The sequence below is a fragment of the Eleutherodactylus coqui genome, chromosome 5 (assembly GCF_035609145.1).
Source record: "Eleutherodactylus coqui strain aEleCoq1 chromosome 5, aEleCoq1.hap1, whole genome shotgun sequence".
Taxonomy (NCBI): domain Eukaryota; kingdom Metazoa; phylum Chordata; class Amphibia; order Anura; family Eleutherodactylidae; genus Eleutherodactylus; species Eleutherodactylus coqui.
Genome location: NC_089841.1, coordinates 216,285,340 through 216,555,577, shown reverse-complemented (window position 1 = coordinate 216,555,577; position 270,238 = coordinate 216,285,340). Strand labels below are relative to the sequence as shown.

The 270,238-nt window shown below is 44.1% G+C and overlaps 4 protein-coding genes across 8 annotated transcripts; 2 read left to right on the top strand and 2 right to left on the bottom strand.

Moving 5' to 3' along the window:
• Positions 1 to 29,443: 29,443 nt before the first annotated feature.
• On the bottom strand, positions 29,444 to 173,015 carry DOCK8 (dedicator of cytokinesis 8). Of its 4 annotated transcripts, XM_066604205.1 has the most exons (49): positions 172,859 to 173,015; positions 162,171 to 162,270; positions 155,628 to 155,803; positions 152,263 to 152,334; positions 150,141 to 150,261; positions 146,911 to 147,123; positions 145,055 to 145,140; positions 141,133 to 141,199; positions 138,685 to 138,834; positions 136,408 to 136,488; positions 131,873 to 132,032; positions 131,040 to 131,173; positions 128,793 to 128,880; positions 119,369 to 119,531; positions 97,686 to 97,803; positions 96,178 to 96,248; positions 90,793 to 90,931; positions 90,585 to 90,686; positions 88,755 to 88,907; positions 87,287 to 87,382; positions 86,499 to 86,733; positions 82,150 to 82,314; positions 78,364 to 78,524; positions 75,123 to 75,218; positions 74,212 to 74,307; positions 72,748 to 72,897; positions 70,313 to 70,426; positions 68,345 to 68,500; positions 67,431 to 67,570; positions 65,818 to 65,987; positions 65,433 to 65,572; positions 64,168 to 64,350; positions 62,323 to 62,452; positions 60,675 to 60,765; positions 58,456 to 58,552; positions 55,174 to 55,308; positions 53,541 to 53,693; positions 53,173 to 53,331; positions 51,621 to 51,721; positions 49,846 to 50,038; positions 49,150 to 49,293; positions 47,817 to 47,948; positions 44,674 to 44,808; positions 43,164 to 43,253; positions 41,228 to 41,464; positions 40,177 to 40,320; positions 37,627 to 37,733; positions 34,936 to 35,106; positions 29,444 to 31,204 (listed from the first exon to the last, which is right to left on the bottom strand). In XM_066604205.1, exons 1-49 carry the CDS (start codon positions 172,909 to 172,911, stop codon positions 31,144 to 31,146), a joined length of 6,429 nt encoding a protein of 2,142 aa, XP_066460302.1. In that variant the 5' UTR covers positions 172,912 to 173,015; the 3' UTR covers positions 29,444 to 31,143. The 4 variants fall into 4 exon arrangements, with proteins under 4 accessions (XP_066460302.1, XP_066460303.1, XP_066460304.1 ...); XM_066604206.1 differs by lacking the exon at positions 75,123 to 75,218; XM_066604207.1 differs by lacking the exon at positions 88,755 to 88,907 and having other exon boundaries at positions 172,859 to 173,014.
• LOC136628372 (angiopoietin-related protein 3-like) lies at positions 107,491 to 111,151 on the top strand. Its single transcript, XM_066604209.1, has 4 exons — positions 107,491 to 108,092; positions 108,604 to 108,714; positions 110,391 to 110,491; positions 110,721 to 111,151. Exons 1-3 carry the CDS (start codon positions 107,616 to 107,618, stop codon positions 110,457 to 110,459), a joined length of 657 nt encoding a protein of 218 aa, XP_066460306.1. The 5' UTR covers positions 107,491 to 107,615; the 3' UTR covers positions 110,460 to 110,491; positions 110,721 to 111,151.
• Positions 173,016 to 196,821: 23,806 nt separating the features above from the next.
• LOC136628370 (zinc-regulated GTPase metalloprotein activator 1-like) lies at positions 196,822 to 243,205 on the top strand. Of its 2 annotated transcripts, none has more exons than XM_066604203.1 (16): positions 196,822 to 196,943; positions 202,371 to 202,509; positions 204,526 to 204,612; positions 207,450 to 207,546; positions 209,397 to 209,488; positions 217,095 to 217,154; positions 218,511 to 218,548; positions 223,355 to 223,401; positions 225,502 to 225,588; positions 226,649 to 226,693; positions 229,815 to 229,871; positions 233,353 to 233,401; positions 239,731 to 239,799; positions 239,873 to 239,938; positions 240,939 to 241,062; positions 242,988 to 243,205. In XM_066604203.1, exons 2-16 carry the CDS (start codon positions 202,404 to 202,406, stop codon positions 243,044 to 243,046), a joined length of 1,083 nt encoding a protein of 360 aa, XP_066460300.1. In that variant the 5' UTR covers positions 196,822 to 196,943; positions 202,371 to 202,403; the 3' UTR covers positions 243,047 to 243,205. The 2 variants fall into 2 exon arrangements, with proteins under 2 accessions (XP_066460300.1, XP_066460301.1); XM_066604204.1 differs by having other exon boundaries at positions 196,895 to 196,938.
• Positions 243,206 to 246,050: 2,845 nt separating this feature from the next.
• LOC136628369 (cytochrome P450 2J2-like) lies at positions 246,051 to 269,176 on the bottom strand. The gene is made up of 9 exons (XM_066604201.1): positions 268,974 to 269,176; positions 266,611 to 266,773; positions 266,192 to 266,341; positions 263,341 to 263,501; positions 262,072 to 262,248; positions 254,851 to 254,992; positions 252,163 to 252,350; positions 249,557 to 249,698; positions 246,051 to 247,325 (listed from the first exon to the last, which is right to left on the bottom strand). The coding sequence occupies exons 1-9, from the start codon at positions 269,142 to 269,144 to the stop codon at positions 247,147 to 247,149; spliced, it is 1,473 nt and encodes a 490-aa protein (XP_066460298.1). The 5' UTR covers positions 269,145 to 269,176; the 3' UTR covers positions 246,051 to 247,146.
• Positions 269,177 to 270,238: the final 1,062 nt, after the last annotated feature.

Sequence of the window (270,238 nt, the reverse complement as noted above, 5' to 3'; positions counted from 1 at the left end):
ACTGCAGGCACAGGGGGGCTACAGCTACATGTATACAGCAGCCAGCACTGAGGGGACTGCAGGCACAGGGGGGCTACAGCTACATGTATACAGCAGCCAGCACTGAGGGGACTGCAGGCACAGGGGGGCTACAGCTACATGTATACAGCAGCCTGTACTGAGGGGACTGCAGGCACAGGGGGGGCTACAGCTACATGTATACAGCAGCCTGCACTGAGGGGACTACAGGCACAGGGGGGCTACAGCTACATGTATACAGCAGCCTGCACAGGGGACTGCAGGCACAGGGGGGCTACAGCTACATGTATACAGCAGCCTGCACTGAGGGGACTGCAGGCACAGGGGGGGCTACAGCTACATGTATACAGCCGCCTGCACTGAGGGGACTACAGGCACAGGGGGGCTACAACTACATGTATACAGCCGCCTGCACTGAGGGGACTACAGGCACAGGGGGGCTACAACTACATGTATACAGCAGCCTGTACTGAGGGGACTGTAGGCACAGGGGGGCTACAGCTACATGTATACAGCAGCCTGCACTGAGGGGACTACAGGCACAGGGGGGCTACAACTACATGTATACAGCCGCCTGCACTGAGGGGACTACAGGCACAGGGGGGCTACACCTACATGTATACAGCAGCCTGTACTGAGGGGACTGTAGGCACAGGGGGGCTACAGCTACATGTATACAGCAGCCTGCACTGAGGGGACTACAGGCACAGGGGGGCTACAGCTACATGTATACAGCCGCCTGCACTGAGGGGACTGCAGGCACAGGGGGGGCTACAGCTACATGTATACAGCCGCCTGCACTGAGGGGACTACAGGCACAGGGGGGCTACAGCTACATGTATACAGCAGCCTGCACTGAGGGGACTGCAGGCACAGGGGGGCTACAGCTACATGTATACAGCAGCCTGCACTGAGGGGACTGCAGGCACAGGGGGGCTACAGCTACATGTATACAGCAGCCAGCACTGAGGGGACTGCAGGCACAGGGGGGCTACAGCTACATGTATACAGCAGCCTGTACTGAGGGGACTGCAGGCACAGGGGGGCTACAGCTACATGTATACAGCAGCCTGCACTGAGGGGACTACAGGCACAGGGGGGCTACAGCTACATGTATACAGCAGCCTGCACAGGGGACTGCAGGCACAGGGGGGCTACAGCTACATGTATACAGCAGCCTGCACTGAGGGGACTGCAGGCACAGGGGGGGCTACAGCTACATGTATACAGCAGCCAGCACTGAGGGGACTACAGGCACAGGGGGGCTACAGCTACATGTATACGCTACAGCTACATGTATACAGCCGCCTGCACTGAGGGGACTACAGGCACAGGGGGGCTACAGCTACATGTATACAGCCGCCTGCACTGAGGGGACTGCAGGCACAGGGGGGGCTACAGCTACATGTATACAGCAGCCTGCACTGAGGGGACTACAGGCACAGGGGGGCTACAGCTACATGTATACAGCAGCCTGCACTGAGGGGACTGCAGGCACAGGGGGGCTACAGCTACATGTATACAGCAGCCTGCACTGAGGGGACTGCAGGCACAAGGGGGGGCTACAGCTACATGTATACAGCAGCCTGCACTGAGGGGACTGCAGGCACAGGGGGGCTACAGCTACATGTATACAGCCGCCTGCACTGAGGGGACTGCAGGCACAGGGGGGGCTACAGCTACATGTATACAGCCGCCTGCACTGAGGGGACATTTACATTTTGGACCGACTCGACTTCTGCGTTATTAATTTTTATGTTCACTGTACCGATGCCGACCGCAGTCATGACTTTGGTTTTCTTGCTGATGAGATACAGTCCCATGCGTTCGCTTTTCTTTTCCACTCGTTAGATGAGGTATTCCAGCTCCCTTTTACTTTCCTCAAGCAGGGGGGTGTCATCTGCATATTGGAGGTTGTTGACGTTTCTGCCACCGATTTTGACTCCGATTTCTAAGATGACAGCGTCACATGACACTGCCGGCGCGTTATGCGCTGTACTGCGCATGCGCCCCGGCAAGGGATGCGGGACATCAGGCAGCGGATCCAGAGGTGAGTATGGGGTCTTTGGGGGTGCCGTGATGGGCTTTGCTGCGGTATTCTGCTTGCGGAGCCTGTCACAGCCGTGGGCACATACTGATGAAGGGCAACTAGCCTGAAACACCTGTCTGTGCATGGAGACTGGCTTTGCTTTTAATTCCCAGTCATTGTTTCAGACAGCTGTATGCGCAAATACGTTCACTGCTGCGGATTGTATTTGCGCATGAGCGAGGCTGGGAGATGGCAAGAAGCAGGCTGATACAGCGTATAGTACTGTTATTTTTGCGCTTGAAATGCCAGTTCACACGCTCACGTGTTACACCCTGCCCATGGAATAGAATGGCAATTAAACGCCATATTAGGGCCAGTTGTCTTTTTTCCCTCCGTTGTATGCAGGGTAACTCCCTCTCTCTTTTTTAAGCTGCCATAGATTTCTATGACAGCTTTCTACGTAACATGGACAAAGATAGATCGGAGGGGAAAGCTTGGGGTCTGAATCTAATGCAGAGCGCTGCTCTGTAGGATGTTGGGACAGTGTGGCGTCCTAGCTGAGGCTAGCCGTTACGGGGGAAACATCGAGGTTTTCAAGATAGTTTCACGGATGGCGCTACGATCTCTCCCGACAATGACGGAACGTGGTCCAGCTCAGTCAGTGCAAAAACAGGCAAGAGGAAACAGTGGTAATAGTCCTTAACAGTATGTCACGTGATGCCAGTACCTCTTTACAGACAAGAAGAGAGTTTTCAACCGGAGGTACACGGTTGTTCTTTACTCAATTAATCCAACTTTGATTTTCCAAGCATAAAGTATGTTGACAATCCTAGGCCTGATACTTCTGGCAATTTCCTTTCAATTCCACTCTGCTGCACCCACACACATGTTCCACCCACAAAGCTTGTTAGCACAAACACAACACCTACTGACATGAATACACAAAACAACAAAACACACATAGCATACACACCTCATCCAAAGGCATCCCAACTCTGGGCCACAACAACAGCAAATTATAATAGGAGCGGTTACCACAGGATCTCCCTTCATACATACACTGACACTGCAGGAAGTAATTGTATGTCCTATAGGGTTAAGGAGTTAACGGGCCACTCCAACAAAAACACATTTTTTCACACTCTGGACATCTCCTATGTATACTGCACTCACTTTCATGCAGTGCAGCCCCCTGTTTAATATTTATTAGACACCATCTTGATACAAAAATTTCTCCCTGCTCACTTTCTCTTTGCTCTACTATCGGTGTCATGATGCATAAATAGTGTATATTTTTATTACTACATCTGCTACATCATGTCCTGAATCCTGCCTTGCCATACCTCCACCTGTGATATTTCTTGGTGTAGTTGGCAGGGTACAATGAAATCGCAGCAGCAGCTTCCTCAGCTAATGGTAGAACACATGCAAGATTACTACTAGTGGGAGCCTTGTTAAGTCATGCCACTAAATTTGATGGGCACAACATAATGCTAATGAATTGGATAGCTAGGTTGTAGAGTACTTGTCACCCGTATAACATAACCCCTAAGCTGCAGATAGATTTAGCCTAAGGGCTCTTTCACACGAGCGTAGTATTTTTCTGTCGGCTGAAAAATGTGTGAACAGGCGCACAAACCTGGGTGCATGTACGCCGAGCTCGCAAAGTCATCGGACAGGGGGAGACAGTTTAGCTCTGTTAAACTGCCTCCCCCTTTTCGCCCCCTTGCTGGCTCTCGGCAAGAGGATGAAGCAGGACGGGGCGGGAACTTGTTGGCAGCCAGCAATGGGATGGGGCCGGAGCTTAGCAACTAGCTCCTGCCTCCTCCAATTGCAAACAGCCAGCAAGAGGAGAAGGGAAGGGGGTGGGAGTTTAGCAGACACACTGCTAAACTCCCTCCCACTTCCCTTCTCCGGCATTTGTCATAGGCTCCCATAGGAGTCTATGCAGCCGCTGACTTATTACGGCCAGAAAGATAGTTCCAGGACTATCTTCCTGCCCGGCGTAAAAGCGCCTGGCGCTATGTTGGCCGGCCACGCGCTTTTACACTGCGGAAATATGCCCATCTGAACTGATGTATTGGAATCTAATGCATCATATGGTAGCGTGTATACACTCGTGTGAATAAAGCCTTAAGTGCACTAAAAGGGATGCCCAAAGACTGTGCTGTTGCAACCTGAGTTGGAGCACAAAATAGTTGAGAAATGATTAAGCTCCTTGAGATACATACAAGGAGACCACTACTGCAGGTTATCTCAGAATTCGTTTTTGCACTTGGTTCCAACAGGAGGAAGAGGGTATCCTTAAATATGCCAATGCACTCCAAAAGATCCTGGCCAGCCTCTAGATGAGAGAGCTATATGGGTTAGATACTATGGTGAATATGGACTAGATTTTAAGAGACCAATTTATTATTGGGTTGCGTAATAGCCCACTGGGTAACGTGTTACACGAAAACATTTTGGTAGATCCCGCGCTAACTTTTCATCTGCTGATAACCAAAGTCATTGCAAGAAGCAAAGTTGGAAGTTATGACTCATATACTGTGAGTACGCAGACTGTAGAAGACCGCAATATGCCTAGAAGGGAAGAAGCTTGGGAAAAGGTTGTCCCAGAACTTTCACAGCTAGAGGTACTAAGGAAGACTGCAAAGAAACTTCATCATACCCTATACAAGGATGACCGTCTGAAAACCATATTTCCGGACCCTCCCCTCCTATGTTACAGGCAACCTCCTAATTTGAGGAACTTTATAATCAGGAGTGCATTACCTTCGGACACACAAAAATGAACTTATCCCTTTAATGTAAAGAACTGCAATACTTGCTCACATATACTGACCGCGGACAGGATACGGATCCCCAACACACAGCAGGACTATAAGATCCCTGGGACATTCACATGTTCCACGTCCAATATTGTGCACCTGATCCGGTGCACTAAGTGTCCTGTTGGGGGGCTCTATGTTGGGGAAATAGGACAAAAACTGAGAGCCAGGATGAGATCTCATCGTCACACAATTGGAGAGGAAAAGGCAAAATTACCTGTTGCAAAACATTTTTGTGGTCACGGACATAGCATAGAGCAGGTGAGAGTTATCATACTGAAGGGCAACTCTAAGTCACAGCGTCACAGAAGAATTTGGGAGTATAGGTTTATGGCCATGTTTGACACTCTCAAGAATGGAATGAACCTCAGCCCAGGATTTCTGCATAAATGGGGAATATGAATGGTCTGAAGGAAGTCAAGACGGGTGTCTACTTCCCAATCATTTTTTGTTTTCTCATGAAAATTCAGAAATTGGTGGTGCTGCTGAGGTAGTGTTTCCATCTTCTTCTAGAGACATCTAAAACTGTCCTATTCCTCAGCTCAGTGGACTGTTTTAGTGCTTATCTCTCTGCTCAGGCTGTCATGTGTTTTTTTAAGTCTCATATTTCTGTATGTGAACATTTATTTAGATTAGGAGGGGTGTCCCACCTCCCCTCTGCATCTGTATGTTATGTGCCATACAAACTAGTTTCATTGATTAGCCTGACGAAGGGCGATATCCCGAAAGCTCGCTATAACATCATGTATTTTTGTTAGCCCTTAAAATGTATCATATCTACAAGATCACTTGGTTTCTCTTACGGAGAGCAATCACACTTTACTGGCTAACACGGTACCAAACCTTTTTTTAATAGAACTTTGGAAAGCATTGCCCTCTGTAAAGGAGGAATTGTCTGGTGAAGGCTGGGATGAAGAAGTTTTTGGAAGGTTCTGTTATAAAGAATCCTGAAAGGTAGGTGGACGTGATGAGGGAGAGAGCCCTCAATGTTGGTAGTGGGGAGAGAGAGGTCATCTTGCAATTAATTGCTGAAGTAGGACTGGGCTCTTTCAGGTGGAGGCACTGAACTACCCCCCTGAAGTGGTAGAGCATACTGTGAGGAAAGAGTAGAGAGTGTCCATGGTCCAATGCTCTGAACATTTAATAGCTGGTTACCCATTGATCTAGGCAGAATTTGAGGGAAAAGGGGCCAATTACTTGGCAGACACTGCCTCACATGTGACTACCATGCCAAAAGCCTTCTTCATTCACCATTTTTCGGACTTTAGTTAAATTCAACAGTGTTAGGTTGTGCTGCTGAGACCTGTAGTACTGTGGTTTCTAGGAGCACATTTCCACAGGTGTGGCATGATTGTGCTGGCTGGGTGTGTTCTCCTGCTAGCCAATCCCCTGGGTCTTTGCTCACATATATACCCAGCTCCTGTCAGTGTCTGTTTGTAGTCCAGGGTGAGCAGTCATGTTTCCTTCAGTGTTGGAGCTTGCTGTGTGACTTGTGCCCTGTTACTTCTGTGTTGTTGTTTGCTGTGTGACTTGTGTCCTGTTGTCTGTGCTGTTGCTGCTTGCTGTGTGAACTGTGTCTGGTGCTGCTGGATCATGTGTGTTGTTAGAGTAGGGACCGCAAGACACAAGGAGCCTTGATCACGGCCTTGCGGCTTAAGTTCATTGGCCAATGCACGAACTAATCCCTCGTATTTATATTTCAACTATTCCATGTTTGGTGAGTGTGTTGGCCATTTTTCCTGTATTATGGCTGTCTGTCAGTCCAGTCCGCAGTATGCAGTTCTCTGTCCAGTTGGTGTTTCCGTCCGCACTTCCAGTTTGAATTCAACCTATAGATCCCTGCGTTTGTGATATCCAAGCCTTTTTGGGCATGCTTGTGTGGGTCTTATGCATATTTGCCCACACGAATGTAACAAACAGGATATTGAAATCAATTCGACTGCGGCCAGTCAAATTTACATTGTGGATAGGCCGCAGGTATCAGCATCATCGCCTAGCGACGGGTGTGGGAAAAACAAAGATTTCAGAAAAAAACTGTACATGACAGACGACAAGCCATCGTGGTCATCCGCAATACAGGAAAAATCGGGTATGCTGCCGCCTCCCACATGCGGAATCGGACCTAGTCGTGTGCAGATAGCCTGAGAGGATGTTGTTGTAGACTAGGCAAAAGATTAGAGCTTACACTCACATTTTTGTTGACTTGCAGTTGAGGATTGATCAGATTCAGGAGATGTTTGTGAGCGTGAAACAGCAGAAGGTCGCAAAGACTTGAATGTGCGGTTTAAAGGACAGGGTAGATTTACTGGTTATGCTGAAGTAGCCGATTTGTGGGACTAAGTCAAGGATAGAGCCATTGGCTGTAATAGATAGGTCTGCTGGAAGCGTAGAGTGAGATGGAAAGATAATGAATTTGGTTTTCTCCATGCTGGGTTTTAGAAAGTAGTGTTAGACAAAAAAGGATACTGAAGTATTGCAGTATATTGTAGAAACAATCAAACTATTTCAACTTCCAGTCCCCTTTGGGGACTAAAAAATTATGTTAAAATAAGTTGAAGAACATTTTTTGAAAAAACGTTTTTCACGTTTCTTAAAAAATACAGTAAATGAAATTATCATAATTGGTATTGCTGCGTCCAAACTATTAAAATATCTAATAATTTTTTCCTACACATTGAACATCATAAGAAAAAAAAACTTTTTGAACAAAATGTGCCAAAAGGTTGGGAGGTCAAATTGTGTGCGTTTTAAATATCTGTAGATTTCAGGTTAGTTCTGGAAATGAGTTACTCGGAATGACTTATGTTATGTTTCCATTTGCTATGAAATCTCGTAGATCACTTTTTTCATTAGCTAATAAAGGTTTGTATAACGTCTAACATGCAGAAAAGCCGAGGACACACAGTAAACTAGCCTGTCTCTTGTATTGCCCATGTAATTGAAAATAACCAATGGTATAAATAGTGCATCTTTCCTTATTTTAGTGCTTTATTGCTTAGCTCATATGAACTACGTGCATCATCCGGTAATATTGTCATCATTTTTATTGGCTCATCCATCATTGTTCTAGGAAGCTGGCTTTGCTTAGAACAGTACATATAGTTTTAATGCATTGCCATAAAGCAAACTGCAGAAGCTGTGATGAATGAAAGTAGCTGTTACCGTCTGGTATAAATAAACTATGAAACTCCGAAGTGCAACAATCCTTCCACAAGCTTCATAAACACATCAAGAAAATGACACCACAATACAGGTGGCACTGTATTATTCATCTTCCAGGGCACCGCTTGCATTTTTATTAGGAATGAATAATTAACCAAGTCATTTGGTCGGCAGGTCGTTTTCCTGATCTGCTCTCATAGCAATTTATGAATCTACAGTTTTTCTAGCAACAACAGGAAAATTCAATTACCTTTTTTCAGTGCCGTAAAATGGGTTTTATTTTGGAATAATGTTAAAGTATCTCTCTATGCAGCTTATATTAAAGTATCTCTCTATGCAGCTGATATTAAAGTATCTCTCTATACAGCTGATATTAAAGTATCTCTCTATACAGCTGATACTAAAGTATCCCTCTATACAGCTGATACTAAAGTATCTCTTTATACAGCTGATACTAAAGTATCCCTCTATACAGCTGATACTAAAGTCTCTCTCTATGCAGCTGATACTAAAGTATCTCTATACAGCTGATATTAAAGTATCTCTCTATACAGCTGATACTAAAGTATCTCTCTATACAGCTGATACTAAAGTATCTCTCTATACAGCTGATACTAAAGTATCTCTCTATACAGCTGATACTAAAGTATCTCTCTATACAGCTGATACTAAAGTATCTCTCTATACAGCTGATACTAAAGTCTCTCTCTATGCAGCTGATACTAAAGTCTCTCTCTATGCAGCTGATACTAAAGTATCTCTCTATACAGCTGATATTAAAGTATCTCTCTATACAGCTGATATTAAAGTATCTCTCTATACAGCTGACACTAAAGTATCTCTCTATACAGCTGATACTAAAGTATCTCTCTATACAGCTGATATTAAAGTATCTCTCTATACAGCTGATATTAAAGTATCTCTCTATACAGTTGATAATAAAGTATCTATACAGCTGATACTAAAGTATCTCTCTATACAGCTGATATTAAAGTATCTCTCTATGCAGCTGATATTAAAGTATCTCTCTATACAGCTGATATTAAAGTATCTCTCTATACAGCTGATACTAAAGTATCCCTCTATACAGCTGATACTAAAGTATCTCTTTATACAGCTGATACTAAAGTATCCCTCTATACAGCTGATACTAAAGTCTCTCTCTATGCAGCTGATACTAAAGTATCTCTATACAGCTGATATTAAAGTATCTCTCTATACAGCTGATACTAAAGTATCTCTATGCAGCTGATATTAAAGTATCTCTCTATACAGCTGATACTAAAGTATCCCTCTATACAGCTGATACTAAAGTATCTCTTTATACAGCTGATACTAAAGTATCCCTCTATACAGCTGATACTAAAGTCTCTCTCTATGCAGCTGATACTAAAGTATCTCTATACAGCTGATATTAAAGTATCTCTCTATACAGCTGATACTAAAGTATCTCTCTATACAGCTGATACTAAAGTATCTCTCTATACAGCTGATACTAAAGTATCTCTCTATACAGCTGATACTAAAGTATCTCTCTATACAGCTGATACTAAAGTATCTCTCTATACAGCTGATACTAAAGTATCCCTCTATACAGCTGATACTAAAGTATCTCTTTATACAGCTGATACTAAAGTATCCCTCTATACAGCTGATACTAAAGTCTCTCTCTATGCAGCTGATACTAAAGTATCTCTATACAGCTGATATTAAAGTATCTCTCTATACAGCTGATACTAAAGTATCTCTCTATACAGCTGATACTAAAGTATCTCTCTATACAGCTGATACTAAAGTATCTCTCTATACAGCTGATACTAAAGTATCTCTCTATACAGCTGATACTAAAGTATCTCTCTATACAGCTGATACTAAAGTCTCTCTCTATACAGCTGATACTAAAGTCTCTCTCTATGCAGCTGATACTAAAGTCTCTCTCTATGCAGCTGATACTAAAGTATCTCTCTATACAGCTGATATTAAAGTATCTCTCTATACAGCTGATATTAAAGTATCTCTCTATACAGCTGACACTAAAGTATCTCTCTATACAGCTGATACTAAAGTATCTCTCTATACAGCTGATATTAAAGTATCTCTCTATACAGCTGATATTAAAGTATCTCTCTATACAGTTGATAATAAAGTATCTATACAGCTGATACTAAAGTATCTCTCTATACAGCTGATATTAAAGTATCTCTCTATGCAGCTGATATTAAAGTATCTCTCTATACAGCTGATATTAAAGTATCTCTCTATACAGCTGATACTAAAGTATCCCTCTATACAGCTGATACTAAAGTATCTCTTTATACAGCTGATACTAAAGTATCCCTCTATACAGCTGATACTAAAGTCTCTCTCTATGCAGCTGATACTAAAGTATCTCTATACAGCTGATATTAAAGTATCTCTCTATACAGCTGATACTAAAGTATCTCTATGCAGCTGATATTAAAGTATCTCTCTATACAGCTGATACTAAAGTATCCCTCTATACAGCTGATACTAAAGTATCTCTATGCAGCTGATATTAAAGTATCTCTCTATACAGCTGATACTAAAGTATCCCTCTATACAGCTGATACTAAAGTATCTCTTTATACAGCTGATACTAAAGTATCCCTCTATACTAAAGTATCTCTCTATACAGCTGATACTAAAGTATCTCTCTATACAGCTGATACTAAAGTATCTCTCTATACAGCTGATATTAAAGTATCTCTCTATACAGCTGATATTAAAGTATCTCTCTATACAGTTGATAATAAAGTATCTATACAGCTGATACTAAAGTATCTCTCTATACAGCTGATATTAAAGTATCTCTCTATGCAGCTGATATTAAAGTATCTCTCTATACAGCTGATACTAAAGTATCCCTCTATACAGCTGATACTAAAGTATCTCTTTATACAGCTGATACTAAAGTATCTCTCTATACAGCTGATACTAAAGTATCCCTCTATACAGCTGATACTAAAGTATCTCTATACAGCTGATATTAAAGTATCTCTCTATACAGCTGATACTAAAGTATCTCTATGCAGCTGATACTAAAGTATCTCTATACAGCTGATATTAAAGTATCTCTCTATACAGCTGATACTAAAGTATCTCTTTATACAGCTGATACTAAAGTATCCCTCTATACAGCTGATACTAAAGTATCTCTCTATACAGCTGATACTAAAGTATCTCTCTATACAGCTGATACTAAAGTATCTCTCTATACAGCTGATACTAAAGTATCTCTCTATACAGCTGATACTAAAGTCTCTCTCTATGCAGCTGATACTAAAGTCTCTCTCTATGCAGCTGATACTAAAGTCTCTCTCTATGCAGCTGATACTAAAGTATCTCTCTATACAGCTGATATTAAAGTATCTCTCTATACAGCTGACACTAAAGTATCTCTCTATACAGCTGATACTAAAGTATCTCTCTATACAGCTGATATTAAAGTATCTCTCTATACAGCTGATATTAAAGTATCTCTCTATACAGTTGATAATAAAGTATCTATACAGCTGATACTAAAGTATCTCTCTATACAGCTGATACTAAAGTATCTCTCTATACAGCTGATACTAAAGTATCTCTCTATACAGCTGATACTTAAGTATCTCTCTATACAGCTGATAATCCAATCTTTTACAAATTAGTGCAAAGACCAAACACTATTCAGAGCAAAAGTTTAGATCATACTGCGGTTGTCATGCTTGCTGGGAACTGAAGATCTCTATTAACTGCGGAGTCACATAGTGTGAATTCGATTAATATTAGAATAAAAACTCGGTCACAACTTGCATCGGACAGAACAAGGATATCTGTCCACATGTTGTCCGATCTACACCGATATTGCATGTCCTATTCTCGTCTGTGTAAAAGGTGTGAGAATAGGACATGCCAAGATTTGTTCACACGGACCATTGCTCTGTGTGAACAATAGTACATGTGAATAGCCTCTTAACCCTTTCCAATCCACTATCTGACCTCTGAAGACATGATTTAAGACTGTACAACTCTGATGTTGGAAGACATCTGTTGGGGTTCTCTTACTGTATATTGCCAGCCTCTCTGCTGTCGGAGCCTATCTAACATGTCACCTCATGCAGTACTGGCTTTAGCCAGTATATAGCGCCGTTGTATAATGGCAGAAAAAGAGTAAGGAAAACCAGGATACAAATTGGATTTGAAAGGGTTAAGGGCCATTTACTTGCAAAGATAATCTTTCAAACGATTAAAAAGTTTTAGCAAGTTTTTGCATAAAGTGTTAATGGACACTAATGTCCATTAACACTTTATCATCTTCATTTGCATGTAAAAGGGCCTCCAGGAGCTATTTGCTGAGCCCAGCATGTGATTAAACACATGCTGGGATCTGCACACAGCTGCAATATTCTTGTCGGGGTTGCCGGCAGAATACAATGTTATCTCACGACTCCCGTGGAGAACACAGCATGCAGTCTGTTGAGAGTTACTTTATCTCTCTGTGGCTGCACGATGTATTTTGAGTTCACCTTACATTTAACGATTATCACTCATTTGCAGTCGTTTGAACTCATTTTCAGCGATAATCGTTGCCTGTGAATGGGCCTTTAGACTATAATGGGGCTGTGTGATGTCTGTGGAATGATTGGACAGCACACGTCCCACAATACAGCTGTGTGCCTTTGGCCTAACTGGGCTGAGTTGAGTAGGATCTTCCTGGTGTGGAACTGCAGAGCTTTGCTGTGACCAGTCCGTATCTTAATGCTCTTCTCTCTCCTCTCACAACATGTATAATATGGTTACAAATACTTTAAGGATCTAGCGTAAAATGTACCCTAATATTATGCAGGGTTTCTTCTAAACTATGCGCCCTGAAATTATGTGAGGTCCCCAGGCTGCAGGCAGCACAACATAGTGACACACACTGATTTTAGCGGTCTGTTACTTTTACCAATTGGTTTTGCAAATCTTAATTTTGAAACATTGTAGGGCCAAACTGGAGATGAGTCCAATGAAAGTCAGGCATATTCATATATGCACACTTCCGCGCAGTTCTCCTTCATCTAGATGGCTATTGGCAGGTCTCTCCATGTGTACAGTAACACAGAAGGACTTGCCAATCAATGGTAGTCAGCTACCAGCATGGTGAGAGGAGGATGCATCTATATGCACTCCTCAGTCAGTACGTAACGGCCATTTTCTGTGATTGTTTCCAATCAGCATCTGGAGGAGGGCAGGGGAGTGTACATATATGTATATGCCTGAGCTTCTATTAATTATCTTGTCTGCAGTTAAGTTTCAAAAGATTTGCAAAACCACAGAAACGGGACAAAACAAAACCGTTAATTTCACTGGTTTCGTTTCCACTATCGGGAGTTAATACTATATGCGAGAAAGATCACGCAGGACCTATGTTCCCGTTTTAGTTTTTTTTTTTTCAAATTTGCACGGAATAGCGCGGAGTTTGAAAAGTAAAAAAAAAAAGATTCTTACTTTGTTCATGCGCAACTACGCTCCGTAGCGGAGAGCATGGTTGTGCATACGCCCATGTGAAGAAGCCCTAAAAAGTCACAGACCGCTGAAATCAGCATGTCTGTCACCGTAGTCTGCTGCCCGCAAACCCTACAGCTTAGGGGACCTGACAGGCTCCCTTTAAAATAACATATTAATGAGGCCAACAAGTTCAACGGAATTTGGAGTTTTTAGCATTTTAAGTTCGGAGGGCACAGTTTAGCAGGAACAGTAGTGATATGGAACATCCCCATGTAGGATGCATATTAGAGATGAGCGAGCATATTCGCTAAGGACAATTACTCGATCGAGCATTGTCCTTAGCGAGTATCTCCCCGCTCGGGAGCAAAGGTTCGGCTGCCGGCGTGGGTGACAGGTAAGTTGCGGCCATGAGCAGGGGGTAGCGGGGGGGGGGGGGGAGAGGGAGAGAGAGATCTCCCCTCCGTTCCTCCCCGCTCTCCCTCGCCACTCCCCGCCCGCCGCCGGCAGCCGAATCTTTGCTCCCGTACTCGATCGAGCAATTGCCCTTAGCGAGTATGCTCGCTCATCTCTAATGCATATGCTTTAGCTAACCATAAAGGTTATGCACTTGACAGCTTCATTTAGTTTAGGCAACATAGTTATCTCTAAATTCTTCTAACCTTTGCATCTGAATGTGTTGACAAGTACCAACACATCTGATGCTTCCCACCTACAGAAGCTTTCAACATTGACTTAGATAATATTGAATCAAGCCTAATGTAAACCTACATGAGATTAATACGCATTTACTATATACTTTATCCTTCTTAGGTCATGGGAATACCCCCACACCTTAGGGTTTACAAACAACACTCCTATCAATCCTATTATTTTAATACCACAAATCTTCTATCATGAGACTTTAAACTTAAACAGTCTTCACCACTCTTTTACTATATTAACATGAGGGCCATTTCAATGTCATATACATTCTTTATCAAATAAAAAAAATCAAGCCCCTAGAAGAAGTTGTCGTTTTGCTGTAAAACTCGGCATGCAGTTCCATCTCAGGCAGATATACAAATGATTAGAGTTGTGGTGATTAGATGAACAGTCTTGCCACTTGAGACCCTAAAAGTGGTTCCACCCTTGACCTATAAAAAGGCTCTTGGAGGCTCCTTGTGTGTAGTGACCTCTTCTTCCGCTTGTGTAGAGCTTGTTGACCACTAGACGCCTCTACGACACAGAGAAGAGATTTCACCCCGTTACCAGAGTCTGAGAGGGGCGCATTATTGGGATGTGAGAAACTGGATTGTCGTATCGATGAACCCCATCTGGGTGATTCTGACTAGACTGTTCGGAGGTGTTGGGACCAGTGGATGTGTGAGGGCACACAAACAAAGCAACCCGGGCTCAGGACACCCTTGACAGACCACCAGTAAGAGGATCCTGTGATCATCTAACAAGCACGAGCAACTCCAACTGTTTTGTTGTCTTCCATCCAGAGACAAGTCGCACCAGTGTTACAGGCCCCTGTGTCTGTCAAAGCCGTTTCCAGGCTATTGACTGAAGGGCATTTGGCCTCATGGCCCCCATTACGTATACTTCCTTCGGCGCCCACCGTTTCCTCTGTTTGCAGTGGTGTGGGGAACGATGAAACTGTACTTTTATGGCATGGAACTGAGTTGTCTTCAGCGGCAAATCCAGTTTTAGTATGGGGACTGAGGATGACCGTGTTCATGTTCTAGAATCCACGCGGAATCTGGACAAAAATAGAGCATGCTGTGATTTTATTTCAGAATCGCTGTCCACTCCTATGAGTGGACATCCCCATGCTCTATACTTGTTAATCGTTGTGGAAAGAGATGAGCGAGCGCACTTGTCCGAGCTTGATACTCGTTCGAGCATTAGGGTGTTCAAGATGCACGTTACTCGAGACGAGCACCACGCGGCACTCGACTCCATTACATTTCCTTCCCTGAGAAATCTGCGCCCTTTTCTGGCCAATAGAAACACAGGGAAGGCATTACAACTTCCTCCTGTGACGTTCCAGCCCTATCCCACCCCCCCGCAGTGAGTGGCTGGCGAGATCAAGTGACCCCTGAGTATTTAAATCTGCCCCGCCCGCGGCTCGCCACAGACACGCTAAGAGAGATCAGGGACAGTGCTGCTGATGCTTCTACTGCTATAGGGACAGTGTTAGCGTCTTCAAGAACCACAACGGCCCACAACAGCTCACCTAGTGCATTACTGTTGTGGCTGCTGTGAGCAGTTTTGCACACATTTTTTTTTTATGTATATCGGGCGTGCAGGCTGTAGCATTCTCAGGCTGCAGTCTGTACTTGAGTATAGGGGCAGTATTGGTCAGGCAGGGACAGTGGTAGTGTAGAATCCTGTCTACAAGTACCCCAACGGTTCTTCTTAGGGCAACCTGCGACCGTGTACATTCAACTCCGTAGTTGCTGGGAGTTGTATTACCTGTAGTGGCTGCTGTGAGCACTTTTGCACAAATTTTTTTTTATGTATATCGGGCGTGCAGGCTGTAGCGTTCTCAGGCTGCAGTCTGTATTTGAGTATAGGGGCAGTATTGGTCAGGCAGGGACAGTGGTAGTGTAGAATCCAGTCTACAAGAACCCCAACGGTTCTTCTTAGGGCAACCTGCGAACGTGTGCATTTAACTCCGTGGTTGCTGGGAGTTGTGGTACCTCTGTATTGCACAGCCTAGCCTGCGTGCAGCCTTCATTTAAACATATTTCTGTCCGCACTTCGCGTAGCCTCACTGCAGTCTGCCTCTAAGTGTATGCCAAGAAACCACACATTTTCTACAACGCTCTGTTATACGTGTGCTGTCTCAGAAGTTCACGGTCTGCCCGACGCCCATAGATTAAAAGTGCAATACACACTGCCTAGCCTCAGCCTGCATTGCAGAGTAAAATAGGGAGATTTAAAAACAAATTCCTTTTTACGGCTAACGCTTCCCCAGTGCATTTGCCTGCGTGGCCTGTGGGACTTCACGCCCATCCAAACTGCATAGTTCACAGCCTAGCCTGCGTGCAGCCTTCCTTATAATTTATCTCTGGCTTCATTTAGCGTTATATTACCGCTGGCAGCCACCAACTGCGCGGCAATAATTCACAAACATTTTTACACCGCTCTGTCTCTGCTCGATTCTTAATCCAGCATGCTGAGGGGTAGGGGTAGGGGCAGAGGACGTGGATGCGGTTGCAGTCGAGGACGCGGAGTCCCAAGTGAGGGTGTGGGCATAGGACGAATTCCTGGTCCAGGTGAATCGCAGTCGGCTGCTGCGGGAGTAGGAGAGAAGACAGTTTCTGGGGACCCCAGCTTCATATCGCAATTTTTGGGTCCACGTCGTAGACCTTTATTAAAAAATGAGCAGTGTGAGCAGGTCCTGTCGTGGATGGCAGAAAATGCATCCAGCAATCTATCGACCACCCAGTCTTCTACGCCGTCCACTGCTGCAACTCTGAATCCTCTGGCTGCTGCTCCTCCTTCCTCCCAGCCTCCTCACTCCATGAAAATGACACATTCTGAGGAGCAGGCAGACTCCCAGGAACTGTTCTCGGGCCCCTGCCCAGATTGGGCAGCAATGGTTCCTCTCCCACCAGAGGAGTTTGTCGTGACCGATGCCCAACCTTTGGAAAGTTCCCAGGGTCCGGGGGATGAGGCTGGGGACTTTCGGCAACTGTCTCAAGAGCTTTCAGTGGGTGAGGAGGACGATGACGATGAGACACAGTTGTCTATCAGTGAGGTAGTAGTGAGGGCAGTAAGTCCGAGGGAGGAGTGCACAGAGGATTCGGAGGAAGGGCCGCTGGACGATGAGGTGACTGACCCCACCTGGTGTGATAAGCCAACTGAGGACAGGTCTTCACAGGGGGAGGCAATTGCAGCCGCAGGACAGGTTGGAAGAGGCAGTGGGGTGGCCAGCGGTAGAGGCAGGGCAAGAGCGAATAATCTACCAGCTGTTTCCCAAAGCACCCCCTCGCGCCAAGCCAAGGTGCTCTAAGGTGTGGCAGTTTTTCACTGAAACGGCAGACAACTGATGAACAGTGGTGTGCAACCTTTGTCGCTCCAAGATCAGCCGGGGAGCCACCACCACCAGCCTCACCACTACCAGCATGCGCAGGCATATGATGGCCAAGCACCCCACAAGGTGGGACGAAGGCCGTTCACCGCCTCCAGCTTGCGCCACTGCCTCTACCCCTGTGCCCCAACCTGCCACTGAGATCCAACCCCCCTCTCAGGACACAGGCACGTACATCTCCTGGCCTGGACCCACACCCCCACCTCCGCTGTCCTCGGCCCCATCCAGCAATGTCTCTCAATGCAGCGTCCAGCTTTCGCTAAGAGAATCGTAGTAGCGAAAGTGCAAATACGCCGCCACGCACCCGCACACTCAAGCTTTAAATGTCCACATAGCCAAATTGATCAGCCTGGAGATGCTCCCCTACAGGCTGGTGGAAACTGAGGCGTTCAAAAACATGATGGCGGCGGCAGCCCCGCGCTACTCTGTTCCCAGTCGCCACTATTTTTCACGGTGTGCCGTCCCAGCCCTGCACGACCACGTCTCACGCAACATCGTACGCGCCCTCACCAACGCGGTTACTGCCAAGGTCCACTTAACAACGGACACGTGGACAAGCACAGGCGGGCAGGGCCACTATATCTCCCTGACGGCACATTGGGTGAATTTAGTGGAGGCTGGTTTCTGAAAGGCTACCCACACTTGTCAGACCTCCTCGGCAAGGTGCGCCGGGTCAGCGCACATTTCCGCAAGTCCAACACGGACGCTGCCACCCTGCGCACCCTGCAACATCGGTTTAATCTGCTAGTGCACCGACTGCTTTGCGACGTGCCCACACGGTGGAACTCTACGCTTCACATGTTGTCCCGGCTGTATGAGCAGCGTAGAGCTATAGTGGAATACCAACTCCAACATGGGCGGCGAAGTGGGAGTCAGCCTCCTCAATTCTTTACAGAGGAATGGGCCTGGATGGCGCCAGGTCCTTGGAAACTTTGAGGAGTCTACCCAGATGGTGAGCGGGGATGCTGCAATCATTAGCGTCACCATTCCCCTGCTATGCCTGTTGTGAAGTTCCCTGCAAAGCATAAAGGCTGATGCTTTGCGGGCGGAAACGGAGGCGGGGGAAGACAGTATGTCGCTGGATAGTCAGAGCACCCTCATGTCTATATCTCAGCGCGTTGAGGAGGAGGGGGAGGAGCCTGAGGAGGAAGAGACAGCTGGGCCCACTGCAGAGGGTGCCCATGCAGCTTGCCTCTCATCCATTCAGCGTGTATGGCCTGAGGAGGAGGACACTCAAAGTGATCTTCCTAGTGAGGACAGCCATGTGTTGCGTACAGGTACCCTGGCACACATGGCTGACTTTATGTTAGTATGCCTTTCTCGTGACCCTCGTGTTAGACGCATTCTGGCCACTACAGATTACTGGGTGTACACACTGCTTGACCCATGGTATAAGGAGAACCTTTCCACTCTCATTCCCGAAGAGGAAAGGGGTTTGAGAGTGATGCAATACCACAGGGCCCTGGTGGACAAACTGATGGTAAACTTCCCATCTGACAGCGCTACTGGCAGAAGGCGCAGTTCCGAGGGCCACGTAGAAGGGGAGGCGAGGAGATCAGGCAGCATGTTCAGCGCAGGCAGGGGAACACTCTCCAAGGCCTTTGCCAGCTTTATGGCTCCCCAGCAAGACTGTCTCACACCTTCCCAGTCCAGGCTGAGTCGGAGGGAGCACTGTAAGAAGATGGTGAGGGAGTACGCAGCCGATCGTACCACTGTCCTCCGTGACGCCTCTGCTCCATACAACTACTGGGTGTCCAAGCTGGACACGTGGCCCGAACTCACGCTGTATGCCCTGGAGATGTTGGCATGCCCTGCGGCTAGCGTCTTGTCAGAGAGGGTGTTTAGTGCAGCTGGGGGAATCATCACGGACAAGCGTACCCGCCTGTCAACTGACAGCGCTGACAGGCTTACACTCATAAAGATGAACAAAGCCTGGATTTCCCCAGACTTCTCTTCTCCACTAGCGGACAGCAGCGCTACCTAAAGAACTTTGTCAATCTGTGTATGATATTCGTCCTCCTCCTCCAGCTCCTCCTGAAACCTCTCGTAATCACCGCGAATGGGCAATTTTTCTGTGGGCCAAAAGGCTCATATAACTTTTCTAAATAGTATTTATATGTTTCAATTCTCATTAAAGCATTGAAACTTCCACCTGATCCAATTGTTTTTTAGACTGGGCTGCCTCCAGGCCTAGTTACAAATTAAGCCACAGTACGCTAAGCGATTAATGTGTTTCACCTGCCCTCTGGGTTGGGCATGGGCAATTTTTCTGGAGTACATTTGTACTGTCGGTACACCAATTTTTCGGGCCCTCGCCTACAATTTAATCCAAGTAATTTTTATGGGCTTCGCCTGCACTCATGGTACACCACTGTGTCTGGGGTTGGCCTACACTTGTGCTACAGAAATGTAACTCTGTTCTGCCTACCTATACTTCTGCCACTGTAACGCTTGAGGGGTCTGATTAGACTTCTGCAACAGAAATGTTACTTCGGTCTGCCGATACTTCTGCTCCTGAAATTTTACCTTGGTTGGTGTATACTGTTACTACTGTAATTCAACTAATACTGGGCTCTGCCCTTAATGCTTCAACGGAAATGTTACTGGGGCATGTCTATACTGCTATAACAGAAATGTAACAAATAGTAGGCTCTGCCCATACTGCTTCTACGTAAATGTTACTGGGGCCTGTCTATACTGCTACTACTGAAATGTTACAAATACTATGCTCTCCCTACACTGCTGCCAGGGAAATGTTTATCTGCTGCTTTGCCCATACTGCTTTGACGAAAATGTTGCTGGGGCCTGTCTATACTGCTACTACTGAAATGTTACAAATGCTGTGCTCTCCCTACACTGCTGCCAGGGAAATGTGAATCTGCTTTGCCCATACTGCTTCTACGTTAATGTTACTAGGGGTTTGTCTGCACTGCTGCCAATGAAATGTTACTGGGGTCTGTCTGCACTGCTGCCAATGAAATGTCACTGGGGTCTGTCTGCACTTCTGGAACTGAAATGTTACTGGGTCTGTCTGCACTGCTGCCAAAGAAATGTTACAGGGGTCTGTCTGCACTGCTGCCAATGAAATGTTACTGGGGTCTGTCTGCACTGCTGCCAATGAAATGTTACTGGGGTCTGTCTTCACTGCTGCCAATCAAATGTTACTGGGGTCTGTCTGCACTGCTGGAACTGAAATGTTACAGGGGTCTGTCTATACTGTTGCTACTGAAATATTACTGGGGCCTATCCCTAATGCTGCCAATGAAATGTTACTGGGGTCTGTCTGCACTGCTGCCAATCAAATGTGACTGGGGTCTGTCTGCACTTCTGGAACTGAAATGATACTGGGTCTGTCTGCACTGCTGCCAATGAAATGTCACTGGGGTCTGTCTGCACTGCTGCCAATGAAATGTTACTGGGGTCTGTCTGCACTGCTGCCAATGAAATGTTACTGGGGTCTGCCTGCACTGCTGCCAAAGAAATGTTACTGGGGTCTGTCTGCACTGCTGCCAATGAAATGTTACTGGGGTCTGTCTGCACTGCTGCCAATGAAATGTGACTGGGGACTGTCTGCACTTCTAGAACTGAAATGTTACTGGGGTCTGACTATACTGTTGCTACTGAAATGTTACTGGGGCCTGTCCCTAATGCTACCGCTGAAATGTTACTAATTCTGGGCTCTGCCTATACCACTGCTAATGCTATGTCACTGGGGTGTGGAAACGGAAGCTTCCCAAAGACATGTTGGCAGCGAGGCCATTTCCCACCAACGCGGTTACTGTTAAGGTGCATATAACCACGGACACGTGGAGAGGACACGTACTGCCTCAAAAACATCCCCCTCCTCCTCCTCCAACAATGAAAACATTCTTGGCAAATGCCTTTGCATTGGTCCGTCTGGTGGCAGTCCAAGAATTTCACCTTTAACGACCCAATAAGAGAGCCCCCCCACCATCCCCCCGCCACGGCCCACTTAATCCTGGCCACATTCCGAAAACCAACTAAATAAAACCGCGCTACTAGGTCCGCAGTCGCGACCACTTTCCCACCAACGCGGTTACTGTTAAGGTACATATTACCAGTCTGACTGGGGCATGCACTGTGGGCCGAAGCACACCTGTATTGTATCTGACGTTAGCTCTGCTGAGGAGGGCACTGCAATGGGATTTGTTTATGTACCGCCGGTGGGTTCCAGGGAGCCACCCATGCTTTGGGTCCACACGGACTTCACATTAGGGATTTGTACCTGCCTGTGTCAATGTATTAAAAACCCCGGTCAGACTGGGGCATGCAGTGTGGGCCGAAGCCCACCTGCATTTAATCTGACATTACCTCAGCTGTGCTGGGCAATGCAATGGGATTTATTTATGTAACGCCGGTGGCTTCCTGGGACCCACCCATGCTGTCGGTCCACACGGAGTTGTACCTGCCTGTGTCTACTTGTAAAGAACCCCAGTCTGACTGGGGCATGCAGTGTGGGCCGAAGCCCACCTGTATTTAATATGACGTTAGCTCTACTATCTGGGGCACTGCATTGGGACAAACTACAGGAGCAATATAGCGCTAATGAGACGTGCACAGCTACGCTAGCATTGGAGTCCTCTGTAGGCCCGCGATTGCTGAGGGTTTGTGCAGAGGCCTATGTCCTTGGTGCAGTGAAAGTCCGCTTCCAGCCTAGGATTGCTGAATCTGTGGGCCGAGGCCTATGTCATGGGCGTGGTGCAAGTCTTCCATGTTTGGCCGCTCAGATCAATTTTTGTTCATGTCTTGGGTTTCCTAGGACCCACCTATGCTGTTGGTGCAAACTTAGTTCCCATTGCGGTGTTTGACCTGTCTGGCACAAAGGCACTGACTGACTTGCGTATAGGGGCAGAGCGCAGATGGCTTTCCCCTTGCAGTGTGGATTGAGCTATGCGACACCTTGACAGAATGAATACTGTATGGCACATGGATTCCCCATTACTATACCCACGTTTGCAGCTCCTGACGGAGGTGGCACAGGATTGAATTTCTCATTGCTTCTGTACAGCATTGTGAGTTATCGCTCCGCCCCTTTTAAAGAGGGTCGCTGCCTGGCCCTGCCAACCTTCTGCAGTGTGTGCCTCCGGTTCCTCCTCATGGCAGACGCACTTATAAATAGACATGAGGGTGGTGTGACTATGAGGCCAGCGTGTGGCATGAGGGCAGCTGAAGGCTGCGCAGGGACACTTTGGTGTGCGCTGTGGACACTGGGTCGTGCGGGGGGGTTGGGCAGCATGTAAACCAGGAGAAGAGGCAGGGGTGTGTCCCGCAGGCAGTGCTTGTGCTTAGTTGGAAGTAGTGTGGTGCTTAGCTAAGGTGTGGCTTACTAATGAGGGTTTGTCCGAAGTAAAAATTGTTAGGGGGGGGGGCCCACTCTTGCCGCTATTGTGGCTTAATAGTGGGACCTGGGAACCTGAAATGCAGCCCAGCATGTTGCCCCTCGCCTGCCCTATCCGTTTCTGTGTCGTTTCCATCACTTTCTTGGGTTTTGCAGATTTTCACCAATGAAAACCTTAGAGAGCATCGGCGATATACAAAAATGCTCGGGTCGCCCATTGGCTTCAATGGGGTTCGTTACTCGAAACGAACCCTCGAGCATCGCGGAAAGTTCGACTCGAGCAACGAGCACCCGAGCATTTTGGTGCTCGCTCATCTCTAGTTGTGGACTATCGCGGATTCCGCAAACTAAATCTGGTCATGGGAGACCGACCTAATAATGTGTAGGTTTCTCCCATCTCCAAAATATATGTAGTCCATTGTGGCATGGACTTTCACAAGACTTCTGAAGGGGTCTTGTAGTATCTGGCACCAGGATGTTGGCAGCTGATCCTTTAAAGGGGTTTTGTCATTAGAAGAAAACCCCATCTCCCCACCTGGGCACTGACTAAAACAAAAAACAATGGTATACTCACCTCTGCATAAACTTGTTGCAATTTCATTTGTTGGGTTGCTTTGACCGATTTTTGAGCGATCATCTTTCAGTGTAAATGGGGCTTTACACGTGCCTATTTTTCCTGCTTTTTAACAAATCAACTTCAAGAACTGTTCAGCTGTTGGCTATTATACCCCAACCTTGACAAGTCCCATTGTCACAAGATAATCTGTGTTATTCACTTCACCCATGAGTAGATTTAATGTTAAAGGGGTTGTCCCGCGGCAGCAAGTGGGTCTATACACTTCTGTATGGCCATATTAATGCACTTTGTAATGTACATTGTGCATTAATTATGAGCCATACAGAAGTTATCAAAAGTTTTATACTTACCTGCTCCGTTGCTGGCGTCCTCGTCTCCATGGTGCCGACTAATTTTCGGCCTCCGATGGCCAAATTAGCCGCGCTTGCGCAGTCCGGGTCTTCTGCTGTCTTCAATGGGGCCGCTCATGCAGAATGCCGGCTCTGTGTAGCTCCGCCCCGTCACGTGCCGATTCCAGCCAATCAGGAGGCTGGAATCGGCAATGGACCGCACAGAAGAGCTGCGGTCCACGGAGGGAGCAGACCCCGGCGGCCATCTTCAGCAGGTGAGTATGAAGACGCCGGACCGCCGGGATTCAGGTAAGCACTCTCCGGTTTGTTTTTTTAACCCCTGCATCGGGGTTGTCTCGCGCCGAACGAGGGGGGGGTTAAAAAAAAACAAAAAACGTTTCGGCGCGGGACAACCCCTTTAAGGCTAATTCGTATTTGGTGCTATTGTACATGCACTACTGTGACTGCCATAACTGAATTGACACTACAGGGGGCACATTTGTATGAATGGGTACATTTGGTGCATCCTCCTTCAGCGGGGAAGGTATATCATCCACTCTAGCATGTTTATGTGCAAATAAGAATACAGAAAATCACATTGATATCATGCGAAAATATGCAGGCTTCCGGTGTATTTACACATGCCTATTGAGTTCATTGGTCTTTTTTGGTAGGTAATGCGCACCAAGATAGGACATGCCACATATTTCTCATGCGATCGCACATTGTGTGAAAAAATACAATCATGTGATTGAACCCATTGGAACCAATGAGTTCTATTCAATGTGTATTCCACGTGTAACGTGCGTGAAGAAGCCCTTAACCTATATTATGTGTTGGTAGAAGCAAGAGCAACTACATCTTCCACACTTCATTTTGCGTGTCTGCACATGAACGGGTCGGAATCCGCATGCGGTATCCCGCACCGGAATCTGACCCGGTGCCCAGCCGATGACCACTGCGTACCTGTCATTTTCTTCTTTCTTCTGTACTGTGGATGGTCCGTCGATTGCGCTGTTGGTCAGGCACAGTACAGATTTTCCCACGCCATTGCTTGGCGATTATGCAGATCCTGCTACCTTTCCACAATGTTAACCCTTTCCAATCCACTGTCTGACGTCTGAAGGCATTCTGATTTGAAGCCTGTACAGCTCCGATGTCTGAAGACCTCCGGCAGGGTATTCATACTGTATATTACTGGCCGCTCTGTTGTCTGGGGCCTCTCCAGCATGTCCCATACCATAGTACTGGCTCTAGCCAGCAGATGGCGTCATTGTATAATGGCAGAAAGAGAAAGCCCCCTAGGAAACCCTGAATCCAAAATTGGATTGCAAAAGGTTAATTGCGGAAAAGCCACAGCTTGGACGGCTCCAGGCGGAATCCATGCAAAAATAGAGCATGCTGCAATTTTTCCTCCGCAAGTGGAAAAATTGCAATTGATTTCCGTTCGTGTGCAGGAAAAAACACTTTTCCATTGCATGATATGGGCGGTATTTGGTGAGGAATCCAGGGAGCGGATGCCCACTCCGGATTCTGCAATTCATATATGCTCATGTGCAGCTGGCCTTTTAGAGGCAAAAATAGAAGAAACCGACTTAGGCCGGCTTTACACGGGCAAGAAAATCACGAGAGATTTGTGCGTTGCGAGACGGACAAATCTTGCACAAATATGAACGCCATTCTTTTGTATGGGGTCATACACATGAGCGATTTTTGTTTTTCTCGCATTGCAATGTGGGAAACAAATGGGCACATCCTATTTTTGTGGGTGCCTTTGCAGTGCATCTCCCATTGCTTGCAATGGGGCGGCCGGCAGCATTGCACCATTGCAAACAATGGGAGAAACTCTGCGATCCTCCTCTGCCGCGTTCTCAGTTGCGGCGGAGGATCGCTGCTTCTCAGAAGTGATGGAAGCAGTTTTGAGATAAAAATGCCTCGCATGTTGGCGAGCGTGATATCAGGCCGTGTTTCATGGGCCGGTATCGTGCTTGCCTGTGTGAAGTTAGCCTTATGGTGCACACACAGAATCATGCAGAATTAGGTTTTAAAGGGGTTGTCCCGCGCCGAAACGGGTTTTTTTTTTTTTTCAACCCCCCCCCCCCCGTTCGGCGCGAGACAACCCCGATGCAGGGACGTACAGAAAGCTCACCGGAGCGCTTACCTTAATCCCCGCGCTCCGGTGACTTCTATACTTACCTGTGAAGATGGCCGCCGGGATCCTCTGCCTCCGTGGACCGCAGCTCTTCTGTGCGGTCCACTGCCGATTCCAGCCTCCTGATTGGCTGGAATCGGCACGTGACGGGGCGGAGCTACACGGAGCTACACGGAGCCCCATAGAGAACAGGAGAAGACCTGGACTGCGCAAGCGCGGCTAATTTGGCCATCGGAGGGCGAAAATTAGTCGGCACCATGGAGACGAGGACGCTAGCAACGGAGCAGGTAAGTATAAAACTTTTTATAACTTCTGTATGGCTCATAATTAATGCACGATGTACATTACAAAGTGCATTAATATGGCCATACAGAAGTGTATAGACCCACTTGCTGCCGCGGGACAACCCCTTTAAGCTTTAGTATTTCTTGAAGAAATCAGTGACTTGGTTATTCTTGAGAAAGGTTTCCTCACATCACCTACGGGTTCTCTGACCTTTATCCAGTGAACTATTTGCTTAGGTCTTTGTAATGAGATCCATTTTAATAATGGGTGACTACAGATCTCAAGGATACATCTGACCTTTTCTGAAGTTGGATTAAAACGTCTTAACTTCAAGAGACCGTTCTAGCATTCAGTCAATGTGAACCCTGACAGGGGGAGGGAGAGGAACAATCTGCCATTGTGCAGCGGAGACAGAGGTTACCACTCATAGGCACTGTGTACACTGTCAGTATTTACACTGTGGAGGCCAACAACACACAACAATACATGTAAGCTAGCTGAAGTCCAGAAAGGAAGTACCTATTAGGCCGGCTTCACCAGATTTTTACTGTGGAATCCGTGGTCGGCGTCCGCACGGAGGATCCGCAGCAAATAGCATGCATTGAAAGTTATGTAAAATGGCTTTTTCTTTCACACACGTGGAAACTAAATGCGTATTCCGCGAGCGGAGGAAAAATCGCAGCATGCTCTATTTTGCTGCGGACGGCCACCATCGAAGTCAGTGGAAACTATCCGACCCGCAGCCCATCTGCAATTGCCATTGCAGAAAGGCTGCGGGTTCCACTCTGTCATTGCCTAGCAAGAGTGCTGGAGAAAAAACACTTAAAAAAAAAATATATATCTGTATTGCGCATGACCGACGGCGTCCACCGTCATCCGCAGTACAGAAAAGGCAGGTATGCGAGGTCACAGCCGAATTCCACTGCGGTAACCTGCATGCGGAATCCAGCTCTGCTGTGTGCAGCTGGCCTTAAGTAAGCACGAGGACTAATGGGCCATTTAGACATAACTATTAATCGCTCAAATGTGGTTCAAACGAATGAATTTGATCAATAATCATGCAGTGTAAATGCAAAAATAAAAAAAAGATCACTATTCGTTCACTTGTCGTTATCGCTGCATAGCGGGGTTCTCGTTACGTGTAAACGCTCCCCACTCAGGACTTCACATACAAAAGTGAAGCGCTGAGTGAGAAGCCCGCGACCTAGCGATGAGTCTTTCTGTCTAAACTCTGTGCACGAGGGCTAACACCCTTAGCAGTGACATCAGCGCTTGTGGAGTCGTGTCCCGTGTAAAAGGAGCATAATAGATAAAACGGGGTCAAATATAAGGTAGAAATATGGCACAACTATCACCACATTTTGCTGATTGGCTTGTTGAATTTACCAGTTAAAGGTGTTCTGACACGAATAAGGTTTTTATGCTTTAACAGCCATTGTTCCCTGGTCTGCCTAATGGACACAAGGAACCCAGGTTTTTTGGCGTGCTAAAGCATAAAAACCTAATGCTTACCTTTTCTTCTGTTGATGTTGTGCAGCGGGGTCATCTCACAGCAGGCTTTCAGCTTCCTCCGACGAGCCAGGACGGGCCGCCCCCCTCCGGGATTGCGCGCAGGTGCAGAAGACAAGTGCCCTCTAACAGGAGTCAGGACGGGCCGCCTCTCCACTGCGCACGCGCAGAACTTGGAGTTCAGCCAGTACGGGCGGGCTGCCCACAGCAAGCACTGCTTGTGATGTGGCGCCCGTCCGTTCACCTCGGAAGTGGCTCACGGACGGAGCAGAGCAGGAAGCGGTCATTTTGACCGCTCTAGCTCTGCTTCCAGAAGCTCCAAAGGAAGATGCCAGATGGAGGGGACATGCCTGAAGATCAGTCCTGGCCAGGCAAGGTAAGTAATTATTATTTTTTTTCTCATGTCAGAACCCCTTTAAAGTATCGGCATATTAGAAAAGAAAGACATCATTTACCAGAAAACATGCACGTTTTTCCATACATACAAATGCTAAGTTCATACTATACTGATAAGTATTAGAGATGAGCGAGTATACTTGCTAAGGCACATTACTCGAGCGAGTAGTGCCTTATTCGAGTACCTGCCCGCTCGTCTCTAAAGAGTCGGCTGCCGGCGCGGATGACAGGTGAGTTGCGGCGGTGAACAGGGGGGAGCGGGTGGGAGAGAGGGAGAGAGAGATCTCCCCCGCCGCTCCCCGCCGGCACCCGAATCTTTAGAGACGAGCGGGCAGGTACTCGAATAACGCAATACTCGCTCGAGTAGTTTGCCTTCTTGAGTATGCTCGCTCATCTCTAATAAGTATACATCTGTTTTATAATAAAACAAGGGATGCAAGTTCATGCGCCTATAAATTTACATAAGTCTGCCATTAGGAAAAAAAAAAAAGAATACCTTAGATGGGTTTTGTGAGATGTGGTTGGATTAAGCAAAATCACCTAACTGTGGCTATGGCAGTTAACTATTACTAAATCCCGAGGATACAGTGTTGTAAGGTTGTGCCATGACTGGCTGCGATGGCTGTGTGAGGTCTCAGTAGACTTGACAGCACTACTTGGAGGATCTACAGCAGAAGCAGCAGTGTGAGATGGTTATCATTCAGAATTGTGGCGCGAATTTGTACGATAACCATCCTGTTTAAATGCATGCAGAAAACTGAACGATTGGCAGTTCTGTGTAAACAGCAGTTGTTCACTTCTGTACGACTGTCTGCTTACTGTGAATAGAGGCAGGCAGGGGAAGAATGCTCTCCGGCCTACTTCGCCTCCATGCCGGCAGCGCTGTAAGCGGTGCCGGTGATACTTGCTGCTGTGTCACAGCACTGGAGCGGGCATCACTGGGATGAGTGTCGGGCATGATAACATGGGAGGGCACAAACATGGTGAACTTAATTTGCACTTCAATAAATACCAGAGACAGAGGGTAAGAGGGCGCATATGTTGTGATTAATAGGACTTCGATAAATTCTAGGGAGGGATGAACATAACAGTAAAATTAGTCCAGTGTCAAAGAATGTGAAAGTTTATAGTCTCTAAATTGATGTTAGGGGTTCAACATGTTACTTCTGCTCTGGGTTTCTCATATAGAAGACACCATAATATAGAAGACACTGTCCAATGCATTTAGAAGAAAAGGCTTTGCTTTAATCTCTCATATACACTTTATGGTCTCACAGGTTCACAATCATACAATTTATTAAAAATAAAGAAAGACATTATCCAAACACATAACTGAGTCTTTGACACGACATCTTGTGTGCGATAACCCTGTTCGCATTCCATTCTAGGTTTATATAGCAATAAAATATATTGTATCTATATTTATTTATTAGCATTGGACAACTACAACAAATACAGTTCTACTGTAACAAATATATACAGATAAAAGGGTGATCCTGTACGGTCACGGACTTAACGTACACCTACAGTAGCAGTACAACACCTAGTACCATACGTGAGCCTATACAGCCATGTACATGAACAGTAATAAAAAGACTTCAAAAAAACTACATTGTAGCTCTTACTACTGTATAGAAAAAGGTTAGCATTCCAAATCAGCACTTTTAGGGAAAAGCTGCCTGCAGACGGGCGGAAATTCCGCCCTTGGAAGCTGCCATAGGATTGCGTTAGCAAATGCAATCCTAGGCAGGCGGCTGCAGTTTGTCCGCGAAAAATCTCGCGCGGCAAACAAACCGCAGCATGTTCTATTTCTCTGCGGGGCTCGCAGAGACCCACACAGAAACGTCAGTGCCCGGCCGCCGCGGGTGAGTACGCGCTGCTCTCTGCAGGCGCTCGAGTCGGGTCCCGCGGCGAGAATCCTCACAGCCGGATCCAACCTGCCCGTCTGCAGGCGGCCAAAGGCACAATCTAAAAAAAGCATGTTATTCATATACTTATATTTACAACTCTACGGTCTACCTTGCAGACATAAAGAGGAACCCTTTCTTTCTTCACTGGCGATTTAGATTAATGAGATACTTTAGCGGTTTTTAGACACCTTCAAACTAGCCAGTTTATTGGCAAGAGTAATTCAAGCGTCATAGTACCACAGAATAAAGTCAGTGCTCTGCTTGTACCTATTGTGTTTGCCCAAAAATAAGACAGGGTCTTACATTAATTTTTGCTCCAAATATTTCTCTTTTACATGTATAGCTGCCTGGACACTATCTAAAAATCATGCTAGGGCTTACTTTTGGGTAGGTCTTATTTTCAGGGAAACTGGGTATTATAAGCATGTTCAAGCAATCTACAAGACATAAGGAAGCTGAAGTGTACCTCCGCTTATTTATTATTTTTAGCTCAGATTTCAGAATCTTGAGGCTATGGTGATGGCCAGTAGAGTATACATTATCCACATATCCAGAGGTCGATGGGGGGCTCGACTGCGCTGTTCCCTCTTCTGCCATATCAGTGGATAATATATATCTCCTGGGTACCTAATTTGTTATATTCCATTCATGGATGTTGAGTTTTTTTTGTTTGACGTGGAAAGGAAAAAATACTGAAATCGCTAGAGCCAGATTAACAATTTACTAAAAACTTGCAACCCAATCTTGATGATGTTTGTGATGACCGTTTTCCTGTGGGTATACGGTGTGAACAAGTCTATGATAACACTGACTGTACTCCAGCATTGGCAGGCCAGTGATTTCTAGGTTAATAACTGAAGAAATACTTCTTATCACACATGGCAATCTATGCAAAGCTTGTCTGGAGACACTAATTTATACTGTATAGTCAAACAACAAGTGCAGATTGGATCTGTTTACTGTGATCGGCGTGTCCAAAACATATTTGATGATTGTCTTCTGTCACTACCTAGATGTATCAGCTGCTCTGAGAGACCTGCGAGTCATATTTTCTGAAGCTGGATCTATGGAGGATCCCCCTGCAAGAGAAAAATAAAATGTTATATACATCACACAGTGGTAACTTATATTTTAGGCATCTTACCAAAATCAATGATTCATCAATAACCATATACAAACCAGCCATCCTCTAGAAGGAAAATCGGGTTGAGAAAACGTAAGAGTTGCAAATTTTTGTACAAATATAGAATGCACCAAAATTCACAACTTTCATATGTTCTGGGATAAGTGGTTTAGCACATTTTATTTTCTACCTTCAGTGCCACTTGTCTGTGGCTACTGTGTAAATCAAAGTTTGGGTCCTCTTTCACATGAGCGACAGCAATATCACCGCGAGAAAATCACAGAGATATCGCATCGGTGTTCCGTGCGATATCATTGCATTTTCTCACAGCAATATCGCAATCTTGTAGCGCTCTTTTCTCAGGATTTTCAGGGGTAGCAGGAGAGGGGGGTTTGAACTATATGCGCAACCCCTAAAATAAGCCCTATCTGCACTAAAAATAAATAAATAATAATACATCACCTAACAGGCGCTGTCCTCTCTGCCGTGCGTCTCCTCTGCAGCTCTGGCACTTGCCTTTATAGTCTTCTGCCAGAACACTTCAGGGATTGGAGGTTCAAAAACCCCTCCTCCAGGAAGCATTGGCTCCGATTGGCTCTCGAGTGCCGCGGTTCAGCCAATCACTGCAGCGCTCGATGAACCAATCACAGGCAGCAATTCCTGGGGGCGGAGTTTTTGAATCTCCAATCCAGGAAGCATTCTGGCAGAAGACTCAAGACAAATGTCGGAGCTGGAGAGGAGCTGGGTGGCAGAGAGGACAGCGCCTTTTAGGTGATGTATTATTATTTTTTTTAATGCGGATAGGGCTTATTTTAGGGCTTTTACAGTAGGACTTCCTACTGTAAAAGTTGCATCAAACCGCACAAACACCGCATTTTCATGCAATGCGATGCAACAGGAAGGAAGGCTCCATAGGAAAATATGAGTCAAAAAACAGTGTAAATCGCGGCAATAGCAACCCGCGTTTTTTTTTCTCGCAATGAAGCAGCCTACAAAACATTGCAAATGTGAAGGAACCCATTGAAAACCATGGGCTTCACATACATGTGATTTGTAGGCAATTTTGATGCCTTTCAAGAGTCAATATTCATGCAGACTTAAAGCAAATTTTTCACTAGGTGTGTGCTTCCCCATTTGCAAGCAGTATGAAGCAGTGACAGAGACCCTGATTTCAGCGCTGTGTCTCCACTTTTTTTCTTCAACTAGTTTTTGAATAAGTACCATTGAGCAGCGGCACTGAAGTCCAATCAATGATGTGCGCACACACTTTAGAGTCCTCGCTAATCATCAGCTGCCAGCGCCAGTATCTACTATCTACTGATGGACAGCTTTCTCCCTATGCATAGTATAGGGAGAAAGCTATCAATCAACCATGGTTGGGAAAGGGGGGCACTCATGAACACTCAGTACTTGGCTTGTGCTGCAGCTGATAAACAGTGAAATTATGAAAACTGCTGCAAGAAAAGTGCTGGAAAATGGGTCTCCTTCATTGCTTTATGCTGCTTTGGGAAGGACAGCATTTACCTGGTGACAGATTCTCTTTACATAGTGATATAGAATTACGTCTTAACAGGATAAGTCCTCAGCAGATCCGGTTATTTCTATGGATGATTTAGTTTGACTTTGTGGTCAACAAATGGATTTTCTGTTAGACATCCCTTTCTACGGCAGGAACAAAACACAGAACAAGCTCACTTGCAATTCCCTGCATGCCTGGAATACTTTCACCTAGCTCCAGCCATCTGTGAAGTGAAGGATGGACCCAGCCCACAACTCTGAGAATCCTCAGTCTGTGTACAATCTATGGAAATAATGGCTCTATTGTCACCAAACCATTTGTGAGCCACAAACAAATTCAAAGCATCAACAACTTTCCCACTGAACAGACTGTGACAGACTGGCAATGACATTGGTAATGGACGGAAGGAAGAACCTGCAGTCACACAAGGGTAACAGGACACACACGAAGTATCAGCAAGAAATACTTCTTTGACATTTGCCTGTGATTTATATAGGCTTTTTTAAAAAAAATCAAGAATAAAGACAGCAACAGCAAGATATTCCAAGTATTTGTAGTGGGGAGATAAGAATGTGAAGCTTTTTATACAATCGAGGTGTTAAGTGCATCCCTCCGGCCAAAAGTGAGAGGTTAAATGCCAGTAGGAGTTTGGAACGCTATACCTGAAATTAGTGGATCTGCCTAAAGTTTGCACGCAACATCATATCTGATAATAGTTTATTAGATTAAATATTTCACTCCTTTAAGCAATCACCTTAACCCTTTAAAGAAACATAAGGATTTATGCAATCTTAAAATACAATCATATAGAACGGTCTTTGCCTGAGTGTTTATACCAGATTACTGCCATACAATTCCAAATAATATTAACCTATATTACCCACACAATACTGCCATTCAGTGTACAAAATTAGGTCTCCAAATAATCCTTAAATAGTAATGGGGTTAAAGATAAAGTCCCTAGTGGTCTTAAGTGGTGAAGGGGGTTAATGGTGAAGTCCCTGGTGGTTCGGGCAGTGAAGGTCTAACAAGCTTACTAGGGTAAATATTTTCAACAGAATTCAAGCATTTTTCACAAATCTAAGGCCCCTTTTACAGGAGACGACTGTTGGGCACTTCCAGGTGAGTAGTGTTGTCGGGAGGAAAGCCAGGAGTTGTTATCAGGAAGTCTTGGGTCGCAGTGCAGACGGAGGAGGTGGGTAGGGTTGTCGGTAGGAAAGCCAGGAGTCGTAATCAGGAAGTCTTGGGTCGCAGTACAGATGGAGGAGGCGGGTAGCGTTGTCAGGAGGAAAGCCAGGAGTCGTTATCAGGAAGTCTTCAAGTAACTTGTAGTAGAGAAGAGGAGCTAGTTCACGGCTGCAGAGCACAATAATCATGCGCTGGTGCAGTGGCAGGGTCAGGTTTATATAATGAGCCTGACTAGCACAAGGTGGGGCCAGGACAGGGGAACAGACCACGATTATGAGCGAGGTTTAACACCCCACAAAGGGAGCTATCCAGAGGCCCGATAGCTCAGCAAGGAGTGCTGATGTCTGGAGTGCGGGAGGTCCCAGGTTTGAGCCCAGGCACTTTGCTTAGTGAATGGGGGCACAGCGGGCTGGGGATCGTCCCGGGCCAATCACCTCCATTTACAGTAAACAGGCTGTCGTTCATAGATGACCAATAGCCTGTTTACATGGAATGATGCAGCTGCGGACCAACATGAAAGATCTGATCAGCAATTTATGACTGATCGTTCTTGCATGCGCTCAAGCCGCACAATTATCATGCAAACTGCTCAGTCTAATGAGCACTTGGAACAATAACCTCGTAAAGGGGGCTTAAGAGTAGATCAGAAGCAGAAGTAGCTTCACAGTATGTGGATTTGACATTTATAACAGACCTCTAGTTTTATCTAATTTCAGTAAAACATTTCTCATTGACGGCAACACTAGCTCAGGGCTGTGGAAATGGAATTGGCCTTTACTTTGTCTAATGTAATTAAATCTATGTATTGATAGGCAGCTATTTAATGGACTTGTCTTAAGAGTAAACATGGTTATTTCCAGAGTATACAGGAAGTGTTGGCAAATTGACTATTGAGTATATGGTAGAATAAACCTCAATCCAGCTGCATCTTGTCACATTACTATTTGTTGTATGGATGTCGACCATTCTGTAACATTCACCTTGCATCACTTGGAGGCTTGACCACTGGTTTGTAAAGGTCAGGAATCTTGCGTTCGATCATGGGTCGGAGATTCTCCTTTAACCTATTGTAATTCTTCTTCAGCTCTTGCTGGTATTCCTTCTGCTCAAAAGTAATCAGTCTCTTGTTTTTCTCTACTGCTTCTCCACACCTGTAGGAGCAAACATGGGATTTATACATATGAATGAGGTAGGAGTTATTGATGGAGAGCAGTGTCGGACACTTAAGGTATCTTCACATGTAGCAACTATTTTTTTGAAAGTCATTCAGGAAAGTAGTTGAAGCACATGAATGAAGTTGCCCATAACAACCAATCACAGCGCAGCTTTCATTTTGTATTCTGCTCTGGTAAAATGAAAGCTGTACTGCGATTGGATGTTACAGGCAACTAAGGGTAGTTTTACATCTGCGTTGAGGATTCCGCTTTTCTGCTCCGTTCGGGGACTAGGAAAATATAATCCCCGTGCCCAAACAGCTCTATCTATGGTTGGAATCGAAAAGCATCAAGTGGACCCCATCGACTATAATGGAGCCTATCTGCTTTCCGCCCAGCTGCCCGGCTTTTGGACGAAAGAAAAAGTGCTGCATGCATTGCATTACACGGGCACTAACAAGTAGCAGCGACGTCAGTGCCCCTACAGTTGTTCAGAAGGCAGATCGTTCCATGTGAACCTACCATAAGGGCTCCTTCCCACGGCCATATGCACAACTATGCTTGACACTACAGAGCACAGTCACATCTGACCAGGGTTTAATTTTTTTTCCTTCTTGAGCCATTCAAACTTCTCGTCATGGCGCAGGAGTTTGATAAAAAGAGCGGGAAGATAGGTCCTGCCCCATCTTTGCGGCATATAGTATTAACTACGTTCGGGAAAGAAAGGGCAAGTTCTATCTTTTCTTGTCCGTACTATTAATAAGCGGGAATCCAGATCGTGAAAACGAAACCGATAAAATCTATGGTTTTGTTTTGTCTCGTTACGCGGCTGTGATAATCACGTCTACATAACCGGACAAAAACACACCCATCTGTTTAAGCCTTAAGTGGTCTGTGTGCAAACTGCAGAATATTAGGATTTTAATATAATCTATTTTTATATTTTTAAAATTTTTCTAACATTCAAAATGTAAGGCACAATAAAAATCAGCAAAAATTCTTTCAAAAATTGATTTATACAATAGGTTGTTTTCTGATGACACGTTTTCTTTAAGAACATTTTCAAGTGGATGTACCTGCACCGGAGTGTAGTCAGGGCTTACACCTTGAGAGCAAACAGTAGCGTCACGCCCAGATCCACAGAAGGAAATTCAGATAGTACATAATTCACATTGCGTAATGCATAGAACAAATGGCATGCTGCTGTTGTACCTTCAGACATGATGCCACCCACTATAAAAGTGTACACTAGGTAGCATTGTGTAAAAAGTTTAATCATTAGAGTGCTTTAAAACCTCCTGAGACACAATTCGGAGTGTTATGTTAGCTGATAAACTGGACAGCTAGGTGCATGAGAGCCCTGCCAGTTATCAGGATTAGAGATGAGCGAGCAAACTCGCTAAGGGCAATTACTCGAGCGAGCATTGCCCGCTCGGGAGAAAAGATTTGGGTGCCGGCAGGGGGCGGGGAGTGGTTGGGGAGAGCGGGGGGGGGGGGGGGGGGGGGACGACGGAGGGGAGATCTCTCCCTCCCTCTCTCCCGCCCCGCTCCCACCTGCTCACTCCCGCAACTCACCGCTCACCCGAACTGGCACCCAAATCTTTTCTTCCGAGCGGGCAGGTACTCGCTAAGGACAATGCTTGCTCGAGTAATTGCCCTTAGCGAGTATGCTCGCTCATCTCTAATCTGGATTGCTGAAATGCCCTATGCAGGGATAGCCAGCTCACACAGCGGTAAAACGATGAGTAATACTTGCAGCGTTTTACGCATACGGTTGTGAATGAGCCCTTAGCCTTGTTTGTATGAGTTATTTTTTGTGGTGGTTACTGTGGATTGCCGCAATCCACAGCAACCGCCACAAAAAATGGCTAAGAGCCGCTCCTAGCCAACAGAGCTACCCTTTTTATTCTCTGTCCAAAAGCCACATGTTCTTTAAAGGAGTATTCCCATTTCAGCTTTTCATATCTGAGATAGGATACTGCTGTCATGGCTAACAGCCACTTGGCCGAAGTCTATGGGAAGAGCTGGACGCTTATCCCGATGCGGTTTCCGTAGCTTTCATTGAAGTGAATGGGAGCTACTGTCTCTCACTGATGCGAGAAAATGGCATAGACCGTTCCGAGATGGAAACACCCTTTTAACAGCACAAACTTCGGAGACTCTTGAGACATTTTCAGCCTAGTCACTGTCAGTGTTGTCAGCAAGTTAGCAGCGTGTAAAAGGCTTACATTCTGGTGAATGAGACAAGCGTTCTATTAAGCATAGCGATTTAAAGAGCATTTCACCTCTTTTTTACCCTAGAAAATAAAAGTAGGGTAATACAGGTCCTCCTCTTTGCTAGGAACTCCTGAATGTTTAATTAGTTTCCCTTCAAAGAAATATAATCCAAACAATGCCGCCAGGTAAGTCATGGTAAGCTCACTTCTTTTGCGTCACAACTTTCAATAAAGTATGGCATGCATAAATAACAGGCTATATAAGACAGCAGGAAGAGCTGGCACACTAGGAGACACATACCGCATAATAAACTCCTTGAAGCACAGTCTCAGCTTGTTGTGATGGCGATATAATTTAGGGTCAGCCGGGATCTCAGCTAGAAAAACTTGAGCTACCTCTAGTGGTCCCTGTTAAACATACAAGACCAGAAAGAAATGTTAACACACAAGGAAATGAATTTGGGCCACAACTTGCAACATTGTTTCACTTTCAAGAATAGAAGATGATTGTCTACCGCCACAATCACTTCTCTATCTCACATATCTACAGTTTTGAGAACCTCCAAAAGGCATTAAACTACATATATTGCAGACATGTGTCATGGTGCTTTATCAATGCCTCTCGGTATAAGGTACGCTTTTATAAGTTCTGGACTACAATGATTGCATGCACCAAAGTAACTTGATTTTACATTTTCCTACATCTAATCAGGTGTTGGTAGTTTTTTTTTTTTTAATCAGCTGCTTTTTTTCACTAATAAGGCTCATTTACACGCAAAGACAATCTTTCAAACGATTGAAAGATTGACAGTTCCAGCGATCATTTTGCATAAAGTGCTAATGGACACTAATGCCCATTAGCAATTTATTAGCTTCACTTGCATGTAAATGAGCCTCCAGGAGCTGCTTGCAGAACACAACAGGTGGTCTGAGCTCGGCAATCAGCTCCTTTGTTCTCGAATGGGCTATCAGCTGAATACAATGTAATCAGCTGCAGAACACAATGTGTGGTCTGTGTTGTCTACTCTCCAGCTGAACGGTGGATTTTAAGCTCACCTTAAAATCATTGTTTAGCTAAAGAGTGAACGATGGTAGCGTTTCAACACAACGATTATCGCTCATATGCCATTGTTTGACCAAATTTTGTGTGATAATCATTGAGTGTAAATGGGGCTTTAGGCCTTTAGAACACGACCCTGTTACAATTCTGCACAATCCTGGAGTTGTATAGACAGCAATTATAGAAGTTTGCCATATCACAGATGTATTGTCCACTGGAAGCGTTGCGCAATGTAGTACTGTACTGAGGCAACACAGGGTGGCTTGTAAAAAGCAGCTCCATGGACTCTTGTTTCTTTGTACTGGATTGTGTCATGTGCATGATACCATAGGCTAATTTGTAGAATCACATGCATAGCATATGTATAAATATAAAGTATCAGGGGTCAACTTCAAATGTGTTACATGCAAACAATTGATTTGTACATGTTAGTGGTTATCTTGAGTCACATAAGGGTAATTTTAGATGAGACGACTATCTCTTCTGTACTTTCACACAGGAACAATAGTTGTTCAGTGGATGGAGGTGAACAACCAGCCGCTGCAGTTCTCTTCCAGCCACCCACCTCCATGCACCGTAAGCAGGCTCTCGTTCAAAGATGAGTTTCATGTCACAAACTCTAATTATTTTCAGAACAAAGGATATGCAGTTTGGAACTTGCTCCTAATTTCTGACATTTGTTATGTTATTGTGTCCTTCCCAGTAAATACATGCTGGATTTGAGTTCTCTAAATCTAGCACAAAGTACAGCTTTGTTCTTGTATTGATTTCTCTTCCCACAGCCCATGAGAGATCTCTACTTCTATGTGCTGCCAAATACGGATGCTGAAGGGTGTGTGATTGCCTCTCCCTCAGCCTCCTCCCCTTGCAGACTGCCTTGTGTGCACTTTCCTCCCTATTTATACTCTGATACAGTACAGCTTTGTGATCTGCTCTGTCTGATGACTTGGATACTTTCTCGTTCTCCGCACTCTGATTTGCAGTGTATAACCCCTCACCCTTCCTGCTGCTATCTCTTACAGAGGAAGAAGAGGGGGGAGCAGACAGAGCAGACACAGCAATGAGCAGTGCGCACGTCAGAGGGAGCAGGACAGCTTGCTAAGTGAAGGAGTTGCACAGACTCTACAGCAGCAAAATGACAGGATCTTTTTTTAAGGCAGACTATTTAAACTGTTGCTTCATTTTGAATTTAGGAAGCAAATGAACAAGAAAGGAAAAAAAATCAGTATAAAAGGTGTCAATAGCCTATGGCCCAATGCACACGGGCGTATTTGCATTACGGGAATTCAGAGCGAGCGTCTGTCTCCGGATACCGCAGCAAATACTGCCCACAGACATGCTATGGAAAATCTACTTTCTATGTCTACAAGTGGAAATCAATCGCGTTTTTCCGCTTGCAGTGGGAAAATCACAGCATGTCCTATTCCAGCATGGATTCTGCACTGACGGCTCCCATTGAAGTCAATTGAAGCAATCCGATCTGCGGCCCTTCCGCAATGACACTGTGGAAGGGTCGTGGATTTCACGTCATTGCCTAGTGATGGCGTGCCATTCTTTGTACTGCACATGTGCGCCCGCCAGCACATCCACAATACAGAAGAGACAACTGCGGACAGGTGCGCAGGGGTCACCGGCTGGGCACAGGGTCAGATTCCGCTACTGGATCCCGCATGCGGAATCCAACCCGGCCCTGTGCATTCGGCCTATAACTATTATTGTTATTCAATGTTTAATTGGCTAGAAATAATCTGCATATCGCTGTTAAACAGAATGCAAGTAATTCCCACAAACCTGATTTACTGTGGCTCCGACAGAACCTTGCAGCACCATCTGGAGCATTTTTGCATCGGGAGGTTCCTGGCTGGTAGCAACAGCAAGTTCAAGTGTTTTCTTCTGCATGTCTTCTATTGCAACTTCAATAGGAGTCAGAATGAACTACAAGACACACATTTTCTACTTAAAACACAAATGTATACATATATACATACATAGACACACACATAGACGCACACATACAGCAGTTACAGTTAAGATGGCCATACAGAGTACTACTACAGACAGCACAATTTCATCTCCCCATATGGATTCTGGATCAGGTGTATTGTCGGAACCCCAACATACTGAGCCCCAAAGCAGAGAACTGAACTTTGTTAGGTATGCCGCTGTTTATACATATACACACCTCCATTGCTTGCAAATACTAATTGGTATTTTATGTGCATGTACAGATGTAGCAGAGCAGAGCGTGTTATTGGACTTTATCAGTTTGTCCTTTGTGGTCTATACAAGTACTGAAGGACCCATATGATGTCATGATAAGTAGTACTAAGCTATGAGTTCAGCCCCGATTCACTGACAAACTGTATGCAGATCAATACTGGCACTAAAGCTTTCCACACTGACCTAATAAGACATAAATGAAGACAGCATGCCCAGTAGATATATGACATACATATTGAGTATGTGCTAATTATAATTTTTTCCTCATTCGGTACAGCTGCCAGAACTAAGTATTACATCTGCTTCCATTACAATAGTTCACCATTGTTTACCAAGTGTTTGTCATCACACCGCTGCCATCATACCGTGTCTTTAAGTCAACATAAGCCTATTGTCCGCAGGCAGCCTATGGCTGCCAATGTATACAACATGGAGCACACGGTGACATTGTCAGGATCAGGACTGTTCTGTCTCATTAGTTCAGAAAAGAAGTTCTGGAATATCCAAAACAGTAAATCTCTTTTCAAGGTTTGTGAACTTAGAAGTACTGAAGTGAACATTTTATAAAGCGGTTCTCCTATGTCTGACTTCACAGATGTCACTATTTCATACAACGCTCTACCTCTTCTTTCTGCATGACGTTAATGCGGGTCTTGATGTAAGGGAAAGCATGCACTGTGGTCAGAATGGTCTTCCTCTTGTACTGCTCACTGAGGTCTCCTCGCGGACGGCCATCCAGAGTGAAGGGAGTGGTATACATAAATCTGCGGAGATTGTAGTTCTTCTCAAAATACGTCATCCGGTATTTCATTTCGTAATCCTCAAAGTACGGCTCCACAAATGTAATCTGGATATAGGCCTATAGGGTGGGGTGGGGTGTAAAGGAGCATAAGGGTTTATTAGCATAAGTGCTTTATTCTAGTAATGATGTGGTTGTATCTGTGAAAAATATTATGTACTTAGGGTGGTTTCACACAGGCGAGAAAATCACGTGAGTCAGTAAAAAAGCAGATTCTGAGACCAATGATTTACAACAGTTTCGTTCCCCTTCTGCGATGTTTTCACTGTTGCGATGTTGAGAGAACAATGCATCATCTTTCTGTGATGTGCAATTTTTTTTATCTCCCATGTTTCCCTGTTGAGACTCCTTTTAATTGCATCGCAACAGAAATTTTTAATATTAGAAACTCCTATTGACTTTCGTGCTAAAAAAACCCAAAAATCGTCCAAATTATATCGCGGGGCGGCAGTAGTGCGATGCAAGATTATTCTAAAGAAAAGCATTGCTGAAGCCCAAAAATCACAGGAACAAAGACTCGATTTTGCCGCGATTTTCTTGTGGCCAAATTCTGGATCACCCTCATGGAAACTCCAATCCCTCCGTACAGCCATAGAGGTAAAGTAAATGCTTCGGACTGCTTGTCGTCAGATCCCTTGTGGAGCTTATTGCATATGGACTTACACAGCTCCTTATGAAGTGAACATTAATTGAGCATGTAATAAGTGCACAGGCTTCCAATGACGGTGGCTGCATGCAGGCAAAATATCATCATTTATAGTAATGGCCCTTTTAGGCGGACTGATAATTGTTCAGGTTCTCGATGGATCGCGGGACTCTGAACAATTATTCCGTGTAAATGCTGCCAGCGACTGAAAGACGAACAATATTTGTTCGCTTAGCATTCGCCGTTCAGTTTAGGCATCAAGCAATAATTTGCCCATGTAAATGGCAGTCTTTCATCTATGAACGACTGCCTGTTTACTGTGAATGGAGGTGGACGGCCAGACGTGATCGCCAGCGCGCTCCGCCTGTATTCACTGATCAATGATCGCTCCTGTATGAAAGCACAAGATAGATTGATGGGACGACTGTCAGGTGCTTTAGCACCCAAGAATCGCTCCAATCTATGTCCGCGTGGCAGGAAGTAGGGGAATATTAGCTCTCTAAAGTCGGTGGCACACGAACAGATTTGCTTTGCAGAATCCACAGTCAGCATCCGCACCGCATATCCGCAGCAATTACAGTTCGGAACATGCTATGCAAAAAAAAATTGCTTTTTCCTGCACACTTGAGGAAATGAATTGTGATTTCTGCAAGTGGAGGAAAAATATCGCAGCATGTTCTATTTTTGTGCAGTTTACACATGGACGGCTTTCATTAACGTCAATGGAAGTCATCTGACCCACGGCCCATCCGCAATGGACACTGCACATGCGGCATAGGAAAAATACATTTTTTGAAAAACCTGTGCTGCAGATTGGCCGTGGTGAGCCGCCGTCGGACATGCTCGCTGCAGCCATCCACAATGCAGATATTCAAAGGTGCGCGTGGACACCAGCCGGGCACAGGGCCATATTCTGCTGCGAGCTCCCGCACCCGGAATCCGACCTGTTCGTGTGCAGCCGGCCTAACAGAAGGCTTTGGCCCTTATTTGCATTATGAAATTATTCATCACAGAATTTTTGACCTAAAATTAAAATGCTAATAAAAGATGGACTTTGTATTTTCTGGTAATTACAAACAAAGCTAAAATCAATTAAAGAGTTCTTTGTTGTACCTTGTTGGGATCGAGTTTTGACTTATCCACAGGAGTGGAGTCTTTAATCACTTCCATCATATGTTCTCCAAAACAGTTACCATAAAATCCCTAGAAGAAGGATACAAGGTAACACATAATATCACACAATGAGCAAAATTACTCAAATACACTAATTAGGGCTCGTTCACACCAGCAATTTGTTTTCTGTTATAAGCTAAACATTTTTGTTTTTTTTTGCTCTACTAGCCATTTGGGCTAATAATAAAGCGGGCCTATCCATGTAATATGCAGCCCTTAACTAGGGCATCATATTCTGGAGATATATCTACTTTAAATATTCATGTACTATCATGCTGAAGACAACCCTGCTTTCAATTTATACTCTTTAAGTGACTGAAGGAGTTGTTAATTATTCTGTGTGATTATGTCAGGGGTGTGACAGAACCCCAGAATGGAACCAAACAGAGCCATTCACTCGCATTAGTGAAACAGACACCACTTTGATGTCCATTTTCTAAGGGTTCTGATGTTTTCCCTTTATATTCGGAGTACAGAATAACATAGTTGACTACGCCAGTCTTTACTCCAACTATAGCGCAAATGAACAGAACCCTTGTAAAACTGACACTAAAGTGATGTTCGCTTTACCAATAACAGTAAATGCTTCCATTTTGTTCCGTTCTGGGGTTCCAGCACAGTGCTACCAAATTTTCGGCAGCTGACCCCCTGACATAATCACATAGCATAATAAAGAACGCTGTGTGAACGCTGGCTTACTGTACATTACATGAGCGGAAATGTATGGGTATAATGTCTGTTCACGTTATACGAAGGCCTGGATGTCAGCAATTATTGATCAGCCAATTAAAAGAGGAATCAAAGCAAAATTACATGGCAACCAGGACAATTCACTAAACTCAAAGTAGTCTGCAAAAGTCATAAAGGTAAATAATTGACTTTATGCTAAATAAACTATATCCTTAGTAGATTCCTTTGTGTCAACCATAAACTATAAAACTACACTAAAGTAAGAGCAACTACCCTTTACAAGGCGACTTCTGTTATATGAAGAAAAGTTAGAGCTTTGTACTTTCCGTCTTTCTACATTTGAGAAATAGCCTCTATTGGTGAGTGGAAATGTAAATAATATATTTGCTAATATGAATACACAATATACTGTAAAATAGTGGATATAGAAGTTATCAGATCCACTAACTTCATAATGGACCTAAATTCTGTGGTCAACCTCCGCAACATCCTGTTCTCGGAATCAATTAGGCATAGAGCCGCATAATGTTAAATTAAGCTCACATTTACTGTATTTGATGTGGAGAACCTTAAACTGAAACTCATTATTATAACCCTTTCCCTTCATAATGTAGTGCATGGACCGATTAAAGGAGTATTGCAGTGCATTTCAAATTTTAGAATTGTGCACTCATGTAGAGTATGAATCTGTCTTGAAAATATTGACAGATCTGTATTTTTTATAAGCAATAGATTCTAAAAAGAGAAAGAAAAAGTTTACCTCCAGTCTGTGGGCGATCTCAGGGAGTTTAGTGATGGTTGGTTCTTTGTAAATAAACTCCTTTTCATCCAAGTCACCAAACTTTGCTCCATAAAATCCTACCCGAAAGTAGGTGCCAAACATTCTCTTTTGCCCCTGTGGCATTCAAACATATTAGTTACACTGGGTCAATCGACTTTTTCTGTAGATACAAATCTTAAAGGGGTTGTCCCGCGAAACAAAGTGGGGTTATACACTTCTGTATGGCCATATTAATGCACTTTGTAATGTACATTGTGCATTAATTATGAGCCATACAGAAGTTATTCACTTACCTGTTCCGTTGCTAGCGTCCTCGTCTCCATGGTGCCGTCTAATTTTCAGTGTCTAATTGCCGATTAGACGCGCTTGTGCAGTCCGGTCTTCTCCCTTCTGAATGGGGCCGCTCGTGCTGGAGAGCTGCTCCTCATAGCTCCGCCCCGTCACGTGTGCCGATTCCAGCCAATCAGGAGGCTGGAATCGGCAATGGACCGCACAGAAGACCTGCGATCCACCGAGGGTGAAGATCCCGGCGGCCATCTTCGCAAGGTAAGTAAGAAGTCACCAGAGCGCGGGGATTCGGGTAAGTACTATCCGTTTTTTTTTTAAACCCCTGCATCGGGTTTGTCTCGTGCCGAACGGGGGGGCTATTGAAAAAAAAAAAACCCGTTTCGGCGCGGGACAACCCCTTTAAGTTAAACATAGTAAATTACATTTGAGTTTGTGCCATGTTTAAAAGTTATCCCAGAGCCACAGGTTAAATTGGGGGGATCTGACTGATGGGACACCAAACTAATCCGTAAACTAGGCTCTGGCACATCATGAAGTGAAGGGAGTGGTGGTCACACAAGTGTACTACCGCTCCTTAATTTCCGTGGGACTGCTGGACATAACAGAGTTCTGGATGTCCCACTGAAATGAATGCAGCAGCGGTGCGCATGTGCAACCATTGCTGCCCAGGATGTGCCAGAGTGTCCTCATCATTATCAGACGAAGGTAAAACTCTTCAAAAACTAAGAAAATCAGATGATGTCAAATGAGGACTGTGGTAGTCAGAATGCTTTTCAGTCCCAACCTTCCAAGAGATTCACACTGTTATAATCAATGTGTGGCTTGAGGTTGTCATGCCAAGCCAGCCTCTCGCGATAAAGATCTGTCTTCAGTTTCTTATCAATTCTTAATATGCATCTGCATTGGCAGTTACAATACATTCTGCCAAAAGCACCCAGTGAGATTTACTAATGTACCAGAAATCTATTTTCATCTATTGAGATAAAATGGAGTAGGTAGCACATGTAACATGTATTATATGTTTTTATAGTATTATTCATGCCTAGAAAGTTCTAAAAGAGTGTTTAATAAGGTGTTGCTTAAGGGGGGAACCCAAATTCATCAAATCTATTCTTCATTTCGCAGCAAAATATTTATGTTCATGTCCAGTACGCCAACCATGAGGTGGCATGAGGAAATGAAGTGTCTAACATGCCTAGTAGAGATGAGCGAGTACGCTCGGATAAAGCAGTTACTCGAGCGAGCATCGCTCGTCTCGAGTAACTGCTTACTGGTCCGAGCAGGCTCAGGGGGCGGCGGGGGTGAGTAGGGCGCGGCAGGGGGAAGCGGGGGAAAGAGAGAGATCTCACTCTCCCCCAGCTACTCCCCGCCGTCCCCCCCCGCTCACCCCCCCCCCCCGAGCCTGCTCGGACCGGTAAGCAGTTACTCGAGAAGAGCGATGCTCACTCATCTCTAATACCTAGTGAGTGGTTTAAATAATATTACATCACGTGCACCAGTTTAATAAATATGGCCAACTTGTGCCATTAATATAGTAACATAGTATGTTAGGCTGAAAAGAAGCCACATGTACATCCAGTTCAGCCTATCCCCCTCCCAAATATTGATCCAGAGGAAGGTTAAAAAAACAATGAGATAAAACCCAATTGTTCACAGACTTCATAAAGAGACATTGATCTGCTTGTAAATTTGCTTTGTGAATATGATCACCTGACACAGATACTCATGACATTAGACCCACATACTTCAAATGGTGTGGTGCCCTTCACAGAGGCAAATGAATTACAAATGAGAATTGTTTTTCACCCACTAAACTGACTGCATCAACAACAACTGGGTACTGTTGTATCTTATCTCCACCAGAGGAATGAAGGGAGACAAGCTGCATGCCCACAACCAACGCCAACAATTTGATTGGCTGGGGCAGAGAATGGGTCAAGGCTGTCTCTGCTGGTAGCCTGTTGATGTCCCATGTGTGATCCGAGCTCTGCTGTCATACTTCCCCCGGTGACCTTCTTCCCTTGCAGCTTTGGCGCTGTGAGTCCCCCCCTCCTCCACTGCATTCCCCTACTGTGAATGTCCTTGACCGGTAACCCCTGAAGGTGGCACCACTCTGGCCTCCTAGCTCCGCTCTCTTACTCCCCCCACCCCACCCCGGAGACCTTCTTCCCTGCCGGCTTTGGCACTCTCCGCCCAGCAAACACCTCAAGCCGGCACTGTTTTAGCCTCCTTGCTTCGCTGTCATACTTCCCCCAGTGACCTTCTCCTCTGTCAGCGTCAGTACTGTCATTCCCCCGCTGTCACTGCCCCCGACGCTCTGCCTTCTCCCATTCCTGCTCCGCCGTAGTCGGTCACCCGCTGTCAGTCTCCTCGCCGGCCTTGCATAATGGTTGCAATATGTGACAGCAGCAAGAAGACTCACAGAGCTGAAGCCGGGAAGGAGACAGCAGCGGAAGGGTGAGTGACACCAGGCGGGAGGGGAGATGATAGTCACCCATTCTCTGGCCCAGCCAATCAAATTGTGGGTGTTGGTCATTTGCGGGCAGCTTGTATTCACTCATTCTTCTGGTGGAGACAAGATACAACAGTACCCAACAACTGTTTTCTAAGCGTCTCCTACTGAGTGACATTCTGTTGTGGGTCATTTAGTGGGGGATCCCACTCTATTTATATGTCCAATATAAACACAGGTTGTGCTATTGGCACAACCCCTTTAATAAAATCCTAATGTGACATTGCAATCATACCCAACTACGATAAATACACTCCACACGGCCAGACGTTCCAATTAACTTTTGTTCATACGGATAATAAAAATAAATTAGTAATAGCACCTTGGTTATAATTCGATCATAGGCCTTCTTGAGTTTCTCATGTGTGGAAGAGAGTTTTCGAAAGTCTCTATGAGCCTCAAGAACGGGGAGGACAATTTTGTAGACTTCATTCACAGTCTCATAGAATCCTGCCTGTAGAAAATAATACATTTAAAGTAATGTTACTAAGCAAGTACAAAGTGTGATTGTTCTCAGTAAGAGAAACCAAGTAATCTTGTAGATATAATACGTTTACAACCCCCTGTGATCCTGAAATAATGGATCATTTATCTCTATTAGTCTCAGCAAGAGTGTAAATAAAAATATGTTTATGCTCAAGATATATACTTCCAGTTACATCCATATATGGAAGGTTGTAGCTAAAGGCTGATTGGCCCTAGTACAAAAATTCATCATGCCCCCCAGCAGCATCTTCTCTTCATTCTCTTCATAGTCACCGTTTGAGATCCCCATATAACTTTCAGCAGCATGACTGCCAATGTTCCCTCTAAACCTTTGTAGTTAATGAGTGGGGCAATCAGAGAAGCAATTAGGGTTCCTCCTATTTTGGGCCTGAGCACTGAGATATTTTTTCCCTTTCCGTATATGTTATTGCTGCATTCCAAGTGGCACAACCTTATTTCTCTATTGACATAGCTGTTATTTGAAGTGTGACTATAGATGATTAGTCACATTTCGGGACCACCATCTACTCCAATCAAAATGGTAGGCAACACGCTCAAGAACATACCTTACAACCGGAACTTTTTTAAAATCTATCGCCTGCTAGTTTTATTTCAGCATCACAACAATAATTCACAGTACTTTATACTGTACATTAACCAGTACACAAAATATAAGCCCTGGCCGTCTGGCTACTAACTATACATTATCTTTATCCCTTACTAACAGAAAAGCCTAATAGTTAAACGTATCACAGTTAATCTCATCAGAACCAGCATACTCTGAGACTATCACCATTACTCTTATGGCAGCATAGAAAGTCTCTTCCATACACAGTTTGGGTCTCACATCTGTCCTACCCAGGGGCTGAATGCGAGTGGCACACCCACTCCTTTTACCAGAACTTCCAAAGTGCCTTCAGCTTAACAATTAAAGGTGCCCTTTCCCTGCCAAATAAGCTACCAGAGTGACCCCTAGAGGTGATATCTGGTATTCTTTTACGACAGAAAGGAAAGTTGCAGTTTTTATTGAAAATCACATCATTGTGGGGTTTTTTTTGTTTTTACACTTTTTACTTTTAACGTTTAATTTTATTCTACAGGTTGTTTAAAAAAAACAAAAACCTAAAATAAATTTTCTTAAGGGCGTTAATATGCTGAAGAAGCCTTACTTGACTGAAGAGCTCTGCAGCTTGCTCCAAAAGCCCAACTAGCCCATTCTCTGAGAAGTATCTTCCAGAACATACTCCATCTTCATCTGGGGTCAAGATGTCATCAGATACTGCTGATTCTTCTATTACATTAGAGGAAATGTTCTGGAAAGTTTAATGAGAATATTTTTATTGCTTTCCCTCAGCAGTACATACACATAGATAAGGACAGCAAGTAACTTTGTTTATCTGTTTGTATATGGAGGAGGATATACAAATTACTTTTCACATTATGTCACATTGAGGCTGTTACATTAAAGAGGTGGTACCACAATTGACTTTGATCACATGATCACAGGATAGGTGATAAAAGTCTGATTGGTGAAGGTCTCACCACTGAGACCCCCACCGATCCTGAGAAAAGGGTCCCGTGACCCCCTGTTCCCCTTACTCCAGGCTCAATTCATTTCAGTGGGACTGACAGAAGTAGCCGATTACCAGCGCTTGGCTCTCTGGCAGTACCAATTAGTACCTCCTCTTCCCTGTGAGGGGTGCAGTGAGCTCGAGATGAGAAGGAGAGGGGGACATGAGACCCCCATTCTTGGAATTGGTGGTGGTATCAGCAGTGAGAACTCCACCAATCAAACTTTTATCACTTAACTGTAATCCTAATCAATTTAAGAAAAATCTAGAAGTCTACAGAATTATTTAACTTACCTGAAAGCTGACACTACCAACAGGCAGGTAGCTGCAATCTTCCAGCAAGCTCAAATATTCCGCAACCAGAGCGGCGGCATGTACCAGACACATGGCTGCCTCTGTGTAACACTTCACCTTTACATGTTTCTCTGCCATGTTCTGTAGCCAGGTCAGTCTGAGATCTGGAGACGTCTGATAGCCCTTAGCGATTCTGAACAAAATTACAACAAAACAAGAACAATGAAACACATTCTCCATGTATGTAATACCTTCATGCAGGTTTATACAAAAGTATTTAAATTTTAGAGTTTATTAAACTTCCCTTTGCCCATTAATTAGGATGTTTGGGAAACTACACCCTGATAGGATGGGCAACTAGGCCATGTGTTGAGGAGGATGGCGGTTTCATTAAATGCAGAAGAGAGTTGAACAAGATTCCCACTTGTTTTTTGGCATCTTAATATCCTGAATAGAGATGAGCGAGCATACTCGCTAAGGACAAATGCTCGAGCGAGCATTGCCCTTAGCGAGTACCTGCCCATTCGGAAGAAAAGGTTCGGGTGCCGGCGCGGGTGAGCGGTGAGTTGCGGGAGTGAGCAGGGGGTAGAGGGGGGGGGGGGGGGGGGAGAGAGATCTCCTCCCTGTTCCCCCCCTGCTCTCCCCCGCCGCTTCCTGCCCCCCACCGGCAGCCGAACCTTTTCTTCCGAGCGGGCAGGTACTCGCTAAGGGCAATGCTCGCTCAAGCAATTGTCCTTAGTGAGTATGCTCGCTCATCTCTAATCCTGAATAAAGTAGCCGTCAACTGAAGGTTGGTTTCACCAGTTAATGGAAATCCCATGCCGGTTCCCTGTATATTATTTCAGTACAATTACCGTATTCATTTTGAGACATATTACATAGGTAAAATAATATGTGCAAAAATTCTCTTCTGTGAGTTCTCTGTATTTAAGATAATAAAATATTTATCACTATTTAATATCCAGTGGAGCTGCACTCAATAACTGCACAACACCACTTAACATGGAAGTCCTCTTTCATACAGTTTCCATTAATATACTCTGCGGAATCACAACCACATTCAAACTATTCTTTTTAGAGTTGGCCATAAAAGCCTCATTCTAGCAGATACTCTATTCAGATAACTATATGGCTGTGTTGTAAGACCACTGACCACTGTCACAGTGGGGTGACTTAGAACAGAATTAGGACTAGACTTTAAGTTATAAGAAGAGCCTACTTGCAGTGTCAGACCACTATACCAATAAATTTACCGGTCAGCCGAAAAGAGCTAGGATTTGGTTTTATTTCATAAAAGTGTTCTACTCAGCCTTTCGCAAGAGACAAAACTAGTTGTAGACACATCAGCGGCAGTGACAAAACATTATAAAACTGAGTTATAATCTACTGATTAAAAGCTTGTGTATGGCCGGTTTCACATTGCGTTGGATCCTCCGGTCAGAGATTCCGACGCAGATCTGGCACAAAATACCGTAAGAAAAAGCGCAGAATGCAGCACTATTTCTTTCGTCTAAAAGTCGGGCAGTTGAGTGGAAACCAAATGGACCCCATTATAGTAAATGGGGTCTTTTCGGCGCTGTTCGGTTCCGCCTCAGACAGAGCTGTTCGGTTGCAAGGATGCCCCTTTCCTGTTCCCCGAACGGAGCAGGAAAGCGGAACCCCCGACACAGGTGTGAAACCACCCTAAAACAGTTAAAAGCTGAAACTATTAAGAGAGTTGTTTGGAGACTTCGGATAGAGACATTCTTGGGCATAAGAAGTGGCCCAACACATACCTGTACATCAGATCCATTAACATCTCTGGGTCTTTCTGGAAAGCTCTCATCTTGACTGTATCTGATAGAATGCTGTTCAGATTGTTTAAAAGTTCGTTCACCTTAAAAATAGATACAGATTAATCAGTAGTATTCAGAAATTTGCAAAAGAGCAATGATTCTGATATTGCCATGCTGGTTTTATTGTAAGCCTTATGACCTATTTGATTAGGATCCACATGGAGATAGGGTTATTGTTTATCTGAGAATGTAGGCAAATATATTCTTAAAAAGTCCTGGGGACAAAACAGGTAGCTTTTGTTTGTAGCCAGGGCACTAGGAAATATTATTCCCACCCTTTCTCTCTTTCACCCCTCGAGCCCGCTCGGACGAGAATGCAGTTACTCGAGAAGAGCGATGCTCACTCGAGTAACTACCTTAGGCCGCCTGCAGACAAGCGGGTCGGATGCGGCAGCGAGAATTCTCGCCGCGGGACCCGACCCGAGAGCCTGCAGAGACGAGCGCGTACTCACCCGCACCTGGCGGCCCCGGCTCTTTCATGTGCCGGCTGCCGCGCAGCCGGCGCATGCGCAGACCGGGGCCGGCGGCCGGGTGAGTGCGAGCCCCGCACAAAAATAGGACATGCCGCGGTTTGTCTGCCGCGCGAGATTTCGCGTGGCCAAACCGCGGCCGTCTGCATAGGAGTGCGTATTGTAATGCACTCCTATGCAAACTTTCAGTGGCGGAAATCCCGCGGCGGGATTTCCGCCCGTGTGCAGGCGGCCTTATCCGAGCATGCTCGCTCATCTCTAGAGACAACCTTTTTTATAGTACTCTAAACTTTAAGATTCCAAGCTGTCTGTTACAGCATGCTGCCGCTGCTCACCCCACTCACCTGCTCCTGGGTTTGTGGTCGGGTGCCACCGCCTGTCACACACTGCTCAGCAGACCTCCACTTCAGCTCACTCCCAGTCTTCCACCAATACCACTATACCTCCAGCTATATTAGGCATCTTCACATCATGGAGGATCTCAAATGCCTAAGCAATTGGTCTTTATCAGCTATTTTGACAAAACCTACGTTAGTGTTTTCTCCGGTTCTGACTCCTGACGATTGGGACTTCCGTGCTCCCTGACCTCAGTTTTGTTTACTGGACTTCACTTTTGCTTACTGCCTGTTTCGACCTTCTGCCTAGACCTTGTTATCGCTGCTCTGCTGGCAGTTCTGACCTTTGCTATCTCTGGATAAGCTTCTGCTCACACCATCAGGTACCACACTTCAGTCCAGTGCAGCATAAGCAACTACACTTCCAGGACTATCTGGACAAGTAATAACTCTGGACGAAATCCCGCTGCAAAGACCATATGGAGGGATCAAGAGTGAAAATTGGAGAACCCCCAGTGTTGCCTCTCCAGATAGCCCAAAGTCAAACCAGTGTGTGGCGACGTGGATCCATATCGACCTGCCGGATACCATGTAAACTGAATGCCATATCTAAATGCCATAGAATAATATTGGTCCCCTAAAAGCCTAGAAGGACAAATAAGTGTATAGGTTTTGGGTGTAAATTACCTGCATTGGAAACATGGTAGACTGCATATCTTCATCTTCTTCTGCATAAGCCAGTATACTTCTAAGTGACTTTCGCAGGTACTCTTCATTAAAATCTTGGGATTTCCCCACCAGTGAGGCCAATGACATGGTTACTTGCATTTTCACTCTTGCAAAATTCTGCATTTATCAGACACAGTTTTTAGAGGGTAAGACATGAAAATGCCAAAGTTATTTTATAGATAAAATCAACTGGGAAAATCTCCAAGACTCAGAGTGTAAATAATAAATATGCCCTAGAGAAAACCTAATGATATCAATCTCTTAAAAGCAAAATTAGGAAATTAGTTGTGACTACCTACTGTAGTCAAAAGAAGAAAGAGACTTACACTTGTCGAGCTGAAGCTGTATCTCATTATCAGGTAAAGGGTTGCACAGCCTTGACTCCTTGTGCTTTCCAGGGCACTACTACAATGATGTAACACCTTCTGGCACAGATCAGAGCATTGCTCCACTTCCTCTTCAAACAGGAAGTCTCCAAACTATAAGGAAATCACAGAGTTTCAGGTGCGTGTAGACGATGATCGTTTCAAAAAAAAAAAAAAAAAAAATCGCTAGATCATTCGAATTTGAATAATATCATTCAGTGTGAACACAGCCAACAACCGAACGATGAGCGAAAATTCATTTGCTTACCATTCATTTCATGCAAGCATGAAAATCATTGTTGGCTCATTCATTAATCGTTCGGCTTAAACACTGATTGTTCAGTCGTTCTCATTCACTTAGACAGTGAATGTGAAGGACTGAATGATTTAGCGAACAAACAATTTATCTGCCTGTTTAAACAGGCTGCACGAGCGAACTAGCGAAATCTGCCATCGCTCGATAAATCGTTCCATCTAAATGCACCCTAAGGCTGGATTCAGAAGAACGTATATCGGCTGGGTTTTCACGCCCAGACGATATACGTCGTCTCTCTCTGCAGGGGGGAGGCTGGAAGAGCCGGTAGCAGTGCACTGAGCTCCCGCACCCTCTCTGTCTCCTCTCCGCCCCTCTGCACTATTTGCAATAAGGAGAGGCGGGATGGGGCGGGGCTAATTCTCTGAACTTAACCCCGCCTCCGCCCTGCCTCCTTTCATTGCAAATAGTGCAGAGGGGCGGACAGGGGGTGGAGAGGAGGCAGAGAGGGGGCGGGAGCTCAGTTCCTGCTCCTGGCTCTTCCAGCCTCCCCCCCCCTGCAGATGAGGGCATCGTATATCGGCTTGGCGTGAAAACCCAGCCATTATACGTTCGTCTGAATCCAGCCTAATAGCATATGTCAAGAGAAGATAATGTTATTACTATTATTTTTACGGGCCATCTAGTTCATTTCAACTACATGAAAAGTTTTTTTTAGAAGAACATCGAACCTTTTTAAGTCTTCTTGAGTGACCATTACATGAGTTAAAGGGGGTTCTATTCACACACAGGATCGCACATACTAGAGGAGACTTTTAGGACATAATCAACAGCTGACAACACCCCTCTTTCACAAGCTCACATGGAGATAACATCTGGACAATGTATAAATAAGGTAGCAGCCATTTCTGACTACTGCCTATGGGGAGTGACATCAGCTCTTCCCTAATATACAGTACAGAGTTAAGCTGCGCTCACACGGGGCTGATTTGCAGCAGAATGTCCGCAGTGGGCATTCCGTTGCAGTTCAGCCACGGAATGCTTGCCTCCAAACCATTTGGTGCAGGTTTTGAAGCGGTTTTCATGGCGAGTTCCTGTGCAGAATTCACCCCCTCATCGAGAGGGGTTTCCACTAACCCTAATGTTATACTGTCTTACTTGCAAAGCAAAAAAAATGTTTTCAGAGTTTTGGAACCATTTTTAATTTACATACGTGTGTGTGTAGTGTAGAAACTCCATTTAACATGCGTGTACTATTGTGAATTTAGAGGTCATTGCAGCAAATCATACAAACCATAATACTTCATTTGTTTAAAGATTAAATATGGAGAAACGTGATACCTTGATAATGAGCAGACGGATAAAGCCAAAGCAGTGACACAGACAGGTGTTGCTCTGATTAGTGCTAAGAGAGTGCACAAGTACTTTCAGGATGCCTCCTAACAGGTTGTCTTTGCAATCTCCAGATAGATTGACCTAAAATACACAGAAAGTCCAAATAATATTGAAGCTTAAATGTGTTTTAGCACAAGATATATTACAGTTCATGATTTAAACATGCAAGATAGTTGACCGGACTCTGAGGTTGATTTGATGCTAGCGTGGTCTGGCACATGCAAAAAAGAATTAATCACTTTAATATGTGATGAATGATGTGAAAGTTTTGTAAAGGCCCATTTAGACGCGAAGATAATCTTTCAAACGATTGAAAGATTGAAAGTTTTAGAAATCTTTTTGCACAAAGTGTTAATGGACACTAGTGTCCATTAACACTTTATCATCTTTACTTGCATGTAAATGGGCCTCCAGGAGCTGCTTACAGAGCCCAGCATATAACTAATCACACAGCCTGCTGAGCAAACAGTTACATTGTTCTGTTGTGGCTGCCGGCAGAATACAATGTAATCTCTCGGATCCTGGGCAGAATACATTATGCGGTCTGTTGAGAGATACTTTATCTTTCTGCGGCTGAATGATGGATTTAGGTTCACCTTAAAATCATCGTTTAGACGAAAGGTGCACGAAAGGTGTAGCGTTTACATGTAATGAATTTCGGTTGTTTGAACGAATTTTGAGAGATAATTGTTAAGTGTAAATGGGCCTTTACAAACAGGCAATCCAAGTCATGTGACTTTTTGGTCCACACACATAAAGACCTTTATCAAGCACAATTACCGCTGGAAGAGGACATCAAAGAGAAATAGCTGAATCGCACGCAAGGAAGAAGAGCTAAGGAATGTGCTAGAAGTGTGTGGCATTGGCTCCACTGGGAGTTCACATGTGGGTAGCATAATTGCTTCATCACTATCATCCAAAAAGGTCACCCAATTTTTTGGGGATTTCAGCGCTGGAATAGGAGTTCTACCTGCCCATTATGTGCAGTAAGTCCCCCTGGCCCTTTTTCCTCTTTCTCTTTTCTATTTATTCCTTTATTTCATCTTTAGTGTCTGGTCTTTGTTGGTGGGTCGATTTCAAGTCGATATTGGAGGTGGAGATTACAGTATATATACCTTTTGAGTAAACAGCATACATTTCTTGGGCTCATTTTTACAATGGGTCTGTTAGGTCCTTATATATTTGATTTTATGCGTATGTACTGACTTTTTGCACTTTGTTATGTGCGTTTGCCTTTTTCAATGTTATTTTTAAAAGCTCACTAAACAGGTTAAACATAATTGCATATTGGAGTGCAGAGGTTTTTTTGCATTATATGTGGGATTTAATTTTTTTTAACCTTTTTTATGCTAATATCACAAAAAGCACAAAACATTTTTTTTTACATTTTTCTTTTTTTGTACATTTTTATTTTTTTTTTTTACACTGTATGTGTCCCTCTGGGGGACTTAAGGCACAGCACTGATGATCGCTGTGATAAGGCATGGCAGGACTTCTGTCCTGCCATGTCTTATCAGTTATACAGCGATCACAGGCTATGCCAATACAGGATGCCGGTATGTGGCGTCCTGTTGCCATAGCAACCAGCCGGGCTCTCTGCGAACCCTTCCCATGCCATGAACTACATAAATCGCGACAGGGAAGGGGTTAACAGCGGGTGGGCACATCTCTGATGCACCCCCGTTGTTGCAGCTATCACTGACAGCCAGCTCCCGCAGCGGGATAGCGCGAGATCTGCTATGATCTCGCGCTATCCCTATGACGTATGGGTACGTAATTTTGCGGGAAGTACCCCGCTCCCATGACGTACCCTTACGTCATGGGGAGGGAAGGGGTTGTCCAGTTGTAAACTACTAATGGCCTATCAGCAGGATAGGCCATCAATATTAGATCGATTGAGGTCTGCCACTCGCGACTCCCACCTATCTGCTGCTTACTGGGTTGGTGTGTTCATACAATGAGCTGATCTCTGCAGGAAGCAGACAGCTCCATTCCCACTGCAGTGGCCAGGCTCGGTATTAAAGGCTAGTTTACCACTCACTTCAATGCGAACTGGGCCTGCAATACCTAGATTGTCAACTGCAGTGCGAACAGAGCTATTTGCTTCCTGCAGAAACCAGCTTAGTGCACAAGCACACAGGTCCAGAAAACAGGTGATTGGCAGTGGTCCGTGTCCACTGACTCCTGTCAATCTACTATTGATGACCTATCCTGCTGATAAGCCATCAATAGTTTACAACTGGACAAACCTTTTAATCCCTTCACTCCAGAGCAGTTTTTATCTCTCCACTTTTTAAAAAACTCCTTCTGCCATAATCTTTTGACTTTCATAACTTTACACTTTCTGTTAATTCAACTGTGTGGGGGCTTGTTTTTTTTGCAGGACAACCTGTAGTTTCTACTGATAACATCTTAGGATACATATGAATTTTTGATTGCTTTTTATAAAAAAATTTATGTGGAGACAGGGTGACCCAAAAAGTGCAGTTCTGGTATTGTGTATATATATAGTTTTGTGACAGGATTCACCGTGCAGGATAAACAATAAGTTATTTTAATAGACTGGACTTTTATAGACGCCACAATCCTAAATGAGTTTTTTTTTTTTTTACTTTTTTACGTTAAAAATGGTAAAAGATTTTTTTCCAACCTTTAATTTTTATATTAATTAAAAAAACAACAACTTTATTTAACTTATTTTTATCTTATTTATGCTCAGAGGACTTGAACTAGCCATCATCCGAATGCTTATACAACATACTGCAATACTTCAATATAGCAGTATATTGTATTTCTGCAGACATTCTAACATTTGACCAACATACATTTACACAAACAAGAATGCCTGCAACTATTTTATGCAAAAACACAATACCCGGAGGAAACCTGATCATTGTTCAGTGCTTGACATATGGTAGAAGACTTAGCACTTTGTATATTAAATATGCTGCAATAATTAATTATTAAAGCAGCATTAGTCCTTTCGTTTAGTAGTATATTTGTATCATATTTACAGTACATTATATTGCAGTTACCATGAGCTTAATTACACCCTCCAAATTCTCTGTAAGGTATTTGATGGCCTAGTGTGGCAGGCTTCGTTATTCTTACTGTCAAAACTACTGCCCCCCCCCCCCCCGACCGAAAGAGTACAACGCGGATGTGAGTCATACGCTACCTTTTAATTCTCTTGTATTACAATATCATTATGATTAATTAACATCCTACCTGCATTATCGTTTCTAGCACATCCAGAATGGTTAGGTTAGCTTCCGTTGCCAGGTTTCCACACATAATGGCTTCTTGATCCATTTCTGCCTTGGTCCTGTTATAAAAATCCATTGAATTTGTCAATTTAAGCTAATAACCAATGAGGTTGCTTTACAGCAGAGCACTTTATAGAACTTTTCTTTTTGACTGCAACCATCATGCAGGTAGATTACTTTTGTAGTGAAACATAGAAGCACAGCTAGAGCTATAGTTTTATACAGGTATATCATTAAAACATATAAAGTCTGTTGTGCCAGAATTCTGATGTCAAAGTGGCGCAATTTTGGCACAAGTAGCAACATTGCGACCTTTTGAAGTTTCACGCTGGGCCCCACCAATTTTTAAAAATGTGGGCAGAGCCTAGTTCTAGGAGGCGTGGCCAATGGTCTATCAGACTTGTTGTAATTTATCGCAAATACTGGCATCAATTATAGTTGAAACCTACTAGCACATGGAGGTGCCGCCAGATGCGACAAATGTATTAAGAGGTGTGTGCCTCTTAATATATTTGTCACACTTATTTTGGGGCAGAGTTTACTTAAGGCCCTTTTACATACAACGATTATCACTCAAAATTTGTCCAAACGGCCAAAAATGAGCGATAATCGTTACATGTAAACGCGGGCATCATGCACTTTTCGTTTAAATTTGTCACCGTGACAGAAAGGAAAACCCTGTGTGTCAACAAGCCTAAATGGTGATAGTGAATGCAGCAGTTACTGACAAAGAGGGTTCATTATATATCTTATTGAACCCTCTTCAGTTCAGCTGCTCGTAGCTGCTGGTGATTATAAAATCTCACAAACAGCAGCATTCATCTCTAGTGAAGCAGTGATCAGCTGTTTTTATTAGCTGCACTCAGCAGTGTTTAGTCCATGTGACAGGGTCTTATGAGTTAATGACCCTGGTCTAAGACTCTCCGCTGTGTCTGTCCCTAATGGGAATGTGGTAAAATAAAAGGAACGTTTGGTGCTGTAATATGTCCTTGCACCATTAACTCCTAGTTACAGACCACTCAGCGCTGCAGTCTATTTGCCAGCTTTTATATAAACTAGATAAACACGCTAAATGACGTCAGTCAAGCGAGTCACTATATAGATAAAATTAGTGACCGTGTTTACTATAGCTGGTTATCGCATCAGGGTATTATCCACCATAATAGGGGATATACCACATAGTATATACCTGATTGATGCTATATTTCCTGGGCATTAATATATGCCTTAATACTCTGCCAGACGGGGGTTACATTTATTATTCTGGCCTTTACCCATTTATCGGCTCCAACGTATAAATACAAAAAATATAACCTACATTGTGCTTTGTTAGCCCTTGTGGCCATTTATACACGTGGAGCTGTACACAACCATAATATATATCTCGACCCATGCACCAACAATATAGATGGGGTCATTGTGGTTGTGGAGTTAGAACTTAGCGCATCATCTGGTATATACTTATATGGACTTACTACTGTTAGAATATCTACTTGTCCAGTAGGAGTGTAACTGGAATAAGAGTCCACGCCTTTTATACATTTTTATTTTTATCTTTACCTAATAAAAGTTATATTTTAGTGATTCCCTCGGTGATAGACTTTTCGTTTAAACAATGGATTTTAGTTCACTTAAAATCCATCATTCAGCCAGTGGAAGACCGAGCTAATACATTCCATTTTAAATGTATTTTGTCCATCGTTCAATAGATTGCAGGATGTTCTACCTGCGGCATCTTTACACTAGCTGCAAGGAGAACAATGCAATCTGCTGGCAGCTGTTTGCACAGCTGGGCGTGTGTTTAAACAGCACACTGGGCTCTGCAAACAACTCATGGAGGTCCTTTTACATGCACATGCAGATGATGAAGTGTTAATGGCCATTAACACTTTATGCAAAAAGATCACTAAATATTTCATCTTTGAAAGATTATCTTTGCGTGTAAAAGGACCTTATGAAATGCCGGTCTACGTAAATATGCCTCATTATTGTTTCCCTTTCTGTCTACAAATTTAAAAATACAGGAGACCTATTATAGACCAGGAAAACATGACATTGGCTCTATTCATTCTTGCATTGCGGTTCTATACAGTTTTGTCATGACATGATGTTACAGCGATAACATATTACAGTGCATCCCGACATAGGTTACATTATCATGTGAAGAGTAAAGGTGCTCACATATTTAATCGCTCGTTAGCTTGGCGCCACTGTGTCTGCTCCTTCCTCCACCTCAGGTTTTCATTAAGTCCAGCAAATCTGTCATTCCCTGCTGCAGAAGAAGACAATGTCACCTGTAATTTCTATGTACTAATAACAGGCCATGCTCAGAATATATGACTCTAGGACACGATTTGCTGAAAGACACTGCAATTATGGTGTCAGAAAAGAATGAAACCTTTTGGAGGTTACAAACAACATAATGAGAGGTAAGCCAGTACAACGCAAAAAGCATGATGTCACTTGGTTGAGTGAAAGGTACAGTATTTGTGTTCCAGAAAGTCTCACTGGCCTTGATAGATATAGACTCACATGCGTGTATAAACTGTAACAGACACCTTATCATGACATTGGTTTGATATTGCAGGATGTGTTAAATGATGAAAACGAATGTAATCCCTGATAATGATCTTCTCAAAGTGGAAAAGATCATTACTAAGCATTAGGGAATTGACAGATGTCAGTATATGCATAAGGTCACTTCTGTCCACAATAGGAGATTTGGAGTCATGAATGATAAATATAATATATGCACATAAATATACTACCCTTTTTCCCCAAAAAATAAGACCTATCCTGAAAATAAGCCCTAGCATGATTTTTCAGGATTGTCTGGAAGGCTTGAAATAGAAGCCGTACCACGAAAATAAGCCTAAGTTACAGTTCCTGAAAAAAATCAAGAGGAATGCTTTACGTGTGTGAAAAGGGCCGTAAAAATGCAATTGCTGCATTTTTGCAGCGGTTTTCATGCAGGTCAACCGAGTCACTTACCCAGCAGACTCTGTCCAGGTCCTTCCCGCTGCCCTCCAGAGCCCTGGCACAGTTCCCACAGTCCACAGCTCAGCCAATCAATGCAGCTCCCAAAGAACCAATCACAACCATCACTTTGTGGGAGCGGAATTTATGAGTCCTGTAACCAGGAAGTGGGCAGCCGAGGGCTTTGTCTGCGTTTTTACTGCTCAGAATACAACAAAGGGGTGAGCAACCATAAGGGTTAGAAGTGCCGGGCTGGAACGCACACATCGGGTAGTCCCGCTGTCATCAAAATAAGTCATCCCCTGAAAATAAGCCCTAGCACATCTTTTGGAGCAAAAATTAATATAAGACCCTGCCTTTTTTAAGGGAAACAGCTATATACAGGCAGCAAACTGTTTATGAAGTGGGGCCCTATAGCAATAACTGGGCAACCATCATGGTATCCGGTTCTACCACCCAGGAAAGGAGAGCCTAGTGTTCATTTCCAGTTGCATGCCCTTTAAAATGACTCGTGGCCCAATTCTCCACCTGATTGTTTGCTAACAATGTAGTTCGACTTTGGAGGAAGATCTTGCATATGTTCTCGCTACTCAGAAGAAAGAAGGATGGTACAATCAAAGCTGGGGCCACTTCTCTCCAAGGGCCCTATAGTAATCGCATGATCTGCCTCTATGGTACATACACCCTTGGTTCCCAGGATTTACCAACACCAAGAACCTACTAGATGTAATAAGAAGACATGGTCCTCTACTAAGTCACATACTCTGGTGGCCATATTTACTTTTGTTTCTGGTCATTGCCAGAGGAACAGATGAGAAAAAGCAGCAGTAATGTTGTATGTGCTATCATGTACCAGTTTTCCAACGCCTCATCATTTCTCCTCTGGCTCCTTCTCCACGTAACAAAGCTTCTTCCAAACGAGCCTTGACATCTCTGGACTTCTGAAGTACCAAAGTGCTGACCTTGTCTGGTGACTGTTTGCCCTGAGGAGATAAGAGACTAATGACCATCACAGGAGTTCCTGTTCGACATGCAGTCACACGTATTCCAGTCTTTAGTTAAAAGTTAAAGGCAAAGCCATAAGCATATTTCATTACAAAGGCAGTTGGGCCTTGTGGGTATCCTTTATCTTATTGAGCTGGTATCAGTTGAAGTAATGTTGGAATGTCTGGTATTACTCCATTGCAGACTCATGTCACACTATAATATCCACACTCAAGAACACTTTAAAGTGTGTTTCTCAAGAGCATCATGTCCACTTCATTATTTATACAAACACAGTGGCTGAATGACGATCGAGACAAGTTGCTGTAGGAAGTGACATTGCACTGGAACCCCTGAAGACATCGGTTCTCTAAGAAACATGTTGGGGAGACATTGGCCCTTGTTGTAATAGGGTAGTGAGACTCAAACTATTATGAGTCTAACTGCAGTTGCACCACCTTAGGCACGTATCAAATATCACCTTGTGCAGGCAGTGGGAGGTGGGGGGGTAAGGGGTCGTGGTGGTCAGTCTACAACAAATCAAGTATTCATAAACTATTCTAAGGTTAGGTCACTGATTTGGGGTCCTGGAGAATACCTTTAAACATCTTCGGACATGTTATTAAGAAATATCTGATTTTGTTATGGGTTGGGGTCCTCAGTCGGAGGTTTTAAAGGGATCTTCTGGGATTTGGCAAAATTTGCCCAAGGTAAGAGGAAGGGGCAGAACAATATAATTAACCCTTTCCAATACAATTTGTATCCTGGTTTTCCTAGGGGGTTTACTCTTTTTCTGCCATTATACAATGGTGCTATATGCTGGCTAAAGCCAGTACTGCATGAGGTGACACGTTGGATAGGCTCTGACAACAGAGTGGCTGGCAATATACAGTAAGAGAACCTCAACGGATGTCTTCCAACATCTGAGCTGTACAGCTTTAAATCATAATGTCTTCAGGAGGTCAGACAGTGGATTGGAAAGGGTTAAAAACTAAGTGCTATCCTCTTAAACCCCCTTGCTGTACTAGCACCATGCAGTGATCCCCCCTACTCGCCTTTGTATACCTGGATGCAGCAATGACATCACATCTACAAAGCCTGACCGCTGCATCCAATCACTGGCCTTAGTGGTGTGTCAGGGGCAGGTTGAAGTACTGGAACAGCAGCGGGACTTTACAGCAGAATACTTGCTCTTTTATTGTTTATTCCCATTTCCCTGTTTTGGACACATTTTGCCCAATCTTGGAAAACCCCTTTTAGTGCTTGCTAGAATAAAGGGATGCATTGTCCAGGCAAGCTCCACACTTTATAAATATTATATGATGATAGCAAGAAAGACAAAATTGCAAATTTATTATGTTTTACATACTTTTTGCACCTTTAGCGATAGTTTTGAAAAAAGGGGTGGGGTTAGGAGGGTTCACAAAATAACCCAGATTTTTTAACATAGTGTGACATCATTTTGGCGCAAAACACTGGTGTAAATGAAACCAGCCCAAAGGTGGTGTAAAAAAGAGAAAAGTGTCTAACATTTCTAGCAAAACATGTAAAATCTGACCATCAGCGTGCCCCCCTGTGATAAATTTGGTGCAGATTCTACCTATCTGGTATAGTTTTATTACTAAATATTCCCTAATGTCCTAAAATTAAAGTAAAAATAAAATCACATTTATCTGCCTACCTACGGGAAACACAATAGAATCCATAAATGTACCTTGTATTCAAAGCAGGATACACACATATACAGCAAATCGAGAATTCTGTTCAGCTGCAGAATGGGTAGGTATGCCAGCCACTTTTGGATCACAGTCTGTTCTGCATTTTTCATGATCCACAGGAAGCAGGTAAGTAGATTCCGGGTAGATTCTGGACTCAAAGTGCTGTACATTTTTAGAGGCTGGGGATAAGAATAAATGTGTTACATTCTTTAATGAGCAATTGAAACTATACGTTTACCTTTCATGCTGGTCTGCAGGATGACTAGACAGCAACTATCTTAAAGAAAGATCATGGGTAGAGACGAGCGAACATGCTTGGTAAGGTCAGTTACTCGAGCGAACCTCACTCATCTCAAGTGACTGCCTTCTTCTCTGAGCATGCTCGGGAAGGGGGGGGGGCAGCGGGGGACGGCAGGGGAGAGCAGCGGGGAGAGTGAGAGAAATCTCTCTCCCCCCCGCTACCGCCCGTCGCCCCCCTCCCTCCCCCCCCCGAGCATGCTCAGAGAAGAAGGCAGTCACTTGAGATGAGTGAGGTTCGCTCGAGTAACTGACCCTACCGAGCATGCTCGCTCATCTCTAATCATGGGTCAATTGCAGGTTTCTTCTTACGTGAAATGGCCTGATTTTGTAAACCTACTACACACTGATGAGGGGCAAACACCCCGAAACAGCTATCTGTGTATGGATTCTGGCTTGGCTTTCAATTCCCAGTCATTGTTACAAAGGCTCGTATAAAGAGTCTAACATTGACTTGCAGGAATGCTGCTTTCCAATAGGTGGCACTGCTGAGGTATTGTTCCATCTCCCTTATTACATATTACCTAGAGGAGCATGAATGGCCTTATAAGTCTCCTCACCCACTCACCTTCTAGGTGCTCTCCCTAAGGAGAAAAGATAGTGTTCCTACCCACACCCAGAAATCACACAGATTAGTCTCTGGGCAAAGCAGTGTGACCACATCAACCCAGCAAACAACTGATTTGCAGGGATCTTGGGAGGTAGACCCCTGACAATCAACTATTGCTGGCTTATCATGAGTACAAGCTATTAGTAGTTTACAGCTGTATAACCAACCCCTTTAAGTGGTTAAATATGGACAGTCAACTAAGCCAAGTGTGCATGGAGGAGTTTGAGAGGCAACTGTGGCCTACAGCTTTTTAATGTGCAGGGCCACCTTCTCTCATCAGTAAACTGTACAACTAGTAGACAAATGAAGAATGGAAAACCATGAAGACTTGAGTTGTAGATGAACTGTACTTACAACAGAAGATAGAGTCAATGAAGAAGACTTCAGACCAAACTGATTTCCTGCAACTGCCATGGCTACATTTGGGTTTATCATGGTTGCGGTGTCTGGTTCTTCATCTAAACTGCGTGTTTTTCCAGTCTTGGAATCTAAAACTTTTCAAAAATCGATAAATTATTTCCAATTAACCTAGATGCACTGCAATCAAATATAACATTGGTATAATATAGGAAGTCATGTGTTTAGGGGAAATCAGAATGAGGAAACATATATCTGAGCTTAGAGGCTGATGTCAAGTGTATACAGAAACAAATCTGTAATACATTTGTGAAACGTTAATAATTTTGGTGCAACATGTGTCTACTTTTACACCCTTGAAGTTTTAACTGTGCTAACTTACCTGAAAAATCATGTAATTGAGGGATGGCATCTAAAATAGTGCTGACCAAAGGCAAATACAGAGCAGCAATTTTGTTCTTTATCTCTATCTTCTGACAGCGGAGGTCCAGATCGTGTGAACGCAAAAGATTATGTATAGCATTGATGGCTTTTCTTTGCACCTTACTGATTCTGGAGAAACAAAGTAGAAATCCATTGTGAATGCTGATGTGCTAACACAGTTCTGACATTCCATATTTAGCATTACATAGTGTGTGAAGGCCCGTTTACACACAATAATTATCGCTGAACTTAAAATCCATCCTTCAGCTGCAGAGAGATAAAGTATCCGCATGCTGTGTTCTCACCAAGAGTCTGGAGATTACATTGTATTCTGCCGGCAGCCCCGAAGAGAACAATGCAGCAATGTGCAGAGCCCAGCCTACATGCTGGGCTCTGCAAACAGCTCCCGAAGGCCCTTTTACAAGCAAATAAGGATGATAAAGTGTTAATGGACATCAGTGTTAATGGACATGCCAAATGATCGCTAAAACTTTCAATCTTTCAATTGTTTGAAAGATTATCTTTGCATGTAAATGGGCCTTTATAAAATATTTAGCACTGCTATCTTATGAAACTGGATTCCTGGGATTGAAATTAACTAGTTAGTGTGTTATTGTTATACTTTGTGGGTTTCATACTTTTTCACCATACTCCAAAAATGCACTGTTCAACTGGCTAACCATGGATTTGGCCTAGGCTTATTCTGTGCATGAGACAGAAAAAGGAGATTACTGAATCAGTTCGACAAAGAGCATTTAAAACTATGTACATTCTTTTGTCTCAAAACACAATGGGAGATATTTATTATCCCACTTGCACCAAAAGTAGCAATTTTGGCACGAATGGCTTTTTGTGTCAAAAATGTTGACTTTTTTAAAACTTCTAAGCCGCTTCTGTAAATCTTTTTATGGGAATGGGTGGGGTTTAGAACATTTACTATAATTTATGAAAGAAGCTGGCATACATTGTAAACGTTGCTGTCCTTCACTTTTCAGCTGAACGATGATTTTAAGGTGAGCTTAAAATCCATTGTTCAGCCAGAGAGAGATAACAGGGATTGCATGCTGTGTTCTCCACGGGAGTCGGAGATAACATTGTATTCTGCTGTCAGTCCTTGCGAGAATAAATGAGCTGTGTGCAGAGCTCAGACCACATGCTGGGTTCTGCAAACAGCTACCATAGGCCCTTTTACACGCAAATGAAGATTATAAAGTGTTAATGGAAATTAGTGTCTATTTACACTTTATGCAAAATGATCGCTAAAACTTTCAATCGTTTGAAAGATTGTCTTTGCATGTAAATGAGCATTATCACATGGGGCGGCCAGAGATCCACCTATCTAATTAGGCGCATTGCACTTCAGCGCAGACTCTATTAAGTCAGGTGTAGGAAATGACTATATTCATATTACTGCCTCAACGAAAATAAATGTAAAGTCTCATCAAGAAAAAAGCCGTCATTTGTGTATAATCATCTGTAAAAGATTGTATGGCAGCGTATTACTATACTGTATGTTGAACTACTGCAATAAATAGTGATCGAGTTCTCAATGTGTATACATAATGGACAAACCCTTCAGCTTCGGAGTCCAGTGCAGCATCCAGTTCAGTGAAGAGGAGTCCGGTTAAAAAATGTTTTTGCCGAAACTCTGGAGAGAGGTCAAACATGCTTACTATTCTGTTATCCTGGAAGCTAGAGCAGGAGCTGGAATTCTGTAAAGGGAAATAAATCAATTTAAAGAGACCCTGTCACCTACTTTTAGCATTATAATATAGGCTTATGGACTAAAAGTAAATGGAATCTAGTGGCCTATTACAAAGTTTTCCATTAAGGGAGTATATATAAAGAGCAAAGTAATAGATGAAACTTATCCCTCTTATTTAAAGGGAATCTGTCACCTATTTTAACCCTATAAGCTAAGCTTATGGGCTGAAAGTAGGTGACCCGCTGGGTCCAGGGATGTAAGTGTCATACTTACCTTCCCCGTTGTTCCCCAATGTGAGTGCTGGAAGCTGCTACTCAATGCATTGAGCGGTGCGCTAAGTAGTCCCCCCCATTATAAAACGGGCGGATCAGTTAGCGCATTACTTAAAGCACTGAGCAGCGGCTTCCAGCCCTCACCTCCCCCGTTGTCACTCTGGTGTAAGTATAACATTTATATATTTATTAAAAATAATATTTTTTTCAAAAGATTCAAGGAGGAATGTAAGAGTCTCAAACAGTCCACTCAAGAAATCCAAAACTTTGTGGCTGCCGTCACTCAATGACTTTCTATATATATGTATTTCTATGTGAAAAAATTGGAAATCTAACTAACAGAAGTATGGGATTGTGAGCGGATTCTATAAGATAGTACTGTACACACTGGATACGATACCCAATTTTCAACTCCCTCTTTTTTACAATGCAATTTATCAACCTGTGGATTAAAAACAAGGATTGGTAACTTTTTATATTTTAAAAATTACTTATTTTTTTATCATTACCTCAGAAGAAATTGAGGGACACGGAGAAGCTGGTGCAGATGATGATGCCACAAAGAACAGGTTCAGGTTAAGATAATGTTCATGACTGCACAGAATCCTGAGAAATTCTAGTCTCATAGAGATAAGGGTTGGTAGAGAATTCAATTTGCCTGACAACTTGGAAACAAAAGAGAATAGTTTAGATAGAACTGTTGTGACTCCTTCATAGCATATTAAAGCCATATTCACTAAAGGCCCATTTACTCGTAATGATTATCGTTTAAAATTTGTTCAAACAGGTGAAAGTGAGTGATAATCATTAGATGTAAACGCAAACACCTTGTGCACTATTCCTTCACTTGTCCTCTATCGCTGAGTTTCAGCCTGCTTAAAAATAGTCCTTAGTTTGTTCGCTTGTCGTTACGTTTAAATGGCATTCGTTCAGTCTGTAAAACGACTTGCGGTGATTGTTTGCCCATCTAAACACAATGACTCATGCCACAGTAGACAATGGCTTTTTCTTCGCATTCATTAAAAACCTGCCAGCCAGAGATTCCTCACATAAACACACGCCCGCCCGAGCAAACACATACAGCTTTTACTTAGCTAATGAAAGAAATAGTGAGGACTTAAAATGATGTATGTGAACTGACAGTACTACTGTATAGCGGAGATTGCACAATATACCTAATTTCCAGCAAAACTGCATTGAAAAGAACAAGCTCAGATATTTCATTAAGGTCTGCACTGGATTTACTGAGACAAATGCTATTTATCAGTATATGAGAAATAATACATTCTCTGATATTATAGAAAAAGCCCCTATAAACTTAGTGGACATTATGAAATAATTAAAAGAATTGGTTTACATTTTTTTCCCTGTAAATAGTAGTAAAACAGTAATGTTCTCTAAGAATGACCTACCAGATGTTAATCTACTGTATGCAGTAGTATTGTTTTACTATATCCACTATATTACTACAGTTGTTGTCACATATGGATGTATTATACATGTCAGAAATATTATATAATCTTTCCTATAAGGGTGTTTTCACACATACCGAAATCGTCCGACTCCACAGACTATTACAGAACAGTTTGCTGTCGAAATCCACAACCAAATCCCAATGTTTAAATGAATATTTTGATCCAAAATTACAAGCAGAATTAAGCCATTTTGCAATTTACGTCAAAATCCACATGTTTGACATACAGATTTTGATACAGATTTTTCTGCACAACGGAATATTCCAGTGTCTTGCTCAATATTCCGTTACATGTGAAAGCACCCCTAGGGGGCTTTCACTAGAGCAGAATATTTTTGCAATACGTACCGCAAGAGGCAGAAAATTCTGCACTAAAATCCGCATGCCGAAGTGCCGATTTTTATGCAAAACTGAAAATGTCTTAAAGGCCCTTTTATATGCAATCATTAGCGCTCAAAGTTTTGTTCAAATGGCCAAAAACGAGCGATAATTGTTACATGTAACGCGGGTATCGTGCACAACTCATGCAGGCCCTTTTACATGCAAACGAAGAGGATAGTGTTAATGGCCATTAACACTTTATGCAAATAGATTGCTGAATCTTTCAATCTTTCAGTTGTTTGAAAGATTATATTTGCGTGTAAAGGGGCCGGAGCGGAAAACAGCGACTTAACTGCATTTTGTATTGCATATTGCAGAAATATTCCGTTCATGTGAAAGCACCCTCAAGAGACCATGAAAATAGTTTACGCTGGACTTGATAGTTAACTTTAACCTAAAACAACAACTGGGTGTACAAACATATGGTCAGTTAGTATAAATTTCTTTGATGCAAAGAAAGAAATAATAGCACTTGTATTGGCCCAATGAATAGCTCAAAAACAAGCGAAATTAGATTTCTGTCTAGAGAGGACATCACTATACACTTCACGTTACAAAATATGTGCTGTTCAACATGTATGTATCTATTGGCCTCTGATAAAAGTTTACAGATTTTTGGTACCTGATTGCAGTAATGCTTGATGAGATTGAAAACAAAGCCACGATCCATCAGGGAAAGTAAATCATACAAGAAGAACGCCAGGCTTATGTTCATTTTCTCCGCATGTTCAGCTTCCTGAAATAATAGGTGAATAATTTGCTCAGGCACATAGTAGCAGCTGTGTACATCCAAGAATATTGGGAACTTTCAATATATATTCTCCATTTTATTATGCAGTTTGAAGACATTTAAGGTTGTACATTACCTCAAAAACATTGAGTATTCTATATAAACCAGCAATGCAAAAATTGTTAGTTCTTATACATAAGGCCCAGTCTATATAGTTGATGGATGTAGAGTTGAAGAGAAATGAGATAGGTCACCTTCATTTGTATCATCTTTATCAAAAACATATCCATACAATGAGCCACATATTGAAAATGCGCCAGTTTCACATGCTTGGTACCACATTTATGATGTATGTTAAACATTCTTTTTACCATGTCCGAAAAAGGCACAACTTTATGCAATTAGGCCATCCCCCTTTCCAGAAAACATTTTTTTCCACAAAACTGGCGTAAAGTAAGGCAACTAATAGGTGGTATAAAGTTGGACAAAAGTGTCTAAAGATATGCTACATATACAGTATCATCCAGAATGAGCCACTGTGATGCATGTTAAGACTGTGATGAAACAGTAACACGACTAAATCTATTTTGTGTCCACGGGGTTAACTTGGTTTTATCCTGTAAGCTCTTTGAACTGGCCAATAACTTTTAATGCAGGGTTTGAGGGCTAACATCCCTTGCAGAGGAGTGTCACAGTTGTCACCTCAAGTCTGGCTGGACAAGTTTCAAAAAGGAAAGGCAGGTGAAGATCTGTCTATCGAAACTGAACACTCCCCATCACCTGATAGTAGGGGGAATACAAGAGGATGGACTGTTGACTATTCACTGTGTTTGCCTCTTATCACCTCACTGTTCAGTCTTAAACAAGGAATTTGCTTAATGAACTGATGAACAGTTTTGAAACCTGAATCAAAGACTGGAAATGTAAAACATGTTTTGGACAATAGAAAGATGTTCACAATCGGAGATGGCAGCAAACAATGAAATGTGCTAGTTTTTTCCCTTCCGTCTGAGAAACTAAAACTTTAACAACTTGCCGTAAACTTTAGGTTTTCTGTTTTCTCCTTTTATTTTATAACCATTTTGTCTTCAGTAAACACTGTATCTTTGTGCATTAAAGCTTAAAACGTTAATAAGCTAGTTCTTGTTCTGAACATATAACCTTGATAATGTTAATCTTTTGACTATTTGTTTGACTGTATTTGGGACTTCCGGTCCTTACCAGAAAAGGTGGTAGTGTATATCTGGGGGTGCATGGACTGCGTTTAAGTGAGGTTTATGCTCAATTTGCAACCTGAGTAGAAGGTGAAATTAATCACAGTGTGTCAGAAGGGGAGAATCTTCATAAGGACAATTCACTGGGTTTTCCTAGTCAATTGTCTGATTAGAAGGTGAATACAAGAGTGAGTAAGTACAAATAGATTAACCCCTTGCAGCTGCACTCACCTCGAATGCTGGGAAAGTGAATACCTGACAGAGTCTAAGCTTGCAACTATTAGATAGTATTAGTAAATCTGCCTCATGGCTTCTATAATTAGTAACAGAAATAGGTGGGGCAAATTTACTAATGCTGTCTAATTGTTGGAGTGAATCTAGACCGGACAGTCTTAAAATGAACCAGATTTTTCACCGTTGCTTATGCTAGTGATAAATCTGGCAAATCTTTATACCTTTCTTACTTCATACCACCTGTTAGTTGGCTTACTTTACACCCCTTTTGTCTCAAAATTGTGGCAAAACTTTTGGTACATGATGTCACATTACTTCACGCCCCCCTTCTTAGAAGCCACATTTGTCTAAAAGTATCTAAAACACATCATAAATGTGATGTTAAGCATTTGGCCTCATTTGCGAGAGAACATTGGCGAATTTTTAATTGTAAATCTGCTCCAATATATCTCAAGGAGTACCAATATACTATATAATAATAGTAATCTTTATTTGTATAGCGCCAACCTATTCCGCAGCGGTTCTATATTATACTAGCTAAAATTATCTACATCAACTGTCAGGTGATATTTTCCATGCAACCATTAAACAGGTGGTATTTTGAGTCCAACTTAATGTGACATATGTACTTAGACCACCGGTTGTGCCTCTTAATACATTTTTGGTGTCTGTGCACTAGATTGAAATCTACGCTTGGGCTAAAGTTGTGACTTTTGTATGCCAAAAAACCTGCGTACAATAGTCAATAGGTGATGTTTTTGAATCATGCGCTTTAATTAGGTTGACATTTCTTCCAAGATACTATATAAATAAGTCACCATGATATAGAGACAGAATGCACATTTAAGGACATATTCCCTGTTCTAGGCTTTTACCTACCTTTACTGGCTTGCTAAGAAGTGCTCCTATTTCAGATGTCACCACATTCACAATTGTGCTTATGTCATCCTTAAAACGGTTGGAGAAGCGACTTCTTCTGGGTACCTCCTGCTTGTCCACGATGTGAACATACTGAGCCATGCTTTTTACCTGGAACCAACAAGAGGTACAATGGATTTTGGAGGTCTTCACACAGTTATGCAATAATAAATAAATAATAAAGATCTTCATAGAGCTGGTGTTGTGTGAAACGATAGGACCTGACCTGTGCATGATGCGCAGGAGTTTCCATAGACTCTAATAAGAACAGGAATGTAGCTGTGTCTAATGCTCCAAACAGAAGATTAGAAGTCATTAGGAGGACTGCAGCATCGCCGCTACACCAAGAAGGACATTTTAAGTGTCCCACTGTAAACTTCTGTTAGTCCCCGTGGGGATAAGGGGAAGCTCCGAGTGTTCCGTTCACCTCCCCGAGGGTTCCCTTAATTCCCGAGGGGACTAACAGGAGTTTACAGCGGGATATTTAAAATGTGTTTCTGGGCAGCCAGTTTTAAATGTCTCGCTGTAAGCAGCCTCAAATTCCTCCAGCTCAGCTGCTGAACAATTCCCCAGCAGCGGGGGGCAGTAGGGGTCTCCCTCCACATCTCCACTCCCTCCACTCCAGCACTGGGTTCCTTAAGGTATTTACCCATAGCGGGGAGAGAGAGGGGGTGGGGTAAGAGGGCTTCCTCGACAGCGGGAGTGGGGCTAGAGGGATCCGCCCTCTAGCCCGCCTCCTCTCAGCTTACAATAGGGAAATCCCAGGGAGGAGACCTCTAGCCCTCCCTCTCTCTAGCGCCCCTTCCCCTCAATGTGTGCTATGGGAATATCCCTGGGGGATCCCCTGTAGCTCCACCCACTCTCTCTCTGCACAAAGGCGATATTCCTCGGGGAGAGAGAGAGCGGGGCTATAGATTAATCCCCCATAACCACGCGCTATCTCTTCCTGCTATGGGGAAATCCCAAAGCTCTGAGGGGCTTCTTCTCTCTCTCCTCCTGGAGCAGCTACGCTTTTTTTAAACCAACCCGCTGCTTCAGTGAATGGGCGATTTTCACGTGCATGAAGCTCGGGTCTTCTGCTCGTGAAAAATTGCCAGTTCACAGGATTTTTAGTGCAGTATAGGTGTGATTTTTTTCACGCGCCTATACTGTGCTAAAACCACATTCGTGTGAACGAGGCCTTCGAGTCATCAATGGGTGTCAGAGAACAGCACAAACATAAGACACACGTTGTGGTTCTGAACTGTATTTATAGTCCAATGGGCTACAAATGTATAAAGGTTCTCGATTATGGTGGTAGCAACAAAATCCAAGTGGAACATAGGAAGATATTCAGTGTTTGTGTATTCCTACATACAAGTCCTTTATAAAAACCATATAAAGGATAATGACTAAATAGCAGACAAATAAGTGAATAGGTCTTACCAACAACTCAAAGAAGAACCAGGCGTACTTGAAGACATTTTCCCTCACCATGTTGGTACTGACCACCATCTGCAGCGCTAGTTCCTCATGAAAGTGCTTAAACAGAAAACGCAAATATGTTTAAATACAACATTTGATGCAAATAAACATTAAAGAAGGTAAAGCTAAAAAAAAAAAGAAGGTAAAGCTGTTGAATGAAAAAAAATATGCCAAGCGGAAAGATGAGAGCTGAATCAAGGTCTATGGGTATCCTTGATAACATTCTATGCCCCCCACCCACTATCTATGTATTTACACACAGAACATACTAGTCATCCGTGAATGATTAATTATGTTCAGAATTGTTCATATGTAACAATTACCAGCAATCTAATAATTCTTACAAGGATCCAAAGACTATTTGACTCATTTTAAGTCAAAATTAGTACGTTTATAACCGACTGAGGGATGTGCTAGTATATGGTGCCCTATAAAATAAGTATATATAATATAAAATGCAGTAAGTATCTGGAGGAAACCGTTTATTTCAAGGGTTATTTGTTAGAATTACTGAAATAGAAAAGGGTGCTGTGTAGGGATGAGCGAGCCTGCTCGGTAAGGCAGTTAATCGAGCGAGCATTGCTCTTCTCGAGTAACTGCTTAGTGATCCGAGAAGGCTCGGGTGGGCTATGGGGGCGGGGGGGAGCGGAGCTGGTGGAAGAGTGAGAGATCTCTCCCTCTCTCTTCCCCTCGCTCACCCCCGCAGCCCACCCGAGCCTGCTCGGATCACTAAGCAGTTACTAAGCAGTTGCAAGATATACACATCAGAGTATAAATGTAGAGGCCTGCATACGGATATAGGTCAGTAACAAGGAATGCGTAGATTTTAGTTCAGATACTAGCTGATATACTGTATAATGTGTCTTATATACCTTTTTACCAGTTGGTCTAGTGCTGGCCATGGTGTTATGTAGGTCACTACTGGATTCAATAAAGAAGGACATTCGATTGCTGCCACGGCCAGAAACCTGGGGCAAATGACAATGTTACCAGATGAGTACTCCTTACACATAATGTACGCATCTAATAGTTCTATTGGTCTCATGCTTGTTTAGGCGTATTCTTTTAATACTCCACAGAACGTACTGTCACTACAAGGAACTAGGACTGATATGGCGTACCACCAGCCGCCCTCCGTTATGGTCATTTTGAAGAAAGTGGGGCTGTTAAATAGTGGGTGCTATTAGTGCTATCGATCACTAGTTAGCAACAGTGGCAGAGTCTATTTAAAGGGAATCTGTCACCTACTATTGGCCCTATAAGTTAAGCTTATGGGCTGAAGGTAAGTGACCCACTGAGTCTGGGAATGGAAGTGTGAGTGCTAAAAGCCGCCCCCGAATGCATTGAGCAGCACGCTAAGTAGTAAGTAAATGGTATCATTTTTTGGTACATATAATGTATTGTATAACTTTTATAAAAGTTTTAGGGAAATTGGGGGGAAAAAATGCAGATTTTGGATTTTCTTTTTACGGCATTCAGTGTGCCAAATAAATGATGTGATAACAGTATTCCCTGGGTCAGCACGATTCCAGCAACACCCAGTTTCTAACGTTTTGCTATTTTTGTACACAAACACATCCCCCCCCCCCTCCTTTTTTAATTTGCTTTAGCCATCAATGGAGCTATGTCATTTTTTTTTGTCAGATGAACTCTAGTCTTCATTTATCCAATTTTTGGTAACTCATAACATTTTGATTGCTTTTTACTCAAATATTTTTTCTGCATTCAAAGACCACTAACATTTTTTTTTTTGGCAACGATGTTATGTGAGGTTTTTTTTATTTTTTTTGCGGGATGAGTTATACTTTTTATTGGTAGCCTTTGTTGTTCCATGTGACGTTTTGCTCACATTCTATTCTACTTTTTGTAAGGTGAAAATAGCCATTTTCGCCATGTTCTTTGTATTTTTTTTCATGGCGTGCACTGTGCAGGTGAATGTACTAACTTTTTTCTCTGGGTCATTACAAACGCAATGATACTCATGTGTGATTAAAGGTGGAATTTTGGTGATTGAATTTTTTTTAAATTTTTTTTATACATTTTATTTTTGTCCCACAAAGTGACTTTTTCATTCTTCAAGTAGACTACCACACATCAGTATAGTAGTGTATTGGAAAGCCTACAAGCTCAGCCAGAAACTGAAGTTCACAGGTCATCATATTTGGCAGACCCCGAGGCTACAGTCAAGCCTCTAGTGCCAGAGCAACCCATCGGAACCCCACAATCACATTGTGGGGGTTCGATGGGTGACAGAGGAAGCCTCCTCCCTCTGTCTGCCTTTTACATGCCATGGTCACACTGAGCTCAATGTGTAATGGCTTAAGTAGCGTGAATCGAAGGTCTCTTTGGTTCCCTCTATTATAGCAAGTACCCGGCTTTCATCCGATAGCCGAGCACCCGCTCTCCCCGCCACAAGAGACCCCCATAATGGCAACGGTCAAAAGACATATAGACGGTCATTAAAGGATTAAATAAGAAGCATAATCTCCATCTATGACTTTGCTCTTTGTACATAGTCCCTTAATGGAAAACTTTGTATATAGCCTCTAATTTCCATTTACTATTTTGACAAAGTTCTTTAGCGAAAGACTGCAAACTGCAACTCTCTCGTTATGTATAGGTACTAACAAAGTGATAATTATAAAGAAGGTCTGGAGAGTTTAGGCAAAGGCCCTTGAGATACTTATATAATAGTCATCCCTCTATATGAAAAAAACTGTGTCCAAAGAGTAAATTGCAGCACATGGCTAAAATGTACCGTATATACTCGAGTATTAGCTGACCCAAGTATAAGCTGAGTCAATAAGTTTTACCACAAAAAAAAACAGTAAAACTTATTGACTCGAGTATAAGCCTAGCTATACTCCAGTATATACTGGGTAAAAAAAAACCTCCATACTCACCCCCCAGCCGGTGTCTGTGTCCCTGGTGGTGGTGCGGAAAGCTGCTTCAATATCTGTGTTCCCGGTGGTGGTGCGGAAAGCTGCTTGAATTCTCCCCGCTGTCATCCCCCGCCGTCCTCTCTACTTGGCTCAGTCATCCCCCGGCGTAAGCGCTGCGATTGGATCGAGCGCCGTCTGTGATTGGCCGGCGCTCGATGCAATCACAGCGCTTACTTACACAGTGCTGACAGGGGGGGATTTGAAAGTCGAGCAGGGAGATGACACCGGAGAGAATTCTAAAGCAGCTTGAAATAAAGGATCAAAGAAGTTGAAGCCTAACATGCCTAATCTTTCTATTTCCAAAAAACAAACATCAGGGGAGATTTATTCACCCCACTCCCCATACAATAGATTGTCGAACAAACAGTCTATAGAAGCAATTTATACCACCAACACAAGCGACTATTGCACTTTAGCACTCTTCTTTGATGAGGGGACAATACAAGGATCTCTCCCATGATCTGTTTATACCCAGGACTGCGACGGTAACAAGAGGGCATCCGCTACATCTAGAAGAAAGCAGGTTTCATCACCAACATAGAAGGGGGTTCTTTACTGTAAGAGCAGTGAGACTGTGGAACTCCCTGCCTGAGGATGTGGTGATGGCAAAATCCATTAAGGAGTTTAAGTGGAAACTAGATGTATTTCTAAAGTGCTATGATATTTCATGATATAGACATTAGGTGATCAGCGGGGTTGTTTATCTCAAATTTGCCCTCCTCTGGACAAACACGGGGGATGTTAAAACAGGCTGAACTAGATGGACATTGTCTTCATTCAGCCCAACATACTATGTTACTATGTAACCTCTTTTTTCCCTACATTTATTCTATGTATTTGCACATTCTCCTGGGAAGGTGTGAAGTTTTGTGGACTCGCTGCACCCTCTCAGACTTGTCAGGAATCGATTGCTCTCACTCCCATATGTAGAATAGAGAGAGGGGAAAATAAAATAAAATTTCCAAACCGAAAAATTAGTTTCTTGACTTTCAAACTCTCATCTACATGCTCTGCTCCCACTTTTTTTCCTCTCATCTTTCAAAAAACATTAGATAGCTGCCAGTTAAATGCTTGTTCAGTCAACAGCGATCATGACAGGTTACCTTTAAGGAGGTCATGCGAGAAACTAGCAAGCCTACAAAATGCTGACTCCATGACATGCCAGTCTCACCTTGGAGGACATGATGCTTTTGACCTCTTCATCTGCACTCTGTGTGCCTGCAATATCTGGATTACTTGTGCTCATTGTCCTTGACTTGGCCAGTTTAGAACCAACAGTAGCAGCAGAGATGCGTCCAACTGTGTTGTAACGTACGTCCACCACGTTTCCACCTATAAAATAAAAATGTAGTAAAATGCTTACTAGGGTTCTCATTTATGGCAAAGACAGAAAGACATAAGAACATCCCAGAAACTGACAATATACCAGGGTCTACGGAAAGACTACAAACTGGTCCCATATCTGGAAATACTACCAAACCCCAGAGTACAACAGATCCTGAGCCGGTACAGACTGAGCGCCTATAGCCTGACCACTGAATCAGGGTGCCACAAACAGAACTACAAGCCCAGGGAGAACAGTCTGTGCCAAAAGTGCCACTAGAAGTCCATGGAGGATGAAGTTCACTTCCTGCTGCCATGCCCCAGATGCTCAACTGTGAGACACTCTGATAGACTTCAGCTCCATGAAGGAGGAAGAAAAACTCAACATCCTGCTGGGCCAAGAGGAAAACACAGCGTCCACAGCAGCACAATATGTTAATGCCTGCCATAGACAGACGTGCACTATATGCCATGGACTCCTATACCCCCTACACTGGATGTGTCCCTATCCCCAAAATACTCAGCTCCAATCCCTCACTCCTAACTCTCAATCGCTTTATTTTCACAATGCTAATGTTTATATTTGTCCTGCCTCTAAAACTTATTTGGTTGAATGAATGGATAGATTAGATTAGATTAGATAGATATGAGATAGATAGATAGATAGATATGAGATAGATAGATAGATAGATAGATATATGATAGATATGAGATAGATAGATAGATAGATATGAGAGAGATAGATAGATAGATATGAGATAGATAGATAGATAGATAGATATATGATAGATAGATAGATAGATAGATAGATAGATAGATAGATAGATATGAGATAGATAGATATGAGATAGAGAGATAGATAGATATGAGATAGATAGATAGGAGATAGATAAATAAATTTATCATCTTTCCTTCATTTTAAGGCTGATTTAGACACAATGATAATCGTTATGTCATTTACAGCGAAAGATGATCGCGAAAGATGAATGATCACCTTGCGCTGCCAGCGGAGGCTGCAGAAGACAAGCGGGGTGTCACTGCTTGTCTTCTGCATACAGCTGTTCCCCCGCTCCAGCGCCTGGCTGTTATACAGCTGAGCGCTGTGAGCGGAGGATGCAGATGTTTTCTACACGGAGAGCCCAGCTGTTATACAGCCGAGTGCTCCGTGCCAGGTATGGAGAATGGAGCTGGACCCCTCTGTTCTTCATACCCAGCCCATTATCAGGGAGCGGGATACAGCTGAAACAATAGTATCAGCTGTATCCCGCTGGGAATCCCTGATAAGACTCATAGTCGACTTTCAGCACACTGAAAGACAACGATGAGCGACGGGTCAACGTAATCTGAACGATGGGCGAACATTTACACCAAACAATTATCGCTCAAAAGACAGCTTTTGAGCGAATTTTAAGCGATAATCGTTGTGTCTAAATGGGCCTTTGTTCAACAATCCCACCAGACGTATCAATCCCATTCAATGGCTCTATACTTTCCCCAGTCCCACAAGTCTGCTGTCTTCATGTAACATTTGATTCTGCCCAGTCCTTCGACCCACACATACGAGGGGCTGCTAATAAGTCTTTGGCTTTACCCAGAAAGAAACGAGATAGGAAGGTGAAACTTTACATTTATTCCACATACTCTCCACTGATGCCAACACACTTCTTACATCGGTATTCCAAGTTCTGTAAGCCTTGCAAAAAGAAGGATTTCGGTTGTGCCTCAAACCAGTCATCCATAGCAGCCATGGCATCAGAAATGGTGTGAAATTTGGTACCCTTGAGGTGTTTCTTCAGGTTTGGAAACAGATGATAGTCGGAGGGAGCTAGATCTGGTGAATACGGTGGGTGGTCAACCAGCTGTAAGCCTAGCTCCACCAGTTTTGCCGTGGTCGCTTGTGCAGTGTGAGCGGAGGTGTTGTCTTGCAGGAACAAGATTCCTTTGGACTGCCTGCTGCGCCTATTGGCCTTCAGAGCTGCCTTCAATTGGGCCAAAAGTTCAATGTAATACCTTGCATTGATGGTGGAACCATTTTGAAGGTAGTCCACTAGCAGCACGCCCTCTTTATCCCAGAACACAGACGCCATCACCTTAGTGGCTGATTTTTGCACCCTGACATTCTTTGGGTGAGGAGAACCACTGTGCCTCCACTCTTTTGACTGCTCCTTGGTTTCAGGGTCATACAAATAAATCCAGGTCTCATGCACAGTGATCAGTCGATCCAGGAAGTTCTTATCAGTCCGGAAACGCTGACAAATGGACCGGGAAGTTTTCACTCGCATGCTTTTCTGATCTGCTGTCAAACATTTAGGGACCCACTATGCAGATAGCTTCTTCATGTCCAAATGTTCATGGATAATGACACAAACACGTTCACCAGAAATCCCCATGATGTCTGCTATTCCTTTAGCTGAATTCACTGATTCCCAAGTATGAGGTTGTGCGCAGCATCGACGATCTCTGGAACAACAACCTCTTTTGGTCATCCAAGATGTTCCTCATCATTGGTGCTACACAAAGCCAAAGACTTATCAGCAGCCCCTCGTACAAGCCTTCGCCACCTTCTGCCGCCTCCAGCTCAAAAACATCTCTTGAATACAATCTTACCTCAACCCCAAGTCACCAAAAATGCCAGTGTATTTCCTCATCATCTCCCATTTCGACTACTGCCACATCCTTCTCTGCAGCCTCCCATCTAGCAGTCTTGCACCCCTTCAATCCATCCTCAACTCTGCTGCCAGGCCAATCTCACCTCTCCCCGTTACTCCCCTGCCTATTCCCTCTGCCAATGCCTTCACTGGCTACCCACTCTCAAGAGAAAGCAGTGTAAGATATTATCAAACTCATAAAAGGCTGTCCACAACCTGTTCCCTCCATACATCTCTAACCCAATACCCCGATACCCCTCCATACATAATTTCTAGTCCTCTCATGACCTCCTTCATGGCTTTCCTCTTGTCTGCTCTTCACACAATCGTCTCCAGGATTTCTCATGTGCATCACCTATACTCTGGAACGCACTACCTGAACTCATCAGACTCTCCACCACCTTGGAAAGCTTCAAAAGAACCTGAAAACCCAACTCTTGAGAAAAGCCTACAACCGACGGTAGTCCTGCTGCAACACGTGAGCACCTTCTACCCTGCCCTTGTAGACTGTAAGCCCTCGTGGCAAGGTGCCTTCTCCCTCTATATGAGTTTGTAGGTCATTTAGTCCACATTTATTGTTCCTGTACTTTATATGTAATGTACTAAGACCCCTGGTTTTATATGTACATGGCCCATAGAATTAACAGCACTTTTGACATAAATGATAGGCAGTCTGTTGTGTCATTTGATTGATACCAGCCGTTTATAAATTACGAGAAATAGACTGTAGAGGAGAATGAGAATTTAAATGAACGTGTTATAAGTGGTAGTAATGATGTTACCTCTTGTAGACAAATGCGCGCTATGTATTTGGAGACGCCATGTGCCTGCGGCTAACCTGCTTTGTGCCTAGCACATTAGCACAATATGCAGTACTCTCATCATCCACTTACACAGAGATTCTAGAAATATGGAACTAAAGTAACCTTTAGCAGAAAAAGATGAAAACGGACATTATGATAGAGGGTGTGATGGGGAAACAGTACCTGCTATATACATGTCCTTCTGGACATCAGGAAGGCGGAATACGTAATACACATAGGATGCCAGTAAGCAATTCCTTCCATGCTGATCCTTGCTGAGGTCTTTACTGTTATGAAGGCTACTCACTATGGAAACCACTGATTCAAAGGTGAATTGGGAAAAGGTGGCTGCGAAGAGATGATACATTTATATTACACATATAGATCAGTACTGCCATCTGCTGGCAGCAAGTATGAAGTGCATCTTTATTTTCATAGCGCAAAAACTCAAAAGAACCTAATCTGAAATGTGTCAGGATTTTTGGAGAAATGACGTTTGGTCATTTGAATCACCATAATATATTCAAAAGCGATTATAACCCTAGTAGAAAGATGCTTTTTGTTCGATCATTGAAGATGATGAAGGAGGTAATAAGGATACATTACAAATAGAGATGAGCGAGCATTGTCCTTAGCGAGTACCTGCTCGCTTGGAAGAAATGGTTCGGGTGCTGGTGCAGGGGAGCGGTGAGTTGCGGGAGTGAGCAGGGGGGAGTGGGGGGGGGGGGGGGAGAGGGAGAGAGAGATCTCCCCTCCTTTCCCCCCTGCTCTCCCCCACTGCTCCCCGCCCCCCACCGGCACCCGAACCTTTTCTTCCGAGCGGGCAGGTACTCGCTAAGGACAATGCTCGCTTGAGTAATTGTCCTTAGCGAGTATGCTTGCTCATCTCTAATTACAAACATGCTGAATTGTACGTTTACTCACAATGTAACCAAACAGTAAACCCAGTCTGGACAACCCCAGGGGATGGTTGTAAAAGGGCAGAGGAAATGTGCACTCGCTCCTCTGTCATGGAGACAAACCCCAAAACCTGTGGAGTACAGGGTTCATCCCTGCACTTGTTATTCCGCTAGGCTGGGAGGACTAGCCCACCGGTCAGTAGTTCGGACCGAGTTATGTAAGGCTGGAGCTGGGCAGGCACATGTTATTTTGTATTTTTACCAGAAGGAGCCGAGGTCTGTCAAGCTGCACCTTGAATTAACCCCTTAAGGACCAGGCTGTTTTGTACCTTAAGGACCAGACACTTTGGGGGGATTTTACCCATGTGGGGGTTTAATTACCTTATTTTTTTTCTTCAGCTACCAAAATTATTTTTGCTGCGTTTTTTCCCCCATGACATATAGGGCTACTTTTTAATATCTTTTTCCTGTACTTTTTTTTCCCTGTTTTTCTTAGTTTTTTCATTAAAATGTAATTATCATTAGCTTTAAAATCATTAAAAATTATTTTTCTAATATTTATAGTTGCTTTCTTTTTAATTAGTAGTATATTTACGCTAAAATAAAGTATGGGAATCCTCATTTTGTTTCAGACGCTTTGATTAGAGATGAGCGAGCATACTCGTTAAGGGACAATACTCGAGTGAGTATTATCCTTTTCGAGTACCTGCCTGCTCGTCAGAAAAGATTTGGGTGCCAGCGGGGGAGTAGCAGATGTGGATTTTGTAGTGAATTTGTTTCTGGTGTAAACTTACGGCCTCTATGAATCCAACTTAAATACTACATTTTCCCCCGTGCCAGCCAAATGCATCTTCTCCTTGGCAATACTAGTTGACTACTGGGGTACAAAGAATAGGGACCTGTGCAGAATAGCTTCAATCTTAGAAGGGGCTGTCCAGTAGGGACAACTTATTTAACCCTTTCCGATCCACTGACGTCTTCCTACGTTGTGATTGAAGTTTGTACAGCTCCAATGTAAGAAGACGTCCGACAGGGTATTCTTACCGTCTATTGCCAGCCACTCCACTGTTGGAGCCTCTCTGGCGCACACACACTAGCTTAAAGGGGTTGTCTCGTGAAATCAAGTGGGGTTCAGCACTTCTGTATGGCCATATTAATGCACTTTGTAATATACATCGTGCATAAATTACGAGCCATACAGAAGTTATTCACTTACCTGCTCCGTTGCTAGCGTCCCCGTCACCATGGATCCATCTAAATTCGCTGTCTTCTGGCGTTTTTAGACGCGCTTGCGCAGTCCGGTCTTCTCCCTGGTGAATGGGGCCGCTCGTGCCGGAGAGCTGGTCCTCGTAGCTCCGCCCCGTCACGTGTGCCGATTCCAGCCAATCAGGAGGCTGGAATCGGCAATGGACCGCACAGAGCCCACGGTGCACCATGGGAGAAGACCCGCGGTGCATCGTGGGTGAAGATCCCGGCGGCCATCTTGGTAAAGGAAGAAAGAAGTCGCCGCAGCGCGGGGATTCGGGTAAGTAATAAACTTTTTTTTTTTTTTTTTTTTTAACCCATCCCTTGGGTTTGTCTCGCGCCGAACGGGGGGCCTATTGAATAAAAAAAAAAACCGTTTCGGCGTGAGACAACCCCTTTAAGCCAGCAGATGGCACCGTTGTATAACAGCAAAAAGAGAAAGCCTTTTAGGAAACCCGGAATCTAAAATTGAATTGGAAAGGGTTGAAGGGAACCTATCAGGCCCTTTATGGACCTCTAGCTGCAGGCAGTGCAGTATAATGACAGATGTACTCATTCCATCGATCTGTTACTTATACCAGCTCAGCAATATTGTAAAACATACATTTTAAAACAGTGCAGCGCTAGACCCAAGAGGTCTGAAGTGGCTCATTAATATTCATATATTCACACTAACCCCGCTCTCCTCCTGCTGATTGACAGGTCATTCCGTATTACTGGGCATATGAAGAGACCTGTCAATTTGTGGCAGGAGAGGGGGAGCATGAATATATGAATAGCAATGAGCCACGTTGGTCTCTGCTGAACAGATTGGCATAAGTGACAGATCGCTGAAATCGCTGTGCTGCCTGCAGACAGAGAACCTTAAAGGGGTTGTCCCGCGCCGAAACGGTTTTTTTTTTTTCAACCCCCCCCCCCGTTCGGCGCGAGACAACCCCGATGAGGGGTTAAAAAAGAACACCGGAGAGTGCTTACCTGAATCCCCGCGCTCCGGTGACTTCTTACTTACCTGCTGAAGATGGCCACCGGGATCCTCTCCCTCGGTGGACCGCAGGGCTTCTGTGCAGTCCATTGCCGATTCCAGCCTCCTGATTGGCTGGAATCGGCACGTGACGGGGCGGAGCTACACGGAGCTACACGGAGCCCCATTCAGAAAAGAAGAAGACCCGGACTGCGCAAGCGCGGCTAATTTGGCCATTAGACGGCGAAAATTAGTCGGCTCCATGGAAACGAGGACGCTAGCAACAGAGCAGGTAAGTGAAAACCTTCTTATAACTTCTGTATGGCTCATAATTAATGCACAATGTACATTACAAAGTGCATTAATATGGCCATACAGAACTGTATAGACCCACTTGCTGCCGCGGGACAACCCCTTTAACCCCTTGAGTGGCAGGTTTCCTACCACCCTGTCGTGCCCACCAGGGCAGGTTTTTTAAAATGGTCTAATCATTGAATTTCAATTAATTTTGCAGTTGCGTCTCAAGAGCCATAACTTTTTCATTTTTCCATTGACATGGCCATATGAGGGCTTGTTTTTTGCGGGACAAGTTGTGATTTTTTAAACAGGGGGGAGGAAAAAAAGAAATGGGGAAAAAAGAAAAAAAGGGGCCATGTCATTAAGGGGTTAAATAATGTATTAACTTCCTTCTCTGGGTCATTACGACGCAGACGGATACCACATGTGTGATTGTATTTTTGATTTTTTACAAAGTAAAGGGAAACAAGTGTTTTTTTTAATAATTTTTTTCCTTTTTTTTTTTTTTTAATTTAAAAAATTTTTTTTTTTTGTCCCTTTAGGGGACTTCCACAGGGACCCATCAGGACCCCTGATCACATTCCGGGGGTCCGATGGTGACAGCCCTTTACATGCTGCAGTGACAACCCTTTACATGCTGCAGTCACATAGACTGCAGCATGTAAAGGGTTAACACAGCAGAGATCGGAGGTTTTCTCTGATCTCTGCTGTAAGAGCTGGTACCTAGCTGTCCTCTGACAGACAAGCACCAAGCTCTCCCTGCCACAGAGACCATCGGCTTGCTTCTGACAAGCCGATGGTCTCTATGGCAACCTGTAAACAAAGCAGGACATTGCCGACATGTCGGCAATATCTTCTGCTGGTTTTTCAAAGCCCTTGCACTGCTCTGTGTGGGTCTGTGCAGGCAGAGCACACTGTCACAGCTTGTGGCATTGTGCTCTGCAGCTCCCATAGTGATACATAGCCCGGAAATCTTCCGGGCTATGTTGCTATGAGCAGTGGAGCTCGTCCCGGAAAATTTCCGGGCGTGCCACTCAAGGGGTTAAGGGACCTGACTAGCCCCCTTTAATATTTAGTCCTCCACAACAACTACGTTCCATAATTGTATTTTCTACAAATAGTCCTCTTACCAGTTTGCCCTCCGATCACCATAGGTTGAACAGTAAGATGAAAAAGTTTGTCCAAAACAAGATGAAGGAAAAGCACCAATGGTTCTAGTCTGGAGGAACTTAACTGAATTATGCTCAGTTTAAGTTCGTGTTCTAAGGAGTTTTCTGTGATTTTTTGATCCATGACTCGGATGGGAAAAGTCACAGGACCTTCCAAAGCATGGCAAAGAGTGAGGAATTTCTCCAAGTGGTTGTCCTGGGAATATAAAATAGGATATTTATCAAAGTCCCATCCGAAATCATAAGTACCGCTGTAACATCATGCAACAATGGGCTGGCCAATCTGTGAACAATATGATGGGCAATAAGATAAAAATACCGGAGGATCGGGTTTTGATCTTTTCATGCGGTTCTATGTCAATTCCTGTTGTGACTGTTCTTCATCCTTTATATTTAAACATTACTTTGCAACTATACAGCTATAATGTCTATAAGAAAATTACAGCCAATACTTCACTTTTTCTTTTCTAACTATCACGGCTAAAATAATGTATCAGAGAAGGGACACTACAGATCATACACACGCATGACATCCAAAGAACAGCCCATATGAGTGACATCAATGGAGGTAACCACTGAACCCGTTACCCCAATCTGTAGCTACAGACCCAAGATATCCTCTGCAGGATCTAATTGTAAGCATAACCTATAGTTCTACACAATGGTGATAAATCATTGAAGATTCCAAACCTCCGAGTGGCCTTTTCTATATAGTTTTCTCAAGCATTCCTATTACAAAGACATAGTACCTGAGTATGCACTGAAGATACGGCCTGTACTTCCACGTTAAATACGCCCTTGTGCCCTTCGACCCATTTAATAGGCGTGCATTGTACCGGTAACTTCTGTAAATGATGCAAACAATATAAAGACATTTGAATGATGTACTGGTATTTATGAAGTTTCGATTAGTCATTATACAACACAATTAGTCAGTGGCACTAATGACCAACTTGGGTTTTTAGACAGTTTAGCAACATATTTGACTGAAATGAGTAGAAAAAAAAGAAACTTACCAATATACAACACTCTGAACTGATATCGTCCTTCCCCATATGGCCACATCTTGCACAGGCCCTGATGGTTACTAAGCATCTGTGTATACATGTACAGTACAGGGCCTGTGCAGACTGGTGTACATCTTCAAAGTCTATACACAATACGGTGGCTATGTTGAACCCATAAACAATGGTCAGATTATGTTGGACAGTCACTGGGGACAGATTTTGCTAAAATGGTCTATAGGTTAATATGGCCTATTAGTGCATATGAGGTTATTTGGTCTGGACTCCTATCTATCAACAAGAGAGGAAAGCCATTGGTGAACTCACTGTGACGATGTGTTAAGGCCCATTTACACATAACGATTATTGCTCAAAATACGTTCAAATGACCAAAAATGAGCAATAATCGTTACATGTAAACACGGGCATCGTGCAGTTTTCACTTGAACGATGATTTTAAGGGGGGGATGTAAAATCCATCAATCAGTTAGTAAGAGATAACGTATCTGTAATCTGCCGGCAGCCGCGAATAGAGCAATACAGCCGTTTGCACAACTGGGCGTGTGATTGAACACAAACTGGGCTCTACAAACAGCTCCTGGAAGCGCTTTTACATGCAAATGAAGATGGCCATTAACACTTTATGCAAATAGATCTCAAAATCTTTCAATCTTTCAGTCGTTTGAAAGATTATCTTTGCATGTAAATGGGCCTTTACGTGGTTTTCCATTCATTTGAAGGTCATCTACATTACTGTATTTCCCTCAATCCCATCCCTCCACAGTCATTTTTAGTTTTTCATTATCAGGTTTTGTCCCTGAGTTCCAAGAGCTATAAGCTTTACATTTTTCTGTTTCTAGAGCCACATGAGGGCTTATTTTTATTAGGACAAGTTGTGTTTTTAATGGTACAATTTAATGTACCGTAAAATATACTTAAAAACTTTTAAAATTTCCTAAGCGGGGTACAATGGAAAAAAAAATTAAACGGTGCCAATTTTAGAGGATTTGTTTTTACAGCATTCACAACACGGTAAAAATGACAAGTTTCCTATATTCTAAGGGATAGTAGAATTATGGCGATACCAGTTTTATATAGTTTATGTTTACTATGAAAAAAAATTCTATTTCCATTTCGGCCCGGAGATCTATGTTAAGATTTTCAGCACAAATGTCCATTTCATCAGAATACTTTCGACACATGCTGTGCTCACCTGAACACAGCAAGGAATTACAGAGCCACAAAAAATGGACCATTGTGGAACATTCACAGTTGTTGGTTTGCCGACATTGGACTTCATTGCATAGTGGTGCCTATGTTCCCTTCTCCTCTGTCTATCTTCCCTTTGTATACAGACTGGACGTGGCTGTAAAGACAGAATGGGGGTGTCGTATAGCGCAGGGCTGGATGAATCACAATGAACCTTACATTTAGATTACTTGCAATTAGAGATGAGCGAGCATACTCGCTAAGGCAAACTCGAGCGCGTAGTGCCTTATGTGAGTACCTGCCCGCTCGTCTCAAAAGATTCAGGTGCCAGCGGGGAGCGGCAGGGAGGAATGGGGGGAAGATCTCTCTCTCACTCTCTCCCCCCCCGCTCCCCCCTGCTCACTCCCGCAACTCACCACTCTCCCCCGCCGGCACCCGAATCTTTACAGACGACCGGGCAGGTACTCGCATAAGGCACTACTTGCTCGAGTAGTTTGCCTTAGCGAGTACGCTCGCTCATCTCTACTTGCAATATATTGACGAAAGATGTTTTACACTCAAAACTATTTGATCAGAGTCATATATAAATAAGAGCTAATCGCTTTAGAAACGTGTTACTTCTGCAGTCCACTTGGAACCGTTTATACCCTCAAATGTCTCAACACCTTTTCAGTTGCCCCACTGAGAATAGAAATATTAAAGACCCATTTACACGCAACGATTATTGCTCAAAATTAGTTCAAACGATGGCATATGAGCGACAATCGTTGCGTGTAAACGCTGCCATCGTCCACTCTTAAGCTGAATGTTGATTTTTAGGTGAGCTTAAAATTCATTGCTCAGCCGGAGAGATATAACAGGGACCGCACGCTGTGCTCTGTATGGGAGCTGGAGATTACATTGTATTCCGTAAACAGCCCATGCAAGAACAATGGAGCTGTGTGCAGAGCTCAGTGCACATGCTGTGCTCTGCAAACAGCTCCCCAAAGACCCTTTACATGCAAAGGAGGCTGATAAAGTTTTAATGGACATTAGTGTCCATTAACACTTTATGCAAAACGATCGCTAAAAATGTCAATCTTTCAAACGTTTGAAAGATTGTCTTTGTGTGTAAATGGGTCTTAAGTTTGAGCATTTCCTGTAGTTTGCAGATCACAAAACATACAATTCAGAGCTCTTTGGCAATACAAACAATCCCAAATGACTGAGGTTGAAGAAATAAGCTTCCATATATACAAGATACTCCAGTCAAATAGTTTAGAATGGGGAGCCTAATGCAAGAGCAAAGAAAGCGGAGTATATCAAAACCTTATGTCCTGCATTTACTCAATATACGTATAGGATGTGATATGTAAATAAGACAACCTCAGAAACTGGAGTCTTAGTGCCTTAGATCACAGGGCAATCCTGCTGCAAATAACTCTGTTTTATTAGTGGATATAATAGTGGTTTATTGCTCCATACAAGCAGTTTATATATCCATCACAACCAGCCGCTGCGCTACAGAACAGTCCCATTCTGAACCCCACGCTTAGACAAAACCATTTTGGACTATAGTTTGTATACAGTTGGATTCACACATGCAGTTTTGATACAGTTTTTAGGCCAAAGCCAAGAGTTGATCCAAAACTCTTCTCTAAACTTCTCTCTATAGTATTCCCTCTTTCTGTATCCATTCCTGGCTTTGCCTCTAAAAACTCCATCTAAAACCGTATGTGTGAATCAAACCTAATAAACACTTACTACATGTACACATTGTGGAAATAGTTAAAAACTCCATCTAGTATAAAACCGGTAAACCCGACCCTTGTCCTGGAAAACATTTTTGGGTTACCTCTGGAGAATGCATCGAGTAGTTTGCAGGCAGCTTTTCAGTTGCCACAGGGAGGCAGTAATGTCCAGTCTGAAGCCGATCATTCGTCAAGATTGGCAACCACTAAGGAGGAAACACATATGAATGTATACAACATGTAACAATAAAATGTAACAAACCCAGTATTTCAAGAGTAAATGGAGAAGCTTTTCTGGCCATTCTCACTTACAGAATATCCAAGGACAGTTTCTGCTGAAGTGCCAACTTTCTGCTGGCAGCTAATATGGTAAAATGTAAAGAGGAGGTGATGCTTTTCTGTGAGCTTTGCAGGGAGTTTAATTTTAACTTCGTCATAGAAATCAGGGGCCCTGGAAACAAATATGAAATAAATGAATTGATGAATGGAAGTATAAAACAATAATGTTATACACAGTACATAAATGAAAATCATATATATCTAATATAGGACTGATTGTCTATTGCTTAAATAGAATCAACTTATTCCTCAACAGACAATATAGTCAATCATAGGGTATTAGTGTATCTTGACGCCACCAGGAAGTCCCCCCGTCCCCCATGTCATGTTCAGCTTGCAGCCACCAGCAGAGAGAGCACAGCGGCAGTGCTAAAAACTGTGTTAGCAGATGGCCGCACACGGAAGCTCTGCCCTGCAGGGATCTCAGGGAGCCACGGGAGAGCCTCAGGATCGTCTGCAGCGGCGGCACATGCGCAGGAACGGTGCGTGGGGGACCGGCCATGACAGAGATGAGCAGGGAGCAGGCAGCGCTCGGACAGGAGAAAACACACCGCTGCTGCCCTGCACTGAGGAGTCATTTTCCGGTGTGACGGCATCCATTCGAGATCAGCGTCAGCCCTACTTCTTAGGCTTAGATTATGAACTGTAAACTGTAAAGGGTTTATTTATAGGGTAGGTATAGGTGCATGTATTCTCATGGGGTATAGGTTTTTGGATCACTTCTGTAAAAAGCCTTTTATAAACACAATCTGGTTCATTTTGGGACCCTACTATAGTTTTTGATAAGATATATGCTAATTAGAGATGAGTGAGCGTACTCGCTAAGGCAAACTACTCGAGCGAGTAGTGCCTTATGCGAGTACCTGCCCGCTAGCCTAAAAAGATTCGGGTGCCGGGAGGGGGGGGGGGGGGGGGAGAGATCTCTCTCTCACTCTCTTCCCCCCGCTCCCCCCTGCTCACTCCCGCAACTCCCCGCTCTCCCCCGCCGGCACCCGAATCTTTAGAGACGAGCGGGCAGGTACTCACATAAGGCACTACTCGCTCGAGTAGTTTGCCTTAGCGAGTACGCTCGCTCATCTCTAATGCTAATACAATGGTGGCTACAATGCCTGAGAGAGAGACATGCAGATGGGGGTGAGACGCATCTTTAGGCCTCATGCACACTACTTATTGGGGATCTTTATCATATAGCCCTGAAGCCTTGCTGTGGGCCCATACTCTACCTGAGTTTGCACAGAAGAACACAGATTTGTGGTACCATGGAGGCATTACCAGGTATATAAGACCTTATTGCAATGAAGCTGTAGTTCAAACACTATCTGTCTACACTGGATTTACCTCAAAACCCTTTGTATTCTAAACCTTATCCTAACCCGCAGCCGCACCTCAATTACACAGAATGTTCCAAAACCTTGTTGGCCTTGTTAGATGAATAAATATTTTCAAAGTATCCTGCAAAAATTATCATTTGTTCAGACAAGTCTTGCCTTTAATTGAGATACAAACACTATGAAAATAGAAAACATTTGCTACGTGCGATGTTAATTAAATGATCTTATCTATAAAGCTTAGTCAGAAATACCATTGTTGAAATTTGCTGTGGGTGGACTGGCATGTTCGGTGTATTAGCAGTCTGGGTACACACATACACTTGTATTGTGGGAACAGGCCGAAAAAAAGACTTTCTTCTGTGAGAATAAGCATGTGCAGCACATTTCATGACTGGTGGGGGCCATATAAGTGGATGACCCTATCTTTGCATGCTTAACATGCTAAATGTGTTTAAAGACCTTCCAGGGAGGTCACATGATTTAATTCAGCTCTGCTCTGATTCAGTGTTTAAGGACCTTTGGCTCCACTCCTGGATGACACCACTCACAGGGAGCAGATCTGATAAAGTAAGGAGGCTATGCCCCGCCCCCTCATGTGACTCTGCTGGGGGTGCTATCTTGGAAAAAGGTATATGGACCCAAAGAGTATAAAAATCAGAATGACACAGCAGTTTCAAGAGAGACTGATCCAGCAGGAGCAGAGTCCTATTCCGTTAGCCAGCTTATTGAAGTGGCAGTGGCCGTGTTAAAGGGGCAACCATTGAAGAGGCCATGTCCCTGCAGCAACCAAGAGACGAGGCACATGCTGAGGAGATGGCGGGGTAGAGATGGCACTTGTCACGGTGGCTCTACCAAACTCTACCAACCTCAGCCAAGGCACCGCTAGACCTCTTCCAGGCAACGCTGAGATGGCAGTTACCTGTATAGATGTGTAGTGAACTGAAGAAGTTATCACTCGTGACGCCACTATTCCTTCATACTGTTGGTTGTCTGGCAGAAAATAATAGAGTCCACACATAATGGAAGTTGAATAGCTCAATAACTGGGAGCGGGCCGTGACTGGAACATTACTTCTTTAAACATAGGTTTCACACACCAGTGCAGGAATAACAGTTAAGCAAGGTCAGGGAGGAGAACTCAGGATAACACTGGGCCTATAGTCCTAGTTATCTATATGACACCGCTCCTGGACAGAATACTCATACTCTGGGACACAGGATGATCACACTGGGCCTACAGGCTAGGTTAACTGTAAGGCTCTGCTCCTGGACAGACACACACTGGAGGTGAGAAGAACACTAAGCTGACACTCACATATAGACAGAACACTGCACGGCGGGCTCCTTTCTTCCACTCTCACTCAAGGTAGGGGTCCTGGGATGGGGACATCAGGATACCTCTCCTCAGCCTCCATTCTTCACCACATGAGGGTTGAAGGTACGCCCATGTGGTTGGAACTCTCTCAGGAACCCAGAAGAGCGGCCTGAAGAGCTGGACCTCAAACTCTCTTGCACACACCTTGCAATCACATATATAGTGCAACATCAGGTGACAAGACAGTTTGCTACATTTTCCAGACATATCCCAGACATTCATAGACATTAACCTCTTACATGCTGCAGCTGTGCAATACACATAACTAGAGGCAGGACAATTTGCACAGTGCATCCACACTGAAGACATGACATGTGTAACTATTATGGAGGGGCCAGATATAGACTTCATCCATGACATCCCCATGATAAAGAGCAGCCCTGAGAGACAGAAGGGCCTGTGAAAAGTGTTGCACTGCCACTGCTGCACAGAAAAAGAAAAGCCCTGCAGTAGTGGCTGTTACAACTGGTGAAGAAGCAGCTGAACCACCGGGGCCAAAGACTCAGCAGCACGTGGAAGGAAAGCAAGTCTTTCTTTCAGCCATTTTCCATCAATGAGGCAGTAGTGTTACAAAGGTCTGTGCGGCAAACATCAGGCGGGCAAAGATGAAAGTGAAGAGCTACAGGGGCCGGAGCTGTGACCGACAGCGGACTGCCAAAAGTGGTCCAAAGGAATCATTTATGCACTCTGTCCCCAGTGTTATATAATGTGCAAAATTCCTGGCCAGGATAGGGGTCTTGGACTCACTGGGACTACCTGTTGGGATTAATGTGACCATACGGTGTTTGTAATGGTGCCATACTGAGTGCAAGGCCTTTCATAGAAATAAACTGGGTTCTGATAAATAAATTGCTTATAGAACCCTCTAATAAGATAATCTACTGTTACATGTTTATCATGATGGTTCTAGTCCAGCAAGGCACCTAGTGTAGAACTAGAGTATATACTGAGAGTGAGACGCACTGCATATTCTGAGTTATACTTGATATTGTGATAAAGCCGCAGCAATATTCCAGACGAGGCTCCCTCGCAGTACCGAGTGTTCTGATGGTTAGTTCCAAGAAATGTGGGCTGCATGTCCAAGCTGAAGCAAGTCAGAGAAATGTATATTTGAGGAAAGGCGTCCATGCATGTACTGTATGCCAAAATGTTGGCAGTGATGTTGTGTAACCCAACCACCCACCACGTGTCTGTTGAGTACTAGGTGTGCGCACCTGAGAAGCTTCCACACGACTACGGCAGAAGAAAGCTGGGCATGGAATCCCAGCAGCATCCTGTACCCAAAATTGTAATTAGAGCCCGACATGTATGTAAATCATAACCATTTAGGTCAGAGTTGCCAAATTTGGTATAGATTGGGCACATATGTAAAAGGCCCGAGTGTACACAAGCTCTGCTGCTGCTGCTCAGGAAATACGAAAGTCTATGTGGAAACTGATATAATGCTGAATATTGGAAATTATATTTTGGATTTCACTGCAGATTTAGTTGCGGTCACTTTAAGGAGAAAAGAGAACGATCTGTAATGTTATCACGTAATGTTCAAGTATTCCCCCCCCCCCCTTATGGAGTGCAAATTAAATAACATTTCTGTGTAGTAAAGCTTAATGTTGCTGTAACGAGCCGCCTCTGTCTCCGTCTGTGAGCCCCATGCCATTACAGAGCAGAAACTCGTTTCAGCTACACAGTTTTTGATTACAAAAAGTGACCTCTATGATTTGACAGGCGCTTTGGAGACAGACAAGTTCTCCTATAATTATATTCTTTAGCCAGTCAGGTTTCACACGGGTGACAGCGATATTGCAGCTGTGTTCTGTGCGATAGTGCTGCGTTTTCTCGTGGCGATATTACGATTATGTGGCGCTACAAAGCCATTCAATGCGATGTCTGCGATTGGTTCTCGAACGCCATGGCTCAGCCAATCACTGCAGTGCTCGAAAAACCAATCAGAGCCAGTGCTTCCTGGAGGCGGGGTTGACCTTTTTTTTTTCTTTAATGGAGCTAGGGTTTATTTTAGGGACAAACAGTAAGACTTCCACGCTTTTATGCGATGTGATACAACACAAAGGAGGGCTCCATAGGGAAACATGGGCTACAAAAGATCATAAATCCTGTATAGAGCATGCTGCAATTTTTTTCTCTCACAATGTAGCAGCCTACAAAACATCGCTAATGTGAAGGAACCCATTGGAAACCATGGGCTTCACATACATGTGATTTGTAGCAATGTCACATCACGAGAAAATTGTGTGATTTTGTCATTAGAGATGAGCGAGTATACTCGCTAAGGGCAATTGCTCGAGCGAGCATTACCCTTAGCGAGTACCTGCCCGCTCGGGAGCAAAGATTCAGCTGCCGGCGGCAGGCGGGGAGGAACGGAGGGGAGATCTCTCTCTCCCTCTCTTCCCCCCGCTCCCCCCTGCTGACTTCCGCAATTCACCTGTCATCCGCGCCGGCAGCCGAACCTTCTCTGCCGAGCGGGAAGATACTTGCTAAGGAAAATGCTCGATCGAGCAATTGTCCTTAGCGAGTATACTAGCTCATCTCTATTTGTCATCCGTGTGAAAGCGGCCTCAATCCCTCTTTATATAGCAAATACCATACAAGTACAATAATACAATACAATAACAAGTACAATACAACTTCCACTTACTTGTTGTGGTATGTGACAGCTGCACACACCTCATCCAGGAACTCTGGACCATTGGACTTCCCAAAAATCACCTATATTGTAAACAAATGTCATAATATGACATAATAAAACAGTGGTAATGTAATGCTCATTGATACATTTTGCAGTATTAAAAAGTAGAAATAATCATTGCCTACCATGAAGATATCAGAGATAGAGTACTCAAGAGGTTGTCACATAGATAGACCCAGTATACATGTCCTATTAGAGCATATAGACATCATAGATGGGGTTCTTTTCTATGATGAGAGAGAACTACTAACATACAGGGCCCTTCGCTCTACTGGCCTCTAACCATCCATGTATTTCATGGTTAACTATTCATTTGAATTGTGGTATTGCTGACAATAGGGGACTCTAAAATATGTGATTCTCCTATTATTTGGTTTGCTGTCAAACATCAAAATGACATTTCGTAAGATTTTAATGTGACAAGGATTAAGAGACGGAGAAGGTAGAAATCAGCCATATAGATAAGATCTGCTGGTTATCAGGAGGAAGATATTAGTTCCTGGTGGCAGGTAGCCCTGGCAAGCAGTGCAGTGGGGCCTATTTACAGACTTGGGGCTTATTCACACGTCCGTATATTGGCCGGGTTTTCACGCCCTGAGCTCCCGCCCTCTCTCTGGCCCTCACCACTATTTGCAATGGGAGGTGGCGAGACAGAGTGGAACTTAGCTCCGCCTCCGTCCCACCCTCCCATTGCAAACAGGGGGGGGGGGGGCGGAAGCTCAGTGCACTGCTCCCGGCCCGACTCCTTCCCCTGCAGAAAGGGACACCGTATATCGGCTGGCCGTGAAAACCCGGCTGATATACAGGAGTGTGAATAAGCCCTTAACATGATACATGGATTCTTCTTCTGACATGTTTCCTTGTACTTGCTGGCTGGAAGTCAGTTGATCACTGCAGCCAATCAGAGGCCACAGCGTCGCCTCCCGTTCTCCTGGCATCAGCGTCGCCTCCCGTTCTCCTGGCATCAGCACTCAACATCCTGGGTGCCATGATGTCACTGGTTCGGAACAGGAAGCTGCAGCCTCTGATTGCTTGCAGCGGTCACTTGATGCTCTCCCACCGTGGGATGTCTTCCTGACTAGTTCTTTGGATTCTGCATTCTACATTATCTACTTTCCTGGATAATCTGGACGAAACCGCTACTCCACATCCAGGGTACGGTTGCGTCTGGGGTAAGTCCTTTCATTTATTCTATTCCATAACAAGCGCCATTTTCCTCCACCTTACATTGGAGCGCCATTAATCTCATCTTTTTGCCTTACGCTTGATATTCAGCTCACACTGACAGCAGGAGATTCACCAGTTCCATTCCGCTGCTTCCCGGGGGAAGATGAGAGGCAAATATAGGTTATTTTGTTGCTTTATAGCAACTTTTTTATACTCTAACAACCCCTTTAAGAGAAAAAAAATTTAGCAAGTTTCCTTCCCGTCTCACTTTGTATATAAACAAGTTTTACCGGTAAAGCATTCTTAACATCTTCTCCACACATAAACTGTATTTTGATTGTGATATTTCTTGCAGATAAAAGACGATTAGCAAAATTCAACCTCTGCGGATACACGTAGAGGACATTTCTGGAAGACAAAAAGCAAAAAAATGAGCAAATGGTGAGTTGCAAACACTTGTCTCTTTCAGGAGAACTTAGATTTGGTGCAATGTGACTTCACTCAGTATCTAAAAATATTGATTAATAAGCACATAGTATTACTTGCAATGCATACCACCACATATCCCAAATGTATCCAAAGGCACCCCTGACCTAATTTATGCCAAAAGAGTGCCTTTTTAACAGAGTTTGCTGGAGTTAACTTTGAAGTCAACTTGCCACTCGATTGCAACTCGAGTCTATTTATTTTGGGTTGATAAACAAATAACCTATTTGAATTTATGGTACTTTTGTACCTTGTCACCACCGGAAGCTAGGGGTTTGATAGGGGTTGCTTGGAGGAATGCCCCGGTCATGCCCCTAGCTCCCGATTGGGTTAATTCGTGAAGGTCCCTGAAGGTTCTAGCAGCGTCTGGATTGATTTTTGCCCGGAGAGGTAATAATCTAAGCCTAACTGCAAAACTAACCCCAACCCTAACCCTCCAGCCCAGGCAAAAATCAATGCAGAGTTTGCCCAGGAAACAGATACCTCGCCACCGCTGCCAACAGTGTTCTCACCCATGCTGCTGCTGTCAGCTGTGTGCCCTGCTTCTTTCTGTGGCCAGGCTTACACTGCTACCGGCAAAGTACTCCGCTGATTAGACTTGGCCCCACCGCTGCTCAGCAGTGCTAATATGTGTCAACCGGCGGCTCTCAACTTCCTCCACGGCGGGGCAGGTAATGCGAACAGAGGTGGGAGAAGACAGGCGCCAGGGAGAGTCACAGCGGGGCCGCTAAAAGGCAACGGAGGCAATCAGCTTCCTCCACGCCGGGGACAGTCACAGCGGGGCTGCTAAAGGGAAGCATAGGTGGGAGATTACAGCCGCCGGGGAGAGTGACAGCGGCTCTGGTAAGGGGACATGGTAAGGGGAGATAGGAGCCCACAGGTAAAGCAGTGCTGCTGGGAGGGCCTCGGCACTGCCAGTCAGAGCGGGGGCAGGAGCAGCCGTGGTACACTTACATCAGGGGATCGCAGTGCTGAGTGTCAGGACCTGCAAGCCCGAGGAAGGGGAGCCAGCCATGCAGCCAATCACGAACAGGGGGCGTCATCGGCCTGTCAAGCACCCTCAATCTTGTCTCCACCACTACTTCTGGTGGTGACAAGATACAATAGTACTTGAACTTATTATACACTACTCTGTGTCCAACCTTCATTAAAACCAGATAAAAGTACAGTATTACACAATGAAGTTCAAATGGGTACATAGAATACTGCGTAGTATAACGTAAGCGGGAATGATTTCTTAGAATGATTACAATATAATCCTTGCACACTCGGTGATGTAATATCAGCATGTTTTATTTTTATAGACTTCATTCAAGGTAGAAGCACAGCTTCCTACTGCACAGCATTTTTAGCTATGGAGTGAAGATTTGCTTTCTTGCCAAGCAAGGCAAAGTTCAAGGCATGTTAGAACTCTGGTAATCCCCTCTAATCAGCATCCGAGCATCTGAGCCTGAGACTTCCACTCCTACACAAAGCTGTCAGTGTCAGCAGCACAATGCTATCACTTCATCTTCTATTTGGCCCAGCTTTTATGCAGCATATTTGAAACAGAAAATGACATCTATAAAACTAAAATTGTAATTGTCTTAATTCTAAAGGGAAATTCCTATGTAACTCATCAGTCGTGATACACCGAATGTTGCAATTTCCTTTATGTCTGGGTAATGTTAGAAACTGCATGGTGTTAAACTAATATCAGGATTCAGAATAGTTGGATACAATTGTTATAATGCTTTCCTCTGTATCAGTAATATTACGAAAAACGAACCATCACATCTAATTTAAAGGGGTATCCTCCAGCAGCTGTTTGTTGCACCAGCTCCAATAGGGAAGCTTGATCACAGCTGTCTGTGTTGAAGAATAAGGGAGCTCCAAAAACAGCCAAGCTTGGCTCTTCCCTTAACTTCAAAAATGTAGCTGCACGAACGCCTAACACACAATGTCATCGCTGTCAGACACCCAACGCTCCATTTGATGTGGAGTTGCCCGATGGTATACTCCTTCAGGACGGAGGTTACAGACTTCCTTAGACAACTATTGGGGGTGCCACCCAACCCCACCGCATGTCTGGTAGGTATACTGATGAAGAGCAGTGGCAATTCCACATCCGCAATTTTCTTGGTGAGGTGCTGTTTCTGTCCCGTAAGGCTGTAGCATTGCGCTGGATGGATAGGAGACCCCTGACACTCTCCCAATGGCGTAATCTCGTCAATTTCATTCTCCCAAATGAAAAAGTAGTACACAAAAATAGTAAGTGCCCAGATAAATTCTATAAAATCCAGGGAATTTGTTGCGGCTCATCCACCAAAACACACACGCAAAACTTATTTCAGCAATGGGTGGACTAAATGAGGTTTTCGACCCATCCAGGTGCCATTTAGCCCTTCACAGGTATAATGATATCCTGAACTCTTTCAAATATGCTATGTTATACAGTGTGTATTGTTTTAAGCCATTGTAACTGATTTGTAGACTTGAACCAGGTTACACTCAGGTTGTCACCGAGTAATGGAATTTGATATGTTCGGTTATGAACAGCCACCTATGAATTGATCAGAACGGCCATTTAGGGCCTTATTAAGTCATCAGACCGGTGTGATAGGACCTTTTCCTTCCCTAGAAGCTCCCTCACCTATAACACATTTACAGCGTATCTTCTGTATCGGTTGTGAAAGATGGGAATTCCACTGTAATATCTTTTCCTCCATTTCCTGTGCAGTCAGATACAATCTACTACTCTCTGTGAGCAGCCTGGGGAGAGGCCAACTTTATTGTTACCAAGAGGATTGCTGAAAAGAAGTCCAGAAAAAGTCCTGCCCCGATGATCACTACTTTACCTCCCATGTATATCATCCTAAGGACCGCCAGTAACATTTACATGCATAACTACTATTGGTACCAGCAGCTGTTGTTATAAGACATGCTTTTATACGCTGAGGATTTTAGATTTGGCACTCCATTAAATTCAGTAGAGATTTACAATTAAGTCTCCAAATATAAAGTGTGAAGATGTACAAACTTTAGTAACATAGAACTTTTCGTCTACAGTTTACTTTATTATTTCCAAACCAATATATACTGTATAGTCCAATGCTTGATTCTAATAAATGCCTTATTCTCCGCTTGTCTTTCTTTTAACCCTTTGCAATCCAATTTAGGATTCAGGGTTTCCTAGGAGGCTTTCTCTTTCTGCCATTATACAATGGCGCCGTCTGCTGGCTAGAGCAGTACTGCGGTATGGGACATGCTGGAGAGGCCCCCAACAACAGAGGGGCCAGTGATATACAGTAAGAATACCCTGCCGGATGTCTTCTAACATCGGAGCTTTACAGCCTTCAATCAGAATGTCTTCAGACGTCAAGACAGTGGATTGGAAAGGGTTAATAGCAATTTGCTAGGTTTTGCAGTTTGGTGCCATGGAATCAATATCCGAACAATACACATTGGTATATTTTAAAACTTTATGCTTATTTAAATGGTCACTGATTTTTCAAACAACTGTACTGGTCACCTGAGACCTTACTTCATTCTAATTTGCTGTCCACTACCGGATATCATGTGATGTTATCTCTGTTACTTGAGTCGGTAAGACAGAGCACAGAAAGTATAGGAGGGAAATGAGTCATCTTGCTCATAAAAGTCTATAAGAGCAGAAAGGAAGGGGAGGAGGAGAAAAACAAATACTCACATAGATGTGTTGTTAGAGCTAATAAGGAGATATTCACTGTTATTCATTCACATCTACACTGCTCTGTGCTTCTCTAGTGTCTTCCCTGATGCCATTATGTCTCTCTGTGTTACAGACGGCTAGAGAGCAGTACCTGCAGTTCTATGTGCACAGTGTGTAAAACAGTATAACCCCTAAGACTCCACCTGCCAGTTCAGAGAGAACAGAAAATCAGACATGCAGCCTACAAAGGGGAAAGAGTGTAGGTGGTAAGTGCAGAATACAAGTCATATAATGGCCAGATACAGTGTTACTCCTCATGTACACTTGGCAGCTTATTCTGAAAAGTCGTTTGAAAGGTTAGGTACACAAAACCAAATAAACGCTCAACTTTTCCATTCTTCAGTGGCTCCTCTTCCACCTCATTGCTTCATAATGGAGAGGAAGGGCAAATACTGGTAAGTGAAGTCACCAGCCCAAGGGGACTATGTCTGCCCAGTCACTTACTCCGTGACGTCTATTAGACTACAGCTGCTATGGTGCTTCTAGAGAAAAAATTATTTCACGGCTGAACATAGACAGGGGACAGTAGCTTTAATGATTGCGTATTAATCCCCTGCATCTGGTTTTCTAGCGGTCAGCAGCTGCAAATACTATATTGTACCAATAGCACCAGGTATGTAAAGCGAAGACATTTAGGACATTTTATACTGTCAGCAGCTGACACAAGGTGAGTCAGGATTACACAAAAGACAGTCATCATGGTAGAATGCCAGAGGATACAATACAGAGATATTTCCTGCTATATTCAGTTTTACCCAAAGTGTAGCATTGCTTTTTAGGGCAAATATCTCCATATTACACTTCCAAATAGAAGCACCATATGGCAGTACATGGAGACCCTAGGTGATACGTGAATTAGGTCAAAACTCAGTGTTTGAGTAGTATTGTTCATAACCACCTGTTATAGTTGAATGTGACTTCTGAAGTGGAACAGTTTGGGGACCTTTACTTTAATAAGCCAACTGAGCATAAAACTTTTTTTCTTTAATTCAGAATTGTGCAGAACAGAATACATGAATATAATGCAGGGCATGTTTAACAAAGATGACTCTGTAAGAGAACATATCTTGTTTACGCACAACAGGGGACCCTGAGAAATCTCTTCACTTCCTTTCCATCCTTTTCATCCTATTCATCTTAATAAAAAAATAAATAAAAATTTCTTCTGGATTGAAAAGGAATATTCGACATCAAAAGAAAAACCCTTCCTTAAAAGGAGTCATACCAAGATAATGCCATTTGTGCAAGATAGTGGATGACTTTAAGATCAGTGCGGGTCTGGAAGCTGGGACCGACATCGATGCCAAGAATTGGGGTCCCGATAGTCCCCGCATGAATGCAGCTGAGATTATATGTGCCCCCACTGCTCACCCTCTATATTACAATTCACCGTCACCCATAGAGTGAATGGCTGGGACCGCTCACCTGAAACACTAAGCAAGTCAGGAGTTAGAGCTATGGAGAGCTCGTCTGGGCAAAGGAAAAAGTATAACCAAAAACACTCAGGAATAGAATAAGTAGGAAGGTTGTTGTAGACCTCTGCAGCCGGCTCCACTGACTCCATGTCATGACAAGTCCTATATAAGCCCTACCATGGGCATTGCCTAACAGCTGTTCATACATGACAGCCTTGAAATCGTTAAATAGGCCTGAGCTGCCATGCAAACGATCAGCGGCTATCAGGTGCTGAAAACAGCTGATACCCACTGGGTAAGGATGGACTTGAGTATCGAGCCCACACCATACATCTTCTGCAACCGCATGACATCTATTTATCATTCATCCACATACTACGCATCATGTGCTTGTGCAAATAGTATCAACAAGTGCTGACTAGAGATGAGCGAGCATACTCGATAAGGCAAACTACTCGAGCGAGTAGTGCCTTATTCGAGTACCTGCCCGCTCGTCTCTAAAGATTCGGGTGCTGGCGCCGGTGACAGGTGAGTTGCGGCGGTGAGCAGGGGTGACGGGGGGAAGAGAGAGATCTCCCCTCCGTTCCTCCCCGCCCCCTGCCGGCAGCCGAATCTTTAGAGACGAGCGGGCAGGTACTCGAATTAAGGCACTATTTGCTCGAATAGTTAGCCTTAGCAAGTATGCTCGCTCATCTCTAGTGCTGACCAATATGCTCAGTGATTGTTACCACCGGACAGATGATTTGCTGGTGTAAAAGGACCCTATGTTAAAGTTCCCCTTAAAAATGTAAACTACATTTCCACCTACTCTATATGTACTTTGGACTGCTGAGCAGGAGATCCCTGTGTGAGGTCGGGTACAAAAGAAAAATGAGAATAGGAATGAATAAGGGAAGCTCAAGAAAAGTACCAGCTTTTGCTAAATTACACAGGGTGTGAATATTGTGTTGGGTAAAAAGTGTGGAAAATGGTATGTTTATTCAGGTCACCATATAATGTGTTGTGGTGCGTAAAGGAAATCAGAATTTTTTCATGTTCAGGCCTATTACTATGTTATAATGAATACAGTTTCTACCTGTATTCAGTTGTAGTGTCACACGATGTCCCTCTCCTGTCCATCCCTCACACTTCCACTAGACTTATTTGGGGAGCAATGACTTAGATTCAAGGTGTAAATAATGCATAGTTCCATTGTTTATATTCTTATCCAGACCAAACTTCAACTTCATATAAGTGAATAAAGAAAACGGAACTGTCAACCTGAGCACCGGTCCCTAGGACTCCCTTAGGGCTCCTGCACAATTTCGTTTTTCTTGCGCGTTTTTTTTCACGCAATATCGCTGCGTTTTTTTCACACGATTGTCAATGGGACTTTCTAATGTTAAAAACGCATCGCACGTTTGTGCTTTGCAATTTTTGTGCAATGCTTTTTCAACATCAGAAAGTCCCATTGACAATCTTGTGAAGAAACGCAGCAATATCGCGTGAAAAAAAACGCGCAAGAAAACCATAAGTGTGCCGGAGCCCTTAGGCTGTCCATTCCGTCATCACTGATATGAGGAACATGTTCCACCGAGCACAGATTTGTATTTATAATGTGTTCCCATAGTCTTAATTAATGTATAATTTTAGCTTGTTGCTGTACATGTTATCTTATAGAAGACAAAGCAGATTACATTCCGCACATTCAAGAATTGGCAGACGGAGCTACTTTATAAAATCCTTCACTCGGTTCCATCAAAGGCTTATTTTCATGGGAACTATCTATATTTTGTAACACTGTAGTGTTTTTCCAAAGAACCAGGAGAATGATTTTTGGATATGTACTCGTAAATGTGGTATCTCTGTGTTTTAGTAATCCACACCTTGTCAAATGTCTGACATTCACCCTTTGTAAATGCACGTTCACAATGGTCAGCAGAAAAGGCACACAAAGTAAGTGTGGGCGGAGGAAATTGCTCATGTGGCAGGTTCTAAATGTATCATGTCCACTATGAGGTGAGATCATGGAGTTAATGAGAGGGTGTTGAACTTGTGCTACAAGTTTAACTAACCGTTAGCCAAAATACAGTCAACTCCTAAGGAAATATAACTGTAAATCTGCCTAGATAGGTGAGAGAGAGAAAAAAAAAAAGAGAACGAGAGAAAGAAAGAAAGAGAAAGAGAGAATGAAAGAAAAAGAAAGAGAATGATAGAAAGAGATAGATAGAGAAAGAGAGAGAGAGAGAGAGAAAGAGTAGGAGAGAGAGAGAAAGAGAAGGAGAGAGAGAAGGGGAGAGAGAGAGAAGGGGAGAGAGAGAGAGAGAGAGAAGGGGAGAGAGAGAGAGAGAAGGGGAGAGAGAGAGAAGGAGAGAGAGAGAGAGAGAGAAGGAGAGAGAGAGAGAGAAGGAGAGAGAGAGAGAGAGAAGGAGAGAGAGAGAGAAGGGGAGAGAGAGAGAGAAGGGGAGAGAGAGAGAAGGGGAGAGAGAGAGAGAGAAGGGGAGAGAGAGAGAGAGAAGGGGAGAGAGAGAGAAGGGGAGAGAGAGAGAGAGAGAGAGAGAGAAGGGGAGAGAGAGAGAAGGGGAGAGAGAGAGAGAGAAGGGGAGAGAGAGAGAAGGGGAGAGAGAGAGAAGGGGAGAGAGAGAGAAGGGGGGAGAGAGAGAGAAGGAGAGAGAGAGAGAAAGAGAAGGAGAGAGAAAGAGAAGGAGAGAGAGGGAGAAAGAGAAGGAGAGAGAGGGAGAAAGAGAAGGAGAGAGAGGGAGAAAGAGAAGGAGAGAGAGGGAGAAAGAGAAGGAGAGAGAGGGAGAAAGAGAAGGAGAGAGAGGGAGAAAGAGAAGGAGAGAGAGGGAGAAAGAGAAGGAGAGAGAGGGAGAAAGAGAAGGAGAGAGAGGGAGAAAGAGAAGGAGAGAGAGGGAGAAAGAGAAGGAGAGAGAGGGAGAAAGAGAAGGAGAGAGAGGGAGAAAGAGAAGGAGAGAGGGAGAAAGAGAAGGAGAGAGAGGGAGAAAGAGAAGGAGAGAGAAGGAGAAAGAGAAGGAGAGAGAGAAGGAGAGAGAAGGAGAGAGAGAGAGAGAGAAAGAGAAGGAGAGAGAAGGAGAGAAAGAGAAGGAGAGAGAAGGAGAGAGAGAGAGAAAGAGCGAGAGAGAGAGAGAGAGAGAGAAAGGAGAGAAGGAGCGAGAGAGAAAGAGAGAGAAAGGAGAGAAGGAGAGAGCGAAAGGGAAAGAGAAGGAGAGAGCGAAAGGGAGAGCGAAAGGGAGAAAGAAGGGGAGAGAGAAGGGGAGAGAGAAGGGGAGAGAGAGAAAAAAAGAAAGAGAAAGAGAGAGAGAGAAGGAGAGAGAGGAAGAGAAAGAGAGACAGAGAAAGATAGGGAGGACGAGAGAGAGAATGAGAGAGAGAAAAAGAGAGAGAAAGATAGAGAGAACGAGAGAGAGAAAAAGAGAAAGAAAGAAAAGGAGAGCGAGAAGGAGAGAGAGAGAAAGAAAAAAAAGGAGAGCGAGAAGGAGAGAGAGAGAGAGAAAGACATGGAGAAAGAGAGAGAGAGGCCGCCTGCAGATGGCCCGGTCGGATCCGGCAGTGAGAATTCTCGCTGCGGGACCCGACCCGAGCGCCTGCAGAGAGCAGAGCGTAATCACCCGCGCCCCGCAGCTCCGGATCTTTCATGTGCCTGCTGCCGGGCAGCCGGCACATGCGCAGACTGGAGCCCCGCACAGAGATAGAACATGCTACGGTTTGTTTGCCGGCTGAGATTTCACGCGGACAAACCGCAGCAGTCTGCCTAGGATTGCGTTTGCTAACGCAATCCTATGGCAGCTTCCAAGGGCGGAAATTCCGCGGGAAATCCCGCCGTGGAATTTCCGCCCGTCTGCAGGCGGCCAAAGAAGGAAAGAGAGAGAGAGAGAAAGAGGAGAGAGAGAGAAAGAGAGAGAAAGAGAAGGAGAGAGAGAAAGAGTAGGAGAGAGAGAAAGAGTAGGAGAGAGAGAGAAAGAGAAGGAGAAAGAGAAAGAGAGAGAAAGAGAGAGAAGGAGAGAGAGAAGGAGAGAGAGAGAGAGAGAAGGAGAGAGAGAGAAAGAGAAGGAGAGAGAGAAAGAGTAGGAGAGAGAGAGAGAAAGAGAAGGATAAAGAGAAAGAGAGAGAAAGAGAGAGAAGGAGAGAGAGAAGGAGAGAGAGAGAGAGAGAGAGAGAGAGGAGAAAGAGAAAGAGAGAGAAGGACAGAGAGAGAGAGAGAGAGAGAGAGAGAAAGATTATTTATTGTATATTGAGATCTCTAAGACTGCATTATACATAAAATTGAAGTATCATAGTTTGTCTTGGACGTTAAAAAACTATTACACCTTTAAAAAAAAACCAAAGTGTTACTCTACTTCTTGACTCTTCACCTCAGTTTCAGCATGGTACTTTCATTCCTACTGAAGTGTCACGCTGACAGATGTTTTTTTTTAGCTCCAGTCATGACAGCTGCCAACAGCTAACAAAGAGTTAATCTGTGGAATTTCGAGAACACTGATTCTGCCTGTCTTGCTGTCTGTGGCTCATAGAATAAGATCTCTTGCCTGCGGAGTAGAAGGACCAGACCCGTAGCACACTTCTCTTCTTTCGTGATCTACAGAATAGCCATGCACACAATGAGAGGCACTTGCACATTCTCTTTGCTTTATTCATTGTGTGTTTTAGTTCCACCAATTCAGGGGGCTCGTGCAGAATTGAGTTTATACCCTCAAGATGAAATCCGACTACTCTCAGAAGGTCTTCTCCAGATTGGGTCAGGATTAAAAAGGGAATTTAACCATACAAAACATCAAATCAAAAGCATTTTCCAGCAATTGAATCACTTCAACACATCTCTGGCAAAACTGTCCGGACAAGTTAATCAAGCGACTAAACTTGGAGAAGAACTGGACCAGAAAACAAGAAACTTTGAAGATAATGCTAAGATGTATGAGATGCTTGCAGAGATTTCAGAAGAACTAGCGAAGCTAAAGGAAGAAGAAGTTTCCCTGGACAACAAAATCAAGCCTTTAGAAAGCAAGATCCAAAGTGTTCTGGAAAAAAGGAACGAGAGGGAATCTGTTCTCAACACATCAGATATTATGGTAGGTATCTATGATCAGTGGTTGTAGTAGGATAGGGTCTTCATGGAGAGAACCTTTAAGACTGGTGATCTTCAGACAACTACATGTATAGCTGATCATCCTAGTGTATTTTAGTCATGAGAATGATTTGACTGACTTATACCTGTTATTACTAGTCTGTGATAATAAATTAAGGGGAACTATTTAATACAAAGCATGGAATTCCCATACCAACATGTTATAGTAACGTCTTCTTCGTAAGGTAGAATGGTACAGGCAGCAATAGAAAAATAACCACCTTCAGAATCGGGAAGGAATTTTCCCCCAAATGGGCTAATTGGCTTCTGCCTCTTGGGGTTTATGCCTTCCTCTGGATCAACTAGGAATTGAAACAGGCTGAACTAGATGGACATTGTCTTCATTCAGCCTAACCTACTATGTAGATATGAGTAAGGCGTTGCATGCCATAATAGTGCTTGGCTGGATGTCACATCAGTTTAATCATATCGATCACTACTTTTCTTTTCTGCAGGCATCTATTGAAAGGCAAAACATGCAGATTCTTTCTCTTCAAGCAATAGTAGACAGTCATCAAGACAAAATCAATTCCCAGGAGGCTAAAATCCAAAGATTACAGAAGAAGGTAACGGTGCAAATGAAATGTGGAACTGATTGTCTGTATAGCTACATTTTTCCTTAGAGCTTACTGTTAAGGGTTACGTAGATTACTGGAAAGGATACAGACTGTAATGTTGTGTAATGGTCAGCTATCTTTAATGTGCATACAAAGTTAAGAAGTTCTCCATTCTTTATAAATGGTTCCTCAAAGGGTCTATGGATAAAGTTCTGGAGGCTGAGGGTCAATGAATTTGTAATTAGCCTATTTTTGAAAGGTATCATTTTCTTCACTTGTAGGTAAAAACCACAGCCACCACAAAGAGTAGATATATTCACATCGAATTGATGCGGCATGCTACTATAAAAATCAAAAAGCTAAATTCTGAGATGTCAGCACAGAAAAGTCATCACTTATTATATACTGGCCGAATGAATTAGCTCAGTGCCGGGAAAAGAGTATTTGGGGTTAAGGCACCTGAAGATTTTGGTGGCATTTGTGAATTAGCGAAGCATAAATACTTAAATGGATTATCCAGAGCCTGGGCATATTTCACTTTCATGACCCGTCATTTAGGACCTGTTTACACTTGCACTTTCATGTACCTTTCAGGTATGCATACATTTCTCCCTGTAAACTATTTTTTTCTAATACACTTTTGTAGTTGAACACTTTTGTTTCCCTATGCCAGTGTGAACAGGCCCTTGGACAGGATGTTTGGCTCACCCCTTCCCCCATGCACACACACTGTTCCTGTTGATTTCTTGGAAGACTGGATGCACAAACCAAATTTATCAATGGGGACTTGGACCCCTCATCCTTGGTGTGGTCAATCGTTAGAGGTTGTGTCCCAACTGATTATTCTTTTATGACTTGTCTAATTGACAGATCTCAAAAATGACACGACCGTGAGATACTTGTTAGCAAATCCTGGTTTTTTTTTCCCGAAGGGTTGGGTTCAATTAACATCCTCATGTCTATGGGGACTGTCTAATACTAGGGTGTTATCACATGGGGAAGAATAAATCTGTCGAGTTGCATTTTTCCGGTCTGCTCTCATTTTCTTTTGATGTAAGCAATTTTAAAGAGCCTTATGGCCCTCAACGTTCCCTCTTCCGAAGGAATAAATGTGTGTTTGGCTGATCCAAAGTGCACATTTGGGTACCAAGATGTCTGTAGTGGAAGCGCAATAATAATGCATTCAGACAGGAAATTATTGTAATCAAATATAATGCAGGGTTCTAGGCATGGGCATACCTTCACAAGTCTAAGTCTTGTCATTAATTTGTGCAGCTGCCCATTGTAGAGTCACATAACTTTGGCACACTAAATAAACTAGAAACACTTAAGTGGCCTGTTGGATAACAAGAGGGCCAATTAATGTGAACTCTGACACATTAGTAAAACTAAGATTTTATTAACACCGACTGTCTATTGGATGGCATTGAAGAAACAATGTTCATAGAATGGTAGAGTTGGAAGGGAGCTCCAGGGTCATCGGGTCCAACCCCCTGCTCAGTGCAGGATTCACTAAATCAACCCAGACGGATGTCTGTCCAGCCTTTGTTTGAACACTTCCATTGAAGGAGCACTCACCACCTCCTCTGGTAATCTGTTCCACTCACTGATCACCCTCATGTTCTAACAGTCTAGCAACTGAAACAAGAGCTATTGATTGACCATGGTTTACCATTGTCCCACAGGCCAAGTCCAGAAACACAAAGTCCAAAAAGAGACGCAATCTAGGTTTTCGGGAGGACAGTCAAGTTTGAGTGAAATATATCAGATGGACTTACCTGCTACAGTAAGTACTCTTCAAAAATTAACTTTTCTGCACTTGCTCTTATTCTAAAGCTTGCTATGTATAAAGTTAAAACTGCTTAATATATAAAAATGTAGCATTCAGCCTTTTCTAAACCCAGTCACTTCCTTTACGATGTAGTGAGTTCATTTGTGATTTGTATGTAAATCAATAATTTGTATATTTGTACGCCAATAAATGACTTCATTCCTATTTTGTCTCCTTGTTACAGCTCAGACTTGAAGAAAGAAAGCATAAAACCTCACTGACAAGAAGAGAAAGCACTGCCCGTCTTGGTCATTCTACTAGTGACCTAACTTCTTGAAGAACTGAGCTATAATTTATTTCTCTGGAACTTTCCACTTTGAATTTACAAAGCTGTCCGATTCCGGTGCCATAGTCTAACAAGATACCCCATCAGTGTTCTCACTCTGCATGCTTTACTTTTCCTCAGTAGTGGAATTCATTAGACCTGAATTACTGGTGACTGGTTTCTAATTTCTGAGAAGCACATTCCGATCACCTGTGTAATGATGCAACACCGGTCCCCCCGGTAGCCGCGTGGTTGGTAATAAGAATGGGAACAATACTCAATTGATAAAATGAGTTGTATCTGAGTTTTTTGTACAGAATTTCGCTACAAGAGTAAAATATTTTACTGTCTTTGCCTTGTTTTTTTCAAGCTAATGATCATTGCCCTTTGACTACATTGGGCAGCACCAAAACAGGTACTGGTGGAGTTTTTCAGGCTGCTGCGCTAGAAAGTAGATTAGCCATGAGAAATCCCATAAAACCTTATGAAATATAGCAAAATGTCAAAAGGAAGTCTGCTGACCATATAGAGATGCATTTCTTAAAGGGAACCTTCTTAAAGGTAACATCAATTGCATAAAGGGAACAATACATTAAAGAGTGTGGTAAAGATATATTTTTAATTAAAGCCTTTAGGGGCCAGATATGTTGTAAAAGTGAGATTTAAACCTTCCTGTGTTATATGAATCCCAAAAGGTCCGTAAGTGGGCCCGGGTCTTCTCTGCTGCCTGCAGTACCTTGCAATCCCTGACCAATCCCATTGTAATTGACATGTCATATGAATGAGGTCTCGTACGTCATGCACAGAACTGTCCAAATCTCGCGCATGCAACACATAGCCACGGACTACACAGCCACGGATCAGCATATGCACAAAAGAGTCAGTTCAGTCTACCCACAATAGGGTAGACAATGTTGGCATATAGTCCATGCTTGTGTGATATTTGGATGGGTTTGTTTTAATAAAATCTTCCTGCAGCGGATATGGATAATAGATCTCCAATTAATGATATAAAAAAGTAAATTGGAACTTTACTACATTCCAATGGTTTCAGACGGGAAGAGAAATTAGCATTAATTTCAATGGAGAGTTGTCTGTGCAGAAAGCACTTTGTTAAGAGGGTTAATGGTGGAAGAAGTAGTACCTGGTGCTTTGTCAATTGAAGGGCAATAATATGGTGTCACTGGGTTTTAATGGAGATCTGTAGTATGATATTCTGGTCTGTGAAGTTCGTCTGCCCTATGACAAGGATTCTCTAGTTGGGACAACCCCATAAAAACTGCTAGAATCATATTCTCTCTGAATCAGTCATAGTTCCATCAGCTAGATCCCTGGAAACCTTTTTTAGAAAGCCCTCGTTTACACACATAAGAACAACTAAAGTACAGTTCTGGTCACCGGTGCTCAGGAAAGATGTTGCAGTGCTTGAAGGAGTTGAAAGAAGGGCAACTAAACTAATAAACTGAATGAGAGGACTGGAATACCCAGAGAGGCTAGCAAAACTGGGATTATTTACCCTGGAAAAAAGACAGGGGCGACCAAATAACTATGTATAGATACATGAGGGGACAATACAAGGATCTCTCCCATGATCTGTTTATACCTACCCTGTTTCCCCCTAAAATAAGACAGTGTCTTATATTAATTTTTGCTCAAAAAGATGAAAAGTTTTTACATGTATAGCTGCCTGGACACTATTTAAATTGACTTTTTTAATTAACTGTAAGCAGAGCTTATTTTGGAGTAGGGCTTATATTTCAAGCATTCTCAAAAATCCTGAAAAATCATTTTGCATCCTCAAAAATCTGAAAAATCGTGCTAGTTCTTATTTTCAGGGTAGGTCTTATTTTCAGGGAAACAGGGTAGGACTGCAACGATAACAAGAGGGCATCCTTCATGTCTAGAAGAAAGCAGGTTTCATCACCAACATAGAAGGGGGTTCTTTACTGTAAGAGCAGTGAGACTGTGGAACTCTCTGCCTGAGGACGTGGTGATGGCAAACTTGATAGAAGAGTTTAAGAGGAGACTAGACATCTTTCTTGAATGCTATGATATTACAGGATATAGACATTAGGTGACCAGTGGGGTTGTTGATCTGGGTCTTGGAGTCAGGGAGGAACTCAAATGCTGATCCAGGGATTATTCTGACTGCCATATGGAGTCAGGAAGGATTTTTTTCCCTCAAAATGAGCTCAATTGGATCGTTGTTTTTTTTTTTTGCCTTCCTCTGGACCAACAAGGAGGGGAGCGGGAAGGGGGGGGGGGGGGGGGGTTGAAACAGGCTGAACTAGATGGACATTGTCCTCATTCAGCCTTACATGCTATCTTACTATGTTACTATGTATGTTACAAGAAATCACAAACTAAAACACAAATGTTACAGAAATGTAAAAGTTTGATTTAAAGTTACAAACCTCTTTGCTTCTCTACTAGAGATGAGCAAGCATGCTCGCTAAGGCAAACTACTCGAGCGAGTAGTGCCTTATTCGAGTACCTGCCCGCTCGTCTCTAAAGATTCGGGTGCCGGCGCGGGTGAGAGGTGAGTTGCGGGAGTGAGCAGGGGCAGCAGGGGGGGAGAGAGGGAGAGAGACCCCCCCCCCGTTCCTCCCCGCTCTCCCCCGCCGCTTCCCGCCCCCCGCCAGCAGCCGAATCTTTAGAGACGAGCGGGCAGGTACTCGAATAAGGCACTACTCGCTCGAGTAGTTTGCCTTAGCAAGTACGCTCGCTCATCTATATTCTCTACTTATCTATGATAAGCTTTGCTCCTGTTTTTGGAAATATATGTAGGGATGTAACATGGACTGAAAACACAACCAGATCAATATGTTCTTAAGGCTTCCATAGACCAGCATATTGCACTCATATTTACAGTCACTATCAGGAACTCTTGGACTCCATCTACTGAACCAAACATAGATGCCCGGATCCGATTTTGCAGGCTTAATAGCCCCGGCACACAGCCTGATCCCGGACATCTGAAAGTGGTCTTAATGTCTGAAGTAATTAAATGACCTATTTTAGACAAGATTCTTTTGTGTCATCAATAATTTACAATCAATTAATTAAAGCGGACCTGTCACATTAACAATGTACTCCAGTCTGCAGGTAACATGTTATACTGAGGTGTAGGAGCAGCTTGGCAGATCGATATATGTGGGATTCAGTATAACTTATTATTGATTGACCTAAATCTCTGCTCACTTGGGGGATTAGGACAGTAAATGGTCCTACTTAAAGATTGTCAGCTATCTAGTACGCGCACTAATATAGGGAGCGCTGTCGTTGCTACGTAGGACCGCCTCCTGGACTCCTAATCCCCAAGTGAGCAGAGATTTAGATCAATGATTAATAATCATACTGAATCCCACAAACATATATTGATCTGCCCAGCTGTCCTGCTCTATGGTATAACATGTTACCTGCAGACTGGACTACCTTTTCAATGTGACAGGTTCCCTTTAACACACACATCAAACACAAGGACCGTGGGCCAAATCCGGCCCGCCGCCTCATTTTATGCGGCCCACTGGCCGTGCATCAGACCTAACAGGAATTGTATTCACCCCGCCTGCAGCGGCAGTGCAGGGTTAGTTACCGCTGGCCTCTCTACCCCTCCTGTACGCAGTGTAAACTCGGAGGTGAGAGGTAAACTGTCACAGACTGAGCAGTGGCTGCCGCCACTGTCAGGCCGGAGCTGCAGGCTGGGTAAGTGGAAATCCTGTAGAGGTTCTGCCTGGCCAGAGGACAATGGGGGTAGGGGGTTGCTATTACCGTGTTTCCCTGAAAATAAGACAGTGTCTTATATTAATTTTTGTTCAAAAAGGTTTAACTTTTTTACATGTATAGCTGCCTGGACACTATTTAAATTGACTTTTTAAATTAACTGTTAGCAGGGCTTACTTTTGGAGTAGGGCTTATATTTCAAGCATCCTCAAAAAGCCTGAAAAATCATTTTGCATCCTCAAAAGTTCTGGAAAAACATGCTATGTCTTATTTTCAGGGAAGCGGGGTAATTCTGGGAAACTATGGGGTTACTATTACTACTGGAGCCAATACGGGGAACACTGTTACTACTGGGGCCACTATGGGGGGTCACAGATACTACTGTGGCCATTAAGGGGGTCACTATTACTACTGGGGTCACTATGGTGGTCATTGTTATTATTGAGGACACTACGGGGTTCGCTAGTAGGGTTCATTCACACGGGCATAAGCTTACACATGTGTTTTTCAGTTGTACACTGCGAATTTGCACAAGCAAAATAGAACGCAGACAAGCTCACTGAATTGATGCACAAATACGCAGCGAATACACAGGTTGCCTGCATAATCACTGCGAATTTGCCCCTTCCCATTCACTTCAATGGTCTATTGCGATGTAAGGTTAGCTAATTAATGTGTATCGCTATAATTATTCTGTACATGATCAACACAATTTATAGAATTCAGAAAATTTATTTTGAACTACTGCTACAATATGAATTAATTAGTCTATTCGCCGTCTTACTATGTGATCCTGCATTAAGTCATCTAAGCCACAAGAACACATAAAACATAAAGACAAAACAAAGATAAGATTTAACGTATGCCTATTTATTGGGCCACATTTAAATATGGGAGTGCGATCTGCATCTATTTCCTTGCTCTTATGTCACCGGTTTTTGGTCCAGTGAATGTAATCCTTTACTACAATTTCAACATAAATCCCCTCTAAGCACCAAACAAATCGTGTGTGTACATGTGGAATAATAGTGTGGCTGCCAAGTAGGGTGAAGTTCAGAACGCTGAGTGCACTTTTCATCTTCCTCCTCAATACATTTAGTTCCCATTCAACAAATCACTGCCGGGCAGACAAAGCACAGTATCCAGTAACAATAAACAATACTAAAAAGGGAGACTTTTGGTATACATAGATTACTTGCTCTGCAGCCAGGAAATATTTACTGCATAGTGACCTCAGTCTGGAGAAGATCTGTTCCTTTACCAGAAGATACATTTATATAGAATTATACGTCTCTAGCTAAAAGGTTAGAAAATATTAGGGTCATTAAATAGTTTGTAGAATACCCCAAAATATTCAGATTACTGTAGAGAGTCAGATCCCACACAGAAGGAACATTTCCTGCTGAAGTTTATTTTAAAGAGGGGAGAAGTTTGGTGTAGTAACAAAGTTATTCAATGTATAATAAGTTATGCAACTCCAAATATTCTGTACGTATCAATTGCTCGCAGTTATCAAGATTGCTGCTTGCTGTCGGTGAATAGAAACAAACTTATTGAAAGTCAAATCCTAAAAATCTATCCTAAGGCTGGGTTCACACAGGTAGTTTGCCGCGGAATTTCCCGGCGGCCGCTAATCCCGGGCTTAGCCAGCCATGTGGACGAGATTTGTCAAAAATCTCATCCACACGGGGCGGACAATCCATCGCGGCAAAGCCGGCGCTGCGGCGTGGATTCCCGGGACGCAGCATGTCAATTCTTTTTTTTTTTTTCTGTTGCAGCCTCACTTCTCTCTATGGGAGAGCTGGACACAATGGAAAAGCATGCGGCGAAGTCGCTCCAAAACCCGCGGCTAAGTGCTGCGAGTTTTGAAGTTGCGCTTATCCCGAGGAAATCTAGCAGGTTTTTCACTGCGGCAAAACTGCGAGATTTCAGCGGTAAAACCGACTAGTGTGAACCCAGCAGAAGACTGACTGTCCACGACCGTGACGGAATATTGCTAGCAATATTCCACCGCAGGGGAGGAGGGGGGAGCACTGACAGGTCTCCGCGATGAGCCTATGTAAAAGGTAGGCTCACCGCGGCAAATCGCAGCATGCCGCGATTTCAATCCGGCGAGTGGAGAATTGCTATGATTCTCAGCTAATGGACGACAAGTTGCGCTTTCCATAGTTAGCCGGTTTATCTCCGCAGATAACGCAGTGACATATCACCCGTGGACAGGCAGCCTAATATTGTTGTGCTTACACAGCAGCAGTTGCTGGAATATGTCATAGTGAAAGACTCTTTTAAGGTCTCATTCACACAGCTGTATGGGTAAAATGCTATATTACAAAAGGGCTGTAGGTGCATAATACGTGGCAAATACAGCATGCTGCTTTTTTTCTTTTTACGCACGTATTATACACACTGTATGTATGCTAATGTGAATGGATCAATGAAAATCCATGTACGTGTACTGGCTCTATTCACCGTGCACGTCGCATCCGTAATACGCTGCTTATTTACGTTCGTGTTAATGAGCCCTAACTCATGGCATGGTGTCTAATAAGCAACCCAAGAGCTTCCAGTTGGGCCACTACAATGGCGTGTTCACTATAAATGGCACTGACCTGTCACTTTATTGTTCACAGGACACCATATGGGTCTCCATAACTCCTTTCTCACAAAGGCGCAGTATGTACAGCCGCTAGGTTTCTCCAAAACAGGAAGGCCGATATTTTTGCATTTAGCCACTGCTGCATCAAAAAATTGTCCTATGTTAAGGGGACTTGTCATTTGGATGGGGTATTGGAGCCGTTCCTTGTAACAAGACCTACAGGTTTTGAGTGGATATGATGAGGACAAGTTTTAAGCCTCTGCGTTTACACAACCGTGTCTCCATACAAGGCAAAAAACCCTTTTACACGATCACATTTTACAGTTGCATGCCATAACCTGTTGCCTACGATTAAAATATGTTGTCTCCCTAGTAAACACACCACTGATACCCGTATACCTCCACACCTTTACAGCAGTTATCCTACTAAAAGCAACTAAAAACATACTGAAGCTTATATTATACCATTATAGCAATAAGTTCTAGTAGCCGACACACTCGCACCAACTCTTGTCTTCCCTTTACTTATATAGCCTATAAATTGTAATCACTCATGTCAGTTCTTGTCCCAGTAGAGTTCACAATCTAATCTCCTTCCCTCATACTAGGGCCAATGCAACAACAAGCTAAATAACTTACCAAAGAACCATGGGGAGAACATGCTAACCACGCTAACCAAATATTGTAGCGGTGGAGGATCGCTGTGTCCTCGAAGTGATGTGAGGCAGTTTTGACATAAAAACGCCTCGCCTCAATGAGAAATTCACATGAGGTGAGCGAGATATGGGGCCATGATTCACGGCCTGATATCGCGCTCGCCCGTATGAAGTTAGCCTTAAAGGGGTTTTGTCAAAAATAAAAAAATAAATACTTACCTATTCCTCCCCAGGCAGCCTTCTTACCGCATCTTCTCCTTGCCGGTCTTCTCCTGTCTCCTGCAGTCCCCGGGTCACATTACCTCCAGCCAGACAGATCCTCTTCTTTCAGTGACGTTACGTACATTGCCAGCATTCTCCTTCCTGCAGGACAATGTACGCTATGTCACTAGTGACGTAGAGTTCACCGCCTAGCAGGAGCACTGAATGCTATTCCAGGCTATTGCCGGGATTGCTCATGTGCGCTGACACGCTGCGAGTGTTCTTATACTAACGCCGTGAGACAGCATACATGAGCAGTCTCGGCAATAGCCCAGCATAGCATTTGGCACTCCCTGCTAGGTAGTGAATGCTACATCACGAGTGACGTAGCCTACACTGACCTGCAGGAAGAAGAAAGCCGCTACACAACAGAAAGAAGAGGAGGATCCTGGCCGGCTGAAAGTGACCCAGGGGACTGTAATAGCCAGGAGAAGATGCGGTAAGTAGACTGCCTGGGGAGGAATAGGTAAGTATTGATGATTTTTTTTTTATGACAAAACCCCTTTAGTTTGACAACCTTGGTAAGAAACAGAAAACATGTCCAGTGTTTTTTTAGTGGTATTTCCATATTTGTGGAGATGCAGCATTCAACCTCACACCGCGTAGAAGAACAAGAGGTATACATGTATGTGTCCCAGCAGCCAGAACATGGGTAGCTCTGTGCTTTCTGCTGTATTTCTGTTCCATTGTCTGAAGAAGAGAGATACAGTATGGTTGCTTTTACATGTATTGGAATAATCCGCAGGATATGCCGTTGTGCGGAAAAATCCGCACCGAAATCCGCATCTCTGACATGCAGATTTCAATGGGGATTTGAAAGTGGCTTAATTCTGCCAGCAATTCTGCATCAAAAGCTGAATGTTAATTTTGGTGTGGATTTTGAAAGCAGTATATTCTGCGGTGTCTTGTGGAATATTCTGGTGTGTGAAATCATCCTATAGAGGGTTTTTATATTTCTATGAAACAAAAAAGAAGAAAATGAGTCATTTGTCTTTTCAGTGATATTGGCCGGCTATACCTGTGGCACTTTCATCACGACGTATAGAATTAGCACTGCCATGGTTTTCAAATTAGATATAGAGAACTGCACATTTTACAATTTATGGTCACCGACATAAGACGACATTCGAAGGTAACAGAGAAAACAGAGGTTATTTTTTTAGTAAAGATGTCTGTTTGCACAGGAAAAGTCTTTCCCAAAAAGGATATAGCCTCTTATTGTGCAACTGTTACATCAATCACAAATCATTATTCCATCTGTTCATAAAATACATATAACCTAGGAAACAAAACGGTCTACTGCGGGATGACCTCATAATTCTAAAGCTTACCTGTAAAAGGTGTGAGGAACATAAACTTCTTTCACAGGAAACTCAAGGACCTCCTTAATCAGACGAGCGCGGCCTTCAGGAAACGGCTTAACTGGAAGCAACTCAGGAGTAAGGCATCCACTCACCCCATCATAGACCGGGGAGATCTCAAGCTTCAGCAAACCTTAAGAAAGCGGGAAGATTAAGGTAATATTCATATGGGAATTGTTTAAGAAATGTTTAAATAAAACCAACGTAAATTACTTTTAAGGTCAATTAAAAAATGAAAAACTAAGGAAAATACAAAAATACAAAAAAGGGTGTTTTCCAGAAATAGCAACACTCTTGTCTCTGTGACAGGCCTGGACTGATAGCCAGATTCCCTGGCGGGCTGCACTAGAGTGGGACGCCTGGCGTGACACTCAAAAATCAGGACACTAGCTCAAGGGGAACTTACTAACGTCAAACACAGCAGTGGCCGGTAACCAACAAATTTCATTCTCCTGAACCATCGCTTTGGCCCGTGGACTTTGAGATGACTTGCCACAAGGCTTCCAAGGCACAACTTAAGTGTCTTGCCAAATTTTTCACCACTCACGGTTCTCGTTGGGACTCCAAAGCTGAGGCCTGCAGCTCTCCCTCGCCCCGGTGACTCGCACATTGGCGAAGAAAATCCTCAGGATTCCCCGCAAAGCTCATTAGGCGCTCCTGCAAAGCCTGCTAGACAATGCAGCCCTCCAACTACATCATACCTAGTGAGTGAACAAAGGGCCTCTCCCTCTTCCTGCAGCCTTATAATGCTGGCGAAGATGGCACCCAAGCACCCATATGGGGCTTCGATCACTTCACCGTCAGATAGCCCTGAAAAGAAGAGACCTAGACTGGAAGACTCTATACCTGCTCTAAACACAGTATTTGAACCTAATGACCCTCTACTTAATATGGCTTCATCTAATCAACTTGCATCAGAATCCCTTATAAAGGAAATGGTCCTGGCATTGAAAGGGTCAGTCCAAAGTGACTTGCTTAAACTTTCCACCTCTCTAAATACCTCCATGAACGAACTAGGGATAAAGTTAGTCACACGGAAAATAAAATGAGCGAATTGACCAAGTCTCACAACAACCTAATTGATGATCACTTTTCCGTAAAGGAGAAGGTTGAGCAGCTAAAAAATAAACTAGTGGATCTTGAAGATTGCAGAAGAAGTAGCGTGACATTTAGGGGTATCCCTGAAAGGATTACCCTAGTGAAACTTAAAGTCTTCCTAATTCAACTGGTGAAAATGTTATTGCTGCAATTTCGCTCCACGAGCTTACTATTGATAGGCACAATGCAAGTGCTCCAAGTGTGACTTTGGGGCAAAACAAAAAGGAAAAGAAAAAAAAAAAGAAACGGGTCTGTGCTACTTAATTTCCTCTGGATATAGGTAGAATCTAATAAAGAGAGATAATCGCTTACTTGAGGAGGGATCCCAATGCATGGAGACCCCTCATTGGTGTGATAAGCCCTCTTACTATGGATAGGGCTCACAGGCTACTGAAGCCTAAACATCTTTCAGGCAACGTGCCACGTCATGTCATTGCCAAAATACATTTCTTTCTCATAAAAGAAGCTATTTTACGGAAGTTTAAGATTCCCTACAGGTAAGGTTTACCTAAACAACTCTTGGTTCAAGAGGACGGCTCTGCACAGGTCATCAACAAACCTGGAGATAGCAACTGGCTCCTGTCTTCATGGGGTTTACATCTTACGGCTCAACAATCCACCCACTCACCCAGAAGACCCGTCAAGTCACCACGTGAAGAGTCTCAGAAATCCTGTGCCCGCTGAGGTTTTGACTCTCATCCACTTAATGAGGAGATTATTTTCTTCCAGGCAAACTTTCTGCCCACCAAGAAAAAGCAGGTTTACTTTGTTTCCCTGCAAAATTTTCTGTTTTTCTGTTTTTATTGGTCCTAGTTGCTCTCATTTCTGCTTGTGTTAGCGTTTTCTGAGTTTGTGAGTAGCAAAATGTTTTCCTATGTTTATTTTCTTTGGTTCATTTTATGGCTAGTAAAGTACATGCTAACGAGGTTCTTTCTCATATGCTTCTTGATAATTATGTTCTGTGTCATTTAAAATTTAGAGATGAGCGAGTATACTCGCTAAAGGCAATTGCTCGAGCGAGCATTGCCTTTAGCGAGTATCTGCCCGCTCGATACGGATGGTTCGGGTTCCGGCGGCGGGCAGGGAGCTGCAGGGGAGAGCAGGGCGGAACGGAGGGGAGATTTCTCTCTCCCTCTCTGCCCCCCGCTCCCTCCTGCTGACTGCCGCTACTCACCGCTCCCCTGCGCCGACACCCAAACCTTCAGTCTCAAGCGGGGAGATACTCGCTAAAGGCAATGCTCGCTCGAGCAATTGCCTTTAGCGAGTATACTCGTTCATCTCTATTAAAATTCTTTCACTTAATACGAATGGGCTCAATTCCCCATTTGAAAGATTTCTTCTTTGGAAAGAGGCTATAGGTAAAAAGACTGACATCTTCTGCATTCAAGAGACACACTTCTCCTCACTAGACTCCCCTACATTTTCACACAAAACATAATCAAAGAATTTTAATGTATGTTCTGACAAAAAGAAAGCAGGAGTTCTCATCGCTGTTTATGAGTGTGTTGATTTCAATTTTACCAAATCGGTGATTAATCCCAGAGGCAGATTTATGATTTTGACGGGATCTATAAACAAAGTCCCCATCACTATAGTTAATTTCTATTCCCCTAATTCTTCTCAGATATGTTTTTTAAACATGTTAAATCAAAAAGATGCATAATCCTCACTCGGGCAAACTTATTATATGCGGAGACTTCAATATTGTCCCTGACGGAGATTTAAGGCTGATTCAGACACAATGATTTTCGCTCAAAAATCGCTCACGTCTTTTGAGCGATAATCGTTGTGTCTAACTGCAATGAGATCGAGCAATTTTCGTTAAGGAATCACTAATCGTTCTCCTTCGATGAGCCTTATCAGGAATACACAGCGGGATACAGCTGATACTATTGTTTCAGCTGTATCCTACTCCCTGAACACAGGTGGGGTATGAAGAACACAGCGCTCCAGCTGTGTTCTGCATACCCCGCTCGGAGCGCTCAGCTGTATAACAGCCGGGCGCTCCGAGCAGAGAACAGCTAGATGCAGAAGACAAGCGGCCCAGCTTGTCTTCTGCATCCCCTGCTCGGAGCGCTCAGCTGTACAACAGCTGAGCGCTCCGAGCAGGGGACAGCTGGATGCAGAAGACGAGTGGCCCCGCTTGTCTTCTGCATTCCCCACTCGGAGCGCAAAGTGATTGCTCAACGTTTGAGTGATCACCTTGCGCTGTAAATGCACACAACGATCATCGCTCAAATGTAGCTCAAAAGACATCTTTGAGCAATAATCGTGGTGTCTAAACCAGGCCTTAGACTCAACAGGTCATAGATGTAGGACGTTTCCCTCCTTGTCTCCATAAAGAGGCTGTACATAACACCTTTCGTTGCCTCAATGCCTCTTCTAGAGAATATACATTTTATTCCACTTGTCACAATTCTTTTTCATGAAGGTGGACACTTCCTTCGATCACCTTCTCCTCAATTGGCACTTCTACCTGGTCTGACCATTCCCCTGTCTCATTAACTGTATCTTTAGACACTCCACTAAATAATGTTAGGTCCTGGAGAAACAATGTCCTCCTTATGAAAATCCTTCACTACAATAAACTGATAACTGAGAAACTTAAAGAATATTTTCTACTTATTGACCTGCCTGAAACTGACTCTTCTTCAATTTGGAATGCTCACAAAGCTTTCATACGTGGCATCTTGATCAAAGTTAGCTGCCAACATAAGAAACTAAAACAAGTCTGTATTAGCAACCTACTTATGCAAATTAATAAAATTGAACTGGTGCTGCAGGCTACATAATAAGCTTAGAAAGTTGTTTTTCGAAGATTCCGAGAAAGATTTAAAATTTTTCGGGCCTTTTTTTTAAATAAAAAATGATGGCTAATACAGTCGAACGTAGACAACCTATAGCAAAAATTCCATATCTTTTTACTCGGGAACCATAGTTACTAAAATCTCTCATTCGCAACATATTGCGGATGAGGTCAGTGACTTCTTCTCTAAACTATATAATTTGAAAGATGACCTTTCTAACTCCTCAACCTGCACATTCTCTAATTAAAGAATCCCTTAAAATCAAACTCCTCACTATTCCCCCAGACTCCCTCACACAACTCAATGGCCCCATTCTCCCCCCAGATGTTTTCTTCAAGGTTCCACAAAACTCCGGGACCCAGTGGATTCGCCAACGAGCACTACAAATTGTTTGGTCCCATTATTTCACCGCATCTATCCAAAACCTTAATAAAGCAGTTTCTTGTGGTCGGCTGCCGAAAGAAATGCTCCATGCAACCATAGTTACAATCCCCAAACTGAGAAAATCACTAGACTCCCCAGCTAGCTTTAGACCAATATCCATGCTCAATTGTGATACTAAAATATATTCTAAAATTACAAGCACAAAGACTTCTAGTGGTACTTCCCAATTCAATTCACATTGACCAGATGGGATTTATGAAAGGGATGCAACCGGAGAATGATAATTTAATCTCAGAGGTCAGATATTCTCGCCTGCCTTCCCTACTTCTTGCCTTGAATGCGAAGAAAGCATTCAACAGAAATCATTGGGGCTTCGCTTTTGCAGCTCTCCATAAATTCGGCTTTCATGGCAATATTTTAATGCTATCCAAGCCGTATACTATGCCCCCTCGGTCAGGGGGTTGGTGGATGGGATTTTTTCCAAATTCTTTCAAATAACCAATGGTATGCGACAAGGATATTCCCCGTCTCCTCAACTATTCTCCTTAATTATAGGGCTTCTTGCAGAAATGATCAGATCAAGTTCCAGCATTAAAGGGATTGTGGCGGGTCTTAGGCAGCATAAAATAAGCCTGTTTGGGAATGATGTGCTTCTGGTTCTTTCAGATCCCCTTCCCACTTTAAGACAAGTATATAACTCTCTATTTCATTTTAGCCAAATCTCCTATTATAAAACACAATATTAGTGAATCATTAGTTTTTGGCATTACTGTTCCAGAAGAATTTAAGAAATCCATTCAGCTTGAATTTCCCTTTCTTTGGCAACAGGACAATATTCCATACCAGGGGATTAAACTATGCTTTCCCCCTAGCAAATCTCATTTCTATAAATTTCCTGCCTCGATTATTTTCTATTCAAATGGAATTAAATCACCTCTCAAGCCGCAAAATTTCCTGGTTAGGTCGTGTTTTAATGTACAAGATGCTAATTCTTCCCCAATTCTTTATTATCTCCGTACAATCAAAGTATCTATTACTCATTCCATAATAGGAAGATTCCAAATACAACTTTCAGATTTAATATGGAATAAAAAAAAAATTTAAAAAACGAGTCTTGCTTCACCTATTATTTATTTTCACTGCAGACGGGGATTGGGGATACCAAATCTACACTACTACTGCTATGCTACAGTTCTTAAATCAATTAAAAAACTTGGACTCCTATTCCTAAGACTCCAGTTGGCCTTCTATAGAAGTGTACTTAAACAATAGGCCATTAAAAACACTTCCTTGCGCTCACGAGCTGACCTCCTCAAATGTAAAGACTTGTGCTATCCCTTCCCAAGAGAAATTTTACCCCCCCCCCCCCCCCCACACACACACACACACACTTCCTTCCTGTTGGGCTCCAGGCTTGGAGTTTTTGTTTTGGGAGAAAGACTGAGGAGCTTGTAGGGAATTTCCCCCCTTAAAAATCCTCTGGAGATTCTCAAGTACTTTGTTCCTGACGTGAGGGTGTCCAGTTGGGTTAGGAAAGGAGTCACTTTCATATCAGATCTTGTTCATAACAACAAAATAATGACATTTTCTGAGTTCAGGTTAGAATTTGGAATTTTAGGTATGGATCTTTTAAATTCTACCAAATTTCCACATTTTTAAAAACACTCAACATCGTTGATGTGATCATCCCTTCAAAACTGCACTGTTTATTATCTAAAAACTCTTTGAGCAATCACTCATTTGTACGTCACACATACAGTTTGTTGTCAGGAGACATGGGGGAATCAAAAAAAACTCATTTGCTAAATTGGGAATGAAATGTATCTACTAAATTTTCCTTATACCAATGGTTCTCAGTGTATTAATAAATCTTGGAAAGCCCAGCTGCTGATGTGCCTTATGATGAAAGGAAAGGACTGCGCTGTACCAAAGCTCACATGCTAGCAACATGCAATGTGCGGGGCATGAGTCTAGGGAAACTGGACATTATGCAATGCAAAATGAGAAGACCTGACATGGATATCTTTGGGATAAGCAAATTGCACTGGATGGGTAATGGATATTTTCAGTCCAATGACTTCACATTGCACTATGCCGGACACGAGAAAATCAAGAGGGATGGAGCAGTGTTTATTATGAACAAGCGGACTTTAAAGGCAGTAGAAAATTATAGAACAATCAGAGACCGTATCATAACCATACGGATACGTGGTAAGCCAGTGAACATCTCAGTCTTACAGGTCTATGCCAAAATGACGGATGCCAATGAGGAAACCAATGAAGGTTTTTATGCCATCGTCCAGACAACTCTAAACGAAGTGCCAAAGAAGGACATCATTTACATCATGGGCGATTTCAATTCCAAAATCGGCAGCCAATCAGTAACAACCATCACAGGAAGATTCGGGCTAGTGAAAGAAATGTAGCCGGTGATCATCTGGTATAGTTCTGCCAAGAAAATCAGCTCAGGATATCAAACACATAGTTTATGCAACCCAAACAGACTGTACATGTGGACATCTCCCAAACAGACTGTTCACATGGACATCTCCTAAGGGCCTCCATTGAAATCAGATTGATTATATCCTGTGTAATCATGGTTGGCAAAGTTTAATCATTGTAATATAAACCTTTCCTGATGCTGACTGCGGCACTAATCATGAACTTCTTGAAGGTAAGATCAACATCAAATTCTGTAGCATTAACGAAGCCGCTCTAAAATCGCCCCATCATTTGCTATTGATGTAGCAAACAGATTTGAACTGCTTGACACATCAGAAAAGTATCCAGAGCAGCTATGTAAGGAAATACAGTCCAATGTTATTAAAACAGCCAGTAAGCATCTCACCTATAAGAAGTGGGAAAAACTACACTAATGGTTGTACGAACAAACCCTTGGAATAGCCAATAAAAGAAGACCAGTAAAGGCAGCCGGCAACTAAAACGAAGTTCAGCAACGAAATACCGATTTTCAGCGAATGGTAAGGAAAGACAAGGAAATAGACTGGAATGAGCATTGTAAACAACTTAAAGAGCAAAAACCATGAAAGGCTATATCCAAACCCTATTTTCAAAGGTCAAGATGGTCCGAAAAAATTCATGGCAAACAATGGCACAATCAAAGGCAAAAATGAGAAGGAATTGAATAACTAACAGAATATCAAGGATAGGTAGAGGGGATATACAAAGGAACTATATGCCTGCAACCAAGTACCGGGACTCACCATTGTGTGGGGCAGAGCCTGTGCCCTTGGAGCCCCCCATTATACAGTCAGAGGTCGTTATGGCAATGAAACAACTAGCCAAAAATAAAGCACCAGGTATAGATAACATACCGGCAGAGCTATTGCTGCTAGTACCAGTTTAAACCATCATGGTGCTGTGCCAGGCAGTATGGGTATCCACATAATGACCACAGGATTCGAAAAGAATCTGTCTTCATCCCTCTGCCAAAGAAAGACGACTCCCGGAATTGATTCAACTACCGAACAATAGCCCTCATTCCACACGCAAGCAATATCCTTCTCAAAATCATACAGGAAATACTGAGATCAGTAGTCGAAGCGGCGCTCCCTGATGCGCAGGAAGGATTATGGCAAAGATGTGGAAAACACGACCATGTAAAAAGCTTGAGAACATCAAAAGTATATCTAGATGTGCTTCATCACCCACATTAATACCTTTGATTGTGACAGCCATGGCCAGCTATGGCATCCCCTACAAGAGCTGGGCGTATCGGCATAGCTAGTCAAGGTGACAAAATCCCTTTATACCAAATCAAGAAGCCGCTGTGGTAACACAGTATGAGGACACAATCTGGTTTGGAATTGGAAAAGGCGTCCGACAGGGCTGCATCCTCTCCCACTTCTTGTTTAAACTACATGTGGTAGTGATCATGCGGAAAATAGACTTAGACGAATTGAAAATCAGGGTGAAAATAGGTGGCAGAGACATCAACGATCTCCGTTATGCAGATGACACAACTCTGCTTGCAGAAACAGCAGCAGGTCTGAAGCAGCTGATATGGAAAATGAAAACTGAAAATGAAAAATTGAGCCTCTACCTGAATGTAAAGAAGACAAAAATTATGACTGCAAAAAATGGCCCAATTCAAATTACAATCGACAACGGGACTATAGGATGTGTACGGGACTTCATCTTCTTTGGGTCGAAAATTCACCAGGATTGAAAATGTATGCCAAAACGTAAAATGTAGTATAGCACAATGCTAAACATGGACAAAATCTAGAAAAGTAGGGATATCAGTATAGCAACAAAATGCAAGATAGTGTGTAAACAGAAAAACTCTTCTAAGGCTTTGTTCCCACGAGTGTATATCGGCCGCCGTTTTCATGGCTGACCAATATACGCTACGATCTGCGCTTAGCTCCACCACCTCCCATTGCAATCAGCTGGAGGGGAGGAGAAAAGAGGGAGGGAGTTTAGCAGTCATAGGAGCCCCTACAGCGGCCGACGTATTCCGGCCCAAAAGATAGTTCCAGGACTATCTTTTGGGCCAGACGTAAAAGTATCCGGTGCTATATTGGCCAGCCGGATGCTTTTACGTCGCAGGAATACGGTCATGTGATCTGATGCATTGGAATCCAATGCATCAGATCGTAGCGTATAACGGCCGACCGTGAAAACGCTCATGGGAACAAAGCCTAATAGTGCACCAATGTGATCAAACATGTTCAACATGATTATCAGAGACTGAGATCATTATTGAAGGCTTGGATCTCAAGTACAACACAGATCCCTAATATGGCAGTTATACAAATATATCAGCTCATACTATACCGCTGTGTGCCTCCAATTTTATATGTATATTTTATTAAATAATCAAATAATAATTAGTCATTAATGTATCTATTCAATAACTGTTTCACAGTGTAATATGCTAGTAGTATGCCATCTGCTTCAATAGAACACTTGCATATTACACTGTGAAAGTTATTCATCATATATAGACACACATCCGTGTCTTCCAGCTCCCTCTGATCATTTCACCCTCATTTCTATACCCATCTTTAAGCTTGTATGCATGCAGTGAAGTAATCATTTCTTCCACAGCTCCCCATCACACATGGCATTGCTGCCCTCACCTGGTATGCATTTTGCCCGCTTTTGCAAAGATCTTTTATAATCTGCTAAGTACTTGAATAAGTCTTCATCGCTCAGTTTGTCTCCTTCCTGATAATAAAACAGAGATCACATGATGCATGAATATATTTCTCATTCATGAATACTTGTATAAAGTTAGCATTACCCATAACATTTACACAGGCGACCACGAAATTGCTCCGAGAAATGTGAACGCCTGTGTAAATGTACCTTAACTCCCATGAGTAAGCATGAGCACTGACCGGAAGTATTGCTTATAATATGATACAGAGAGCGGAATACATTTCCGTAATAAGTACTGTATTGGTTATCAGAAGCATTTTTATGTATAGTACTGTTACAAAGAGTACCGCCCTAGCCTCCTCTAATACAGTCACCCTTCTGAATGGTCATGGTGCAGCTACATCATTTCCAATATCCAAGTCCGCTCTGCTATATCACTGGCAGTATTAGGCCCCCTGTCCACCGGACGACGCTTCCCGTAGCATGCTGCGAATTCCCCCGATTCTCCGCGGTCAGCCTATCTATTAGATAGGGCTGACCGGCGGAGATTCGGCGGCGGCTCCTGCTCCCGGGCGGCGGAGCTTCGCCACTGGATACCGCATTGCCCGTGGACAGCCGGCCATAGCTATAACAATATCTATGTTCATTTATTTATAAACATCACAATGTTTGTAAATGCCTGAGAATGAAAAATGTTGTATCATATATTAACAAATCCCATTGACTTTAATGGGTCTATCAGCACAATGCACTATTCTATATGAAAGTCGATGGAGTAGAAGCTAAACTAAACAGGGCACCTATTGAAATGTATGGCATAGTAGGGAGCCATACTCCATTGTGGCTATATCTATGATGTCTTACATTGCTAATCAGATAACTGTTGATTAGTCCCAATAGGCTGAAACACAGTTTCCCATAAGCAGCACATGTCTGGTCCGCATTCAAAATCTGATACACACATGATAAACATCCAGTCAACCCGCCAATTCCAGTGTGTTTGGCTGACAATCTTATCTGTGTTGGGGACTCCTGACTCCCTTCCCCACAGCAGATGTTGGATTTTATTACGCCTATGGGAGAGGAATTGCTGCTAGAAGTGTCTGGCAGCTGATTATTCCACTCTCTCCATTGAAATAAACATGCAAGCTTGCCCAGTAGGAGTGTGTATGTTTATGGCCTCATTCACGTGAGCCTTGTGATTTTACGCTGGCCGCATCACAGCCAAAAATTGCATCAATGACGAATAGTAGCGATCAAGTCGCGCGATTAATTCGTGTTTTCTCATCCATTGCAAATAAGAAAGATGGAACAATACCTCTCCAGCGCCACCTCTTGGATGGCAGCATTCCTGCAAACCAATGTATGACTTTTTAACAAGTCTGTAAACCAATGATTGGGAATAGTAAACCAAGCCTGTAAACCATACACAGACAGCCGTTTTGAGGCATTTGCCCCTCATCAATGTGCATTAGGTTTTTGGCTTGGCTGGTGAGAGGCCTGTGTCGTGGGTCAAGAGGGGTGTTGTCTCTTCTTAGGGAGAGCACCCAAAAAGTGTGTGGAGACACCTACGGGTGTATGTTGATCTACAGAAATCATGTGATGTATTAGATCCTATGTAAGGTATTCTTTACACGAGCGTATATCGGCTGCTGTTTTCACGGCCGGCCAATACACGTAAATGTGCCCAGCTGGCAAATATACGTCGGGCAGCAAAGATAGTCCTGGAACTATCTCTGTGCCAAGAATACGTCGGTTACTGCAAAGACTCCTATGGGAGCCAAATACACTGCAGGAGAAGGGAGGTGTGAGGGAGTTTAGCAGCGTGACTGCTAAACTCACTTCCCCTTCTCTCCTCCTCTCCGGCTGTTTGCAATAGGAGGGTGCAGGATGGGGGCAGAGCTAAGCTCCGCCCTGTACCCTCCCATTGCTGGCTGCAGACAAGGGGCGAGTTTAGCCTCGCCCCCATCCCACCTGCTCCCATTGCAAATATTTGGAGGAAAGGAGAGAAGAGGTGAGCCGGCGAGGGGGAAGGAAGGGTAGGCAATGGCATTGCGGCCTCCGCGTATACGCGCTGGGGCCCGTGCCATCTGAACAGCCACACCAACGTTAGATATTTGTGCCCGTTCACGCATTTTTATAGCGCCAGTGGGCACACGTAAAAACACCTATGCTCGTGGGAAAGAGCCCTGAGGCATTTATAAAAGACAAATAATTACATTTACCTGTTTAATGAAAGTGTTTTGTGTAATGGTCGTGGGCTTGAATGGTGATGTGGAGCCTTCATCTAATGAGCTCCCTCTATCAGAAAATCTCCTTCCCCCCAATGAGGATCTCCGGTCACCAGCTGCCGTCTTACCTATATAAATAGAAGAACACAGCTGTTAAGCAATTAGAGAGTACATATGGACATTATAAGTACAGTTGTAGACAATTTCCACAGGACTAGGTGGCATTTTCATGCCTATGGATTACGCCCCCCTCTTGTGAGGGTTCATTCATACGGGCGTAATCTCACCACATATTAGGCATGCATATTTCGGGTGGGTAACACGCGGTGAAAGGATGCAATACAACTCAATGGACTTTCATTCTTCCACTGACACCTGTGTGTGCGCACTGCGTACTGATACGCAGGAGAAATAAATAGCAGCATGCACTATTTCTCTGCGTATGCGCAGCGTTTCAATACGCGTCCCTGCTCTGAACAGAGTGGGGAATAAAAAATAAATAAATAGGAAAAAATAAAGAAAAAAATCACACTGCGCATGTCTGTGATTGCGTAAATCCCGGGCATGCGCAATGCAGCCCAGACGCGGTCTTTGCAGGCTCCTTACCGGCAGAGTGTAGTAGCTGTAATGTGTACAACGTTGCAGAGGACCCGCAACATTGTATACATGTGCCCATGTGAGCGAGCCCTAACCCATCAATAGTGATTGGATGAGTAAGACATTTTCATTATATCCTGCGAGGTAATGTGACAATAATGAGTTCTTCCCAACAGGAACAGCAACTTTTTCTGCTTTAAAAAAAAAAATACTAGAAAGGATAGGCATACCGTTCCCATTCTCGGAATCGGAGACTTCTCTTTCCAGGGTCATAACGTTAATACAATTCTGTAGGCTAATTGGTATCCAAGCAAACGGCATACGATATTTTCCTAAACGGTGACAGAAGTTTTCTGCTTGAGATTTTAGTTTTTCTATTTTTTCTTTGGTCTGCAAGAAATCCAAATACAAGTATATTACTATGCACAAAAGAAGCAACAGTAGCAGAGCAGTAGTATACATTTCTAGAACAGCAAATTAAAGTCTGCCATTGATTGGCCTCTTACTAATTACTCAGTTTACAACTATTAAGTAGAGATCCGCGCCACCACACAATGTTTCGAAAAAAACAAAATTAGGTTCTACTCACCTGGTGCAAAGCGGGGCCCCTAAAGATTATAGGGGTGCACCCGCTTGCACCGATGATCCTGGTTTGCTTGTAAAATATGAAGATCCCCAAATATTCCTTACACGTCAAGGAGATGCAGCAGGAAGAAAGACCCCAAAAGGTATCGAAAAACAAAAATGGGGAAAATACAAATAGGAAGATGAAAAACTCCTTCCGCGCTCTAAGGATCTTGTAGTCCAGATACGTGAACTGTCATAACCCGGCAGTTTTTAACACAGTGAATTTAATATAATATAATACACGGAAAGTATAGTAAAATTTGCAACGCGTTTCGGCGTTCTAATAAACGCCTTTTTCAAGCATAACACGCAAATGACAATACCATTCTTTTATAGCATTGCTTACCTTACGGAGCTCGAGGTCCGAAGTTCTTTATAGAAAAGCATTAAGCTCAAGATATTATTCTGATTTGATAAATGAGCGGAGCTCTTGAGCTTTCTTCTTCTCTTTGCAATCGAGATCCGAACCTCATGTGCGTTGATGGAGATACGAATATTACGTATCTTTGAACGTTGATACGCTATCAGCGTACACATGCGCATTGGATTAAATCTCTATACCAGGTCTCCCGACGCTTGAAGATTACGTCAGAGCGGGTTCGACCGGCGTCCCACACCATGAACTTCGGACCTCGAGCTCTGTAAGGTAAGCAATAGAGATGAGCGAGCATACTGGTCCGAGCTTGATGCTCGTTCGAGTATTAGGGTGCTCGAGATGCTCGTTACTCGAGACGAACACCACGCGGTGCTCGTCTCGATTAAACGAGCGCTGACCATTGAATTCAATGGAGCCGGCAATACAGCCGGCTCCATAGAAAGCAATGGGCTGCCGGCGAGCGCGGGATGAATTTTCGGGAAGGGCTTAAAAATATAAGCCCTCACCTGAAAATCATCCTAAAATGTGTAAAAAGTTAAAAAAAATATATACTCACCTTGTCCCGGCAGAACGATGTTAGCCCATTGAATTCAATAGAGCCGGCAATACAGCCGGCTCCATTGAAGGCAATGGGCTGCCAGCTAGCGCGGGATTAATTTTCGGGAAGGGCTTAAATATATAAGCCCTTCCCTGCAATTCATCCAGAAATGTGTAAAAATAAAAAATATATATATATATACTCACCTGGTCCCGGCAGACGGAGTTCAGCTGCGGCCAGCTGGCAGTGGGTGTGAAGGGGGTGTGAGTCAGACATGCCCCTGATTGGCTCAGCGCTGAGCCAATCAGAGGCAGATTTCACTCACACCCATTTATGAATTCATGAATGGGTGAGTGAATGCTGCCTCTGATTGGCTCAGCGCAGCTCTCAGCTGAATGACCGCAGTTCAGCACCACAGTGCAGGGGGCAGCAGGAGAAGATGCGGCTGTGCCCCGGCAGCTGAAGGGAGGTGAGTATCTATTTTTTTTGTTTTTTAAATCACTTTTAATTCATTTCCAGGGAATGGCTTATATGTAAAGCCCGTCCCTGAAAAAGAATTCAGGTGTGCCAGCAGACCATTGTCTTCAATGAGTCGCCGGCAGCAGCAGCGGCTCCATTGAAGAGAATGCCTGCATTTTTATTCTCTTTTACACTAAAATCTTTCTTTTTCAGGTAAGGGCTTATATTTTTAAGCCCTTCCCGAAAATACATCCCGCGCTCGCTGGCAGTCCATTGCTTTCAATGGAGCCGGCTGTATTGCCGGCTCCATTGAATTCAATAGGCTAAGATCGTTCTTCTCTGCCACAGCTGTTACAGCTGTGGCAGAGAAGAACGATCGTTATGCTGACAGTGGGGGGGGGGGGGGTCTCACTCTTGCCACTATTGTGGCTTAATAGTGAGACCTCGGAGCCCGAAATGCAGCCCTGCATGTTGCTCCTCGCCTGCCCTATCCATGTCTATGTTTTTTACATGACTTTGTTGATTTGTCAAGATTTTCACAAATGAAAACCTTAGCGGAGCACCAGTCATATACAAAAATGCTCGCCCATTGACTTCAATGGGGTTCGTTACTCGAAACGAACTCTCGAGCATCACTGAAAGTTCGACTCGAGTAACGAGCACTCAAGCATTTTGGTGCTCGCTCATCTCTAGTAAGCAATGCTATAAAAGAACGGTATTGTCATTTGTGTGTTATGTTTGAAAAAGGCGTTTATTAGAACGCCGAAACGCGTTGCAAATTTTACTATACTTTCTGTGTATTATATTATATTAAATTCACTGTGTTAAAAACTGCCGGGTTATGACAGTTCCCTTATCTGGACTACAAGATCCTTAGGAAGATGAAAAACTCCTTCCACGCTCTATCAGTTTACAACTATAGCACTGTTGTTGTGCACCCCTACTATGCCAGACTAGCACTAGGTTTGTACTGATTGATATTTGTCAATGCAACCAGTTTTTTTTTGCATAATTCCACTGAAAAGGATGAAATTCTTAGGCCGCCTGCACACGGGCGTATTTGCATTGCAGAATCTAGAGCGGGTGTCCGCCTCCGGATTCTGCAGCAAATACTGCCCATAGACATGCTATTGAAAATTCGTTTTGCCTGTTCATGAGCGGAAATCAATTGTGATTTTCCGCTCGCGGGGAGAAAATCATAGCATGTTCTATTCCAGTGCAGCTACCAGTCAGTAGAAGCTGTCTGCTCCACAGCACTTATCAATAATCCGGACAGGTACGCAGGGTCACTGGGTCGGATTCCGCTGCGGAATCCCACATGCGGAATCCAACCTGGCCATGTGCATTCGACCTTGCAAAACGCCATATTTAATAAATAAGCAAAAAACACTGACTCAATAGTCTTAGATGTATTGAAAAAAGGAGTACGGTGTGTTTGGCAAGTCACAGTGTGCGAAGCTGATCTTCAATCTAGAGCGACTACAATCTGGTTTAATTCAGTAGCTGAGCCCCATTCAACTCCAGCGACACTATTAAAGTACTAATGACCACTTGTCCGTGAGTGACTGAGAAAGTGAGTTACATGCTCTGCCCCTGATTAGATGATGGTGATGTCATCAAAGGTCCTTCCTCGAGAGAGTGAGTTACATGCTTCGTCCCTAATTACATGACACAGATGTCATCATAGGTTCTTCATCTCAGCCACGCTTTCCCCCCAACAAGAAGCTGAATCACTAGAGCTCTGAGCTCCACCCCTGATCACATGACGGTGACATCATCACAGGTCCTTCAGTGATTTACAAGTGATGATGTCATTGCACCACCAGAAACACTGGTACTATAAATAATACTAATAACTAGTTATTACATACTGTGTACTGGTCAGAAATACGCAAGTATTACTAAATGTACCCCATTGTTAACTAGACATAAAAATGGATGTCACAAAGCACACTGCCACAATAACAAGGATATCCATAATAATATGTTGTATTTAAGCATGAATTTCATTTGTAATTGCAATTAATGTTGTCAGTGGTACTCATTTCTATATTACCTTGGTAATATAGAAAAAAAAACAACAGTGGTTTATTATATCCCTAAAAGGTTTTGTGCTCTGATACACATCAATACCGGTGGGCACATGGAAAGTGCTTCTGAGTTACCGTTATGCTGCCATTTATACACACTAACTGTTTGTTGAAAGGGAATTTATAATCAAATTAAAATATATAATATAAATCTATGAATATTATATATTTTTATTATAAATTACTAGTAATCATTTTTTATTTTTGTCGGTTTTTTATTTTTGGTTACTACTTAGTTTTGAAATATTCAAGCTTTCACACTGGCCACTAGATCAGTTACAATAGGCTGATGCTATCTTTTTTTTATGAAAGTGGCCATACACATTTGATGAATGTCAGTCGAACCAACTGATTGTGGCGAGAGTGGCCTACCATGTAACACGTATGTTAGTGTAATCACTCTCCCTCATGGCAGATGTCGAGACAAAGGCGGATCGGGCATGTTGAATTTCATTATGCCCAATCTGTTTATTCTTCTGGGAAAAAAAGCAGACACTAGAGCTGTCTGGCAGTGGCCGACTCCCTCTTCCCATTGAGAATACATAGACGCTTGGCTGGGCCATGTATACATGTGCATGGGTGGTCGGGAGGAATAGCTGTGGGCCAAACAAGCATTTGGCCGACAGTTATCCAAAGTTTATGGTCAATTGATTCTTATTATGATTACAAACTCACCTTTCCACCATCAGAATCTTTTAACACCATGTACGGCTCAGCGCAGTCAGAAATTTCCCCCTGTTGAAGAACTTTTTCAAGCTGTAAAACATATTAGAACAGAGTAACCGAAGGTCGCTTTAACATTCATATTTCACCGTGTTTAATTATTCTCACTTGAAAGCAAACTAGCTGCGCTGACATCAATGAAGTGGAGTAGCTGAAAGCACTTGGCTTTACTTAAGACCCATTTACATGCAACAATTATTGCTCAAACGCTATCTTTTGAGTGATAATCGTTGCGTGTAAATGCTACCTTTATTTGCTTTTTGGCCGAACGATGATTTTTAATTCACAGAAAGGGGCCACATACTTACTGATACATTGATACAAGAGGGCAGGCATATAAACCAGATATCCCTCCATCATGCAGAGGCCAGGCTGATATATGGAGGAGTATTTACCCTACTTGTGTAGGAATTAACACTAAGCAACCACCTCCCTCATTATAAAGAGGGTTGTGAGTAGAGATGAGCGAACGTACTCGTTTAGGGCGATTTCGCAATCGAGCACCGCTTTTTTCAAGTAACTGACTACTCGGGCGAAAAGATTCGGGGGGCGGGAGAGAGCTCCCCCCTGTTCCCCACTGCTACCCCCGCTCCACCTCGCTGCCCCCCACCCCCGGCGCCCCCTGAATCTTTTCGCTCGAGTAGTCAGTTACTCGAAAAAAGTGGTGCTCGATTGCGAAATCGCCCTAAACGAGTACGTTCGCTCATCTCTAGTTGTGAGTGATTGTCCCATCAGTGTCCTCATATGGAGGAGCCAAAAACAGACACATGTATCAGTCTGGCCTCTGCATGATTGAAGGATATCTGGTTTATATGCATGCCATCTTGTATCAATGTATCAGTGAGTATGCGGCCTCGTTCTGTGATTTTTTTTTTCGTTTGATAATTCCCTTTCTGTGATTTTTAGTTCAGCTTAAAATCCATCATTGGGCCTTAGAGCTGACAGCGGGAAGCACACACTGTGTTTCTCCACAGCAGTGCTGATAACATCATATACAGCTGTAGTCCCAGGGGAGAACAAAAGAGCTGTATGCAGATAACAGACCACCTGCTGTTATCTGCATACAGTGAAGGGAGCCTCATTTACATGCAAATGAAGCTAATAAACTACTAATGAGCATTAATGCCCATTAGCAGCTTATGCAAAATGATCCCTCAAATTGTCAATCATCCTATCTTTTGAACGAATTTTGAGCAATCATCTTTGCGTGTAAATGGGGCTTTAATCTGTACTGATTTCAAGGTCGATCATGTTTACTCTATTAACACCTAAAGTGAGAACAGACTGGATGCTATCTGGAATCTTGACAATCTTACAATCTGTTCATTGCAATGTATAATTTGACATTCACATTTCTTATAGAACACCTAATGTCAAGAATGACTGCTTCCAATGGATCCACTAAGCTGCTGTGTTCTCGAATATATCCACTGACCACCGCACCACGAAAATATGTGTTTGGTATCCACATATGGATAGGATAGCATACACACCGCGCAGGTCCCCATAAAAGATGCCAGAAATGGCTCTTCAGTTAAATAACGTTTATTAAATACAGAGCTTTAACCCTGCATATCGGATAGAAGGTTGCTTAACAGAAAAGCCCTTTTTGGCAACTTCTATTGGGATCTGCGCCGGAGTGTACTTCATCTTAGTTGTGGATTCTGTTCGACATCCATGGTACTTTAGTATGTTAGAAATGCCTGCAGGCAAAAGTACCAAATTGGTTGTTCTTCTTAAAGGGGTTGTCCACCTCTTAACTTTTGATGACCTGTCCTCAGGAGAGTTCATCAATAATTGATTAGTTGGAGTCCACGGCCTAGGATTGACACCGACCAGCTGTCTAGTTGGCCGCTGCATTAGCGCATGGTGAGCAGACAGCTCCATACACTCTGCAGTGGCCTGGGTTGATACTGCAGGCACTGTTCCAATTGAATTGACCTGTTCTCATTTGAACACGTAGACATGCAACTCTTTTTGGTTTTCAAATTGACTGTTTTAAAAAAACTCACTGTTATTTGATTGTTGATTAATAATGGCCACACAGTAATTGCAGAAGCACATAACCATTATTAATTAAAAATACATTTTTAAACAGTCAAGCTGAAAACCATGTACCCTTGCACATCTATGTGGTTATAGTGATGTCTACCATATGCAGTATTACTCAGGTGCATCTTCCAGTTCTCTCATCCCCAGATTTGCTTCCCAAGCATTCCTCATGCTCACCTTCACAACTAGGAAGATGTCCGGGGAGGGATAGGTAATGGAGAATATTGCAGTTCTTGCTTGGCTTGAAGGGGCCACACTGGGTGTATGTGTCCGTAGATATTGTTTGAACACTTCTGAGTTCAAATCACAATGAAAATTTTCTGAAATCTAACAAATACAAAATACAGCATTGTTTAATGTAATCAGGTTTTATATACTCTAGCAACATTGATCCGTAGACAATCTGGATGGAATTTGCAATAAACAAATGTTTGAATGAACGTATGAGTAACACAAAAGCTATAAGCCATCAGGATAAGCCATTATACATAAGGGCTGTGACAGATATAGAACCTTGAGGAAAAGTTTTCGCTCCCCTACAAATCTCTGCCCTGTCCTTTACTACAGCACTACCAATGATTTCTAGCGGCACTGATGATGCTCTTCATTCTCACCTTGACAGAAGACCCCATACTCCCATGTGTTCAAGCCCTGAAGTATAGTGTTAGAAGCCAAATGTAGGTCCAGCAGGAAGAAGTAGAAGTCCTTCTTACATATCTCCCATCCCCTTTGAAACCATTCCTGACTTTGCATGTGTGATTCCGGCTGTGAGCCCGGAGGCTCGCAGGCGGTTATGCGCAGTACAGGTTTTTTTTCCCCTTGGTTTGTATTTCCGTGCCGTCGCTTAGCGATGACGCGGGTACCTGCAGCCCTTTTCGCAATGTTTATTGCATATGGGCGGCAGGTTGGATGCATCTGTTGACATCGATGCAAGCCATCTGTGTGGATTCCGCTTTAGAATACAGCATGCTGCGATTTCTCTTCCGCTCGCGGAATACACAATTTGTACCTGTAAGTGTGAAGGAAAATTCGAAAATGCATGCCTTTGTCAGCGTTTTACCACAGATCCTCTGCATGGATGCCGATCGCGGAATCTGCAATTCAAATCCGGTCACGCGAGACCAGCCTGGGGGCCAGTTTCACATGGCAGAATTTGGGTCAGTATTCTTCTTCAGCATTTGTAAGCCAGAGCAAAGAATAGAACCTACAGAAAAAAAGTATAATAGAAGGACCCGCACCTTGATCGTGCTTTGAACCAACTCCTGGCTTTCACCTACAAATATTGATACAAAGTTCTTCATATATGCACTTCAGGGGAGAGGAGACCTCAATTGCATAGACCTTCTACACTGAAATCTATAGTTGTTGCAGTAACAGCCACGTTAAAGGCCTTAAAGGCCCATTTACAATAATTAAAGATTAAACATAATCTTTCAAACGATTGAAAGATTGAAAGTTTAAGCGATCTATTCGCATAAAGTGTAAATGGACACTAATGTCCATTAACACTTTATCACTTTCATTTGTGTGTAAAAGGGCTGTTTGCAGAGCCCAGAATGTAGGCTGGGCCCTGCACACAGCTGCATTATTCTCGCACGGGCTGCCAGCAGAATACAATGTCCAGCTCCCGCTGAGAATACAGCGTGCGGTCTGTGTTATCTCTCTCTGGCTGAATGATAGATTTTAAGCTCATCTTAAAATCATTGTTTAGCCGAAAAACGAATGATGGCCACATTTACACACAACGATTATTGCTTATTTGATATCGTTTGAATGAATTTTGGGCAATAATTATTGCATGTAAATGGGCCTTAAGCTGTCCTTGTTATCATGCACTTATGAAGCATTTAAAGTGACACTCTGGGCCTGGAATAACAGAGATGACAGCCCTGCATCTCAATGTGATACACACTGTGCACTAGTATGCCTCGTTAGTATAAGTCCCTACACCTGCATTGATTAACAAGTGCTTTTCACTGAGCAGAATAGCATCCAGTGTCTTAGGACAGCACAACGCATTTGCGTGCATTTTTGCACATATTACTGTACCTTTTGCGCTAACAGGGCCGGTTCACATGATTTTAAAGACTAATTAGCCTAATGAGTTCCAGACCTGTCTTTTTCCCCCAGAATTGCACAACATATTGCGAAATTGTGCGCGCATTTAGAGCGCATTGGCACAGCTCCCATAGACTTCTATGAAGACCTTTGGTGTGCAAATGCGCACAAAATAGAGCATGTGCATTTTTTGCACACGCAAAAAGAAATGATACCGCGAATGAACCCAGTGAAAGCAATGGTTCTATTCTTTGCGCATTGCATATACAAATACGCTCATGTGAAGCGGCTCGTAGACTACAGATACATACTATGCAAAGTGGGCAATACATAGTGAGAGAAGCAGTGTGGCCATGTTTTATTTCTCCAGGCCTGGAGGTTCACTTTAATGTATATTCTATGGACATGCCATAAATGCGACATGCAAATACCCTTTTAAGGGTATACTAACTATAGTTTTCTGTATACAGTGTAGATATGTGTAATATAGGTGGGCTTTTGTGCTAAAAAAAACATAGTGTCCTCTTCACATTTGCGTTGAAGCCGATGATATCTGATATCTCTTACCTTTTTTCTCTCTTTACAGTCATAAAGTGCAATAGTTGCAAACAGCGGCTCAATGTCAATATCAAATCTGTTTGGAGGAAGACAAATGGTTAAACTTTATAAAGTATGTACATGTCTAAAGAAAGTATATAGCTATTTAAAGTGAACCGGTCAGCTCGATCCTGTCTGTGGGCAGCATGTAATAGAGCGGAGCAGGTTTATATACAGGTTTATGGGAAAAGGTTCAGTAAAATTTGTAATTACTGTGAGCCTTCATGAGATATGTGTCAGTCACTGAGAAGGACTGCATTCTGGGTACTAAACCCACAGAGTAGAATAATAGCTGAATAGTTTCCAAAAACTAAATTATGTCAATTTGCTAAGCGAAACGGCCATGGATGATATGTTGTCCTAAGTGATAACGTATCAATGGCCATAAGACAGTCACGTGATGAGGAAGGGGGGCTTATTTGTATAGCGCCAAATCATTCTGCAGCGTTTTCAGGTATTAGCTGGGTATCCATTTTACTGACCTCAGATGGATGGAAGGCTGAGTCAACTTTGAGCCGGCTACCTGAACCAGCCGGCGATTGAACCCACAACCTTCAGGTCGTGAGAGCTTAGGACTGCATTCTGTGGCCTTAACACTGCACCCCACAAGGTGATCGCAAAATCCACTAACTGTAACCTTGAGTAGTACATTAGTTTACCTTTTAGCAAACGTGATTGTAAGAATTGGACGGATAGGCTTGTGTAACAAGTGACTGATGAAATTTTCCCTACAAAAAAGTTATTTTTCACTGGGCTACTAAATGCCACAATAATGTTTGTTTAAAGGAGTTCTGTGGTTTTATGTAAATTCAAGGGGTTTTCTGGTGCAATGATTTTGATGACTTATCTTTACGTTAGGTCATCAATATCCGATTGGCCAGGGTTCACCATCTCGGCCCCCCCACTGATCAGCTGTTCAAAGAGGCTCAGCTGTGGCCGCTTCACTGGCTATCAGGCACAGTGCTGGTATAGCAGCTCAGTCCCATTCACTTGAGTGGAACTGAGCTACTGAAAGGACACCTGACGAATGAATGAGACAATGTACCATATATACTCGAGTATAAGCCGAGTCAATAAGTTTTACTACAAAAAACTGGTAAAACTTATTGACTCGAGTATAAGCTGAGCTATACTTGAGTATATACTGGGTAAAAAAAGCCCTCCATACTGGCGTCTGTGTCTGTGCAGCAAGCTCCTTTAGAATTCTCCCCGCTGTCATCTCGCTGCTCGGCTTTCAAATCCCTCGCCATCAGCGCTATGTAAGTAAGCACTGTGATTGGATCGAGCGCCAGTCATTCACTGATTGGCTGTGAATGATCGAGCGCCGGCTGTGATTGGCTGGCGCTCAATCCAATCACAGCATTGATGGCGGGGGATAAAAGAGCCGAGCAGAGAGGATGTGGAGGACAGCCGGGAGAATTCAAGCAGCTTGCTGCAAAACCGCCGGGGACACAGACGCCGGCTAGGAGGTAAATATGGAGGTTTTTTTTTAATTAACCCTTCCCTGACTCGAGTATAAGCCGTGGGGGGCTTTTTCAGCACAAAAATATGTGCTGAAAAACTAGGCTTATACTCGAGTATATATGGTAAGTGGTATGCCGTGTATGGGTTAAGTAACGGGCTCAGAGTATTGTTTGCAGACAATGTTTGTTATGTTCTTTTAGTATTCCTGCTAACAATTGTATTTCCGCTATTTGTTGTATAAGTGCGACCTTTAACCCCTTGAGTGGCAGGTTTCCTACCACCCTGTCGTGCCCACCAGGGCAGGTTTTTTAAAATGGTCTAATCATTGAATTTCAACTAGTTTTGCAGTTGCGTCTCAAGAGCCATAACTTTTTCATTTTTCCCATGACATGGCCGTATGAGGGCTTGTTTTTTGCTGGACAAGTTGTGATTTTTTAAACAGGGGGGAGGAAAAAAAGAAATGGGGAAAAAAGAAAAAAGGGGCCATGTCATTAAGGGGTTAAATAATGTATTAACTTCCTTCTCTGGGTCATTACGACGCACATGGATACCACATGTGTGATTGTATTTTTGATTTTTTACAAAGTAAAGGGAGACAAGTGTTTTTTTTATTTTTTTAATAATTTTTTTACTTTTTTTTTTTTTTATTTTTTTAAATTTTTTTATTTTTTTTTTGTCCCTTTAGGGGACTTCCACAGGGACCCATCAGGACCCCTGATCACATTCCAGGGGTCCGATGGTGACAGCCCTTTACATGCTGCAGTGACAGCCCTTTACATGCTGCAGTCACATAGACTGCAGCATGTAAAGGGTTAACACAGCAGAGATCGGAGGTTTTCTCTGATCTCTGCTGTAAGAGCAGGTACCTAGCTGTCCTCTGACAGCTAACAACCAGCTCTCCCTGCCACAGAGACCATCGGCTTGCTTCTGACAAGCCGATGGTCTCTATGGCAACCTGTAAACAAAGCAGGACATTGCCGACATGTCGGCAATATCTTCTGCTGGTTTTTCAAAGCCCTTGCACTGCTCTGTGTGGGTCTGTGCAGGCAGAGCACACTGCCACAGCTTGTGGCATTGTGCTCTGCAGCTCCCATAGTGATACATAGCCCGGAAATCTTCCGGGCTATGTTGCTATGAGCAGTGGAGCTCGTCACGGAACTTTTCCGGGCGTGCCACTCAAGGGGTTAATGGTAATGTAATGTAACTCTTAAGTCTCCCCATAGAGTGTAAGGGTCTGGGCTGTGATTGGTTATGGTAAGTCACATGGGGTACTCAGGAATCGGCACCATAAAGAGGTGAGAAATGAGAAGTGGTTATGCAGCTTCTGACTACACACTGGAGTAAGTGGATAACACATGGACTTGATTCCACACTGTTTGTGGGATTCTTTGTTCATGCTCAACTGCCTTGAACTGCTCAACATGCTCAATTGCTCATATTCCTCGGATGATTATTACAAACCTAATAAGAGACTGTCCTCATGATTGAGGGTGAGTGGAACGCTTGTACTTGTTGTTGCCTAAAAGACTTTGTATACTACGGTTGCAATATAAAAAAAAAAATAATAAAATCTTGTTATTTGTATAGCGACAACTTATTCCGCAGCGCTTTCAGGTAGTATTTTTTTTTATTTATTACCCCCCACCAAGCTGGGTTCTCATTTTACTGACCCTGGAAGGATGGAAGGCTGAGTCAACCTTGAGCTGGCTATGTGAACCATGTGGGGATTGAACTCACAAACTTCAGGTCGTGAGCGAGAGCTGAGGACCTTATTTCTGTTTCCTTAACACTCTGCAGGACAAGAGGCTCTGGTTTAAGAAATATGTCTCCGAAAACTTGACAGTGGTTACCTTTTTTGTTGGAAATAAATATTTAGCAGCATCATGGCTGGCTCATGCTCTGTGTCCCGTCACAAGCTGCTTTCCATTGATGCAGGAGTGTGACCCGGACACACTTCAAGATGTACAGACCCATTGCAGAGTTTTGAGTCCTGGTCCCAGAGCCAACTCCCCCACCACTGGCAGTACCCGCCAGCAGCTCAGAGTTTGTCCAGGAACCAGGTGAGCCACTAACCCTAGTGGAGGGCCCCAACACCACTAGGGGCCCATCCTTTTAACATTGCTACCCTGAGGAGAGGCATTGGCACTCACCAACGCCACACAGAGTCTTTAAATAGCTGATTTACAGTAGTTCTGGGTGGCAGTCCGAACCAATCAGATGTTGATGACCTATTCTAAGAACAAGTCATTAAGATTCCAGACCGGAAACCCCCTTTAGGCTTAGTCATCGAATAATACAAATTTTGGAACTCTTTATATATACTTTGTATATCAATTTTTCACAGTTATTAACATCACTGTGCATATGTGCAAATGTAAGATATGCCAAATAGACATTCAGAAATGAACCTAATATAACGGTACTGTACCTCAGAGTATGCAGCTTGACAATTATCCTGTATCCCATATGTTCCTTTGGACATTCTGGTATAGGGCGTATTTCAACAGCATCCTCCTGAAATAGTCATAGTGAGCATTAGGGACAAAATGCATCGGGTATCCATTATACCTATTTATTATAAGAATGGCTTTAATGTCTGGGGCGAAAAAAGGATTACTACATCAATTTATGGAAACTGCAAAAGTCTTGATTTCGCAGTATTGGAAATCATGTTCTATCCCTTCCAGAACAGAATTCACAGATTAGCTAAACTGTATCATGACCATGGAAGAACTGACGGCCATGGATAAGAACTCCTAGGACCCTTTTGTTCAAACTTGGTCTTCATTCTGATCTTCTGCAGCCATGCATGCTTGGGTTCAGGAGAACTCTCACCCATAACTTGACATGGTTTCAGGGTGGAATGTCCTAATATCTCCCCCCCTCCCTTTTTTTTCCAGTTTCCCTGTTGTTAATGTTCTTGTCTTTCATGACGTCATTGAATGGCTGTGATTGGCTAGCGCCAGACTAAGTTAGCCAATCAGAGCATCAGCTTTCTGGAGGCGGGGCATTCAAGCCCCGCTTGCAGAAAGCGATGCTCTGCCAGCGTGCACGGGGGAGCGACAGCCTGCTGCAGCGCCGCCGGAGGGGAGTATTTATTTTTATTTTTTTCACACTGTATTCCCGGCATATAAGACGAAAAGTCTGGGGTCGTCTTATACGCCCCGTCGTCTTATATGCCGGAAAATACGGTATGTAGTGTCCATCCTTACAATATTACAGTCCCGCTTCGCCCCAAAACAATAGTGATCTATGGTAAGATCTGGGCGAAAACATCTTGCGGTTTTCTTGTGATGCAACAGTGCTATAAATCACATGTATGTGAAGCCCATGGTTTCCAATGGGTTGTTTCACATTAGCGAGGTTTTGTAGGCTGCTACATTGCAAAAAACAATATCACGGCATGCTCTATACAGCCACGATTTGCAAGGTTTTGTAGCCTATGTTATCCTATGGACCCTTGCTATGTGTTGCATCGCATCACATGAAAACACAGTTTTCATGCAGTGCAATGCAAGTTTTACAGTAGGAAGCCCTATATGTAGTAAAGAAAAAAAAAAAGAATTCATCACCTAAAAGGCGCTATTAGCTCCACTGAACGTCTCCTCTGCAGCTCCGGCAGTCATGCTTGTAGTTTATAGCAAACGCTTCCTGTTTTGGAGGTTTAAAACCCCCGCCTCCAGGAAGCGCTGGTTATGATTGGTTTTTGAGTGCCGCAGCTCAGCCAATAAGAGCCAGCGCTCCATGAACCAATCACAGCTATCGCACTGAATGGCTTTGATTGGTTCATCAAGCGCTGCAGTGATTGCTGAGCCACGGTACTCGAGAATCAATCACATCCAGCGCTTCCTGGAGGCGGGGGTTTTGAACCTCCAAACCAGTAAGCGTTTGCTGAAAACTACAAGCAAGTCTGCCAGAGATGGAGAGGAGACGTTCGGTGGAGCTGATAGCCCATCTTATGTGATGTATTCTTTTTTTTTAAAGCCAGGTGGAGCTGATAGTGCCTCTTAGGTGACGTATTATTTTTTTTAAAGCCAGGTAGGCCTTATTTTCAGGGTAGGGCTTATATTTTTAAGCTCTCCCGAAAATCCTGGCAAAAAAGCGCTACAAAGTTGCTCGACTTTGTGGCAACACAAAATTGCGATATCACCATGAGAAAACGCAGTGATATTGCACCGAACACAGATGCGATATCGCTCTGATTTTCCCGTGGCGATATCGCTGTCACCTGTCTGAAAGAGACCTCAAGGATAAGGAAAGGGTGTAACAGCAATATGTACATACCTCATCCATTGGTGGACCAAGGGCAAAAATCTCAGCATGTCTGTTGGCTTTACGAGCTTCTTCAGTTTGCTTCTCTAAGTCGTTGACATTTGTAAGATGGAGAAGATTCTTAAGACGACTTTCTGGATTTAAGCCACGTAGATCAAATTCACAGGAAGTAATGGTCGTTTTTTGAGATTCACCAGGCAATCTCATTACAAGACCTTCATCAGCCTGAAAAAAATAGAACAAATGGAATCATACGTGAGAGACACTAGCAAAACTTACAATTAATAGGGCTAGAAGTTTGGGGAAACTTTCAGCGGAGGCTTCTTTTAAAGTTACCAAAATATTTTAATATACACTGATACTCCCTATACTTCAGTAGAAGATGGTGCCAGCCATCAGTAATAACCCTACTTTATAGCTGCAATAACCTGCAGGAAACACAATTTGTCTCCTGGGTCTCCATACTCATCGGGAGCCTGGAGCAAGCGCAAAGGGAGAATAGAAACCACTTACAGCTCTATGTTTTGATGATGAATTGCAATGCTTTCTTGTTCAGTACTAGGAGGATGGAAACGGTTGGATCCTCTAGCCCTGCACGCTACATTGTGTAGCACCCTGTTTACAGCATATACCTGCTGCTATTGAATATGATCCCTGTGCACAGCCAGGGATCGGACTAGCCCGCAGGGCAAGCACAGGTGGACCTCCTGATAGGCCCTGAGCCGGGGAGGACCTCCAGCCCCCCATCCATGTAGAGCAGCACACAGAATCTACATATATTGGGTAAATAGGAGTCTACTAATTCCTGCCCACTGTGTTCTCTATATACTTCAGTGGAGACAGGGCTACAGGCAAGCAGAGAAATCACTGTGGCACTGTAAGTTATTTCATATATCAGCATGTCTTCTGTGATGTCAGAGATCATGAAATAAGCACCTTTGTCAGACTTCCTTGTAATGGTCTCATGGCAGGAAGATGCCACGTGGTATCTGAGATATTGGTGGTTTAATGCCATATGTTTTCCTAGTTTGAGTGGAGCACTAGTATTAACATAGATGCATGTGATATCTGTAGTGTTGGTCAGTGCAGTTTTCTCCTCCCTCTATCCTGTTCTCACTATAAGGTCCTTATAGTGAGGACAGTATACAGAGAATATTTGGAAAAAAAAAAAATTGTATATTCAGTTAAACCCCACCCCATAGCAAATGACACCCCAACAAACGACACTCCATAACGAGCCTCACCCAGATAAACCATGTCTTGTCAAAGTGGAAATGTCCCTAGAAATAATTTTCAAATGTTGGCAATTATGTGGATGCCCAGGGGGTCATTATGGAGTAGAGACATAGTCCTCTAATAACGTTTACTGCACAGCCACGCACATGAGATAGCTGTCGTCTGAACACCATTTGGCCGCGAGCTTTCTCCCCAACTTCCCAATTGACCTACCATACGAAATTATTTTCATGCAGAGAGGGAAATAAATTGCTGTAGAAGTGTCTGGCCACATCTTATCTCCTAGCACATTAATGCGTTGACAAGGCCTCCCTACATATTAGATCCTTAAGGCTGGTTTAGACGCAACGATAATCGCTAAAAAGATGTTGCTCAAGCGACTTTTGAGCGATCATCGTTGTGTCATTTACAGCGCAAGATGATCGCTCAAGATGAGTGATCACCTTGTGCTGCCAGCGGAAGATGCAGAAGATAAGCGAGGTGTCCCCGCTTGTCTTCTGCATCCAGCTGTTCACCTGCTTCGAGCACCCGGCTGTTATACAGCCCGGCGCTCGGAGCAGAGGATGCAGAAGACAAGTGGGGTGTCCCTGCTTGTTTTCTGCATCCAGATGTTTTCTGCACGGAGCGCTCGGCTGTATAACCTGGACCGCTCTGTTCTTCATACTCAACCCATTATCAGGGAGTGGGATACAGCTGAAACAATAGTATCAGCTGTATCGCGCTGTGAATGCCTGATAAGGCTCATCGTCGGGATATTGAAAACTGCATGATGTGTGTGCAGTTACACACAATGATTATCATTTAAAAGACAGGTTTTGAGCGATAATCATTGTGTCTAAATGTTTAGTGAGATCCACCAATATTAATCTAATGTGCATCAGCGGCTTTGGGAACTGTTTACACTAGCGTTATTTTAATTTGAAAAAAAAAATTTTTTTTAATCTTTTTTCTTATTTTACTTTGAAGTGTATGGGAGGTTGGGATAAAAAGCTGATGCAAAATATCTACTATGTTAAAGTAACATGAACGTATAAAGACTGTTACCTACTTTTATCACTATAAGTTAAGGTTATGGGCTGAAAGTCAGTGACCTGCTGCGTTCGGTGATGTAAGTGTTACACAGGGAGAACGACGGAGGAGGTAAGTATGAGTGCTGAAAGCCGCCGCTGTAGTGTACCAAGCAGAGCCCTAGGTAGTCCACCCATTATAAAATGAATTGAGCAGCATCTTTTAGCGGTCACACCCGAGAAGGGAAGTATAATACTTACATCTCCGGCCTCTGCAGGTCACATACTTTCAGCCAATAAGCTCAATTTATATGGTTAAAGTAGGTGACACCAAATTCCCTTTAAATAATGCCAGTGGTTTTAGGGAAGGCAGAGTATGCAGTTGCCTAAGACCCTCCCTATGCCTGACCCTAGTACCTGAAGGGACCCAAAAGACTCTCTAGCACAAGCGAGAAGAGCAGTATCATAATGGGGCAGTCTACAGAGGTCTGTCTATCATGTGATAATCTCACAATTATGTAGAATACAGGTGAATGCATTACTTTTATGAAAATACTCCTGCACTGCCACAGTTATTGCACAAAATGGCACATGATGGTTGTGGAATAGGCATATACTGAAGACATGCGTGAAGTTTACCATAATTAGCTTAAATATGAAACATAACTGAATGGACAGATTGGTGGTTATTAGGAATACAGAACATAAAAGGGCAGTATTGGTCTAGATTAGAGATGAGCGAGCACGCTCGGATAAGCCAGTTACTCAAGCGAGCCTCGCTCTTCTCGAATAACTGCATTCTTGTCCGAGCATGCTCGGGGGGATGGGGTTTGCGGGGGGCAGCGGGAGAGAGAGTGAGAGATCTCTCTCTCTCTTCCCCGCTCGGACAAGAATGCAGTTACTCGAGAAGAGCGAGGCTCGCTTGAGTAACTAGCTTATCCGAGCTTGCTTGCTCATCTCTAGTCTAGATCTAAAAAACTACTGCACATAGAAAGTTACCTGTTCACTTTGTCTGGACTCTGTCTCATCAGACTCGAATATCTGCTTTTGAAGTGTTCTTTGGAAGTCTTTCCTAGAGCCACTTCTGCTAAAGTTACCCGTACCTGAGTTTTCTTGTGTCCTAAAATTAGATAAGAAAAATACACCATATTTTGCTCTGTTGCATTAATCTTTTTAAGCACTTCATGCAAAATATCAAGAAACCTCAGATATTTCTAGATCAATGTACATAATTGGAGAGTCACAACTTGCTCTAAATGCTCAGATGGAAATGTTGCTAATGTCACTCAATATCCTGAGAAGATCTTCCATATGTGGTCACTGTCCATTATAGCCTATTAGTGTGTAGAGTAATGGAAGGAAAAAGGTGGAGCAACTCTGATGGAGAGCAAACCCGATAAGAGTGGAAGTAAGGAGCTAAATTGCTGCCATGAGATGAAAATATCTTCTTATGTATGGAAGCTATTGCCCACCTTAAGGCGGGGTTTACAGTCCGCCGGCAATCTTAAGCCTGAGATTAAGCAGCAAAGTGGACGAGATTTGCAAAAATCTTGTCCACATGCTGCCGACAGTCCGTTGCGGCCAAGCCGCACTGAAACAGACGTGCCAGAATTCAAAGCTGCGGCATGTCAATTTTATCACAGTTTCCTCTGCCGGCTCTTTACTCCCTATGGGGAGAGATGCCCGCAGTGAAACAAGACGCTTTCAAAACCCGTGCCAAAACTCGTGGGACTTCAGCTGCAGAAATCTTGCGGAATTTCCGTGCAGTCCCACTGCGGACATTCCGTGTAATTTCCACTGGATTTACACCCTGTGTGAACCCAGCCTTAATGAAGTTATACCCAATGGGTAAACGTGTAGAACAACTAGCGGAGGAGAAGAAAAACTATTTTATGGTGGGGTGAATGTGGCGCAACCTTCAAACATGATAGAAATTGCCAAAAAGATCTCAGTTTATTATATTATTAAAACCAGCTTGTTTGCGCGTTTCAAGGTATAGGAACCTCTTCCTCAGTAATTGCTGAGGTTACACTATACAAAGCATACATACATGGTTTAGAGCCAAAACAGAATAAAAAGTGACATGGACAGCAGTTGATAGGGTGTGATACATTATTCAGAAATGAGTAAGAGAAAAGGAGAAGAAGAAAAGAAACAGGAAGAGAATATCGGGGGAAATTGAAAGTAAATTGGGGAATATAATATAAATTAATAAAACTATCTATCTATCTATCTATCTATCTATCTATCTATCTATCTATCTATCTATCTATCCATCTACTGTATCTAACTATCTATCTGAACTAGGTTAGGACATTCACACAGATAATTGACAGTGCCATATGCAGCCATACCCAATCTCTGCCAGCAGAGTGTATAGTTGTAAAATGGGTTAAGCGGGTCTCGCCGCAGCATGGTATGCATACGCCTGTGGGCATGAACCCTTAGGCTTGGTTCACACAGGGCAGATTTGCCCCGGTTTTTCCGTTGTGGTTTTGCCGCAGAAGAATTGCTTCTGTGGCAAAACCGCTTCAAAGGTTAATTTGGGCTTGCGGATTTTCGTGCGGAAAAATCCGCACGCGTTTTTTTACCTTTTGTCGCGTATTTGGTGCGGTTTTGGCTGCGTCCATAGAGGTCTATGGACAAAAAAGCGCTGCGGAAAAGACCAAAGAATGAACATGCTGCATCTTTTAAAACCGCGACACAGTTGCATTTCCGCACTGCGGCTGTGTGGAAAAAATCCATCCTGTGAGAACAGCTTTTTGGCAAATCTCATTTGTGCTGCATTGCACTGCAAACGCAGCGGTTTTGCCGCAGTGCGGATATGCAACGGCAATCTGCGGCAAATCCGCCCTGTGTGACCCCAGCCTTAGTATTACAGCTCAGCTCCAGGCTTGCTCAGCAGCATTTATCAATTCTGGCTAATAGAAATAGGGTCTCTTTAAGTTCCACATTGGCTGTATTTGTACATCGTATAACACAAAAATAAGAAAAAAGGAAAACCCGTAGGGTCAGTGGTTCCCGCTTGGCTGAAATTCTTCTCACCTACGCCCTTGTAATTTAAAAGACAAAGAGAAACTCCTGCCCAGTGTATGGTTCACATCTATATGCAGGTACTCACTTTCTGTTCACAATCAGCCAGTCTCGCAGATATATCTGAATGCAGTCTCTAACATGTTGATCCACCTCAGGTCTGAAAAGAGAAATACCAACATGAGTAGGGAAATCAATTGACTAGAGTTTTGGTTAACACACTCTACTGATTGAAACTATGTGATTTAGCAGGTTTTGCAGTAATGAAGTATTACTGACAGAGATAATGACATTTTCTATTCAATTACAGACAATGTTATTTCTTAAAGGTGCAGCCATATTGGTTGTCACTTTTGAATTAGCTTCTCAGATGGTGAAAGTAATAAGGGTTGCTACTTTTTCCCTAGAATCCTGCAGTACCAGCTTAGAATCCAGGAAAACTAGATTCCTCTAAGTTTGGTGAGATATGTTCCCGGGGCTGGACTTTACGGAATGACAGGCAGGCTGGGTAAAGGGCCTGTCATTCCCTTCCATCTGGTACAGGTTTTACCCATCGTCCATGGCTGAGCTTTGAAAAGAGAGCAAGATATACACCTAGGCCTGGTTTACACTGGTCAAGTAGAAGGTCGAGTAGACATGCAAGTTAGAAAAGCATGACCAATCGATCAATGTAGAAACACTGGTCAAGTGGACCGTAAACAGGCAAGCACTGGGGAGAGTCGAGTAGACAGTATAGTTGCTCATCCAATCACCCGCTCCTCTCCCACTCTACTGGGAACTCACCTTGCACTCTCCCTGTGTAAACAGACTGGACAGTGTGGAGGTGAGTGGAGTAGCAGTAGGAGGAGGGATTGTTTTTTTCTGGGCCCTATTTACTAGGTCCAGTAACTTGACTAATGTAAACACCAGCATGAAAATGTGAGGCCAAGCACGGGGGTCGGTGTGCAAGCACTGCTTAGACTCCTGTGTATTGGCCAGCGCTCGTAATTGCAAGTACAGCTCTCAATGAAATCAATGGTAGCTGCGCTTGTGATTGCAGGCTGTGATCCCATTGATTTCAATGAGAGCTGCACCTACAATTATGAAGGCTGGCCACTACACAGGGGTCGGAGCAATGTTTCCACTTGGACCGGGTGTATCAGGGGGTCTGCTGCCTGGATAACCCCTTTAATTACTAACCCCATTAACCAGGCCCAGTTACTTAACAAATGTGAAACAGGCCCAACGCCACTGTCATATGCTGAGAAAATGTCACACGAATATGAACCCTATTCTTTTGAATCGGGTCATACACATGCACCATGATGCGATGACAAAATCGTGGCATGTCCTATCTTTGAGCGTTCCCTCCTATTGCATCGCCCATTGTTTTCAATGGGGTCGGCAAAGCAGCGCACGTTATGCGAGGTGCACGCAAGTGTGATGCGATGCGAGGTTCCCAATAAAAACAAGTGGCCATCCAGGCTAGTCGGGCTACAAGAAAGTGTTTAGATATTGCTTAGACAAGCAGACATTTACTTTATGTTCTATGCCTGAAGTTAAAGGCTATATATTTTGCTATCTCGATTATTTTTGTGCACCAATAACTGAGTTAAGGCCCATTTAGACGCAACGATTATCGCTCAAAATTCGCTCAAAAGCCATCTTGTGAGCGATAATCGTTGTGTGTAAATAGGTCCATCTCTCCCTTTTCTGCCGAACGATGAAATTCAGTTTGGCTTGAAATCCGTGGTTCAGCAGAACAGCTAATAAGACGGACCACATGCTGTGCTCTGCCGAGGGCGCGCTGATAACAGCTGATTACATTGTCTCAACTGTTCTCAGCTGTCAGCCCAGCTGGCAAAACAAAGTGAAAGTAATCAGGGAACAGCGGGTGATGTGTTCTCTGAATGCAGCTCCTGGCAGCTCACACGTTGCTACTATGTACTAATAGGCAGTAGTACCAAGTACCGTTTTTTTCGCTTTATAAGACGCACTTTTTCCCCCTCCAAAGCGGGGGGGGAAAGTTGCTGTGTCTTATAGAGCGAATGTGCCAAAAAATTTGCCCTGATCGCCATTTTTAGCGTGATCGTGAATTTAACGCGCGATCGCGATTTAGTTAGCGCAATTGCGTGTTAAACTCGCAATCGCACGAACAAATGTGCGACCTTCTCCTCCCCACTGCCGCCCATACATACCTCTGATTGGTCGTGAGCGCCGGCGGGTACTACTGCTGCTCCCCGCCTCCACCAAACGGCTTCCTTCGTTCCTCCTGCTGCACAGACGCGCCGCTGTGATACGGAGCGCCGTTTTTTTGGACAAAATTCATAAAATAAGCAGAGCCCTGAGCTTTCCTAAACTACTGACACTTTGTTCGGCTAAACAGCAGAGATCACACTGGTCAGATTACTAACGATTTTACATTTAGGGCTTAAACAGACGAGCGTATATCACTAATTTGCCTGATCGTGGTTATGCGCCGCGTTTAGCACGTATCTGCCTATTCAGATGTGCATGTTTGCGCACCTCCCATAGACTTCTATGGGGCTCTTTGGTGCGCATATACACACACAAAATGAAGCAGGTCTTATTTCTTTCGCCTGCAAAAACAGCGAGTGCAAAAAAAAAAGAAGTGAGAACCTATTGAAATCAATGGCTTCTATTCTCTGTTTTGCGGGTGGGATTTTCCGACATGCAAGATTGTGGTAAAACACGCTGGTCTGTGATACTCCATCAATGTCATGTTGGAATGACACCCTGAAATTTAATTCTGGAGCCTTTTTCTCTGCATTGTGTTGATTTTCTGTTATTCCTCCTGAAAATGTATAAATGAATGAATGTTATCATTTCCCTTGTTACTGAGGCTTGTCCCAACACATTCTGACATTGCCCACTCAGTATTACCATTTACACGCAACGATTATCGCTCACAATTCGTTCAAAAATGGCTTTTGTGTGTAAATGCTACCATCGTACACTCTTTGGCTAAACGATGATTTGAAGGTGAGTTTAAAATCCATCATTCAGCTGGACTGAGATAACACAGACCGCAGGCTGATTACATTGTATTCATGCTGTCAGCCTGTGACAGCCCCTGCAAGAACAAAGAAGCTGATTGTAGAGCTCAGACCACCTGCTGAGTACTGCAAGCAGCTCCTGGAGGCTCATTTACATGCAAATGAAGCTGATAAAGTGCTAATGGGCATTAGTGCCTGCAAAATGATCGCTAGAACGGTTAATCTTTCAATGATTTGAAAGATTGTCTGTGCGTGTAAATGAGCTTCAAGACTGTAGGGACACACTTTACTGTCAAGGTAGAATAATAACACCTCGTTATCAATCCATTCATACTTTTCCAGGAAGAATAACTGAGGCATGGCAGAATGTACAGAGCTAAGTGTTTATTTTTAAATGAAAATTGCCCTAATGCATAAATGGTCATTCCATTGCTGCTCCAGCAGCATTAGTACATACCCATCTTCAGGTAAAGAAGGCTGAAGTGTTCTGCAGTCTTTGGGTTTATATACAAGATCCAAGTCATCTTCAGGAAAATCCCCAAGTTCTTGAAGAAGCTCATGACTGTGGCTGTTAATAAGGGCCATTAGATAGTTTTCAAAATCTACTGGATCCACAGCGTCGTAAAACGGAGGCTGCCGAAATAAAAAATAGAGTGTTATACATCAGGAAGATAATTACCATAATATGAATAGGGCTCTATTTACATAATGTTTCAGCCCTCTGTTAAAGGTATACGTCAGGAGTATTTCCTGATGTATACCTCCTATGGAAGGCTCATGTATGCCACTGTATAGCTAAACACAATGGCATATGTCACCCATAAGCTTCCATGTGGAAAACAATGCGGGATTCCGCTGCAAAGCAAATCACAGTCAATACAATTTCTATACAAGTTAAAAAGGGTATATCAATGTATACAAAAATACACTATTTTGGCATCTATCAGGGAATGTGGACCTATGGATACATCTGACATATGCCCCAACAGCTCATCCAGCACATACAGTAAATGTACACTGCCAACTCAGTGTGAACATAGCTTGCATTTTTCTACACTCCCCCCACATTAGGTATGGGTTAATAGCAGAATTTATAAAAGGTTTTTTTCCCCGATATTAACCCTTTCCAATCCAGTTTGTATCCAGATTTTTCTAGGGGGCTTCCTCTTTTTCTGCCGTTATACAACGGTGCTATCTGCTGGCTAAAGCCAGTACTGCATGAGGTGACATGTTGGATAGGCTCCGACAGCAGAGAGGCTGGCAATTTGCAGTAAGAGAACCCCGACGGACGTCTTCCAACATCGGAGCTGTACAGCCTTAAATCATAATGTTTTTAGACGTCAGACAGTGGATTGGAAAGGGTTAACAGAACTAAGAATATTAAAAGAACTCCCGTGTTAATAGTGTTTAGAAATAGAATTATGGGAATTCTATTCAATCTCAACTAGGCTAATCTGTCCTCCAAAAATCATGGAAACAAACAGCATCCATCTCAGAGTCCAAAATTTGCACATTTGGTCCCTGTTTGATTAACTTAAAGTCAATAGTCCTTTCACTGTTCTTCCTCAAGCCTGCTCTAGGCCGGCTTCACATGCGTTACCATATTTGTGCGTGCCTTAGGGTAGCGTTTTTGCGCAACGATCTATGGTCTTTTGGGAACATATTGGGTGTTTTTTACTGTACTTTTTACCACCACAGGGCATGTTCATTTATGCGTGGCAAATAAAGACGCTCCGATTGAAATGGCTCGTTAGTCTTAATGTGTTCCAGATGTTCTTTTCCCTGCGTAATTACAGTGTTTTATGCATGTCATTGCTTATTATGAGTACATTTACGCAACCCCCATTGATGGGCAATTTGGAAACCTTGGGAAACAAATCGCGGCACTTCCTATCTTTGGGTGTGCCCTCACACCTCATTGCCCATTGTTTTCAATAGGGCTGGTGGCAGCATCACACTGCATGCTAAGTGAATGCGAGTGCGATGCAATGTGAGGTTTCCCTATTGAAAACAATGGGAGACACTCCACGATCCTCCGCCACGGCTACTTCCCTGAAGTGGTGCGAGGCGGTTTTAATATAAAAACGCCTCGCATCCGCAAGGTCATCGCGTGTTGGTGAGCGCAATATCAGGCCGATATCACGCTTGTTCGTGTGAAGTTAGCCTTGGATGAAACCCTGAAACAAAAAAGCACAACAGGGGATGAATGCAGCCATGTACCCTGGGAGCTTTGCTAAAACAAAAAGGATAACTAGTAGAGATGAGCGAACGTGCTCATTTAGGACAATTACTCGATCGAGCATCGCTTTTTTTTGAGTAACTGCCTACTTAGGCAAAAAGATTCGGGGGGCGCCAGGGGGCAGGGGGGTGGAGCAGGGGGTAGCAGGAGGGAACAGGGGGGGAGCTCTCTCTCCCCCCCCCCCCCACTCCCCACCACAACCCCCTGCTCACCCCGGCGCCCCCTGAATCTTTTCGCCCGATTAGGCAGTTACTCGAAAAAAGCGATGCTCGATCGAGTAATTACTCTAAACGAGCAGGTTCGCCCATCTCTAATAACTAGTAACTATCTGTCCCACCGTCTTGTCACAGTTATGTCTGGGAACAATATCACGATTATATTGCTACAATTTCAATTGTAGAATGCAAGTTTTGTAACAGAAATCTTAAAATACCTAAACAAGTTTTAAAGACTTGAAAACAGAATTCAGATGATTCAAGGAACACAAAATACAGGAACTACTAAAAACCACACATTTTCACTGTGTAAGAGGATTATGAAATCCCCATCCGAACCAGTAATACATGCACAGAATGCCCCTCGGGAGAATATCTGCAGCAAAGACAATAGTGTAAAGCAGCCCGCATTAACTGGCCAATATGGTGACATACCGCTCCGAGAAGCAACTCCTTACGCAGGTGTCCTTAAAAATGGCTGCCGGAGGAAACGGATCAGAGTGCCATGATGCAAACACTGATAGTTTGACTCACATTGAAAAAAATACCACAAGCTAGCAGAGAAAGGAAGCAAGCTCGTCACCGCAGTATCTGTAGAAGGAAGTGACTACACCGACATAATTAAGACATACATTTTCTTCAGTACGGCCAAGTACGCTGACTGGTATGCAGATGGTGGCCGGCTACTTTTTGAGTTTTTTGTGCCTTTATTTTGTAAGTCAAATCCAGCTCATGCTAGGTTTACGTTCAAGGGCCACAATCATATGTAACAGTATGCCAAACATAATGCCCAAATAGTACAAGACTAGCCTTAGGCTGAATGTACACGGGCGGAAATTCTGTGGTGAGATTCCGCACGGAATTTCCGCCATTGCACACTGCCATAAGATTGCATTGGATGATGCGGCAGAGGCTCGCACTGACGCATCCTTGCTGACGAGCTGGCTCTGCACTGCGCATGTGCGGCTGTGCGCCAGCCGGCACATCCACAGAGCACAGCTAAGACGCGGGGGACAGGTAAGCCACTGCGAAGGCACGGGTCGCATCCCACTGCGAGAATCTCACAGTCGGAATCCGACCCGTCCATCTGCATTCGGCCTTAAGCAATTCCCACCAGTTTACCCTAGCATCACTTGTTAGATTCATCTGTCCTTTGTGAGAGATGGGATACATCTAGGAGATACTATTGTAAGAAATATATATATATATATATATATATATATATATATATATATATATATATATATATATATATATATATATATATATACACACACACACATATATATAAAAAGGCACATATATGGTGTGATTAATTTGCACTTAAAACAATACCAGAACAGAATGAGTAGAGGAGTAAATAGTAAGTCCACTGATAAAGGATGTGAAAGTTTTATGGTCTCTAAATTGGTGTTAAGGGGTCACCAGGCCAGCGTGTTATCTCTGCTACTGATTTTTTTTCTCATAATTTCCACTCTAGCATGAAGCCATTTGAGATGCATTTACCTGTGTTGAGAGTGGTTATAAATTTGTACTGCCAAATTCCTCTATGAGATCCAAAACAGGGCCCCCAACAGGACACTTACTGCCCAGGATCAGGTACACAACATCGGACATGGAACATATGAATGTGCTCGGGATCTTATGGTCCTGCTGTGTGTTGGGGATTCGTATCCTGTCCGCAGTCAGTATATGTGAGCAGGTCTTACAGCTCCTTACATTACAGGGATAAGTTTCTTTTTGTGTGTCAGAGGGTAATGCACTCCTCATTATAAACTTCCTCAAATTTGAAGGTTGCCTGTAACACAGAAGGGGTGGGTCCTTCTTCATATCTATTCTATTATGCCTGAGGAAGAACCACAAGTAGGTCCGAAAGCTTGCTGTAACATCATGTATTTTTGTTAGCCATTAAAAAGGTATCATATCTACAAGATTACTTTCTCTTTCTTACTGGGAAAAAAAAAATATTACATTGAGCAACAGTGACATGGTGCTCCAAAATGTAGTGCCGTGATCGGTCACCTACGGTGCAATAGACCGGGAGGATGATATATACCGCAGACCTTCAATATCATAGAGTACAATGATGAGTATGAAGTAATATGAGGACGGTGGTTAGTGGTGATGGATATAAGTACATGTACGAAGTGCCTTGTCCCGCCGAAGTAATACTCTCACATAGTGGCAAGAGACGCCGAGGGAAATAGAGATGTTCCCTGCACCTCTAGTACATTGATCCTGCATGCATGGAGCAAGGAGACTGTTCTATGGAGACATATATTATAAGTATGATATTCCAGTTAATTATGTACTGTACTCGTACTCTCCCAGGGAGTGACGCACAATTCCAGTTGGTTAGTAAGTGTCGTTTTTTATAAAAATGTGCGACCTCCGCCTGTCACCACCTCACCATATACAACATCACCACCTGCTTCACTAGTAACGCCCCGCACACTAGAAGAAGATGCCCGTTTCTTTTGGGTACCCCCTCGCACATTCAATGCGGGAAAGAAGTGGCTGCCTCCAATATGGCCATCCCCAGGGAAGTTTTTAAAAATGAAAGAAGAAACAAGGTATTTCTGTTCTGCAGACTAATTATAGTCAATTCATGAATTACCCCTTTCCAATCCACTGTCTGACCTCTGAAGACATTATGATTTAAGGCTGTACAGCTCCGATGTTGGAAGACATCTGTCGGGGTTCTCTTACTGTATATTGCCAGCTTCTCTGCTGTTGGAGCCTATCCAATGTGTCACCTCACGCAGATAGCGCCATTGTATAATGGCAGAAAAAGAGTAAGCCCCCTAGGAAAACCAGGATACAAATTGGATTGGAAAGGGTTAAAATGAATTAGAGGAGCCATTGACTTTAGGGAGAAGAATGTTCTTTTCTATACCAAGTGTTGGAAGAAATCTCCACCTTTAAAATGTAAAGTAAGGAGCCGGGCGTCGGGGACAAGCTGCCTGTTAGAACCATATGTTCAGAGTAACGGGTTGGACAAAGCTGCCTTCATTGGGAACATCTGCTTAAAATTCCCCCAAACTGGCATGTAGCCTGGCATAATTCCGCATGCTGAATTGAAGCTGCCACTGTGATACACTATATCTTGATATGCGCTGACCAAAGTGATATATTACTTCATCCTCGGATGAGAAAACAATCATATGAGAATAATTTGTGATGATTTAGCTGAAGCAGAATGAGAAGTAATCAAGTAACCAAGTGTTTTCCATCTTTTTCGGCCTTGGGGCACCCCTGAGAAAATTTTTTTTAGAACAGGGCACCTCTAACAAAAAGGGTGTGTGGTCAGGGGTTTGTTTAAGGGTGTGGCTTATCACGACGTATGATTCTACCTCCGACATTCTGGGCCTCTAGCGAGTGCAGTTCCGCTTGTCCCCTAACTAACGGTTCTACACTCACCAGAGGCCGCCAGGTGCCCGGTGAAGGAAGCGCCAAGAGCGCAAAGACTTCGCAGGTGAAAAGGAGTGAAGTATCTTCTGAATTCATCTGCGGAAGCGTAGCTGATTTTGAGACAAAATACACACCAATGGTGCGTATTTTGACTCTATTTTGCGGAAATGCTGTGAATTCTTCTGCGGAATGTTCCGCGGCAAAGCCTCCACAGCATTTCTGCTACATGTAAGCATACCCTAAGGCTGGGTCCACACGGGGCTGATTTGTTGCAGGATGTCCACAGTGGACATTTTGCAGCAGATCAGCAGTGGAATGTCTGTCTGAAATCCCACGGGTTTTGACACGAGTTTTATTGCGAATTTCTGTGCAGAATTCACCCCCTCATTGAGAAGATCGAATTCTGCAATGGAAACGGCGATAAAATTGACACGTTGTGGAATTAAATTACGAACAGGTTTGTGAATGAGATTTTCAAAATCTCATTCACTTTGCTGTTACTGTAAATGCTGCGGAATTTCAGTGCAGAGGGTCCGCACGGAAATTTCACTGCAAACTCGCACTGCGTGGACTCGGCCTAATATTGGCTGAGTGATTCCCTGCCTGGGGGCCGCGGTACCCCTTTTGGAAATCACTAGTGTAGCTAAATACTGTATACATAATGAAGGTTTGAGAATGCAACAATCCAGATGTCTAGCACCTTAGAAGAGAAAGTAGTGTGCTACCATAAGGGTGTGAGTGTATTCACTATACATTAATGTGTTAAACCTTGGTTTTTGCCACAGATTTAGAAAACTATGTGTTCTTTTGCCAAGATACCACAATTTAACCGATTCACCCTCAAAGTGCTGTAATGAGAGAATGGATTTGTTTATAAATACTTGATATCGTCGTATAATGCTCATACAGTATGAATATCAGAATGTCCCTGACAGAGATGATGTCATCAGCAGTGATGTCACTAAGGCAGCCATGTGCTTCCACCACTATGGACAACCCCTGTCCCTAAGTGCAGCCACCGCGGCTGTCTGGCAGCTCCAGATCTTGGTTTTAGCTTTACAGAACAGAACTCCGAATGTTATCATTGGCCACCATTCCTCCCTCCTGTCACCTTATCAGCGGTGATAGTACTTACTAGCTGGAGGGTGGATGTATTCGGCGTACTGAGGCTTCGCTGATGTAAAATCCCAGTGCTATGAAGCGTGACATTTTTCCGCACTTCTGCTGAAGAATACCTTAAAAACATGAAGGAAAAGTTTGTAATTAATCACTTACAGTGGATACACCTTGTCAATGTGCGTTTCCTTAATATACTGACATTTCATGTTACAAAACCTGGCACTGGTCTACGATGATTAATTTACCTACAAATGAACAGTAATGTAATTAGCTTAGATGTTAATAGGACTATTGATGCATGTACACCATTGCAAAACAAGGTCACTAGGAGATTCAGCCAATTAAAAGAGACTAACGGCTTTCAACAGAAAACTATAGAAGCATTAGGAGATATTGGACTTATGGGCAATGCCTGTGCCCAGGAACTGAGAGGGGCACACCTATGGGCACACACTACTGGAAAAATGACTGTCAACCTAAAATACATGTATTTAAGTGAAAAAACATGCCCCGTAAAATGTAGACTGAGAAATGTGATTGAACTATCAGCTACATGATATAGTGTGGTCACTGTACTATAGAAAGCATATATAGGGGCAGCTGAGATAGCAATTGTAACACAGGCCCCAACACACCAAGAGCCCATAACTCACCCAGACACATAGAAAGGCAGGATTATATAAAAGCGTACAGACTTCTTATAAATACACACTAATATAATAACAACACTAAATGGGGCTATCAGACTATAGAAATGACTATATCTTATGTACATAGACTGTGTAACCACGATACTATAAAATATAGCTCATCTACGCCTCACATGTACAGCCAACCAAATCCACAGCAATAGCGGATCTCAACCGTGCTTCTGCCCCTCTTTCTGATGATCAGTGGCGGCTCAGCACCAGAGGCCCCGCTGATCACAACTACTGATAGGTCTGTATGACACTTTGTATAATATTAGATACACTTGTAGGATCAGAGGAGAGATCTGTTCACAGTCCAAAGCAGTTTGTTTGAATGATGAACTCACTGGTCACCTTTTTATATCACATACATACTCCATTATCCATATGGCGATTAGGACCCAAATCAGTGCTAAGATAAGGTTACATCAGACGTTATCTTAGTACAATATGCATACTATAAAATGGAAAGGCAAAAAATAGCATACCAAAAAACAAATAAATATAACATAAATCCCAAAGAGGAGCAACTCCAAATATCTTCTCCCCTTGGAGTCTATAAAGTGCTGGTGCCCTCTGCTGGCTTACTTGAAAACAAGATGCAGGATGACTTATAAAAGGGGATTTCCACAGATCAATCAAAATTATTATAGATTAGGAAATCCAAAATATAAAGCAGCAGTGATTGTTAGTTAAATGTCTTGTTTTTAATGGAAGGATCGTTCGCACAGCGTTACGTATTACGTTGTATCTTGGAACCTCCGGTCGGAGGTTATGTCGCAGATCTGGCTCAAAAGGCATGCAGTGATTTTTCTTGCATCTAAAAGTGGACCAGCGGAGCGGAAACCGAACATCCCCCTTTATAGTCAATGGGGTCCGTTCGGCGCTGTTCGGTTCCGTCCTAAGACTGAGCTGTTTAGCTGCGGAGATTCTCCTTACCTGATCTCTGAACAGAGCATGAAAGTGGAACCCCAGGTGTCAAACCACCCTGACATAATCACACAGTGTAGCAAATAATGCTGTGCGAACGCTCCCTTAGGCTAAAAACAGCCTCGCATTACTTCAGGATGAAGGGAATCCCGGCCATGGCTGTCACAGCCGCAGCAGAAGACCACGAAGTTCTCCCGCTGCTTTCAATAGGGCCGACGCTGCTCCATTACTACTGCTGTTCCAATGCTGACACCCAGACTATAATGAACACTACATAATGTGATGGCTGAAAATACATTTTTATGCTCACAGGGCAGCTTTGTACAGTTTCTAATGAGGTTTTCTTTTAGTATCTACTAATGAGTTGACTTAAAAAAAATAAATAAATAAAAAATTCCTTTTTTTGTATCCTTTTGGCCAAGATGCATTGTGTGAACCTGCACTAAATAGGGTTTACAGAAAATCTGATGTCTGATTGCATCAAGGTTCTGCATTATGAAGGGGTCATTTAGGTTTGGGGGCTATACCATGGAAGGTGTTGGAGAAGATCTTACGAGGATGCACCTCATTAATTTCGACAAAATCTTCCAGCGCATTTAAAGAACTCAGTGTTCCTTGTAATGTAATCCCAGAGATGAAGCATCAATTTAGTTAAGCAGAGCATGAACTCTTCTGAAGGGCTGGTGAATCACATGAAATAATTATTCCAAATTAGACGAAGAGAGAAAGTCCCAAATACCAAGAAGCTAACAAAATCTTCTGCCATGGGCTTCCTTCAGACATGGGGCACATGCACACGGGAGTTGTAAAAGTTACATCAGAGATCCTCAGTAGTAACTCACATCGGACATTGCGTCCGTCTGATGTGCTGTTCTCATCCAAAAATTGCACAAGAATAGGACATGCTGCGATTTTTTTTTTTAATTCAGACTATCAGTCCAAGTAAAGATAGGCTGCTTGCATACACCCAGTCGCTTGTCGGGGCGATTTTTCAGAAAAAAAGCCAGTGTGCATGCACCCATAGATTCTTTCTTTGGAACAATAAAAAAAAAAGCAACTGAAAATTCCCATGCCTTTTTTTTTTTTTTTTTATGGCACCCACGTGTATTTTTCACACTTTTTTAAGTCACACATCGTTTTTTTTCTGCATCTTTTCTTTTAACAGTGAAGCTTATGGCAAAATGCCAGATCCAGAGCATAGTGAGAGAACACATCCAAAAATCCAGTGTACGGTCAGGCTGCACATTGACCTACATTTGCATCTCCTAATTCTTGTCTGTGATGCAGACAAGAGTTTTTTCACACAGTCTATTAGTCTGTGTGAAAAAAATCATCAGTATGCCTGTCCTCATAGATCCATGCTCTATGAAGGATTAACACGGACTGCACACGGCCCCAAATACCAGTGTGCAGGGGGCCTTATATTCCCGATTCCTTTTGAATCAACTTCTAGCTTTGGCTCTAAGAACTGCATCAAAAATGGTCACAGAAACTCCCTTTAACTGCTTACTTGTGAATGAGGCACAGGATACTTTATTGCCCGGGTGATCTTGGTCAACGCCCAAAGCACACATCTCTCATGGAAGTCTTCATTAATAAATACCCAGAGGATGAAATAAGTTGGTTTAGGTTTCCTACATCAGACCGTGAAACTCAGCCCGATATGGCGCTCGTGCGATTTGGAGCCGAAGGTTCAAGGTTCCTTTTGAACAGCTTTGCATCTAAACACCTCATCCAACCATTGCAGTTAATTGTGGTGGGCTGCTGGGCAAGACATTTTTTTTCTACAAGTTGGATTCTCCCGGCTTTATTTGAATGCGCATGTGAATTATGCAGTGAATAGAACCAGTGAATTGATTTCAATGGGTGCGCTCACAAGAAGGTATTTTACAATCCATTGTGCAAAAAAAAACAACTTACAAAGCAGCCAACATTCACTTACATTATCGGGGATACTTTGACTAGGCATATCTGTGCCACCCAAAGTCGTAGTGTAGCTCTTATACTTCCTTCTGAATGTACTTCTGGTTTTGGTTAAAAAAAACTGCATGTGCGTTTCCAGCCTTAGTTCCCCTATCAGGTTTGCCTATATCCCCACTTTCTATTGCTGGGTTCTGTCTCAAGTGTCAAAAACCATATTGATATGGAACGCTGAACAGAACCATGTGCTTTAGGCTTTGTTCCTATGAGCGTATATTGGCCCGCCGTTTTCACGGCCAGCTGATATACGGACGTATTCCTGTGAAATAAAAGTGCCCGGCTGGCCAATATAGCGCCAGGCACCTTTACATCGGGCCCAAAACCCGGAACTATCTTTTGGGCTGGAATACGTCGGCCGCTGCATGGGATCCAATGGAAGCCTATGACAGCGGCCAGAGAAGGGAGGTGGGAGGGAGTTTAGCAGCGTGACTGCTAAACTCCCTCCCTCTTCTCTCCTCCTCTCCGGCTGATTGAAATGGGAGGGTGTGGGACGGGGGAGGAGCTAAGTGCCATCCCATCCCGCCGCCTCCCATTGCTGGCTGCAGACAAGGGGCGGGGAGGGGGCTGGAGCTTAGCCCCGCCACCTCCCATTGCAAACAGCCAGAGGGGAGTAGAGAGGAGGTGAGCTGGCGAGGGGGAGGAAAAGGACAACGGCATGGCGGCCTCGGCGTTAACAAGTTGTTACTCCTGAGATCATAGTGTATATTGGCCGGTCGTGAAAATGGCCATGGGAACAAAGCCTTCACGTGTAAAACGGAGACCACTTTGGTCTCCGTTTCACAAGATTTCCCTTCTTTTCAGCTTTTCAGGAAGATAGCAAAGAGTAGTTGACTATACTTTTCTATCCTCCTAAAAAGAAAACCATGTGAAATGAAGACCAAAGTGGTCTCCGCTTCACTCACTAAAGCACATGGTTCCATCCAGGATACTGTATCAATGCCATTCTCAGCATTTTAGATGGAACTCCGATAGGGAAAGCTTAGGGCTCCTGCCCACGGATGGATATTTGCTGCGGAATCCAGGGCACTTCCGCAATGTAATTGCGGGAAGGTCGCGGAATTTGTGGGATGACGTGGGTAAAGCAGGGGCTTAAAAAAAAAAAAAGGGAAGATCTGTGCTGCACATGTCCGACGGCGAACCATGCGGACCATCCGCAGTACAGATGAAAAGAGAAGACAGGAGGTAAGTGCGGGCACCACTGCTGGCCGATCCGGATTCTGCTGCGGGATTCAACATGCGGAATCCGGCTCTGCTGTGTGCAGGCGGCCTTAGACATAGGCAATAATATGCTAACGAGGTCTTACACTAATGCATCAATCAGAGCACGTGCAGCTAATTCCTTAATCTATCATGTAGAAAACCCCCAGTTATCCGGCTGATGTGGTAGAAGGGTGTGATACGTCCGCACTCATGTCTGTACCTGCGCTGTCACCACAACTATGTAACTAAGTCAATAGGAAATATCCTACAGGCAGACAAAAGCAGAACATAACACAACTGTTTGCTAACAGAAGAGTCACGTTTCATGGAAGCAGACGCTTAGATATTTAGACATTTCATGTATTATTTGTAAAACAATCTAATGGGACTTTATACACAACAAACAAATGTAACAAACTGCTATAAAAACTCTTATTTGTTTACTTTGTAACCCAATGTCTGCACCCTTCTACTCTCCCTCAGGCCATAGCCACATAGTGACAGGCAATGTATATACACTGTTGCAAGAAGTCACACAATATTACACAATGTACAAAATTTTGGTTAAAGATGCTCAAAAATGTGTGCGAAGAAGATATTGCTGCGGATTCCACCATTTGCAGATTAGAATCAATTTCACAGCAACTCTGCGACACAATTCACATGTCGGACACGCAGGTTTTGGTGTGGATTTCTCTGCAGCGGAAGATCTCACCGCATATGGAACCACCTGGTTTCACATGGGCGTAAGCAGATTTATGCGCACATAAGCGTAGCGTTTTTGCGGAATTAACTACGCTTTTCTGCACGCACATTGGCGTATTTTACTGTACTTTTCACGCCCACAAGTCACGTTCATTTTCACAAAAACGCAAGGATTGAAATGGCTAATGAGTTACAGATATGTTCTTCTTCCAACAGAATTACGCAGTGTTTCACGCATCTCCTTGCGTATTACATGTGTATAAGGGGGTCGGACAACATGAGGAGGCAGAATGAGGGGGTCGAACAACACGAGGAGGCAGAATGAGGGGGTCGAACAACACGAGGAGGAAGAATAAGGGGGTCGGACAACACGAGGAGGAAGAATGAGGCGGTCGGACAACACGAGGAGGAAGAATGAGGGGGTCGGACAACACGAGGAGGAAGAATGAGGGGGTCGGACAACACGAGGAGGAAGAATAAGGGGGGGTCGGACAACACGAGGAGGAAGAATAAGGGGGGGTCGGACAACACGAGGAGGAAGAATAAGGGGGTCGGACAACACGAGGAGGAAGAATAAGGGGGTCGGACAACACGAGGAGGAAGAATAAGGGGGTCGGACAACACGAGGAGGAAGAATAAGGGGGTCGGACAACACGAGGAGGAAGAATAAGGGGGTCGGACAACACGAGGAGGAAGAATAAGGGGGTCGGACAACACGAGGAGGAAGAATAAGGGGGTCGGACAACACGAGGAGGAAGAATAAGGGGGTCGGACAACACGAGGAGGAAGAATAAGGGGGTCGGACAACACGAGGAGGAAGAATAAGGGGGTCGGACAACACGAGGAGGAAGAATAAGGGGGGGGGGGTCGGACAACACGAGGAGGAAGAATAAGGGGGGGGGTCGGACAACACGAGGAGGAAGAATAAGGGGGGTCGGACAACACGAGGAGGAAGAATAAGGGGGGTCGGACAACACGAGGAGGAAGAATAAGGGGGGTCGGACAACACGAGGAGGAAGAATAAGGGGGGTCGGACAACACGAGGAGGAAGAATAAGGGGGGGTCGGACAACACGAGGAGGAAGAATAAGGGGGGGTCGGACAACACGAGGAGGAAGAATAAGGGGGGGTCGGACAACACGAGGAGGAAGAATAAGGGGGTCGGACAACACGAGGAGGAAGAATAAGGGGGTCGGACAACACGAGGAGGAAGAATAAGGGGGTCGGACAACACGAGGAGGAAGAATAAGGGGGTCGGACAACACGAGGAGGAAGAATAAGGGGTCGGACAACACGAGGAGGAAGAATAAGGGGTCGGACAACACGAGGAGGAAGAATAAGGGGTCGGACAACACGAGGAGGAAGAATAAGGGGTCGGACAACACGAAGAGGAAGAATAAGGGGTCGGTCAACACGAGGAGGAAGAATAAGGGGTCGGTCAACACGAGGAGGAAGAATAAGGGGGTCGGTCAACACGAGGAGGAAGAATAAGGGGGTCGGACAACACGAGGAGGAAGAATAAGGGGGTCGGTCAACACGAGGAGGAAGAATAAGGGGGTCGGTCAACACAAGGAGAAAGAATAAGGGGGTCGGTCAACACAAGGAGGAAGAATAAGAGGGTCAGACAACACAAGGAGGAAGAATAAGGGGGTCGGTCAACACGAGGAGGAAGAATAAGGGGGTCTGACAACACGAGGAGGAAGAATAAGAGGGTCAGACAACACAAGGAGGAAGAATAAGGGGGTCGGTCAACACGAGGAGGAAGAATAAGGGGGTCGGACAACACGAGGAGGAAGAATAAGGGGGTCGGTCAACACAAGGAGGAAGAATAAGGGGGTCGGTCAACACAAGGAGAAAGAATAAGGGGATCGGTCAACACAAGGAGGAAGAATAAGGGGGTCGGACAACACGAGGAAGAAGAATAAGGGGGTTGGACAACACAAGGAGGAAGAATAAGGGGGTCTGAAAACACAAGAACTTTCACAATCTTCTTCAGTTCCTTTGTTTCCTACAATGCAATATCTCAAAGGAAAATTGCAAAATGTGTCACAATGGTACCAACTTTTTTTGCTGCTTGTCATGATTCAGCGAAGTAGAGAGTACACAAAGCGTCACGCCGCGCCCACATTAATGTATTTGAATTTTGTATTACGTGCGTGATATACGGTAAATCATGGCAATTCAACTACCATGATTTTCGCTGTTCCACTCAGACAATAGAAGGACAGTAAGAAGAAAAGTAGGAACCAGGAATCCCGAGCATGACAGCGAGCAGGAGATACGCTGTCATGTGCAGGTAAAAATCGTGACAATATGCAGCGAACCCCCTTGCCAGGTTTTATGAACCCCACAGACTAAGGGCTTCTTTACACAACTATATTTGCTTGCGGCAAAATCCCACGTGCAGTAAGGGAGGTGGAAGGGAGTTTAACAGCGGCTCCATTAAATTACCTCCCCCTCTCCGCCCCTTGCTGGCTGCCGGCAAAGGGAGGAGGCGGGAGATTAGCACACTAGCTCTGCTAAGCTACCGCCCCATCACGCCCCCTCCCCTTGCCAGCAGGGGGCGGGAGTTTAACACACTAGCTTCCGCCCCGTACCACCCCCTCCCTTTGCCCGCAGCCGGCAAGGGGTGGAGAGGGAAGTGGGAGGGAGTTTAGCAGAGCTAAACTCTCTATTCCCCACCCGACGGTATTCCGGGCTGCGGCGTATACATGCAATTTTTTTGCCCACAATGCAGCCGCGACGCGAGTGGACGAAAATCGTAGCGCCCATGTGAATAAACCCTAAAGGAGTGTTTTTTGTGCTCGTGCAAATACATTTGGTACTGCTTGTTCACATGGGCCGGGGAATCCCCTCCACCCTGATTTATAAGCCCAATTAGCCTTAAGAGGTGATGGTGCTTACAGGTATGTGCAGTGTTTAGTGCATAACCGCGCATACGTATGTGCACATTTGCGCACCCCTGTAGATTCCTATGGTGACCTTTGGTGCAGATGCTCATAAAAATAAAGCACGTTGCTTTTTGGGGGGGTTTTGCGCAGGCTAAAAAGCACCCTGAGAATGAACGCATTAAAATAAAAAGGTTATTTGCTGCGTATTGTGCGTGCAAAAATTCCCCGCACAAATACGCCCGTCTGTGGCTTCCCTTAATAGCCACTGAAGTCAAGGCAAAGTAATTCCACCACCCATGTGAACTAGCGGTGCCTGCGCAAATACGCACAGTAGTGTGCACAGGCACGCGTGCAAAGTACCCTTGTTCACTGTGCAAAAAGTTGCACAGGAGTGTGTGTATTTCGCAATCTGCTCATCTGAAGCCAGCAACATATACGCCGATATGCACGCAAAAAAGCATTGTACTTTCCACGAATACACAGCGCTCAAGCGAACACAAATACGCTTACACCCGTGTGAAGCCGACCTAAGACCGGCGAGTATAACATGTAACAGCCTGGACTCAGCAGCCCCTCTCCTGTGAGTCCATTAACCCTGTCTGACCTCTAAAGACATTATGATTTAAGGCTGAACAGTTCCGATGTTGGAAGACGTCCGTCGGGGTTCTCTTACTGTATATTGCCAGCCTCTCTGCTGTCAGAGCCTATCCAACGTGTCACCTCATGCAGTACTGGCTTTAGCCAGCAGATAGCGCCGTTGTATAATGTCAGAAAAAGAGTAAGCCCCCTAGGAAAACCAGGATGCAAATTGGATTGGAAAGGGTTAAGGCCAGGATCACGCAACCAGGATTTGAATTGCGGATTCCGTGGGCTCTGTCCGCATGTGATATGCGGTACTTCTCAGGCAATCAGTTGCATTACCTTACGCAGTTCCTATCACGTTAGTGTGTTTAAATTGCGTAATCCAAGAGCGGAAAATAAAACGCAGCACGTTTGTATTTTACCACGGATATACGCGACATAGAGCCCATTTTTCTCTATTGTCGCCAATATACCCGCAGCCCATATGCAATTACATTGTGGGTATCCGTGTCAGCGCTAAACAAAAAAATAGGTGTACTGTGCATGACCCCCTACGTGAGTACGCGGTCACGCGCAAAACCATTTTACACCCGTATGCAGTGTCTCGGCCGGGATCACAGCTGTAATCCATTGCAGGAGGCTAAGCAGCGGCTTCCACTTATGGCCATGTGAGTCCGGCTGAAATGGGTTTTCCAGGTTGTCAGTGCTAGGCTACACTGGGGTCGGAGTGGAAGCCACTGCTCTGTCCTGTGTAGTGGCCATCGCTTGTAATTGCAGGCACAACTCTCATTGAACTCAATCGAAGTTATGTTTGTAAATGCTGCCTAAAAAACCTCTCTCATTAGGAACCGAAAGATTCGGTTTAAGACCCGATCACTTGTAGAAAAGCAGGACTCAAACTGGTCAAATGTTTCGGCAAATTTGACCTGTGCAAAAATGTGTGACTTTTTTACTCTAAAATCCGGTATAAATTGCCAAGTCCATGCCCCCATGATACTACTGGAACTATTATTAATAAGCATTATCTGAAAGAAGTTCTTTATTTTGGCCCCCCACATGGTGACAATCTACTAATGGCGACCATTAGTGCGCTTACAGAATAACCGGTATACAGTGAGTTCGCCCTGCGGTATTATAGAACGCCGCGCTGACATAACTTTATTTTACGGCCAGCTTCAATCTAGCAAAATTGTTATTCGTTGCCTCAGACTTTTTCTGACTATTCTGCTTTTACGGATCAAGGGCGGATCGCACATTACAAAAAGTTGTTTTTTTCCACTTTTTTTGCTTGGTATTGGTAGTTTCAGCTAAAAGTACACTCAGATGACAAATTGGTTGCACTGAATTACTTGTCGCTGGTCTTTTTTTTCCTGGTCAGCTCTTTGGATAGTAGCAGGGGGTCCCGTGCCCCTCTATGGACTCTTATAGGTCCTAGGGAGAAGCATGTAGTATGGCCGGCATAGTCTGTCGGAAGAAAGTCCTAAACCCCAGAATGGGAGGAATAGATAAGGAATTGTGCCGCAGGAGCTATGTACTAACAGTGCCGCTACCTCCGTCCAGCGGCGCCGCACTCCCCGGGGCTGCAGCTACACACCGCCGGCAGCTCCGTACAAGCGGACCCCGCATACTGCCGGCAGACACGTACAAGCGGACCCCGCATACTGCCGGCAGACACGTACAAGCGGACCCCGCATACTGCCGGACGAGCAGCCGTTCTATCGTACTGACCTGTTGAGCTTGTTGGCGAACGCCCGCCTCTCCGCGCTGGACAGCGACGCCATGCCAATGCCACCCTCTGGGCACAGCGCCCTTCTGCTGCCCCCCGCACCGGGCTGTCACCACACACTTCCGTATTCCTCCGGTGCTGGGGGAGGGACGGCAGCTGCCGGCTGACACTGGGTGGCTCTCCCCCCTGGTGAGCAGGACGAGCTCCGTGCAGAGGGGTGCGGGAACTGAGCACAGAGCAGGGTCACGGAGAAGTTACCGGAGGTGCCGCACTGCTACTTACCTGCACCGCCAGCCATGCTGTGTGAGCCTCATACAGGGGTGTCAGACTGAGGGACAGCGGGGGCTACTCCAGCTTAGGGTGGTCTGCAAAGGGACAATTGTAAGACTGTTTAGTAATAGTGATCTCCATAGTGGCTGTAGCAGTAATAGTGCCCCTATAATGGTTACAGTAGTAATAGTGAGCCCAATAGTAATAGTGCCTTTTTAGTTGCTGCAGTAGTAATAGTGACCCCAGTAGTAATAGTGCCCCTATAGTGGCTGCAGTAATGATAGTGAGCCCAGTAGTAATAGTCCTTCAGTAGTAATAGTGCCCCTATAGTGGCTGCAGTAGTATTAGTGCCCCCAGTAGTAATAGTGCCCCTATAGTAGCTGCAGTAGTAATAGTGACCCCCAGTAGTAATAGTGTCCCTATAGTGGCTGCAGTAATGATAGTGAGCCCAGTAGTCATAGTCCTTCAGTAGTAATAGTGCCCCTATAGTGGCTGCAGTAGTAATAGTGACCCCAGTAATAATAGTGCCCCTATAGTAGCTGCAGTAGTAATAGTGACTCCAGTAGTAATAGTGCCCCTATAGTGGCTGCAGTAGTAATAGTGACCAAAGTAGTAATAGGACCCCTATAGTGGCTGCAGTAGTAATAGTCACCCCAGTAGTAATAGTGTCCCTATAGTGGCTGCAGTAATGATAGTGAGCCCAGTAGTAATAGTCCTCCAGCAGTAATAGTGACCCCATAGTGACTGCAGTAGTATTAGTGCCCCCAGTAGTAATAGTGCCCCTATAGTAGCTGCAGTAGTAATAGTGACCCCAGTAGGTAGTAATAGTGCCCCTATAGTAGCTGCAGTAGTAATAGTGACCCCAGTAGTAAGAGTGCACGTATAGTGTCTGCAGTAGTAATATTGACCCTAGTAGTAATAGTGCGACTATAGTCACTGCAGTAATAATTGTGAGCCCAGTAGTAATAGTGCCCCCAATAGTGGCTGCAATAGTAATAGTGCCCCTATAGTAGCTGCAGTAATAATATTGACCCCAGTAATAATAGTGCCCCTATAGTGGCTGCAGTAATAATAGTGAGCCCAGTAGTAATAGTGCCACTATAGTGGCTGCAGTAGTAATAGTGCCCCCAGTAGTAATAGTGCCCTTATAGTGGCTGTAGTAGTAATATTGCCCCTATAGTGGCTATGGGAGAAATATTGCTCCCAGTAATAATAATGCCCCTACAGTTGCTGCAGTAGTGATATTAACCCCAGTAGTAATAGTGCCCCTATAGTGGCTGCAGTAGTAATATTAACCCCAATAGTAATAGTGCCCCTATAGTGGCTGCAGTAGTAATATTAACCCCAGTAGTAATAGTGCCCCTATAGTGGCTGCAGTAGTAATAGTGACCCCAGTAGTAATAGTGCCACTATAGTAGCTGCAGTAGTAATAGTGACCCAAGTAGTAATGGTGCTCCTATAGTAGCTGCAGTAGTAATAATGTCCCCAGTAATAATAGTGACCCTATAGTGGCTGCAATAGTAATAGTGCCCTATAGTTGCTGCAGTAGTATGAGTGCCCCCAGTAGTAATAGTGCCCTTATAGTGGCTGTAGTAGTAATAGTGCCCCTATAGTGGCTATAGTAGAAATATTGCCCCCAGTAATAATAGTGCCCCTACAGTTGCTGCAGTAGTAATGGTAATCCCACTAGTAATAGTTCCCCTACAGTGGCAGAAGTAATAGTGAGCCCAGTAGTAATAATGCCTCCAGTAGTAATAGTGCCCCTATAATGGCTGCAGTAGTAATAGTGCCACCAGTAGTAACAGTGCCCCTATAGTGACTACAGTAGTAATAGTGCCCCCAGTAATAATAGTTTTCCTATAGTGGCTGCAGTAGTAATATTGACCCCAGCAGTAATAGTACCCCTATAGTGGCTGCAGTAATAATAGTGATTCCAGTAGTAATCGTACCCCTATAGTGGCTGCAGTATTATTAGTGCCTCCAGTAATAACAGTGCCCTATAGTTGCTGCAGTAGTATTAGTGCCCCCAGTAGTAAAAGTGGCTGTAGTAATAGTGACCAGAGTAGTAATAGTGCCACTATAGTGGCTGCAGTAGTAATAGTGACCCCAGTAGTAATAGTGACCCCAGTAGTAATAGTGCCCTTATAGTGGCTGTAGTAGTAATAGTGCCCCTATAGTGGCTATAGTAGAAATATTGCCCCCAGTAATAATAGTGCCCCTACAGTTGCTGCAGTAGTAATAGCAACCCCAGTAGTAATAGTTCCCCTACAGTGGCAGAAGTAATAGTGAGCCCAGTAGTAATAATGCCTCCAGTAGTAATAGTGCCCCTATAATGGCTGCAGTAGTAATAGTGCCACCAGTAGTAACAGTGCCCCTATAGTGACTACAGTAGTAATAGTGCCCCCAGTAGTAATAGTTTTCCTTTCGTGGCTGCAGTAGTAATAATGACCCCAGCAGTAATAGTGCCCCTATAGTGGCTGCAGTAATAATAGTGATCCCAGTAGTAATAGTACCCCTATAGTGGCTGCAGTAGTATTAGTGCCTCCAGTAGTAATAGTGCCCTATTGTGTCTACAGTAGTAATAGTGCCCCCAGTAGTAATAGTACCCCTATAGTGGCTGCAGTAATAATAGTGAGCCCAGTAGTAATAGTGCGTTATAGTTGCTGTGGTAGTAATAGTGCCCCTATAGTGGCTGCAGTAATAATAGTGAGCCCAGTAGTAATAGTGCGTTATAGTTGCTGTGGTAGTAGTAGTGCCCCTATAGTGGCTGCAGTAGTCATAGTGCCCCCAGTAGTAATAGTGACCCCATAGTGGCTGCAGTAGTAATAGTGACCCCAGTAGTCATAGTGCCCCTATAGTGGCTGCAGTAATAATAGTGACCCAGTAGTAATAGTGATCCCCGTAGTAATAGTGCCCCTATAGTGGCTGCAGTAGTGATAGTGCCCCCAGTAGTAATAGTGACCCCATAGTGGCTGCAGTAGTAATAGTGACCCCAGTAGTCATAGTGCCCCTATAGTGGCTGCAGTAATAATAGTGACCCAGTAGTAATAGTGATCCCCGTAGTAATAGTACCCCTATAGTGGCTGCAGTAGTAATAGTGACCCCAGTAGTAATGGTGCTCCTATAGTTGCTGCAGTGGTAATAGTGACTCCAGTAGTAATAGTGATCCCCATGGTGGTGATGGTGGGGTGGGGTAGACCATACCTCTAGGCTGGTTGAGGGGAGTGCCTGTTATGTTGCTGCATGGCCGGTGGGCCATATTCGGCCTACAGGCCTTGTCCTTGGCATGCGTGTTATACAGGATACAACACACACTGGCAAAGAAATAGTTAACCCGAGCTTTCTTACCACATGGTGTGACTTCTGCTTTTCGGGAACATTTGGAGGATAATCTAACTTTTCATAATTGTTTTCCATCAGTGTTTTGTACACTGTGCTGACAGAAGTATTGGGACACACAGAAGGTGATGACATTTAAGTTTATTCACATTTTTTAATACAATGTTGGGCCGCTTTCCACCAAATTCCCATAGGTCTGTGGAGGGATTTACCTCCTTTCCTTGAGGAGAGCTTCAGATCGTTATGCTGGGGATGATGAACGCCGTATCCCTGAACGCTCTAGTTCATCCCCAAGAAGCTCTACAGGATTGAGATCAGACTTTCTGCTCCTCAAACCAAGCATCAACCCTGCGTGTTGCATGACATGGTGCTCGGTCCTGTTAGTAGGGACACAGAGCTCTACCAAAGCATCGCCACTAGATAGATTCTGTGGCACAATCTCTCTGTACCCATCGGTGTTGAGGATGGACTTCATTATAACCAATGGCGCTAGTTCTTCCCAGCAGAAACACCCCCACATCATAGCAGAACCTCCTCCAAACTTCACTGTTGGGGTAAAACCACTCTCCAGGCAACCACCAAACCCAAGTGCGGCCATCTGAGCGAAAGATGGTGTACTGAGATTCATCTGTCCACAATACTTGCTTCCACTCATCTACAGTCTAAAACCCCCACTCCAAGCACCATCGCAGGTGCATCTGTGCATTTACTACTGTGATGTTGGACATGTATGCAGCCGCTCGTTCATGGTAACCCTTCACATGCTGTTCCCTACAGATGGTTCTGGTGCGAGTGTTTCGTCAGACAATATGCATGATGCCTTCACAGTTGGTACAAGGCTTCGTTGTCCACGTTCTGTCAGAGGTCTCCCTGAATGTAGCCGCACCGGACACGGCAATGTTCTTCCAAAATGGAAACCATCCGCTAACAGTGGACTTTGCAGCACCTTTGAACCTTCCAATGTCCATTACTGATTGGCTGTGTGATACTCTCCTCTCTACCTAATGCTTACACAGCCAATTTGCATATCCCCTGCACCTGACAGCACAGTATTGGGGTGGGGGGTGGAGGGGCGCCAATACTTTTCTGAGTATTTGAGAGATACTTCTCTTTATCTATCTACAGTTGCAAGAAAAACTAAGTGAACCCTTTGGAATTTCTGCACTAATTACTAATAAAAACATGATCTAATTGCTATCTAAGTCAAAAGACTAGACACAATGTATCTAAACTAGTAGCACATATGCAGTCGTACTGGTCATGTCTTTTATTGAACACTAGGGAGAAAAAGCAAGTCAATCCTTGAATTTAATAACCCCCTAGCTCCGCCTTTAGCTTCTAATCACCTCTAGCAAACATTTTATGTAGCTGCAAATAAGATTTGCAAAATGCTGAGGAAGAATTTTAGACCATTCGTCTCTACAAATATGAATGTAACTTCAATAATATCCGAGCAGAAGTATTTCTGGTATGCCTTCTTTGCCCAGCACTTTTCTGGGCATGCCACAACCACCTTGATAAGGTTAAGGTCAAGCCATTCCAAAAACACAGATCTGTGGAGTGTGGCCACTTCAATGCAGTGAAGCCCCCTGCACAATCTTGATGTTGAGATTTTGTAGTTTTGAATCTATCCCATAATGCATCAGCACCGCATGAGCTAGAGGCTATGCCATTTCTGCCTGCTGGAGGAACAGTTTAGGTGAATCTAGAACATAATGAATAACAGAGCATAAGTTCATCAATATGTCTGGTATGCCTTGCTTGCACAGCCCTCTTTTGGTCATGCCACTTCACCTTCATAAGGTTAAGGTCTGGACTCAGCCATTCCAAAACACAGATCTTTGGTGGATTTCCTTGTGCGCTTGGGGTCATTGTCTTTTTGCATCAGTTCAGGTCTCTTTAGCTTGAGGTGATGGACTGCTGCGCTTACACTCTCCTCTAAGATATTTTGATCCATCTTATAATTGTTTCCTTACAAGGAGTCGTTCAAGATCTTATTTTTTTCCATGCAACGGCATAATAGACTGAAAAATTGATTAGTTTCAGACAGCAGAACCCCAAGTACATCTGAGGCCGGTTTCACATCTGTGTTGGAACTTTCAGTGGAAAGTTCTGTTGCAGATCCGGCTCAAAATACTGGAAGAAGCTCCCCCATGCCCCAATTTCCCCACCTTGCCCCCCCCATCCATGGTTAGTAAAACTGTTTTTAATTCAAAACGTGTTTAGGTTTCACTAGAATATGAAGATTATAAGTGTATCAACAGGTCAGGTTGAATATACTGCTTAAGATGTGATGTCAACATATGTATATTATAGAATACGTCCGAAAATAGTATCACATAGAATTCTTTTACGGCACTATTGTACCTTGACGCCACGGGAAGCTAGGTGTTTGACAAGGTTTGCATGGAGGAATGCCCCTGGCACACCTTTAGCTCCCGCTTGGCTGAACAATGGAACGTCCTAGCAGCTTGTGTAGCTGCCCTGGAGGGTTAGGGTATGGGGTTCGTTTTCCTGTTAGGCTTACATTATTAGCTGTAAATGAGCATTTACAGCTAATAATGTAAGCCTAATAGTGTTTCTGGAGCAGCCGGCCCCCTTGCATCTCCCCTGGCCAAGCGCTAGCCAGCACCTCCACTGACCTCCTCTGCCACCGCCGGCAACGCTCCCAGTATTACCACTGTCCTCCGCTGCTACCAACGCTCCCAGTGTTGTCGCTGTCCGCCGATGCTCCCAGACTTGCTCTGTCCTCCTGCCGTTCCTCTGCTGCCACCACTCCCTGTCTTGGCGTTATACTCCGCCACTGCCGCAACTCCCACTCTTGCCGCTGTCCTCCTCCTCAGCCGCTGCCAACGCTCCCACTCTTGCTGCTGTTGTCCTGCCATCTCAAAACGGCACTTGGGGAATAAAACACACCCCCAGCCAATCAGAAGCTGGAGGCGTTACTAAATTTGAAGACACCTGTATTATGTCACCACCCCTAACTTTCGGTGGCGACATAATACAACAGTACCTTGTTTAACTTCATGATGTAATGAAGACGCATTCAATGTATGCACAAAAGGTCTTTGATAATAATAAAAATCATTGAAGCAAAAATACAAGAAGGGCTGCATGCATGGCTTTTTCTTCAGTCCAAAAGCCCGGCGGTAATAGAATGGACACCATTCTAGTCAATGGGGCCCGTTCAGCGCAGGGATTCTCCTTTCCTGCTCCCCCAATACAGCAGTAAAGCGGAACCCGAAGTGCAGATGTGAAACCACCCAAAGCTAGTCAAACATGAGATCACCTGACCATCTGAGGAAGCCAGGAGTTTCAGATTAACTAACAAAAAGGTAACACTAGCCAAAATATATGCTGGGAGGGAGCGATCGCTACATAGGGAATAAAAAAAAAAAATCACAGAAGTGGCCATTTAATGGTAGGCCCTGTGCATCACAGTTAGACACTGGCTGTAACTGTTGGTAATGCATGTATGAAAAGTTGTATTGGATAAGCTGGAGCCATTTGTACTATGTATGCATTGATTAAGAATTTGATTAGAAGTTTGCAAGTCACTGCCCAGCACTTTCAATGGAGAGTGCTGTTGGGACCCGCTGAACTTGTGGCTCCAAGTGTTCTTCAAATTCAGAGGTGACTTAAAAAAAAAAATATTCCTGCACTGCACTGCAGTAACCACAAACGGTTTATCTTTGCTTTTCCGTCTTCCTGGGTGTGTAAGCTACTATTTACCAAAATATTCAAAGTAAGAGATCTAAAAATACTGCCTTGGCAGCATGTATGCTGGTAGAAGTTAGCAATTTCCACAAGGCTTGGCTACATTTAAGCAGCCCAAGTAAACATAAAGACGTCTGTTACTGTGGAAATTAAAATAGCATCACGAGGAGGAGATTTGAGAGTCACTACACTTTCAACTTACTTTTGACATGTCAGACACATGAGGGGGCTGCTGTACTCAACCAAGTGCTGCAACACCCTGATTCTAGCAATCAGCAGGGGTCTCAGCTGCAGGACCCCCACTGATCAATACTTTTGATAGGTCTCTTTTTTTTTTTGGGAGGTGTCGGAGGGGAGAGAGAGGGTCCAAGTTCTGGAGTTTCGCTTCGGGGCCCCATGAGTTTTATGTATGCCTCTGGAATAAAGCATTACATGCCATTCTAGCAGTTTCGTTTCCAATATGTTTTCAGAGTATTATAAATGGTTTCAGCAAAGTGAGCAACTGGCAGATACTGGATAACATCATCACACCATGACTAGATAAAACCACCGTATCTTGTCTGGATTCCACCATGCCCTGACTAAATAACACTCCCACATCATTACAGGATAACAACTAGCATTTTCATGCAAATGCGGTATGTAACAAAATTTGTGACTCTTTCCCCCTCTCTATGTCCCAGAATGGAGACCCGCTCAGCAGCACTGGCTCCTGTCATGGCAGACCTTCTACATCTTGGCACAAAACCCTTTTTTAATAACCATGCACAGTAATATAACCCTATATTATATAACCATATACAATAAATGGTCTGCAATGAACAGCTGGAAAAAAAAAACCCTCCATTCCGCCATGTTTTTTTAAAATTTGTTTCTGCCTCAGAATTAAAGTCATCAAAAAGGAACACTCCAGCAGAAACACAATTTTTCCATCCGTGCTCCACTCACCTGTTTGGCTGTCACACTCTGGAGGCTTCCTCTATGTAGTACAGCCCCCTGTCTGATGTTTATCAGCCAACATCTTGATGGTAAGATTTTTTTGTATTCACTTTCACACCAATCCCATGATACATCAACACAACATTAGTTAGAGCCATTTCTGCCTGCTGGGGGGGACAGTTTAATCATCATTACCTTCGATATTCACCTAAATTAGCTACAGACCATAAGTATACAGTCAGGAGGATGAGCTTATTGTCCTTTATTATAATTGTGTGACAGGAGCTATGTGACCTTTATTAGTAATTAATAGGGGAGTCTGATTATTCCCCTAGGCAGTTTCTGTGGTAGGGTCCATATACCAGCATGGACTGATAAATTGACTAGTTTGAGACAGCATAACCCCAAGTAAATCGGATTAAAAAAAAATAAAAAAAATCAAGGCTTCATATTACAATTAAAAAGATAGTTTTTAGATTTTTAATCCAGAAGTGTGTGGTCCTGAAGCCTAAAGATGGCTTGGTCTTGAAAAAGTTAATATAAGTAAGGCTAACTTCACACGTATCACCAACATGCAAGTTCCCCCGTGGATGCGAGGAGTTTTTGTCTCAAAACCACCTCACATCACTTTGGGGAAGTAGCGATCCTTCGCCGAGGAGAAGTGCAGTACTTCTCCCATTTTTTTTTTTTAAATGGGGAAACTTCGCATTCCACCGCATGCACCTAGCATGTGGTGCAATGCTACCGCCGGCCCCATTGAAAACAACGGGCAGTACGAGGGCATGCCCAAAGATAAGTTGTGCCGAGATTTTTTTCCCGCATTGCTCATGTGTATAAACTAGAGATGAGCGAGCACCCAAATGTTCAAGTCTGCGTTATTCGAGGCGAGCTTTCCGTAAAATTTGAGAGCTCTACTCTAATAGTAAACCTCATTGACTACAATGGGAGACTCAAGCATTTTTTGTATGTGGGACGCCGGGTCTCGAGCTTTTTTTTTTTACCTTCTTGGTTGGACCCAAAAACTGGGGCGGTGGTCAAACATGGCGTGATGTTCGTTCGAGTAACGAGCACCATCAAGTACGCTAATACTCGAACAAGCATCAAGCTCGGCCGAGTACGTTCGCTCAACTCTAGTATAAACCCATTGAAAAGGATAGAGTTCAAATTCATGCGTCTCGCAGCGCACAAATCTTGCGCAATTTTCTCGGGCCGTGTGAAAACAGACTAAATTCTGCTTCTATTTTTAGGCCCATGTAACAGGCCTAAGCCCTAGAAAAAGCTATGGCTTCATATAAGTAAATAACTGGAACTTGGGCAGCAATATGAAGAGCCTAGTTGGACAGCTTTATGTTATACAGTACATACTGGCTAGTTGATTTCATCTCTAGCAAGCTATTATTTCGCCTCGCTAGCACTTTCAGATTTTTGGTTGTTGCAGAGGTTTTATATTAAGAAGCAGGGTTTAAAAAACAAAAAGTGGTACAGTATCGTGTGGCTTCTAGTGCATGCTGTGAAACACTGCAAGACACAAGACAGGAAAGAAAATAAGGGTAGTGCCAGTAAAACACCTCCAAGAATATCAGCTGAAGAAGTGTAAATTGTAGAAATGCAGACACCTGCAATAGGAAGGCTGAATGGTCCGAGTACTGAGCTACCAAAAATAAAGTCATGGCAGGAAGTAGAACAGATGTCAAGTTATTGCCAGTGAGCTGGAACAAAGAGAGGAACCTAAAAGAGTGGTGTACAATGTAAATGAACAGGATGTGGGGCTTGATGAGTCTACAATATACATGGAAGAAAAGAGAAATACGCAGAACAAAAAAAAAACTGAAATGTGAATAGACAGACCTTCAATTCTTGGGCTTCTCAAGAAACATGTCCATATCTTTTTTTTCTCCCAGAGGCAGTGCCACTATTGTTCACGGGCTAGGTCTGGCAGGGTGCCCCCACGTTCAAGTTAGCGGGACTGGGCTACAATATCAGATGAGACAAGTGTGCACGGTTTCTGGAAATGAATGTAGACTCTTTAATCATTGCAAATAAATGGTCATAGCCCAAAAAGTGTTCCAATTTCTTATCAATTCTTGTAGAATGGTTCTAGATCTCTGGTCATGGGGACTTTTTTAGTCTCCTGTGATCAAGCCCGATGTAAAAGTATGAAGCCGCCTCCGACAGACATTTTTGTGTTCGCATGATGCGATTAAATTGTATCAATGAACTTTACATTTTGTTGCTCCTGTTGGCTGGTGCCGCAAATGGTACCAACTGAACCAGGAGGACATGGAAGGTGTGGAGAAACCCTGCCGGTCATGTGGAAACTGCTGCCATGTGTATACTCGTAGATTTGCTTTATATCATGTGTTTGGCACAATAGGGGCATTTATGAAGGCTTTATGCTAGCGCTTGTGTTTTTCCCCCAAACTTGCTGAGCTAATTTGTAAGCGCCGCTGCGTGAGCATTAATATCACTTGTGTAATAGCACCCTAAGGATTTATTCAGACTGTTCAATAAAGTCACATTTTTAGCACAAATCTAGTGAAGTCACATGAAAATGCTACAATTTTATAGCAATTAAAAAAAAAGAAAAACAACACACACACACACACACACACACACACACACACACACGACTATTGGTCAATGACTTGACCATGGCAGTTCAGGTATTCTTTTATTATGTCGCCACCAGAATTTAGGGGTGGCGACATAATGCAGGATTTCGACATGTGGTCACGCCTCCAGCTTCTGATTGGCTGGGGGCGTGTGTGGCCTTAGGAGGGAAGCGTTGGCGGCATCACGAGACGCTGGGGCAGTGGCAGGATGACAGCCAGCGGTGGCGGCCGGAGTAGTGACAGCGGCAGGAGGAGACGCAGGGCGGGCAGCCCTAAAACAGGCTGCGGCCTCGGCACATACAGCAGCACCAGGATAGGGAGCGCCGGCATCAGGAGCAGAGCCGCTGGCAGCGGACGCTGGAAAGAACGGCAGCGGCAGAGGACAGGGAGCGGCGGCAGCAGCAAGACAGCAGGAAACAGAGCAAAGGCATCAGGAGCAGAGCTGTTGGCAGCAGACGCTGGAGGCGGCGGGGGACAGGGAACGCTGGCGGCAGTACGAGACCCACTTGCAGTGGCTGCTGCAGGGAGAGGTCAGCGTCTGCATTTAATTTAGCATTTAACAAATAGAGTGTTAGGGTGAGGGTTTATTATCCTGTGGGGCTTACATGTAATGTAAGCCTTACAGGACAACGAACCCTTACCCTAACCCTCCAGGCCAGGCAAACATCCATGCCGAGGATGCTGCTAGCAGCCTTCAGAAATCCGCCAATCGGGAGATAGGGGCCCGACAGGGGCATTCCTCCTGTCAAACCCCTAGCTTCCGGAGGCGTCAAGATACAAGAACACCGGCAGTTCATCTGTACCACCCACTTACACCTCTCCCATTGAGGAAACTGTTCTGCATTTCTGTTGTGTGATTTTTTTGTTGCACTCAACAGTAATATTAGTCATTATTGCAATGGACTGCCTTTGCATCATATTATATCAGCGACTTCCTCCGTGCCACATTGCATGGCAATGTCACAAACATTCAATGTACGCAACCCCCGGCCAGGATATAACACGATCATAGTTTTACAATAGCACTTTTATAGGGCCAGATCAATGAAAAGTAAATGAGCACTAGGCAGGCAGTCACTGAGCAACATCAGATTGCAGCTCTTATTTTTTACCAGCCCTCTAGAAAATCTATTTTCTGATTAAATTAAACATGATAGCAATAAAGTGTATTTTATTATACTTAATATAAAACTCGTATCACAGAAAGGGAAATATAAAACACAAACAAATCACTGGAAACAGCCATATACTTACTGACACAGGAGGGCAAACATGTGCACCACCTCAGCATGCAGGCAGCCAAATGCCAAATGAGGGAGCCAATTACGCCTGTGGAGGACACCGATGAGACAACCACTCATACAACCTCCTATATAGAGGCAGGTGGCTGCTTGGTGTATACTCCTGCACAGAGTAGATACAAAGTGCCAGACCATCCTGATACATGTAGTGCACCATGCAAACAAGCAACCTATTAATGACGCCATAATAGTTCGTCGGGCTACCCTCCACCTTAAAAAGTGAACCACATTGGTACTGTCACCCTGGGCACCCCCGGTGTCTAGAAGCTGAACTGCATGTGAATAATACGTAATCAATGAAAGGTATTAGTTGGATTTTGGCCAAAATACTGGAGCTCACAAGGCAATCATCAAGGCTCCTCGCGTTTTGCGAGTCCCTACACTGATATAAATGTATCACAGAAAGGGAGATCTAAAAACAAACAATCACTGGAAACGGACAGATAATTACTGACTCAGGAGGGCAAACAAGTGCACCAACCTCAGCATGCAGGCAGCCATATTGTCAACTGAGGGAGCCTCTGAAAAATCTATTTTCTGATTAAATGCAACATGATCGTCATAAAATGTATTTTATTATACTTCATATAAACTCCAAGCAGTAATAAAGGATATGCTTAATAGTGCTACAGGGAATCTACCTCTGCAGACTTTACTCCATATAAAGGTCCACTTTGTGACCTGGAAGATTAGCCTCACAGCGAGGTGCTGCTGCAAAGCTGGAGATTAATATTCAGATCCATTGAAGCCTGCCTGCCACAGGGGGTTCTCTTCAAATAAAGAAGATAACGTAATTGCAGTAACCAGAGTTGATCAGCATATTATCAGGCATACATTGAGGGTTTATTCACACACTGTGGTCAAATTGTTTTGTTTTTTTTAATCACAGCAAGAATGCAACTTGACTCACCTGTGAATTCTGCCTTATATGTGAGAATGTAAATGTTCTTAGATTTCAGCACACACTCAGTATCAACAGTTCTGTGACATTATGCCCAGTTTTTATGAGTTACATTAATCAAAAAAAGTGTACTTGTTGCCCATTGCAACCAAAAGCTCCACTTTTACTTCTACAACTATTATGGTAAGAAAAAAGTTTTGCTGAGAATGCTTGCTTGAGCAAGAAGATCCATTGTAATCTGTGTTGTGCATATTCTGTGCGTGTTGACTAAGGGTTTTTTTGCATTTGAATGAGCGATATAATATTGTAGGTTATAATCCTTAATAACTTCAGAAGGGTCAGTGGGTATTAGTGTATCTTGACGCCACAGGAAGTTGTGGTGGAGACAAGAAACTGAGTGTTTGACAGAGGGTTGTCGCCCCCTGTTGCCGATTGGCTATCCAGCTGTCTCCCCGTCCTGCCCCTCACAGGTCCTGCAGCCAGCGGCAGTCTCCCAGTCCTGGCCCTGACAGATGGTGTAGGCCACGTCGTACGCGGCGGTCGTGAGTTTTCAGCACTGCTGCTACCGACCGCACTACGGCGTTCACGAAGCCCAGAGCAGCCGGTCTTCAATTTATCCCGCTGCTGTTGTCCACCACTTTATCAATACCACAATATCATATCCCAACTACCTCTTGTTCCATGTTGTAAAAAAAAACAAAAAACAAACAAACAAAAAAAAACAAAAACACATTTTCATAAATTGTACCTGGAGCAAACATGAATTTCACAGTGCCGCTTCACATATGTTCTAAATAGTAATGGTTAACAAAAATGTGAAAGGCATTGAAAAAAATAGCAACTATATTGAAAACTACAGTATCACAGTGCCATACCAGATCCAAAATAACACCTGTCTATAGTATAATGCTAAACGCAAGAATCATGCAATGCAATATTCCAACAGTTGATATGGCACTGTAATGGAACTAGATATGCGGGTTTCCCAATGCTATATATCACCAAGAATACCTTATGTTCCATATTATAATGGCAGAACAAAAGTGGAGAAGGTGAAAAAGTACTTCACCTGTTAATTTTGTCAATATTGGATTATGTCAAGGATGTAACATGTTCCGTCTTGTAATGATAGGTTCCATGTTTCAGTAGCAGAATGGTAATATTGTAGTACCCCAGAGCTGGGTACTGCAGCACTTTCTGTGCAGACTATATCCTTACAACCAGGTCTTAATGTGATGTTTGAAAGTTATGATGTTATTGTTCATATGTCTCCATTGTAATATGTGTTCTGGCAATATTCTCTAGCTCCAGGTCAACTAGCAACAGTCAGGACAGTGGTTAGCCAGGCCTAGCAAAGAGTAGGTAGCCTGGGATTTGTAGTTTAGATCCCCATTACAGGTTGAGCTAGTGTGTCAGTATAAAAAAAAGGTAGAGAGTGGGCTGGGTTAGTCAGTCTATGCTAGTAGTCTTTCCAGTCCTGTTGAGAGGAGACTGAAGGAGACTGGGGAGTAACCAGGAGAAAGCCAGTGTAATGGGAAGTTGAACATCTAAAGCATGAGCACTCAAGACCAAGAACATTTAGCCACAAAGGAAAGAGAAGAGGAGGGTAGAAGGAGGTATAAGTCAGCCATTTCTAGGCACCAAGCAGAAAGGAAAGCAAGTCGATCAGAGTCAAGCCCAGCCAGAGAACAGAGCTAAAATGCAACGCACAGAGGATAAATGTATTTGCCTGTATCAACTCCCTGAGGATCTGGAGAAGTAATTAAAAGGGGTTTTCCAGAGAGAATCCTACTGATGACCTACCTTGAGGATGGGTCATGAATAGTTTATTGGCTAGGGTCCGTCGCTTAGGACCCCGACTGATCAGCTAGTGCGCGCATGCTGTCAAAGTCGCGAATACACAGAGATCGGAGCGGAAGCAGTGGAAGTCTCTGTGCAGACCACTGTGTAGTGGCCGATGCTTGTAACTGCAGGCACAGCTCTCATTGAAATCAACACAAGCTGTGCCTGCGGTTACAAGCACCGGTCACTACAGAGGTTGGCACGAAGACTTCCGCTGCTTCCACTCCGACCTCTGTATTTGCGGCGATGACAGCACGCGCCCGCTCAGCTGATCGGTCGGGGTCCTAAGCAACAGACCCCAGCCGATCAACTATTGATGACCTATTCTGTAGTATTCTTCCTGGAAACCCCCTTTAATGTCTGTAGCTGTAACCGTTCCTACTGAAGTCTGTCAAGATGGACTGTATGCAACAAGTCAAGTTTATGTCTCATCTGCTCTTGAAGAATAAAGCAGTTTTAGTTTATTGTACAGCACGACTCCTGGAGTCACTTCCCACCACCATCTACAACATCTGCACTGAGGTACCACACTAACCACTCCAGGCAGGACAGAGGTTGATCCCACTTTTTATATTTTATTATTTGGTTTGGAACGGGTCCCTACACATACACGGACCGGTGTCATGACAAAAGATCTTCCCCTAATTGACTCTGCGGGTAGCGCCCCACTGCGGTATCACCATCTTACCTTGCCTGACCCCACGGGTAGTATGCAGTGAGAACTGCCAAAATTTACCACTGTGCAGTTACACCAGTCCCGGACCTAGTCTACCGCCTTTCTAGGAGGAACAGCAGAGCCACCGTGACTACCAACTCAAATTTTCCTCACTGCTTATACCCTTCTAGGTCTGGGGCACTGCAATATAAAACATCCAAAGACAGCGTGACATTTTCATAATATAAAGAGTTCACACACACCAGACATGTTATCGCATCATTACCAATCCGGTGTCACATAGTAACAAACATGTCTCTAAGTGACATATTATGGTGGCAAATACAGATATGATGTACATAGATAGCATTACCGTGTTTTCCCAAATATAAAACCTTGTCTTATATTATTTTTTGCCCCAGAAGAGGCACTGGGTCTTATTTTCAGGGAATGTCTTATTGTACTTACCTAGCCAGCACAGTCTGGGTCTCTCCCGCTGGTCTCCGGAGCTCCGGCACACTTGCTTTCCTCAGCCGCTGACAGAAGATTGCTTTATGGTAACAGGGTTTGTAAACCCCGCCTCCAGCAAGCGATGACTCCGATTGGTTCTCAAGTGTTGCTGTTCAGCAAATCACAGCCATTGCATTGGTTCATCGAGTGCTGCATTGATTGGTTCTCGAGTGCCGCAACTCAGCCAATCAGAGACACCGCTTGCCAGAGGCAGGGTGTACGAACTCCGTTACCAGCAAGCGATATTCTGTCGACGACCTGTACGGCGCCTGCTAGGTAATGCACAAAAGCATGGAATTTTCACTGTAGCCGCATGCACATAAAAGATCCTTAAACACATGCAAATAGATGGAAAAAAATGCCTGCACATGCGCTCACAGCAACATCCATCAAAGCAATGGGACACTGCAGTGCTTAGAGACATTAAAGCTGTCATCATAGGCACATATTTATGGTTCATATCCATAAATGACGAAGAACGGGGCCCAATATAAACTCATGTCTGTGTAACCCATCATCTACCTTACTGCTGCTCTATATCATGGCTGGAATATATCCCAGTTCCCCAGATATAACATTATACAGCCAAGTTAGAGAAATGCATCACTTCAGCCATTATTGGGAAGCCCCCCTTCCAAATTCAAATTGGTGCAAAATTGAAGAAATTAATAAAAACTACCTTCAATGGATCCATCAGTGGACCAAAAGGGAATAATCCTTTACAAAAAAGGATACAAATGATAAGGTCTCATTTAACCCCACTGGATGCACAATTCTCAGTCTGTACATCCATTCAATTTCCCTTTGCAAGATCTAGAACTCCCGGACTAGTGGACTCCCAGGGTGCTTCAACCACATGTAATTTGCAATGGTTTTCAAATTGATTTTCTTCCCTTTTTGTCCCTGAGTCTCAACAACGTCTGTCTGTCCTGTTGCAAAGCGAAGTTATAAGCCTCGGTCAAAACCCTATTAGGGTAGCCTCTAAATTGTAACCTTCTTTTCAAGTCATCTGCATCACATTGAAAATCATACAATGTTGTACAGCTCCTCCGCATCCATAAGTACTGTCCTTTTGGGGTGCCACATTTTAGGTAATGGGGGTGATGGCTTTCCCAACAAAGCAGGCTATTACCCGCTGTTGGCTTTTCTATCCAAAAAGCGGCCCTCTGAAAAATCTCCTATTTTCTGATGCAACATGATAGTAAAGTGTATTTTATTATACTTCATATAAACTCCAAGCTGAAATAAAGGATATGCATAATAGTGCTACAGGGAATCTACCTCTGCAGACTTTACTCCATATAAAAGTCCACTTTGTGACCTGGAAGATTAGCCTCACAGCGAGGTGCTGCTGCAAAGCTGGAGATTAATATTCAGATCCATTGAAGCCTGCCTGCCACAAGGGGTTCTCTTCAAATAAGGTAGATAACGTAATTGCAGTAACCAGAGTTGATCAGTATTATCTGGCATACATTTAGGGTTTATTCTCACACTGCGGTCAAATCGCATTTTTTTTAAAGCTCCCTTTTACTTCTACAACTACTGTATTCCAGAAAATGAGAGTTGTGCTGAGATTGACCGCGGCCGGTGACTCCGCGTACCTGTCTTCTTTCTTTTACTGTACTGCGGATGGTCCGGCCGTCACCCATGCGCAGTACAGAATTTCCCACGCTGTCGCTGGGCAATGACGTGTCTGCAAATTTGTTTACCGCACCAGTTTTCACGCGGCTGTCTGCATAGGATTGCATTATCTAATGCAATCCTATGGCAGCATACATGGGCGGAAATTCTGCGGGGAAATCCCGCCGCGGAATTTCCGCCCACGTACATTTGGCTTTAATGAAAGGGACTGAAAGCCCACTCTTGAGATCTTTGCACTGGGACAACCAATGTATTAAAACAACCCTACTGAGGCCACTCTCACCCAGCCTTTTTTTTTTTTTTTTACACAGTTTCCAATGCCCGCTAAAAATGCTGTACTGAGCCGCCATCGATTTCAATGAGGCTTCTCAGACGAGAGTCTTAACTCAGAGCTGTTGAGATCGTTTGAAAATGCAGTTCGAAAGTGCTGCAAAATGTGGCGTTTTTACTAACACCTGTGTGAGCATGGACTCTGGGTGTATTTACAAAAACAGCATTTTAGATCAATTTCCAAAATTATGTCAAAGAGTGCAAAGCCCATTGCCTTTTTACGTCCTGGCCTGCTGGGCTTAATTCCCAGAGGACGTAAAAACATGCTTCCTCTGGGAATGACAGGACGTGACAACTCCATGTTGCCGATTATCGGAGATAGCCGACAGCATGGAGCTATCATCCCGGGCCGTGGGACCCCACCCCTGGTCACGCGATCGCCGGTATCCACCAGATACTGGCGATCGCGTTAAAGTTAATGAAAAGTTTAAAAAAAGTTAAGATCTCAGCTCCCCTTACAGATCGGATCCGTAAGGGGAGCTGAGAATACTCACCCGCAGTCCTCCGCGGCGTCCGGTGTCTTCCTTCTCCCTGGCGTCTGTGCATGCGCGCCAGACGCATTACGTCACGCGGATGCGCAGAGAGTCGGGAGGCCCAGGAAATTTAAAAACTCCCTGCTCCGGCTAGTATGAGTAGCTGAGAGAAGGGAGCTGTCACCGGGAGCCGCTGTATGCGGCTCCCGGTCACATGATCGCTGCTATCCAATGGATAACAGCAATAATGTAAAAGTTTAAAAAAAGTTGAAAAAGTGTAAGAAAAAAAATGTTTGTTTCATCTCCCCTCATGGATATGATCCATGAGGGGAGATGAAATTAGGTACCTAAGGCCCCCAGATTTATCCGCGGACCTTGCCCGGCTTCTGTGCACGAGTCTGTCGCCAAAATGGCAGACGAGGCGCAAAAGCCGCAGATTGGCGGGATAATTTAAAATCTCCCCTCACTTGGCTTCTAAATGTAGCCAAGAGGCTGGAGATTTCATAGGGTGCCACGGTACACGTTTCCCAGTCACGTGATCACTGTTGTCCAATGGAAAATGGCGATCACGTAAAAGTAAAAAAAAAAAAAAAAAAAAAAAAAAAATAACTCAACTTTTACCTCCTGTCAGTGATTTGATCTGTGAGGGGAGGTGAAATTATTAACCAAGGCCACCGGCGATGTCCCCTGACGGGATCCTTATTCACGGACCTTTCCCTAGTTTTCATATGCAGTATAGAAAAAAAATCCTGTGTTTAAAAATTACGTATTTGCAAAAATATGAAGTTTTATTTTTTCTCGTCTAAATTGCATTAATTCCTTAAAAGAAACTGTGGGGTCAAAATACTCCTGACCCCCCCTCAGTGAATACACTAAGGGGTGTAGTTCTTAAAATGGGGTCATTTGTGGGGGTATCTATCATTCTGACTCCTATGAGCCATTGCAATCTTGGCTTGGTGCAGGAAAACAGTGTTCCCCAAAATGTTGAATTAATGTTAAATTTGTACGGCTCCTAAATGGTTTAAACAAAAAAAATTAAAGTTTTTCCAATGTGCATCCAGAGTAAAGTAAACGGATGGAAATACATATCTTATCAAAAATTTCTATGTTATGTTTGCACATATTTGAGATATTGCAGTTGGAAATGTGAAAAAAATGACGATTTTTTTCAAAATGTTCCCAATTTTGACGCTTTTAATAAATATACACAAATTATATCGGTCTATTTTTTCCGCCTAAATGAAGTACAACATGTGGCGAAAAAACAATGTCAGAATCGCTTGGATATGCAAAACCCTAACAGAGTTATTCCATGTTAAAGTGACACGTCAGATTTCCAAAATTTGGCCTGGTCATTAAGGCGCAAATAGGCTTGGTCACTAAGGGGTTAAAAACCACTCATGCAAACATACCCTTATGTACAAGCGTATTTTTCTATTAACATGGAATACGTGAGACATGAGCAGTCATTTATTAACCCGATTTGTGTGAACAATGTTCACTGGAAAGTCTTGTGTGACAACACAGAATATGCAGCATTTCTACAGTTTGTAGCAAGACAGCCATTACCCTAGAAAGGAGATACAGTATAATGTGATTTAAACATCCTCAGGCCGCCTGAACATGGGAGTTTTTTTGCCACGGAATCAGCTGCAGGCGTCTGAACCGCGGATCCGCAGCAAGTACCATCCATAGCATGCTACGGAAAAGGGATTCTTCCTGCACAGGAGCGGAAATCAACTGCAATTTCCGTTCGTGGAGGTGGATCCCCCCATCCCCCTCCCCAAAAACACAGCATGCTCCATTTTTGCGTGGATTCTGCACACAGCCCTTCTGCAATCACATTGCGGAAAGGTCACGGGTAGTGACGGCGCAAAAAGAACACAGTTAAATTTAAAAAAAATAAAAATCTGTACTGCGCATGTCTGACAGCGAGCCATCCAGACCATCTACAATACAGATGAGAATGAAAGAACACAGGTACGCAGGGTTGCCAGCTGTGGTCAGAGCCGGAATCCGCTATGGGAACGCGCATGCGTGCTTAGTGCAGATAGAGCTGCAAGCCGAAAGTGCTGTAAGCGCTGCAGCAGCCCAGTTCGGTACTACAGGCAGCGCTACTAGTGAATTCAATAGGAGCTACATCCACAATAACCAATCAGGCCACTGCAATATGGACAGTGCTAACTGCACCAACCGTGGTATCTTTCAGTGGTACCATTTAATGTACCAAACAACAAATTGGAAAACAAAAAACAGAAAGTAACATTTCACTTTTTTTTTTGGGGGGGGGGGGGGGGCCCATGATGTTAAAATTACATGCTATCTTTATTCTATAGGTAAGTATGATTATGATGATACCGAGTGCATATAGTTTATGTTGCACTACATGAAGAAATTTTAAAAACAGCTTTATTACAATAGAAGGGCTCTTTTTTTGCAGGGAGAGTTGTAGTTTCTATTGGTACAATTTTGTTATACAGATGACACTTTTTGATGGCTTTTTATTTAAGTTCTTTCTTTGGGCTAGTTTCACATGGGCGAGTGCGATATGAGGCCATGAATCCCCTCTCCGTATCACGCTCATCATCTATGTGAAAGTTCCAGGGAGTTTTTATGTTAAACCAGCCTCGCATCATTTCGGGGATGCAGGGATCCTCCGATGCGGCTGTCACAGCTGCAGCAGAGGATCATGGAGTTCTCCCATTGCTTTGGGGCGAGATCAGGCAGCCAGATAGAACATGCCGCAATTTGTTTCTCATATAGCATCACATCGTGGGGGATTCATATCTGTGTGTCTCGCAATGCACAAATCTCACATGATTTTCTCGGCTGTGTGAAGTCTGAGGATGTGTACAGAATCGGTTATTGGCTGCGATGGATATAAACCATATCCGGTGGTGTAACATTTGAGATTTGAACATATGCATGTGATCCAGGAGATGCAATATCTTGTTTTACAACAGCCGGCGTATGGGGATCTCATAGAAAGCCAGATTACAAAACATGATGACTTCTACCAAAAACAAACTCTTCAAACAAATACAAAACAGATGCCTGCTGCATGTAGTGGTGATGTAACAGTGGCAGCTGTCTGTGGTTACAGCTGGATGCACAACCAGGCATCGGTATGGGGCATTAGGGCATGTCGTAAGGTACATGTGCCCTCTGTAGGCTTTATTTTCCAGGAGTATGAAAAGATGCCAGGATTTTCTTTGCCCGTATAATTAGGTCCTTTTCACACAAGCGGTTTAATTTTAGTTTTACTGGGAGTCGTGGGAACAGAAAAAAAAAAACAGAAAACGTTTAACCCTTTCCAATCCACTGTCTGATCTCTGAAGACATTATGATTTAAGGCTGTACAGCTCCGATGTTGGAAGACGTCCGTCGGGGTTCTCTTACTGTATATTGCCAGCCTCTCTGCTGTCGGAGCCTATCCAATGTGTCACCTCATGCAGTACTGGCTTTAGCCAGCATATAGCGCTGTTGTATAAACGGCAGAAAAAGAGTAAGCCCTCTAGGAAAACCAGGATAGAAATTGGGTTGGAAAGGGTTAAGCCCATAGAAATGTATTGAAGAGGAAGGTCTTCAGTTTCACTTGCCTTTTTTTTTGGATTTTCCATCTCCATTCCATTTTTTTACACTGGATCAAAAGATCAGACTGCTGGACTTTTGTTTCCAGTTTTAGAAACGGAATACAGATGGATCCATTTTTCTATTGCATTGTCATCAATAGGAGGCGGATGGAACTTGAAGACGATCTGCTTTGTGGTGCTGGCTCTTCAATGAGTGTGGCACTGTTGCCTTGCAGTGCTGGGGTCCTAGGTTCAATCCTCATCAAGGGCAACAAACTTTGAAGAACTCCATAGAGCCATCGCCCTTGGTCAGATTTGAACCTACAAGTTCAGCACTAACAACTGAGCCACCATGTTTGTTCTTTCATTGTCAGAAAAATAGAAGCAGAGCAAGAAAAATAAACATAAAGAGCTTCAGGAGCTCATTAGTGCTTCTGGAACACTTTCACCTTATTATCAAAGGAACTTTCTAGAAAGTAGAGATTGCCCAAAACATAAAGCCCCTTTAAAAAGGGGGTTGTGTCAGATTTGAAAAAAACCCATCATTGCTTCTTCCAAAAACATCTCCACTTGTGTGCAGTAACACAGCTCCGGCTCATTAGATTTAATGGGGCTTATTTGCAGTACCGAATACAGTATGGCTGATGGATGGCTTACTTGACAACCCTTTCGGGGGGGGGGGGGGGGGGGGGCGGCGGCGGAGGGGAGCGGGGTGGAGAGAGATCTCTCTCTCTCGATCCCCCCCGCGGCCCCTCCGAATCTTCAGGGACGAGCCAGCAGGTGCTCGAAAAAGGCAATGCTCTCTCGAGTAAAATCGCCTTCCCGAGTATGCTCGCTCATCTCTAGTAAATACCCATCAAGGTGCGCCTGTGGCCTTATAGACGGCCCGTCACAATGTAGCTTCATGTAAGGCCTCATTCACACAGGCGTACTCTCACTGCGTATTACGCATGAGTATATCGTGTGCAATACATGCTGAATAAAGTCAATGAAAGTAAATGGATGTTCATTGATCCCGTCACACGTGTGTACAGTCACTGCGCAGGTCATGTGCGCGGGGAAAAAAAAAAAAAAAAAAAAAAAAATAAAAAAAAAATCGCAGCATGCTGTATTTTATTGCTCATTACATGCTCAGGAGCCCTAATATTCTCTATAGGTGCGTATGATATGCAATGCCAACGCAAGTACTAGCGTAGCTTTTGTGTTTTTCACACATGTTGCTAGGAAACATGCTTATGGATAAAAAACAAAATAAGACCGTGATAAGACGGCGGCAGAATTTCTTTGGAAGATTTTTTTTTTAAATTAGTACAGCAAAACTATAAGTTTGGTACCGTCAGAATTGTACTTTCCCACAAATGTCATTTTTGTCACAATGTGCGCGCTGTGAAACCCCTCCCCCAAGAAAATATAAAGTAAATAAAAAATTTTTAAAAAGCCTGAATTGTGTCCCCCCCCCCCCCACTTCAATGCTTAAAAATGTTTTACGCTTTTTGCATTTCAGTACATTTAGTAGCTACAGGAGGTCTTTTTTTCTTTGCGGAAAAAAAATAATGACATGAAAAACCACAAGAACAGAAGTGGCATCAGCAGGTAGAGTGGCATCAAGGGGGTAGAGTGGCATCAGGGGGGGGGGTAGAGTGGCATCAAGGGGGAAGAGTGGCATCAGCGGGTAGAGTAGCATCAAGGGGGAAGAGTGGCATCAGGGGGGTAGAGTGGCATCAAGGGGGTAGAGCCCAGCAGGGGTGCAGAATACAGGAGGAGCTCATTTATCTACAACAGCCTCCTAAATGCACGTCTCCTCCAAGACTATATTGCGGTCCAGTTCCTGAGAGCTGCAGCCCCCCGAGGTCTACATTGTGGGGGCACGGAGGGCAGAGGCACGCGCCGCTCCTAATCCTCCCCTCTACAGCGCGGTGCCGTGTTTCTGGGGGAAGCATTTAGCGGTGACACCGGAAGACGCGGCGGCTGCGAGCAGTGGTGATGTATGCTCTGCCTGCTAGTGCTGACTGGGGCGGCTTCCTACAGGGGGCGGCATTACTGAGGGGAGCCCCGCTATACAGGGAGGGGGACAGCCGGCCATTACTACCAGGACTCTGCTGTGTCTGCTGGAGGGGTCCTCATTAGGGACCCCACTGTTACCTGAAGACCTCCTAAGGGCGCATTCACACCTGCCAGTCAGCGTGCGCCGCCACACCGCGCTGCCCGTGCGTTTCCTCCCGCCAGAGATGCTGAAAATACAACTAGTCGCTGCATGCGCCATTTTTTGGGCGATTTCTCGTAAGGATTTGCGCAGGAGTGCGTGGGCGCCCTTTTTTTTTTTAACCATCAAAAGCCCTTACAATCTTCTCCCGCGTGCGTCGCGTCTTTGTACGTTTTTTAATATTCGCGCTCGGATCTGTAATCGCAGTTTTACAAGTGTGATATCTGTTCCCAAGTTTCTCCGATCTCGCGCCCGCCTGTAAGAATGCAGACTAGTTGGGGTACGGGAAGAGGTCTGTAGCGGACTAGACCGTCAGCGGGGCGGGTTCACGTAGGATGCCATCACGCGGGTGTATTTACGCGCACAATACGCAGAGAATAGAACCCATGGATGTCACACGGTTCGTTTGCCCACCCAGCCCCCGTGCATTAGAGATGCATAGAACGCTGCTTAATTGCGCGGGAAGAACATCTGACACTCAGACTAATTAGCCCGCGGATGAATTATCACTGCTGAATTCATGGTCAGACCCCGCCGCGAATTCCGCAGCAATGACGGCTGCGGTAAACGGTTCTCCCTGCCCAGGAGTGGAAATCAAACTGCCATTTTCCGCTCGTGAGGGAGGAAGAAAAGGTCGCTGCACGTTGTAGTCTGCGCAGAAAATCGTACAGACGGCTTCCAACGCAGTCAATGGACGCCGTCCGTCCCGCGATACGTCCACTGTGAGCACAGCGGAAGTACCCCGAGGATCCACGTGACCGCGCAGTGCCGGTGCGTCATACGCTGCACTGTGCATGTGTGCTGGCTTCCTGGGAAAGTCACTTGGGGCGAATCCAGAGAGGCGAGTATGGGGGTCTCTGGGGGGCGCCGGCTCTGATTCTGCTGCAATATTTTGCAGGCAGAGTCCCACCTGGCCGTCGATACAACTTTGTAACACCCAAATATGCCTTGTGGGCGCAAAAATGCAGTAAAACCGTAAAAAAAAGTTGCTGCCACTCAGACGCGCTCGAACACACATACGCCCGTGTGACGGGGGTCTTAGAGCGCTTTCACACACGTGGGTTTTGTTCAGGTTTATTGATGTCGTTTTTGAAGAATAGACCTGGAGTGGATCGGAAGAGGATGTGTCGTGTCCGGCCGTTATTCCCGCCCTCCCCTCGGGTCCGGCCGTTATTCCCGCCCTCCCCTCGGGTCCGGCCGTTATTCCCGCCCTCCTCTCGTGAGCCTTTGCTCATTTTGAGTTAAAATAAAAAAAAAAAATATATAAACCTGAACGAAAACTGCGTTTGAGAAAAAGCGAGAAAATCGTGCAAGATTTGTGTTGCGAGACACACAAATATGAACGCCATTCTTTTGAATGGGGTCATATGCATTAGTGATATGGGAAACAAATCGCGGCACGTCCTATCTTTGGACACGCCCTCACTTCGTCCATGGTCATCAGTGGGCTCGGCGGCAGCGTGGCACCACAAGCTATAGGTGCGGGCAATGCAATGTCTCCCTATTGAAGACAATGGGAGAAGCTCCGCAATTCCTGCGCCGCAGCGAAGGACAGCTACGTCCCCGAAGTGATGCGATGCAGTTTTGATATTAAAACGCCTGGGAAAAAAAAACAAACAAAAAAAAAAAATCACATGTTGGCGAGCGTGATATCGTGCCCGGATTCATAGGGCAGCAGAAACCAGCCGTGCCGGCGGACATTGGGTGGGGGGGGGTGGGGGGGGTGGGGGGGGGGGAAAGTTTTCTTACCTCTCCGGCTCCCTCTCCTCTGCGCCAGCGATATCTGCTTTCTTCAGCACAGCGAATACGTCTGACGCATGTGCAGTGCATTATTTTATTTGATCTTTTTTTAATGTTCTGCCTGCCCGAGGAGCAGCCACAATGCCAGCTGAGCTGCAGCTATGTTGGCTTCCATTGACTTCAATGGAAGCTGCCCCGCGGAATCCGCTACCAAAAGCAGAGCATGCTGCGATTTTCTCCCACAATGTGCGATCCGTGCGCCAGGAGGAAGAGAAAAAAAACAAAAAAAAAACAAACTTTAAATGCTTTAAAATCATTTGCGGATGCATCTCTGTGGGCGACTTTGATTTATGGATCACCCGCGCAGGTTCTGCAAATCAAAGCCACAAGTGGGCATTGGGCCAAAGAACCCTGTGTGGCTTGAAACTAGTAGGAAAATCAGGGCCCTTTTACATGGCTGGATCATCTGAATGATAATTCAGTGCCAATGCCGGCGGCGACTGAACCATGAGTGATTGTTCGGCCAGTTTCTGCAGGCATAAAAAAATAAATAAAAACGATCATCCGCCGGTGTAGACCATCTCTGAACGACGGCCAGTTTACGGTGACTGGAGGTGGGTAGGCTGGAGATCACTCCTCCCCGCTACCTCACTCACTGAGCGATCATCGCTGATACCCCTGTTCTATATAAAAGAAGGACCCAAAGAAGAACCCCCCCCCCAAAAAAAAGAAAAAAAAAAACCCAACAACTTTAGGTTTTTCCCTGGACAGACTGACTTTTCCCCTATGGCCTGAAGCCACGATGAAGCCCACGTCTTGCCACAGTTTCTGATTGCGATTTGTGAAATCCTCACCGATCACTTGGCTAATAGTTTTCATGTTGCTGGTACTAATATCCATCACTAAACCTCCAAATATCCTGTAGAAGTCCTTGATCCAGCAGGACCGTTGTGGTCCATATTCACATACCGATAGTGGTGCCCGCTCTACAACCACGGCAGGCAGATGGCACATACATGGGGTTTTGCAGAAATTGCAGCTTTTTTTCAATGAAGCATCCATAGAGCAACTTCTATGGAAAGACCTTCTGCATGGGGTGTGAATGTAACCGCCACGATGTTCCAACAGTAACGGCTTTCTGATGAGACCCTGAAAGGTTTCCTCTTTGCAGATGGCAGTGTACTGGTAGCTGGCAGGCTGGTGTTGGCGGGCATGATCAGACAGAAAGGTTCCTAGATACAGAAGAGATCCTGTATACAGTTATAATCGGCTCCCGAGAGGCCCTCCAGTGACGGGTACAGCGGGTGACGGTCGAGGGAGACGTTGGCTTCTTTGTAATGTTACTTTGATGAAAAGCGGATGTCATTTGATATTTTGGATAACACGTCTGCTTGTCATGTTAACCACCTTGACCAGACCACAAGCCGGGGTGTGCCTTGCCACGGTCTGCCTTCTGGGCTTGGATGAGTAAATGCTTTTCCAGCACGCCTGACACATTACCTGTGTAGGGAAGGATTTCATTGAAGAACAGTGTATTCTGTGCCCATACAAGTGTCCCCCATAGCAGTGATCACCTCCATGCCTTCTCATTAGTGCCAGTCTGTTTGCTGCAAGCAAATGACCATGCTTTGTGGGCGCAAAGGGGTCTCTTCAGCACAAGGGAGGCATTAAGAACGGCATTTCAGTTGCCGATCTTAATATGATTTGCTCCAGAGGTGCACGCTGCTTCATATATTGGGTACATACCTGCACCTCCATAGAAATGTACACCAGGTCTAGTAACGTTTACTTTATGCCAGTTTCTGGCCTTAATTCTCATGAACGTGTTGCTCTGGGATGGCTACGCCTCCTCCGGACAAGCTTGACCACTTTTTGGAAAAGTGGCTAGCCCTGTGCAAAAAGTTGAAGTCTTAACTTTTTGTGCAAATTGGACTTTAGCAAAAATGTGCGGCTTTATGAAAGAATGCTGGTTTAAAAACTTTTATAAGTGTCCGCCAAACTTTCACACCACAGAGAAATTAGGTGCAAACGCCTTCTTTAACATTCTGTATATGACACCTTGAAGAATCAGGCACATCTTAGATGTAAGCAAGTCACAACAGAAGTGCGTGCATGATAAATCCCCCCCGGGGTCCGTCACTGCCACCAGCCATACTGCTTCCATTAGTGACCTGGTACCAGCGCCCACAGCATCTCCATCATTAATTGTTGATGCCCGCCGTATTAGACATTGTAACAGTCAGCCCCAAAAAGATCGTAATTAGAGAGGAGCGAGCGTACTCGGCCACGCCCCTTTTTCGCCCGAGCGCCGCGATTTTCAAGTACTTCCATGCTCGGGCGAAAAGATTCGGGGGGCGCCGTGGGTGAGTGGGGGTTGCAGCGGGGAGTGGGGGGGCTCCCGGCTCCCCGAGGGCTCCCCCGTTCCTCGCTGCTACCCTCCCCTCGCCCCCTGAATCTTTTCACCCGAGTACAGAAGTACTCGAAAATCGCGGTGCTCGATCGAGTAATTACTCGAAACGAGTTTATTCGCTCATCTCTAATCGTAATCCAATCACAATAGGGTCAATATTGTCAGTCGGTTTTAGGGTATCGGAGGGAAACGAGGAACTAGAGGAAACCCAGAGAAATGGGTTGATGTGTAGTCCGCCTCCCCAGTACTGCTTGGCAGTAAGTGCCTACTCTGGGCGGCTGAAGTCTCTGCACTACTACTTTGGATAGACTTGAAGAACGACTCAGGCTTCTGCCTGTTATTTCTACCAAACAGGATGTGTGTGATCAGATGCTTTAATTAAAAGTTTCCCAAAGGCAGCGGCAGCCTGACAATGCCGAGTGTGTAAGGGGAAATCAGCAGAAACAAAGATTGGTGTTGTTGAGGGTCACTTCAGTGCCAGTAATAGAAGAATCAAGGACAGCCTCCTCTTTATGACAAAGGAGGAATTCACAAGCGTTTCCCTAGTCAGCACGGACCCCGGATTTGTGGCCGTTTTTATAATGCGTCTGATTAAGGCAAGAGGCCTATTTCAGGATGACGGGAGACAAGGTGTTGTGTAAAGCTGCTGTAAGGAGCAGGAGGTTCTGCATCAGCGCTGGTGGCCCAGGATGTGTATAGCAGACAGGTCACTTGTGGCTTAATAGCTGGTCCAAGGACTACCTGGCAGCAGATGCTGGCAATTAAATATAGGGTGCGTTCACACCTGCATTGGGGATTCCACTTTCCTGCTCAGGTCAGGGAGCAGGAAAAGGGAATCCCCGCGGCCGAAAAACTGAACAGTGCCATGTGGACCCCATTGACTATAATTGGGTCTGCCCACTTTCCACCCACCTGTCCGGCTCTTGAATGCATTTTCAGACGGAACCTCCGGCCGAAGGTTCCGTCGCAGATGTGTAACGGTCCTTAGTAAGTTTAGTCTGTGCAGATGCTTTATTGATTATTAATGTATATTTTTTACTTTCTCCCCGTTTTTGTCAGTTCTTTTAAACAGTGTAACGCTCTATTGTTTTCATGGCGGAAGATGAAGACTGTCCAGATCTTGTTCCCATAATAGCTCCCCTACAGAACGACCAACCGCAGTGCAAGATTCCAGTTACCATCATAACGGGTTACTTAGGTAGGTGCTGTCCACCCTTGGCTATATTACTTGCTACTTAAGGGATATTCCCATCTCGGCAAGTCATCCCCTATGCAGAGGATAACTAGCTGATCAGTAGGGGTCTGACCACTACGATTGTTCTAGATCCTCTGGTGGTTTCCTGCGTGTTCATGGGGAAACTCTGGTCTTGCTCAGATTTTTTATTTTTTTTTTGCCCTTTGGGCAGCAAATGTTTTCCTGGAACACTTCCCATGGTCATCTAACTTTTACAGCCTGTTAAGGTATAGAGTCATGCACTTTGACACCGATGTTCTATACTTTTGTGCTTAACTTGCTTGGGTGGCCTGACCTGGGCAAGTTGGCGGTTGTTTGAATTCTTCTCCACTTGTAGATCTTATGGACAATTGAATGATTGACGTCCAGTTGTTCGAACTTCTTTTAAGCCCCTTTCCAGGTTCATAGAACCTTTTTTAGGAAGTCCTCCGAGGCTGCTTTGGACCTAGGTATGGTACCATGTTACAGCAACCAAACCAAACAAAATGTTGGGGTTTAAATATGAGAGTCACACAATATGCTCTCCAAGAGTGGGTTCACATGGGATGACTTTCATTTGATTAGTTACTAAAGGGACTACACAGAGCGATTGGCTGCCAAGCACATAAATACCTGGAAGCGGTCTTTGAATGATCACGCACTGTTGGTCTCTCGCTGGATCAAAACCAGCCAGAAATGATAGCGGCTAGTATTTTTTCACAGGTCGTCAGGTACTGTCCGGTTGAGGATCACTCACATATATTAGTTTTCAGGAACCTGTGTGTTAAGCGGGAGGGCAAAATATTAAAAAAAAAAAAAAAGGAGGCACAAGCAAGCCAGTGTTCGTGGGAGGCGCACGCTGAACAAGTTCACACCCCTCTGCAAAGTTGTTGGTTAATAGTTGAAAGTCGGTGATTGCTTGTTTACACAAGACAGTTAACCAGTGACTAGAACAAATTCTCGCTTGTCACCCAGTAGTTAGCGGTGTTTACATGGAACGGTTGCTTGAGTTTGCTTTATCAAGGGACTAGATGATAGCTGCCCTATGTAAACCCTTATCCAGACTCTCACAAATTATTCCAATTCCTCATGTATTCGATCCATCGGGGAAAGTAATTGGTCATGGATGCAAGCATTTTTCCGCGTTGACGTACGTGTATGCACAGCGTATCGCCTGTGTGGAGAAAAAGATTAGACAGGGAAACCTCAGAAAGTAGTAGACATCGCGCAGGTGAGGGAGTCTCTGCCCCTCGCCTAGTTCTGAGGGAGGTAGTCTGTACGGAATATAGCATGTTGCAAATTTTTCTTCTTCCACTCACAGAATATGCAGTTCGTACCCGCAAATGTGAAGGAAAATACATGCCTTTCAATGCCCGTGTTTCACCACAGATCTTCCGCACCTATGGCGATCGCAGAATCTTTAATTTAAAATCGTTCATTTGCGCCCCCCCCATTCCCTCTAAGGACGTATTTACACATGCCAGGCTTGTTCAAATCACAACAAGACAGACACTACCACAAAACCAGTGCATGTAAATACCACCGCAGGCTGCTCAGTCTATGCCTTAGAAACATACACATCAATTGTTTTTGCAGTGGAGCTCACACAATGAAGCATTACACGGTCTTCTGTTATACTTGCACTATACCCATGTTTGAGAGATAGCGGGGTAGTTATACGTTTCCCATGTAATAACTACTGCAACAGGTAGAACCTAAACACCATTTCCGGTTATCTTTTTTCTGACCCCCCCTGCACTTACTGATTTTACAGTGTAATGTGATGCAGTAGCGCATCCTTGTGGTGAAACATGATATAGCAGCTTTAGAGCTGACCCATGGAATACACAATGCAAATCAGTAAGAGTGCCTTTCGTAAACTCTTTCACGCACTGGTATATTTGACTCTACATAATGTTGCTTAGAGGATTCATTTGCCATTTTGTTCCTGTTCATATACAGTGCACTGTTTCATAAGTCTTCATTCATTTCTTTATTAAGGTGCTGGAAAGACAACACTTTTAAATTACATTTTGACAGAACAGCATAACAAAAGAATTGCAGTCATTGTTAACGAGTTCGGTGAAGGTAAGATTTTTTTTTTTATTGCTAAGTCATTTACTATTACACAAAACCTCATGAATGCATACTGGAGATGGGGGCAACATTTAGCCCGGTGGGACAAGCACATGGAGTTTGCCAATAAGTAGTAGCCCATTTCTAGAGAGATTTTCTAGGGAAATACTGTTGACCCATCTTCTGGATAGGTCATCAATGATTGATCAGCTGGGGTCTGCCCCTCGGGACTCCAGCTGATCCAACGTCCGCTGCAACCAGCACAACACAGGTATGAAGCTGCTTCTTCGACCCCTCTGCAGTGGCTGGAGCTTGTAACTGCAGTTGCAACACCTATAGACACTACTGTGAGCGGTTCTTGCAATTACACTGGTCAGAGCAGCAGCTTCGTACCCATGTGTTGTGGCGTTGATAAGCTGGCGCCCAATCAGCTGATCGCCTGGGGTTCTGAGCAGTAGACCTCAACCAAAAAAACCATGGATGACCTAACCTGAAGATAGGTCAGCAAAGAATTTCGGTGGAAAACGCCTTTAAACGGTTTACCTCCGCCTGATGTATGAAGGCAGTAGAAGTGACTGGGCCAAGTGACAGGAGGAGAAACCGTTCTACAAAACAGGTCCAGGATAGTTGACAATTATGTACGTCAGACATTCATCCCAGTGCCATACCTCTTCCATATAGTGTTCTAGATGTAATACATACATATCATGAAGGCTCCTGTTGAGATGCGTGGCATGATACATATCCCACATCTCATTAGCACTTATTCTACAATCTCACCTGTATCAGCCACATCTTGTACTAGAGATATGCATGCTGGGCACAGAGTTAATAATATCAGAGACTGTCCCATGCCCTCTTCTCTGTTTCCCACCTGTGATTTGTAGAGCATTGTCCCGTGAGCCAGGCTTTAGGCTTGTCTGTCTGCAGCATTATGGCTAGTAATTGAGATAGAACAAGGCTCCTCACCACTTGTTTTGGAGCCTCAGACCTTAAGGCCTTATTCACACAAGCGTGCCTTTAGCACAGTATAGGCGCGTGAAAAGACTGCAGCTACACTGCACTAAAAATGGCGTAAACGGGCAATTTCCAGCTATTAAGTCTAGAGCTTAATTAGCAGTGAAATTGCCCTTTCACACGAACAGGAGCTGAATGTTGCAGGTTTTCCAGCTCCCATAGGAGTCTATGGAAACTCCTGCGCAGCACACACCAAACATAGGTCAGGTCCTAGCTTTTCTCACACCACAGACCTTAGATGTGAGCATATTGCAGTCGTATGTTCTATCTTTGTTAGGTGCAAGCTGAAGGTTTCTATAGGAAACCATTGGTTCTATTAGACGCAGTCTTTTCCCACACCTATACTGCACTATAACCACGCTCGTGTGAACGAGGCCTAAGGATGGGAGCAGTATCTAGATGCAGGCAGCCATGCTGTACAGGCAGATGGGGCATGGAGCGGATGGTTTCCAAGCTTCATCACACTTTTCCACCTTATTCATGTCTCAGACATAGATAAAGTTGAAAGTGGCACTTAGCTCACGATCTAAACTGACATGTCAGCAGTCGACCACTGGTTTATCCTAGTGTTCGGAATAAAAATATGGCCCACTCTACCCACTGAATAAAAATAGAGGATACAAGTACAGGCAAAATCAGATATTATAGAAGTTTTCTGGCAAGATATACATTTTAGTTAAAATTAAGAGAAATCGAATACTAACCCATCCAGGCAGCTCCCCATCTAGCACTGCATACAGGGCTGTGTTGGTCATCAAAATTCAGGAAAACAGCCACATACAGAAAATAAAATCCTGCTTGTCCAGCTCTAAATAAACACTTATCACCCTGACTATACAAGTGGCTTACCACCAACCACTCAACAAGAACTCACTACAAACCACCTCATGTGGTAGCATCTTTTCCAAAGGGGAATGGGAGTTCTGTCTTCCAGTCACTGTATTCACCCATCTTATAGCTCCTCGAGGAGTTGATTCTCCACAGCTGAACAGGCTGTGGGTCACAGGAAAATCCCGTATTGGCCTCTGGAAGGGAACAGACTTGCAGAATCTTTGTATCTCATCCAGCTCCTCCTGGATGAGATATACTTCCTGGGTCCAATACACCAAGGACAGAATTCTGGGGGAAATCTGGTACTCTCCCTGTGACTATCTTGTACTTGTAATAAGACGCATGAGTTTCATGTGTTTTTTTTTTAATTTTACAAGGTTTTTCCCTGCCATTTTTATCCATATAGAGAAGCCTATGGGAAAATGCCCGAACATAATGCATATGTTGAGCATGCTGCATTTAGAAAAAAAACCACAACTGATCCAAAAAACAAACAAATAGTGATGAAAATGGACTGTTCGTAGCAGGTTATGTAGCAAAAAGTCAGAAAAAATGTCAAAAAGTGACAACAAGCCACCATGACTGTAGTTACATATTTTCCAGGAGTCTGGCAACTAATCCTGTGTGAGTTATTGATGGATGTTGTGGTCTGATGGGAAAGTTTTTACGTCAGTTGTTTTTTGGCATGTCATTAGTTATTGGTTTAGTGAGTGTTTCTCTAGGTGTGCCCAGTGTAACATCATGGCATCTGACAAGTAGATTATGATTACTGTAATACTATACATGGAGGGTAGAGTACTTAGGAATCTAATCATGTCTATACCTCCTTGACATCGCACCCAGTTTATTCACTTTTACAGCTGTACCACCCATGTGATTCATGGGAATGCGAAACCCACCTAGCAAACACATAGGAAAATATAAGTGGATGTGATTGTACCGTGTGGATCTCACAACATGTAACTTGTCTCATGCAAATCATTGAATTATTTGCTTTACAGGCAGTGCTGTGGAAAAGTCCTTGGCCATCAGCCAGGCTGGAGAACTGTATGAGGAGTGGTTGGAGTTAAGAAATGGATGCCTATGCTGCTCTGTAAAGTAAGTGATAATGTAGAGATAAGTAGAGATGAGCGAACGTGCTCGTTTAGAGCAATTACTCGAACGAGTATTGCTATTTTCAAGTAACTGCCTACTCGGGCTAAAAGATTCAGGGGGCGCCAGGGTGGAGCGGGGGGTGGCAGGGGGGAGCACTCTCTCTCCCCTCCGCTCACCCCCGGCGCCCCCCGAATAAAAAAGCGATCTAAACGAGCACGTTCGCTCATCTCTAATAATTAGAAAAAGTGAATGTATATCTAGGACTACCTGTGATGAATGCTGGGGGGCTTTTTTTATCTTGAGAATCTAGTTATACCAAGTTTTATCATTTGTATTCAACCACTATGTAGTTCAGGAAAGAAGTGTATCAAATATAGTTAAATAGGTCAAAATATTAAACTGGTTGCCTCCTAAAGACCACCCATGTCTTATTAAAAGGGGGGCAAAACAGCAGAGTGCCAACCTTATGCGATGCGCATGGATCTCGACTGCAAGTGGGGACAGGATGTAGGAGCACGCAGCTGTGAGTTCGTGCTATGCCGTGTGATGTTCTCATGCGCACAGCACAGCGATGGGGCGAGTGGGGGCACGCCAATGCTTTCCCCCTGGATCCAGATAGGTTGGGAGCTATGCATGTCAGACATGTTCATCTCTGATATATATTTTAAGTGTTCTAGTCTTGAACACATATATACGACATCAAATCTGCTGTCTGTATATACATTATATGGTGTAATGTAGTGCACCTCATTAGCACTTTTATATGATCTCATATGGATTGACTACACGGTGCCCCCAACACAGCAGATATGGATGCTGGGCACAGAGTCATATAGCATCAGAGACCGCTACAGGATTCCACTTCCCCCTTGCCCGTTGTCTATGTATGGCTCACCAATTCCCCACTAGTAATGGGCAGAGCATCCTTCTGTCAGCCTGATGCTCTCCATGCAGCAGTAACTGATATGGCAGAGCATGGACCTGATGGCTCCTGAGACCTGATGCAATTTCTCAACCTCATCCACATCTTGAGGGTGTGGATAAAGTGGAAATTGGCACTTGCCCCACAGTTGAGGCAGGACCTGCCAGCAATCAACAGGTTTTTGCCCACTGGTTTATTGCATAGATCGTGTATATAGTTAAGAGCTGTAAAAATTAAAGTATACCTAACTTTTTGGATAACTTTTCAGAATAAGCTTCCATGTGTACATGGGAAATAACACTATTTCTGGCCATTATGTCTTGTAGCCTATATTTTCCCCTCTGTAAGATGTATCTCTGATTCTCAGGCTTGCGGAAGAGCCTGCTGTTGTACTGTGTGTTATAGACTATGCACAGAGAACTACAGTTCCATCTCTATATCTATAACAAGCACAGAGATACATAACATCATGTAAGTCAGTGTACAGCATTACTGAGCAGTGTAAATGTGAATAAACTGCAGCAGATATCTCACTATCGTCCTCTTTCTCTCTGCTCTCATACAAGTCAATGAGCACAATAACTCACCGCCTCCTCCTTTCCTATTCTTACATCCTCATGTTTCCTGTCATTCATTTGAGAGTGGACAGCAAGCTAGGAGGGAGGGAGACCCCTAGTGGCCAACACTGTAGAGGTATTTTTCAGCAGAGAATACTTTATTTCCGATAAATAAAGTAAATGGCAGATTTGCCAGTTGTCATATCTGCTATCATATACTGTAGGTACAAGTTTAAGTATTGTCATAAGAAATAATGTCACTGAAGCATCGGTTTTATTCTGCACCTTCTCCGCCTGCAGAACAATTACATTCCTGATCCAGTTCCAGGTTTTACTACGGGTTAATAGTCTACCATCTTTTACACTTCTTTAAGGGACAGTGGACTAAAGGCAATAGAAAATCTAATGCAGAAGAAAGGGAAGTTTGACTACATCCTGCTGGAAACCACAGGTCTAGCCGATCCAGGTAACCAAGTTCATCTTTTACAATGTCTCTACTTGTGTGTAAATGCATACAGAAAAGTGTAAAGTGAAATCCTGTCCAATACAGGATTTGTCTACGTCCTGACTGATGAAGACTTTGAATTCGGTTCCCTCCTTACCTATTTTCCTTACCTTTCGTCATAAAGGCTGGCTTCACATGGGATGACTGTCATCTGAAAATCGCTCAAAAGTGTAATTGCAAACAGTTGTTCTCTATAGACAGGGCCACCAGCAGATTGATGAGGGGTAATTTGCTCACTAGGTGTTTTGTGTCAGCTCGCTAAGGCTGCATTCCCACGAACGTATATCGGCTCGGTTTTCACGCCGAGCCGATATACGTTGTCCTCATCTGCAGCGGGGGAGGATGGAAGAGCCAGGAGCAGGAACTGAGCTCCCGCCCCCTCTCTGCCTCCACTCCACCCCTCTCCACTATTTGCAATGAAAGGAGGCGGGACGGGGATGGGGCTAAGTTCCGAGAATTAGCCCCGCCCCTGTTCCGCCTCTCCCCATTGCAAATAGTGCAGAGGGGCAGAGAGGGAGCAGAGAGGGGGCGGGAGCTCAGTTCCTGCTCCTGGCTCTTCCATCCTCCTCCCCCTGCAGATGAAGACGACGTATATCGGCTCGGCGTGAAAACCGAGCCGATATACGTTCGTGTGAATGCAGTCTTAAGGTAACCTTAGATGGGAATTTTCCAGCTATTGATAATGATGGCATAAGGCTGACTCCACATGGGCGAGAAAATTGTGCCATTTTCACTTGCTGCGGTAGTCAGTAAAAAAGCAGACTATGGAACCGATGATTTACAATGGTTTACAATGGTTCCATTCCCATCTGCAATGTTTTCACTAATGCGATGTTAAGGGGATAAAAAAATCATGGCATGCTCTATTTTTTATTTTTTTTTTTTGATGATAATGATGCCATTTTAACATTACAAAGTCCCATTGACTTGTGCGATAGAAAATTGGACATATTTGTCATACGATTTTATCGCGGGCGGCAGCCATGTGAGATTATTCTGCAAAAAAAGCTTTGTGACCGTTACAAATAACAGTGAATAAAGATGCGATTTTGCCGCGATTTTCTTGCACCAAAGTTGCGATCGCCTGTATTCATGCCGGCCGATATACAGTGTCCCTCTCTGCAGGGGGAGGAGGCTGGAAGATCCGGGAGCAGTGCTCTGAGCTCCCGCCCCCTCTCTGCCTCCTCTCCTCCCCCCTGCACTATTTTCAATGAGGAGAGGAGGGATGGGGGCGGAGCTAATTCCTGGAACATAGCTCTGTCCCCGTCCCGCCTCCTCTCACTGCAAATAGTGCAAAGAGGCGGAGAGGGGGTGGAGAGGAGGCAGAAAGGAAATGGGAGTTCAGAGCACTGCTCCCGACTCTTCCAGCCCCCTCCCCCTGCAGAGAGAGACGCCATATATCGGCCGGCGTGAATACCTGGCCGATATACGGTCGTCTGAATAAGCCCTTATACTAGCATTTGGCATCATTTTGTCATGGATAGGGACCCGATTTTTTTGGACCCTCTCAATGCCTAAAGTGAAGGGGCTGCAATGCTTGTGAAATTGCAGCGCTCTGTTTTGGATTTTTTTTCCTTTATATGACGCTACTCACACACCTATGCACGTTCTGTCATAGATTTAGTCCTTGTTAGATGTCATCTTTGGCCTTTTAGGATCTTGTAGGGTTTTAGACATCTCTGTTTAAAATGTACCTGAATTATGGCATTTATATACTGAATTATGAAAGACACATTAAACTAGACCTGTTAATATAAAGTACTGTTTAGGGTTAAATGGTCACTTTTATATATATATATATATATATATATATATATATATATATATATATAAATAATATATATAATCTCCATCCTACTGCTGTATCTTCGGATTGTCCCTTAACCCCTTGAGTGGCAGGTTTCCTACCACCCTGTCGTGCCCACCAGGGCAGGTTTTTTAAAATGGTCTAATCATTGAATTTCAACTAGTTTTGCAGTTGCGTCTCAAGAGCCATAACTTTTTCATTTTTCCATTGACATGGCCATATGAGGGCTTGTTTTTTGCGGGACAAGTTGTGATTTTTTAAACAGGGGGGAGGAAAAAAAGAAATGGGGAAAAAAGAAAAAAGGAGCCATGTCATTAAGGGGTTAAATAATGTATTAACTTCCTTCTCCGGGTCATTACGACGCACGGATACCACATGTGTGATTGTATTTTTGATTTTTTACAAAGTAAAGGGAGACAAGTTTTTTTTAATTTTTTTAATAATTTTTTTCCTTTTTTTTTTTTTTAATTTTTTAAAAATTTTTTATTTTTTTTGGTCCCTTTAGGGGACTTCCACAGGGATCCATCAGGACCCCTGATCACATTCCAGGGGTCCGATGGTGACAGCCCTTTACATGCTGCAGTGACAGCCCTTTACATGCTGCAGTCACATAGACTGCAGCATGTAAAGGGTTAACACAGCAGAGATCGGAGGTTTTCTCTGATCTCTGCTGTAAGAGCTAGTACCTAGCTGTCCTCTGACAGCTAACAACCAGCTGTCCCTGCCACAGAGACCATCGGCTTGCTTCTGACAAGCCGATGGTCTCTATGGCAACCTGTAAACAAAGCAGGACATTGCCGACATGTCGGCAATATCTTCTGCTGGTTTTTCAAAGCCCTTGCTTTGTTCTCTGTGGGACTGTGCAGGCAGAGCACACTGTCACAGCTTGTGGCATTGTGCTCTGCAGCTCCCATAGTGATACATAGCCCGGAAATCTTCCGGGCTATGTTGCTATGAGCAGTGGAGCTCGTCACGGAACTTTTCCGGGCGTGCCACTCAAGGGGTTAAAGGGGTTGTCCCGCGGCAGCAAGTTGGTCTATACACTTCTGTATGGCCATAATAATGCACTTTGTAATGTACATTGTGCATTAATTATGAGCCATACAGAAGTTATCAAAAGTTTTATACTTACCTGCTCCGTTGCTGGCGTCCTCGTCTCCATGGTGCCGACTAATTTTCGGCCTCCGATGGCCAAATTAGCCGCGCTTGCGCAGTCCGGGTCTTCTGCTGTATTCAATGGAGCCGCTCGTGCAGAATGCCGGCTCCGTGTAGCTCCGCCCCGTCACGTGCCGATTCCAGCCAATCAGGAGGCTGGAATCGGCAATGGACCGCACAGAAGAGCTGCGGTCCACGGAGGGAGCAGACCCCGGCGGCCATCTTCAGCAGGTGAGTATGAAGACGCCGGACCGCCGGGATTCAGGTAAGCACTCTCCGGTTTGTTTTTTTAACCCCTGCATCGGGGTTGTCTCGCGCCGAACGGGGGGGGGTTGAAAAAAAAAAAAAACCCCGTTTCGGCGCGGGACAACCCCTTTAAATAAGTATGTGTGATCCCTCGTTATATCGCGGTTCAATGATTGCGGCTTCAGTGCATCGCGCATTTTAGACAGACCATATATAATTCTGTTTTCGTTATGTCGTGGAATTTTGTGGTACATACAGGAAATACAGTACCCCACTATCGCTTGCCAATGCGAGATTGTACATGGCACACTATTGGCTGATGGAATGTGTTCTGTATCCTGGGCGATGATTTCATCACTGATCGTAGCATCGGTCTGTTTGGTCACTTTTGCGATTGTTTGGCAGTTCACCTAGCAGATTGATTTGTGTAAATATAATGCTGCTACTTCGCTGATTTTCATGTATTACGGAGGTCTCTGGAACGTAACACCCACGATAGATAAGGGATCACTGTATATGTGATCATCCAGGCGTGCGTGTTTATTTCAGCACAGAAACCTACTGCACACTGATTAAGGGCAAAAACCCAGAAACAGCTGTCTGTGTATGGTATTCTGGCTTTTGGTCAATTCTCAATCACTATTATAAAGCTTTTTTTAAAGGATCTGACAGTGACTTGCAAGAATGCTGCCATCCAATAGGTGGCGCTGCAGAGGTAATGTTGCATCTTCCTTATTTGCATATATATCCCAAAGGAGCATGGATAGCCTTAAAAGTCTTCTCACTCACTTTCTAGGTGTCTCCTTAAGGAGTAATGACACCCCTCCCGACCCACGTCACAGGCCTCTCACTAGCCCAGCTAGAAACCTACTGCACACTGATGAGGGACAAAACCCCAGAAACAGCTGTCTGTGTATGGATTCTGGCTTTTGGTCAATTCCTAATCATTCTTTTAAATACCTGTATAAAGGGTTGGACATTGATTTACAGGAATGCTGCCATCCAATAGGTGGCGCTGCAGAGGTATTGTTCCATCTTTCTTATTCACATACGTTTCTGCACAGCGATGGCGATAAATCACTGCTCTTAAAAACTTTTATTTGTATTGAAACTGAAAGCCTTGCAGTGCCTGCAATACTTTGTGTATTGCCCACGTGGGAATTGTCCGGTAGCAGGATGTTTTCATATCCGCATTGCTGACCCAGAAGTACATGGATGACGGTTTATAATAATCACCTGCCCTGTTATGACCGCTTTATATTGCTTCTCAAATAGATCCTATAGAAAACAGTTCAGCTTCCACTTTATTCTGCAGCCACTAATCAGATTTTAACTTATCGCTTAACCAAAGTAGCAGAAGAGTCCGTCGTTCCTTCGCTGTGCTGGTGGGTTAAAACCAGACTTTAGATCAACTTTTTCGACCATGCTTATAAAGTAATGCAGCCTTAATTGTACATTTGTTGTGAGATTTGTCCTCAACATTAAAGAGCTGGATGTCCTCTTGTCACTAGGAATCAATCCCCATACAGACACTTCTGTTATTCCGCATTCAGAAAGGTGACTTGCAGGTTCCCAGCCAAATAATTGTCATGCTACAGTAATTTTCTTTTCAAGGAAAAGACATTGATTTGTCCCGTGCTTCTTGTAAAGTCCATTTCTGCCAAATTGGAAAACGATTAAGCTTTGTGGGACAGAAATCAATTGGTATCAGGACACAATCGGGTTCTGTAGCCCCCACTGGAAGCTGCTCAAGCAGATGACAGGTATTATAATGTTGACACAAAGTGATGGCTGAAGGACCACATGTGATCATGTCAGAGCGACAGCCGCAGACGCCTCGGCCAGCCCCGTTACCACTGCCTCTCATCTGTTTGGACAGGCCTGTCATGCGCATGTTTGTGATTCTTTGCAGAAAGCGCCGTGGCGATCTGTGCTGTCAGCGTTTCTCTCTCACTGATGTTTCTGCAAAGAGACATCTTCTAGCAAGTTATTTAAATACAAATGGCAGAGTTTTATTATTTACAAGGGTCCTAAAGAGGCAGCTGTCACTCAGGAGCTGGAGAGCTGAGCTTATTAAAGATGCCTGGGGTCAAACATGGTGTATCCGATAAATGGGGGCTTTGCGGTATTTATATATAGGACTTCAGAAAGATATGGCAAATATCATGCAATCAATAAACTCACTTTATTTCTAATTATGCTCACATTTAGCGCTGACAAATAACTTAAAGTGAAAGGATATATACACTTTAGAGGCCGGCTTCACGCGAGCCTATGCGTATTTGCATGGGTTTTTGTGGAACAAACATTGCTATTTTGGCGTATTTTATTATACTCAGTTGCATGCAAAAACATACTCACCGATGCTCCCAGCTATTGAAATAGCTAATTAGTCTAATGACTTCAGGATGATCGCTGAAAACGGTAATATACTTACTGATGCAGGTGGGCAAACATGTGCACCACCTCAGCATGCAGGCAGCTAAACTGCCAGATAAGGGAGCCAATTACACCTGTGAGGGACACCGATGAGACAGCCACTCACACAGCCTCCTAATATAGAGGCGGTTGGCTGCTTGGGGTATACTCCTGCACAGAGCAGATACAAAGTATCAGACCATCCAGCCAATACTTGAGGTCACAAGCCAATCGTCAAGGCTCCTTGCAGTTTGCAAATCCCTACACTAATATAAATGCATCACAGAAAGGGTAATATAAAAACAATCACTCAAAACAGCCAGATACTTACTGATACAGGAGGGCAAACATGTGCACCAAACTCTGCATGCAGGCAGCCATACTGTAAAAACGCCAGGAGCCTTGATAATTGACTTGCGAGCTCAAGTATTTGGGCCAAAATCCAACTAATACCTTGCATTTATTATGTATTATTCACATGCAGTGCTTCTTCTAGACACCGAGGGAGCCCAGCGTGACCATACCAATGTGGTTCACTTTTTAAGGTGCAGGGCAGCCAGCCGAACTATTATGGCGTCATTAATAGGTTGCTTGTTTGCATGGTGCACTACATGTATCAGGATGGTCTGGCACTTTGTATCTACACTATGTGGGAGTATACACCAATCAGCCACCCCCCTCTATATAGGAGGTTGTGTGAGCGGCTGTCTCATCGGTGTCCTCCACAGGTATACTTGGCTCCCTCATTTGGCAGGTTGCTGCCTGCATGCTGAGGTGGTGCACATGTTTGCCCTCCTGTGTCAGTGAGTATATGGCCGTTTTCAGTGATTGTTTGTTTTAATATTTCCCTTTCTGTGATACAATAAGTTCAAGATGTGTTCTTTTTACTTGTGTAATTCCGCAGTGTTTCACGCATCTCCTAGCGTATCGCGTGCGCATTTTACTTCTATGGGGGCTTTTGGTACTCAAATGTGCAGGAAAATAGAGCATATTGAATTTTCTTTAATGCGCATTAAAATCAATGGGTTCTATTCACTGCATATTGTGCTTGCAAATACACCCGTGTGAATCTGGCCTAGCATTGGTGGGAGCCCACGGGCACTGACCTTGTACCCTCATTTTGCCTTCAGCATGTGAAAGGAGTAGAAAATCGACTAGTAAGCTGAAAGGGCCTAGTGCTCCTGGGGTCCCAGCCTGCAGACTACCATGCCAGAAGATTCCAAATGCTGCAGTCTAAGGCCGCATTCACATTTAGTGCGTTATGCTCTATGTATGTGTACTAACTAGAGATGAGCGAACCTACTCGTTTCGAGTAATTACTCGATCGAGCACCGCGATTTCCGAGTACTTCATTACTCGGGTGAAAAGATACGGGGGGAGGCGTGGCGGAGCGGGGGGGTAGCAGCGGCGAACAGGGGGGAGCCCTCTCTCTCCCTCTCCCCCCCCCCCCCACTCCCCGCTGCAACCCCCCACTCACCCACAGCACCCCCCGAATCTTTTCGCCCGAGTACGGAAGTACTCGAAAATCGCGCCGCTCGGGCGAAAAAAGGGGCGTGGCCGAGTAGGTTCGCTCATCTCTAGTATTAACGCATGCATAGCCTCCAATTGATCCATTATGTGCAAAGAGTTTTTTGGCATACTGTTTTTTTCCCCTTTCTAAACCTACATTAAAAAGTGCGAAGCCTACTAAGACGTCCAAATTGCAAACAAATGAGTGGGTGACATATGCCAGTGTATGGCGTATGGGAGCTATAGGACTGGTGCATATGTCTAGGATTTATAGCTGTATGTGTTAAACCTAAACAAAAGTGTGTACAGAATGTAAGCTGTTAATGATCAAATGTGAGGAGGCTTAGATATAATATTATAGGAAAACCAACCAAGTGCCAAGTGAGTAGGAATATGTTTCACGAGTTGTTTGACTTTCTGATGTGCCCTCAGGTGCTGTGGCTTCCATGTTCTGGGTGGATGCTGAGCTGGGAAGTGACATCTATTTAGATGGTAAGTGGGGGGAATTTGTATTTCTATTTTCTTTCTAATAAAAGTATTATAGTAATAGGACCTTGGGAAATTATATGGATTTAGAAATTAGAGATGAGCGAGCACCCAAATGCTCGGGTCCGCGTTATTCGAGTCGAGCTTTCCGTAAAATTCGAGAGCTCTACTCGAGTAACGAACCCCATTGACTACAATGGGAGACTCGAGCAATTTTGTATGTGGGACGCTGGGTGCTGAGCTTTTTTTTTTTTTTTCTCCCTCGCCCACAGCGGAATCTGACCCTGTGCCCAGTTGGCATATGCGCATACCTCTCATATCTTTGGCTTTTCTGCACTGCGGATGGTCCACATGGTGAGCCATTGAATCTGCGACCTTTCCGCAATGTCAATTGCGTAAGAGCCACAGGTCGGATAGCTTCCATTGATTTTAATAGAAGACTTCCATAGAACATGCTGTGATTTTGATGTTATGGACAGTATTTGCTGCTAAATCCGGAGGCGGACACCCAGTGCATATCAGCGGCGGTCAGCCAGTTTTTTTTGTCTATTTTTCATGGTCACAACAGATTGAAGTTGTGTTACTGTCTAGTGTTCCTAGATGGACTGACAAATATGATCCGCAATGCTTCTTTGCCTGGCTTGGAAACTGTGGGATCGTTTCATGATTAGTTTTCCTCAGTCTTTTTTTGTGCTATTCATGTATGTGAATTGGCCCTTAAATGTAATTTATAGTACTAATTCTGATAATATGAAATACCAATGAAAATGTAAAGGTGTTGTGCCAAGACAGAAAGTTATCCCTTATCCACAGGATGGGGAATAACTTTCTGATCAGTATGGTCTGACCACTGGGACCCCCATAGATTCCAAGAAGAAGGGTCCTGAAGGTCCCTGTATGAATGGAGCAGCATCTGTTATCTCCAGCAAACTCATTGAATGGAGCCATAGAACGCATGTGTGACCACCACTCCATTGGGACCATGTTCTTGTGATTGTGGAGTCCCAGCAGTTAGACCTCCACTGATCAAAAAGTTCTATCTTAAGACGACCCCTTTTAATTTAATATGACTCAGTAGATGTTCCACTACGAGGACATTAATGGCTTTTAGTCGAATACATTCATAATTGATCTTTAAAAATATCCACCATATTTACAACTTTTTGGGTCTGTTCACTTTTACATTTCTTTCTTTGAGGTCTCAATTGCTTTTTCATGACATGTTGTACCATTCTACGCTGTAAAATAATTCAAATGCTCCTGTAAAAAGTGAAGCCGGGACACCAATCCGGACAGAGCCTTCTCGCATCGAAATTGTATCCAGCTCCAAAACTGTTTTTACAAATATTTATATGTTTTCAGGCATTGTATCAGTGGTGGATGCCAAATATGCCTTGCAGGTAAGTAACATTCTAGGCTTTTAATAGGTATTCTGCCTGATAAGTCTTAGATGGGTAAATTAAACATTTGATCACTGATAGCCGGTCATGTTTCACACCTAAAGCCTTATATGAAGCACAATGAGATGGATGATGATAGACCACTGAAAATACAGAATTCAACCATGTAATCCTATCTCTGGACTCTCTTTAACTTCCCCACAGTAAAGCTCCATTTACACTGGACAAATGTTGGGCAAACGATGCCCGGCACTCGTCCCTGTGCTTCCTCGCTCCAGTGCTCCTGCACGGGAGCTAGCAGAGCTGGCTGGTTCACGGAGTGGCCAACAGGGGGCGGGGCAGTGCAGGAGATTTCTCTTCTCTCGCTCCTCCGCCCCCTCCATTCACATAACACACCGGCCGTTCACTACTGACGACGGCTGTTTAAACTGCACAATGAACGATGAGCTTCATCGCTGATCTTTTATGCTGCATAAACGATGAGCTCATCGTTTAGTTTTAACAGCCGCTGTTCAGTACTGAACAGCTGCTGTGTTATCTCAATGGAGAGGGGCGGGGGAGCGAGAGGAGAGAAATGTCCTGCACTGCCCGCAGCAGAAACACAGTGGGTCGAATTAGGAAACGGTGCTCAACAGAATGAAATGTGCATTGTCTTAGTGGGACTGGATCACCAAGACGAACACCATAGTGCACAGATCGACTAGTATCTGGCATCATGCAGTAGCTGCTCGACAGTCCGCCGCTGGCAACAGCATGCAGAGTGTACGGACAGATTTGGATGCTCTATTATCGACTGACCGTTTCAAGCAGATTGGCTGTGGCAGGTTTGTGGTCAAGCTATCTGTTGCGAAGATAACCCCGCACACCGCACCATCGTCGTGAACACTTGCAGTGGTGTTGCTCCAAACCTACCTGGCATGATGGCACATCGTGGTGTTCAGCAACGAATCGATATTCTGTCTCAGCATTGAAGATCACCCAATGAGAGTCTGAAGGCGATGTGGCAATCAGGCTAATCCTTCTGCAATTTTAAAACACCACACAACCCGCCAATGTTGAGTCATAGTTTGGGGTACCATCAGCATTAACGGCAGATCACCCCTATCTGTCTAGTATGTATGAAGAACTGCAGCCTGTCTCACTACCATATCTTTAGGGCATGAGCAAAGCCATAACGGGCGGTGCCACACAGCGAGCATCGGCTGTCATGCTTTACAAGGTGATTTCTTTGGCTAGCATGATCCCCATGATCCTCCAGTCGGGCATCTGTGACACAATTGGACGTTTCCCACAGCCTCTTAATGAAGATGCTACGGTGCATAGCACATGGTCAACCCTACCGTATATCCAAGCACTCATGGAATCAATGCCATGTCCCATTAATGACTATATAGCCCCACTACTTACTGATCATCCTGCTTATTGGGCCACAGGAAACATGTAATCGTTTGACATTAAAACCAATTGTTCAGAACTTCGTTATCTCTAAATATTTTCCTTTTTCTGCATGCCAGTCCCCTTAGTGATATGTGCTTCTTACGCTAGCTGGGTAATTGATGCCAAGGTGGAAAAACAGTATCAATAGCAGATAAGTCTTGAAAGTTGAACATCCTTGTCGGCCTCTTAAAACCCGTCAGATCCTATAACTTTCAATCACGACTAAATTGGAATTCTGTCATCAGAATAGAAATCCTCAAAGCCCAGCTGCCGGAGAGAGAAGTAACTTTCCACTTTCCTGCAGTAGATTTGCTAACTTGTTCAATTCCTCTGGCGCTACACTGTGACCTCAATAGCTGAATATCACCGGATTGCTTTCAAGCAAATACAAGCAGTGACAGTAGAACAATAGGGAGCAATTTAAAGTGTCATGCTTCACAGACCCGGCTCACAACAGGCCACTCCGAGAGACGTCGCTGTAGCACCACAATGCCAAATTGAAACTGAAGTGGTAATCGGTATTATGGGCGATCACTCTAATGAGACTGTCACCCATGGATCTGAAATATATTTATATATCATGGACAAATGATTGGACAACATGACATGACAGTTGCCTTCTACTAGACGTGACATGTGCAACATTAACATCTTTAATTCTGTTTTTCTGGTGGATGAATGCTATTCATCGGGGCCAGTTCTGCACAAATAAGATCTGGGAAGGAAAACACTTTAGGAGGCTGCTACATTTAGAAGGCGTGCGTTTGTGTGTATATGTATCAGATATATTATATACCATTGTAGTACCTACTCATGCATTAGTACCTGTGAGCTTCTAATTTAATTGTACATATATAAGTGTAGAATTTACCTAAATAACCTAATTTTTGACCCTTTTCTTCATGATATGGAGGGTCATTTGCACTGCTTGTCCCTAAGACCACATCATTTTTAAAAATATTGTATTTGACTATTCTTGCCTGAGAGTCGTCGATGCAATTATAACCACGGACATCTTGTTAATTATTAGTCTAATTAGTCTAACTACAGACTTTCATTAGCAATAATATATCACTGCTACAACTAAGGACTCTTTCACACTAGTGATGCTTTTTCACACTGGCCGCATCGTGGATGAAAATCGCATAAATGAAGAATAGCCGCGATCAAGTCCTGATCAAAATTAGTGTTTTTCCGTTCCACCCACACGGGCGGCAGCGGCATTGTGGACGAAAAAATACACTGCTGCGCAGAAATCCCTCGGTCGGCAGAAATCCTTGGAATTACTGCTAATGCTTAAACAGAAGCAGCTGTCTTCTTTCCCCAGCGTTGGACGCAGCTAAACTCGCTTCCCCTCACTTTTTGTTCAGCTCTGATAAAAGTCTACGGGAGCCTCCAGCGTATCTCGGCAAAAGATAGGGCAAGACAGAACTTTTCACGAAGCGTATAAAATTTTTTTATGCATCCGAAAATTGCATATGTAAGTGAATACATTGGAATCCAATGGTTCATGTGGTCACGATTTTTGCACGCAGCTACACTAGCGGTGTATATACGCTCGTGTGAATAAGGCCTTAATGGCATTCTTCTACATTGCCTGTGCCTGGTTTTAACCCTGTTCACTTTAGTGGTGTAACAGCAGGCACTGTCCATTGCAAAAAGTAGTTTTGTATCTGGAGGTACCATGGACAAACCCATTAATTTGGTGCTTTACCAATTAACCATTTTGCTTGGCAGAAAAAAAAATTGAAACTGTATTTTTAGGATTACTTGATTTAAAATATATCTATTTTAATTTACATTTTATTAACAAGTCTAAAAGGATTATATAAAAACACATCTATTATCCCCATAGACATAACTTAAGGTGTATATTTCATTTGATCATGTATCCTTAAACCCATTTAGACACGACGATTATCCCTCGAAATTCGCTCAAAAGACATATTTTGAGCGATAATCGTTGTGTGCATTTACAGGCCAAGGTGATCCCTTAAAATTCGCTCAAACGGTATTTTGAGTGACAGTTTTAAGCGTTCACTTTGCATAAGTGTGTAAATGAAGGCTCATGCTGTATGCAGAAGACAAGCGGGACCGCTATCTTCTCCATACAGCTGTTGTCTTCTCGTAGTGCTCAGCTGGTACACAACTGAGCGCTCCGAGCGGAGCATGCAGAACACAGCTGGAGCGCTGTCTTCTGCATACTTCTGTTGTGTTCACGGAGCGCTCAGCTGGTATCCAGCTGAGCACTCCGAGCAGGGTATACAGAAGACAGCTGGGGCGCTGTCTTCTGCATACAGCTGCTGTGTTCTCGAAGTGCTCAGCTGGTATACAGCTGAGCACTCCGAGCGAGGTATACAGAAGACAGCTGAAGCGCTGTCTTCTGCATACTTCTGCTGTGTTCTCCAAGCGGGATACCTGCTGAAACAATAGTATCAGCGGTATCCCGCTGGGAACTCAGCGCGGTCCTGATAAGACTCATCGTTGTCTTTCAACCTGCTGAAAGACAACGGTGAGCAAATCGTTATTGAGAACTCCTCGATGGCCACGCATTTAGACCCAATGATTCTCGCTTAAAAGACGGCTTTGAGCGAATTTTGAGCGAGAATCGTTTGGTCTGAATGGCCCTTTACTATGAGAGGTTCTCTGCTTTGGACAATCCATTTTTTTAGTACAAGTGTCCCCTCTCTGTAAGCGGATCACAGGGTTACCAACTGCTGAGACCTACACTGATCAGCTGTACTCTGTATAGGACCATGGCAGCAAGTAGTCACTTTTTTTGTAGCACCAGTACTGGGAAGTGAAGCATTACATACAGTAGTTCCTACTGAATTTGGTGCGTTGTCGTGTAACATATGGATGTGGCAGGTCCTTATTAGTGAGACCTGCTCTCTGGAACAATTCCCACATATACGAGACTGCTGTAGTGTCTGTGTCTCCTGAAAAGAAAATACAATGTAACACGAAGATGTAGAAACCATGCAAAAGTGATACATTTTGTATGAGAGAATGCACACACAGTAATGCACATGTCTGATGTCTACAGTAGAAGGAACAACTTTCATTTAATGGGTGTTGAAATATCTTTTTTTTTCTCCTTTTTCGGTTTTTCTTTACTACATTTAAAAAATCATATCTCTTTTAATTATCTATCAAGACTAGCGTTCGATTACTACGATACCCAATCTATTTGTTTGCTGTACTACTTAACATATAAAATTATTTTTATATTTGAGTAGATAGCACTAGGTTTAGCACCAGCTTTGTGAATGCAGAGATATTTGTGATTAGTATGTTTTATGCTGCTTTTAACTGATAACTTGAAAACTGCTTAGATTGGAAACTTAGACATTGTGTCTTATTTTAAAGCACTTACTGGAAGAGAAACCAGAAGGTCTTATAAATGAAGCTGCAAGGTAAGGGATTATCTGCCTTTAACCCCTTAAGGACACTGACTTTTTTTCCCCCATTTTCTTCCAATCCCCCCCATTCCATTTATCCATCGCTGCCGCTGTCTGATAGCTTGTTTTTTGCAGGACGAGTTGTATTTTTGCAATGGTGCTATTTAATATACCATATAATGCACTGAAGAAGTTTAAAAAAATTCTAGGTGTAGTTATTACATTTTTTCTTGGAGACAGGGTGAACAAAAAAGCGCAATTCTGGCGTTCTTAATGTTTTTTTCTTTAATTTGTAAAACTTACCGTATATTCCGGCGTATAAGGCGACTGGGCGTATAAGACGACCCCCCAACTGTCGCCTTATACGTCGTGAATACGGTGTAGGAAAAAAACCCAGTACTCGCCTCCCGCGGCATTCTGCGGTGCTGCTGCAGGCTGTCACTCCCTCCTCATCGCCGACAGAGCATTGCTTTCTGGATGCGGGGCTTAAATCCTCCAGAAAGCTAATGATGTGATTAGCTAACTTAGGCAGCGTCAGCCAATCACAGCCATTGAATGATGTCATTGAATGGCTGTGATTTGGCTGACGCCGCCTGAGTTAGCCAATCATAGCATTAGCTTTCTGGAGGCGGGGATTTCAAGCCCCACATCCAGAAAGCAGTGCTCTCTCGGTGACGAGGAGGGAGTGACAGCCTGCAGCAGCGCCGCAGAACGCCGTGGGAGGTGAGTACTGCTTTTTTTTTGGACACTGTATACCCGGCGTATAAGACATCCCCCCCGACTGCAGAGCAGATTTTTTTGGGTTAAAAGGTTGTCTTATACGCCGGAATATACGGTATATATATTTTTTTTATTAGTCCCTAGAGGGGACAAGAACATGCGAGGCTTTGATCGCTCCTGCAGTATTATGTAATGCCACAGCATCTGACAGGCATTCTATCAAGCCATGCGCCAGGCATGGTTTGATACGCGTTTTGCTATGACAGCCCTGGGGCCTTTCAGAAGGCCTCCAGCTGCCATGACACCTGTATGGCAACCCGCGATCTTATCGCGGAGGGCCGTGGGAGCCCCTGGAACATCGGTCAGGAGATTTAAATGCTGCTGTCAGAATTGACCGTGGCAATAAAAGGTTAACAGCTCCGATGAGCCACACTGCTTATCAGAGCTGTTGCTGGCGAGGGTCAGCTGTAAGAAACAGCCGTCAGATGCATTGTGTGGAGGGAGATCACCCCACGATCTCCCTTCATACATACCCCGAACGTGCAGGACGTAACTGTATGCCCTACAGCATTGATCACTGAGAACTTCACCGCTCATGAGAGCTCATGAGAGCGAGGGTCTTGAAGGTTCCCTAAATGAATGGAGCAGTGGTTAGCTTTCACGCTACAGCTTCATTTATTGCAGTGGAAATGACTGAGATAGCAGAGCTCTTGCACACCAGCAGTCCACTAGATAGAGTGGTAGTGTGCACATGTAACCACCATTCCATTCATTCGGGGATGCTCGGGAACCCCTTTCTTGCAATCAGTGGAGGTCCCAGTGGTCTTCAATGGAAGCTGTGAGTGCGCGATCTGCAGAAAAATGGAGCATGCTGGGATTTAAAAAAAAAATTTTTTCCCACACATGCGATCCACACTCTGGGAAAAAATGACATCCGCATGCTTTTAATTATTTTGTGGACGCTAATGCATCCCTATGGGCGGCTTGATCTGCGTATCTCCCGCACGGGTGCCACAAATTAAATCTGCCCGTGGGCATTGGGCCTAATGCATCCCTATCCGCAAAGCAAATCCACCTGTGGACATTGGGCCTTAGAGGATTGCTGAAGGTCTGTCGGACAGGAACTGCTTTTACTAAGCGGGTCTCTTTTCTGGAACATACAGGGGGTCTCGAGTGGGTAACCCTGTTTATGGCATTCACATGGCCTAATGGCCTTATGGTTAGGGAATGGCATCGTGGCACAACCCTTTTAAAGGCGTTTGGGTGCTGCCACTAGGGGTCTAACCTGTTCACTGGGTCACATAGTTTGACAAATAACGTAACACAAAGCTTCAAGTTAACCATTCAACAAGAAATAAAATATGCTGCCATCATTTTTTTTGTTTTTTATTGTAGGCAAGTGGCACTGGCGGATGTGATCATTCTAAACAAAACCGATCTAGTATCTGTAAAAGAGCTGGAGGATGTGAGATCTGTGGTCAGGTAAATATAACCCTGCCTTGTATGACATTGCCGGGCTCAGAGCATTGTATGAAGCATATGATGTATTATAGCAGTGGCAGGCGAACCGCTAACGTTTGGGAGATCTAAAGTGGCTTATTGTTCCGAAGCCTCAAATATATAAATAGAAGCATGTGCCCAAGCAACCCCCCCCCCCACACACACACACATACACACCTTACTATTTTACTTACATCTTCAAAACCAAACCTAGTCGTATTAGTCAGTGGTTTGTCCACAGGCCAAACCCGTGATACCAATAATGGCCCATAACTATTCTAAGTTCTAGTGCTAATGTGAAACAGCACGGTGTGAATGGCTGCACATGGACAAACCATATATACCTGCGGCAGCCAGTGGCCACACTATTTTGCTAGTGGTTTGTGCAGTCTTTTGATGCCACGTAGGTGTGGTTTGGCCACATACATTCACACGTGATACACGGGCTCAGGGTATATGCCATCGGACGGGGAGGGACAGCTTAGCTCTTCTAAGCTGTCTTCCCCTTTCCTACCCATCGCCGACTCACCTCCTTTCTCCTCCCCTCCGGCTGTTTGCAATGGGAGTGGGTGGGACGCTCCTGCCCCTTGTCTGCAGCCAGCAATGGGAGGGGGTGGAGCTTAGCTCCACCCCCTCCCATTAGAAACAGCGGCAAGGAGCGGAGAAGAGATGGGGAAGGGAGTTTTTAGCAGTCGCGCTGCTAAACTCCCTCCTACTTCCCTTCTCTGTCCGCTGTCATTGGCTCCCATAAGAGTCAATGGCAGTGGCCGTAGTCCGGCCAGGAAGATGGTTTCCTGCCCAGCGTAAGAGCGCCCGGCCGGGCGCTTTTACACTGCAGGAATACGCCTGTGTGATCTGCTGCATTGGAATCCAATGCATCAGAAGGTAGCGTATATTAGCCGGCCGTGAAAACGCCGGCCGATATACCGTCATGTAAATAAGCCCTAACTACGATAATTGGGGGCTTCAGACTGAATATTCATCATTGTATATATCTTGTGTATGTAGTCACCTTCCTTATTTTTGTATTCATTTTTTTTAGGTCAATAAATGGGCTTGTTAAAATTTTAGAAACTCAACGATCAAGGTATTATTTCAACCTTTACATAATGAGCATCTCATCCTAAGGCCGCATGCACACGGATGGGTCGGATTCCGCATGCGGGAGCCCACAGCGGAATCCGGCCCTATACCCAGCCGGCATCCGCCCATACCTGTATTTTCTTCTTTTTTGTCCTGCAGATGGTCCACCGTCAGACACAGATTAAAAAAAAAAAAAACTCCTGCTTTTCCTGCTAAATCCACGGATTGTCTGCAATGTCAATTGCGATGGCTCTGATTGGCTCATCCAGTGCTACTCAGTCAAACAATGCAGCGCTCGATGAACCAATGCAAGGGCTATGATTGGTTTATCCAGCTCTGCATTGATCGGCTGAGCAGAGTTTGAAGAACCAATCATGTTGTGGAGGCGGGATTTATGAATCAGCCAATCAATGCCGCGGCTCAGCCAATTCATAGGTTGTTAATGTATGCAATACATTGATAAATGTCATATGCATGCAAGGCAGGTGCTACTAGAAATATAAATACTTTTTTTTAAATCTCTTCACAATGGCCACTGAACTGAGTGCTGCTGAATGTAAACATTTCAGTGGCCCTAAAGTCTATAGATGCGTGCCTTCCAATCCCCCTCCCCACACACACATTCCTACTGTCTATGCAGTGTATGAGACACCCAAACGTATAACACTAGAACCCTACGTTGATCAAAGTTGGTTCAGTTGAATCATGCGAGGTTTGGGTGCTGCAGCCATAATGCAAACACTAAAATGCACCCACATTATGGTTGTATGAAAGCAGGCTGAGACTGAAAATATTCTCGTCCACGGATGTGACCAGTTCTGAGCTAATAAAGACTTCTCCTGCAGTGGCCTTGCTGGTATTGCAGTCCAAGTTCCCATTCATTTCAATGGAAACGTGATCTGCAATACCAAGCCAGGCCACTGCTGTAGGAACGGAGCTGTCTGCTTTCTGGCAAAAATATAGTAGCCCAGCGAAAAGCTGATTGACGGTATTACCACGTGGCGGATGCCCCTTGATCTACGGTACTATTGATGGCCTATAATGTAGCATACATATGCAGAACAGCCTCCAACATTGGAGCGTTGTCCTTGATCCTGGTAAAAACATGTGTCGGCCCTGGTTCAACATCCAACTATGCAGGCAATCTTAATGTGGGACAAGGGCCAACGCTGGATTGGAAAGGGTTAAAGCCTTCCAGCACGCTGCAGTAGACATACCTGTGCCACATTCCACATATTGGGCCCTTATCTCCCCACTGTGTCCTCAGTACAAGTTCTGATAATGCATATTTTATACGCATTGGGTAAAATGCAAGCTGTAGATTAAATACTGGGTTGTACATTCATGAGAACAATGCGCAGTGTAACGTTAATCTGATGGCAGGTTATCTATTGAAGGGTTTATTAAAGTGTGCTTGGTGTTGTAGCAGTCCTAATCCTGCTGCATCCTGCACATGTATTGTGTCTGCCCTGCCACTTGCTGGCAGATCAGTACCCTGCTGGCATGACCTTTCAGTTCCTAGATCAGGTTTTGCTGCGGCTGTCATGTCCACTTACACGCGGCGCTTCTACGCTGTTTTACAGACTTGAACGGGCAATCAATGTATCTAATGCCTCATTCTCACTCTGTCAATAGCATTCCCTCTGTATTTAAGAAGTGCAAGCTGTGTGAGAGGCGATTTTCTAATTAACCCCTGCGTGACCAAGGCCTTTGATGCCGAAGTGTCCACATCAACATTTCATATTTTCAAAACAGTATGTTCTAAGGGTACACGCATACAGGTGTTTGAAAAAAGTTGCACAACTCTGGTCGGATGGCACACTGACGGGAATGTCTATGTGCTGTGCGGTGTGCAGGACACTGCGTGTTGCCATGTACTATTTTCTTTTAAAAAACGGACAAGAATGGGACATGCTACATTTTTTTTTCTTGAACTGTTTGTAAACAGAGTCCCATGTGAATACATCCATTCAAATGAAGGGGTGCTATTTCCATCCAATTTGGGGCATGGATCAGGCTTTCCTTTGGTACAAGGAACCTATTTTAATTTTACATTGAGCAAAATGGATGAAAATAGTATGAAATTCCAATTTTCTTCATTTAAAAAAAAAAAATTCTAGTTAAGTGTATTAAATTAAAAAAAAAAAACATTTATGAAAAATCTTTTCACCCTCCTGGGTATATTTTGTACTCCAATTACCTGGGAACAACTGTCCCAAGATGTATACTTTGGGCATTTCCTATCACCAGCTGGTAATTTGTCTCGCTTTGATGCTATGTTTATCACTTTTAATTGCTGAAAGCTGATCATTATAACTCTGTCACTTTATTAGAGCTTTATTAGAGTTGAACTGATAAAGTGCCAACCCGTTCTCTTTACTGGCACTTCTCTATACGGTGAGATCTGCCACTAAGGGCTTATTCATAGGGGAATATATCGGCTGCCAGTTTCACGGCCGGCCAATATACGCTACCATCTGAGCTGTCTTTGCCGTTCCCTTCCCCTCGCCGGCTCACCTCCTCTCTCCTACCCTACGGCTGTGCGCAATGGGAGGGGGCGGGGTGGAGGCGGGGCTAAGTTCCCGCCACTTGTCCGTAGCTAGCAATGGGAGGGGGTGGGACGGGCGTGAAAATGGCGTCCGATATAAGCTCATGTGAATAAGCCCTAAAGTGCAGGACTTGTATATACATCCTAGAGGCCTGGGGCATCAACAATTAGGACTTTTATATATACAGATGCTGGATTAAACATGCTGCATGTTGGGTTGCTGGATAAGCTTACAGCATCGTGTTTGACATCAGAAATGTCTCTAATAGGTTACTGTACATTACACACCTGTCCAAGCATCACCCACAGCTCTACCAAGATGGGCGTTATTGCCGAGTAGTTTAAGTATCTAACCAATCCTAGTTGTAGACGGCAGATCCCTCCAGATCCCTGCAGAGCAGTTCAGGTAATGCGACCACTACCTCTCTGATGTGAACACACCCCTGGACCGTGTGACACGGGGAAGGGGAGTCTGTTCTGAGATGCATGGTAGTCGGCCCTGAAAGTTTTGGGTGAAGTTGGCCATTAAAACTGTTGTTAATTGTAACATCCTTTTTATTATGTTTTTATTTTGTAGGGTGGACTTAACAGAGATTTTAGACCTGCATGCGTTTGATAGCTTGTCTGGGAAAAGGTAACGTATCTTAATACATATTTTTTTTAAATTCTTTCTTAGTTTAAACGGGTCGAACAGAATTAGGAAAAACATAGCTGCTTTTACTCATACTCCTAAATCCTTGGTTTGACTGGTACTGCAGCTCAGCTCCATTGAAGTGAATGGGGCTGGGCTACAGTACCATATTTAGGGTACTTTTACACTAGTATTAGAGCAATTACAGGCAGCTGTCGGCCCAAACAAACACGGGACCCGAGAGTGTTGGAATGAATGGGAGAGCGCATGCACACAGCGGGCTAAAAAGTCGTGCCATATGCGCGCGGTAACACAGCGCTGGATCGGAGCGCCCCATGAGTTTCAAACTCCGCTCCCATGCATTGATAGTTAGCTAGTTTTTTTTTCTTTTAAATTAGTGTATGTTTTCATTGATTTTTCTGGATGGAATGAGGAGAATGATTTTTTTTTCAATGAAGTGCTTAATCCTGTAATAAACTGAATATAAATATACCCGAGTGAAATTCCTTAACGGACGATATTAAACCTTCGCGGTGGGATCTGCAGCTAAATATTGTCTAATAGATTACGGCTATTTGAACTGGAGAATACCCGCAGCTGCAGGGGGCCGGCAAGGACTTCAAAACAAAACATCTGCAAGGACTAAGCAGATCTGTGAGGGGTAGATTGCTAACAGTGGGCTTAAATGAGGGGAGGAAAAGTGTATGTGTAGACCAGCTGCTGGAGTGAATGACGCTCCGCAGGCATCGAGGCAAGAAGGTGTCAAGTTTAATCCTGCGCAGCTACTTAATCTTGAAAGGATTGCTTTAGCTATTTAGTCGCTGCACCCAGCGCAAATCCATGCTAAAGGGAATCAAAGTGCCATCATTAAATAGCCAATTAAATAGGTCACAATCACTGCTCCAGAAATGTTACAGCAGCAACTACTGACCCCCATGAGCTCCTCTACCTGTACGCATGTCCATTTTTTTTCTTAAATTGCAAGAATTGCAAGTATCACTTAAAGGGGTTTCCCTATGGCCTTATTCACACGACCGTATATATGAAGCTATTTAGCCGCATCCAAAAATGGCCCAGAAATAGCAACCATGTGAAGCATTGGATTCCAATGTATTCATTCAGATGAGAGATTTTTGGGCACGTAAAAAAAATTATACGCTGCGTCAAAAGATAGGTCTTGCTTTATCTTTTGCCGAAATACACAGGAAGCTCCCATAGACCTTTATGGAAGCCGGGGGTAAAAAGGGAGGGGGATGGAGTTTACGTGCGTCCAATGCTGGGAAAAGAAGACAGCTGGCAGTGGCAGTAGCAGTCATTCCGAGGATTTCTGCCGATCGATGGATTTTCGTGCTGCAGCGTATTTTTTTGCCGATGCGCCGTGTGAATGGTGAAAATATGCTAATTAAAATCACGACTTCATCGTGGCAATTCTTCATGCATGTGATTTTACCGTGCGTATGGGAGAACGTAAAAATGTATATAGTTGTGTGAAGGAGGCCTAAGGCCTCATGTCCACGGGCTTAAAATCTGCAGCGTTTTTCCTACACGCGGATCCGCGCCCCATAGGGATGCATTGGACACCCGCAGGTAGTTAAATACCTGCGGATGTCACTTTTCCTGTCAGGCACGGATCCGAGTGCGGTAAAAAAAATGGACATGCTCCATTTTCGTGCGGGTCTCCCGCAGGCTTCTATTGCAGCCTATGGAAGCCGTCCGGACAATGCGGTTCTTCTCTTCTTCGCGGCCGGATCTTCTTTCTTTGGCCTGGCGGATGTGCCTGGCGCATGCGCGCGGCACGCTGCCGGCGTGCCGAGCACATCCGTCGGGCCGAAGAAAGAAGATCCGGCGCGAAGGAAGGAAGATCCGCATCGTCCGGAGCAGGTGAGTTTATTCTGATTTTTAGGTCTCATGTCCGCAGGGCAGGAGGGACCCGCTACGGATTCTACATGAAGAATCCGCGGCGGGCCTGATTTTCCCCGTGGACATGAGGTCTTAGAGTCAGATAGGTGCGGGTGTTTGTCTATAATTATCATCTTCACTTGTGCTTGTAACTGTGCATGGCACCAGTCTGTGTGGCAGTAAAAGGTGGTGCTATGGAGCTCTGCCGCCTTCATGCCCATATACACGAGCTCTTGAATTTGAATTGTTATATTCTAAATTAGTTCAAATTTGTGTGTTGATTAATTTAACATAACTTTTATAGCGGCCAAAGCTGCAAAACCTTTGCATCGACAGATTGAAATAACTTCAATATGTTCAGTTTTTAGGTGGTTTACTTGTATTCAGTAATCACTGGGTGGGACCCCTAAAACGTAACCTTTATTGATTTATTTAATGATTAAAAGGTCCTATATTTGGGACCAACATGAAAAGACCACAAACAACTATACTTCTCCAATTTAGGCTACAAGCCAGTATTGAAGAAATGTCCAAAAATACACAATGGACCTGCCCAGGGCAAAGCGGTCCTGTGTATTTGGATTAGTATTAGGGTGGATTCAGACGACCGTATATCGGCTCGGTTGTCACGCCGAGCCGATATACGGTGTCCTTGTCTGCAGGGGGGGGGGGGGGGGAGGATGGAAGAGCCAGGAGCAGGAACTGAGCTGCCGCCCCTTCCCCGCCCCTCGCCACTATTTGCAATGGCAGGGGTGGGGCAGGGGCGGAGCTAAGCGGTGTTACTTAGCTCCGCCCCCATCTCGCCCCCACCTATTGCAAATAGTGGCAAGGGGCAGAGAGGGGGCGGGAGCTCGGTTCCTGCTCCTGGCTCTTCCATCCTCCCCCCCTGCAGACAAGGACACCGTATATCGGCTCGGCGTGACAACCGAGCCGATATACGGTCGTCTGAATCCACCCTCAGAGTGATAAACGTGTGTCAGTTTAAGTCACTATAGAGCGTGACTAGACTAATACCCATCAGTGATAGTTCTCTATCTATGCTGCTGTAATGGAAATATGCCGGTTGGCACATTGATAGAGTACTGATCTTCGGGTAAAATTGTGTATACTCTTAGCACAACGGCTGTTGTACACGTAGCTCTGTTCTGTGAATATATTGTTTCGTCATGTATGACTCATCAGGAACCAAAATTGGTTTCAGAAACAGAACTGGTCATGAGAAATGGACATCAAAAATGGCTCAATATAGCCTATGAGATGCCCACACGGGGCGAACCTCTACTGCTCCATACTATGGCTAGCTATCTAGGTATAGGTGGGGTTAATCTCTGATAGTTGCCCCAGGTGCTATATTAGCTACCAACCTAACCTGTAGCTAGCTGTCTAAGTTACGATGAGGTTAGCTAAAGTGGCTATCTATGATGCATGTGGCGCTTGCCCTAATAACCCCAAAAGCCCAAGGCCCAAAATAACAAAGCAGCAACAGCACAGAGTCTCCTGCCCAGATGAGTTCACTTGTATTCACCTGTCGTTCTAATACCGTTGAATGTATGACGTAGTCCTAAAATACCTTTTTTAATTAAAGTTTACAGGACAAGCTGATCACCAGTAGTGCGCATTCACATCTGGATAAGGTAAGTGACATGAATTGACATGAATTGAGATTAGAGATGAGTGTACTCGCTAAGGCAAACTACTCGAGTGAGCAGTGCCTTATGCGAGTACCTGCCCGCTCATCCCTAAAGATTCGGGTGCCGGCGCAGGGGAGCAGTGAGTTGCGGGAGTGAGCAGGGAGGAGCGGGGGGGAGAGAGTGAGAGATAGATCTCCCCCCGCTCGAGTAATTTGCCTTAGCGAGTACGCTCGCTCATCTCTAATTGAGATGCATTTATCTCGTATGTCTTAGCATTGTAGAACCTACAGTAACCCCATAAATAAAGCAACTCATTTGCCATTAAATATAATAAAAATGGCAGCTTTGAATGAATGCAGTAAATATTTCGGGTTCCAGCAATATATAAGGTTTTCCCGCTTTGTGCACATGACATAGTTGTCATTTGTTGTGTATAGTAGTCCTAGTTTCTTACGGCCCGGTTCTAGAATCGGCTCTTGTGTTTTACCTGTTCCTACAGAATGTCAATCATTTCCTCCCCATTTGTAGAATCCTCTTTTGACATTTAAGCTCATCTGCAAATAAAGCCATGTGAATGGGCTTCCGAAGTGTTTTCTATTAGAAGCATACAATGGCAGCTCAGAGGACACTTGCTGAGGGATAGCCCCCTTTTCTTTTCATTTTAATGAGACCCTTTATTTTAAAGATGAGGAAGCGAATTACATTATACATGTACAAACTCAGATACACAACAATGTGGGACGTAATGAGGAGCTTCCTGGATATCATACTCTTAGCATGTCAATGCAGAACGCTAGATACAGTTGGATTGATACTGTGATTCTATCACTGTACTTGTATAAACAAGATAAGCTTGATCCCACGGCTGTCCTCTTTAGTGCTATTAACAACATACAGGGGGCTGTTTCGGTGTGTATCGGCGAGTCATGACAACCCCCTCCATTCAGTGCAATTTTTGTACTTCTTTCTCAAATTGATGTTGCTCATAAATGGAATTATGGAACTCCATTACATTTACTGGTACGAAAGTGGTGGTTTACCAAAATGCTGGAACATAAAGCTCCTGTTTAGAGTTTTTTTTGCTATAACTAGAGAAATGTGTTAGCAGCAATTTTCTACAGTAATGGCGTTCTCAGAACCGATCCATTAAAAAACCTACTTGCAATTCTGATATTAGAGCAGTCTAATTAAATAAAATAGTGGAATTTAGTGTAAGCTTGTTAGCAGAGCGGAGAGCGCAGGTAGGATGGTGGAGAGATGAGCCTGCCAGATGTTGACAATATTCTCTTTTGAAATATGCATGCAGATCTTCAGCACTGAGATCCGTCATAGGGGCGGTGCTTTAGGGCTGAGGAGGGAGTGCAGTGTGTCAGTTGTTTGGGGTTATTGGATAGTGAGTAGATGGGAGGTAAGGTAGGCTTGTTTTTGTATGATGATGGGCACAGTTGTATGTTATAAGCATGAACTTGTAGTGGAGGAAATCTGCCCATGTTTGTGATTGTCTCCAGATGTTCAGCACACCTAGAGCACCACCGGAGGGAATGCGTTTTAGACCTGTGCCAGTGTTGCCACAGTCGGCATCAGGAGGGTCGGAGTGTGGAGGGTGTCACTTTAGCCAAGACACTTTTGATAGTTTTATTATACTATTTGGCAGCCAGATTGGGACAAGATAAGGAAGACAATGGGGACAGCGATGATTGTAGGGAGTCTTTAAATTGCTGGGTGTTACCGGCCTGTAGATTTCTGTGTGATAGATAAGAATGTCCTTAGAAGACAAGAATACTCTATAAGAAAGGAAGTTGTGGTCAGAGAGCGGAAGAGATGATTTTAAAAAATCAGAGAGATTAGGGATGAAAGAAGACCAAGTCAAGTGTACTGTTGTCTTTGTGCATGGGAAAAGTTTTAAGTTGTGAGAGGTCTAGGGTGGAAGTTGACAATAGCAGCTGGGAGATTGGGTCACCAATGGGGATGTTAACGTTGCCCAAAAAGAGAGTTGGAATTTCACAGGATAAGAAGTGGGGCAGGCACTCCATAAAATCTGAACATGACAACAGAGTCCCGGGTTTTCAGTGATCTCATTGGACGGAGTGGAATCCTACCCAAGCACAAATTGGCGGAGTGCCAGGAAACTTTTTCTATAGGGGTTGTGCCTGTAAACACTCTCTAGACGGCGAGTTCTTCACATATATATTCATGTAGCCGTGTTGCTGCTTTTCCCACATCCTAGTTTTCAGTACTTTGCATGGTCAGAGTAGTCACATTATAGTGCACATATTTTGGAGGTTTCTCTTGTATGCGTAGCTCTTCAACTTTCACAAAATCTGGGTTTCAGGAAAACTACGTTTGGGTGTTGAATCCTTCTGATGATGAGCTACTTACATTATAATGCCTGGGATGTTGATTTCACTGTAGTTCGGTTCCCCACCCTGTCATCCACTCCTTGCAATCTACTATATCGGAACAGAATGTATCTGCAAGGGCAGTGCTTCATGTTTACAACACAGAAACAAATGGGTTAGCAGCATTGTGTAGGAAGGTCTTGCTGCCTGCTTACAGTAAGTAGATGGACACCGCAAGAGACCTGATGGGCATATATTGGGCTATTCACTGAGAGTGACGGGAGGTTTTGTTAACAATGGATCATTAATGTGAAGCTGGCGATAGTCCCATTTTTAGTAGCTACAAATATCATTGTTTTAGCATTTTTACCCTTTTCTTATACATTTGCTGTTTTTGTATTTTTGTTTTCAATTGCAATTTGGACTTTAAAGTGGCCTGAAGTTTCCTGAACTTCCTGTGCACAAATGTGTCGTCTTTTACAGCATACCGTGTGAAGCGGGTTCGGTGTTAGTGTCTGTGATCTGGGGCTAATTATCTGTGTTTGTCTCCTAAGATCCAGGGCTTTCAGTGTTTGTTCACATGACCTACATCACAACTCCTGATAGTATACTAATTCTAGATTCACACTGGGCATTTTAATGGGATTCCCCACTTTATTTTCCTTAGGGTAAATTGGCGGTTAGGTACTGGATGTTAGCTGCGGGTATATGGGATATCATTTTACATTCACACACAATTTTCTTTAAGTCTATTCCCCTTCATTTTGGAGCATGCTAGTTAAATTAGATTTGCTTTGTGTGTTCAGGCTCATTTATATTCTAACCAGTCCTAACTTTTTCAGCAGTTTGTGCTACAGTAGCTCTACTGAGGAATGGGGCCAGACCAACTAGCCTTGCCTCCCTGCTCACATTGATGATTCCTGTTCGCCTATCACCAGTTCACCAGTTGTCCTTCCTTGGACTACTTTTGGTTAGGTACTATCCAATACATAGTGTACCAGGAACAGCCCACAAGACCTGCTGCTTCAGAGATGCTCTGACCCAGTCGTCATGCCATTGCTTGTCAAAGTCGCTGAGATCCTTATGCCTGCTCATTTAATAGCAGTAACTGCAGCTCGGCAATTGTCAGGAAACTTTAGCGCTAGCGATAGCTGCTAACCCTTTTGTAATAGTAGCCTTAGGCCTCATGTCAACGGCACACGCGGATTCCGCACGTAGAGTTCCGCAGCGTAAGACCTGCGTGTCACTGCGGAAATTTGTTTTACATTTTTGCCGCGGATTACGGATGCAATCCTTTTTTTCTTCCCACGCGGATATACTGCAGATCGTCTGCGCAGAAAAAAATCGCAAGCCCAGGGTGCCTGCCTTCCCTCTCCTTCCCACCTCCCTGCTTGGTCTCTAATCAATCAGAGAGGTATCTGCCTACAAATTCACAACGCACCCACAATTGAATTGCGGATGGCTCGCTTCCATAAAGATCAATGTAGCCCATCCACGCGGAATCCGCTGTAAAATGGAGCATGCTGCGCTTTCTTTCCCGCATGTGGCATCCACAAATCAAATCCGCAGGTGTTAATTGAAGTGCAGACACCCCATGCTTTCCTATGGGCAGCTTGAACTGCGGATCGTCCGCGCGGGTGTCCCTCGCGGATTCTGCAATTCAAATCCGCCTATGAACATTAGGCCTTACTGTCAGTGCTTTACAATCTTGTACAATCATGTATCCATCATTTACCTGAAAAAATTAATGAAACCCATTTAAAAAAAAAAAAAATCTCTTTAAAAATCTTCAGTCGACAACCAATTGTGATCGTAACGCTCTGTTTTTAAGGCGCCCATGCTGCCTTTCTCCGATCGGACTGTAGACCCTGCAGGTTGTAGCAAGGCTGAACTTTTATAGCTGTTTAGCTCAGCGGTCTCCGTGATTCAGGGTTTAGAATCATAATTGATAATTAAACTATATTTGGAAATTGCTATAAAAGCTGAAGGTCGTTACTGTCGTTGGGCCGCATGGTGGTGCCCTTCCGGTAGACATTACAGTATAGACTGAACCAGCTTAACGTATTTAGAAGAAAAACACGACGCCAAAAGGTGCTGCGGCTCCATTCTGTGAAATGTCCAGTTGTGTTTTTTGAGGAAATGATCTTTGTTTATTTAGCAGAAGCCTGCTTTAGATGGCGTCTCTCTCGTCACTTGGAAATGAGCTGGCGAGCACACATGACTATTTACTTTAGCGCCAAACAGATTAAAGGACATTATTGCTTCAGATGAAGTGTAACAAGGGCAATATCTTCTCACTAAGGAAAATCTTCCTCTAATTCGTTCTAACAAGTACATAGAATGAGGGGTGCGAACTACTGTGACAAGTCAATGAATGGGCTCTACCAAATCGCTTATTGATCCTTTACAGTGAATCCTATACTGTACTAAAAGTGACAGCTCTACTTCCTTGCCGTAAATTCACACCTATGTTAGAAGGTACAGTCTGGAGGAAAACAGCTGGGTCTTATTGAGGAATCCAAGAGAGACAAAGAAGGAAACATTCATCTTGGCTCTTAATAGGGACAACGCATTCAAGTGTTGTGCTGAAATACAACAGGCTGGGGACAATGAATGTGGCAGCTGTGTGTGTATAGCATAATATATAGTTTATATACACTCCTTAACATTAAAATTGCAACACCCACAAGGAAAAGTCGTGGAATTCTGGAAATCACAGGATCGGTAGACATGTTAATGGTATGCAAATGATGGAAACAAAATATTCAAAACATATTGATTTACTCAGTATCAAGTATGAGCATCACACACAGAAATCCATGCTCTTACACGTAGGCCTGATACAAGTGAGGTTAATGGTTGAGGAATCTTCTGCCACACTGAATGCACTTGGACATGCAAATCACCAGGATGCGCTGATGCAGTTCCCTTTGCAACTGCTGACCAATGACGTCCCAGATGTGATGGATGGCAGACCAGTCCAGAGATGCTACCGGCTAAGATAGCATGCTTAGGCTATTCCGGATACTCACAGTTGCACGACTAATATGCAGCCTAGCGTTGTCTCATTGAATTACTGCTCCGGGGACTCTTCGGAGAAATGGCCATTGGTTCCACGACTAAATGAACATAATGCTTAGTGTAGCTTGAATGAAGGCTAGAGGGGTCCCACTACCATACATTATACCACCCCACACCGTAATCCCTGGACTGGTGTGACATTCCTTTGTGAAGACCTCTTCATGGCACATGGCATTGCCCATGTGATCCCCAGACCAATCTCCAGCTGTCATTGCATCTGAGAGAAAAACGGATCTCCTCACTGAAGAGTTTAGACCTCCATTGCCATCTTGCTCTGCACCATGATGGGCTTTGAGAGCAGTAGCGTGAAGTCAATGGAACACCGGTCACAGGACGTCTGGCTCGTAGCCCAATGTTGTTAAAGTGGCGTTTGAGAGTTTGCTCAGTGTTCAGTGCCCTAGGCTTGGAATGTGACGTCTCTTTTCACTTGTAGTTCAGAATGGATCACTACATATAGTTCTTCTAACCTGATGATCCATCATATAGAGGTTCGCCTCTGTGCACCTCTTAGTTTCATTCGAGTTTGTTCTTGTTCTCCCAACCACTGGGGCATGAAAGATTGAACAGTGCTGACATCTTGGCCTACGCACATAGCAATCAACCGGAGTTTGCAATTTCATTGTTGAGAAGTATATAATGTCCCAGTGACTACGCATGGAACAGTCCTTCAATAGACACTACAGTGAAAAACGAAAAAAACGCTCTGCAGCTTTTCTATTGTAGTAACTATTAAATATCAGCAAACTTTTGAACTAGACCCCTGCACTCCCGTTATCAGGACCCTGATCTTTGGAGTTACCCTACAATTTACCTAGATCTCGTTCCCCCGAATAACGTGTACCAGCCTGCACGCTCGGCGTTCTCATCATACAGTATAGTCTGTACAAGCTAACATTCTGTTATTTCCCGCAGAGTATTGTCACGGTTACATTTGAGGTCTTGGGAAATGTGATTGAAGAAAATCTCCATTTCTTTATACAGGTAAGATCCCACAATGCACTAGAAGGAACTCGCATTGGGTTATTTCATAATAACGGTGACTTTGGTTTTCCAGAATTTGCTATGGGAGAAAATGGTCAAAAATAGAAATGGTGCGTTCATGGAGGTGATAAGATTAAAGGTAGGTAAATTCTCTACTCATAAACAGTCAGCTATGGCTCCAGTTAACACAGATATCACTTTCTTTCCTGGTTGAATTTGGAAAGATCCAAGAAGCTGGGATATGAGACTCTGTTTGGGGTTTTCACTGTAGGACTATTTTGGCATACTTTCCTGGCATGGGGGTCATTTTCTTCCCTCTTACTAACAAAAGTAGTCATGGAAGGTTAAAGAAGGTGTTTCCAATCTTCATATGTGGGGCTAATCTGTTTTGGCCCAAGGACAGAATTCTAAATGGTATAATGAAGTTGAGGCTTTTTGTATTACCCATGTGGTACCAGGTCGGTAATAACTAAACTGCTTTTTCCAGGACACGCCCTTCAGGGTATTTAAAAACGCAATGTCTGGGTGCTGTCCCACGTTCAGGGTTTATATGGGGTTTGAAGCCAAAACCAGTAGTGGATTCAAGAATGTAGTAATTTGTCCTTTTTATACTTTCTCTCATTTTATGATTCAAACCTGATTTGGGCTTCAAAATATGCATGGAAACCTGCATGTGGGACAGCGCTCTACCAGCATGATTAAGGCCTCTTTCACACCTGTATTAGGGCTCAGTTCAAGGATTTCTGTCCGTCTGCTCTGTTTTTGAAAGAGAGAAACTGAAATATAACAGGGAAAAAAACTAATGTTTTTTTCTCGCATTGATTTCAATGGAGTCTCCAAAAAAGTGGAAAGTAAATGTAAAAGCTTCAGTTTGCTTCAGCTTTGTAAGGTTTCTGTTTTTTTGGACAGGAAAATAACAATACGGAAGCAAACTGAGAGCCCATTAAAATCACTGGGGAAAGCGGTTCCTTTTTTTCCCCCTTTTATTTTAGTTTCTTTTTGTCCAAAAACGGAGCGCAAAGACTGAAACCCTGAACCGAGCCCCTAACGCAGCCTAATACACAGACGGGGCACATGATTAGCTGAAGGTTTCTTTGAATCTGTCTTTGTTCTTCATCAGATGTTCTGTATCTGAACAGGGTTTGGTGGCAATAGACAATAAGCCCCAGCAGGTGATTGTACAAGGGGTTCATGAGCTGTACGACCTCGAAGACACACAAGTCATCTGGGCAGGAGAAAGACTGAATCGGATGGTGTTTATAGGTAACTGGATTGTTAGTTCTACATGCAGCCGTCTATCACAACACAAAGCAGCTTCTTTACAAACTTGGTAGTTCTACAAAAAAATGAGAAAGGCAACATGTATAAGGATTAGGGATGAGCGAGTATACTCGCTAAGGCACTACTCGCTCGAGTAATGTGCCTTAGCCGAGTATCTCCCTGCTCGTCCTGAAAGATTCGGGGGCCGGCGCGGGGAGCTGCTAGGGAGAGCGGGGAGGAACGGAGGGGAGATCTCTCTCTCCCTCTCTCCTGCCCGCTCTCCCCTGCTCCCCGCTGCGACTCACCTGTCAGCTGCGGCGACCCCCGAATCTTTAGGGACGAGCAGGGAGATACTCGGCTAAGGCACATTACTCGAGCGAGTAGTGCATTAGCGAGTATACTCGCTCATCCCTAATAAGGATGCCTTCACAAAAAAAATTCAGCATTTTAAGACGTTTGTAAAAAAATTTACAAAAAAAATGGTGTTTTAAGCATTTTTTCATATCCTTTTTTTTACAAACCGTTTTAATGCCGTTTCTAATTTTGTAACATTTTCATGTAGATGATGACATTTGAGCACAGCCTATAAGAGCAAAAATGCTGTATGTTAATCCAGCTTTAACAATTTTGAGGGTTTTTTTCAATTATAAAGTTGGGTGGCAATGAGGGGGATGTTGAAGATAGCAAAAAATAAATGTTGCTCCTCCACTAGCTCCGTGTACTTTGCCTGCAGCGGTCACATGGTTGTTTGCCCACGTGACTGCTGCAGCCAATAGTAGGCCCAAAACGGGATGTCATTAGTGACGTCCTGTAAACTTGTCGGGGCTTCTACATTAGAAGCCAGCGTAATAGGTTCACGGGACATCGCCAACCCATAACACACAGTGACATCACCGGTCAGATGCTGTGGCGCTGAAGCAGTACTCCGATGCCATGGTTAGTACATTAATTGAACGTAGTTTAGGGCAAAAAGGGAGAGGGCAAAATTGTAAAATAAAAATATCTCTGCCAACCGCTTTGAGAAAATGTTGTGTCACTGTTTCTATAGTGTACAATTTCCGAAGATTAGTACTGTAATCCTAGATGCAAGGTTATTAAGCACTTGGCACCATGTTCTGTACTTTATGGCACTGTTTAGCTAACATAAGTGCCAAAAATGTACAGTATGAGGATGGCACAGCTATTTGTAGCAGGGATCACCTGTGAAAAACAACTGACACTCTGTTGCAACAACCTTGATTAGAGAGAATGACAATCCGTTGTTCAATCTCTTAGATGCCGCAGTCAGTAGGAGCCACAACATTGAAGTGGTAGGCTGACTGTATGTGTAAAACTGTCAGGCAAAATACACTGAGTATTGCGGTGTATTATAGAAGCAATGAAATGGTCGCATGTGAAAAATTAAAACAAATTAAGAATAGTGATGAGAGAGACTGCCTTACTGCAGTTGCACTTGCTAATCATCTCCTTTGACAAGCAGAGAAGACGATGACATTTCAAAAACAGCTCTTCACTACACCATGAAATCTTTCATGTACACAGTGCAGAAAAGGGAGAAGCAAGACTGAGCATGTGTGACCACTTTGGAACAGCTACGAAGATGGACACAGAATATAATCATCAGGTGGTGCTATTTGGAGTTCTGAAATATCTGGGGTTAGAAAAAGTTTTGGGATTTACACTTATTAAAAATTATGGGCTTGATTTACCTTTAAACAATATTTTTTTTCAAGGGGGGGGGGGGGGACGACAACCCCTTAAACAGCAGTGTACTCACAATCAGCCTCACAACATTAGGGAAGCCTTGTGGATTCCTTTTTGCCCATCAGACAGGCCGTTTTATCGCCGACTGTGACTGCTTCAGTGGTAGGATTCAGGCGTTATGTTATCAGTCTCCTCACTAAACTAATTCTGTTTTTCCTTCTTAGGTAGACATTTGGATAAGGACATTCTCAAACAACTTTTTGATTCTGCTCTGAAAAGCTGACACTTCCATTCCTCTTGAAGACGATGATTGACTGGTGTTTTTCCCTAAGACACGTTCATGCAGTTTTGATTACCGTTCTTTCTACAGGGTGCTGCTACATTTTAGCTTCAGAAATGTAATATTTTTGTTAATATTAAATGATTTAAGTAATTAAACCTCTTTTCTGAGCATCTTAATGGATGGGTACACACTAGTGTGGTGATGAATACCTGGTGAGTAAATGCTACAGTAAAAGCTGTGGATTTTCTATGTGGAAATTCAGCACTGAAAATCGGCAGTTGTACCACATTTGAACGTACCATAAGGCAGGGGCGTAACTATAGGGAATACGGTTGCAGCCGGGCCCAGGAGCCTTAGGGGGCCCATAAGGCCTCTCTTCTCCATATAGGCAGCCCAGTACTATGAATAAAGCATTATTGTTGGGGGGCCCCGTTACAGGTTTTGCATTGGGGCCCAGGAGCTTCAATTTACACCTCTGCTCTAAGGCTAACTTTACATGGGCGAGTGCGATCTGGGGCGATCCCCACCATGTGAATTCCTTGTGGTTGAGAGGCGTTTTTATGTCAAAACAGCCTTGCATAACTTCAGGGATGTAGGTATCTCGCACTGTTTTCAGTAGGAGACCTCACATTGCATGCCTCTAGCACTTGGTGTGATGCTGCGTTAAAAACAATGGGCGCTGCGATGTGAGAGCACTCAGAAAGATAGAACATGCTGCGATTTGTTTGCTGCATCACGGTGCCATGCAGGAAAACATCACTCATACGTATGACCCCGTGTGAAGGCAGCCTATGTGTTAAGACTAGAGATGAGCGAGTATACTCGCTAAGGCACATTACTCGAGCGAGTAGTGCCTTAGCCGAGTATCTCCCGGCTCGTCTCTAAAGATTCGGGAAGCGGGGAGGAAGGGAGGGAAGATACCTCTCCCCCCCCCCCCCCGATCCTTGCCGCAACTCACCTGTCACCCGCGCCAGCCCCCGAATCTTTAGAGACGAGCGAGGAGATACTCGGCTAAGGCACTACTCGCTCGAGTAATGTGCCTTAGCGAGTATACTCGCTCATCTCTAGTTAAGATGCCTATTCAATCGCTAAAATGAGTGAATTCAGTATCAAAATAGTTTGAAGGGAAGGAGATATGCTGCTGTCTTTATGCGTCAGTCTGGGTGAGAGGGTACATGTTATAAGAGTGCTGCGGGAACAACAGCGGGAGGCAGGTGATTGATCACAGCGGGCAGCCTCTACAGTAGTTCCATAACAAAAAGAGCCTGCCCACTCAGCACATATACACAATATACACACATGTAATAAACATCTACAGCACACCAAGGACTGACTGGGACCACGACAGATGGTCATGTGAAAAAGTAAGGACAACTTTTTTTTCCCCCTTTTAATTTTAAACCATAGAAGGATGCATCAATATCTGATGTTCATTCAATCTATATATATAAAGACTCACTGACTGACTGACTCACTGACTCGCCACTAATTCTCCAACTTCCCGATGTCGTAGAAACATGAAATTTGGCGCGAGCATAGATTATGTCCAAAAAAGGAAAAGTAATTGGGTCCCAACTTGATTATTCAATGCTAGCGCAAAAGAACTAGCGTCCAAATTTTACATACAGAATCTAATTCTCTCACTTCCCGGTGTCATAGAAACTTGAAATTTGGCACAGGCATTGATTATGTCATAAATAGGAAAAGCTAATGGGTCCCAACTCGATTATTCAATTCTAAGTGCAAAAGAATTAGCGTCCAAATTTTACGTATGGAATGTAATTCTCTCATTTTCTGGTGTCATAGAAACGTGAAATTTGGAACGGGCATTGATTATGTCATAAATAGGAAAAGTTAATGGGTCCCACCTCGATTGTTTAATTCTAAGCGCAAAAGAATTAGCGTCCACATTTTACGTACAATATCCAATTCTTCACTTCCCGATGTCATAGAAACTTGAGATTTGGCACGGCCATTGATTGTGTCATAAATAGGAAAAGCTAATGTGTCCCAACTCGATTATTCAATTCTAAGCGCAAAAGAATTAGCGTCCAAATTTTACGTACGGAATCTAATTCTCTCGCTTCCCGGTGTCATAGAGACGGGAAATTTGGCACGAGCATTGATTATGTCATAAATAGGAAAAGTTGATGGGTCCCATCTCGATTATTCAATTCAAGCGCAAAAGAACTAGCGTCCACATTTTACGTACCAAATCTAAGTCTCTTACTTCCCGATGTCATAGAAACTTGAAATTTGGCACGAGCATTGATTATGTCATAAATAGGAAATCGATTATTCAATTCTATGCGCAAAAGAATTAGCGTCCAAATTTTACGTACATAATCTAATTCACTTCCCGGTGTCATAGAAACTTGAAATTTGGCACGAGCATTGTCATAAATAGGAAAAGTTAATGGGTCCCGACTCGATTATTCAATTCTAATTGCAAAAGAACTAGCGTCCAAATTTTACGTACGGAATCAAATTCTCTCACTTCCCAATGTCCTCTTATATAAAGGAAATGTCGCATGCTTACCTCCACATGGTGTTTCCTGGGTAACGCAGAGAACTATGCAAAATGGTGAACATATTTTTTTCCCGGTATCTCTAACGTAACCACGACTTCATAAGATTTTCCGTGTGAACACCAGATAAACACCAGTACCAAATTAACCTGGGCGAAGCCAGGTATATCAGCTAGTCAGTATATAAACCTTCAGGTAAACATATGGGTGGCTTCACATCTGCGTCAGAACCGCCAGCCGCCAGTTCCATCAGAGATGCGGCTGAAGATACCAAAGGGGCGGAAAGCAGGCGGACCCTGTTACAGTCGATGGGCTCGGCCCGGCGTTTCTCGGTCCCATCCAGAGGCAGAGCCTTTCAGCCACAGGGATTCTCCTTTACTGTTCCACAAGCGGTGCAGGAAAGTGGAATCCCCAACACTGATGTGAAAGCACCCTTACTGAACCAAAGCACAAACACTATTTTGACTTTGCAACAATTTATTTAACAATTTACAGGTATACAATACATTTAGCGCTATCTTAAATTGGTCACTGATTGATTTTTCAAACAACTTTGTGTTTATGTGATTTCCACTATGATAACTAGGAAATGTGCAAATTGCTTTATTTTCCCAATAATATATTTTTGTGCTGAAAAATCACTTGAAAGTGCTGGCCCCTAAGGGGTCTCCATTCTTTATAGTTTCCGGTCTACTGCCTCTGGTCAAGTGATATGGGTCTCTAGTGACAGAACAGCAAGTGAAGGAGGTGAAGTGAATGAGTCTTTTTTTTTTTTTCCTTTTATACCGTTTTTGCCATGCAGGATAAATAATGTGTTGAATTTATTGTAGAGGTCGGTACAGATTCGATGGTACCAAATATGTGTTGTTTTTTTTTTTATTTTCTTATAAAAACATGAAAGTGCACAAAAAGGGTTTTTTGTTTTTTAGTCCTTAAAGGGGACTTGAACCGTAAAAGGCCTAAGATTAATATCAGTTAAATTTGAGTTGTAATGTTATTAAACCACAAATACAGAAGATATTTGACCGACTTATTCTACAGTGTACATTTTAGTAAAAACTCTGCAGTTTTGTTACAGCAACCTTGAAAAAGAATGAAATTTACATCCACCTTTAGACTCAATTCACAATTTTGTTTGTACCCCTTTTCAAACATATACTTAAATAAAAAAACTGCAACAAAATTCCAGATATCTTAACTGCAATCGTGTCGGGGTATCACTAATAGCAAAACAGCATCCTCAGCCGATAACTACCAGGATATGCCATAAATGTCTGATAGGTGGGACCTGCATCTATCTTAAAAATGGTGGTTCCCCCATGTAAAGTGGGACAGGGTAAGGGGCCATTCATTCTCAAGATCGTTGTGGATCCCACACATTTATGGCATATAGCGAGGATATTCCATACTTGTCTGAGATGAGAATACGCCTTTAACCAGTGCCTTATTTCATGAACTTAGTTTTGTACTTTCAGTATTTGTCCTCTACAGTATCCCTAATGTGAACATTCATAAAATTGGGGTATTGCTGGCCGTCCAGTTTTTCCATCTGCAGATCTAGGACAGCAGAGATCATCTTTGAATTATGCAGACTTTATAGGGAGGAGGCTGTAACGTCAACTTTGTCACATGCTTTGTATTAACTTCTGTCACTCCTTCTGGCAGCTGGAAGCTGAATTTCCGCATTAGAGTGATAAAGAAAATGACCAATTCAAATCGGGCTAGTTGCTCCCCCAGACAAACTCTGTGGCCTGTGAAATAATGTAAAAGTATTAAGAGTTATCCAGGATGTATTTAAAAAAAATTTAAAAGTTGGTAACGCTCTATTCAGTCTGCTTTTGTAGCACACTTACGATATGTAAGCTGGGCAGTGCTTCAGGTATATACACTAAACATGCCCAAAGACTTCTATGGACCTGACTGTATAATGAGAGTGTCTTTTTGATATATTGCTGACCCCCATGCCAGAAATGTTTCCAGCATTTACACAGAATAGGTTGTGTAGATAGAGCCTCAGTCATAGCAACTAAGCTGATTTTTATGTAAATACATGACCCAAAGTTAACGCTACGCTGGCTTCATTTTTAAAAAGTGTCCTTGTTAGACAAAACGAAAAAAAGGTTTGGTACCGTGTAGTCAGTAGAGCAATGTGTGATTGTTCTCAGTGAGAGAAACCAAGCAATCTTGTAGATAGGATAGCTTTTAATGGCTAACAAAAATACATGATGTTACAGCCAGCTTTCGAGGATATCTCCCCCCCTTCATCAGGCTAATGAATGAAACTAGTTTGGATGGCACATAATTCTAGCATACAGATGCAGAGGGGAGGAGAACACATTCCTCTTGATCTAAATAAATGTTCACACATAGAAATTTGAGACTGTTTTGCACTCAAAACAACATACAAACAGAGCTGAGACATACATCGTAAATCAGTCCACTGAGCTCAGGACAGTTTTATGATGTGTCCTATCTCCCCTGCAACCTGCACATGGAAGGAGATGCAGCCCCACCTAGTGGATGGCAACATTATTACAAGTCAAGTTCTACATTTTTATAACGTTTTAAAGCAAAAAATAAAATAAAATTATGATTCGAAGGAGGACATCCCTCTTGACCTCCTTCAGACCTTTCATCTTTTCCACTTATGCAAAAATCCCGGACTGTGGTTCATTCCATTCTTCAGGGTATCAAACATGACCATAAATTTGTAGTCCCAAATTCTTCTGTGATGCTGCGACTTGAAATTGCCCTTCAGTATGATAACTTTCATCTGCTCTATGCTGTGTCCATGACCACAAAACTGTTTTGTCACAGGTAAGTCAGTCTTTCCCTCTCTAATTGAGTGGCGATGAGCTCTAATCCTGGCTCTCAGTTTTTGTCCTGTTACCCTGATATAAAGCCCCCCAATCATGTGCAGTAAATGTCCTCTTGGGGGGCTTTTTATCGGGGAAAGGTATCATATCTACAAGATTACTTGGTTTCTCTCACTGAGAACAATCGCACATTGTTAGACAACCAAAAAAAATACTAGTATTTTTTTTGTTTTTCAATCAGAAATCCTTAAAAATTTCCCAAAATATAAAAAAAATCTAAGATATTTGGCCTTTATAACTTGCCTGCCAGCCCCTACCGCATGCCTCCATTGGTCCTTACTGTGATGACAATGGATCTGTTGCAGCTCTTCAGAGCTTCATAGTGAATGATGAGGCTTAGCTTGGTATTAATGGGGCTAATGGGACTGACTTGGTGATATCACCACTGATGATGTCAGTAGGGTTTGTCGAGGACATGTGCTGGTGGGACGTGTATGTAGTAACATCCCAAGGGCCAATATCAGGGACCTTGTCTAAAGTGTCAATTTTAAAGCCTCCAAATGGGTAGTGATATCTTAAAATGGGCCAAATGGTAGACAGCTGTGGTGGCTGTACCCAAGAGCAGGGTGGCCTATACCACTGGCATGACGCATTCCCTATAAGGCTCCTTAGCAGGTGATGATGGCTTGGGCTGTAACATCTTAGAAGGCAGGGTTAGTGCTGATGATGTCAATACTGTCATGTCCTGAAGGGCACCGGCACACGTAGTGTTATCATAAAGTAATGTCACCATTACTGGTTAGTGTTACTGTTTGTATGTCCTAATGTAATAATAAAGAAGGCTTTTACTGGATATAAGTGCGCTGGTCATTACTCTTTGGATTCATGGGTTTGGCTGGGGGGAATATGGCTGTGGCCCCCGCACCTAGAGACTGGTGAGCTGAGTCTCTGCTTTTGCTACTACAGATAAAATGCCAACAAACCATTTTTAGGAAAAACAATTTAAAATGAAAATTGCAACAACACCCTGTTATACTGGATTTGTAGTCGGGTTTAGCGTCAACCAGATGCTGTGAAGACTATTCAAAGGTAATTCAGATAACCTGTTAGTTATGAAAGCCGTTCTGCTCCCAGCACTGCAATGTGTGAGACCATTATAAACTCACCTGCAGAAAATGGTATAAAAGCCTCATTTGACTTAAAGTTTCCATTTTTGTCTAAGAAATGTTTGGGGTTGAACTTCTCTGGAGTTTCCCAGTACTGAGGGTCACGCAGAACGGAGTCCAGATTGGGTAAAATAATGGTGTCCTAAAATGAGGAATATAGCCAGAAAATAATGGTTACATATATCTACACGTTTATGTATAATCTGCCTAATAATAATCATGTCTCAGCTACATGAACAGATCCTCAAGCCTGTACATTCCATGAACTGTAGCTGAAAGGCACACAGGTCAAACACAAGGCCTGTAGGCCGAATCCAGCTTGCTGCCTCATCTCTCTCACTCTCCCCCCCGCTAACCCCCTCCGCCCGCCGTTCAACCCCGCCGCCCCCCACGCTCGGACCAGTAAGCAGTTACTCGAGATCAGCGATGCTCGCTCGAGTAACTGCTGTATCCGAGCGTGCTCGCTCATCTCTAATAATCATGTTTCGGCTACATGGACAGATTCTAAAACCTATATACTCCATGAACTGTAGCTGTAAGGCACACCTGTCAAAGATGAGGGCAAACCCAGGTTGCTGTCTCATTTTATGTGGCCGCCGGCTGTGCATCCAACCTAACAGGAATTACATTCCCCCCCCCCCCCGCCTGCAGCTCCGATCTGGCAGCAGCAGTGCAGTCTGAGACTGCTGGACTCTCACATTACTATACAGTCTTAGGCCGCCTGCACACAAACCAATTTCCGCTGCGGAATCCGCAGTTGACGTCCGCATGTAGGATCCGCAGCAAATACCTTTCAAAGCAGTCTATGTAAACTTGCTTTTTCCTTCACACTCGCAGCAACTAATTACAATTTCCGCGAGCGAGGAAAAATTGCAGCATGCTCTATTTTGCTGCAGACTACACACAAATGGCTTCCACTGAAGTTAACGGAAGCCGTCCGACCCGCAGCCCATCAGCAATTGACATTTGTGGATAGACCGCAGGTACCCCCATCATTGTCTTGTGTTGATGCGGGAAAAACAAACATTAAAAAATATATATCTGTATTGTGTATAACCGAAGGCCATCCGCAGTACAACAAAAGCAGTAACATGGGGTCACCAGCCGTGGTCAGAGCCGGAACCCACATGGGGAATCCGGCTCTGCCGTGTTCAGCCAGCCTTACAATTACAATTGGCCCTTTGAAGGCCACCATAAGGGTACGGGCAGACGAGCGTAGGCGTATTTACGTTCGCACAAGCGCAACGTATAATCGCCCGAGCGATCGTTTTTCACCGATCACGACCAGAGCTAGAAAGCGTATTTTCGTTTGTTCCTACTTTGCAAACGGTCTTTTCGGCGATCGAATATGCGTTGGCGCGTATTTCGGTCGCATATGTTCCGTTTTTTTTCGAATTGCCGTTTTTACGCGCCGTAAAATCGCCCATGTGAACGAATACATTCGAAACCATTGCCTCAGATGGTCACGTATATACGTTTGGTCGCAAAAACGCGCCGTTTATGCGCTTGTCTGCCTGCACCCTCAGGCTGATGTGGCCCTCGGTGAAAATGGGTCTGGCACCCCTGCCATAAGGACACATTTTGATTCTGTACCCAGCCAGTTGTCTGCATAATGCTCGGCTCACATTAGACAAGTCATTTATAATGTAAAATGTGATTGTTCTCAGCAAGAGAAACGACGTAATCTTGTAGATATGATACCTTTTAATGGCTAACAAAAATACATGATGTAATAATAGCAAAAATATGGAACGCTTCACGAATTTGCGTGTCATCCTTGCGCAGGATCCTTTTTGCTATTATTACATCATGTATTTTTGTTAGCCATTACAAGGTATCATATCTACAAGATTACGTCGTTTCTCTTGCTGAGAACAATCACATTTTGCTCTACTGGCTAACACGGTACCAGATCTTTGTTTTCATTATATTTATAATGTAGCCATGATGCATAAGCCGATGTGTTTCCAAACGGCTACTGATGATTGCTGATGACTTATAATGGGTCTGTCAGGTATTCTTCTGGTGTAACTGAGGGCAAAATTAGTGTTATGGCCCATTTAGACACAACGATTATTGCTCAAAAAGCCATCTTTTGAGCGATAATCGTTGGAAGTAAATGTGCCCATCTTTCAGTTTTCTGTCGAACAGCGGTTTTCAGTTCTGCTTGAAAACCATTGTTCGGCAGAACAGCTGGTAAGCAGAACTGCACGCTATTTTCTGCCCGGGGAGCGCTGATTACAGCTGATTGCATTCTCTCAGCTGTCAGCCCCGCAGCAAAACAACGGGAATGTAATCAGGGAACAGCAGGTAGTGTGTTCCCTGAATACATCTGCAGGTGTCTCACATGCTGCTAATTGGTACTAATAGGCATTAGTACTAATTAGTAGTTTATGCTAAATGATTGCTCAAAAGCCATATTTTAAGCGATCAGCTTTGCAGTGTAAATGCACCATTGCAAACTGCTAATCATGATGTAAAATTATTGGTAACCTCAACATACCGGCAAAAACACTAATGTGAACTGTGTCTAAACTACTATGCAGCCATCATACATTTTCCTGTAGTTCTTTACAGCTCACAGACAGCATACCAGGGGTACTTACTTTTTCTATAGGATAACCATCAAGTGTAATGTCCTTTATGTTGCTTCTTAGGGCTCCGACAGACGCAATATTCCCAAACCGTTGAATTTCATGAATCACTGCATTGGTATAAGGAAGCCTCTTCCTGTCTTCATATGTAGTTGCTGAAGAGTCCTGAAGAACCTCATCCAACTCTTTATGTATCTTTTCTGTTGTCAGAACATGCATCATGTTAGGGTCTAGTGCAGCGACAAATTAAACTGCATTTAAAGCACTTGTCATGAATGGTTTATTTGATTTACAGTGAGGACATGTTCACATGGGTCAGAAATGCTGCAGATTTACAGCAGCGCCATTAGTTGCTGAATGTTTGCCGCCTTCACACTGAATTTCTACAGCATTTACAGTACATAGGGAAGGGAATGAGAATTTATACATCTCCTTCACGTCTTAGAATTTTTCTGCAACGAATCCGCATCAAATGCCATGTATGCTGCACCTGCCACTTTTTCAAAAACTGAGCAAGACTTGACCTCATGGTTATGGCTGTGCACGTCCATCACTTTTACTATAATGTACACCACAAACTGGCGTAAAGTATACTAGAAACCTACTCTAGCTCCTAGCTAGTGAAGGTTTTTTATCTGGTGCACGGAGGTGCCGACAGATGACACACATGTATTAACCCTTTTCAATCCAATTTTGGATTCAGGGTTACCTAGGGGGATTTCTCTTTCTGCCATTATACAATGGCGCCACCTGCTGGCTAGAGTCAGTACTGCGGTATGTAACATGGCGAAGAGGCCCCTGAAAACAGAGCGGCCAATAATCTACAGTAATAGTACCCTGCTGGACGTCTTCCGACATCGGAGCTGTACAGCCTTCAATCAGTATTGTCTTAAGATGTCAGACAGGGGATTGGAAAGGGGTAAGCGATCGGTCTGAGTAAATATGTCCCATTGTATTTTGTTAGGGTTAAGTTGGGTTAATATATTTTAATAATTATTAAAATACTTGCATTTTTCAACATTTTAAATGTTCTGCTTGTAAGGCCAAGTCATGCCACACAAAATAGTTAATAAATAACACTTAGCATATGTCAACTGTGTTGGCATCATTATTAAATGTCCTTATTGCTTTCAGGTCATTAGAAGACTTCCAAGCTTGGTGGCAATTTTTTAAAAATTTTGAAGAGTATTTCCAAAATCAATTTTTTGGGGAACTATTCAGTTTTGAAGTGGCCCATACATTAGATTTCCCCCATAAATCACCCCATTTAAAAATATTGCATCCCTCAAAGTATTGAAAATGGCATTTTGAAGCTTCTTAAACTTTCAGGTGCTTCACAGAAAATAAAGCAAAGTGTAGGTGAGATTTAATTTTTTTTGTGTGGCAGAGGCCTTGAGGTAGCAAAACAAAACAACTCCAAAGACACCACTTTGAAGACTACACCCCTCAAAGAATGTATTTAGAGTTTTAATGCATTTTGACCTGTCAAGTGCTGGACAGTGGTTGTTCACCATGAAAATGAAAAATCACAATTTTACCTATAATGCGTAGGTTTAGGGCAAATTTGATTCACTTTCAGCTCCCCCCACCCCCTTCTCCCATGCTGCAGATCTCTTCTTAGGATGGGCACTGTTAATGGGTTCAACATTAGTTATACCTTGCTCCAGATATATATAAAATGCCAGTGATTACCATGACCCTTCAGTAACTGACTTTGGAGACTTAATATGGTAACATAGTTTGCAAGGCTGAAAAAAACAAATGTCCATCCAGTCCAGCCTGTCTCCCCCCCCCCCCCTCCTTCCCTTGTTGATCCAGAGAAAGGCAAAAAAAACAGTGGGCAGAAGCCAATTTACCAATTTACGCTCAAGACCTATTAGGCTGAGTTCACAGTGGCACTTTTTGGCAGATCCTGCTTTACAAAAAGTGGAAATGTACAAATCAAAAGAAAAGAAACTTAACAGAAACCATTCTTTCTATTCTTCTTAGCAGATCCATCAAAAGGATCCTTTAACCCTTTCTAATCCAATTTGTATCCTGGTTTTCCTAGGGGGCTTACTCTTATTCTGCAGTTATAAAACAGCGCTATCTGCTGGCTAAAGCCAGTACTGCAGGAGGTGAGATGTTAGATAGGTTCCGACATCACAGAGGCTGGCAATATACAGTAAGAGAACCCCGACGGATATCTTCCAACATTGGAGCTGTACAGCCTTAAATCATAATGTCTTTAGACGCCAGACAGTGGATTGGAAAGAGTTAAAAACCATAAAGTAGGACTTCCTTCATTTGTTTTATTTCTATTTTTCGGCATTTTAACAGCTTCCTTTTGTTCTCGGTCTTCATTGTCTGCTGCCCTCTGCACATGCTCAGAAATAAAACCTGACCCCAGAGGAAAATGAGCGAAAATGGGTTCCTTTCCGTTCTTTTCCACCTCCCATTGACTACAATGTAAAGTGCATTTCTATGGCAGGAAAACTAAAACGTTTTCTTTCTGTTTTGCTGTAACCCGATGGTTCCGCTAGACGGAAAGCAGAAACGCAAGTGTGAAATGGCCCTTATTACACTTTGACGGGTCCTTTAAACATTTCCAGAACATTTTTTATTGTATTATCATTTTTTTTATTGGTTAGCAATTTCTGTTAGTATTAGTATAGGGAATCAAATCTACTTCAATGCTACTGAGCTCGAATATTTACCTACCTTGTATATCAGGATAAGCCAGCATCAGCAAAATGGCCCACTGTAAAGTGGTGGCCGTAGTTTCAGTTCCTGCAGTGAAAAGATCGATCACTACTTGAAGCAGATTTTCCATATCAAACGTAGAGTCAGGATCGCCCCTGGTCTGGAAGTAAAGCGTACATTACATGTAATGTCCACTATTTCACTTGTGGTACATATATTACGAGTAAGACAATAATGTTGTTCTGTGTCACAATACTGCATATGTGGAGCGCCACATGTAAGTATTATATATATTTAATTCTATATAGCGCCAACATATTTTTCAGCTCTGTACACACATCACCATTCACTGTCCCCAGTGGAGCTTTCGATCAAAATAATCTTTTCAGTATGTGTTTGAAGTGACGAGGAAACCCATGTAAAGGGGAAGAACATACAAAGTCATCAAATCAAAGACTTCCGATGCCTCCACTCTGACTCCTGTGTAATTGCGGCACTGTCATCGGGCGCATAATCAGCTGACTGGTCAGGGCCCCAAGCGATGGACCCCAGCCAATCAACTATTGATGACCTATCCTGAGGAGAAGGGTTCCATGACGATAAGCAGATCACAAAGTGTCCTCCTGCTGGCACCCCCAGGATCAGCTGTAGCCTGTGGGTAAGTCTGGAACTAAGGAAGGGTTCAGTTCCCCTACAGTGTCACAACAGGACAAAAAAAAGCATTACACAGTGCCCATTCCAGTCAGTCGGTTAGCTATGAAATGCATGCAGGGTTACGAACCTGGATTTTTCTTTTTTTCTGGACAACTTTTCCAAATATGACAGAGAAGCAACATTTCTTACAGAGACATCACAAAACCGTAATGAATTATAAAGGTTCTAAGTGATAGGTATCTATTAGAGATGAGCAAGCACGCTCGGATAAGGCAGTTACTCGAACGAGCATCGCTCTTCTCAAGTAACTGCATTCTCGTCCGAGCAGGCTCGAGGGAGTGGCGGGGGGGGGGGGGGGGGAGTGAGAGAGATCTCTTTCTTTCCTCCCGCTACCCCCCGCCGCCCCCCCCTGAGCCTGCTCAGACCAGTAAGCAGTTACTCGAAAAGAGCAATGCTCGCTCGAGTAACTGCCTTATCCGAGCGTGCTCGCTCATCTCTAGTATCTATACATTAGATACTGATATGATCTCATTACCGCCATTTACTATGAACTGTAAAATCTCGAAAATTGCAGTCATAAAAATCTGCTCAAGTTCCACCAGCCTCAAAAAAAAAAAACCAGACGTATCCATTGTTTTATTTCACAAACACTGGGAAAAAAGTGCCCTTTTGTTACACATTGTCATGGAATTTCTGGACGGTTGGCAACTCCGAAAGCAAGGTAAGACAGTTCCTCCAAATCCAGGGACATGCTCTTGTAACCGCTCTCTACTCTGCCACAATATGAGGATGTTGAACACAGGATCCTCCTCTCCATTAACTCTTAATGGGTGCATGAAAATGGGTTTACTAAACTAGACAACTCCTTTAAAGTTAAGAAGGCAGAACTGCAATACCAGACATACGGTAGGTCATGCACACATGGTAATGCTTCTGCCCAAAAAGCAGATACTTTTTTCTGATCCGGGATAACTCCCTTAATTATGACTTCTGTTATTGCAACATTTTGATCATACCTGTCAGGACAGTGTCCGGGATATGGGGGTCCCTGAGATATCCCGCAACCCCTGTCCCTGCCTACTTGCCCCCCTGGGCTAACCCCCAGGGCGACAACTGGGCGACGGTCCCTACCCTCACTAGGGAAGCGGGACACGGGAGACAAACAGACACTGAGACAAGCAACGGTAGAATGGTCAGACAATCCGGGTAGGCAACAAGAGGGTACGCAGTACGGAGGGGTCAGGCAAAAACGTAGTCAAGTCCAAAAGCAGGTGTCAGAAAAGCCGAGGTCACAAGAGCAGTCAGGATAAACGCGGGTGCAGCTGGAGAACCAAACTAACACTGGCGAGGCCTGAGAGGAAAACACACCTATTTAAATGCTGTCAGCGCTCCCGCCCCAGAAGCTGATTGGGGCGGGGAGCCTGACAGCAGCAGGGCTAATCAGGGCGGTGCTGGGGACACGCCCCCAGTCTAGCTGCACAGACAGTTACTAGGGAAGCCAGCCTGGTAGTCAGGACACTAGAAGCACCAGCTGCCTCCCTAGCAACCCGGCGGCGACCAGTCTTACAGCGGCCCGGGGAGATCACAAGAACCGGGGTACCTCTGCGCCGCGCTCCTGTACCCCGGGTGGCCGGACCGGTGGTGCGGGCACGGCGGCCCCGAGAGTTGCCGGTTCTGACAGTACCCCCCCTTCTACGGGGGTACACCGGACCCCCATGGCCAGGTGCGGGCTTAAGCGGGAAAGCCCTGTGGAATGCCTGGACTAGGCGTGGCGCATGAACGTCCCTGGCAGGGACCCACGTCCTATCCTCAGGGCCAAATCCTCTCCAGTGGACCAGGTACTGCAGCCCACCTCTAACCCGTCGGGCATCCACAAGCCTTTCTACTTCATACTCCAGTTCCCCCTGTACCAGAGAGGGAGGAGGCGGGTTCTGGGTGGGGAGAACTGGAGTCACATACTTCTTAAGCAAGTTCTTGTGAAAAACCTTGTGGACCTTCCAGGGGTCAGGAAGTGCCAACTTATATGACACCGGGTTGATAACCTGAGAAACCGTAAATGGGCCAATGAACCGAGGAGCAAGTTTCAGGGAGGGAACCTTAAGTCTCAGATTCTTAGATGATAATAAAACCTGCTCCCCGACCACAAAAGGTGCAGAGATAGTACGTCTTTTATTTGCGTATTTACGCAGTTTCTCTTGGGAACCCTGAAGGTTCTTACGAACCTGGGCCCAAACTGTGCACAGTTCTTCGGCGGATATGTCGGCGGCCGGATTGTTCGAGACCAAAGGAGTAGAAAGCGAGAACCGGGGATGGAACCCATAGTTACAAAAAAAAGGTGACAGTTGGGTCGACGAGTTACCATGGTTGTTAATAGCAAATTCGGCGAGAGGTAAGTAGTTGGCCCACTGATGCTGGTTATCAGAGACAAACAGTCGCAGATACTGGATAAGTTCTTGGTTCATCCGTTCCGTTTGTCCGTTACTCTCGGGATGGAAAGCGGAGGAAAAGGACAAATTAACGTTTAGATTTTTACAGAAGGCTCGCCAGAAGCGAGCGACAAACTGAACCCCTCTATCAGACACAATATCCTCGGGGATGCCATGTAACCGAACAATCTCCTTGATGAACATCTCAGACAAAAGTTTGGCGTTAGGCAACTTGCCAAGTGGAACAAAATGAGACATTTTGGAGAAACGGTCAACTATTACCCAAATGACCGTATTCCCCAGCGAGGATGGCAGATCAGTAATAAAATCCATGGACAAATGGGACCATGGCCTGGACGGAATGGGCAAGGGCAGAAGAGGCCCCTCAGGACGTCTCCTGAGGTTCTTCCCCCTTGCGCAAACCGGGCACGCGGACACAAATACCCGTACATCCTTGGCCATGTGCGGCCACCAATAGAGTCTGGCCGCTAACTCCAGAGTACCCCTGATACCGGGGTGTCCAGCTAGGACTGAAGCATGTGTCTCCTCTAACACTTTCAATCTCAGTGACAACGGGACAAATAATTTGCCTTCCGGAAGGGCTTCAGGAGCAGATTGTTGAGCGGCGTGAATGAGAGGTGAAAGGTCGGAGGAGACAGCAGCGAGGACCACCCCGGGGGAGAGAATGCTCTCAGGCTCCGGCTCGGAAGGTTCCGGAGAACCAAAACTCCTAGACAGGGCATCAGCCTTGACATTCTTAGAACCGGGTCTATAGGTAACAACAAAATTGAACCGAGAGAAAAACAAGGCCCAGCGGGCTTGCCGAGCATTTAACCTCTTAGCGGAATCTAGATAAGTGAGGTTTTTATGGTCAGTGAGTACCGTAATCTGGTGATGGGCTCCTTCCAAAAAATGCCTCCACTCTTCGAAAGCCCACTTAATCGCCAGCAATTCCCGGTTGCCTATATCATAGTTCCGTTCGGTGGACGAAAACTTCCTAGAAAAATAGGCACACGGTCTAAGGTTGGTGAGAGTGGAGGGACCTTGGGACAGTACCGCTCCCACACCAAACTCAGAGGCATCTACCTCCACCACAAAAGGACTGGACAGATCCGGTTGTACTAGGACAGGTGCAGACGAGAACGCCGCCTTTAGGGTATTGAAGGCCCTCAGAGCCTCAGAAGACCAGGTCCTCACATCTGCCCCCTTTCTGGTGAGGTCCGTTAGAGGTTTAGCCACCACGGAGAAGTCTTTAATGAATTTGCGATAGTAGTTGGCGAAGCCGAGGAAGCGTTGAAGGGCTTTCAACGACCCTGGCTGAGCCCACTCCGTGATGGCCTTCACCTTTTCAGGATCCATCTGGAAGTCGCATGGCGTGATGATATACCCCAAAAATGATATCTTTTGTACCCCGAAAACACATTTCTCGAGTTTAGCAAACAGCTTGTTATGTCTGAGTCGAGCTAGCACAGTCTGAACGTGAGTATGGTGACTCGGCAAGTCGGAGGAAAAAATCAAAATGTCGTCTAGATATACAACCACGAACACCCCCATGATATCCTGAAACACTGAGTTCATGTACCCCTGAAAAATGGCGGGGGCGTTACACAATCCAAAAGGCATAACTAGGTATTCAAAATGCCCGAGGGGCGTATTGAAGGCGGTTTTCCACTCATCCCCCTCCCGAATGCGGATGAGGTTGTATGCTCCCCTGAGATCAAGTTTAGAAAACCATCGGGCACCAGCGACCTGGTTGAGGAGGTCAGGAATGAGTGGAAGAGCATACTGGTTTCGGACTGTGATTTTATTTAGCTCTCTATAGTCAATACAGGGCCGGAGACCCCCATCCTTCTTCTCAACGAAGAAAAACCCGGCACCCACCGGGGATTCTGAGGGCCGGATGTGCCCCTTGGCCAGGCTGTCCTGGATGTAGTCCCTCATGGATTCTCTCTCTGGAACCGTAACGTTATAAATGCGGCCCTTAGGAAGTTTGGCCCCAGGAATCAAGTCTATTTTACAGTCCCATTCCCTATGAGGGGGCAGAGCTTCAGATAATTGTTTGGAGAACACGTCAGAAAACTCGGAGAGGTATTCTGGTAGGGGGCTCCCCTCGCAGGTGGAGATTCCCACCTTCACCGCACAAAGGTGGTTGGCACAGCGGGGACCCCACTTTACCAGTTCCAACGTGTCCCAATTTACTACCGGGTTGTGCTCCCGGAGCCAGGGGAGGCCTAGGACGACGTCCACAGACAAATCTCTCATCACTAGAAAGGTGCAGGTTTCCACGTGTAAGGCTCCTATAGTAAACCTTACTTCAGGGGTTACCAGATTAACCACCCCTGCTTGCAAAGGAGTGGAGTCCACTCCTGAAACCAGAATCGGAGTTTCTAAACGTAACAAAACCCCGGACAGTTGAGCAACGAAATTAAAGTTAACGAAATTAGCCGCAGCCCCCGAATCAACAAAGGCTTGCCCAGTACGGTGGAAAGCATGAAATTCTAGGGTGCAAGGCACTAACATTTTGGACAACACAGGGAGTACCTTGGCTCCTAGACAGTCCCCCCGATAACTGCCTAGGAGCGGGAGTTCTTCCTGCCGTGGCTTCTTAGCGCAGGTAGCAATGCGGTGACCCGGCTCCCCACAGTAGAAGCAGAGGTTCTTCTTCAGGCGGTGTTCCCGTCGTTGCTCGGGGTTCACGGCTCCCAGCTCCATGGCCTCGGTGGTGGGAGGGTAAACGGTCGGGTCAGTCGAAGAAGTAGACGTGGGGAGTGGGGTGGTCCGAGCGGCGTGTCTGGCCCTCAAACGTCGGTCGGCTCGAATAGCCAGCGACATGGCTTGCTCCAGGGTTTTAGGCTCTGGGTGGGCCACAAGTAGGTCCTTGAGACCCTCAGACAGACCGGTCAAAAATAAGTCTTTTAGGGCGGCATCGTTCCACCGGGATTCCGTACAATGTTGACGGAATTGGGAACAGTAGTCCTCCGCCATCTTACAACCCTGGCGCAGGGCCAGAAGTTTGGAGACTGCGTAGCCCGCCCGGTCGGGTTCGTCATAAATTTGACCCAGGGCGAAAAAAAAGGCGTCAAGGGATAGTCGGGCTGGAGAGCCAGCTGGTAGCGAGAAAGCCCAATTCTGGGGCTCTCCCCTCAGGCGGGTAATTACGATTCCCACTTTCTGGTATTCAGTACCAGAGGAGTGGGGGCGGAGATCAAAGTAGAGCTTGCAGCTCTCTCTAAATGCAAAAAACTGATCTCTCTCTCCGGAGAAGCAATCCGGAAGCGTGGCTCGAGGTTCTGACATCGTTCCTGGAGCGGACGAGGGCTGCATGGGACCTGCAGCTGCCACTTGTTCCCGTGGCTGCAAGCGGGCTGTTAGGTCCTGGGCAAGGGTCGTAAGGACCTGGACCTGGTTCGCTACAGCCGCCACGGCCTCCATCGAGGGGCTCAAAGTTGCCGGGCGGATGCAAGGGTCTGACCTTAGTTCGGCCAGTGTTACTGTCAGGACAGTGTCCGGGATATGGGGGTCCCTGAGATATCCCGCAACCCCTGTCCCTGCCTACTTGCCCCCCTGGGCTAACCCCCAGGGCGACAACTGGGCGACGGTCCCTACCCTCACTAGGGAAGCGGGACACGGGAGACAAACAGACACTGAGACAAGCAACGGTAGAATGGTCAGACAATCCGGGTAGGCAACAAGAGGGTACGCAGTACGGAGGGGTCAGGCAAAAACGTAGTCAAGTCCAAAAGCAGGTGTCAGAAAAGCCGAGGTCACAAGAGCAGTCAGGATAAACGCGGGTGCAGCTGGAGAACCAAACTAACACTGGCGAGGCCTGAGAGGAAAACACACCTATTTAAATGCTGTCAGCGCTCCCGCCCCAGAAGCTGATTGGGGCGGGGAGCCTGACAGCAGCAGGGCTAATCAGGGCGGTGCTGGGGACACGCCCCCAGTCTAGCTGCACAGACAGTTACTAGGGAAGCCAGCCTGGTAGTCAGGACACTAGAAGCACCAGCTGCCTCCCTAGCAACCCGGCGGCGACCAGTCTTACAGCGGCCCGGGGAGATCACAAGAACCGGGGTACCTCTGCGCCGCGCTCCTGTACCCCGGGTGGCCGGACCGGTGGTGCGGGCACGGCGGCCCCGAGAGTTGCCGGTTCTGACAATACCTTTGCAATCTGTGCCAAGTAGTGGTAGATGATATCGTCCGGCTCCTCTGGGGATTCATTTTGTTGGTGAATTCTGATTTCACTCCTCACAAAATCATACATAAGGTCTTGAGTTTTAAATGTATCCTGATGGGGACCTGGTAAGCGCTTCATCAGCCAAGGAAATGCATCGTAAAGCTGTTAAACAAAACAGTGATATGACAGATAGAGGAGGATGAGACTACAACTACAATGCAACATCATGTTTTGACCCTTTAATTTGTTTCTTTTCTGTTATAATGTCTGTAACACAATTTAGGAGAGTCTAATGCCATGCTAAGGCTATAGACAGAGTTGGGATGCAATGCCTGTATATCAGTAATACTTAAGTGTTGGCCCCCATATTTGTAAAGGGGTTTTCCAGATATTTCTGTTGATGACCTATCCTCAGGATAGGTCATCATTAATAGTTGTTCAGCTGGAGTTCGCATAGGGGGGACTGGTCAATTAGCTGTTCAGGTGCCTGCTGTCAGCACCAAAATACAGTGTATGGAGAGAAAGCAAACAGCTCCAGCAACTGTGCAGTGGGCGGTGCTGGTAATTGCAGGCGCAGCTCTCATTAACCTTAATTTGGGCTGTGTTTGCAATTGCAAACTCCGGCCACTACAGAGTGGTCAGAGCTATTTGCTTCCACTCTATCCTTTGCATAGCATTGGCACTCGTACAGCGGTAGACGCTGGGTGATCAACTATTGATGACTATCTTGAGGAAAAATCATCAGTCCAAATAACCAAGAAAACTCTTTAAATGTGCGGCTCCTTGAGAAGACAAATTCATATGGTGGTCTGCCCAACATAAGGAACAGTAGAACTTCTCAGTTTTCTCTTTTTTAATGGGGCCACTGTCTTATGTTTCCACGTTCCAAAAGTTGTGAAATGTGTTGTATCTATATTCATGTTCATGCATCTATCTATGTAGTTTTTTTTTGCATATCTGTAGTTATGGTATGTGTTCCTTTCATATGTTTTTTTTACCAAATACATCTCGGAAGATCCATTTTAGATTTTTTTCATTTTGCGAAAACTTTTTATCTAAATTAAGTACAGGGAGAAATCACCAACTACAGCTATGTAAAAAAATCAAATATTGACCCCCTGGGGCTGAATGGCGCTTTGATAGTTGGGTTGACTATCACTCTATATGTTGATGTAACGTTTCTCACTTGTGGTTCAGATTGCTGTGTAATCACTTAAGGAACATTAATAATTACAGATGGGTACATTTACTTACTCTTGCCCACTTAGAGCCCAAGCTATCGATGAGGATTTGATTTATTGCTACCAATTTTTGGAAAGTTGGATCATCAATGGAGAAACGATGTCCAAACACGACAGCAGAAATAACGTTTGCAACGGAATGAATAATGAAGTTTGATGCATCAATGGGTTTACCTACATGCAAAAGAAAGACTTTGAACTTCTATGTTTAGCAACATCCTTTACAAATGTATATTCTGGACAACTTATGTTCTTTAATTTAACTTCACATTTGGTATGACAATTAGACAAGCGTCAAATTGGGGAGCTCCTGAATTGTGAGATCATACTCACATGGACAGCAGACAGACAAAGGGTAAAAAGTTATGTCCAACAACTTTGATCTACTTGACAGCTCTGACATGGTTCAACTAGCTCATAGTGCAGACTTCCAGTTAGCAGTCTGGAACTGCCCCACTTATCCAGAAATGCTTATTGAAAGGACTTTTTCTCTCACAAGCCCACAATCAACATGGTTGAACAGGCAAGAGTAGTAGTCGCTGTCTAATTGAAGTGAATAGGAAAAGGCTGCAGTACGCAGAACGACCACTATGTGAAAATATGGTGTTCTGAGTACTCACTGGATCATACTCAGATGTAGAAATTGAAGAGGCTGTAGTGGTCGCATGAATGACACAGTCCCTTCAATGATCTGATCGACAGGGATCCCAGATGGCAAATCCCCACCATTCAGATACTGATGGCCTATCCTGATGATAGGCTACTAATATTTAAAGCCTGGATAACCTCCTTAAGCCACTTCAAGACCACAGAACACATGTAAACGTCCTGTGGTCCTGAAGTGTACATAGAGCAGGCTCAGGAGCTGAGTCCGTTTTTGACAGCTATTGATAACCGCCTGTCTCAGGTTTTGGTCTGATCACAGAAGTTAACAGTCTAGATGCCGTGGTCAAAGTTGACCATGTATGTAAACAGTCAGCAGAAAGGAGAACCCCTTCCCATGCCCCATCGGTACCCTCCGCAGATTGATGAGCCAACACTGAAGTATATAGCAAATGATCACAAGTTCAAGTCCTCTGTGGGGACTAAAAAAAATGTAAAAAACATTTAGTAAAGTTTAACAGTTAAAAAATATAAGAAATTCAAAAAAGCCCATTTTTCCATAAAAAACTAAACAATTAAAACATTCCACATATTTGGTATTGTCATGAATGTACTATGTCAAAGCACTGTATGCTAAATGTCCAAAAACCTGTTAAATGTTAATGTATTCTTTACAGTTGTGTTTTATATCCATTCAGTATTGTTATTGTTTTTGGTATTAAAGACCAGAGTTATTCTCTATTAAATGGGGTTTGGTGTGTTTTTTGGAACGTCTGGAACCAATTATTTCGATTTACATGAATTCCTATGGAAATAATGTCCTCAACTAACATTGATTTCTACTAAAGTCCATTGCTTTCAGACGGATTAATGGTGTTAGTTGAGGTTCTACTGTACTCTGAATGTGGGCTCCCTGGTATTCACCCAGGAGATCACCTTGTTGTCAATCTTGCCGGGGCCTGTGGGTGCTGTTAAGAGAAATGTGCTCCGATTTTTCCTCCTATCTATGGGAGTAGTGATTCATCGGCTCTGGAGATCCCAGGCTCCCCCATCAAGATTGACTTGGGGGACAGCTCTGGATGAAATAGGCCATTTGGAGGTGCTGTGGGCTAGGAATGATGTTAAATACTCGGTGTTTCAGGCCACATGGGAGACTTGGCTGCCGTTTCGCAAATCTGCAGAGTTCAAATGATGGCTGGTGAATGGGGTCTTGCCTAATCAATAAGAGGTTCAGGGTGTCTTGGGCTGGCGTGGGACTGAGGCACTTTCTTTCTCTATGTTTTTTTCTTTTCAACTCTCCATTTTCTTTCGTCTCTATCTTTTCTTGACTCTAGGTTGAGTCTCATTTTTGTTTTCTCTCCCTTCACCCTTCACTATTTTGTCTCCCAATTCTAGAGGCCTAGGGGGAGTTCTATGCCCACCAAGGTTTGTCCTCGGGAGGTAGAATAGTTAAAGTTTATAAAATGTATAAGTGATGAACGAATAGTATTTATTTTGCCAAGTTCCAAAAGCAGTTGTTTTAGTGGCTAAAAACGCAATATAGTGTGGGACTTTTAGGAAACGGATTTATTAGCGTACGGTGTACTAGATACGGATCCCCTTTCTATAGTTTACAAAATATTACAGTGATGTATATCTGTGAACTGAGTTTGTTATACTGTGTACTTTGTATTAAGTCTCTAATAAAAATACATTTTGAACTAAAAAAATAATTCAGATGTCATTTTTCCTGCATTGTGAACGCTGTAAAAACTAAACTCACCAAAAATTGCATAATTGCATTTTTTCTCTTTCTCCCCAGTTAAAAATGTTAAAGTTTTTCTGTATATCACATGGTGCATTCAATAATGCCATTAAAATTTACAACCTGTCCTACACAAAACAAGCCCGGAAACGGTTATATCATTGGATAAATTAAAAAGTTATGGTTCTTGGAAGGCGGCGATGAAAAAACCAAAACAAAAAATGAGAAGTCGCTGGTCCTAAAGTGGTTAAGCTGTGTTCCATGCAAAGAGACTTTTTATTATCTCCTACAACCAGTTAGCTTTGTGCCCGCATTGAGAGACTGCAACTGCCAAGTTCTCTATTTTTGTAAATTGTCAAGATCTCTGCCTTATATAGACTCTGTGACCATCAAGCTTTTACTTATTGCATCACTAACAAATATGCTTTGTGCCTCCCTGAGGAGTGAAGTATACTTTAGTCAAAGCTTCTTTGTCTTATGACATGTTGAAGAAATTAATGTTAAAAAGTTAACGTACCGTTCTTGGCTTCTAAGTTCTCTACAAGACTCAGAGCTTCTTCCTGTATTCGTGACTCCACTCCACGTTTTCCTAACCCAAGGTTCCTTAAAGTCATCAAACCAAAACGCCTTTGCTGTCTCCAGCTGTGTCCATTTGACACTACAATTCCTAAAAAATGTGAGAGAATGAAAAAACGTCATTGGTTCACAGTTGTAAAGTTTGGTTTTCAAAGTCAGAGAAGCATTTTAAATGCTGCTCCCCTAAAGTAATCAATGATCCAATTCTTGATACTTTTTACCATAAAATGACATTACTTTCCACTGTTTTGATCTCTTTAAATTAGTCACCACTTGTATCTCTTATACAGAGTTGATGTTGATACCTCTAACTTTCTTATCATCACTTATTATCCCTTGACATGTGACAAGGGATCCTACCTCTTCCATGTAAAACGTCTTTCATGAAGTTGGAAGCTGGGCGTCCAGACATCTCTTCTGAGTGAGAAACAATTGCATTCTTCACAGCCTTGTATCCGTGTAGCACTATGAGAGGTGTCTCGCCAAGCCAAACAGTGTATATGTTCCCAAAATGTTTAGAAATCTGTGGAAACAAATAGTAGCAATTAAAGGGGCTTTGTCATTAGAAAAAAAAAATCAATACTTACCTATTCCTCCCCAGGCAGTCTTCTTGCCACATCTTCTCCTCCCCGAACTTCTCCTGGCTCCTCCAGTTGTTCCGTGTCACGTCACCGGATCCTCTTCCTCTTGTTTTGGAGTGCCCATTCTCAGCAGTCTCCTTCCTGCAGATCAGTGTAGGATACCTCACTAGTAATGTAGCCTTCACTGCCTAGCATGGAATGCCGAGCTACTGCCAAGACTGTGCATGCGTGCTGTTTCGCCGCGAGTGTTCATATACTATTGTTGCAAGACAGCGCACACGTGCAGTCTTGGCAATAGCTTAACATTCTTTGCTAGGCAGTGAACATCACGTCGCTAGTGACATAGCATGCATTGACCTGCAGGAAGGAGAATGCCAGGAATGAATGCTTTGTCACCAGAAGAAGAAGAATCAGCCAGCTGGAGGTGAAGTGGCCGGGGGACTGTAGGAGCCAGGAAAAGATCAGAGAGTAAAAGATGCGGTAAGCAAACGGACAGGGGAGGAGTAGGTAAGCATTGTTTTTTTTTTAAAGACAGAACCCCTTTAAACACAAAAAGTCTGTCAGGACAGTGTCCAGGATATGGGGGTCCCTGAGATATCCGCAACCCCTGTCCTGCCTACTTGCCCCCCTGGGCTAACCCCCAGGGCGACAACTGGGCGGCGGTCCCTACCCTCACTAGGGAAGCGGGACACGGGAAGACAAACAGACACTGAAGACAAACAAACGGTAGAGTGGTCAGACAATCCGGGTCGGCAACAGGAGGGTACGCAGTACAGAGGGGAAGGCAAAAATGTAGTCAAGGTCCAAAAGCAGAGGTCAGGAAAGCCGGGGTCACAAGAGCAGTCAAATAAACGCGGGTGCAGCTGGAGAACCAAACTAACACTGGCAAGGGCTGGAAGGAAAACACACACTTTTAAATGCTGTCAGAGCCTTCGCCCCAGCAGCTGATTGGGGCGGGGAGCCTGACAGCAGCAGGGCCCATCAAGGAGGTGCTGGGGACACGCCCCCAGCCTTGCTGAACAGACAGTTACCAAGGAAGCCTGCTTGGTAGTCAAGGAATTAGAGAAGCACCTGCTGCCTCCATAGCAACCCGGCGGCGACCAGTTTTACAGTGGCCCGGGGAGATCACTAGAAGCGGGGCTCCCCTACGCCGCACTCCTGTAACCCGGGTGGCAGGACTGGTGGTGTGGGCACGGCGGCCCCGACAGTTGCAGGTTCTGACAAAATCCTTTTAAGAGGACACGTTGAGACAAAGTCAACTGGGCTGGCTGTAGCCTCACTGACTCTGTCTACATTTTTCATGCATGCTTCTTATCGCCCAGATGGGCTCTTCTTAGATTCAGTTGCCAGTACTGTCAGTGTGTCCACTGGGTGGTCTCCACTGTTCACTGTGAACGAATGATGTCAAACTTGTTTGACAGTCCGTCACACTTTGACAGTGAGTGGTGGGGACAACCACTTAGCACATTGATAGTCCTGGGAGTTGGACCTGGGAAGAGCTCATCTTTGTGAAGGAAGATGAGTATGAAAAAAATAAAAATAGAGATGAAGTCAGTAAGGCTGCAGCTGCAGAGTCATGAAGACAGTACTGATGACTTTATCTAATTACAGGGAACTTGTCACCTTAGGAATGCTGTACAGTCTTTGGGCCATATGTTATAGAGCAGGAGGACCTGAGCAGATTAATATATAGTTTTATTGGGAAAGATTTAGTGTAACTTTTATTTATTCCTTGAAATTCCTGTTCATTCTTAGCTTAGGAGTCCAGTGGGCGGCCCTATCAGTGATTGACAGCTATCTTTGTATACATGCAAGGCTTGTCAGTAAAACCAACCACTAAAGCCCAGAAGGATCAAGAATTTTAATGAACAATATAAGTTATACAGAATTTTTTCCCCCACAAGTGATATATAAATCTGCTGAGCTCTTCACACTCTATAACATCTCGCCCATAGATTGTACAGAATTTCCAAGGTGACAAGTCCCCTTTAAATTCAGATGCATCAGACTAATAAGAAACCATAAGTCCACTATAATGTGGGTGAGGCTCTGCATACAATTGTACATATAATTTAACACTTTGTTTATCATGTAGAGTAAAATGGAATACATTTTGACAAAAATGTGTAATAATGACAATACCTTTCTGAATGTTTCTGGATGCATATTGAAGCGCATGGTCCAAAGATTCCCAATTAATGGAAATGGAGAAGGTCCTGGAGGAAGTCTTCTGGCCTTCCATCTCATTTTTAAGTACTTGCCAAAAAAGAAGAAGAATAAAAATCCTAACAGAAGCTGTTGAACGAACCACATAGTTTATAGATGGAGACAACGGGGATATGACACTTTGCTGCTCTGTCCAACTCCTTCTCAGGCTTATCACACTTGTTCTTTTATTCTGGCTTTGATTCCTCCATGGTCAATCATTAACACAGTTGAATATTGAAAAACATTTTAAGAGTCATGAACTGTGCTTTATCGATAATGTCTACAGCAGAGGGTTGGACCGGATTGTAATATGGATACAAATAAAACTCATTAACCACATTTGCTAGATAAGAAGTCGTTCTGCATTCAACTTCTAGATCTGAAGCTTCCAAAGGATTGGACTGTTTAATCTTTTCACACCTATAAATACTTTTTATAGATGTTGTATAATGTAGGTAAGAGGGCAGAACTGTAACAACACCACATGCACTTTGGATGGTGCAGAATGAGGGAGGCAGGGACAGAAAGTTCCATCGTATGACTTGAATTTTCCTTCGCAGAGGCAATTAATCTGGCGGTTGCAGACAATTCAACAAGCATATGGCCTTCGCAGTCTCTAAATACTTGATAGTTGCTTATAAAAGATGGTGGCTGGTTGCACACTACTTGCAGTAACTCATTGTCCAGATACTCGGCAGTCTCTTCAATACCCCCATGCATTTCAGGTCACTCCTGATAGTGGCTTGATAGGCACTCTGCAAAGGCAGCACTGGGCCATTCAGCAGGCCTTCACGGAAACCCACGATCTCATCGGGGGGGGGGGGGGGGGGACACATATGGGGCCCCGAACATCGGTTGATGCATTAAAGGGTTAAGACCTCTGATAAGCCATTTTTAAAATTCCCGAAATTGTACATCGCTAAGCGACAATGCGGAAAACATAAAGAAAAAATGGTATATTGCGCATTACCGCCTGTGTGAGTACGCAGTTATGCGTAATACATTACGCGGCCGTACGCAGGGTCAGGGCCGGGCTCACAGCTGGTATCCGCTGCTGACCTCCACAAGCAGATTCCACATATAGCCGTGTGAGCCTGGCGTTATTCAGATCGCTGCCAGTAATTTACAAGAAGCCCCGGGAACGCTCGCCTTCCTGCAGTTCCAGGGGCAGCTTGCTGAGCATCTTCTGTGTGAGACCG

What these genes read in the sequence shown, in the direction of transcription:
- LOC136628372 (XM_066604209.1), top strand. Translation starts at nt 107,616, where the DNA reads ATGCACACAATGAGAGGCACTTGCACATTCTCTTTGCTTTATTCATTG. An exon ending in TCAACACATCAGATATTATG is followed by an intron (nt 108,093 to 108,603) that starts GTAGGTATCTAT and finishes TCTTTTCTGCAG; the next exon opens with GCATCTATTGAAAGGCAAAA. An exon ending in TCCAAAGATTACAGAAGAAG is followed by an intron (nt 108,715 to 110,390) that starts GTAACGGTGCAA and finishes ATTGTCCCACAG; the next exon opens with GCCAAGTCCAGAAACACAAA.
- DOCK8 (XM_066604205.1), bottom strand. Translation starts at nt 172,911, where the DNA reads ATGGCGTCGCTGTCCAGCGCGGAGAGGCGGGCGTTCGCCAACAAGCTC. An exon ending in AGTCCAGACAAAGTGAACAG is followed by an intron (nt 147,124 to 150,140) that starts GTAACTTTCTAT and finishes TATTTTTTTCAG; the next exon opens with GCTGATGAAGGTCTTGTAAT. An exon ending in TATCTTCAGTGCATACTCAG is followed by an intron (nt 86,734 to 87,286) that starts GTACTATGTCTT and finishes TTATATTCCCAG; the next exon opens with GACAACCACTTGGAGAAATT.
- LOC136628370 (XM_066604203.1), top strand. Translation starts at nt 202,404, where the DNA reads ATGGCGGAAGATGAAGACTGTCCAGATCTTGTTCCCATAATAGCTCCC. An exon ending in AAGTGACATCTATTTAGATG is followed by an intron (nt 217,155 to 218,510) that starts GTAAGTGGGGGG and finishes ATATGTTTTCAG; the next exon opens with GCATTGTATCAGTGGTGGAT. An exon ending in GATAGCTTGTCTGGGAAAAG is followed by an intron (nt 229,872 to 233,352) that starts GTAACGTATCTT and finishes TTTTAATTAAAG; the next exon opens with TTTACAGGACAAGCTGATCA.
- LOC136628369 (XM_066604201.1), bottom strand. Translation starts at nt 269,144, where the DNA reads ATGTGGTTCGTTCAACAGCTTCTGTTAGGATTTTTATTCTTCTTCTTT. An exon ending in GAACTTAGAAGCCAAGAACG is followed by an intron (nt 263,502 to 266,191) that starts GTACGTTAACTT and finishes TTTTGCATGTAG; the next exon opens with GTAAACCCATTGATGCATCA. An exon ending in GGCTTATCCTGATATACAAG is followed by an intron (nt 252,351 to 254,850) that starts GTAGGTAAATAT and finishes TTCTGACAACAG; the next exon opens with AAAAGATACATAAAGAGTTG.